Source organism: Tamandua tetradactyla, chromosome 12 (genome assembly GCF_023851605.1).
Source record: "Tamandua tetradactyla isolate mTamTet1 chromosome 12, mTamTet1.pri, whole genome shotgun sequence".
In the NCBI taxonomy this organism is placed as follows: Eukaryota; Metazoa; Chordata; class Mammalia; order Pilosa; family Myrmecophagidae; genus Tamandua; species Tamandua tetradactyla.
This window is the reverse complement of record NC_135338.1, coordinates 77,632,522-77,891,854: the sequence shown is the minus strand read 5'-3', so window position 1 is coordinate 77,891,854 and position 259,333 is coordinate 77,632,522. Positions and strand designations below refer to the sequence as shown.

At 40.8% G+C, this 259,333-nt stretch overlaps 1 protein-coding gene and 1 long non-coding RNA gene across 2 annotated transcripts; both read right to left on the bottom strand.

Moving 5' to 3' along the window:
* Window positions 1-27,307: 27,307 nt before the first annotated feature.
* On the bottom strand, window positions 27,308-39,911 carry LOC143651613 (uncharacterized). The gene is made up of 3 exons (XR_013160072.1): window positions 39,845-39,911; window positions 37,131-37,252; window positions 27,308-27,405 (listed from the first exon to the last, which is right to left on the bottom strand). It is a non-coding gene; the product is annotated as an uncharacterized LOC143651613 (long non-coding RNA).
* A 23,556-nt stretch (window positions 39,912-63,467) lies between these two features.
* On the bottom strand, window positions 63,468-243,781 carry ATP10A (ATPase phospholipid transporting 10A (putative)). Its single transcript, XM_077123982.1, has 22 exons — window positions 243,624-243,781; window positions 241,200-241,744; window positions 154,906-155,110; window positions 116,565-116,650; window positions 109,945-110,051; window positions 108,550-108,681; window positions 107,393-107,523; window positions 105,758-106,010; window positions 101,354-101,571; window positions 99,357-99,551; window positions 97,041-97,602; window positions 90,215-90,318; window positions 90,008-90,134; window positions 84,303-84,487; window positions 79,286-79,613; window positions 76,114-76,190; window positions 73,739-73,864; window positions 70,230-70,430; window positions 68,608-68,688; window positions 68,426-68,530; window positions 67,689-67,876; window positions 63,468-67,543 (listed from the first exon to the last, which is right to left on the bottom strand). The coding sequence occupies exons 2-22, from the start codon at window positions 241,643-241,645 to the stop codon at window positions 66,931-66,933; spliced, it is 4,470 nt and encodes a 1,489-aa protein (XP_076980097.1). The 5' UTR covers window positions 241,646-241,744; window positions 243,624-243,781; the 3' UTR covers window positions 63,468-66,930.
* Between the last annotated feature and the right edge of the window lie 15,552 nt (window positions 243,782-259,333).

The following is a 259,333-nucleotide window of genomic DNA, read 5'->3' as shown; positions in this document are numbered from 1 at the left end:
CAAGCAGGTGCATGTGGGCAGCCTGTGTCTCAGGAGCATGGACAGCTGTGCCTGTTCTAGGAAAGGTGTTATTATGTCCAAGCCACACTCAGATTGTCCAAGGTCTTTGACTCAAAGCATAAGCAAATCCTTAAGTCAGGGACTTAAGGAAATATACCTGATTGAAAACTAGGGTAATAAGCAAACAGAAAATACCAAGGGTTATTTTCTTTGCAAGGATGTGGGGAAAGGGGGACCCGTGTGCTAATGAGAATGTTAATAATACAGCCATGGTGGAAAACAGTTTAGTGGTTCCTCAGAAAGTCAAACATAGAATTGTCATATGACTGCAAAGAAGTGAAAGCAGGAACTCACAGATATTGCACATCAAGGCTCATAACAACAAGCCAAAAGATGGGTGCAACCCAAGTGCTCATCAGCAGATGAAAGGGCAAACAATGTGTTATATATACGCGTGATTGAATATTACTCAGCCATAAAAAGGAATGAAGTTCCGATACATGCCAAAACATGGGGGAATTTTGAAAATATTGCTCTATGTGAAATATCCCAGACACAAAAGGACAAACATTGTATGATTCCATTTACATGGTGTATCTGGAATAAGCCAAATAACAGACAAAGAAAGTAGATTAGAGGTTACCAGGGTTACCATAATTGCTTAATGGGTTTCATTTGAAGTGATGAAAATATTCTGGGACATTTTCTGGATGTTCCAGAACATGTGATGATGGATGCACAACGTTGTGAATGTACTTAATGCCACCGTACACCATCTAGGCCCAGGGCTGATTCTTTCCCTTGGTGTCACTGGGAGAGAAGCTCAGCCAAGCTTCCCAACCCTTAACTCAGGTTCATCAGAGTGAGCCCTGTGGCAGATGCATCTCTCAATGCCAGAGTCTGCCTTTCTTCTCTCCAGAAGGGCCTCACACTGCCGTCAGCTTCCACTCACACATATCATGTTCCTGTGGGTTCTGCCCTGTGCTGAGGTGCCCTGCATGAGGGAGAGTCTTTCATACTTGGCACCCCAAAGGTCTCTCAGGCCCCAGGCTCCCCTGCCCTGTCCAGTTCCTGGAGGTCCTGCCAGTCCTCAGCGATTCCTCTCTGCCCTGGGCTATATGTCTGCAGTGAACCCTCCAGCCAGCTGCTGGGGCAAAGGGCTTTCTGAACTGTCCTTCTCACCCATTTGACCCTGGCTTGGAGGCCTTTTTTCTTTAAATCAGCTACTTATCTTTCTGGTATAAGCCTCAGTGGTGCCCCTGGGTAACACTTTTAAATATCCACTCCCCCTACTGAATGACCACTGGTAAAGAGACAGTGCAGGACAGAGGGGAGAGCTTTGGAACCAGAAAGACCTCAGCTGGTCCATGCCCTGGCTCTGTGACAGTGGCACGTTACCCAAATCCAACGGTTTTGGTTTCTGCATTGTTGGCGGGATTAGGTCGAAATAGATAAGGTATGGATTCCCCTCAGTGGCAGGGCACAGATTAAGAACTCAATCAATGGTAACCATGAATAGTATTTTCAACTTAGTAAATCTTTGATTTTTGATCATGAATTTCTTGGGACTGACCCCTCCTAAGCCATGTCTGATGCTTCCTTGTGCAAAGGAAAGATGATTTACTCCATAGGGCTCTGTGGGCATCGGAAAGCTGAGTGCATTACATGACAGGTAAAGGCTTTCTCACCAGTGAGGAAGTCCAGCTTCCCAGTGGCTCTCAGAGGAAGAAGTCAATAATGTTTATGCTCTAAGAAAGGGGATTTATCATGGTCATGCTAATTGAGGATTGAGGCTGATACTCTGGATTAACTGATTGGTTACAAGTTCTATGGTTCAAGGTCTGGAAGCATCTTATATTTGTCCCTGTGAGGGTCTGGCATCCCCCTTGGGCTGGCTGGAAATAGCCTTGATGAAACACAGTGTTCAGTTGATATCTCCTTGGAAGGCACTGCTGCAAGTGGGATTTTCCCTTTTATACCTGGATGCTTCTTGAAGTTGTCTCCAGGGACATAGCCTTGCAGAATTCTGATGATTACAGTCTCAATGTGAAATGTCTTTGGTGAACAATAGCAAGGACAGGCATTGAGAAACAAGAGGCTACTTGCTCACATTATTCAAAGTCTAGAAGGGAAAAATATCAAGGCTTGAGGAGGTACTGTGTGCATGCTTGGGTTGAATTGGGTGTTGTGCAGGAATATTGTGTCAGGTGATCTGTGAGGAGCACAGTTCCTTTGAGTTCACAGGAAAAATCTCACCATTCAGTAACGCACTCATTTCCATGTGCTATCCACTTGTCATCTGGCTTGAGGTGATTATTTGCAAAAACAGCTTCTCCACACTTTTGTTTTTCTTAGAGTTGAATCAATCAAATTTTTAAAAAAAATTTAAGTAGTTGTAGGCTTACAAAAACAGCATCAAGAAAACACAGAGTTCCCTTATACCTACTTCCACAGATTTCAATATTATTAACCTTTTGCATTAGGGTGGTACCTTTGTTATAAATGATGAAACAAAATTATTGTAATTATATAATTAACCGTAGATCATAGTTTGTCTTAGGTTTCACCATATGTGTTACACAGTTCTAGGGCTTTTTCTTAACATTTTTCTTCTAAGATACATACAACCTAAAATTTCTCATTTTACCCTCCTTCATTTAGACAATTCAATGGTATTATTTACGTTCACAATGTTGTTCCATAATCCCCGCCATCCATTACCAAAATTTTTCCATGACCCCAAATAGAAAATCTGATGAACTAGCATTAACTTCTTGCCTTTTGACTGGAAAGTTTAATTCATTTACATTTAAAGTCAGCTACTGAACCCAGTTTGCAAAGTTTCATGTGCAGGGCACACGGATATTAGTGAATGCAGGTTTATGAAAGTTTCTGGGTATGGAGCTTCTTTCCCCCATTTACCACAAGTTCACAGATTGTTCCCAACTGAGCTGAACAACCCCAACTGAACACTGCAATGTTGTCTGGAAGTGTGTTTGTGGGATCACAGTGTCCAGAACAGGCCTCCATGGGCCAAGGATCTTCTTGAATTGGTTTTGTCCTCAGTTGTGACACTGGGATAGATCTCTCTCCATAATAGAAATATGGTGTCATTCTTTTCATTATTTTTATTAAAGGAGAAGTAATTGGGTGTTAGAATTTATATAAGTGTTAGGGAAAATTGCGTTTGTCTGATGACTTGGTCTGGGGTCAAAATCTTTGTTCTATAGCTTTTCTTATTCACTATTTTATGCTAGTTTATTTAGCTATCCCAATATTTCCTTATAAAAGATTGGCTTCCTGAACAATATCTCCTCCTGAGGTGGGGTACCATCCCATTAAATTGACTGTTCTGTGACTTCAGCTGCTATTCATGGTAGAGTGAAATTTATTTCATTCTCTAAAATTATTTTTCTTTCTGAATACAAATGTAATATCTGCTTACTCTAGAAAGCTTACAGAAAGCAACTTATGAAAAAGAAAAAAATTGTCCCATAATCTTGCCTTTCAGCATAATCACTGTTAAATTTGGTTTCTATGCATCTATAGCTATAAGTTTTAGCATATTTGAGGACATAAGGTTAATTTACAATTTAGCCATTGTTTGTCTAAGGTTGACTCACCCAGCCCTGGACAACAGGCACTTTAATACATGTGAACTCACTGTTCACTTTATAGAGGTGAAAAATATAGAGTTCAGCTTGGAGGGGGCAAAGAAATTCATCTACACCAGCTTGGATTCCTACCCAGGTCTATGAGACAACAAACCCATGCCTCGATATTGCTTTGCATCCTGGTGTCACTTCTGTTGTTTTGTTTTGTTTCCCTCCTACAATATAGTAATCATTTCTTTCTAAGATTATAGACTCAGAATCTTAGAGTCTTATGAGAACTTAAAGTGATAGGATTTACCTCTTGCCCAATCTTATACTAGAACTCCTGTATATTTAATAGGGCACAACCTTTTTGCAATACTAAGTGTGCATGCTTATATGTATGTGCCCTTGTGTGTGGCCTGATAGCCAAAGAACTTAAACTGCTGTTATTTCAGGCCAAATATCTGTTAGCCACTTTGTAAAAAATAAGTTAGCAGTACTCCAAGAGCTTTAAAAAGGGAATAATCCCACCTCCAAAGGAGTACTTTGTTGCTTTCTCCCTGATGGAATTATATCAGTATATTCTGTAGCTTTGGGGGGGTTAAAGGAAGAGAAATGATGTGAAATAGCAGGAATTCCATCCAAATGCTCCAGTAGCTACTTTGAGTTATTTTCCATGACTCCTTCTAGAGTGAAGCCAACAGCCCCTGTTGTCAACACTATGATATGATGCCCAGAATCCCTTCAAGGAAGGGGTTTTTTGCCCAGATTCTGACAGAGCTGCTGGCAATTGGTCTCCTTATCAGCCCTTCAGGGTTTTCTTCAGATGCAGAGAGCCACCTTGCCTAGGATTATGTCCCTTCCTTGGGTGTCCCATATCCAGTGTTCGATCCAGGTAGCTCTAGGAAGATCTCACTATCTCTGTTCTTCTGCTCCTACTCTATATTAGGTATAGAAAATACATTGCCCCAAAACTCAAAGTCTTTGCCCTAGCATAACCAGCCTGCAAACAGATCGTTTCAAAGCAATGTGATTAGTATCATGAGAATGCAGAGATGGGGGACCAACAGTGGAAGCAGGCAATACTATTCAAAGGATGTGACATTTATTGGAGCTAGGTCTTGCAGGATGATAGAAATTTGCTAGGCAAACAATATCAGGAAATGCTTTCTCAGCAGGAGAAATATTGACAAAGACACTATTAGTGACAGGATTCAGTGTTTTCAGGAGCAGCCCCGAATTCTGCATGGCTAGAGTTCTGTGTACATGAGAGGGTACACAAGAGAGGCAAGAAGATGCATGGGAGGCACATGGGGAAGTCAATGTTGACTTGACACACACATATTTGCATATTCATGTTCTCTTCACATCTTCAAACATGTTTGCTTATGGAACAGGAAAGTTGTATATATAATGTATATATATGAGCAGTTGTAGGTTGTTTTAGTTTCCTGGGATGCTCAAACAAATTCCATGAAATGGTTTGAGTCAAACAATGAGAATTTGTTTGCCCATGGTTTGAAGCTAAAAGAAGACTCAAATCAAGGCTACACTTTCTTCCTTATTACTGGCATTCTGGGCCTGGCTGCCAGTGATCCTTATCTTGGCTTTTCCATCACCTGAGAAGGCACATGGCAGCCTCTCCTGGCCTCTGTCTTCTATGTTGCATTGATGTTCAGCTTCTGGCTGCCCCTCTGGCTTTTTCTCCATCTATCTGAATTTCAGTCTTTTTATAGAATACTCCAGTAATAAGATTGAGACCCATCCTAATGGGTTGGATAACACCTAAACCGAAGTAACTGTATCAAAATATCCTTCTTACAATGGGTTCATACCCACAGGAAGAGACTATATTTAAGAACCTAATGTTTTCCTGGGGTATATACAGATTTAAATCACCACGTTCCATCCTCTGGACTCTCTAAAATGCATTCATTCCATGACAACATCCCAAAAGCCTTAAACATTTTAGAAACAATGCTGAGTACAAAGTCTCACCAAAATCAGTTATAGGTGTAGTCTATTCTTGGACACAACTCCTCTCTTCTGTGGACCTGCAAAATTTAGAAAACAAGTCATCTGCTTCTAAAATAAAATGGAAGGACAGCCATAGGACCAACATTTCCACTCCAGAAGGAATAAATTGCAAGGAAAACAGGGATCATGTTTCCCAAACAGTTCCAAAACCCAGCAAGACATGTTTCTCTCAATTTCAAGGTCTGAGAGTTACTTATAAATTGGTGTTTTGTCCTATGGGTCTGATGACGCAGCAGCCCCACCTCTTCAAGGTAGTGGCACAGCAGCCATGATCTCCCCAACACTGGAGTGAAGGCCCCACCCTCTCCAGGTACAGGGATGATAACCATGCTCTCTGCAAATGTCCAGGCAAAGGTCCCACCCTCTCTGAGCATTGGAATGGTAATCAGATTCTTCACAACCCCTAAGGCACAGGACATACTATCTTCGAACATTGGCAGCATTCTGCTTGAATAACAGGGTGGACACCTGCCTTCTCCGGGTGCCAGGGAAAACTCACTCTTTCCACAACATTGGTGGTCTGCTTTCTTGGCCTGAGAAGATGTCTTTGTCCAAACTTCAGCTTCCATGGCCCTGCCTTTGATGTGATTTTTCTTTCTCTCAAAAACTAGTTGGAAAAAACAACAACAACAAAAAAAACTAGTCAGTTTAGTATGCAATGCACTGGAGTCCACACTATAAGATAGTAGGACTTTCTTCAGATCCTTCCTGGATAACTGCATTTCCAATCCTGACTTGCACAGAAATTGCTGACTGGTTCCATGTTAAACCCTCACACCGTGCACTTAACTGAGGACTCACTTTCTGGAATCTCAAAATTTTCTAAACCATCAATTTCTTTTCTTTTTTTTTTAATGTGTGTGTGCCCAGGAATTTCATTCTCAGCTTATCCCTTTCCCTTCTCATTTCACTATGAGCTGCAAGAAGGAACCAGGCTGACCTTCCACACTTGGAAATTTCCGCTAAATATTGAAGTTCCTTACTTTCATGTTCTGCCTTCCATCCAACATCAGAATGCAATTTTGATCAAGTTATCTGACACTTTTAAACAAGGACACCTTCTTCTCCAATTTTCAATAACATAGCCATAATTTTCTTCTAATATTAAAGGTACTCCTCATCAGAAGTACCTTTAACATTCTTATGTCTACCAATAGTCTCTTCAAAGCAATCTAGGCTTTTTCAGTCAAGTTCCTCACAATTCTTCCAACCCATTACCCAATTCCAAAGCCATTTTCACATTTTTTGAGGATATTTGCAATAGCAGCATCCCATTCTCCTGGTACCACAATCTATTTTAGATTCCTAGAATGCTTAAGTAATTACTATGAAATGGGATGGGTTAAATAAAGGGATTTTGTTTGCTCACAGTTTGAGGCTAGGAAAAAGTTAAAATCAAGGTGTTATCAAGGTAATGTTTTCTTCTGAAGACTGGCAATCTGAGGCTGGCTGCTGGTGATTTTGGTCCTTAACTTGTCACATGGCAAGGCATACGGTGATATCTCGTTGCCTCTCCCTTCTCTTCTGGGTTCCCTTTATGTTCAGCTTACGGCTGCTTTCTCTGAGACTTTCTCTCTCACTGTCTGATTTTCACTCCTCTTATAAATGAGGCCAGTAATAGGATTAAGACGCATCCTGATTGGGCTCAGCCACACTTTAACTGGAGTAACTTCATCAAAAGGTCTTCCTTGCGGTGGGTTCATATCCACAGAAATGGATTAGATTGAAGGGCATGCTTCAAACCACCACATAGGTTTACAGAAAAATCATGCAGGAAGTAAAAAATTCTCAGATTACCTGCCTTCCTATTTCTCAGTTTTCCCTATTATTAACATTTTGCATTAGTGTGGTAACTTTTTTACAATTGATGAAATGATACTATCTGTAATTATATTATTTACCAAAGTCCATATTTTACTGTAGGGTTAACTCTTTGCGTTGTACAGTTCTATGGGTTTTCTATTTATTTTTATTCTGGCAACATATATACAGGATAAATTGGGACATTTTAACTACTCTCAAGTATTCATTTCAGTAGTGTTAATTACGTTCACAATGTTGTGCTACCATCACCACCATCCAATACATTTCCATCACCCCAAACAGAAACTCTTTCTAACTGAGATACTTTTAAAATTGAAGCTTACTCTACCTGGAATTTATTTTGTGTTAGAAGGGACATAAGAATCACTCATTTTTCAGCACTCTTTATTGCATTCTTCTCTTCTTCCTCACTGCTTTGTCATTCATCTTGTGACCCGGCTATGCAGAGCCTCTGTGTTACAGGCTCCAGAGCATTGTTCCACCAGCTGTGCAATGAAACACCACTGCACACATGGAATTGCTGAAAATTGAAGACAGACCACACAAGTGTGGTGAGGATGTTGAGCAACTGATGGGAATTTAACATGGTACAACCACTTTGGAAAACAGTCTGGCAGTTTCTTAAAATATTACACACATAGCCATTCCACTCCTGGGTTTCTACCTAAGAAAAATAAAAGCATATGTCCACACAAACACTTGTACACAAACACTTATAGCAGCCCATTTGTGTAATGGCTTCAAGCTGGGATCATTCCAGATGGCCAAAACTAAATGAATGGGGGAATACACACAAGAGAATACTCAGCAATGGAAAGGAATGAACTATTGATACATGAAGCCATATGGGGAAAAAATATTTCAAAATACTTATGCTCTCTTTCCACGTGAGGAGACGTGGGGATACAAGCCAAGGGAACAGATAACGCCTGGTAGATGTGCACAGAATGATGCAGACTCTGAGGAGGAGGCGTTGCCTTGCTGATTCCTTAGATTATGGATTCCTCCTAGCTTCTAAACCAAGTCCCTGAAAATATTCTTTCGAAGAATGAAGAATTCTTAATACCAGATGATTCTGAAGTATAGAATTTTATGGACCTTCAGGACAAAATGAAAAAAAATGATGAAAGATATTGAATGTGCAAAGTGACTCAAGAATCCTGTACAACTTAAAATGTCGATGGCACAGAGTGCACCTGCCCCCATAGGATCATCACGATTACTGTGACTACTAAACACTGGATTCAAACTGTTAAGATTGCCATCTTGTTAGTTCACCCATGGAAACTTTACTAAAATCAAAGTTGACAGACTGATTGCTGATAATTTCAAACTGCATCAATCACCCATGCAGTATTTTCTTAGTAACTCCAGACACGTATGTAATGTTTTACTTGATAGCTTATTTTCATGAAAAAGATCACCACCTAATAAAATAAAATCCAATTCATTTTCCTAGGCAAACTTTAAAAAAGAAAAATACTTATGCTGAGTGAAAGAAGCCAGGCAAAAGAGAGGACATGATGATTGATTCCATTTATATAAAATTCTAGAAAATACAAACAAATCTATGGTGACAGAATCAGATCAGTGGTTGCTTGGGAATGAGGAAAAGGATGGTGGAAAAGGGATGAGATGAAGGAGTGAAGGATGGGAAGAAGGGATTCCCAGGGAGATTCAGGAAACTCAGGGGTGAGATATGTTTTCTGTTTTGATTGTGCTGAAGGTTTCACAGGGGTAGAGATATCAAACTTATCAAGTCATGTACCTTACATATGTGCAGTTTATTGTACGTCAATTATGTCTGAACAAACTGTTAGAGCATTGCTGTACAGAATCTATCAGCAAACAGGTTCTTAATAAAGAGGTTTTGTGGAATGAAACTTATTTTAATTTTAGAGTAGATGTTAGAAATGAATCCATAGGCCAGTGTGAGAAAGATAAAGCAACTTTTTCTATTATAATTGTTTTCTGGTTTAATGTAATACTTTTTTCTTTATGTGTAGCATAGAGAATTTATAAGAAGTTCCATTTCATCTTTCCATTCTTTAAAAAAACAAAAAGAAAAAAACATAACAAAATGCAAACATTTGTTTTTAAAATTGGAAAACCAGCTGCACACTGCTTGTCAACCAGATTGGAGTGGAAAGCAACCATCATTGAGTTTTCTGGGCAGCAATTTCTTCAGCCAGTCTGCTCACTGGAAAACATTATTCCCTACTCTTCTGGACCTCATTCTTAGAGAGTACAGGATTTTATCAGGTTGGCTCCCTTTAGCTTACTTTTTTTGCCACTTTGGGCTGGGCTTTTGAAACTAACTGTAGCTTGCTAAAGCTGGGGGTCTGCAGGTCTACACATGGTTTTGCTGCTTTTTTTTTTGCTTTTGCTTTTGATTGTTTGTTTGAGTCCTTTCTCTGGCCTTCTTTGTTCCAACTAGCAGCAAGTTGTCCATGTAAATGAAATTCCCCATAACCACTATTGGAGATAAGAGAGCAAACATCGCATTACTCTAATGGCTATAAACATTTTTTAAATTATTTTTTTAATTAAGGTATTTGTGGGTTTATGGAAAAAGAATGCAGAAAATACAGAGCTCTCATATTCCACCCTCCCCAACATGCATACACACACATTTGTCCATTATTAACATTTTACGTTTATGGTACCTCTGTTTAAATAGATAAAACATTATTATTATGATTATACTATTAACTATATAGTCCATAGTTTACATTAGTGTTTACTCTTTGTATTGTACAGTTCCGTATGTACAACCTAACATATATACAACCTAAATTTAATCATTTAGGCTCCTAACTCTTTTCATGTAAAGAAAATGGAATCTCCTGCAACTATCAAAACTTCCATGAGAAGGAATCCTAAATTTTGACATCTGATGATAGTGAGAACCATGTATCTTCTGGAGTTGATAGAATATTTCCTTTTACGGCACCTGCTCAGGGTCATGGCTGGGTATGTGATGCTGTGAAAATGAAGTACTGTGTCTCTCACCAGGATGTCTTTGACATCAACTCTAGCTTTTGAATCGCTGGTTAATACTTCAAGGGGCATCAAGAGACCAGGTAAGTGTGTTTAGGAGAGATGAATAATGAACAAAACTCTTCAACGGTTTTCCTTTGTAGCCACTATCCTCACAATGGTTGCATTGATGAAGCTGCGGTAATCTTGAGGCAGGGACTTGTTTAGCTTCCTGTCTATTCCTTCTATCCACACAAACACTGGTATGCAAGAACACCTCATAATCCATAGTTGATAAGATAGTTACTTTACCAATTCTTCCTTCATCTACATACTGAGTATCTAATTTAGCACAGGTGCAGTTTGGGCAAATACCCTTCACTCCTGGAATTAGCACTTCCCAAAACACTGCCTCACCACTGACATACCTGTCTTGCATTTTTAATTATTATTATGGCCGCTAAGGTAGATCGATTCAGGAACCCCAACAAAAGACATGCTCTTAATCTTAATTCAAGTCCCTGTGGGAGTGAACCTGTTCATAAGTAGGATTCTTTGCAGATGTTCTATCAGTTAAGGTGTGGACTTATTTGTGAATAGGATCTTCTAAAATCCTATTAGGTGTAGCCAAATGGAATCAGGGTGGGATTTAACCTATATTATTGGGGGTCTTATAAACATAGGAAATTTGGATTTAGTCAGAAAAGCCTGAAGACACAGAAGCCAAAAATCAGAGAAAGCCACAAGAGGAGACCAAGGATATAACCTTGAGATGGAGGATTGCCATCACCAGAACACTGCTGCCCCTGGGAGAAAGCACAGCTTTTACTAACATCTTGATTTGAGACTTCTGACTTCTAAAATTATGAGCCAGTAAATTCTCATTGTTTAAGCCAACCCATCATGTGTTATTTGTCATAGCATCCCTGGCAATCTAAGACAGCTTCTTACTAACTGCTCTGTTGTTCACTTAACTTTCTTTAGTTCAACTTACTTCCTACTTTAATATTAAAAACAAAACAGTAAATACTATTATCACAAATGGAAGCTAATACTTTTAAATAAAAATGTGGTCCATGCAGGTCCCAAATTAGCCCTGTACTGGGTATAGAATAGGCATCACACTTTGAGATAATGATAATGGATAAATTTCTGGTCCTTCCAAGGATTCTTATCAGATATTTAAAGAGCCCTTTGGGATGTATATTTTTAAAATTCTGTGGCCTTCCCCTATGTGTTGAATGTTCTTTGAGAAACTGGCAATTGGTATAATTACTTCAGAATGGATTGTCATTTTAAGAATGCAGCAGCAATCCGCTTTAGAAAACCAGGGGGTGCCTTCCTGAGCATGCCAGCTTAGCTCCTTACCAGTAGACAGCTTCCCATGATAACTACGTGAAGACCCTTTGAAATTCTGGATCTGAGGGGTCTGCAGACCAAGGTTAAGGAGCCCCTCACATTCAGAGGAAAGAGCCAAGGAAATTTCTCTCTTTTTCATTGTGTAGACTTGGAGCATTTCGTCTTCTAGCTGGCTTCAAGTTCCCCTATCTGTGAAGTGAGGTTAAAAGTTCCTGCTTACTAATTTTCTAGATGTTGTTTTATGTGAGGCTAAAATTAAATACCACTATTGAAAAGAGAAAAAAATATTTTCAAATGCCAAATTTAAAAATACAATCCTTTCTGTAAAACCTCGGAAGGAAACGAGGACTTTGGGGTGAGGAAGAAGAGGAAGGAGAGAGAAAGTACAGATGGTAAGACTGGAGAGGCAAGCAGGATGGCAAGGAAGAGCAAAGGGATCTGGTACCTGCAGCCTGTGAGGCAGGTAGCACTTTGCAGCTAAGACATTTCCACTCACTGTTGACCATCAGTGCTAAGGAGTCTGGGGAGAGTATTTCTGCAGCAGGAGGTGTGGGGCCTGGCCCCATGGATTGTAAGAAAAGACATAGACATCATAGTGGGGCGAAAGGAAGCTTCTGCTTCCTGGTTCTGCCTCTGACTTCCTGAGGCCAGGGCTGCAGTAAGGATTGGCTTCTCTCTTTTACCTCCTCCAAGGGCTGATCTCACTGCAGATGGTGCTGTTGGTCCCACACTGTAAATCAGGGTGTGAGGAAACTGAGCCAGGGAGAAGATGGGGACAGGGTTGGGAGGAAAGCAGAAATAACCCTGCCAGCTGGGAAATTCCAGCCAGTGTGGAGAGGGTGGGGTGTATGACGGGAGAGCATCTGAGTCTCCCTCCCAGCTCCATGAACAAAGGAAGCTCTACAGTCGGTCTCCCTTTGTGTCTTCTTTTCTATTTAAATTGTGCACTACTTTTGAAGGCTGGATTTGGTCTGCGTATGCTTCAGTTTTATAAAAGGCTCCCACAAGCTGCTCGGACAATATCAAAAGCTAAATAACTGCAGGTGAGCAGTTCCCAGTATTATATAAACTGGGACCAAAGATGACTCGATAATAATAGGAAGAGAGAATCAGGCAGACAGGGAGGCCCTTATAAATAGATTATAAGGCTACGGTAGCTTATTTTAACTTTTAATAAATTCCTGAGCTTTTCTGGTTCATAATACTAAGAATGTAGCAATGTCTGTATGCTCTATTGTAAAAAAGCAATATCTTTTCTTTCTCAGGTGTTTTTAAAAGTTGAAACCCCAATGATAAACTTTTGGAGTTTCTATATTGAGAACAAAAACCCTTTTGGAAAAAATTCTAATCTGGGAAAATAGTGAGAACCTGATTAAAGTGGGGGCTTTGTTGGAAAAATCCAGAAAATGGCATGTCAGCCTTCCTGAGTCATCATCACCAGCCAACATTTATTGAGCTTTTACTTGGTAAATAGAATGAAATCACTTGTTCTTATGGAAATAGAAATGAAGTGTACAATCTGCTAGGGAGACAGGTCATAAATCCACTAATTACTGAGCAAATAAGGCAGTGGACTGTGAATCCAATCACATTGGTCTCCTTAGAATTCTCTATAGGTATTCCACACTGGGTCAGTCATCGAGGCAGTGGGAGACTTTACAAAGCACAGATTACATAAATCTACATTTCTGGTGCCAAACTGAAAAGAAAGAAAAGTGGGAGGGTAGCATGAAGAGTTTGCTTGGGTGGAGTCCTAGTTGCCCAACTTGGTTTCCGGGTCTGCTCATTGCCATGACTTGGCGTTGGGTTGACCATGTGTCCTCCAGGAGGATTGTCTCTAGGCAAAAGGATTGTATGGATTTCTTTTTTCTAAAATGGGAATCTGACAGTTATTTGTTTCTACATTCTGCTCAGTGTACCACATGCCCCTTAAGGAATGGGGAACTCAAGTAACTTCTGCCCCTGGAGGCACTTTCTCCATCCTTTAAGGCTGAGTGCAGTGCTTGACCTGCACATTAAGCAGCTTCCCAGCCGCCACCTTCCACTCCCCCAACCCAGCTCTATCCCAGTATCCAGCAAACCCTGGAGCAGTCCCTGAGGGCCCAAGGCTGTTTCACTTACCACCCCTTTCCTTCTCGCTTTCTCCCTGTCTCCTCTTTTTCTCTCTCCTTCTCTATCTCTGCCTCTTTCTGTCCCTTTCTCCCTCTATCTCCCATTCTCTGTCTCTCTCTGCACCTTTCTTCCCCTTCTGCTTCTCCCTCTCTTGGTCTCTCTCTCACTGTCTCTGTCTCTCCCTCTTCTCTCTTCTCTCTTCATCTCTGTCTCTCTCTCCCCCTCTGTCTCTGTCTCTCTCTGTGTCTTTCTCCCCTCTTTGTGTCTTTCTGTCTCTGTTTCCTTTTCACTGTCTCTGTCTCTCTTACTCTCTCTGAGCCAGACCTTTGGTGCCAGAACCACTCTCTTAAGCAGAACTTTCCACTTTTCTGCACAAAGAGACCCTGATAATGTGTTCCACATGAGGTCTACTGAGGGTCTTCTGGAAGCCTCTTCTCCATATTCTTCCAAATGTCCATCTCATTGTCCAGCTGGCACAGATGTTCCCAAGAAGCACGGATGGATTGGATTACAAATGATTTCTAAAGATGACTACCTGGGTGATGGGTGGCAGTATGTGGGGGTGGTGAAGATGAACAGATGTGTGTGAATATGTGGGTGGGTGTGGATGGGTGTGTTGTGTCTAGTGTGAGGTTGGATGTGAGCCAGACAATGGGTACATCAAAACTTGCTTTTATGTTTCTTCTTGGAGCCATGAGCCTCCTACTTCACTGAGAGGGAACAGTCCTGATATCTTAGAACGTCACCATGGAGTGGGTGGGGAGACACCCTCGGGGCTCCCCCACAGCTCATTCCAGGGCCTAGGAGCCTTTATTCATGTGATGACGCCTTTCGTGGTGTCAAGCCCCCTGCCTGATGGTGAAACATGACTCCCAGGAGTGTAAATCTCACTGGCAACTTGGGACAGAACTTCCAAGATGAGCCAGGACCTGACATAATGGGATTGAGAAAGCCTTCTTGACCAAAACCAGGAAGAGAGACATGAGACAAAATAAAGTGTCAGTGGCTGAGAGATTTCAGACAGAGTTGAAAGGTTATCCTGAGGGTTATTCTTATGCATTATCTACACATCCCTTTTTAGTTTATGGTGTATTGGAGTGTTTGGAGGGAAATATCTGAAGCTGTTAAGCTATGTTCCAGTAGCCTTGTAGATACTTGTAGCATGCCTGCTTGGCTGCAAGCCCTGCCGTTAACTAGTAGCAAGGCTGTGGTGGTGCTTGCTCCAGAGCCTACAGCAAGCTTGGTGAGCCTGATCACCATCAAAGCATCTACAACAAAGTCAGTAGAATGGACTCCATTTCACCAAGGATGAGGTCCTTGCTGCATCTGTCACCCCTGTGGACCTCGTCTGTTGTTCAGTTTTATAGATGGCACTCACGAGGGTACACAACTCTCCATGAGAGGGACATGACAGGGTCTGAGCTCTGGGTTCTCTGGCTTTTCCACTGCTCTCTCTACTGCCCATGCTACTTATGCCATTTGGCTAAGGTGAGCTGGATAAATAGCCCAAATGATAGAGTCTAAACCTCCTTGGGGACTCCTTAGGACTTGGTAAGTTTAAAGCTCTGCAAATGTATGGAGGAAACAAGCCCTAGAATCTAGGGACTAGAGGGAAATGGAGGGTGTGATTGGAGGTTCTCTGGAGATGACAGTCCATATATGGTGTACAATCAGTGGCTCACAATATCATCACATAGTTACATAGTTGTGTATTCATCACCAAGGTCATTTGCATCAGTCCAGTAAAAGAAATAAAAAGAAAAAAACTCATACATCCCATCCCCTTCACCCTCCCTCTCATTGACCACTAGTATTTCCATCTACCCAGCTTATTTTACCCCTTATCCCCTCTATTATTTATTTAGTTTTTATCCATACTTTTTTACTCATCTCTCCATACCCTGTATAAAAGAAGTATCAGGCAGAAGGTTTTCACAATCTCACAGCCACACTATAAAAGTTATATCTTTATACAATCACCTTCAAGAATTAAGGCTCCTGGAACACAGTTCAACAATCTCAGATACTTCCCTCCAGACATTCCAATACACCATAACTAGAAGGGATATCTAGATAATGCATAAGAATAATCTCTAGGATAACCTCTCAACTCTGTTTGAAATCTCTCAGCCACTGACACTTTATTTCGTCTCATCTCTCTCTTCCCCCTTTGGTCAAGAAGGCTTTTTCAATCCCCCGATGCCAGGTCCTGGCTCATCTTGGGAGTTCTGTCCCACGTTGCCAGTGAGAGTAACACACCTGGGAGTTATGTCCCACATAGCAGGGAGGATAGTGAGTTCACTTGCTTAGTTGGCTTAGAGAGAGAGGCCACATCTGAGCAACAGATGTGACTGTTGTTGGGGGGGACTCTTACACCTAATTTTAAGTAGCCTTAGCCTATCCTTTGCAGGAATGAGTTTCATAGTGGTGAACCCCAAGATTGAGAGCTCAGCCTATTGATTTGGTTATCCCCACTGCTTACAAGCATATCAGAAATTTTCCAAATGAAGAAGTTGGATATTTCCTTCTTCCTCCCCAGTCCCCAAGGGGACTTTGCACATGTTTTATTCACCCCTGAATTACTGTAGGATATATCAGGGCATCATACTAAACTGGACAAACCAACAAAATCTCATGCTCTATTCAAGATTCGATACATTTATGGTCTTCAACTAAACTGACTATACTAATTAAATTAGGTAATGTGCTACCCAAAATATAAATTTCATACCAAATAAACATCTCTCCCTTTGGTCTCACACAGAAGTTGAAGTTTTAAAATATAGACAATCTCATTCTTTACCCTGTATTTTGATCTACCTTAGTCCTATCCAGATCAGCTTCCTTCTTATTTCTAGTGGAAGTCTGATCCCTTCTTCAGCTTTTTAAACACTTCCTGTATAGGGGACTGCTGCCTTTCATAGCTTCAGAGTTCTAACTCTGAGTCTCAGGTGTCACATAAATACCCAAAGCTTCTGGAAATGACCACGTTATATACAAACAGTTCAATATCTGTTTAGAAATAACAATTACAAATTGTGAATATATGTGACTGCTGTAAGAACTTTCAATCTAGGACCCTTTACAATAGGCCCCAACCTGATAACCCATGCTCTCAACTTCAGTTCACTGAGTTTTTATATTGTAGTTAGTCCATATGATTGAGGCATGATAATATTTGTATTTTTGTTTCTGACATTTCTTTCAACATACAGCCCTTAAGTTTCATTAACCTAGTTGCATGTCTCAGAACTTCATTCCTTCTTGCTGCTACTCAGTAGTCCATTGTATCTATACCCCTTAGTTCCCCTTCCATTTCTCAGTCTTTGTACCTTAGGCTACCTCCATCCATTATGAATCTCGAATACTGACATCATAAACACCAGTATGCAAATGTCCATTCATGTCCCCACACTCAGTTCCTCCAGGTATATTCTGAGCAATGGTGTTTCAGGATCATATGGCAACCCCACCCACAGCCTCCTGTGGAACTACCACACTGCCCTCCAGGGGCTGCACCTCTCAGTTCCTCCACCAACGATGAATAGTGCATCTCTTTCTCTGCTTTTCTCTAGCACTTGTATATTTTATGTTCATTTTTTTAAACAGTTTTATTCATACATCATACAATCCAAGCTAAGTATATAGACATGACTTCACTACCATAATCTGTATGAAGATATTTCCTTTTCTTCCACAAAGTATCTGTACCCCTCCCCCATCCCCTCTCCATTGATATTTAATTTTGGTATAATGCCTTTATTACATTCAGTGGAAGTCAACAAGCAAACTCACCACCCTCTCCCTATCTACGTGGGACATGACACCCAGGGATGTGGACCTTCTTGGCAATGTGGGACAAAAATCCTAGAATGAGCTGAGGCTCAGCATCAGGGGATTGAGAAAACCCCTAGAATGAGCTGAGACTCAGCATCAAGGGATTGAGAAAAACTTCTCGACCAAAAGAGGGAAGAGTGAAATGAGACAAAATAAAGTGTCGATGGCTGAGAGATTCCAAATAGAGTTGAGAGGTTATCCTGGAGGTTATTCTTAGGCATTAAATAGATATCACCTTGTTAGTCAAGATGTAATGGAGAGGCTGGAGGAAACTGCCTGATAATGTAGAGCTGTGTTCCAGTAGCCATGTTTCTTGAAGATGATTGTATAATGATATAGCTTTCACAATGTGACTGTGTAATTGTGAAAACCTTGTGACTGATGCTCCTTTTATCTACCTTGTCAACAGACGAGTAGAACATACAGAATAAAAATAAATAATAGGGGGGACAAATGTTAAAATAAATTTAGCTTGAAATGCTAATGATCAATGAAAGGGAGGGGTAAGGGGTATGGTATATATGAATTTTTTTCTGTTTTCTTTTTATTTTTTTTTTGAATAGATGCAAATGTTCCAAGAAATGATCATGATGATAAATATGCAACTATGTGATGATATTGTGAATTACTGATTATATATGTAGAATGGAATGATCAAAAGTTAAGAATGCTAGCATTTGGTGTTTTTTGGTATAAAATAATAATAATAAAGCCAATAAAAAAATCGGTGGAAGTGTATTACAATGTTACAGTTGACTGTAGACCCTAGCTTGTATTGATAGTACTTTTTCCTGTATATCATCTTTTCAGCACCTTGCGATGTTGACATTCATTTGTTCTCCCTGATGCAAAATTGGTTTTATTTGTTCTTTTACTCATCATCATTGCCTATTCTAGGAATTCCTGTTATACCGTCTCAGGTTTTATCCTCTATCTTTTCTTCTGGTTTCATATGTGTCCCCAGCCCTTCTCACTCAATCATACTCATTCAGCTACCTTCAGTGTACTTTTACTATTGTGCTACAATCAGGTAGTATTGTACTATCCATTTTTGAATTTTTGCAATCAGCTCTGTTGCACTCTCTGTATTCCTTCAGTGCTAACAGCCCAATCTCTACTTTATTTCTATCTCCTGATAACCTGTGTTCTTAATTTCAATTCTCAAATTTCACTCACTAATGTTAGTTCATATTAATGAGACCATATAGTATTTATCCTTTTGTTTCTGGCTAATTTCACAGAACATAATGTCCTCAAGGTACATACATTTGTTACATGCTTCATGACTTTATTCTGTCTTACAGCTGCATAATATTCCATCATATGTATATACCGCAGCTCATAGCCACTCATCTGTTGATGGACATTTGAGATGTTTCCATCTCTTGACAATCATAAATAATGCTGCTATTATAAACATCATTGTGAAAATGACCATTTGTGTCCTTGCTTTCAGTTCCTCTACATATATACCTAGTAATGAAATTACTAGATCATATGACAATTCCATACTTAACTTCCTGAGGAACCACCAAATGCCTTCCAGAGTGGTTGTGCTATTTTACATTCCCATCAACGGTGGATAAGTGTGCCTCTTTCTCCACATCCCCTCCAGCACTTGTCACTTTCTGTTTTTTTGGTAATGGTCATTCCAGTGGGTTTCAGATGACAGTTTATTGTGTTTTTAATTTGCATTTCCCTAATAGCCAATGAAGTTGAGCATCTTTTCATGTACCTTTTAGCCATTTGTATTTCTTCCTTTCAGAAGTGTCTGTTCATGCCTTTTGCCTGTTTTTTAAATGGGTTATTTGTCTTATTGTTGTTGAGTTGAAGAATTTCTTTATATATTCTGGATACTAAACCTTTATCTGATAGATATGCAGTTTCTAAATATTGTCTCCCACTGTGTAGGCTTCCTTTTTATTTGCTTGACAAAGTTCTTTTATGCACAAAAATGTTTAATTTTGAAGAGTTCCTATTTATCTATTCCTTTTTTCAATGCTCATGCTTTGGGTGTGTTCTAATTTTTAAGCTGCTGGAATGTGGTATATCAGAAATTGAATAGTTTTTAAAAGGGGGGAATTTGTTAAGCTGCAAGTTTATGTGTTCTAAAGCTGTGAAAATGTCCACATTAGAGCAAGGCTATAGAGATATCCTATTTAAGGCATCCAGGGAAGGATACCTTAGTTCAAGAAGGCCAATGACATTCAACATTTCTCTCTCAACTGGAAAGGTACATGGGAAACATGATAACATCTGTCAGCTTTCTCTCCAGGCTTCTTGTTTCATGGAGCTCCCTGGGTGCATTTTCCTTCTTCATGTCCAAAAGTCTCTGGCTGCATGGGCTTTAAAGCTTTTTCCAAAATGGTTCCCTTTTAAAGGGCTCCAGTAAGCAACTCTACCTTGTATGGGTGGAGATGCATCTCCCTGGAAGCCATCTATCAAAAGTTACCACCCACAATTGGGTGGGTCACATCTCCATGGAAGCAATAAAATATATATCACCCAGCAATATTGGATGGGATTTAAATAACTTGGATTTTCTGGGGTACACAACAGATTCAAACTGGCACAGGGTGTAAGGTCAAGGAAACCGCCTCCCATTACAAGATTTATAAGATATTTCACTACATTTTATTCAGAACATTTTATGGTCTTAGTTCTAATGCTTAGGTCTTTGATCCATTTTGAGTTAATTTTTGTATAGGATGTGAGATATGGATTCACTTTCATTCTTTTGCATATGGATATCTAGTTCTCCAAGCAAACTTTTGAGTTCTTCTTTTTGTTCACCCAATGTCTTCCTTATATCCTCCCTCAGTGCACTGATTTGATTTTTGACAAGATTTTCCCTATCTGTTTGAACATCCTGATTCAGTCATTTCAACTCCTGTATCTCATTTGAATTATTGGTTTGTTCCTTTGACTGGGCCATATCTTTAATTTTCCTAGTATGACACATTCATTTTTGCTGGCATCGAGGCATTTGATTGCCTTACTTAGTTTATTCTGGTGGTTGTTTTCACTCTTTTACCTAGGATTTTCTTGCTAGATGGCTTTGTTCTCTGTTCTTTGACATTTAGTTCAACTTATTCTAGACCTCCAACATAGGTTCTGTTTAATTGATCAGAATTTTTCAGTTTTTTTTTTTCTGTTTCTTGTCCTGTCTATGTGGAACTTTTTTTTTTTGAGGAGGTTCTCCTCAGATATTATAGACCCCAGTCAGATTTTCCCAGACCAGACAGGCCCACATCTCAGGAGGAAAGAGTAGTTACTGTCAGTCATCCCTGAGGGTGAGACCTAGCAGGTTGTCAGACTTTCCAATGAAGCCTCTAGACTCTGTGCTTTTCTTATCTTGCCTAGAATGTGGCATTTGTCTGCCTGTGGCTTCCCACCAGCTTAAAATGATGCAGTGCTTTTAATTTCAGCAGACTGTCCCTGCCAAGGAAGTGATTGAGACAGAGGTGAGGTAATATGATGGCTTTAATTGCTTCTGTTTTCCAGTCCCTGGGGCCTGAATTCCTGGGAGGAGGGATTCCACTTGAGCTGGGCCTCACTCTCTTTTTCTTGGGGAAGGTACAGCCTTTAGGAAATTAACTCCTTTTACCTGACTAGTTACTTGTCTCTCACATAAGCTTAATTTCACCCTTGCCTGGGGCAGTGCCCGAGCCTGAGTGTGTTTACAGTTCTATCTAATGTGCTGTCAAGGAGTAAAGAGAAAGAAAAAGCAAAAAAAGCCTTTTCAGAGCTGGATCCCTGCTCCTCAGGTTTGTCAATCAAGAGCTTAAGTTGGTACGTGGCTCTATGTGTCTCCAGCTCTATGTGCCCCCTTTTCTTAGAGTCCAGCCCTTTTCCAGTATTTTGTGCTGTCCAACTCAAAAAGTCTGTTTGTTTGTTTGTTTGTTTTCTCATCAGCCCCACCCACTCTCTGTGGGGCAAAAACCCCTAGTTCCTTTAGTACTTATTCCGGGTTTATCTGTGCTGGGGGCCTGTTTTCAGTAATCAACATTTATTAATTAATTCCATAATTGGAGCTTGGTTGACCTAAGTCATTGCTGTTAGTAAAGTATGTTTCCTTTTCCCCTAGGGGTCCCAGCATTTTATGCCCATGGGGGAGGAGTGCAGGCCTCTGTGGTTTGGAGATTTACAGTTCTGTGTGGGGTCTCAGCCATTCTATCTGGTCCAGACTGGCGTACACTGTGTGTACAGTCACTGATGCTCCCTCAGCAGTTGTTCTGTGCCATTCCTGGCTATTTACTAGCTGTTGTGGAGGACAAAATAAAATCCACACCTCACTATGTCACCACCTTGCCCTGTCCCTACCTACAGTTTTTTGCAGGTATTTTAAAGTGTAGTTGTATTGCCCAATTTGTGTTCCACCTCATTACTGCTTACTTTTAGATAAGCATCAGAATTGCTCTAGAGTAGAGCTGCGTTTTGGAAAATGTTATTGTACTTCTGGCCCTGAGGATACCATAATGATGCTAATGGTACCTGATAATGTCAAAGCCTGTTGCTGAGTTTTGTTTCTGATCTATCCCTTATGCATCCAACTGAGGGAAGCATAGCAATTAGAACAAGAGACTGTTAGAGCTATGAGGGACCATAGGGTTCAATTTTATAGATGAGGTACACAAGGGCACATAACTCCCCATGAAAGGGCCAGGACAGGGTCTGAGCTTTGGGTTCTCTGGATTTACCATTGCTCTCTACTGTCCCTTTTGATTATGCTATTGGCTAAGGTGGGCTGGATAAAAAGCCCAAATGGTAGAGTCCAAACCTCCTTGGGGACTTCTCAGGAGTTGGATGAGTTTAAAGCTCTCTAAATATATGGTGGAGAAAAGCCCTAGAGTCTAGGGCCTAGAGAAGATTGGAGGGTGTGTGTGGAGGAGAGAAGGATTCAGGAATTAAATCAGTCCAGATGCACTCACTCTGCTGTTTCCATGACACCTACCACTATTCACTCTTTGGTCTCTTTCATTTGGTCTTGAGGAATGGAGAACATATGGAGTCAAGGCACTGGGGAAATGTGTGGGAAACTAATCAATCACAAGAGTTCAGACATATTTAATATGTGATGTTCTAACTACATTGATCAGGCCCCAAGCAGGGGACAGGCTCTGTTCTAAGGGCTTCCCATGTATTCATTCATTCATTACTCCAAGCATACCTATAAGGTCAGTACTATTTTCAGTCCCATTTTATAGATGAGGAACCTGAGGATCAAAGGGGTTCAGTACCTGGTCCAGAGTCTCAGGGCTTGGAGAGGTCCAGTCAGACCAATGTCTGAAAACTCTTTCTGTTCTTCATGACACTCAGGCCAGTAAGTGAAAGGTCTCCAACCGGAGGGACAAGGCCAGACACACACAAAAATTGCTGGTTTAGGTGACAACCTGAGTGGAATAGTTCCATCAGTACAAGCTTGTGAGTGCAGTTGCAGGGGCCGGCAGTGATTCTCTAGGGGTGTTACTGAAAACAGCAGTTCCTGAGCAAATATAGAATACATAGGGTACATACAACCAAGGGCATTTCCTTTTCTTCTCCTAATAAGGAAGGATTGTAGGCAGAGAAGCTGAATTAGCTTGGCCACTGTGCTGGTTTGAAGCTGTTATGTATCCCAGAAGAGTCATTTTCTCCTAATCCAAACTTGTGGATGCAGACATATTGTGGATGGGGCCTTTTATTAGGTTGTTTCCATAGAGATGTGAACCCACCCATTCAAGGTGTTTCTTAATTAGCTTCCTGGAGTCCTTTAAGAGGGGAACATTTTGGAGAAAGCTCAAACACAAACTTTCGGAGATACAGAAGGAAATGCCAGAAACTGAGAGGCCATTTGATACCAGAAGCCTGGAGAGAAGGTCAGCAAATGCTTCCATGTGCCTTGTTATGTGACAGAGAAACCCAGGATGCAATTGGTCTTTCTTGAGTGAAGGTATCCTCTTATTGATGCCTTTAGATATTTTCATGACTTTAGAATTGTAACTTGCAACTTAATAACCCCCTTTTATAGAAGCCACTTCATTTCTGCAATATTGTATTCCAGCAGCTTTAGCAAACTGAAACAACCACCCTCTCCAGGAGTGGGCAGTTCTCTCTTAAGCCTCTGGCACCATAGCTGTACTTCTCAAGTAGAGACATGTGTGTGTGAGTCAGACTGTTTGAAGCAATCAGGCATCTGGGGAATAAGCATTTTGCCAAATACTGAGAAGCAGAAATGAATCTCTGCAAGAAGTGGAAACAATTGCTGGCAACTTTCCAATAAGGAGGCACCCTGCAGTGTGGAAGAATCAAAAGCTTTCCACTGTGACTACAGCTTACCAATTAATAAAAGCAATCAACCCTTTTTTGTATATGAGCAAGTTAGGAGCAAGTTTGTATATGAGCAAGTTAAGTTCCTCACCCAAGTGAGGAAGAAGACAAAAGAATTCTTCTTCAGGAAGAATCTCACACACTGCCAAATCCAGGGTCTCGGTGGGAAGCTGTGGGTGCTGAGTGTGTTACTTGTCTTCTGGAGGATACACAGCATATCCAAGTGCCAAGCAACCTGCACAAGGAGTACAAGTGAAAAACATTCACTATCAGAAGGACCAATGTGGGGCAAGGTTAGTTAAAGGGAAGCTCTCTCTGTTGGGTGGCATGGTTCTCCAGGATGCTTGAGGTGGCTGCAAGGTGCTGCAGATACACATGCTTGTGAGTGGAAGAAAAACCCACCTGGCCCACAAGTCTCATCCACCACTTTACATGCACCATCTCAGGACTCTTTGCTTTCCATTCTGGGAAATGTTTCTAAGACCATTGTCCAACTGCACCCTCCTCCTACTGATTATGAGAACATCCTCCTCCACACACACACCAACGTCTACATACCACACAAACACACACACATGCACATACATTCATATACTAGAACACATAAATACCATGCACACTATGCAAATAGACACCATGCAAACACATGTGCATATAACACGCATATACACTGAACACACACATATACACCATACAAGCACATGCACGCTACACAAACACACACATACACCCATACATACCATGCAAACATAAACATGTACATGCATGTACACCATGCAAACATAAACACCCATACAAACCATGAACACACATACACCATGAAACCCAAACTTTAACACACATACATACCATACATATATGTATATATACACACACTATGCACATGCATACACATACATGTGAACACATTATGCACACATACATACACGTACACACATTACATGAGCACATACATACACATCCACACATAAATTCATGCCACACCCACATACAAACATACAAACACATGCAGTTACACACATAAACACATATACAGATATTCCACACCTTTGCCAGCTTGTTCCAGTGTTAGGCCATTTTCATTCTCTCCCTCTAGGACCTTGCTTGTGTAAATTTGAGCTGTTATTCTCTTTCCAGTTCCATGTTGAACAGTGTCAGGAGAAAGAAATGCAGACTTGGGAGCAGGCTGACTTGGGTTAAATCTTTGCTCCACTGCACAGTATGGATATTATGCACTTGCACAAGTCTTTTAAACTATTTTGTACCTCAGCAGCCTCGCAACTTTATCTTCTCTCATGGGCCCCACAGGTATGATGGTTTCCCTAACATCACACAGCATTTTTCATACATCATGTGAAATAACAAAACATGATGTGGACTAAATCAGATACAATATTTTTGTTATATTAACAAAATTCATATAGCGTTATTAGATCTCAAAGCTTTAAGAAAAGTTATGGGAGAAAAATTTAAGTATGAGAAAATTCTGTCTGCTGGTTTTATTTTATTCTGTTTACTTAGCCAAAAAATAATAATACGGGAAGAGTTGGCTGGTGGAAATAATCTGCTTTTCCTCTGCTAAAAAGAGGAATTGGAGGCAAGTTGATGTCTCCAGAGGAATCAGTGCATAGCTCCGCTGGGACAATGTTTTGGGGAAAGAGAATCTCATACTGTGCAGGTGAAGGGAGGAGTATGGTCAGAGAAAGAAAGAGAGAGCAATGAAGACAGGGTTTCTGGTCCCCAGAGAAATGTCACTGTCACAATGAATGGCGATAGTTAAACATTAACCTACTTTGTCCCTAAACAAATGATCTTTCTTTGAGGATTATTTTAGTGTAAATTTTATAAGTATTGCCCAAAAAGTTTAAGGTAAAGAAATCCTACCTGTAAGTAATTGTGCCCTCTTTAAACCTGCACCTCTTTACAAAACAAATAATTTTCTAATTTATCTTGGGAATATATGAATGTCTTATCCTTTCTATTTAGAATGCAAGTTCCTTTCCTTTATGAGCTGTATGTCAGGGTAGCCAATAGTGGATGAGGGGAAGGTTTTCTTTAGAGAAGTGTTCCAGCTAATAAATAAAGCATGATAAAATTAGAATGTCTAAATATTGCATGAAAGAATGAAACAAAGATCTCCCCAACCATCCTCAGTGCCTGGTAAGATCACAAAAAGAGGGACAACAGGACATTACCTGCTTCCCAATGGAGGGCCACAACAACAGCTATGAAGTTTTCTTGCCAAACTATTGATTTGGAATCTAAGAAATATTTAACTAACAGTTTATAAGAGAAATAAGAAGGAAAGGTAGTGTCAAATGACACCATGAGGATGAATTAAGAAAAAAAAATACAGAAAATGAGAGACTGTAGGATAAATGACCGAGAGAGGAAAAAGAGGAGAGATCCCGGGCATTGTAAGGTGATTCTGGAAGTGACCCAGGTAACTGGGGTTTCACACTCAAGCCATCAATTTCTCACGTCCTTTTAAGCGTCCAGTGAAATTTGATCTTTTAAGTGTCTGTTTTGACCATGCAATGCTATGACAGCCTCCTTGTCCCAGCTGAAAGCTATTGTGATACTTAGTCACTGTATTAGCTAGGGTTCTCTAGAGGAACAGAATCAGCAGGAGATATCCTTAGACATAAAATGTATAAAAGTATCTCATGTAACTGTGGGAATGTAGAGTCCAAGGTCTGTAGGGCCGGCCACGAGCTGGTAACTCCAAGGAAGTTCCTCAACAAACTCTCAGGAGAGGCTGGCTGGGCAACAATGGGGATGGAAGAGCCCAAATCCATAGGCAGGCTGTGAAATTGGCTACTCCAATGAAGGGTCTGGACAAATTTCACAAGAAAGGCTCATCGACTGAAGCAGGAAGAGAGACTGTCTCTTCTGAATCTTCCTTAAAAGCCTTCTTCTGATTAGATTAAGCATTACTCATTGCAGAAGACACTCCCCTTAGCTGCTTACAAATGTAATCAGCTGTGGATACAGCTAACATGATCATGATTTAAGTTAATGAAATGTCTGCATAGCAACAGACAGGCCAGAACTTGCCTGACCAGATGACTGGACACCACCACCTGGCCAAGTTGACATATGAACCTGACCATGACAGTCACTTTTAAAATGCCAGTGAGTTTGTCATCTTTAAAAAAATGTTGATAATGCCCCATTCTTAGTAGTTCTAACAAATTCAATATCAGAGACAGACTCACTGCCCTAGCACATACAGATCTCTATCTTACCTCTTGCCCAAATTGAGCGAAATCTTCAACCACATTAAACTACAATCCTCTTTTGCCAAGAGACACCTGGACGAAACACAGTAAACTATGGATTTGTGGACAAGCTGAAACATTGAAAAGTGGCTCTTTAGCAATATGACAAATGTCTCCAAACAACTAAAGACTTACAAGTTCTTATAGAAATTCAAACACCTTTTACATTGATACCTGCAAAACAGTTTATTAGGCATATTGTTTTCATTTTCTGTAGTTCCCTTGACAATGGGTAGCAGATTTGTTTCATGAGACAACAGAACAACACCAAGGACTGGAGTGTCTTGTCTCCCTCCTGGGTATAGAGGGCTGGGCAGATGGATGAATGAAGGGAGGCAGGGAAACACATACACATATAGCATGAAAGAGAGTTATATTAATAGATAAGTAAGAAGGTAAGTAGATGGGTAGATAGATAGCATTTGTATGGCCCATAAAGCACCCCACCACATATGACTTTTTTTTTTATTAGGTAAGTTGTTGGTTTATAGAAGAATAATGCAAAAAGAAAGCAGAGTTCCCATACTGCCCCCCATCCCACACATAGTTTTCCCTATTATTAACATGGCATCAATGTGATAATTTTGTTACATTAAATGAAACAATATTTCTATAATTATATAATTAATTGTAGTCCATAGTTTCTATTACAATTCACTGTGTTGTGCACTTCTATGGTTTTAAAATATTTTTATGCTGGTGTCATACATACAAACTAAGATATACCATTTTAACCACTTTCAAGTACACAATTTAATGGTGTTAATTACATTCACAATGTTGTGCTATTATCACCACCACTCATTACCAAAACTTTTCAATACCCCAAACAGAAATTAAGCATCAATTCCCTAGCTGCTTCTCCTTACCCCAGTCCCTGAAAACCTGTAGTCTACTTTCTGACTCTATGAATTTGCATATAATAATTATTTCATAATGGTGAAATCATACAAAATTTGTCGATTTGTATCCACTCAAGATAATGCCTGCAAGGTTTATCCATGTTGTAGCATGTATCAGAAACTCATTTTTCTTTACAGCTGAATATTATTCCATTGCATGAATAGACCACATTTTGTTTATTCGTTCATCTGTTGATAGACATTTGGGTTACTTCTATCATTTGGCTATTGTGCATAATGATACTGTGAACATTGGTGTACAAATATCTGTTTTGAATCTCTGCTGTCAATGCTTTTGGGTATATACTAAAGGCGGGATTGTGGGATATGATAATTCTATACCTAGCTTTCAGAGGAAACATCAAACTGCTTTCCACAGTGATTGCAGCATTTTACATTCCCATCAACAATGAATGAGTATTTCTGTTTCTTCACATCCTCTCTAACATGTTATTTTCCATTTTAAGAAAATAGTAGCTATTCCAGTGAGTGCAAAATGCTACTTCATTGTGGTTTTGACTTATACTTCCCTAATGGCTATAATGTTAAGCATATTTTTTCATGTGCTTGTGGGTCATTTGTAGATCTTCTTTGGAGAAATCTCTATTCAAGTCTTTTGCACATTTTTAAATTGGATTATTCATATTTTTGTTGTTGAGTTCTAGGATTTTAAATATATTTTCTGGATATTAAAACTTTACCAGGTGTGTAGTTTGCAAATATTTTTCCCATTCTGTAGATAGTATTTTTAGTTTTATGGTAAAGTTTTTTGATGCCCAAAAGATTTAAGTTTGATCAAGTCCCATTTATCTATTTTTTTCTTTTGTTGCTCATGCTTTCGGTTTAAAGCAATACCACATGATTTTATTTAATCCTTATAATAATCCTATTGAGCCAGCACAGTGATAGATACTCTTAATATCATAATACTTACACTTGGACTGGGTAATTTACAAGGAATTATACTGTTGCAGGAAGCAAAGAAAAGACTTAGACCAGGGACTTAGTTTGGGACTCCAAGTTATTTCTATAGTACATCTCAGGAAAGGGCCCTTTGTCCTGAAAACTCTCTCTCCATCTCTTTCCAGGCATCAAAGGACCACAGCTATCAACAAACTACAAGACTGTAGTTCACATTCAATTCAATGAAATACACCTGTGAGAAGTAGCATATCCACTAACATCCCACACCAAAGTATTGATGAACTGAGTGAAATCTTTCCTAGCATGATTTGGAAAGGGGAGGATAAGTGAAAAGAGAGCACCAGCTTCCAAGGCTGCTTATGTAGAGCAGAGGAAAACAATCTTCAGGGGTGGAGGGGAAGGGATGCACCACCCAGGGAAGGCCAGAGCACTAAGGAGAGACCTTTATTGTGCTTCACAAGTTTATCCAACACGGGACCCCGGTCTGAATAAAGAGGAACTAGTGCATATCTTTGGGAAGAGAGACCTTGAAAGTAGGATCAAGCTGCCAACTATTACATGGGAGGTTCAATTTTTGGACAGAGCCTGTGAGGAAAAAGGACAGTGAGGCAGGGGATAAACATATGATGCTCATGCTTTGTCTTGAAGAGACACTGCAGTCTCAGAAGCCTCCTTCATCTGGCCCTTGGGCTAAGATGCAAGGCAGAATCTCAGTGTTCTCTTTGAAGAGAGAAATTCATCCAAGCTCCCATCCTCCTCCAATTCCCATGGGTTGAGTTTTACCCCATAGGAACCAATGTCCCTTTATTCGCACATTTGCCACCCAATCATCCTGAGGTTACATAGGAAGCCAGAATCCAGAGGTCCTCATCAAAGTCCAGGTTTGGAAGGTACACCAGCTTTGATGGGCCTTGAACAAGATAGAAAAGGGGATGGGGGAGAGGCAGCCATGAGGAAACCTAAGCAGACACCAACACCAGGGTGGGATGCAGTTTTCCACTGTTCCTTCTGTTCTGGGCTTCCCTCAATGAAAAGCACATGGATTTTACTGCTCCCAACCAATTTGAATAACCTTGTTTAACTAGCACTTTAATTCATATAGGAGGACCTAGGGGAAGTTGTATCCATTTTGCCTGCATCAGGCAAGCAGTAGAGTGGTATCCCAGTTAGGTAGATACTTATTCCTTCCCTCTCCTCCCTCTGTCTGATGAGAAGTTCTCTGAAATCCTTTCATCTCTGTACCTTAGAAATGCAGAATAGAAGAGGTGTCTCCCTGCCTATATCTCAGAAATGTTCTGGAAAATAATAGCCTTTTCAAAACATGGCTTTTAATTTGCCTCCCTTATTTTCCAATTTTGCATTCCTAGGAGAGAGTGAGACCCAGACAGCAGTCGTGGAATGCATATTTGTGTAGGAGTATGATTCCAAAACATCCCAGGCATGTTGCCATGCAAGAGATAAAGTCCGGGCACTGTTGCATGCATAGAAACCCTCCCCAGGCTGTGCTTGCCAGGTATTCCCACATGCCTCCACTGCTCCCTCTCCTGATCCTCTTGTCTAGGTCTGAGCTGCATGCCACTCCCACTCCCACAGGATCCTTGAAGCCGGGGAACATGCTCTGTCTGCCTCAGTGCCTTCTTTCCCCACAACCTCTTTTCCTCCTGGTGAAATCCTTTACATCAAACGCCAAATCACTCTCCAGCCTACCAGGTACCCGGAGCAGAGTCTAGATTTCTGAGTCTGATATCCAGGGCCCATCAAGGTGCTTTCTTTTGTAAGATCCTAATCTTTCTGTACCCTACTTCCCTTGTTTAGGTTGGGAATGACAACACCGTTCTTCTATTAGGAGTTAATGCTCCAGGCATTTGTGCACATCATACATCAGCTTTTGTTCTAGGCTTTCTTTTCAATGATATTTGTGCTGCGAATAGCCTTAGAAGACAGAGATAGAGCCTCCCTCTGAGGCAGATGGCACATTTGTCTCCTGATCAGGATAATAATGTCTCTCATGGGGTAAATTGGGGCAGCTTCCTAACAAGGGGGCCTTCTACGTGCAGCTTCCTCTTGAGTTCTCCTTCCTGGTTTCCCAAGGGACTTGGGTGTCAGGGGGATAGATGATATTATGGTTAATTTTATATGACCATTTGGCTGGGCTATGGTGTCCAGTCATTAGGTCAAGTACTGTCCTAGATGTTACTGTGGAGGTATTTTGTAGATGAAGTTAACATCTCCAATTAGCTAACTTTAAATAAAGGAAATTACCCTTGAAAATGTGAGTGGGCCTCATTCAATCACTTGGAGGTCTTAAGAGAAAAGAACTGAGGTCTCCAGAGAGAAGAAGAAATTCTGCTTCAAGACTATATCCTCTGCTTCTCTGAATTTTCAGCTGTTGACTGCTAGAACATTTGGACTTAAGATGGCAACATCAAAAAATAAAAACAAAGAGTAAGAAATTTTAAAAAAGACTTCAACATTATTCTTACCAGAATTTCTCTGCTCTACAATGGAATTTGGACTTGCTAGCCCCTATAGCCATGGGAGCCCATTCCTTAAACAAATAAAAATACATATAATATGTATGTGTGTGAATGCCCTACATGCTATCTTTCCAAATATGTCACTTTTTATGGAAGAAATTAACATCCTTCAAAGTCTGCTTTGCTATTGAAATCTACCATTGCATTGCATTTTTTCTTGCCTCATTTTCTTCTCTTTTAAGAATATGAAGTTCACAAAGTGCATGTTCGTTTTTCCATTCATCATTTATTTTGAAAGGTAACCCATATTTTATCTAGAGGCAAATGCTAACTCAAAATTCTTCTTCAGAATTAATATGGCTTATTCACTTAGGGTGGGGCTGGGGCTGGGGGGTTTTGAACCGTCTGAAATTAAATGAGAATTGTGTCCATATGTGCACTTTTTAAGGGCAAGGATTATCAATTTTATTGGGTTCTTAAAGGTGTGTATGCTAGAGACACAGAGAGTGAATAAAAGATCTCTGTTAATAATAGCCAGCAAAGTTCTGTAGTGCTTTCCATGGAAGCTGTACCGAGTGATGCAGGCCTATTCGTGTTTCAGACCTCATGGCCAGTACCTCCCTGTAGATCTCCCATGGGAGCTGTGAAATGAAAAGAGCACAAAGAAAGGAGTCTGACTAGTGAGCTGGGCTAGAGAAACAGAGAGAATAAGATAAAAGACTTCCCCATCCAGAGCAATTGCCAATCAGGATGGGGATAGAGGACGCACTATATAAAGGACCATATTTTTCTGAAAAACTCCTTTTAACCAAAGCTAAAGATTCTTCTGATGACTGTGTAAATTGGAAAGCAATTTGGCATGGCCAGTGAAGTTAGAGATGCAGATAACCAGCTACCCAGCTGTGATAGTTAATTTTATGCGTCAACTTGGCTAGGTTGTGGTGCTCAGTTGTTTGGTCAAGCACTAGTCTAAATGTTGTTGTGGATGTATTTTGTAGATGCGATTAATATCTACAATTAGTTGATTTTAAGTATAAGAGATTATCCTCCATAATGTGAGTTGGCCTCATTCAAATCAGCTGAAACCCCTTAAGAGCAAAGACTGAGGTTTCCAAAAGAAGAGATTCTCCCTCATGCCTGACAGCCTCAACTCCTGCCTGTAGGCTGCCTCACAGATTTCAGACTTGCCAGTTCCCCAAATCACACATAAATTCAACTAGTTCAGTTTCTGTGGAGAATCCTAACTACCATACCAACAATTCCAATGTTATACAGGTGCCTTGGAGAAATGCCTGGATAGACAACCTAGAATAGGCACATATGGTGTCTTGGAGTTATGTACAGAAAAACATGTCCTTAATTTTAAACCATTCCTTTGAGTGGGAACCCATTTTCAATAGGGACTTCTGATGAGGTTATTTCAGTTAAGGTATGGCCCAACGGAAGCAGTATGGGTCTCTATTGTATGACTAGAGTCATACATAGGCAGTGAAAATAAACAGATCACATCCCCACCCATGAACATAGAGGAATCTGGCAAACAATATTGGACAAAATCGAACTGACTGTGGAAGGGTCCACAAACTGCCACTGGGTTTATATAAAGATCAAAAGTGTGGAAATCTGAACATTATATTGCCTGTGAATCTGTGCTTACATGTTGTACAGTGATCAAGAAAGCTGAAGGAATGAATATTAAATTTCAAAGTATTTACCTCTGGGGAAAGGGGAGTGTGTTCAGGAAAAGGTACATGTTAGGGAAGACAAGGATATTGAACACATTGTTTCTTAAGCTCAAATCATGGGTAAATAGCAGTTTATTTTATCATTTTTTAAAATCCGCATATCTATACCGTAAGCACTCTTTTGGATGTATATTTCAGATTTAAAAAAAGAGCTTATAGGGCGACATTTATTTTGAAGCTGAGAATTTGTTTCTGCCTGGCTGCCACCAGGGCCCCAGCAGGAGAAGCCCCAGATCAGCCATGTTGGCCTTTGACCTGGGGCAACCACCTAAGAAGCCCAGTAAAGGGACAGCACACAGTCCTGGTTCAGCCTGACCAAGCTTGGCTGTGCAGTAGACATTCAGGTCTCCTACCTAGAGTGCACTTAGTACCATTAATTGTCCAACAGTGAGTGGAAGTTCCCTCTCCTGATGCAAGCATATGAAAGCTGTCCACTAATGGTCGGATAGACTTCTAAGAAGTAACTAAAACTTGTCATGCTCTTGTATTAAGTGGTAGCAATGAATGAGCTCAAGGATGCAAAACTTCAAGGAGAAATTACTTAAGCCTTCCAACTCTATCTTCAGCCACCAAGCCTTCCCAGATGATTTTGTCCTCTAAGGACTGAAGTGCCACATCCAGTGTGTCTGCCTGACTCATGAAACAGATTCAAGGTCTTTGCAGCCCACGTCGGTGGCAGTGTAGCTGGCCTCAACAGATGTCCTGTTCTTTAATGCTTTTTTCTCTCAGAAAGTAGATCTAGGAATAAGTGGGTTCCAAAATAAAACCAGCTGTAGATGAATGGTTCCTCTTTTTCATGGACACAGTTTTAATTTTTTAGAGGGTGGACACTCCTCTTGTAATAAGCTTTCCCTATGTCCAAGAATTGTTCTTGAATAAGATGATGTGGGATAAGAGGCAAAAGGAATATAGTAGGTTGAATGGCACTCCTCAAAAGAATTATGTCCACATCCTACTGCCTGGAACATGTATATCTGAATTTATTCGGAGAAAAGATCTTTGTAGATGTAATTAAGTTAAGCATTTTGAGATGAGATCACCCTGGATCATCTTAATGGGTCTTGAATCCAATGACAAGTGTTCTTGTAAGAGACACAAAGAGGAGAAGACAGAAAGAGAGGAGAAGTTGAGGTAAAGATAGAGATAGAGATTGGAGTGGTGTGACTATAAGCCAAGGAAGCTTGTAACCACCAGAAGCTGCAAGAGGCAAAGAATAATTCTCCCCTATAACTTCTGTGGTAGTTTGAAGCTGAATGGACTACAGAAAAGATCATGGTCTAAAAGCTAATCGATCTCTGTGGGTGTAGGTGGGATCTTTTAATTAGGTTATTTCAGTTGAGGTGTGCCTGAGGTGGGTCTTAATCCTCTTACTGGAGTCCTTTATAAGAAGCTGAGAAAGAAGGACTCAGAAGCTAAGAGAGGCAGAAGACAAAAGACACAGAGAAGCTGAAAGAGAAAAGCCAGAGAAGCTGAGAGAGGACACACAGAGAACAGAAGGAAGGCCATAAACAGAGCAAGAACAAGCTGGGAGAGAAGGACCAACAGACACTGCCAAGTGCCTTCCCATGTGACAGAGGAGTCCCAGATCACTAGTAGCCTTTCTTCAGGAAGAGGGTATTATTGATGCCTTGATTTGGACTTTTTTCATAGCCTCGGAATGGTAAACTTGTAAGTTGTTAAATCCGCATTGTAAAAGGCAACCCAGGGTCCACGGGTGGTTCAGTGGTAGAATGCTTTCCTTACATACGGGAGACCTAGATTCAATTCCTGGACCATGCACCCAAAAGAAAAGAAAAGAAAAAGGCAACCCATTTCTGGTATATTGCATTTCTTCAGCTTTAGCAAACCAAAATAGCTTCTATAGGAAGCACAGACCTGCAGACACTTGTATACGGTATTTCTGGTCTTCACGATGGTGAGAGAACACACTTATGTTGTTTTAAGCTATCTGGTTTGCAGAAATTCCATTGACAGCTGCAGGTATTCAGTCATGCCTAAGTTTAGAGGAGGAGGCCATTGCTCCAGGCCAGGAACCCGAAGCAGTTGAATGTTTGGTTTTGGAGGTCAGGTAGGGGCTCCTAGCCAGCTACTGCAGACTTCTCACTTAGGGAGACCTAGACACAGAAGTTATAAAAAGCCCTTCCACCCAGCCTCTTCTCTATCATCAGACCCAAGCCAGATGCTCTAGCTAACACTCACACTGACTTGAGACCTCAAAGTGCCCTCTCTACTCTAAAACAAGCGCTCCAGTTAAAAGATAGAGTTAGGCAATTGCAACTCAGCTCCCATGGGTAGAGGAAACATTGGAGTGGACAGAGAACAGATTCTGGAGTTAGGCAGACCTGGTCCAGCCCTTGAACTAGCTGCAGCCGCCTGGTCCTAAGGTTACACTACCTTCTAACTGTCCCTTTCGTCCCCCTGTATGGTGGCTGCACTTGCTTCCTGAAGTTGGGATAAGGATAATGGATAATGAGATGACATGCCCACAAATCAGAAGTTCAGGAAGCTATAGCATTTATTATTACCATGCAGTCATTGTGGCACCCTCTTCCCTCAATTTCCTATTGTGTAATATTTATCATCATTGTCATCTTTTTCTTCTTGTTCCCCTTTTCCCTTCTCCTCTTCTTCCATTCTTTTTCCCTCTCTTCCCCATTCCTATCCTCTTTCTTCTTGTTCTTTCAAGTGTAGCTCCTAAAGGAATTCAGTACGTCATTTTTTTTTTTTTACATGGGCAGGCACCGGAAATCGAACCCGGGTCCTCTGGCATGGCAGACAAGCATTCTTGCCTGCTGAGCCACCGTGACCCACCCAGTACATCATTTTTAAAAACCAAAGAGATAGTGCCCTCCTCTTCAGTTTCAGGAAATTGAAAAGTGAAAAAAACTGTAGGAGACAAAGCAGGCAGGCGAGGAAGTAAGAGGAACTTTGCCTTTATTTTCATGGTCTTATCTTTCCTATTCACTAAATTCAATTTTAAAAAATGTCAACTTTACCTTGGGCACTGTGTTAGCTTCTAAGAAACAAAAATGAATATAATGCATTCCATTCTTTTACAGAGTTCTCAGGTTAATACATTGTAATAGCCTTGAAAGCTTCCGGAATGAACCTTTTGGTGAAGAAAATAATTGCTGTATACATCATGTTATCTCCTCTAATTGATCCTTTGTATAAACCCAGATTTTTATATTTCAAATTTATTTAAAATTAGAAACATCCCACATGGTGACAAATTTTAGACTGTCAGCTGATTTTATGAAAATAGAGTAGCTTGAGAAGTTGAAGTTTAGTAAGGTTGGATGGAAAGTAAAGTTTTGAGGAAATGCTATTAGATGGTGCTGATTGTGGAATCTTCTCTCAGTCTACAAATTTTTCATGTTCTGATAATGAACAAGGTATTACTCTAACTCTCAAGAAATCTGTAGCCTAGAAGGAGAATCAGACAAGGAAACACAGTGGTATATGAAAAGTTCTGAAATAGGTATGTATAAGGACCTATGGAAGCATGAAAGAAGGCCCAAGTACTCTGTGGAAATGTCAAGGAGAGATAAGATTTGAAGAATGACAAACAGTTTGTTAGGAGAAGAAGGAATAAGGTTGAAATGTATTCTGCACAGAGGGAACAAAGCTCCCAGACATGAATGATTTATCTGTCAGGAAAGGGTAGGCTCTGCTGAATAATAAATAACCCTCAGATTGCAGGGACTTAAATCAACAAGGTTTATTTTTGGTGCATGCTAATGTCTACCTCTATTGGCAGTGGGTCCGCTTCCTGGTATCTCTCCCAGAGTCTCAAGCTGATGGAAACGCCATCGACAGCATCATGTTCACCATGCCAGGGAAAGTGAACATACTGAGTCACACACAGCTCTTGAAGGCAAGGAAAGCAATTTCAGTGTAGACATTGCCAATTGTTGAGGACTCTCCTTCAAAAATTTTGTACAAGCTGATCTATCATCTCAGAAATTTCCTTTCTTCCTTATTCTCTAAATTTAGCCTAAAGGGAAACCATCTCAGTAGTTTTCCTTAATTTCCTCCCCCTCTCCAAAATGCTTTCACTGCCTTTTCCTCAGCTCGTCTCTTCTTGAGTGCTTTATACATTGTTCATTCACTTTTCATACTACCTTGCGATCATTTCCTTATAAGTTGGCTCCTGAGCTGGGCTGTGAGGAGGGACTGTGCTGTATTTGTCTATGCAACCTTAGTCCTAGTCTCATAGAAATATTTTAGAAGCTAAATTTAATAAAGAGGGAAGAAGCACTTGAGTAAGCTCCACCCTTTTTAAGAAGGGGGTGAGGAAGGGGAATAGGCATATTTATAGGTTGCTAAGGAGAAGTTGAACATGGAAAAGAGAACACTATGGTGCCAGAGAGAAGATGGGGTAAACAGCCCAGGAGAAAGAACAGGAACACTTCTATGAGAGTCAGAAGGGATCATAAGCAGGACAGTAAAAGCAATGAATAAATGCACTTCCAGTTAAAGAGGCAGGTGGAATAAGTAAGTTTATCCCAGCTCCCTCCTAACCCCAGTCAAATTATAGAAAAAGGTTTAAAATATGTATAGATCCATAAGAACAATGAGAGAAGGAAAGGCCTCAGCCACTGACAAGAGCATTCAGGTGATGTCTGGAGAAGAGGAGGCAGCTGAGCAATAAGGACTGAAAGGAAACAGAGACTCAGAAGCACTGAACAGGGCACTTTCTGCAGAACCTTGGAAGAAAAGGGGGACAGAGAACTTAGAAGGCCAGGGCAAAGGATACAATCACTATAGGAGTGTCTTAGTCTGCCAGGCATCTAGGGTAAACACTCCATAGTGGGTTGTCTTCGACAACATGGTTTTGGAGGCTAGAAGTCCAAAATCAAGACATTAACAAGACCATGTGTTCTGAAAGACTAGTGCTCTGGTGCTAGCTTGCTGCAATCCTTTGTTTTTTTGGCTTGCATCTCTGCCTTCTGAAACATGACTGTCTCTCTCTTAGTCTCCTCTTTGAGGTTTCCTCTTCTGAATTTCTGCCGACTTTTGGCTTCTTACTCTTCCTTACAGCCTTCCCTTTATAAAGCTTCCAGTAATATGGATTAAAACCCACCCTGATGCAGCTGGCCACCTCAATTAATAGTAACATTTTCAAAAGTCCTATTTACTAATAAATTCATACCCACAGTAATGTAGATTAAGATTAAGAACATGGTTTTTCATTAGAGTCCATAATTCAATCTACTGCAAAGTGGCAGTGGGAGAAGTTGACCCAGGGCCTGTGAATTCTGGGGAAAGGAAGAAAGGAGAGGGAACTGGAGTGAAAACAGGACAAGTAGATAAGAGCATACTTTGTGGATGGTGAGCATACCCTTCTGCTTGTCTCACGTGGTTCTCCAAGCACAATTACCCAAGCAGACACCAACTTCAAGCTGGATTGATGCTTCTTTCTCATAGAAATGCTTAGTTTCAAAATAAAGGCCTATAGTTTCTCTAATTTGGGGACCCCATACTCAAGCAGTTGAATCATAGGTCATCCTAGAGGGAACCTTGTTACCTTCAATTAGATTTGCAGCACCTTACTCTTAAATATCTACAAAAATCATCCAATATTAGAGAAAGACTCTACCATAAAATCTAGAGGTCAAAACAAGCGGGAAAAACCATAATATCCTCAAAGAGGTATTATACCTATGAAAAAAATAGGAAACCATAAGAAGTAACAAAGAACAAGAAAGTACTTTTAGAAATTAAAAGTATGATAACAATGAACAAGTTTGATAGAATTAAAGTCAATGAAATATCCTAAAAAAAATTAATAGATTTAAAAAGACAGAGACGAAAAATGGGAGAGGAAAGAGTAGAAAATGAGGATATAATTACAAGAGGTAAAAACAACAGTTGAGTACGAGGTATTACAGAAGGAAGGAATTGAGAAAATAGAGGAGAGGAATTAATAAATAGAATAAGAAAAATTGGCAAAAGGAAAGAATGAGTTTTCAGATCAAAAATGTTGATTTTGTTTCTCAGAAAACACATTTAAAAATTACCAACCAACACAAGTCATGTTATCATGAAATTTTAAACCATGAGTTATAAAGAGAAGAGTCTTCTCAAACACTTGCAGAGAGAAAGAATTAAGAAGTAAGTCACTGAATTAGTTTGGAAACTGCCAGGATGAGATATACCAGAACTGGAATAGGTGTTTTTTTTTGTTTATTTGTTTTTTAATGGTAGCGGTCGGGGTTCATCACTTTGCTTCTCTGGGGCTGTTTTTCATCTCTTGGCTACCCTTGGCTCTCTACAGGTTTTGGCTTGCTTAACATATCATTGTTGACATCTGCTGAGCTCTAAGCACCTCCAAACATCCATGTCTGTGTTCTCTGCCTGTTAGCTCTGCTCTGAAGTTTCTTTCTACTCTGTCATTCCTGAGGTTTCTGCAAAATGTTACCTCTTTTAAAAGATTCCAGTAAATCAATCAAGACCCACCTGGAATGGGAGGAGTCACATCTCCATTTAATCAAAAGTTAGCACCCACAGTTGGGCATGCCACATCTCCATGGAGATAATCTAATCAAAAGATTCCAACCCACATTATTGAATCAGAATTAGAAGAAACACCTGCCTCTACAAGATGGGATCAGGATTAAAATATGGCTTTTCTGGGGTACATAATACTTACAAACTGGCACAATCACTTACAGAGGAACAAAGAATTGTGGACAAGGATTACTTCAAATTTCTAGACAACAATATTGAACACTGGAAAGCAATGGAGAAATACTTTCTGAGGGGAAATTATTTTCAATCTAGAATTTCATGCTTAGTCAGACTATCAATCAATTATAAGCTAGAATATAAGCATGCAAAGGATACAACAATCTACCACCACAAACACCCTTGCTAAGGAATCTATTAGTAGATTCCATCCCATAACAGGATGGAAAGAAAGAGAGAGAGAGAGAGAAAGAGAGGAAGGAAAGAAGGAAGGAAGGATGGAAGGGAGGGAGGGAGGGAAGAAGAAAGGAAGGTTAGTTGCAAAGAAGGAAGGAAGTTTGCAAGGAAGGAAGGAAGAAAGAGAAAGAAAGGAAGAAACATTTGATCCAGGAAAGGGAGAGGGGGAAAGGCTGACCTGTGGATATTCAGAGAAGCCCAGGAGGGCAGCTAGTCCAGTTTGGAACCACAGGACAGATGCTACAGAGAAGACATCTCCAGGGAAAAATGAAGCTAATACCATGATGTGCAGGGAGAAATGGGCTTTCTAGAAAAATATAGCAAAACAATAAGGCCTCATTTGTCACATGCCAATTTCTGATTTCTGTAACATAAATCCTCCCACCATGACTGGTTTGAAGCTTCCAACACTTTAATGATTGAGTGGCTTGTAAAATTCCTGAGATGTGACAGTTGGCTCTCCTAAGCCGGTAGGAGCTGGCACCAATACACCATTGGACTGAAGAATTATATGATGTGCTCCACTGTCTGGAAAACAACATTGAGAAGTTTTTACTGTCCTGTTAGAAAGAAACAGTTTAGGGGTATATGCATAGAAAGTGAGTACAGCAAGTGATCATTAATTAAGGAAAAATAAAAGGGTTACGAGAGGAGATGGACTGCTATTGGGTTCAGTGTTGGAAATATCATGTAAACAATGAAAACTAATTTCACAGAAATGGTGGTTTATTGGAAGGATTGAGGTGAAAGGGCAACAGACTGTGCACATGCTAAATACTCATATCTCATATTAAAAAGTCATCAGACAATGTGCAAAAGTAATAGAACAATAAATAGGAGCATACACCTTTTATTCAGGAATTTGGAAGAACCAGTCAGCAGAGTTGAAGGTTGCCAACTTTGTGGGATGAGGGAAAGGCTGAGACTGCCTTTTAAAAATTTTCATACTTTCAGTACTGTTTGGCTTTTTGCACCATAAGCACAAAGTCCTCAGGTTTATTTATTGACAAATAAAGATTAATTCATAAAGGTGATGCCTACTTTTGGAGTCAGGAGATGAAGTGGGGTGTTCTCTTGGATGGTAGAATAAAAAGGGTGTTACCACTCTGAGTGAGCCTTAGGGGAAAAGTCTCCATACTTTTCCTTAGTAGTTTGTAAAGGTTTGTGATCACTCTGATGATTTAGAGATTCTTCCCACTGTGCTAGAATTATTTCTCAATCAAATTTCTGCCACATTCTCTTATTTAAGCCTCAAAACTGGTAATAACACCAACTTCCGCCTATGAAGTTCCTACGAGGAAGCAGGCATTTTAAATAAATTATCATTCTCAAACCAACCTCACATGGCACAGTTGTGCATATGTCACATGCAAATATATGCTTGCTGTGTATAGTAAGCATATATCCTTCTCATCACTCAAGTTATCTCTTGCTTGACCTGCCACACCCACATTTCACCTCCTGAATGGTCTAACAGCTCCCACCCTGGGTACTCTGCCTACCTGGTAAACCTGAGTACCCAAGTGATGACGGCCACTGGGAAGAATGTCCTACTTCCCTTGAATGCAATACATTTTGACATTGCCATTTTGATCTGTTCAAAAAGTCAATTTGATACATTTTCAGGTGATAGATATCTTGTCCCTGCCCACAACCTACCTCATTGTGAGGGTCCATTCTCTCTTCCATCCAATTCCCCTTCCACCTCTCCTCCCTCTGCAAACTCCCAACCTTTCCCTTTTGAATAGGTCAAGGACAGTTATGACCACCACAATGACCCAACCTGGAGCAATTGGGTATAGCCTGAGATCCCTTAGCAGTGGATAAAATACATCTGCAGAGGAGGCTCTGCCTTGAGAAAGCCAATGTAATGAAGACTACATGGGAGCAGAGAAAATCTGCTCATAGCGTTCATAGTATGCTTTCATTGGTCTAGCAACAAAGCTGTATCATGTGCCTACAAAGCTGCAGTAACGTTGCCCTGGGGGCATGCTGGAAGTGGGATGAAGGTGCCATTCCTGAAGGGCAATGAGGTGGCCATTTCAACTTGCCCAACCTTGGAAACACTTCGGCCTGAGGGACTGGGTGAAGAGTGGTGCCAACCAATGCCTTGATTTTGGACATCCAGGCTCCAAAACTGTGAGACAATAAATTCCTGTTGCTTAAACCAGCCCATTGCATGGTATTTTTCATAGCAGTCTTGGTAAACTAAGATAAAAGAACAGAGAAAAAGAAAAGATTTGTATTGGGGATTGTGGGGGTACAGATCATCTGAGAGGGGGCACAGATCACCTAAGACCCTGTGACCAAGTAAGGACTTTGGCTCTTAAATAGAACTGGAAGCCATTGATGGCTTTGAGCAGAGCAGGGACTTATTCTGACTCTGGTTTTAACTGTACCCTTCCTTGGTGGCTGCATTGGGACTGATGGTAAAAGGTAAGTGTAGCCCCAGGAGAGATTATAGTGGTTTGCAGGGTGGCTGTGGTGGAGGTGGAGAGGGAGTAGCGTCTGGACAATTTTTGTAGCTGAACCAACAGGATTTCATGACAGAATGTAATAGGGAGGGAAGGGATAAGGTTGCCTCTAGGATTTGGAGCCTGGTCAGGAAGTATCTGAGTATAATGGAAAGGTGATTTCTCTCTTCTTCTGGATCTTAGCTTGTTACTACATCCAGAAGTTCAATATGTTTTTTCATTCAAAAGGACCCCTTTGACACTTATTCCAAAGCATTTTTTTCACATAGTGATTAATAGTCAAATTTCCCTTTCAGTATGAGGCTCAGAGTGGAATAATTTAAACTTATTGAGGGTTTCAAAAGGTGAAAAAGAATTTAGGCTGTGAGCAGCAATTAATGCTCAAATATTATGACCTCTCCTACCTCTGCCTTCTCCATCACAGTGATAGACTTTCAATTTAATGTGAAACATCAATTACTGTCTTGGAGGGGTTGACTTTTCATCTTCAAGATTTGGGGAGGAAGGAATATATCTAGCATTATGGAAGCTACTTCTGAAGGAGATTTTAGGAAGACCCATAAAAAGAAAAAGAAAATAAGTCTGTATGACATCATTTCCATATGGAAGGAAGTTTGGAACAGATTTCAATAGACTGTGAACTAGTTTACAGAGAAGTCTTCCTACTTCCCACTTGCTCTGCCAAAAATGATACCCAAAATATTCTTTCTCAGTAAAAACTACAAATATATTCCTCCCTCCCCAAAGCTAACAGTGACTGAATTTCCCAGTTCATGAAATTAAAATTCCTCAGTAAATTTTTCAAAGCTTTATCAAATGGCTTCATTGACCTATTTGGGCATATTTCACATACAAATTATAAACATAATCATAATCAGTAACCTAATAAGTAGCCTATGACTCATTGTTATTTTACTAATTCATTCATTCAACAAGCATTGAGCATCTATTCTGGGTCAGTGATGTTTTGGAAGCTAGGAACACAATGGTGAGCCAGATCGATCTAATGCCAGTCTTAATGGGATCTACAGTCTAGTGACGAATCCCAACAAGAAAAGAATCACAGTAGCAAGAGTAAGTTCCCTACCAAGGGGCAGTCTAGACAGGTGAAGGAATTCAGAGATGTCAAGGATGGCTTCTTCCAAGGATTGAGAACTGGGCAGAGACTTGAATACTGAGGTAGTCAGCTGAAAAGTCTCTTGGTAATTTCTGCCTATGTTCTTCCAAGGAAATTCTCACCTCTAGACATTAGTATTCCACAAAGAGATGAGGAGAATATAATTCCTGGTTATGTTATAGGTCCACATGATCATAATCTATGTCTTATATTACAGCTAATTGTGTTTCTTTATGATAAACTATTGAACTTCATGGGGAGACTAGTGAATATACAAGCACATTCTCCAGATATGGCTTTAATTCTATTCTTTTATTTAACTTTAGTGTATGGAAGGTGAAGGGATTGTCTTTTACATTAAATTTTATAATTCAAAAGGTCTGAAATAGTAGTTCAGAGAGAGAGAGGGAGAGAGAGAGAGAGAGGAAATGAAGGTCTAAAAACAGGAAAGACTCTTTTCATTAAAATATCCTTCCTTTAATTCAGTATAAATACTTCCATATTGCCTCTCCTCCTCCCCATATATCCCATACTTCATGCATATATAATGAAGACAGCATTTTACAAATATTAAATATTAAGCACTTTGATTTATCCTTGTAACCTCTTCTCTCTGAGGTCAGATCCCTTAGGAGAATATCCTTCATCTCTTTAGCCAGAGACAACAGGGTGAAATGGCATGTTGTGAAAATAGAATTGTGCCTAAAAATTCCTTTAGCCCTGTTAGCATAGCCAGGGCCAATCTTGGGGAACTGGATGAGTTTTATGCCAGGGAAAGTTACAAAGGGAGGAGAGCGCCCTGGAGAAAGCCACCGACGGTGGGAAGGAGGGTGAGCAGGAAATGCTAACAGTCAGCTCTGTGTGGATTCCCCTTGCCCAGGCTTCCACCAGGGTGGAAGGGGCATGTGAGCTAAGTGAGGGTCATTGTGTAAACGCAGTTGTCAAAACAAACTGCAAGAAAATCAAAATCAAAAGTAAATTCAGAAAACAGATTTGACACAATTGTAGTTTGAATGCTCAATACAATTTATGTACTTGCTTCATCACAAGCTGCCAGTTAAACCACTGCATAATAACCAGCTCAGGGCACACCACACATTTCAAAGTGGAGGAGATTGAAGTCTGGAAAGTCCACTGGGCTGAAAGACCTCTGGAGTCCATCCTCACTGTTTTGGTTTCCTAAAGCTGCTGGAATGTAATATGTCAGAAATGGATTGGCTTTTACAAGGGGGATTTATTAAGTTACAAGTTACGGTTCTAAGGCTGTGAAAATGTCCAAATTATGACACAAACCAGAGGATACTTTCTTGGAAAAATGGCAGCTGGCATCTAGGGCTTCTCAGTCACATGGGTTGGTCCTTCTTTCCTGTTTCAAAATGGCTCCTTTAACTCCTGTGGGCCCTTCTGGCTTCACCTGGGGCTTTTTCTTTCTTAGCTTCTCTAGACTCCCTTGGCTCTCCTAAAGGACTCCAGCAAACCGGTTAAGACTCACTTTGAATGGACGGGGTCACGTCTCCATGGAAACAACCTAATCAAAAGGTCCCACCTACAATAGGTCTGCAACCACAAGACTGGATTAAAGAGCATGGCTTTTCTGAGGTATGTAACAGTTTCATACCAGCACACTCATCATGTCAGAGGAGGTTCTGGAGATGATGGTGGTTGTTCTGGTCACAGTGCAGTGGCAAGAGCGACACTGAATTTCTTCACAGCACAGCACAGGCATTGAATCCAGAAGCCAGAGTGATGACAACCTGCTTTAACCTAAGCTCACCAACAGGGCAATTGTTTTGGGTTTTTACAGGAAGTGCCCCTTTGGATGGCATGAAGCCAGTCCATATTATATTTTCCCACAAATATCTGGTTATCACTTGTTATAAAAATATGTTTTATCTCAGTATGATAGCATTCTAATTGTGGTCAACATATTTATTGTTTTTTCTTGGGGTGGGGCAAGGATTCAAGATGATTGATATCATTTCAATACACAACAGGGGTCCAAGGGCAGAGGCCACTTCCGCTGCCTCTTGCCAGTGGTTGGGTCAGATGGGAGGCTCATCAAATCCACCTGGGGGGTGGAATGTGGGCAGACAGAAAAGACCCTGAGATTTGGCTTTCCTGGAAAGCAAGGGGAGGTCAGCAGAGCTTGTGGGCCTGCTGGGGGTGGGGAAACTGTGGCAAACAGGGGTGACCATATCAGAAGAGGATAAGCAGACACTCAGGTCTCTGGGGTCCCAGCAAAACTCCAGGTGAGGCCAAGGGCAGAAAGAGGGGCAGGAACCTACGAGGAGTCTTTGGAGAACTGGAAACAGTTATCCTCTGAGGGCATATTTGCTGAAGGCAATTTCTTGGCAAGCAGGAGCTTGGCTGGGGCTGCTTAACTTAAGGGTCCATGAACTTGAAGGGAAAGAAAAAAAATTTTGTTCCACTAATCTGTCATTAAAATTTAATATTTCCTTCAGTTATGCATATGGGTAAGAAACTACTACAATATTCATTTACTGGGAGAGTTGCCAGATTTAGCAAATAAAAAATATAAGATGTCAAGTTAAATTTGAAGTTCAGGTAAGCAATGCATACATTTTGGTATGTGTACCCATGAAATATTTTTGTTTATCTGAACTTCAGACTTAACCAAGTGTCCTGTCTTTTATTTGGCAACCCTTAGTTCTGGGGATTTTATCCCCCAACAACAATTCAGTTCTTTCCATTCACACATTGTGCTTATTGGAGTATTCTGGAATATCATTTACAGTCATCAGTACTCTAAAATTACAGCAGTTATAAATCAAGTGTTAGATTATTGAATGCAATAATAATGCTCAAATAGTGCCTTATAATTAATTTGTTGTTACTGTTTTTTTTTTAACAATTAGTTTGCTATTTTGGTATAAATCATTTCCTTTATCAGCCATAAGAATATTTCATTTTATACACTTAGAAACATTAATCTGCGAAGTTTTTAAGCAGACTGTGAAGGGTACCTGTGTATAAGGAATGTTAAAATCTCAGCAACACAGCATCTACTGCCCGCCACCCCACCTCAGCAGTGAAGGCAGCCAGTTGCTTCACAGCCTATCCAGACGAAGGACATGAAGAGCCCTCTATCCTCCCAAGGCCTGACAGTCCCTCCACCCACACAGAGCCAAAGGCTTTCTTCGAAAGCCTGGGGAGGCATGGCTGCAAGAAAGAGGAACAAGCATCTCAGAAGACTAAGTCTCACCCCAGGCACTGTCCATGCAGCCAGCTCTGATTGCTTTTGATGTTTTAGGACTAAAAGCTAATTTTTCACACTGTACAGTTGGTGAGAGAGTAAATGCGGAGAAAGAACAGATTATCCTAGAGAGACTGGCTGTGCATATTTTGAGTTATGGTGGCAGAGGTCTTTTGTGCACAGCTGCATGCATGGGCATGCATGGACTCCTGTGACAGATGGTCTCACTATGACCTCCCCCCAAAAAAAACCTTTTTCCCCCAACCCCTTGACCCTCATTTGCGTCCACTCAGGTTCTGCTTCCTTCACTCCACCTGCCCTTCACTGGTCCATACACAACCCCTCCCTCACCTGGCTCCTTCAAAGCCCCTTTTTGAAATCAGCAACCCATTCTGACACTCCATCATCTTCTTTCCCTGGTTCTCGGGAAGCTTGGGGTGGTTACATGTGTCCATAGTAAAATGCCAAACTCCTTGAGAGCAGACCAAGAATAAAACCATGTTCTAGACCAGGAACCCTGAGGGCGAACTTCTTTGCCTGGTGCATAATCAGTGCTCAATAAGCATTTGTTGAATGAGTGAGTGAATGGGTGAATGAGTTAAATTTTAAAGTAGATGGCACAAGAAACTTGATTTAGAAATAAAGTTTGTCTCCTCCCAATTACCTGTAAAGTAACTTGTCATTTATTAAAATATTACTTTATACAAATTTGAGAATGATGATGGATATGTCTATATACAAAGAAAAGTAATAGTCTTAGCTTATATGTGGGAATTAATGCCTATTGAGTCTATAGTGTAGTAGTTAAGACTCCCACCCCAGCCTGCCTGTGTTCAAATCCCAACTCTGTCACTTCTGGATGTGGGACCTGCACTCACCTTAATGGAACCTACCTGGGCCCCAGGGTTTTCCAAAGTGGGCGAAAGTAGAATACACCACCTAGGACTTGGGACGATAAATGCTTTGTGGTTCATAATGAGCACCATGTTGGCTCAGCAATGGTTGTCGTCTCCCCTATGCAGGTCCTTCCGGATATCACCTCCTGAGACTTCCCAGCCCCATCCCAGAGGCAGAGGAGGATGGCAGGCTGCATTAGTCACTGACCCAAGGCTTTGGTGGAGAGATCCATGCCCCTTCCCTACCCCTAGGCTGCTGCCTCTGCAGCACACAGATGCAGGTGGATGAAAATACAGTTCGAACTAGGAATACAGTCAACCTGTTGCTTCCCACATACGCCTAACTGTGTAAGGGTCAGACTGCTTCACAGACAAACCTTTGTGCCTCTGCTTCAAGAGAAGCACTTCGATGTTCTCTCCATCTTAATCAAACTAAATCAATGTTACAGAGCCTTTACTGCCATGTGTGTGCATGTGTGTGCATATACCCCCATAGGTTTTGGAAATCCCCATTTATAAAATCTCATTGGTGATAGTTTTAAAAGCCTTCCCAGGGGTTATTTATATGTATCTTCTCCCCAAGGGCACCTGCTCCTTGCCAGTTTATTAGAATATGCTTAACCCTTTGCTATATTTAGTAAATTAGGGATGCATGGAAACACTTTTGTTTCTAAGGCAATTCTAATATTTGTAAAAGCATATATATATATATATTCAGGAAAACATGAAACAATTGTTTTACAGTCTTCATCCTTAGATTTCTCTAATTAATTCTGGGGACCATTGGGGTTTCTGTGCCCAATTCCAACACTGGATTAGCTTTGGGAATTCCAGAAAAAGCTGGGGGAGGAAGCAAGGGAACCACCACAAGGAGGAGGCATTTCATCCTTATTCTTTTTACAGGCTCACCAGCAGGGAGACTGCAGACTGCAGCTCCGAGCCACGTGGCCAGCCTGCCTGAGAAATCCAAGCTCAAAATAGCTGGAGACACACCCTCCTTGGCTGGGAAGGCAGGACTTCCATCCAGCCTGAGGAGTGGCATGAGGCAAGCCCTTGCACAGCCGGAAACTGGGAGATGTTAGAGCCTCAAGGGAAAACATAGAAAACTTGGGTTTTCTTTTCACTGCACTATCATCTGATGCAATCTGGGATTTACAAGAGAGGAGTGTCAGGCTGTGCCCTGGGGCGCTTCCCAGGACCCCAAACAGGGTTTTGGGCAGGAAGGGTGCAAGACCTCTCACCCAAACATCTGAAAGGTGACTGGCTCTGTGTATACAAGCACCTCCCATAAAAGGGTTTTGTGTCTTAGAATGTAGTCCACTGGGCTTCCTTTTAAGGGATAAACATGCAGCTGCATATTTATGTGGAGCTGTGAGTCACGTTCTTTTATTTCACATGTTGAAATGTAATCTTATACTTTCTTTTTTTTTTTTTAAGTATGTTATATTCAGCAATGAAATTACACAGTTTGCACACGGTGCACGATTCCATAAGAAGAGAGACCCTGAAAAAGGTCCCTAAACCCACTCAAGTTTACAGGGTGTCCAGCACATGGAACCTTCTTTTATTGAATCTGCTTACAAATGTTCAATCAAATTGCATGTGTTTGGAAAAGCTAGAATTGTCAACATCAGGAAACTGCTGGAATTTGTGTCTTTACTTCTAAATATATATAAACTGTTGTGACAGTGTTAATATTCCAACATCAAAAGCCAAAAAAACTGTCCTTGATCCACCATAAAAAACATCATTTCATCTATACAGTAATTTTTTTTTCTCTCTTCCTTTCTTTAATGAGATTTTTGAGAGGCAAACAGAGGTTGAACTTCCAGCTCATATTCAGTTGTGTGTGTATGTATTTGGGAAGGGAAAAAAGGGAGAGAGAGACGACAAGCAAGTGAGACACGAACAAGATAATGTCATACAGTAGTAATTGCTACAAAGGAAATAAAGTGGATGCATGGCAGAAGTATCTGGTTTGGGTATGGGGAAGTTCTCTGGGTGACATTTCTCTGGAGTCTGAGTGCCCCACGGAAGCTATGCGGCGAAGCTGGCCAGAGCACTCCAGGCCCTGAAGGCAGGCACAGTAGGCCCCTTTGCTGCCCTCCCCATAGCCCTGGAGCTAGCAGTAACTTGTTTTTCTTAGAGAAGGTGGAAGCTAAAAATAGCAGAACAATTTCCGACTGGATCACCAAGTCCCATGCATTTCCAGATTCCGTGGGCCATAACTCACTACAGTGATTTACTGCTATCCCAGCTCCCAAGAAGCTATTTAGAGTTCCAGGGTCAGAGCAGACACACTTGCTCTCACGTCTATTTTATAAAAAGATGAACCTTTAGACCATCAAAAAGTGGGTATTGCTTGAGGCCAGCCCAGCTGCATGGCAGGCAGGAGCGTGGAGCCCCTGTGGCCTCTCTGAACTCTGCTTCTAGTCTCTAGTTTTGAAATTACTTTAATCTACAATCTTGCTCTCCAGGGTGCCCTTGATGATTGGTATTATGAGATTTTAATGTGAGTTACAGAAAAATAAATAAATAAAAGAAAGAGAAGAACTCTTGCCGATTGATTTTTGTCGTTGTTTTCAAGGGTAGGTTGAGGGAGAGGAAGGAGTTCCTGGGAGAGATGAGTTGTGGCTGGGATTGCTGCATGGAGGGACGATGGGCTCAAGAATTATCTATGGCCCCCACCCCTGACACATGTACTCATCAGGCTACCCCATAAGCAGAAGCCATGTGGGATGAGGAGGGGAACAGGGAGGGTCCGCGAGGCCAGGGGCCAGTTAGGACCAGTGAGCACCAGGCAAGGGTGTGTCAGTCGTGCTGAGGATGTTTAGGGGTCAGCCTGAATGTGGAGGAGCAGCTCACACCATCTCAGCAAGGAAGACCCAGGCCTAACATACGCAGGCCCTCCCAGGGCATTAGGCAGGAGATGAGGGCAGGTTCTGCTCCACACTGCACATGAAGGCCATAGTGGGAAATGACAGACAAGATTTGAAGATGGTAGAGCTTTCTGGGGGTCTGGCTCGGCAGACTTCGTTTCCTGCGCAATCAGTGGCTTGGTTAGCGGGTGACAGCTAAATGTCAGAAGACATTTCTATCCAGATTGTTGACATTCTGTACTTCATGTTCTCTTATGCTTCAAACAACCCTCAAGTCTCCTTGTATCCATGTCCACCCAAGTAAAATTTTCAAAAACATCAGTCAATGAATAGGAGAAAAATTTTGACTTTCCAAATAATGGTAGATGAAGTACTGTATATCTCCAAATGTAGGTCAAATTAGGGAGCACATTTGTCTTTTGCTGTGCTTGCTTTACCTTATATAGTGGAGCCCAGCGGAGGCACCCACATACTTCCTTCCCTGCCTTAGCCTATTTTGTGGGTGCAGATTCTGCATGCATCTGCTGCATTTAAAACTCTCGAATATAGAAATGTTTAAAATACGGAGATATTTTTCCTTTGTACTTAAAGGAGGACTACAGACCTTATGAGTCTTTCAGTAAAATGCACACTTTCCATTTGTATTTAAGTCCTTGCTGGGCAGCACAATTTGGTTGCCTAGCTGCCTCGGCCTGACCTGAGCTGTGCTCTGTGTCCATTCTGAAGTCAGTGGGTGAAGTCATGGTACTTGCATGTGCAAGTCCCCAGGGAGAAGCCCATTAGTGTGATGATCCAGACTGATACTTTTACAGCTCTGGGGGAGTATACTGAAAGACAGGAGGTTCTATCTCTCAACAGCCATTGCTCCATTAAGTGATGGGAGGGTTTGATGTTGTTTCTCTAGCATGTATCCTCTGGAAGAGGCCATGCAGATGAAAGCCATGTGGTGACATGGTGCATCGGTCAGGAGGGCTGGAGGAAAGAGGAGGCCCCTACCTGTATCCCACCAGGGATACCCAGGGATGCTGGAATGGAATACTGGGTGAGAACTCAGCACCTCCCATGCATGGAGGCCAGGTACTCTGCTCCGCAAGGGAGTTAGTATTCCAGATATAGTCTCTGAACGGAGCAACCACTGTGGCCACTCACATACAAAAGGCTAAGGGTGAATGGGTTCTCTGGCACAGACTCCAAGCTCCCATAGCAAAATGGGATTCAGGCAGAGGAAGATGTTGGCACAACATCATTGAGATGCCTCAGCTGCCTGCCCTTGGTATGGAATTTGCTCTATAATATATGACCAATACCAGCTCACATTAGACAATTGAGCTGATCCATTCCTTTTGTTTTGTTTAGTGGTTATGTTTCTTGTTTCAGGACTTTTTCAAATTCATAGTATATCAGTTAGGGTTCTCCAGAGAAACAACTAGCTAAAGAAATAGCAATCACAGGAGTTACACTACATCATATATATGTATGTCATATATATTATATGTGATATATATTTATATACTTATCATATAATATATATATTTATCTCATATATATGATTTTTTATAAGGAATTGGTTCACATGATTGTGGGGACTGTCAAGACTGAACTCCATAGGGCAGGCCATGGGCTGGAGATTCCAGTAAAGGTGATGTTGAAATCTTGAATTTGAATTGCTTAGGGGACACTGGCAGGCTGGAATTTCCAGTGAGAGCTGATGTTGAATTCTTGAGGCCAAAATTCTTCTACCTCTGGAGTCCTCAATTCTCACTGTTAAGACCTCCAACTGGATGAGGTCCACCCACGTTATAGAAGGTAACCCCCGTTCTAGTTTGCTAGCTGCCAGAATGCAATATACCAGAAATGGAATGGCTTTTTAAAAGGGGAATTTAATAAGTTGCTAATTTACAGTTCTAAGGCCGAGAAAATGTCCCTATTAAAATAAGTCTATAGAAATGTCCAATCTAAGGCATCCAGGGAAAGATACCTTGCTTCAGGAAGGCTGAGGAAGTTCAGGGTTTCTCTCTCAAGTGGAAAGGTACATGGCAAACATGGTCAGGGTTTCCCTCTCATCTGGAAAGACATGTGGAGAACACAGCATCATCCACTAGCTTTCTCTCCTGGCTTCCTGTTTCATGAAGCTCCCTGGGAGGCGATTTTCTTCTTCATCTCCAAAGATCACTGACTGGTAGGCGCTCTGCTTCTCATGGCCATGTCATTCTCTGCTCTCTCAGAAATCTCTCTCATTCCCCAAAATGTTTCCTCTTTTATAGGATTTCAGTTAACTAATCAAGACCCACGCAAATAGATGGAGACACGTCTCCACCTAATCCAGTTTAACAACCATTTTGATTGACTTATATCTCCAGGGAGATGATCTCATTACAGATTCAAACATACAGTGTTGAGTAGGGATTATTCTGCCTTTACGAAATGGGGTTTTGATTAAAACGTGGCTTTTCTAGGGTCCATACATCCTTCCAAACCAACACACCCTCTTTACTTATGGTCAGCTGATTATAGATGTTAATTCCATTTATGAAATACCTCCACAGTGGCTGCTAGGTCAGTGTGTTTGACTGAACTGGACACCTTAACCTAATCAAGTTGATATATAAAGTTGACCATCACAAATGCTTTGATCACAAGAATATAAACGGATTAGCCCCAACTGCCTGGACTGTTTTTGCATTTCTCTGTCTGTGGATCATTTGCTGGAGTACTGAGACTAATGTATCTTTCTTTGTTTCTTCTTCTTATTTTTGGTCATTTGACTTTGACATGTGAAATGCAGAGTTAAAATCTGTAAAATTAAAATGGATGCCCTTGTGAAATAATTAAATTATGGTCTAAGAAATGTTAATTTTTGTGGTAAAAAGCAATTTTCATCGAGTGTTCTAGAAGGTGGCCTTGTTAAAAGAAAGGAAGGGAAACTGGGGGAAGAAGACTTGCTTTCTGAGTTCTGTTGTTTTCTCAACTTCTCCCTCTACAAGTGTTGACCTCATCTTTCAGCCAGAAAGCATGAAAAAGGGTGGAAACCAGTCATGCTTTCCATTCTGTGAACAATCTGGGGCTTATAAACTGGTTTAAACAAGAACAGAAGAAGCTGAAATTGTTAATTATGAATAAAATATATGAGTAAGTTGGAATTGACTTTGGGTTGAGCAGGTGATTAAATATCCTGACCCATTGTGGGTAGGTGTGGTTGCATAGGCCCAGGTAATTTATGAAACCAAGTAACATTTCTTTGGACAAAGTCGGAGGCACACAATGTGCTGGTGTCAGGGCTGGGCTGGAGAAAGAAGTGTTTTATTTGTGCCTTCCTGGGTCTGGACCATGTTACAGACTTTCCAGCAAAAGCCACTAGCTATGGTTTTTATTAAGAGGACCAGAGGAAAGCAAGGCCATTAAAAATGTATTGGAACCACTGTCACTATTGTTGTTTCAGAACATTTGCTTCCAGTTAGGTATAAACTAAGTTCAAATTGTTCTTAAGTGCTTTAATGCTTTTACATATAAACAGAAGAAGGAATTCATTCAATAAAGGAAATCAGGTTGAGACTGTTTAAAACTGCTAAATTGAGATTAAAAAAAGGAATTTTAAAGCAAAGACTCTTTTGGGAAAGAACATAGGGACTTGCATAATGGACAATGCAACAGAGAGGCTCTACCCTGTGGATACCAAAGGCAGCTGTCTCAGAGATATTTTTTATTCTGAATAAAATAAAAAAAACATTGTACATTCTTACCAATATGAATGAAGCATAATGAGCAAACTCTTGGGAATTAAGTTTGAGAGCATAGGTTATCAGGAGATAGAAAGAGGGTACAGATTGGGCAATTGATGCTTAAGGAGTACAGAATGTTTAATAAGGTTGGTTGTAAAGCTTCAGTGATTGATAGAAGTGATGATAGCACAATATGGTAAGTGTGATTAACAAAGCTGAATGTGAGTACAGTTGAAAGAAGAAGGTTCGGGTCATGTATGTCACCAGAAGAAAAGCTAGAGGATAAAACGGACTGTATGATATAACAAAACCTAGAGTAGATGATGATGATAGTTAATTGTACAAATGTAAGAAAGTCTTACAGGTACTCGAACAAATTTATTTCACTAGTACAAGGTATTAATAGGTGATGTTGAAATCTTGAATCTTGAATTTGAGGCAACAGGTCTAAATGCCGGGGTTATTCGATAGTGAAGCAAGACCAGTCTGAGAGTGTTGTTGGGTCTGGCATACTGTATGAGGGGCTCAAGCAGTGGATTTGATGAACTGCAAGTTCTCTTCTTGGGAGCGCAGAAGAGCAGCTAAGCACAGAGTGGATCCAGGTGACTGGGGGAGGATATCCATCACAGCTAATGAGAGCCAGGGACCCCAGAAGCTTCTCTGCTACTCATTGCTCACCCCAAAGAGCCCCACCCCACTATTTTCCCAAATCTCTTTTCCTTCTCTTCTATAGGCACACTGCCTTCCCACCTCACTCCCATATCCCATATCCTTGGCCCAGTCCACTTGCATCTGAAAGGGAGTTGCTCTGTCTATAGTTTATATCCAGGGATGTGAAGCCACTGCGAACTTAGAACTGAACCGAGATTTTTTCCAATTCCTTCACAGTGACAAGTACAGAAACAAGTGGCTTACGGTCTTCTAATTCCTACAAATAAAGATTTTCCCCAGCACTTAGTCTATAAATTTCTAAGAAAAGGTCAAGCTGGATTTGTGAATTTGTCTATTTCTCCCTTCTGTAAGTTACTGTTTCATGTTTTTGAAGCTCTTTTATTAGGGACATAACATTCAGGAATTTTATGTGTTCCTGAGAAACTGACACCTATATTATGATGTAGTGTCCCTCTCTATGCCTGGTAATATTACTTGACTTGAAGTCTGTTCTGCCCGATATTAATAAAATCACATCACATATCTTATGCTTACTGTCTTCATGTTATGTCCTTTTGCATTCATCTTGTCTGTGTCTTTATATGTCAAGTGCATAGAGTTTGACTTGTTTTTTTGAGCAAATCTGAAAATCTTTGCCTTTAATTCAGCTTTTAGTCTGTTTAAATTTAGTGTGGTTGGTTTAAGTCTACATTTGGCTATTTGTTTTCTATCTGTTTTACTCTTTGTTTGTCTTTTCTTCTATTTGGTGGGGGGGGGGTCATTATTAATCAAGGTTCTCCAAAGAAATAGAACCCACAGTGTGTGTGTTTTAAATATAAAATATTTAAACATTAAGAGATTTCTTACAGGAATTGGCCCACAGACTGTGGGGATTGGCAAGTACAATTTCCCTAGGGCAGTCTGCAAGTTGAAAATTTCAATGAATTTTCAATTTCTCAGGAGAAGCAGGCTAGTAGAAATACAGACAGAAATTCTTCTAACTGTTCAAATCCTAAATTCTTACTTTAAGCCCTCCAAGTGATTGGATGAGGAGACTCCTCTCATTGCTGAAGGCAACATTCTTTGTTGATTGTAGATATAATCAGATATTAGAGGCAATCAACTGACATGATTTAAATCCATCAATGAAATATGTTCACAGAAACCAAGGTCAGAACTTGCTTGGCTAAACAACTGGACATCATAACCCAGCACAGTTGACACATGAAATTAACTATCATCGGATGTGAATAAAACATTATTTTTAGAATTCCAGTTTATTTTGTTTTTCAATCTATATCTCTTTTTAATTTATTTTATTTTTATTTTTAGTGGTTATTTAGGGGATTGCAATATGCATCATTAACTTTCTTTCAGTATATTAAGAACTAATATTGTACATCATCATACAAAATGTTAGAGCCTTAAAACAACATAATTCCATTTACCCACCTACTTCATATTGGTTGTTGTATATTTTATTTCTACTTGTTATAAACTCTATAATACATTATTATTATTCTTCTAAATAGTTTGTTATGAAGATAAAAAATAAATAATTTTGCATTTACCCACACATTAATTGTTTTCAGTGTTCTTTATTTCTTTCAGACGGCTGAGGGAGGACATCCATCTGTTTTCTTTTCCCTTTAGCCTTAAGTAATTCTTTTATCATTTTCTGCAGTGTGAGTTCCCTAGCAACAAATTACCTGAGCTTTTGTTCATCTAAAAATATCTTTATTTTACCCTAATTTTTGTATAACATTTTTGCTGAATATAGAATTCTGGATTGACAATATTTGTAACTTTTTGAGCACCTGTAAACTAACACTGGATCATCTTCTGGCTTCCATTGTTTCCAAAGAGAAGTCAGTCATCATTTTTATCACTGTTCCCTTACCTGGACTTCTTTCAAATTTTTTTCTTTATCTTTGGTTTTCAATAATTTCATTATAACTGTGTGTGGTTTTTTTATGCAATCATGTGTACTGGAATTTGCTGAGCTTCTAGGATCTATGCATTGATGTATTCTAACAAATAGAATTTTTCAGCTCCTATTCAAATTTTTTCTGCCTCTATCTTTCTCTATTCTCTGGGAATCAACTATAGGGTCATAGGACTGTTAGATATTGCTCCATAGGTCACTGGAGTTCTGTTCCTTTCTGTTTTTCACTCTGTTCTTCATTTTGAGCACTTTCTACTCATAAGTCTTCAAGTTCTTTGGCTCTTCCACAATGTACAATCTGATGTCAAGCCTATTCAGGGAATTTTTCACTTCAACTATGGCATGTTTTGGTTCTAGAATTTTTGCTTGATCCTTTCCAACATTTAGATAATGTCAGGATATTCTTATTAACTGCTTTTCTTTTGATTATGGGTCATATTTTCCTGTATCATGTATCTACCAGTTTTCTACTAATGCTGAAAAATGTCAATGGGACATAGTGGATTAATTTGGCTTCCTTTAAAGGACTTTGTGTTGTGTTCTTTCAGAAAGTTAAATTTGTGGGTATCCTCTTTGATCCCAGCCTGATTTTAAGCTTTGTTGGAGATGAAACTCTTTCAGTGTTGCCCTTAGTATTAGGGTGTGGCATTTATTCTAGTATATGATTTTTAGTCCCAAGGCACAGTCATTCAAGGTACTCAGAGCGGTCTCTCTTTTCTGATTTGGCCTGAAATCGAGTGTCCGACAACACTGCGTGACCTGTTGTACCTTCAATCAGCTCTCAGCTCTTGGCAGTCACTCTATTAGTCTATTTTCAAAACCTATTTATTTAAAACCGAATGCTTTCTAACACATTTCCTCTTTATACTGAAAATATCAGTTTCTGTAAATTGGCGTTATTATTTAATGTAAGCTTATATATTATAGCAAAAGCATTACATTTAGTTTGAATATCTTAAACAAAGCATTATGTGAGTAGTCACTGGAATGGCTTTGTATGTGGTGGAAATCATAAGGCCACGTTTTATTCATATATCTAACTAGCACTTATGTCCTGAGCATCCTCATGTTTATAATGGTAACTTTGTGATCTTGGTCAAGATACCCTTCCAGACATTAGCAATTGCAGAATCCCTTTTACCTTTTGGAAAATAATGGATATAGAATAGTTCTCTTAAGGTACAATTTTCCATAAAGACACAAAAAGTAGCTGGCTCAACAGAGAGAGATGAAGAGTAATACACAAGAAAATTCCTAGCTGGGGGCATAGAGCCAATGCATCTTATTTGTCTAATCTGGAATTATGGTACATTAAAAGTCATGAGGAAGGAATTTAAAAGCAAAACTCTCCTTCAAGTGAATTGCAGACACTGAGCATGATAATATTTGTAGGGCACATTTTGGAAACAGTTGAGTCTGCTTGTGTCAGAGGCGGTGGTTTTAGCAATCTAAGGCCCTATCAGGCCCTGATTAGGGTTTTCTGAATGGTATCAAGGTTTACCTGCACTTTTTGTTAGCACACCTTCAAATAAAGGAGACACATTCTTTAAGGCATTCCGTTTCTTTTTATTATGGCTTGTATATTTTAAAATATTGAATATGCCTTTAAACTAAGGCCCATACCATAGAAACACATGGACTATCTATATGGGATTTTTTCCCATTCTTTCAACAATGTTTGATAAATACCTGTTACATGTCACTACTGTGGATGGTACTAAGGAGACTAAGGTGAAAAAAAGAGAGTCAGGACCCTTCTCCTATTACAAGTACATGGGGAACCTCTGGAAGACTACTGTCCATTGGTCATGTTCTTATAGACAAGTTAAAAAAATTATATTTGGAATGGGATGGGGGTGATAACCAGATAATAGCCTAATAATCAACCTAAACTAGAAACTGGGATGGGGTTATGAAGGAGGGTCACATGGTGATATATAGGGGGATTTTGTCTAGTAAGAGTGAGGTCAGAGAAATCTTCCCAAAGGAAGTGGCATCTGTCCTTACACCTGAAGGATGAATAAGAGGTAAACTAAGACAGAAAGACAGTTGGAGGCAAATCCAGGGACAAAGGGCCTGTAAAGGGAGAGGAATTTATAGGAACCAGGATCCAAATCTCTTTGAGGCTTTGGAGAGACTTGTCCTGCAATGAGAAGTTCAACCATTGGCCATCAACCTTGGCCCCCTTGTCTGCATGTTTCCCTCTAGTCCAATACCATCACCAGGGAAATTCAGACAGAAAGCCAGGGAAAAGTTGGAGCTCAACGCATGTAATGCCCTTCATTTAAGTATTGCAAACATTCTGCTGCCTCTTGACCAATGCCTAAAAATAGTTAAAGCCCAAAATTATGTCCAATACAGAACTAGAGGTCACCTTGTAACAACTTGAATTTGTCTCAAGTCTAATGACCAGATGTTAAAATCCTCCTGTCCCATGAATCAGTGACCTGGGGTCCATAGTTTTCTATTCAATCCCCATTTCAAATACTGCATTCTGTTCTGCTGACTGTCAGACTGAGGGCCTTGATTTCAGTTAGGAAAATATGGTCGCAGTGCCAAGGTATTTCAACATGAAATGAGCATAAAACTTGAAATGTATATCGCCAAGGTAGGGGGACAACAAGAATTTACAATGAGAGCAAAGGTTCAACTAGACATAAAGGCAAAATGAAGTCAAAGAAAGACCTTATTCTTTTAGTAATGTGTGGCATAGGTAGCCCAACTAAAAATGTATTAAAATGATTCCATAGATAATTATTGGGCAAATTGTTCCAGAGAATTATAGACTTTGTCCCCCACCCCCACCCCCAGGAGCTAATTATCTGGGAAAGAAGATCCTGGCATTTATGGGAATGCTTGAATACCAAGAAAAAAGTGATGCAGACCACAAGGGAAGTAGGGATGGTGATCTCTGGGAGTGAGAGAGGCGAGAGGACCCTCTGGCTGAGATGACATATCAGGAATGGCACCTTGGAGTAAAGGCTAACTATGTGGCCCACTGATGAAGTGTTACAAGTCCTGAAGTTGCAATGAACAAAAGGGTCTGTGTCCTTTAAAGAAAAGTGGTAAATTACTGAGAAGCTTAGTTCTATTAGAGAACGATAAATTCAAGAAAATAGAGACCAACTACAATATTGCACTTAGATTTCTTTTAAGATACAGATCTATCCTAATAAATAATAAGATTATGTGCTAAATTTACCAATCACAATTGGTTTCTTGGGAAATGCCCTTGGGTACAAGACTTGTGGGGGCCTGAAGAAGCAAGATTGCGAATGGGAACCAAATCATGATAAATCAAGACACAGTCCTCCACCAATCGCACAGGGAGTTTTGGCACAGGAATTGGGGTGGGAGTGGGGGGACAGGCCCTGGCATGTCCACAACAACCAAGTTGTGGGGTGAAACCAGGGAGAAAATGAGAGATTAGGAAGGTGGTCTCCTTAGCTGAGGGCAATTTCTGTAGCGCAACTTTGCAGAGAGCTGCTACAGTACCAGGAGCTGGAAAGGGTGGGGGGTAAATGCAGCATCCTGGTGGAGGGGTGTTGGCAGTACACTGCACAATCCAGGACAGGAGCTTGGTGGTTTCACCTGTTGTTGTTTTTCACCTGGGATGGTCTATCCTAAAACAGTAGAACTTTAGAATTAAAGACCCATCAGTAACTATCTTGGACTATTTTCGCAACTAGAAAAAAAACATTCCAAAGAGCAAGTGACATTTTTGGGTGCAACATTACTCTGTAGCTGAAACAGTATCAGAATTCCAGTTTTGTGACACTAGCCATATTTAGAGTTCCCACTTCTGTGCCATGGGTAGTGAAATTTCTGTGCTAGGCTCAAAGAACAAATGTAGATTGAGATATGAATAATAAACGGTCCAAAGGTGTCAAATTAAATTAGGGTCTCCTCTAATAGGGCTTTAATAATGTAACATACCCATTCCCAAGGCATATATATACTGTGTTATGGGAATTGTACCTTGCATCTGCAAATATATATTTGAAATGAAATTTGAGCCAGCCTTTGTACTAAGTACCTGACAATGTTCTGTATAAACACATAGCAAATAGTTCCTAAACATTTTACCATGTAGGAGCCCTTTGATTACATCTTCCTTAACAGATACCACATTTTAAAAGTCCCTGACATGTTTATAATGTCAAAAAATGACTTTTTAAAAACAATAATTTTGGTCCCCATTGTAATTCATCAGCTCCATCTATAACAGTCAATTAAAAATTCAAGCAAAAAGGAAATAAATACAATGTGACACTGAACTTTGCAGTTTCACCCCTGAGAAGAATACAGTCTAATCGGCATTTTGGAACATTAGAAATAACTTGGTTTTCCACTTGTTCTATTTTCAAAAACCCCTGGAGAGTCCTAGGTTAGAAATAAACGCATAAACATATAAACACACCCACTCCAAACAGAGGACCAAATTACTGTTTCAATTTATTAAATAGAATTTAGGTAATATAAGTAGGTTGTACAAATTTTGAAAATCAGGAGAAAAAATCACCCATCATTTTATCATCCTTATAGTCTTCTTATTAATCTAAGTTTTCATTTTTACATGGTTTTAATTCTGCTTTTATCATTTATCATTGTTCCATATACCTTTCTTCATAAAATTCATAAACATTGTTTTTGGACATATCTCTGGAGTAGATTTCCGGGATTTATTTATTCATACTCCCACTGATGTTTGTGCAAATTGTTTCCAAATTTTCAACACTAACCATAACAGGTAATACATATCTTAAATGTAAATAAGTGTCTACTTACTTTATATTTATTCCCCAAAGTGGAATTACTAGGTCAGAGGGAATGAATATGTTTGAGATAGTTTGCTATACTTTGCCAAGTTTTTTCCAGAAGGAATGTTCCCACTCAAAAATATGAGGACTCAAGTCATGAGTCTCTTGCTTATTGGTCAAACAGTATCTGGAGATTTGTTTTATTGATTTGTAGCAATTACTTGTATCACAAAGCTCTTTTCTTCATATGTATTCCAATTTCTCCCAGTGGGTTTGGTCTTTTAATTTGATTATCATTTAATATGCAGTATGTTGAAAACTCTCTTAGTCAAGTTGGCTGATTTCTTCTCTTGTGACTTTATCTATCATTTCTTAGTGGGGAAAGTCCTCTCTCTTGCTAAATTTCATCAAGAGAGCAGGAGACCAACCGGTGAGCTGCAGGGCTGGCCTGGGTCTCAGTCACAGCCCCTTACCCTCTGTTTGAGTGCTGGTGTGCAGAGTCTAAAGGAAGCATATAGTTAATTTCATGTGTCAAATTGATGAGGTTATAGTGCCCAATAGTTTGGTCAAACATGCACTGACTGTTATTGAGAAGGTGTCTCATAGGTGGATTTCCATCATAAGTCAGTTGACTGCATCTATGGCTGACTGCATCTACAGTCAACAAAGGAGTCATCTCATCCAGTCAACTGAAGTTTTTAAAGCAAGAACTGAGGATTTCAGGATTTCTGCCTTTTCTTCAGCCAGCTCACTTCTCCTAGGAAATACAACTTCACCTTCATCTGAGTTTACAACATGCAGATTCCTATAATAAATCTTTCTCTCCTTCTACATAGATACATATTTATATATATATATATATATATATACTGATTTAGGTATAAATATATATTCTTGCTCTCTGTATCTGTCTATCTCTATTTCTGTCTCTATCTCTATTTCTATCTCAATTCTGTTGGGTCTGTTTTTCTGGAGAACCCTAATGCAGGAAGTTTGCAGGAGCAGTATCTAGGAGGGTCCAGGCTGAAACTTTATAGATAATAATATGAAACAGGATTGCCATAGCCGAAAGGGACAGTGAGAAGCCAGGATAGTTGAGAAAGGAGCTTGTGAGGGGTACAGTAGCAGGAAGGGGACGCTGGGGGAACACTCTGAGACAAAGGGCAACCATACTTGAGGAACTGCCTCAGTGCCTGTTGCAGAAGTATGATGATTATTGCATTTTAGTTTTTTCTAGTTTTTGTATGATTTGAGTTTTCAAATTAAAAATTTTAATTTATTTGGAATTATGGTATGCAAATAAGTTATGAATGAATTCTTTTCCACACTGTTGACAAGTTATCTATGCTATTTAGTTGATAATGTTTATTTCTGATTCTTGATCCTTTTTAAAAAACACATATTAAGGCCAATCCCTTGATCTTGGGGTTTGCCCCTATGAAACATAATTCTGAAAAGGAGAGACTAAGCCTACTTAAAATTAGGCCTAAGAGTCATCCTTAGAGAACCTCTTTTTTGGCTCAGATGTGGCCTCCTTCTCTAAGCCAACTCAGCAGATGGAGTCACTGGCCTCCCTCCTACGTGGGATATGACTCCCAAGGGTGTAAATCTCCCTGGCAATGTGGGACAGAAATCCTCGGATGAGCCAGGACCCGGCATCAAGGGATTGAGAAAGTCTTCCCGACCAAAAGGGGGAAGAGAGAAATGAGACAAAATAAAATTTCAGTGGCTGAGAGGTTTCAAACAGAGTTGAGAGTTTACCCTGGAGGTTCTTCTTATGCATTACATAGATATCCCTTTTTAGTGTTTGGTCTATTGGAGTGGTTGAAGGGAAGTACCTGAAACTGTTGAGCTGTGTTATAGTAGCCTTGATTCTTGAAGATAATTATATTAAGATATAACTTTTACAATGTGACTGTGTGATTGTGAATAAAATAAAATAAAAAACCTTGTGTCTGATCTCCTTTTATCCAGGATATGGACAGATGAGTAAAAAAATATGAATAAAAAATAAATAGCAGGGGGGACAAAGGGTAAAATAAATTGGGTAGATGGAAATACTAGTGGTCAATGAGGAAGTGTAAGATGTAAGATGTATTCTTTTTTCTTTTTCTAGAGTGATGCAAAATAAATGGCCATGGTGATGAATACACAACTATATGATAATATTGTAAGCCATTGATTTTATACTATGTATAGAATGCATGTGTGTAAAGATTTCTCAACAAAAATATTTAAAAAACACATTAAGTTCTTATATATAATAGGATCATTTTTAGTTGTCTCTGTATATATGTCTTTTATCAAATTATTAAGTATTAGCACTTTATAAAATATCTTACTACTTGGTTTCTCCATCATTTTTGTTAGAATTTTCTTGGATGTGTTTGCCTGTCTACTCTTCCAGATAAATTTGACAAGTATTGTGTTAGTTTCAAAAGCCTAAATAAACAAAAAAAACAAAAAGAGCTAAAATAATAGGCCATAGAAATTGTTTGGAATGGAGCACCTTTATAATTCTTACTTTTCTAAGTGGGAAATGAGGTAAGTCTTTGTAATTAAAACTTTAATATATTTCTTAAATTTTGGTAAATTATCTTTATCTTTATTGAGATTATTTTTGGCAGTTTAATTTTGTTAGTGCTGGCACTATATTGGTGATCGGATCTTTTCTTTCTTTCCAGTATTATGAACAATTGGTTATTATTGCTCTATAGGAAGGTTATAGTTTGTTTTCCTCATAGACAGTCAATTTATCACACTCTCTTTTTGGTTCTAAGAGCCTTTCATTTGGGTTATTCAAGTATATAATCATACTATTTGTAAGTATTGATAATTTGGTTTCAACATTTAAGTATTCACTCTTTTAAAAAATTCATATCATATTGCATTAGCCAGAAATTCCAGAAAATATTAATAATGGATTAAAACAAGCAACTTTCATTTAACTCTGATGTTGAAAGGAATGCCTCTGTGTGTTTTATTATAAAAATTTATTCCCGGATTCATCAAATAAACAGTGGTGACATTCTAGGTGCTAATTTTTGTTCTAAGTGCTGGGGACAAAAGGATTTGTAAGTCACTAGTTTTGGGTTTGAAATAAACATGCTTCATAATGACAAATATCCCTCTTTTCCTACTCACTTTAGAGTTGTTTATTAGGAAGGGGTAACTCAGTGCTTTTTTGAGATAATCAGTGGAGTTTATTCCTGCAATATGTTGATTTTGAGATAGAACTTAATTGGTTGTGATGGATCACTCCTATAGATTTCAATGGATAATTACCCTAAATACTTCATCAATCGATGCCCTTTAGGGGTTTAATTTCTCTGAACTCGCTTTGGTACTCATACTCCAGAGATCTAGATCATTCCAGTTCCCAAGAGGAAATATCTACAGAGGAAATACAATATTTGGTAAGAAAGTAGGTTGTGAGTGTAGGAAGTAGAAAATCTGGAAGCTGGGGTAATTTTGAACTCAATCTACTCAGGTAAATATGTTGGTTCTTTTACATGGTGCTAACCTTAACTCAAGAAACAACAGAATTTTGCACCTTCCCAAGGAAAGTTCTTTGTTCCACATTGCCCTAAGGAAGGACACAGTGGCCTATAGAGCAGCATGGCATGGGGCAAGGCAGGGCTGGGATGGCTATCACCTCCAGGCATGGGTGTCAGTATTGCCAGATAAGGAAGCTGCTCCCATCCCTCTTCTCCCTCCCGCCCAGACAGTACCGCAGATGTTCTTCTAGAGTGTCTACAACTTCCTTGTGCAGCCTAGGAACACTGACGGAAGCTGACCCTTCTCCCTGCTCCAGTCAAGATTCCAAGTCAGGGCATTTCCCTTGACTTGCCAGAGACAGGTGTTGGGGCTGCCATATAACCTGCACAGGGTGAAGGTAAGGAGACCAAGGGCTCTGTCTGAGATGTAGAGAGGGCTGCCCTATCTCTCCTGGATGTTGTAGTATGTGCATATAAATCTTGGTGGGATTCCAGCCACTTTGCCACCAAGAACAGAGCCAGCTTTAGGAGGCAACTGACCCCAGCCAGCTGAGAGAAGGGGAGAGGGAGAAAAGCGGGAGTCTGGTTGATGCAGAAGACCTGGGTCAGGGGGCTGTTTTGCAACGAGCTGGGCCCCGACTGTGGCTGGTATTTCAGTAAAGTAGTGTCTTCACAATGTCTAAAACAGCTCATGCAAGGAAGTATTCGATCTCATTTGCAACATATTCTGTTAGGTCATACATTAATAACTTCATATAACAGTAGATGCTGGACACACTCTCTGCAAAGTGAAGGTGGTTTATTGCTTGTTATGATTTCAACTGGCAAAAAATTGCACAGGGACTGAATTACCTACAATGCCATTTTTATGAAATGCCTGCATAGAACTGCAAGTAGAAATGAACTTCATGCATGCATTTTTCTTGAAGTCTTCTCTTTTCTGGGTGGAGGTGGAGCAACAGCCTTCCTCTGCTGTCAGAACCAGAAGATGACGTTGAAGTAGCTGCTTCTGTCGAATGTTCATCCCCTCCCATCATTCCCACCGACTGCCATCCACTCCTGCCCTGAGTCTCTGATGCGAAGACACACACGCACATTTCAGGAAAAGCAAAGGTTCACACATTTTGAAGAAAACCAATCATACCACATTTTTCTTATAAAACGAGATGAAAAAAATAAATTTAAACACATATTTCAAGTGTCACTCTTCTTTATATGTTTATATATGTTAAAGCTCTTATTTTTCTTTTTCAATATACTCTACTTAAAACTTTAAAAAATAAACTTTCTTTTCTTGGTACCTCTTGTTTCCTGTTTTTAGTCTTGGAAACTTTAAAAATACATTTCACTAGAACTCTTCTGTGCAAATGATAAACATAAATAATATAAACATCTACGTTATTAAAAAAAAAGGCCATTTCAAGCTTCTCCCTGTGACCAAGATCAATGACGGTCCCCTTCGATTGTTCCTAGAAGTAGTCGACTGTCTGTTCCCTTAAACCACACAGGTTCCGCTCTGGCTGAGGGGCGCCAGACAGAAAATCACCCTCCTGCTTGTCTGATTGTAAACTAGTTCGAGAGAACTGTAAGACACTTCCCAGTCCACTGACAAGCGACAGGGAGGAAATCCAGTTGAACGAGCTGAAGTTGGGCAGGTTGAAGATGGAAGAAAGGGGGGCCGCCCTGCTTGTGCTGGTGGGTTTCATTGTGGAGTCCCCAGGATGCCTTTCCTGGATGGACTTCTGTGGTGTGGAGGCCTCTGGTGCCTGGTCACTCAGCTCCTCCAGCAGGGAGACATCCCTCAAAGACATCCTTGTGTCCACTGCACTCTGCTCCTTGCCTGCCTCCGGGGAGCAGGCTGGCTGCTGTGTGGGCTGAGGTACCTGTGAGGCACAGCCCTGTGGGAGGGACCCACAGGTACCCATGTTTCCCAGTTCCAAGTGCTGTGAGTCCCCCAGGGGGTGTCCCTGAGTGAAGATCTCTTTGGGAGTGTTGAGTTTCTTGGGGGACCTCTTGGCCAACTGGCGTCCAAGCTGAAGTTGGGTGGGGAAAAGGGATCCTTGGAGAGCTTTGAAAAATAATCTGGAAAGAGCATATAAAAAAAGTCAGACATTATTGCAGGCAGTGCCTTCATGTCTCCTGAGACTCACACAGTGACAAAGCTCATAAATGGAGCATGCTCCTGAATTCTCTTATGGGTTTGGGGGGCACTATCCCTGGTACCCACCTGGGCAGCAGTGCAGCCACCGGTGCTATAAGACAAGTCAAGTAAAACACGGGGTCGCCCATTAATGCTTGCATAGTCCAGTAAGGGTTGGATGGAGGATAGCATGTTGCACAAGAAGCATTGTAAATCAAAGCCACAATGAAAAATAAAAGGATACTGAAGCCACAAGCTATCCAGTTGAGCCAGGTCTGAGGGCAGGAAGAGAAATAAAAGGTCTTTTATTTTAATACCAAAGCAACAATAACAACAACAAAAATATACCCATGTTATAAGTGAATGAGTCTGATGCTCTAAGGGCTTAATTAAAGCAGGAGCTTTTGGCATGAAGGGCTGGCTGGGGCTTGTTGAAGTCTTAGGAGCTTGTGGACCAGCATGGGACACAGATGGGGAGAAGAAAGTCAAGGGTATGAGAAAAAAGGAAAGAGAAGAATGTGGTGGGAAAGGAGGGAAAGAAGGTGGGTAGGAGCTAAGCATAGCCCAGAAGAAGTTGGGATGGTGGAAGGAGCTAAATGTTGCTCAAGAGAAGCTGGGGTGGCAGGCTGGGCACTGCCCATACCAAAGGCCCAAGTATGTGTCCAATCGCTGGTGGTCCTGTTCTCCTTCTCGTCAAAGAGTGAAGCTGCTGAGTAGTCTCCTGTCTGCTCTGGACCCTTCTAGATCTCATGGAATCTACAGGGAAGTGTGGGGCCAGCCTATCCATGCATTTCTTGGACATGAGCTCTCCCCATGATTCTTACCCAGGTTTTGGTTTCAATACCCAGATGCAGGAGGAAGGTAAAAAGCGCAATTGCAGTGATGGGTGTTCCCCAAGTAAACAGGTCTGTATCTGAGTCGTAATAGGCCTGAAAGACAGTGAGGTCGAGGTCTGTAGATCCACTGACCAAAGTGATGGGAAAACTCGTTCCTAGTGCTGACTTACCAGGTACGGAAGGAAAAAGCAAACCAGGCTCTGGAAGGTGGCATCAGCCATGTTTATCCAGAACGCTCGTGGGCGGTATTCCTGAGATACAAAAACAAAGCAAAAAGATCACAGGCAAGTACTTATGTCTTCAAAGGAATTTTTCCAAAATGCTACAGTCATTTATGCACGATTCAAGCTTCTGAGGAAAACTGCTATGTTTAGAGAAGCAAAGGCAAGCAAAAGACTGGTTGAAAAACAACTCAACAAAGACTTCTAAATCTTTTGGCAGTCAGTAACTCATTGGGGGCATTTGCAGTCATTAGATTAGCTGTAGCAGTTCTATGTGGATAATAAAAAAAGAAGAATCACTTTCAAAATCCTATGACGGAGGCAGGCCATGGTGGCTCAGTGGCAGAGGTCTTGCCTGCCATGCCAGAGACCTGGGTTCAGTTCTTGGTGCCTGCCCATGTGAAAAAAAATCAATAAATAAAATAAAATCCTATGATGGAACACTTCCCTAGAGTAGAGATAGGGCCACAAGTTTGGGTTGTTCTTCCCCAATTTGAGCCCTCCTCCTCTTATTTTGTCAGGATTTTGCCTCTATTTGTTGTTACATCTTTTCAAATATTTTAAAAATACGGGGCTTGACTTTTAAATTTGATCACGGTGTTGAAATAAAAAAGTTGCATGTCACAGGCAAAAGTGAATTGATAGAGATGAATAGAGTCTTCATTATCTGGGTGGTCAAATTCGTCTTCATGAAAGTCAGGCTGTGCTTAGAATTGGAAGAATCCCTGAGCACTGGGACTGGTCCACAAGAAGTGAAGAATAGATGGAGAAGCATTTACTGAGCAGAGGTGAAAGCCCTGACTGGGTCCTTCCCATTGGTCACCCCAATGCCACAAGCCACTTTCTGCATCCTTGTCCCGTGGCCAGATGAGGAGTTGGAGGCCTATCCCAGGGTGACAGGGTAATAGGCAGAAATACCTCCTCATCTGTCTGGCCCACCATCTTTGCCCACCCCAAGCTGCCCACTTCTGTGAAAAACCCATAGAAAGGGGCTACAAACCCAAAGTCAATAGGTGATTAGGGAAGCTAACTTGTCAAGTAAACAAATTCTGAATTAGAGACTACAGTAAGAGAATTGGGTCCCACTCTTTTTGCACACATTTAGCAATTCTAACTAGCCATAAACACTGAGATGGTTTACTTTAATGGCTGGGTAAGAACAACTGGTACTTTCTATCTATTTGTTGCATTGATATAAACAAATTATTTACATCCATCTGTATTCATTTGTTCTTTCAATGGTTATTGTCTTGTTAATTCCTATTCACCATCAATTACAATTTTTGCTTGTTTAAGGAAAATCCCTGTGGGGCCGTAGACCCTGACTTAAATTCCTCCTGGGCTTATTCTGGTTTTTCTTGGGCTTGGGGGCTGACATCCTATGGGAATCCTGGTGGGGGGACAAGTTCCTGCAGTTCATTTAATGCAGGCAGAATTTGATTTTCCTTCCACATTTCAGATTCTAGAATTTTAATCATATATGTCCATTTAACGAGATTTGGAACCTACACTTTCTAGAACATGGGGTTGGGGAGGGCGAGGAGATGGAGGTGAGCAGTGGAAGCATATACCTCCATGTTCTGGCCGCTCTTGTAAAGCTGTGGTTCGGTCAGCAGCACATCGGCTGGTACGTCCTTGTCCAGGACCCCAGTCACAAGCTGGGGAAGTGATGAGAAGAGCAGATTAAAAAAGATCAGGTACCACTGGTCGATCATTGCAGATGCAGAGAAACCGCAGTAAAACTGGAACCAAAATAGGAGGCCTACAAACATCTGAAATCAAGAAAGGAAGGGGCTCTAGTTAGGAAGAATAGGAAATTCTTCTGCCGTCCTTGCAAATTTCAGTCCAAGGGCTCTAAAGGTTTTGCAGAGTTTGATTGTAAAGATTAAATTTATAGGTTGCTATTCCTTGAGCCCTGCTTTTGTTCTCTGCCTCTCTTTCCTCTTCTTCCTGGGCCCCTTCCTTATTACCTTGAGCACAAAGGACCAGCAATAGGAACTGGGGATTCCCAGGATCAGTCCTCGGAGGGATGAGATTTTGTGTCTGAAGAGCCAAAGACCATTAACAAGGAAATAACCACAGGGAGCCTGGAGCTGCTCAATTTCAAGAGAACAAACAGGGTACACCATCAGCTGAACCTGTATTTTTGGCCCTACACAAAATCTACCTGTAGTCACATTCCTGATGTTGCCTCACTCTTTAGTTACATACCTTTTTTTTTTTAATGAAATAGTTCTTAGGAGAAGCAGCAGACAATTACTGACTCTTACTGTGGGGAGAACACACCCAAAGATGATAGCAAAGACAATGGCAATACCAGTGTTGCTGCTCTGTCTGAGCCTTGGTTATCTGTTAGGTGCATGAGTTATAGGTATTATCTCTGGCCTTATAGCTAACTTGGAAGGTTCTCCCTGATTTGGCAATTAGGGAAGTGAGGTCCAGGGAGGTTGCAGGGCCTCCTCCAGGCCATGCTTAGATGGTGGAACTGGGTCAATCTTTTTCCATTATAAATGGATCACTGACTATCTGTGGAGTACATTCATAGAGGTACCTGACACTTTAGCGAACCCAAAGCATTCTTACACTTACTAGCTTTGAGACTTGGCACAGATCATTGAACCCCTGGTCCATGAAATGGGCATACCTATGATACCTACCTATGGGGTTGCTGTGGGGGTTTAAATGAGCATTTAAAGGCCTTTAAGAGCTCACAATAGTTCCTGGCACACTGTAAGAGTTCACCTATTATTTGATGTTGTTAGTAGTAGTGCCATTATTTTGTGTGAGGCTCAAAAATGGCCAGAGTTCTCACCCTATTTACAGAAAAGAAAATTGAAATCCATTGATATTCAATGATTTACCCATGGTATGCATAATAAACGCAGTTTGTTCAACTGCAGTTTGTCCCTGGGGGACATGGACAGATCCAAGAGATAGTATATATGTTAAAGGGAATGACATTCTCTTTTGAGGACCATATGTCTGGGTGCTGGTTCTGGAGCTGTCTCTAACTACCTTTCTGACCTTGACCCAAGCACTTCACTTCTCTTTGGCCTGAAAATGACTTGTTGTGAAGATTAGAAGAAATGATGGATAGTCAATATTGACTAACTTATAATGACACAAATCTTCCGAGTCCTAATGCAACCTATGATTTAAATCTCAATATGCAACTCTTCCTTCCAGACAGAAAATTGAGAAACTCAGATTTTTCACTGACTTTCTTCACTTTCTCATTCCCACTGCTGAATTTCTCTCACTAATCCCTTCAACTTGGCCTGTAAGATATCAACGATAATTAGAGTTAAGAGAAAGAGGAAGAAATGCACTTGGATAATTGAGATTTTTTTCTACAGTACCAAAAAAGACTGTTTTCCAAACTGCTGTTGCTATGGAAACTTTTCTCTGCTTTACACTGGAAAGGAACACCAACCTATTCCTAAAACTAATGAATTTCTCATTTTAGGAGGCAAAGTGATTATCCTTGAACATCTCAAGTAGATTAAGTGCCTGTTAACAAAGGTCCTGTAGCTTATATGGAATAAACACAGGCACCTCTTTCTCCTTCCTGCCTCCTCCAAGAGGTGAGAACCTCTAAGTCTGCACTTAGGCATATAGGGCTTCAGCATGCTGGGGATTCAATACCAGGTGGGTAGAAGAAAGAAGGAGTGAGTGGGCAAGGACAAGGCAGCATGTTTCAGTCTTCATCAGATATAGTCCCAAGTAGAAATCAATCTAAATTAATTTACAGGACCAAACCTATAAATTCGACATGCTCTGATTAGTTCTGTGTATCTGTAATCATTTGACAGAAGACGTTTCAAACAATGCATGAGAGTGAGAGAACAGGAGAGGATGGAAAAAGAAAGGTAGGCTGCTAAGCCTCCAGCACAAGCAATAAAGAACATGAACTGGTGGTATAGTGCTAGAGATTTAGAATTAGTGTGAAGCATTAATTTATTTTATTTCATTCTTTTTCAGAAGAATACAGGATTATCTTGGGATTGGAACATCGGTGTCTAGAAAGTTAGATTTCTGGAATTATCCTGGGAGATCACTGATTTCAGAGTTATTTTCTTTCTTGCTTGTCCATTCAACTTCAAGATTTCAGAGGCAGGAGCTACAAGTAGCAACCTAGCAACTTCTCAGAAGAATATTTATGGATTACTTATAAGTAATGCTCTGGGGCAAAGGCATAATTCCAAAATGACAATGCTGTCCATACTCAATTGGGGGTGGGGTGGGGTATTATGAAGCCTATCTGCCAAGGACTCAGGAATGAAGGAATTAAGAGTTAAACATATGACCAACATGAAATGTATCTGGGCCCTTCACTAGAATGTCCTCAGCCAATTATTAGTCCAGGGCCTGACCAAGTTGAAAGGTCAACACAGAAATGAGTGGAGCTAGCCCGGGGAGCCCAAGAGAGAGAGTGGCAGGTCCTGCTGGGGCACATTTCCTTCCTCCTCAAGGCCAACACCCTGACCTCAGAATTTGTCCCATTGTCCCAGAGTGGATATGTCTTGACAAAGGCCATTATGTATTAGAGTCATGGAATGACTAAGTACCCCCATTCTGATTCTAGTACCAACAAACCCACTTCTGCACATCATTCGATTTTCCCTGTCTATAGGAGAGAATGTGATGAGTAGAGGACTCCTCAGCAGTACGTTCCTGAAAAATACATTAACACAATGGAAAAGAGCTTGGGAGGTGGAGTTGGACAGACCTGTCATTGATTTGGCCTCAACTGCTTACTAGCTGTGTGACCTGGTGCAAACAGCTGGACGTCACAATTGCTCTCTTTCTTGTGATAAATTAGTAAGTGAACTTTCTGGTTTTATCTACCTGTTCCTAAGACCTTATGTACTCTGTCCTAGCTATCATCTCTGCAACTTCTCTCATGTGCCAGAGTTAGTCATCTGAGCCTACAGTTCTAGGACACGACTAGAGGAAATTCACAAAGATCAAGAGGGAAGGACCCAATGGGAGGTCATGGGGGTGGCCCATAACCCTGATCCAGGGATGGTTCTATGAATCTGGGGCTTTTCAGTTTGGAAGGCTGGCATCAAATACCTACCGTATTTTTGTAGAAGAAGTACAGCACCATGTTGGCAAGTCGAGAATAGCACCAGTGTCCATGAACAATTAAGAGTCTCTCCAGATATCGGAACTTTGGCACTGCAAAGTCACTGGCCATCACCGCCTTGAAAGGGAGAGGATTCTATATTATTGGTGACAGTTCTACTCAACCAAGGTCTGTCTCATCTCCCCAAAATACAAGGCATAAAATGGAAGGAGAAATCCAGTGTAAGCATGAATGGAAAAGGCTGGCTTCACTATGGGCTTCCTTAGATTTTCCTTCAATTAAAACAAAAAAGTCAATCTGAAAGAATACTCCAATTATGGAATATAATTTTAAAGGATTTATATAAAGTTTTGAAGCATTTAACTGAAGAGTTCAAAAAGTTTTGATTTCATTTCCATACTTCTTCATAAGGCAAACAATACAGAGATTGATACTTTCCCTTTTTCCACTTCTCTCTCCTCTTCCCTCTTTCCCTGTTATTTTATTTAGTTAAACCATACTCTGATCTCAACCCAAAGATAAGAAAAGCTGTTCTTTCCATCTGCATCACAGAAAAATGGTCAGCTGTCCTAGGAGGTATCTTTTAGGTCTTTTTCCCTGGAGCCAGCAGTGTAGCAAGGATAGGGACATGGGTCTACTGACTTCCTACACCTGTACCCAACAGGACCATCATGAAGATCAGGACAAGACCCAAGACCAGCTTGAGGTTAAGCACCAGCACCAAGACCAGCACAAGAACAAGGGCAATCAACAGCACAGGCATCAAAGCTGGTACCAGGACCAGCACCAACACCAGACTAGGAGCAGCACAGGACTAGGACAGGACCAGGACCAGGACATATGAGGACCAAGACTGCCACCAGGACTAGGACACACACTGCAAAGTTGTGGACAGGCAGCTTGAGGAAGCGGCGACAGGGAGATTTCTGAATTTTGCAAATTTGCAAATTTGGAGGCTCCCCATTTACATCATTGAATAGCAAGCTCTAACAGTTAAGCTAGCTAGCCCAGACAAAATGCTGTCAAAATTATATTTTCTGTCTCTAGAATAATGAAAACCCATCATATAATGAATTTCTTTATTTAGAAAAGTAATCAACCCAAATGGCAGGAAAAGATAGACTTCTGCTTATCTTTTGAGGGTTTTTCCATCCAAAAATACCAAAGTATTTTAAAAATTTAACTGATTTCCCTATATTCAAATAGTACCTAGGGAAGAATAAATTATCTTTGAAGCTGTCCTTTCTATGAAATGGAATAACATCATTATATATGACTGAAAAGTCTGAAACCTTTTAGTATCTATTTTTTGGATCTCAAAGATAAGGATTTCAAAGCAAGTAACATCTCTCTCCTGCTGCCAGTATGTAAGGATTTAAAAGGCATTTTTTTTAACCTTCTTAAATTTATTCCTTTATTTATACTCTCAGAAATCATTTATTAAGATTCTACTATTGCCGAGGAAAGACACAGAGACTATCAGACATGGTCACTCTCCTAAAAGTGTCAGTTTAAAAATTCAAATCCAAAGGAATAGCTGTTATAAAGAAGTTAATGGGACTACATTGTAGAACTATCTTTGAAGGAGAAACCTCAACCCTTGAGCCCTGCAGATAATCCCCTCTTGTTGAACTGTTTCCTGGCTCTCCAGACTTCAGCCACTCCTCACTACCTCCAAATCTACCCCTAACAAATTGCTTGTCCCATTGTCAAGGTGATTATCCAAATGCTCCAGGCTAGGTTAGATCCTCTTCTCCCCAAAGTCTCTACCAATTTCAAAAATATTATGACTCAAATTTATTAACGTTGGACATTGTTCCAATACTACATCCCAAAGTACGGCATTTCTAATTAACCACCGTGTTCAAGTCCTGGATCATAGGTCAAGAACTGACATGGTGAGCAATGAAAAATGCAGAGTTGGATTTTCATGAGGTGGCTATATTCCATTTTTATAGGGATACCAGGTTTTAATGTGTTACAGAAAAGCCAGGTAGTCAAATGGTATGGCTAGTGTTCAGGAACAGTTGAAAAAAAAAAAGTGCCTTCCAAGGATGAGCCACCAAGAACTTGATTCACCATACCTTTCTCTGGACCACTTATTTCATAAAAACACACTTGTAGACATGGAGTTAAGTCCATTGCACAAAGCTTCATAAACATGAAGAGAAACACAACATCTTATCTTCTACTACTGGTTTAGAAGAAGGCAAGATTAGTTATAGTTATGGCCAGCTCTTTAGACTAGCTGGACAGTGCCCAGAAGAAGTTCAATGTGTTTCTTTCATTGGTCCCTCCAGTGAGTAGGGAGATGGAAGTCAATGAGAGCCACTCGGTCACCCAGGACAAGCCTGATTGATTCTCACCTGCATGCCCTCCTGGCCTGAGATTCCCACACCCACATCTGCCACCTGGATCATGCTGACATCATTGGCTCCATCTCCTAGAAACAGCACAGGCGGGAAGAATCGTTTGAGTTGAGATGCACAGAATCAGATGGACCTGATGAGTCTTCATGGAGTCCCCATTGGATAGAATCCTGTGGAAGGGTCATGGGAAAAGCAAGGAAAAGGCAGCACAGTGTCGGCCCTGGAGGAATCTGATTAAACAGTTCCCTGGCGGAACTACTGGCCATACCAAAAGATGCTTCTACTATCAGGCTGGTGTTGAGTTACTTTTTATACAGTAGTCACCCTACATTCCTGACTTATAAATTAATAAAACCCTGACACAGTATCTGGCACAATGAAAGATGATGGGGCCAACCTCATCATTAGTTACTGAACTACTCCAGGCCTGACTGCATATATAGTTTATCAGCCAAAGCTGCTCCAATTCTTACTCACGTGAGTAGTTTTCTAAACTAAACAAAGGAGATTAAGTTCTATCCAGAAAACCATAAAGCTCTTTTTGCATACTGATCACTTGTAGGCTTAATAGCTATTGTGCTCACTTCAGGGCCCTCTGTGGAGGGCAAAAAAGGAGGATTTCTATTTATTCAGGAAATCTGTTGGTGGAATATATTTAGGAGCACAGGGCATTCATAGGTTAGAGCTCTTGTCACCTTCAGGGAAAGTCAAGCAAAGACAAAAAGTAATAATCATTTAGTGATAGTGACTGTTCTTGGAACTGAGCAGCAAGATGGCCCAAAGCATGGTGTATACACCAAGTTGCAAAAATGGTAAAAGGTACAGATATGCAAAGTCAGAGTAACTCATGTGGTTACAGGATGTCTCTCTTGTGATTTTTCTGTCCCTGATGGGGCCAGGCTCAACAAGAGTGATCAGCCAGTATCTGTTGAACTGAATTTTGTGAAGCAATAGAAAATCTCTGCATCTTTGCCCAGAAAGTTCTTTCAAAATAAAATACAGTAGGCAGCCATCATTGGAAGCCAGAAGTGGTGACACTGATCCTTTAACTTATGCTCAAAGAGATGAGCTAGAGTTCTTATGGGTCATTACTTTCCCTTTGTCTTTCGACATTCTATTCTTTTTTTTTTCCTTTTCTTTTTAACCAGCTGTGGCTTTACATCCATTTCCTAAATATATAATTGGTCAGATGGGTACTATCTGGATACTGAGAGATATGGCTGATCACTCATATCTCTCAACAACCTTAGGAGGCAGATACTATCCTCATTTTAGAGGGTGGATTCTGAAGCTCAGAGGAGGAAAGTGAATGGTGCCAACTTAACCTGCTGACACCACAGCTGCTGCCTTCAATATCTGCTCAGGAAAATCTGAAGTCCACTCCAGTAGGGCCCCATCCCCGAGGGAGATGCCTTTCTTTCACCACCCTGGAATAGAGACCATGGCTGAACATGCTTCTCATGTCTCCTGGACACATGCCCCCAAACCACTGTATACTTAGCAGTTACCTCCTCTTCTAGAGCTGTGCAGGGTCATGTCTCTAAGACAAGTCTGTGCTACAGCTAGAGGCTCTCTTTCCTTACCCTCCCTTCCAGCACCCCCACCTCCATGAACTCAGGCTCAACACTGGTGAGATAAGGTACCCCATTTGATAGTGCAGCAATCCCCATTTCATTAAAGGATGGTTGCCACAGAACTTTTGCAAAATATACTGAGATTATTATTGATTAGTGAGGATATGTTATTTCAGAGCAAACTCTCACCTGGGTATGAATTACATTTTCAGGGAGATCAAATTATTACACTATGATGACCTCTCTCTCTGTGCTACCTACAGCTTTTCAAGGATTTTACCAGGAAATGGTACTGCAGAGCTCCTGAACCTGAACCTGAAATGGATGAGAAGGAGGCAGGTGGCACAATGGTATTCTTGGAAATGGGCTCAGAAGGCGCTGCAGGACAAAGTATTTGCAAAGAAAAACCATCACTAGATGAAAATGCCTTTAAGTAGGTGGCATAATATTTAGTAACTATGATATCTTGGGATAGATTTAGTTCATTAGATGCTCGTCTTGGAAGAATCAGCAAAGTTCAGCTGACATGAAGGAATGGGAATTCCGATCATCATGACATGTGGGAACAGGGAAAGCTATGAACATAAGATTAGGGGAGAGGGAGGAGAAAGCAAGGGAAGGGCAGGGAGCGAGGGGTAAGGAAATAAAGGGAAGGGGAAGGAAGGGAAAGGGAGTGGAGGGAAGGGAAGGGAAGAGAAGAGGAGGGAAGGGAAAAGGAGTGAAGGAAAGGTGAGTGAAGGGGAAGGAAAGGAAGGGAAGGAAAGGGTAGGGGAAGGAAGTGAAGGGAAGGGAAGGGAAGGAAAGGAAAGGTAAGGTGAAGGAAGGGAAGGGGAGGGAAGGAAAGGGGAGTGAAGGGAAGGGAATGAAAGGGGAGGGGAAGGGAAGGAAAAGGAAGGGGAGTGAAGGGAAGGGGAGGGGAAGTAATGAATGGAAAGGAGGAAAAGGAAGAAGAGAGAGAGGGAGGGAGAGAGGCAGACAGAGAGAGAAGACACAAAGAAGACAGAAAGAGGGAGAGAGAAGAAAAAGGGAAAGGAAAAGAAGGGAAGGATAGGGTTGTTGGGAGGGAAGGAAAGAGGGAGAGACAGACTGACTTCAGACTGCAGAAGAGGATTTAAAGCCTCTTTGTCCTTAGAGTGTTATAAGGACCCCAGGAGGCTCAAGGAGAAAAGCCCAAGGCTTCACAGGCTCTTCTTTCTGTTTTAGCAGAATTAATGTTTAGCAAGTAGTGTCCTCTGCTGTGGCCCTGTGGTCTGGGACTGGCATATCTCTAGTCTTCCATCTCCCAAAAGACTGAATAAGCACCATCTTCTTAAAAGGGCATTTTATTACTGACCTAATATGTACTTATTACTGTTGCTACTCATTTTGTATCTTTCCAATATAAGGTTTATATTTGGAATAAGCCACCTTCTTTATCGCATAGGATATGATTTTATATACAGAAATGAAATGTGGAAGAGTTCCCTATATATGATTTAGAGCTGATAGGGATGGGAAGTTCTGGTTGCCTAGCGAGGCCAAGGCTGAAGGTGGTCGGATGTCTGCAGAGGGCTCCCATGGGGGACAGGCCCTGCCAGTTAGGCTGGGATACTTGCCGATGGCCAGGGTCATGGCCTTGAGCTTGCTTCTGACCAGCTTGACCACCATGCTCTTCTGCAGGGGTGTTGAGCGGCAGCAGAGAACTGAACGGCACTGCTTGGCAAGGAAGAGAAATTTGTCCTCCAAGTTCTTCTCTAGAGCATAGGCCAGACTTTTCCCATCTATCACGAGGCTCAGGCTAGGACCAGAGGCCGTTGGTGTGTAGGGCGGGCAGAGTGGAGTGAACCCCACGCTCACAGTTCCAGGGGTCTTCTCTGGGGTGCTGTGGGTATATCTGGCCTGCACGTAGTGGAGGCACTGGTCCAGCAGGGCTGCACACGCCTCCTGAAATACACATGGGGCAGTTATGTGCTGTGGGGGGTGGGCACAGCCATGCTCAGGCCTTACCCTATGGACCCACTGCCATCCACCCACCAGTATATCCTTCCCAGGCACCAAGCAGACAAGATAACCTTGAGAGACCCCAGCCCCTCTAACTGGTTACCCAGGTCTCCCTCCCGAAACTGAGTTTAGTTGAAGGGGACACCCCCAACTTTCCATGTAGGAGAGAATAAGCCAGTCTAGGATTCGATGAGATTGCCCTTTATTGCCCGTCATATAGAGCAGAGGTTCAAATGAACATCTTTACTTTGGGAAGCCTGCCCATATTATTGCTAAATTGCTGGGTGGGGAGTGTGATGAAGCCCTACATCTGCACTTCTCTACATTTCTCAGAGGCCCTTACTTGGTCGTTCTTGTTTCCTACTGTAACAACAAAAGCATACAAAGCTCTTTAAAAGCCTTTGATATGAGTATTCTCTAAAGAAATGCAATTATCAGCATTCTCTCTAAACTGCCCAATTCCACCAAGAAAAAGAATTATAAAAATGCATAATTTACTAGGGCTTTTAATCGGCAATGCCTTTTCAAAATTCATGACTGAATCTGAGTTTTTGAGAGCAGAAACACCTGTTAGGGAACCTACACTAGGAACCAAAGTCAGAACAGAAGGGTGATGGTTCCTGATAGAATGCATTTAAGGAAGAACACACATCTACGGAAGTCAGGGGTGGCTCCTGGTTCTCTTGGACAGGAAGTCCCCCTGGTCAGGAGCCAGCTCCTCATAACTAACCATGGAAATCCAACCACATTCAGTAAGCACTTATTTTTAAAGGACCTTTTGCATTCATAAAAGTGAGTAAGACCAGAGAAAAGGAAACTGCAAAGACACAGTCATTGTCCTTGGGGAGATGGGCAGAGAGGGAGACACATACACTGATGACCAAAGCAAGTCACAGATGGGGATATTTTGAAGTGCTACAGAACACAGAGAAGGAGAGATATTCTTCTTGGGGCACGGAGGGGATGGTAACTGGGAAAGGTCTTGAGAAGGTAGGATATCATCATGTTGGGTACTATGAGTTCTCAGGCCCAAGCACAGAGCACTGACAGGGTTAAGACTGAGTTTCAGCTCCTGGTAAGATGGAGTGGGTATAATTCATCCTCCTCTTCCACTGGATGCAGCTGCAAAACCCCGATTGTAAAGTAGCCACTAAAAAAGGGCCCCCGAGAAGTAAAAGTGAAGGGTCTGGAAATGATTAGAAAGACAAAGCGTCAGAAAAAAAGTAGAAGATATAAAAGTAAACCAAAATTACATTAACCAAAATAAAAATCTTACTGGATTTCAAATAATTTATGTAGATGCTTCATCCTCAAGGAAGTGGAATACAGCCCCCAACTGCTTGAGTGTAAGCTGAACATAGTGGCTTCCTTCCAAAAATGTACAGAATGGAAAAGGAGATAAAGAGTAACTTTATAGTGGAGAAACCTGACAAACACTAGAACATTCTTGACATTGATCAAGGTCAGCATCATTAGTGATAAGTTATGTTGATAGTATGTATCCTTGATATTATGAGTTGAAAATAATAACACTTTATATCTGTGCTCTTCTCCCCAAAACTCATAACCCCAGTCTAATCATGAGGCAAACCCCAGTATTGGGACATGGTACAAAATACATAACTGATAATCCTCAAAACTGTCAAGGTGATCAAAAAACAGGGAATGTCTGAGAAATTATCACAGCCAAGAGCCTAAGGAGACATGTTGACCATGTCCATGCCACCAGTGTAATGTGTTATACTGAATGGATCCTGGAAGAGGAAAAGAACATTCAGTAAAAACCAAAGTAATCTATATTTAGTATGAATGTAAGTTAACAGTAATATACTAATATTGGCTCTTTAATTTCAATAATTATAATCATATTATAATAATGTAAAATGTTAGTTATGGGGGAAACTGAGTGGTGGTATATAACTCTCTATACTCTCTTTGCCATTTTTCTGTAAATATAAAGCATTCTATATAGAAAGTTCATTAAAATAAACTCACTGGAAGGGCTCAATAGCAGAACAGAGATAGCAGAGCAGTCAGTGAAGTCAAAGAGAGATCAATAGAAATTATCCAATCTGTACAACAGAGAAAAAAGAGAACTGCATGAACAGAGCTTCAGGGATCTCTGAGACCAAAAGAGCTAATACTATATCATCAGTCTTCCAGAAGAAGAGGAGAAGGTACAGTGGAGAGAAAGTGTTTGAAGAAATAATGGCTGAAAACTTCCCCAATATGGCAAAGGGCATGACCTCACAGATTCAAGAAGCTCACCAAATCCCTAGTATAAAGGTGAAGAAATCCATGCTTAAGCACATCATAATGAAATTGATGAAAGCTAAAGACAAAGAAAACATTTTGAAAGTGGCCATGTAAAAATGATTCATTTGTGGGATAACAACAATTCAAATTACTGTGGGTTTCTCATTAGAAACCATCAAGGACAGAAGGAAGTAGAACAATCTTTTTCAAACACTGAAAGAAAATAATTGCCAAATCAATACTCTATTTCCAGTGAAAAATTCTTCAGGAATGAAGGTAAAATAGAGACATTATTTGATGAAAGAAAGTAAGAGAATTTGTTACCAGTAGACCTAATCTAAAAGAACTGCTAAGGGAAGTTCCTCAGACAAAAGACATGACACAAGGCAACCTGGAATCTCAAAAATGAAGGAAGAGCTATAGAAATGGTAAATATTTCTATAAATGTAATAGATTATTATAGTGCTCTTGAGTTCCTTAAACTGTGCTTGGTGACTGAAAGCAAAAATTACAATATTGTCTGATAGGGATTTTAACATATGCAGATATAATGCCTAAGATATCTCAACATAAAGAGGATAGAATAAAGGGACCTACAGAGTAATAAGATTTTTTCATTCTTTTTGAAGTAGCAAATACTGATTTTATGTAGATAGTGAAAATTTACATACGCATATTGTAATTCCTAGAATAAACAAGAAAGAATAAAATGATGTCAAATACAATAACTAAGCCAAATGGAATAACTAAAAAATGTTGAAATAACAAAAAAAAAATAGTGTGAAAGGGGAACAAAGGTAGGGGATAAGCAGAAAACAAATAGTACGATGGTAGACTTGAATCCAAATATATTGATAACAACCTTAAATGTAAATGGTCTAAACATCAAAATTAAAAGAAAGAGACTATCAGAATAGATTAAAAACTGACCTCACTATATGCTGTCTACAAGAAACTCACTATAGATTGAGCAAAAGTAAAAGGATGGAAGATGTACTGTGAAAACCTTGGAGTGGCTATGGTTGGGCCAAAGAGAAAATATTTCAGGATTTGTGGGTCATTCAGTCTCTGTCACAACTATTCAATTATTCCATTATTTTATGAAAGTAGACAAAGATAAAACATAAAAAATTGGGCAAGTCTGTGTCTGAATAAAATTTTACTGACAGAAATAGGAGATAGGCTATATTTGGCCCATGGCATCAGTTTACTGACCTGAGCTATATAAGAACTGAAACATATCTACCTGTTGGATATAATTGACATACATGAAACACACTAAACGACAGCAGAATACACATTCTTTTCACATGGACATTCACCAAGATAAACCATTTCCTAGGTAATTTAAAAAACAAACTTTAACAAATTTAAAATTTTAAAAATAAGGTATTCTGACTATAATGGAGTTAAAATAGAAATAAAAAACAGAAAAGCAAGAGGAAAATCTTAAAATGCTTGGACCTTAAATAAAACAGTTCTAAGCAAACCATGGGTAAAACAGGAAGTCATAAGGAAGATTAGAAATATCCTGAACGCCATAAAAAATAAAAATAAAACATTTTAAAATTATGGGATACAGCTGGGCATAGAGGATAATGCATATATTGTTTATATTTGAAAAAAGGAGAAAGTTTTCATATCAGTAACCTAAGATTTCACGTTAAAAAACTAGAAAAACAAAACCAGTAAAAAGAAGTAAATAATAAAAGTAAGTAAAAAAGTCAATAAAATTGAAAAGTGAAAAATAGAGAAAAGAACCAGTGAAATCAAAACCTTGTTCTTTGAAAAATGCATATAATTGAAAAATCTCCAGCAAAAGTGACAAAGAAAAGACATAAATGACCAATATCAGAAATGAAAGAATGGATATCATTTTAAATACCACAAACATTAAAAAGCAGAAGGGAATACTATTTCCCATCTGTATAGGGATTTGGATAAATAAGTGTGACTGGGTAACAAAAGCTTCAGTGCCCACTGGCATGTATCAGCAGCAAATGGTTCAGAGGAAGTCAATGGAAATAGAACAGCGCCCTGGCATCATTTTTAGGCACACATGACTTCCTGAAAAAATTCTGATACTGTTGGTATTGATAGTAAGTCAGGTAAAAAGCAGGCTCAACTTCACATTGATGAAGCCCAGGCATGCATGCCTTTGAAACTAAGACATCCTAGCAAACACCACATCTTCCAAATCAATGAAGAGCACTCTTTAAGCCCAGAAACATGACACAGTTGCACACAGGAAAGCAGAGAGTAAAGATGCTTCTCACAGCAGCTGCCTGAAATGAAGGTCTGTGTGCTGGCCCGCAGTGCTGAATCAGAGGCAAGGCTGTACCAGGTAAGGCGGGCGCTGCCCCAATGCCCACCCACCTGGGACTCGGCATTCAGAGTGATGACTTCCTCGTCATGGTCCAGCAGTTTGCAGGCATAAGCGATGTTAACAGCCGTCTCCTGTTTGTCTCCAGTGAGAACCCAGATCTGCAGGCCTGCTTGGCGCAGTTTCGCGATGGTTTCGGGGACTCCATCCTGCAAACGGTCCTCAATTCCAGTGGCGCCTGATGAGAGGTACAGGAGTGTGAGAAAGCCCTCTCTGTGCCATGCTCCCAGACCCTGGCTGGGCACAAAGTCCATGCACCAGAGCCTGACTTGAGCACAGCCTCTGTCAGCGCTGACTCGCTTGGTGCTTGGACACCAGGTTCTGATCCACCCAAAAGAGTACAGGACACCCCGATTTGAAGGATGGTTTCATCATTCATTGTTTCAGGATACAGTGGACCCTTTAAGTAGTTCTCTCAGCATGACACATTAAAAAATATGTAGAAATGATCATAAGCCACTGGACATAATTTCTCTATTCTTAAGAGTCAAGTACCTCGAATCCCTTCTGAGCAATGTGTTACTAACCCATACAATTTTAAGAACTTTGCAGATAATTTGAAAACAAAGCTTGGGGGAAGTGGTGGAAAGGATCTTATTCTAAAGCATAAAAATGTTTAATGAAATTACCCCTCCCATATTAAAGTTTCTGGCAAATGAAATCCAAAATATTTTTTATCATTTGCTATTTCTTGAGGGCAACATTGTCATGAATATGATTTTCCCATGGACATAAAAAATAAAAGGAGCATTTTCTCTTGTATTGTTATTAGTATACTGGTTAAAGGAAAGAACATACTATTCAGGGCAGAAATATGCTCTCTGACCTGCCTCAGCTTTCACAGGCTTAAAACTCAGTAACATGTCCTCTAGCTTCCTGGCCCTAGAAGCTCATCCACCCGTGGTCCCGATCTCCTGGGCTTTAGTATTGCTCTAGCATGAGGGACCATTCCTTATGGGCTCAGCCTTTTCCTTCAATGCCTCTCTGTTCTCTGTGCTGGGATATCTCCTCCCAGAACATAACTGAGGAGGGTGGAGTTGAGGTAATAATATCCATACAGAAAGTGCGCATTTCATAAGTATACTGTTTTAAACAAACTTTCACAAATCACCTATCTACATCACCAGCCCTGAGCTCAAGACACTGAACATCACCAGCTTCCCACAAAACCGTTTAGGAGCGAGTGGCTTTTCTCTTCTTTTCCACCTAATGCTAAGTGTTGTGTGAGACCTGGGCCTTCTGTTTGGGGCACGAAGTGGAAGGCCAAGTGGGAACTTGGGAAAGACCTAGAAAGGAAAAGAAGAGGGTTCTGAGCTTTCACCCCATGGGGGCCCCATAGGAAAGAGACCAACATGGGGTGGGACTCAAGACTTGCTTAGGGATGAAGACATTTTAGGCTCCCTGCTAAATTCAAGTACACTGAAGACCATATAGGCATCTGGGAGGGCATGGGTGACCTTGTCCCTGCAACCTTCTGGCTCTAGCAGTGGGAGAGGGTATGCATTCCTATCTTCAAGACCCAACAGACATGTTAGGATGACTGACCTAACTGACATTGACCCAACTGAGGATGACCCTTAGAATGAGCTGAAAGGGGTCAATTCTGTTATATGACATGTTCCCTGATCTTTAAAGAAAGGGAGAAGGATGATAATGCTTGCCTCTCTGTGCTCACAGCCCCTCATACTTAATTAAGTTCATACTTATTAATGGTGATGACAGAATAACAATGATGGCTCACTTTGATTACACTATTTACCAAACAAAATTTTCATACCATCCCTAAGATGTAATGTAAGTACTACAATTATCCGTATTTAACAGACTGGATAGTAAAGGTGGGGGAGGTAGGGTTAGGCAGGGATGGGTCAGACCTGGTATGTCTGTCCCCAAATCTCATGCTCAAAATCCCCAACTGCATCAGGGGTATCTATTGTAAGTCGAGCACTCCAGTGCTCAGCATATAACTAAAATGAACTACCTTCCCCCTCATTAGACCGGGAGTTCTAAACAAAGGCCTTATGCCTCCCAGCTCTGCACCACCAGCTTATCATCCCGGGTCACTCAGTGAAGAGAACATGAAAGAAAGCAAAGTAGGGAAGGTCTCCCTTAAAAACTTTCCTTAAGGGAGTCCACCACTTTTCAGAAAAAATCAAAGACTTAGAAAACAACTTTATTGCAGGAGCTATTTCACCAAAGTAAAGATGCTCACCCCTATGCCATCTCTCTACTGACCACGGTGGGTTTGCATCAAAGACAGAACATGCTCCAACATAGAGACTTGGAGTGATAGCAAGTATGTCAATGTTTGAATGAAACATGGCTGAGGAAAAACAGCAAATCTGAGGTAATAGCCCTTTTAAAGTTATCTGAAGCACTGTGCCTTTCTCCAGCTTTCTAAGGTGGTTTGTTTGTCATCTAATTCATGAGACTTTGAGTGAATGCCACCCACTTTATGACGTTGATTTTTGGAAGAGGATGGCATTTTTATGTATCATAACAAGATACTTAGTTCAGAGCAAAGCTATGGCCACCACGTACTTCTGCACTCAGATTTCAGGCAGCTTTTAATGGGAAGGGAAAAGGTTTTACCAACTGAGGAGTTTTGGATGGCATTTAACAAAATTGGCAATACTGTGAAAAGTGAGAAGAGCACTGTCCTTTGAATTTAGAGTCTCGATGGGACATATGGAAAATAAAATTTCAAGAACACTGTGTGAATGTTCATCCTTTCTGCTGAAGATATTAATTTGTGGTTCTCCAAGGCAATTTAACACAAGTACAAAAAGGAAAAGATTTAGAAATGGGGATTTTGTTTTAGAATATTAAAAATAGTAATTGCTTCACTTTACTCAAAAATGAAGCTGAGGAGTTGAAACACAATGCCCACAGCTCTCCACCTATGGATAAAGCTGAGGTGGGCACAAAGATGGTGGCTCTTATATTTAAACCATAAATATCCTATGTGGCAAGTGACAGTAAATGTTTAACAATTGCCTTGAAGGAAGAAGACCGATGTGCTGCACTTGCCCATTTCCCTGGCATAAATACTCCCGCCTCACTGATTTCAAGCTAGCAACATGGTACCACAAGGCTTGCACAATTCCTGAAAATGTATTATTGGGTTCTCAACAAAGGGCATGAGATGGCTCTAGTATACTAACAAAGCCCTCCATGGAGCAGTGCTGTGGTTTCTGAACTGGCCCACCTTAGAAACTTTTAAAAATGAACCCAGAGGAAAGCAGTTGATTCAGGGTAACAGTGGAACGAGCTGGAATCAAAACTCTGAACCACTGCAGTAGATTGAGTTACTTACCCCACCAAACACGTTCTTAATTTTAATCTGCATTCCTGTAGGAGTGAACCCATTGTAAATAGAACCTCTTGAAGAAGTTATTTTTAGTTAAGGTGTAGCCCAACAGAATGAGGATGGGTCTTAATGTAGATTATCTGAAGCACTATAAAGTAGAGTTGGAAGTCACAGAAGCAAGGAAGAAGAGGACATGACTATGTAATGAGAGACAGAGATACAAGCCAAAAGCCAGAACACTAGACTCCAGGAGAAAGCAAGTGTTGCTGATCCTGATTTTGGACTTCTTGGTTTCAAAACTGTGAGCTAATTAATTCTAATTATTTAAGCCAACCCATTGTGTGGTATTTGTCATAGCAGCCTGACTAAGATAATTTTAATACCACGTCACTGACCCAATTCCAACAGAAAGAACAGAGACAGGGATAAGTATAAACACGTGTCTTTAGATGCTTACACAGTTGCCCAAGTGAAAATTATAGAATCCAAACTGGGAAGGAATTCCTGTGAAAAAGACCTAGGAAGATGAGCTGAATTCAGAATCAGCTTAACTGGGACTGTTAAACATAGGCTATGCTAATAGAGACACAGAATCCAGGCCAAGGGAGGAAGTGGAAGTCTGACCACTGGAGAGAGCCTGTGCAGAAGAGACCAGCCCAGACGTGGAATGGATGGGGAAGCAACAACATGACACTTGTCACCAGGCCATCTGCTGATTGCTAAACTCTGTGCCTGCATCTTAACTGTGACAGAAAAAATACACTGTGGAAAAAGGACAGTAATAGGCTCACAGTTGTGTGCTCAAACAGAATCTCATCCTGGGTACAAGGAAGGGATTCTGACTGCATGGTCCAGAGGGTGGGGCTGGCCAACTGGGAAAAGCCATTGGGATGCAGATTTCAGCCAATCCAGGAAGCCAAGGTTGTCCAGGCAAAATGCCCCCCACAGTGAAGGGCTTGATTTTGGACTTATTAGCCTCAAAAAAAAATGGCTGGTCAATCAGTTTGGACAGGCTAGGCCTGTGCTGGGGCCAGGAGGCTGGGCAGGGCAATCTTTCTGTTCCATAAATCTGTACAACAGCATCTTTCAGAGAAGCACACATTAAATGTGTGCAGTCCTCATCCAGTAAATAAAAACCTGGTAAGCTTTTAGAGGCATGGCCATTTCTGAAGTGTTTTGTGTAATTTATGCCCATGGTACTGCTCATTGTTTCATTGGGCCTCTGCTTCCTGGAGCTTTCTGAATTGTGCATGGTCTCCTATAAAACACTTTAGGAAAGAGAGAACATTATACAAAGCGAATGTATGTCTATGTATCTATTTTACATTATATATGTATATGCATGTCCATTTATCTAGTATATATATCTATAGTTTAGATAGATTATTTGTGTCTATATGTATTCACATGTATGTGTGTGTAATGTATGATGTGTATATGTTGTGTATGCGTGTAATGCATGTATGTGAATATTGTATATATGTGTGCATACAGACAGATGATAGATAGGCAGAGAGATAGAGGATAGATAGAAAAGAAATAGGTATAGATAGATGTAGACAGATGATAGGCAGATAGATGGATGTTAGACAGAAAATAAACACATTGGAAATTACTAGACGGATGCTAGATAGATAATTGATAGACGGAAAACAGAAAAAGAGAAAGAAAATAGGCATAGATAGATTGATACATGATATGGTTAGTTGGTAGACTGATAGAGGTATGCAAAAAGATGATAAATGATGACAGAGAAAGAGAGACATCCCAACTCTGTTGCCCAGGGAATGAGGCCTTTCTGTACTCTCTACAGAATAATGGATCCTGAATTGTGCTCATTAAGACTGTTCCCGGACGCACAGCACACCAGATGGCAGGGGTGGGGGTGAGGGTATGCAGCATTATCACTACTAGCTCCTTGTGAGAACACCTAGAGCATATCATATGAAGTTCCAGTAGTACTTTAATAACTGTATTAATAAACATGAATACAAACACTGCAGGAGATATGGACATGTCTTAGTAAAAATGAACCTGTTTTCTTTTCATCCAAGTTGAATCTGCAACTGTCACAAGGTTCTTTTAAACCATCAAATGCTGAGAAGCCTTGCTCATCACCGACACTTTTCATGGGAAAAGAGATGCCTGTGATGCAGCAGAGCAGGCTATATAGGGAGGGGGACATACCAGCTCCAGGTGCAGAAACAGACTGTGGGGGAAACATCAACTCAAGGATAGTCCCACCGGGGCCACGCTGGGGTCAGGCCAGCCTGAGCAGAGCAGCTACTGACCAGAGCGCAGCTCACGGCTTGGGGTACCTTTCCCTCCAGGGCTGCCTTTGTAAACCCAACACTGCTGGACCCACCTCCCGGCACGCAGCATAGTCACCTAAGAGATGCAGGTTGGTCTCCAGGCGGATTGCAGACTGAAAGAGGAGCTCCTCACGGTTGTCCAGGGAGGACTCTGCTTCTAGGTGGCTCTGTAGCCAGCAGGCGTATTCTTCTTTGCTCAGAACCTACTGGAAACACACTGTTTAGGGGCAGTTCGCTGCCCGAGGCCCTACCTTCCACACCCCGCAGAGCCTCCTCGACTCACCCTCTTGGCAATGCACAAGGTGCGCAGGCCTTCCACGGCGTACAGGTTGAGGTAATGCTGGGTTTTGCTTTGGATTTTTTTTTGATGCCTTCCTCTGGCATCATCTAGGAGAGGGTACAAGAAAAAACACTGATGAGTGAGTAAGTACATCAAAGCCCAGTCACATGCCCTAAGGCTGCTTCCGAAACCTCTGGGGAGCTTGCAAGGTGTTCTCTTTAGAAAAATAATTCTGTGTGGGCAGTTTTCATGGCTCTTCATCTACTGTGTGGACTGTGCGGCAGCACAAGGCCATGCTTTTAAATGTATGAAAGTACATTTTTTTGCAATTAAAAATTTTAATCTAAAACACTTGTATTCTTCACATGTTGGGTATGTCTGTATAACAAGTTTCTGTGTGGGTGTTTCTGTGTGAGCACACATCTGCATGTGAACGCTTGTGCACGTGGGTGTGTGTATTTGTGAGTGTTCAAAGGGTAGGAGTTGGAAGGAAATGGGGCAGAACAATGGAAAGCATGCTAAAACACTTTAATTGCCACAACCTTTTTTATGATCATAAACAGGGCAGCTCTCAAAAACAAGTAAAACCTAAGAGAAATATCAAAATGTATACTTTCTGATTTAAAAAACGAAGAGTAAATGACAGGGTATAGGTATAGAGCCTCATATTTGTCATTTTATAACCAGTTCTATAATAATACTATAAAAAGTCATAATAAGGGTAAAGCAGATATACTGTAGGGAACGTTTAAAATACCTTATTTAAAAGCCACTTACCCTGTCAGGAGGTGAACAAAGAAGCTACAGAGAATAATATCAAAATTAGAGTCTGTGGAATGGTTAATGACTCTCAAAAACAAAAATATTATATTAAAATAAGAGATACTCAAAACTGAAGAAATTCAGGTTGGATTTCCATAGGAAGCAAAAATACAAATGCAAAGCATTGGAACAAAAATTCTAATTCTATTTAATCTCTTAGAATGTTTGGTTGAGAAAGAAAATAAAAGAAACCCTTTTAGCTAAGAAATTAGCTGTAGGAGTTCCCCAGACACCCACCCTTTCCTGTTTTTAACCTAAGCATGAAGGCAGAGTAGCCTTGTGCTTATGATTTTGAGCCTGGCCCAATGCTGAGTGCATGGCATGGTAATGTGCCTCTCAAACCTGCCATTTTCCTGGGTCCATCATTACACATGGAGAGGCAGAGGCATGCATTCTGCACATATTAGTCGATTGTTACAAGCAGAGTGTGTAGAAGTCAGTGGAGATGAAGTGGCCCTACCTCATTCTAGGTAGCTACAAAGTTGGGATGCTATGTTGGAATTTTGCTGCAATTCTTTAAGCAAATTTCACAAGGGCATCCTTTTCCTGTGATTCGTTCCGACAAGTCTTTTAATGAGGTTTGAGGCAACACGATGTGCCCACAGGGAGCCTCATTCAGGGGACTTAGGAAACAGTGGCACTGCTAGACTTCTCCCATGTCCATTTCATCACGTGCAAATAGTGCAAACATTTTCATATCAAATCCAGAGAAAAATGAGCTTCTGTTTTAAGAAGAACCTCATCAAAATGTACACGTTTCTAACATACTTTGTTGAAATGAGAAGCTTGTGAAAACAAAACTTCTTTTAAAGTGACCTGGCATCATTTTGTCTAGCCTATTAAAGGAAGGAACACCTTTTTGCCTGTTTATAAAAATCTGTTAACTGCATTAATAGAAAATGTACCTTCTATTCCCAGAACTTCCCCTATGGGGGGGGGGGTTGCCAGATAAAAGAAAAGATACATAAATACAGCACGGGACATATTTTCTCTAAAAAATTATTCATTGTTAATCTGACATTGAAATTTAACGGGACAGTCTCTATTTTCTGTTTGCTAAGTTTGGCAACACTAGTCACCTCTGATAAAGTTACTCCACCTGGGAAGGTTAGTCTGCAATTCCACATCTGCCAGGACAAATGAGGCCTGGGAACAACACTATTTCATTCTCTCCACTAGACAATATTTTCCCTTGGAGGAAAAATTGTTTTTTTGGGGGGTGAAAAAATAAAACTCTTTTATGTATAAAGTATAGATATACATACTTAAATAGAGAGATATACGGCATATCTATAGTACTAAAATTCCAATGGGGACAATTAGAAGGGAAACATCTTAAAAGGCTCCTTAGGGGGGTTGCTAATGAAAAAAGAGAAGTCAAGAATTCCTGCCCTAAATTACTTTGCTTCAGATATTTACATTTCCTGAAAAAATGATACACAAAGTAAACTTAATTTTGACTACCATTTACCCCTGGTATTGTAGTAGTTCTCTTAGAAACTGTCCATAATCTTTCCCCATATCCCAAATGTTTTTGCAGAAAGATGTGTGTATCTGAGTGACTTTGAAATTAATAATGAAAATACTGCCCATTATTTCAGAAAGGTGAAGGAGGTGTGCAGGGGCACGAACAGAGAGTAGGGGCTGGGTTGGGGAAACCCAGGGATACCGTAATGAATCATGCTAATCAAAACTGAAAGGGAGGAGCCATGCAGGCCATCAGAATGCAGGCACATGGGATGGGATGTGGGGGTGTGAAGGCCCAAATAGGAGAGCAGGGTACTACTGCAACAGGCATCCCAGGTCACCATGATCTCTGAGGAGGCTCGAGGCAGGGTTGTCTTCAGCAGGGCTTTGGGAACGAGGGAGGAGTGCTGGCACTAGCTTTGCCTGGGGGCTAGAGAAGCCACACTTGGCTCCATATCTACTGCTCCTGTCAGACAAACCCTGGCTCCACATTCTCAGCTGACTTCTCCCTTCCAGTTTCCTGTGGGACTGACAGCTGGACAGCTGGTTCTTTGTCAGTAGCTGGCGTTGGTCTACCTTCTGACAGGGCAGACAAGAGAGGAGAAAGACTTCACACTTAACACAGATGGCCAATGAGGAGCTTCAGGAGCCTAAGAAGCTTGTACTGAGACAGTCCTACAAGAACCAAATGGTAGACCAGCAGGACGATCTGGTCAGCTGGGCTCTCCTGAACTTGGGGGGCCAGGGGGGGTGGGAAGTGGGTGACTAATCTCAGGTTACAAGTAATAAAGCATTCACATTGCACTTCAGTTAATGTCCATGCAGCATTAGCTCTTTTCTTCTGCTCAGACCCCTGTAGTTTTCTCCCCATAATAAAAGAAATTCTGTACATTGGAGCTCAGCAACTTTGCAGGGGTAGAGATCACCTTTACCCCAGAGCCTCCTCCAAGAGGGTGGCAGTTGCCTGAGGGATCCCTTGAGGAGGCCTAGAGGCTGCCGCTGGGTTGCTAGAAGAGGAAGTTGGAGGGGCAGGTGGCCTGTGTTAGACAGTGACTGCTCCAGTCATGGTCTGGAAAGGTTCCCACAGTTCAAGACAAAGTTGGGCAGAGAACTGACCCCAGCCGGCACAGGGAGGTATGCCTGGAAGGGACTGGTTCTAGAAGCCCCCACGGGAGAGAGTCAGTGCCGGCAATTATCATGATGTGGAGAATAAGTCCTCAGGGGAAGGGTGATTTAAGTTGTGTGTGCTTTTCAAATTGCTCTAAGTGACACTTGGTTTCTTCTCTATTTTGGAAATGATATTTCCCCAACAAAGAGTGTTATTCTCTTAAGCAGGTAGTGATGCTTCTGAATCCACTTCTTCATTCTCGAGTATATGCATTCATTCAGAGGGCGAGTATTCAAGGCTGCAGTGTGTGAGGTCTGTGCTAGGCTGCGGCCACATTAGTGACAGATCCTCTGTCTTGGAGAAAGGAATCAGAGTAGCCTGGTGGGGTGGGGAGGGAGCTACGCTTTAAAAACCATACAAAGTGGCATTTCCAGAAAACCACCACAGGTAGGAGAATCTTGAGGGAACGGAGACAGAGAGATGGGGAAATCATGTAACTTATGTCATATGCCTGTATTACTCCAGACAATGTGGTAGGGACTTGTAAGGTTGCTTCCCAGGTACACACGAGGTCAGGATCGTGATTTCCTTTGTAAATACGTGAAATTGAGGCACAGACGGAGTTAGTGATTTGTCCGGGATCATACCAGTCAGTAGCACCCAGCTGGGACTGCACAGAGTTCTGTGGCTACTGAGTGGAGGTGGGGGATGGTCCCTGTTTTTCTCCACCCACACAGTTTTCTGCCATGCCCTGCTAATCAACACGGCTCTTAGAAGAAAGATGCTTTATTAAATATAGCCTGTGATATTGCGCTTCTGGCTTTACCATCTGCACACACTTAGAGCAGTCTCACTGCTCACTGTTAGGGGCTGTCTGCCAGTCTGTCCCTCTCCATACATCTCTTAAGATGAATAACTCATCCCTCTACAATAAAAGTTGATTGATTTGTATAAAATGCCAGGAGTGTTGCATAATTTCAGGGCCACCGGAGAGACAATCTACAGTCTCTGTCTTGGAAAACCCCTGGACTCTCTCACTTTCTTGACTCTGAATTTGTCCTGGGTTTATATAAATTTTATGTAGCTCTTCCCTATCAAAACCCGACTTGCACACCGCTTGACAAGACCCAAAGGGACACAGAGGTCAACATAAACCATTTATTTTTTATTTGTCCTCATGAATGGTGTGTCTTGGATTACATCACAGCAATCTTGCTTTCCAACTGTCCCAACGAAGTTGCTTGTCCTTACTTGCAGCTACCTAGATTTTGTTGGTAATTTCCTTTCAGAGACCCCCCAATACCACACGTACAGCTAGTAGAGAAGGTTAACATAAGAGCTGAGCTACACGGTGCCATAGCACTGAATGGGGGGGCTGCAAGGCTCCCAAGCCTGTAAGTGGGCCCTCTGGACGGAATGTAGGGGGAGACAGTGCTAATCTCTTTCCACAGTGTCCTTGGGGCCTGGTAACCATAATAGGTTGGCTTCTGCCCTGCACATGCTGCCCCAGGGAAGCCTGGACAGGTGATTGAACCACAGAGGGTTCACCAACACCAATAGCTCTCTCCACCACAGCCCATTCCTGCTTGCTAATGAACTTGAGGGGCTCTGTCCCTGAGCAGCAGGGAGCAATTACAGTCCCCAAATAATGTTTTTTTCCCAGTCTGGAATATGATGAGAAAGTCAGGGACAGTATAGTAAGTGGCTCATAAAGCTATTCAAGTTAAAGACATTCATTACTTTGGGAAGTCTGACTATTTTGTAGGGGGTGGAGAGAGAAAGGAAGGGGTGTTAAAATGTCCTTTCATGAAATGATGATATGAAAGTTAGTGATAACATTTTTGTTTGTTTTCTTGGAGTTTGAGGATTTTTTTGTTCACTAAAAAAAACATATTGCCTCGCAAAAGAAAAGTGGCCAGCTACTGCAGTCCCTCAGTTGCTTTTGCTTCCTTTGCACAGCGCACCAGAGCTCCTGCTCCAGGCTCTCTACCCGCCTCTGTTTACTAGTCCAGGCCTTTGACTTTACACATACCCCATGTCCATGTGAAAGTCTGAAGCTCAAGGATCCACTAATTTGTCATTAATGTGAGGCTTGGGATAGGACAGACAGGAGTTTTGCAGTAGAATGAAATCTGCTCTGATAATTGCCATATCAGTTTTTCTTTTATCTGGCTGTACACCAAGAATCAGATTTCAGGCTAAAGGCTCTTGGAATGCAAAACTGGTCCACTAACTGGACTCTGTGTCCTCTCAAAGGAGGAACCACTGTGCGACACTGGCAGAACCCTGCCTTTGAGTAGGTTATCACCATGAAAGGACATCCAAACTATTTTCAGAGTGGCATTTGCAAATTTAGCTCAGCTGCCTTTTGGAGGTAACAGCTCTGGAATGGGAAAATGGATTTCCTGTCTGCAAAGTTCCCTGCAATGTACTTTCCCACGACGGAATAGTCCTGGCTTTCAGTATGGAGATTGTGGGCATGAAGGACTGGGGTGGGGAAGAAATTATTTCCCAGTTTCAGCCCACCACTCAGGAGGGATTTATCCAGCACACAGATTTTTCACAGTGGGTTGTACCCAGAGCTGTTCCTGGTATACAGCCAATTGGACAGCTGGGGTGGGGAGCGTGGGGACAGGCAGCCATATCCCAGGCTGGTTCATCTTTCACATGCCACAGGCATTTCCCACTTCTGTTCTCCAGTTCTCTCCCCCAGAGATGAGATGCACTTGCCTCCAATCCCCCACCTGGGAAGTGAGACAGAGAGGTGACCAGGTTCACTCCCCAGGTGGAGGCTCAGAGAGGTAAGTCCTTCCACTCCCCAAATCCTAGAAGCATTTCTAGCTGTTAAGAGATGCAAACTCTTTTCAAAGACTAAGTTCCTCCCACTTTACCAGTGGTTTTCAAACTCTGTTTTTATAAACTTAAAGCTATATATGGAACTCTAGCAGAGAGTATAGCTGGAACAGAGGGTGGGAGAGAGGCCAGCAGCCCCAGCTTCTGTTCCCAGAAGTGCGGGACCCAGCCCTCACTGTGGCCTGATACCGAAAAATGATGGCCCAGATCTCATAGCTGCCCCCAAGTCCAGGCATCACAGGGGCAGGAAAGGAATTCTCTGGAACTTCTAGTCCAAAGGTTCATATCCTTTAAAACGGGATCTTGGGTCTCGCGCTCAGTAATTCTGACCCAGTTGTTCTGAAGCGGAGTCCCTGGCCTTGAAGCCCCCTGAGAGTATGCTCTAATTCATACCCTTCAAAGGAGGAAGTCAGGATCCAGAGACTTCATGCATCTGTCTAATGGACACTGCTTTTAAAATAAATGGTTAGAAGAACCCCTTTGTCGAATGGAAAGGCCTGGGAAGAGTGGGATTTGGTTTCGTGGGTTCCCTCCCACAGAGCTGAGCCCCCAGACCAGTGGGACTGCAAGGGAAGGTACCTGTGGAACAAGGCAGCAGGAGGTCCATGAGCACAGAATCTGCACCCTTGGTGTAGACATTGATCTCGTCGGTGAGCGGGTGCCGGATCACCACCGACATCCGCTTGCGGATGGAGTCGAAGCCCAGCGTGTGCAGCAGCTCGAAGGTGAGTCTGCCCAGGTGGGGCAGCTCCACCGACACCTGGTCGTGCAGCCGGTCCACCAGTGCACAGTTGTAGGCGCGGGCTGCATACACCAGCGCCGCCTCGTCGGGGCTCTCAGCCTCATAGCGCAGCTCGCGCTCCTGGGGGGCACCGTCCGGGACCCAGCTGTCTGCCCGGCCACCCCCGTAGCCATTGTTGGTGATGGCTGGGGAGGCATGGCTCAGCCTCTCCTCCAGCCCGAGCAGTGTGCCGTCGCTGGACAGGGAGGACAGGAAGCTGGAGCCCGGTTTGTGGGTGGATTTGCTGGTGGCCAGGCTGCCGATATTGCTGCAGCCAGAGGTCAGGCGGCTGGGTGTGAACCTCCGCAGGAAGTCCTCGATCGTCTTCACGGGGGACTTGACCTCCAATCTCACCCGTACCTGCTGCGAGAGGACCAGAAGAGTCAGAGAAGGAGAGTCCCACAGGCAAGGGTGGGGCTGGGGCGGGGGGGGCACTTCCTTGTTTCCATGGGGTTCCCAGTGAGAATACAGAGCACAGTCGCCCCATGTGGATCTGTACCCACCAGAGGGCAGAGCCAACACTTCTTCCTTGGACCCATACTTTGGCTCTGCTCTTCCTTAAAAAACGCTTACACTATATTCATTTTTTTAGGATGTGTTTGTGAGGGTAACCACAATGGAGGCTGCACAGCACTGTGTGGACTTCAGTACTGTCGGCTCTGCTGGCTGCCCCCTCATGGTGTCCTGTTGCTTTGCATAAAAGGTTCATAGGAGTGGCTTGTCCTTAACTGGCAGAGAACAAGTATACTCGGGGGCTGGGCTGAAGGTGGGGGAGCTGCAGGCAGCTCAGCTGGCTCCAAACACTCTTCGATGGGGTGCTCACAAAGATGTGGGGACAGACGGGCATGCAGAGGCATTCCATTTGCAGCATCAGTATGGTCTCTCACCTACACAGAGCCCAGGCCCTGTGTTACCAGCTCACGCCTCTGTCACATTTGGGGTCTCTGCCTTACACAGTATTTGCAGCATTGCCCAGCTGTCAGAAAGCGCTAGCCTAGAACACGGGTCCCTTCTAAGGAAGTACGGCAGAAGGAGTTTAATGCAAGGACCAGAGCATGGAGGTGGTGGAAGAGTGGCTGATGAGGGACAACAAGGTAGGAAAAGTTCAGTCCTGGAGGAAGCAGCCTCTACCCAAAGCTGGGAGGTAGAGCCCGGTAGCAGCAGAGTGGCTGGGCCTGTCTGCACCATGTGCAGTGGGCCAGAGACACGCAGCCAGCACAGACAGGGCAGGATATCCTGGTTTGCTTCCACCCTCTTATCCACCCCATGTCACAGCCCACATCTCCAGTGGTAGAAACTGGCAGGAGGCTGGGGAAGGCATCAGGGGCAGTAGACCTGCAACACACGCCTGGCCCTAGGAATTGGCGATTTTATCCACCATGTGCACATGTGCACACTCATGGCATTGCCGTCACCCCACCCACACCCATCACCTGGACACCATGCAGGACATTTTGAGAGTTCCCATACACATACAACCTTACTCTCTTCCTCGAGAACTTTAATGCTAAACCAAATATAAGCAGACTTGGTCACTGCTATCCTCTTGCCACCCCAAGTGATTCTCCACTGCTCCTTGAATGCCAAGTTTCATTATCTTTATGAGTATCACCTATATTTCCTGGATGCCAAAGTCCACTTTCAGAACATCCCATGACCCTTCCCCACAGTCCTACATCACAGTGAGGTAACTGAAGCACAGGCTTCAGTAGGCTGTCTGAAGCGGCACAACTGGTGGATGAGACAGTGAGGATTCATGTCCCAGCACCTTGCCCCAGAGTCTGCCCTCAGCATTCCTGCCCTTGCATGACTCTGTCTGTCCCAGGCTGGACCCAGGGTCTGCTCTGTGCTTCCTCCTGCCTGGGCTCAGAGGCATCTGCAGCTGTCTCTTTCCTCCCAAAGAGTGATTACTTCAAAGAGTAATCACTACTCTTCGTAAAACATGTGGCCCACGTTCTGTCCTGCACAGGATAGGAGGAACCCGAGCTCCCACGTGAAGACCCCCATGTGTCGGCACTGGGTGGTCTCCTGCAGGGAAGGGACGTGCTGTCCTGCCACGCGCTTGCCTTTGGGAAGGCAGACTGGCAGCGGTGTGGCAAGAGTCTAGAACTTGCCTTCTGTCGCGGCTGATCAGGGGATGTGACGACGACCGTGTTGCAGATGGTGAGGGCGATGAAGAAGTCAAACACATCGGAGAGCTCAGGCGAGAGGTGGGCCAGGGGGTGCTCCTGGTGTCTTGCAGTTGCCAAGCACCGGTCGCACTCGCTCACTTTCTCCAGCAGCTTCGGGTCGGGTGTGATGTCCTTCTCCTGGGAAGAAAACAGAGGCCGAGGTGTGAATGTGAGCTGCTGTACTTCTTGGTGCTTTACTTTGAAAGGTGATTTGATGATAATGCAAGCTGTAAACAGACGTCAATCTTAGACATTCACCTACATGTGTAATATTCCATTCTATAATTCTAAGCCATATATAATTTTGGTTTTTGCTTTTTTTTTTGGATGCTGTATGGCAGGGGTCATATTTCATTCTTTTTCCATGTGAGTAACCCACTATTGCAGCACGATTTGTTGAAATTGTGTTTGTTTTGTTTTGGGGAAGTGCATGACCTGGGAATCGAACCTGGGTTTCCCGCATAGCAGGCAAGAATTCTACCACTGAGCTACCCCCTCTAAATCATATATAACTTTAATTGTAAAAGAAGATATAACTTAAGTATGAAGAGAAATGTTCATACCTTTATTTTCTATAATAAAATATACATATTAGAAAATAATTACATTTAAGAATATATAGTGCAACAATTATCTTACTCTAAAAAAATTGGAGGTTAGAAAAGAATATGGGAAATTTAACAAATCTGCCTCACACCACCCCACAGTAATTAATACTCTTTGAAAAACATGTTTCTGCATTTCTTTCTTCTCTTTTTTTCTAAACACTTAACTTTCACATAATTACAATATCTAATAACCATATTGGTAGGTCCATTCTTTCCAAAACATTATACAATCTTGACTGTTCCACCCCTTTAAAAAATTATTTAACACAGTTTTTAACAACCTCAAAGTGAATGTATCATAATTTATCTGACAACTCCTTTAACATTAGATATTTAAATTTCTTTCCATTTTGTTGACATAAATAACATGATAAACTTCATACATAAATCTCTGGCTGAATTACTTGATTCATAGGTTAGAGTTTGAAGATTTCAAATATTCTGGACCCACATTGCTAAATGCTGTCAGAAAAACCTCTTCCCATGCAATCCCTCTCCTCTCAAATGTGAGAATGGTCCCTCCCTGTGGCCCTGGACAAGTCCACTGGTCAGTGTCCATAATTCTAGATCACCTCTTTTTTTTTTTAATTTTTTTTACATGGGCAGGCACCAGGAATTGAACCTGGGTCCTCGGGCATGGCAGGCAAGCGCTCTTACCTGCTGAGGATCACCTCTTTTTAAACAACAGTTTCTCTGTGGGCTTAGAAGAACATAAAAAAGTGAGACTACCAAAGAGTGAGCAAAATGGATTCTCCCCATCTGTTTGTAAAACATTTTAGAAGTGCAAAGGATATTTCTAGAGGTTGTCACTCACTTCTGGAAATTTCCCTGCCTGACGATGGTGGCCCATAAATGTTTGAGCAGCTGACAAGTAAAGGAAGAAAGAAATTTTATTGGATTTGGACTTACCTAATTAAAAATACTTCTTTTATCTGCCTTTGCTTTTTTCCTAGCTCTTGCCGTGTTCTGATGTTTTCTTTATTGACTTTGGCAGAGTGGACTTCCTCTGTCAGTCGTCCTTGGGAGGGCAGCTTCCCAAGCCCTCACTCACTCTTAAAAGCCATGGCAAAGGGAACGAGCCCATGTGTGGAAAAGACACTGTTCTGGAGTGAAGGTATTGGCCAGAAAATCTTCTACTGACTGAGCTATAAGCAGCATAGCTTATATACTGAGTTATAAGCAGCATACCAAACCCACCCAGCAACCCTTAATTTATTACTAACTAGTTACTTTCAATGGACAATGAAAAAAACGAGAGTGGGAAAGAAAGGTGGTAGTACCTATCTCCCCATCCCCAGTGAGGTCCCCAGTCATCCTCCATGGGGCACTCACCATGGGGCTACTGAAGGCTGTGTGCCTAGACAGGATGCTGGCCCTCTTGGCCTCAGCCCGGCTGCCAGTCCGTCGGTGGGACTTGACACTCTGGCTCCTATACATAACCCGGACACCCTGGTGGCTGCTGATGCTGCCACGCTGGGACAGTGAGCTCCCTTTAGGTGCCACTTCTTCCTCCTCCGAGTCCACTTCCTGGTACATGGCCAGACGCCGGGCTGCAGGGAGAAGAACACAGGTCAGATATCATAGGGGAGGCCGAGCTGATGGTAAAGAGATTCAACACCTTGAGGTTTCCCATTAGGTTTCCTCCCAGGGCAATCCCACCCTTGCATTCCAACTCTGTATGCCATATTCTCTATTTCATGGGGGTTTCCAGCCACCAAAGGATGAGGCACATTCTCATTTAACTGCAACCTCCAACACTCCATTTCATCAGATGAGGGGGTGAACCTTGGTAAGACCACATGCTACAGGGTTGGGGTAGTAGAAGAGTACCCTGGCCCCTGGGCTGCTAAAGCCTGGGCTTTGTCCATTAGGCCACATCTCCTGTTCTACCTCCCCAAAAAGGCAGGTGTAGGGTAAGACAGGTCTAAGTGCTGTCCCTTCTGCCCAGGCAGGATGTCAGTGCCAACAGGGTTGGGGCAGGACAGATGGGGAAAGATCAGCCCCACATCACTGGGTTCAGGTTCTGCCCTTTACTCCTGCATCCTGGGGCTGCCCACAGTGCAGCTCTTACACTGGCACATAGAAATGATGGCTCTCAGACTGCGTGCAGGTGAGCTCACTCCGTTCAGGCCAGGCAGGCTTCCCCTGCACAGATGAGGCTCCAAGAAGCATGAGGTCCCACACATCCCCCGAGGTTACATGGTGCCTGCTCAGAGCTGGGGTTTGAGAGGGACTTCATTGCAGTGCTATGCTTGAGCACGTTGGCAGTGGTACTCAAAGGATCACAGGTGTAGGTGCACAGATGCTGTTTCTTGCTGACAGGTGGCTCAAAGTAAGTTTTTCTGTCTTTGCCCAAATGAAGACAATGTGTTTAATCACAGAGGAGAAGCAAGGAAACCACTCATAAGAGTGATTCATTCAAGATGAGTTTTGACTAAGCGTTCTGCTATGGTCTGAATTGTGTCTCTCCCCACCAAATGTTAAAGTCTAATCTCCAGTACCTTAGAACATGACCATACTTAAAATAGGGTCATTATAAAAGGAATTAGTCAAGTTAAAATGAGGTTTTACTGACTGAAGTAGGGTGGGCCTTATAAGAAGGGGAGAAGATGGCCATGTGATGATGAAAGCAGAGATCGAGTTATGCCAGAAGCCAAGGAATGCCAAGGATTGTTGGCAAGTCACTGCCAGAAACCAGGAGAGAGGTAGGGAACAGACTTCTATGCAGACTTCAGAGGGCCCTGTTGATCCCTTGATTTAAGACTTCCAGCTTCCAGGACTGAGACAGAATACATTTCTGTTATTTTAAGCCATTCAATATTTTGTGCTTTGTTACAGCATTTCTAGGATATGAAGACAGCTTCCATGGGCAGGCCCAGGGCTGGGAGAAAGAGCCACGGGTCATAATACCAGGGACCCGCAGTGCTCATGACACTGACCTGCCATGCAAACCATATTTCTATAGCCCGCCTATATGCAGGCCAGGTCTTACGCTCATCATCTCTTAATGTACATTTCTTTTAAGAATAAGAACAAGTGGGGACAAGGAAGGGGATGTCACTTGCTCATAGTCACAAAGCTGAGTATTGGCTAACACCAGGATTCTGACTCAGGGAGCTTCTCATTCCAGGCGTAGAAGTTACTTCTGTGCATCCCACCAGCTCCTGGGTGAGGTCAACCCCAGGATGGCGAGGAAGAAGGAAACTTGAGCACACACCCTGGTGCCTTGGTAGCTTGGCCTCCAGCCACGGATGGGCATATCTACCTGTCCCACCTCCCATGGGATCACCAGGCTGTTCGAGTCAAAGAAAGCTCTTGCCTTGAGGCCTCTCCCTTCCCTTGGGGGCTGAGCACAGACCCCTCGTGGGTGTGTGGGTTGCCTGAGTGCCTCCCATTGTTTCTGACTTGATGTCCTCAGAGTAAATGAGGTCAAGGTGCAGACCCTGGGAGACACGTGGTGGGTACCAGGTGGGCAACATCACCTGCTTCTACCTCATCAGGAGCAGAGGTCAGAGGAGGGCAGACCCCCAGTGACCACATCTGGGTGTGAGCAGGGCTCAGCCAGCGCTTGGAGCCATTACAATCTGAGTTGATGGTAAAATCCAGATCCTTGGATTAATGGATAAAGATGTTCTAGACCCGCAGGCATGCTTCACTTGCTGACTGATCAGGATACTTCTTTACAATATGCCTCCAGATGTGTGGCATTTCAGTCTCAGCCAAAACTGCTTTTCTGTATCTTCTAGAGGTGATGGGACTCCTGGGTTTATGTTACAGCTTCCAACAACTGTCAAAATATTTCTGTACTCTTGGCTGGGATTCTGCCCCACGGAACCTCAGGCTTTAAAAGCTGCTGTTGATCTGGCTGTCTAGGTCTCTAATTCCTTTATAGCTGTGCTAAGTGCAGATATCAGGAAGGCACATACCCATGAACCGTTCTGCACAAAACCGGCAGTTAGGGACTTATAGAGGCAGAGAGGGCAAGGTGGTAGGGAAGGGGGTAGGAGAGAGGGAAGGCGAGAGGATATAAATATCACACTTTGACAATCTGAGTGCCAAATAAAACAGTAAACAAAATGTACACATCCTGCTCCTTCTGTTTAATATGACTGCTTTAAATTTACATGGAAGAAGCTAGTAGATACCATTATGACTCTCAGTTTTATAAAAAAAAACACAAAAATCTCATGCTTCCAGATCCTTCACACAAAATCCCTCTGAAGAACAGCTTCCTATTAAGTGTCTTTTTTTTTCTTTTTGGTAATTTTTTAAACATTTTTTTATTGTGAAATAGAACACATGTACAACAAAGCAACAAATGTCAGTACATTGTAACAAGTAGTTATAGAACAGATTTCAGAGTTTGGTATAGGTTCCAGTTCTACAATTTTAAGTTTTACCTTCTGGCTCCTCCAAGACACTGGAGACTAAAAGAAACATCAATATAATGATTCAACAGTCATACTCATTTTGTTAAATCCTATCTTCTCTGTTATAACTCCTCCACCTTCTCCTATGATCCTTCTTCCAATCTTTAGGGACATTTGGGTTATGCTCATTCTAACTTCGCATGTTGCAAAGGAATGTTAATAATATGGGATAGAGAGTGGAACTAGGTCATGTTCTTGGAGGGGTTGGCCCTTCTGGGTTTCAGGACTTATCTGGCCTAGGAACCATCGGAGGTTGTAGGTTTCTGGAAAGTAATCTTAGTGTATGAATTTTGTGTAGAATCTCAGATAGAGCCAAAAGCGTTCTATAGGTTTGGCAAGAATGCTTTTGATTGGCGTTTGGCAAACCCTGGTAATTGGTAATATTTAGCAGAAGCTAGTATAAGAGGAGCCTCCAGAAGAGCCTCTCAACTCTATCTGAACTCTCTTAGCCACTGATACCTTACCTATTAATCTTCTCATGTCGTGCCTCACTCTCCCCAAACCCCTGCATTTTATATCTGTTCTCTGATGCTGCTAGAGAAGGACAGTGACTCCTGGTTTGCCTGCTCTTAAGCATTATGGCCCCAAAAGCACTATCATGGTGCAGAGACCCTTCTCATATCCTGTGCTGGCTTCGGATGAGGCCTGGTTCCAGTCACTCCCTTGGCTGAAGAAGCTGAGGATTCCCTGTGTATTCAGAAAAGAAGGAGGTAGCCAAGGAGTAGGAGGTGATGTAGAAGAGGGATAGATTCTCCCTGTTTCTGGAAGTCCCATCATTTGAGCTATTTACTTTTTGCAAATTCTACACATGTACCCCAATAATAAAAAACGAGGTGGTTCATTTCCCTCCAGTTCCTAAGGACAATGTGCCATGAGGGAAAAGAGGCAGGATGAATTCCATAATGCCCTTGGGAGAATTTCTGGTTGATAACAAAAAGACCGATAGGTGACAACAGAAAGATCCCATTACATCTTGATGTGGTAGGGCTTTGCAAGTGAGTCTCAAGGCTTTCCTGCTTTGATGCTGCCTATGTTTGGCAGAAAATGAGTGTTTCAATATAAATAACAAACACTGAGACACTACTGAGAACATTCAGCAATGCCACAATACCTTCTTTATAAATGGTACCAGATTCCAGGCTCTGGAGTTGCTCTGATACCACACCCATGCTTTGTTCTCCTGTGAAAATCAATCACCCTGAAGATCCTGTGTGTGTGTATGCATGGGTGCACATGTAGCTTTGAATACAGCAGCTTTCTTGTCCAGCCTAGCACAGTTGCCCACTCTCCTGCCCTCTGGACTCACCATTTGCATCATGAGAGTATTCTATGCCAGACACGGTGCATCTTCGGAAAACCATCTTGTTCTCAGTTAAAGTGCCCGTTTTATCTGAGAAGATATACTGTATCTGCCCTAAGTCTTCTGTGATGTTCAGAGCTCGACACTGGAGCTGCGAGTCTGTTTCTTCATCGTACAACTCCATGTCCTGGTTAATGAAGTACACTTGGCATACTTTAACAATTTCAATGGAAACATATAAGGAAATTGGGATCAAAACCTAGGAGACAAAAGGCAAATAGAAGTAAATTATTGGAATGATCAAGGAGCTGCAGTATTAGTCTAATCTATTCGAAATAACAAATTATTCAACCAGAAGTAATAGCGGCGATACTGTACCTTTAAGAGCCTAAAGAGGTTGGTTTAGAGTCAATATTGAAAGAGTATTAGAATATTGGCAAAGAGTTTAAATTAGGACAGCCTACGCTGCAACTGCAGAGCAGAAATCCACAGCGTGTCTGGAGGTGTGATAACCATGGCTTGGACAGAAGCCAGCATTTTCGGTATTGCTAAGTTGTACTTGAGAGAGGCTAGGAAAGGAAAGAGAGAAAGAAGATAAAAACATACAGTATAGTCAGAGTCCTCATAAGCAGAGCCATTTTGTGTCATGGGGGCCCTTGACCCCTGGACTTTCTGTGTGCTCCCTAACCCCACGGTCAAACAGAAAGGACAATTAGTGTTCGGTCAAAGGACAATTCCTATGATCTTGGACAATACAGAGCAAAGCGGAAAAGGTGTTGAGAAAAATATATATATTCATAGGTAATTAAGAGCAACCTCTATGAATTCTTTTTCTTCTTTAGAGTAATAGTTCTGAGCTGATGTTTGGATGTTTATGGGCTCAAAATTTCACATCCAGACTAACCAGGTTGTCCTAGTAACTTAAATTTGCTAACAGAGCCTCTGCAAATAGTACTAACTGAAAGATAAAACATAATTTGGATATTAAGAAGTGAAAATTTGCAGACTGCTGGGAGCCCTCCCCTCTCTTTAAAAGGTCTTTCTGGGCATAGATTCTCATTAGGAATTAGGAGTTATTGAGGAGGTATGTGAATAATTAATAATAATAAGAGCAATAATAATCAATTACATTGATTATTACTGTTAAATGCAATGTGATATCCTAAATTGGAACCTGGAATACAGAAAGAACATTAGTGGAAAGATTAGCTGAAATCCAAACGAAGTTGGAGTTTAGTTCACTGTTGTTTCTTGGTTTCAACAATTTATCATGGTAATGTAAGATGTTAATATTAGGGGAAACTGGACTAGGGCCTATCTCTGTACTACTCTCTGTAACTTTTTTGTAATTCTAAAGTTGTTCCAAAATAAAATTTACTCTTTAAAAAAAGTAACTGAATGGAAAAACCAACCCCCTGAAGACATACAATCTTGACAAGAAAGGGGAATTTAACTTGAAAATCACCCAAGAAAAGACCCTATAGATAAATTATGTGGAAAAGTTAAAAGCAGCATTTTAGGCAGATATATCTGTGTTCCTCCCAAATGCAGAATTATAGAAAATCTTAGCACAGTATGATGATTTCAAGTTATCTTCAGGAAAGTACTGCAATTTATTGTATTAGCACTTAGTACAGTTACCTGCAGAACTATTATCATTGTTAAAAATGAGTAAATCGCAGCTGTAACTGGAGACAAAGAGCCACCACCAGACTCAGGGACATCAAACAATGGTTTCTTCTCTTGATATTGCTGCACCCACAGTCCGTGTCCTGCAATGATGTTCAGAGAGAAACATCATTCATCCAACATAAAAATAGGAATATTGCTAGTGTAAATTAAAGAAAAACTTTAAGATGACTTTCTCAGTTTAAGCACAATTTTATGAACCTGCCTTATCATGTAAGGAAGCAAGCTCACAACAGTATCCTTGGCACCCAAGATCAAAGTGGATACTGGAAACAATTCCTTCTCATACCAGTATTTTCTCATTGATGGTGTTAAATGCCATCATTGATAATAATGCAGGGATTACACGTGTACTGCCAGATGATAATGTGTAACCTCCAGAAAAGAACTTCCCAATGTGTGTCTCACAAAACACCTGTCTCATGAGATGCTTCATGAAAAAGAAAATGGTTAGTAGGCTGTGAATATTATCCATTCTTGTCCCTTTTTTGAGATTCAAAATTCATACATTGTAGATTCTGAGAAGGTAATGGCAAATACACATTATGTAATGAACTGGGCAATGCCTGGTGCATGATGACAGCTGAGCAAGTGATGTGATAAAGGTTATTTACTGGGGCTCATCACACTCCCCATGTGAAGCTCTCCTGAGGCATCATGCTGGCTCTAGAAGCCATCAAAGGCTATAATGCACCTGCACCTGCACACAACAGCCTAACTGCCAGCCCCTTCGTAGGATCCAAATAATATTCTTGCTCTTTTTCTGGAGTTCTACAAGGAGTAATTAGTACTTCTCCTACTACTCTTATTTCATAACGAGTTTAATAGCATGCCCTCTACTATAATCATCACTGCTGGTGTGAGTAGACCATTGTTCTATCCAAGAATTTGCCAATTCAGACAATACCATGACTTTGGCAAGCCCATTCAATGGGGCATCTCAACAGGGTCTGTGCCAATGCAAACTTCACTTGAGCTAATGTTGATGAACGAGTTGTATTTTAAATTTAGAGTGATGGATGAGAAGGATGGCCATTGGCTGTCCACTTGCTTGGAAGTTGTTCAGTGGTATCAGCACCTGCTTTTGTTCATTGGTCCAGGAGACTTACCAACAGCTGAAAACAGAGACATGCAGATGAGTATGAGGACACACCAGAGGACATCACAGTTCATCTGCCTCTCAAGTTGGCTGCGCTTGTAGCGGGGCCCGTTGTTGTTCAGCAAAGCCTTGGTTTCATGTCCTGCCATGGGAGGGTTGGTGAGGGGAGTTGGAAAGTGAGTGTCCAGTGGTTATGCAATGGATTATGCTGATTGCACAAAATGAAATACAAAGCTATCATCCAATGATACTTCTGTGATAGGCTCACTAAAAAAGCAGAGTATAAAATTATGGTATAAAAACGCAAAAAGAGCAGGAAATGAAATTAATCTGAAATTGGTTATACCACAGACAAATGAATGGAAAGAAATATGCTAATATTCCAAGAAAGAACACTTTGGGTTGAGGTTTTTGGTTTTTTTTTTTCTTCTTTTGAGTAATAGGTCTTTTTGTTTGTGACTCTGAACTGACTGCAGATTTAGACCACTAAATCATAAAAGATTCTAGACCTACTTTCATCTCCAACTCTAATTAGAAAAAAACAAAAACACCACCACAGAACACGAAGATATATAAAACCATAGTAGGATCAGGAAAAGGCAGATTGAGGCATCAAAACTCAAGCATTACTGTTTCAGTCTCTAACTGAAAGAGTCACATATGGAAAGTCTAGGGCCCCAGGGAATGCATTCTGGGGGACTGTGTACCAATCTGCCAGGATACCTTAGACGAGAGCCCTCATGGAGAGACAGCCACTTTGTCTTGGAATCCCAGCACCTACTGCCTGCACAGCTAGAGCCTAGACATGAGCAAATCCTTTTTCCTTACACTTATTTGCACCCTTCGATTGTAAGGCCTGTAAACCTTAAACACACACAATCTAGCAAACATGTTGCAGAGCCTCCTTCATCAACCCTAAGTAACTATGGCTATAGGTAGGACCTCATGACCTGCCAGATGCTGCACCAGTAACCTCTCATGTGGTTCTTCAGCAGTTTTGGGAAGGCAGTGCTGTTTGTTCTCCCATTTTATGATTAAAAAACCCTGAGCTTTAGTAACGACACTTATTGACCCGTCTACATCTACATTTTCCTCTTTCCAGAGAGTGCCACACTTAAGGGAGTGGGAAGGCAAAGGCTCCTTGTCTTCCTGCTTCTTAACCCATAAACTTCTGTATTTTTTTAGTTTGCCTAGAAATCCCTGCAATTATTTCATCCACTTCAATATTAGGAATGATATTTCTACTTTTGCTTTTTTACATTTTCCTGGTTTCCTAAATTCTCCACAATGGGCATATATGCTACTTTTATCATCAGAAAAATAATTAGGGACAAAAGATCAAGAACATAGAGCACCACATGGCAAGCTAGCATGACCTTTAAACCACAGCACTCCACATGCCTACCTGCATAAATGACTATCCCGACAACGGCTTCAGTATTTCTGATGGTGCATCCTCGTAGCAAAAGATTTTCTTTATAGAGTCCAGCCTTTTTCCCGTTTTCATGTATGCTGTCAAAGAGCAGTTGGCATGAATAATTCAGCCATATACATATACCTCCTATTTCAAATAATTGTACCTTGGGAGGGCGGAGACCACAGAAGCAATAGAAGCCTGGGGCTTCCTGTGTGATGGACTGGAAAGGGAAGCAGGGAGCTCTAAGGGTGAGCAGCCTGTCTTAGTGGATCTCTAAAATGGCTGAGAAGAAGGTGGTATTTTCTGGTAACTAGACATTTAGAAGCATCTCAAAGACCGATGTTTATCTATTTGTTGGCTTTGTACATGGGTTTGTTTTTGCTACAGGGACTGTCCACAGCTATAGAGGGCAGACCATGAAACCAAAGGGCTGAATTTTGGAAGCTAGCTATGGAAGATTTTGCTAGCATGGTCTCCTGGACACCTACTGCTCATCATAGGGAACTGCCATTCTCAACTGAACCTGTGTTGTCATGAGAAATATTTGCATTATTGTGATGATAGGATGATATCAGTATCAGTAATATTTTATTTATCCCTTTGACTTATAGAAGGTCATATCATCAGAAATATTAATATATTTAATTTGAAATGTGGTAAATTCCATGAGAAAATGTAGTAAATTCTGTCTCATTGCTATTTAGATTCAGAAGTACATTCTTAGTTTAAACCCCTGGTTTTCAGTGATATTCTCCTGCCCCATTAACGATCACTCTGTACTCACCCATGCTGGCCAGGACTGCCCCACACTAGGACCACACTGGGGAGTGAGACAGACATAGTCCTGGAAGCCTCATGTGCGTTTCTCCAGTGGAGGCCCTGGAGGCTTCAGGAACCAGAGCAGGAGCCAGTCAAACCTAACCAGGCAGTGCCTCTGAGGGCCACCTTCCTGAACCCTCAATGGACAGGTACCTCCATGGTTCCCCAACAACCCCAGTCTCAGTGCTTTCTTCTGGTTCTCAGCAGCTCACCAAGGCCCTCTGAAGGTGTTTTCTTCTTACCAGCTCTAACATGGGGCCCAATGACCCTTTGATCAGAGTAGAGTTTGGAAGGAAGACCATGAGGTTTTCCTTAGAACCAGCACTTCCTGTCCACTCCAGCCCCTACAGTCTTGGTAAATCTGAACCCTGGTCACCCAGTATGTGGGGACAATGCTGTCTCATGACCTCAAACACAAACCATGTTCTTCACAACCAGGGTAATTAATATAATTTTGGTGAAGAAGAGAAGCTAAACAATAAAGTCAAGGTCAAAATGTATGCTGTGAAGAAGTATTTTCTACAAGCCAGTTATTTATTCAATAGTCATCTTCTCTTCTGCAGGGCTTATTCAATAGCAATCAGCATTATCGATAGTCCTCTTTGGCAAGTCTAGTACAGAGTTAGGTTTTGCTTTAAAATGGGATTTAAGACTGAAAACCTCATTGCCAGATGTGCTGGTGTAGAGCTATATGTACCCCAGAAAAAACATGTTCTTAAATCTAATCCATTCCTATAAGTGTGAGCCCACTGTAACTAGGACTTTTGATGAGATTACTTCAATTAAGGTATGGCCACCTCAATCAAGATGGGTCTTAATCCTATTACTGGAGTTCTTTATAAGAGGAATAAAATTCAAATAAAGAAAGCAAGTCATGAGAAGCAAGACCTGAAGGTCAACAGAACAGGTCACCATGTGTCTACAGAGGAGTCAAGGATCACTGGCAGCCAGCACCAGCATGTCCTAGTCTTTGGAAAGAAAGCATCACCTTGATGATACCTTGATTTGGACTTTCCAACCTCAAAACAATGAGCTAATAAATTCCCATTGTTTAAGTCAACCCATTGCATGGTATCTGCCTGAGCCATCAAGGAAACTAAAACACCATCTAAATGAGAGACCAGCATATAGAAGACATTACATAAAATCTCAGCTTGACAGTCTATCAGAGGGAGACAATGTACAGAGATGTGTGTCTCATATGGACATCTCTCCAGTAACAGGAAGACCAGGAGCTATTTCCCTGGGACAGCAATAATGAATGAACCATTGCAATCAAAGTCCCAGCCATGCTTACTAAGATGTTATCTTAGTTACTAAAGGTAAGCTAAGGAGAAACAAAAAATATATTTTACATTAGGCGTTCTTTAACATGACATAATAATTTAACTACTATGCTTTCTAATCAAACATTGCCAAACTGAAACTCATCACCAGCAGGTGCATCAGCCTATGAGGAGCACGGCCATGGGGACACAGGATGGGGTCACCCACCCGTGAATGAACAGTGTCTGCATACATAGATGAAAAGACATGAAGGCTATGTGTAGGGAGGAAGGCTGAAGAACCTCATCATCCATAGGCTGGGGCATCTGAGGGGTTGGATTCAGGTGTGGATGGAGCCTGGCAAGTGCCAAGTAGGCATGTGGCTTGATCCCATGCAGATGCACAAGAGAATGCACAAAGATAATGGACTTGCTGAGTAGCACTTGCACCTAAAGGAATCACCTATTCCTTGAACATTTCATCTGTGCCACTTAGAAGAACTCATCCAGTTCAAGACCATAGTCCTCTTCACTCACCAAAGCAATCTCTTCAAAAATAAATTTGTCCAAAGGTTAAACTTGATGAGAGAATAATCTTGAGACACCAAATACAGTCCACCGAAGAGTGCCATCATGACTCTTTGGAAGATGGATAAGTTCAGCTAATGAATTTCTTGCCCAGTATGCTCTTTCTCTGAGGATGCCATCTCCCTGACCACATTTCCTAATGAACCTCACACATCAGGGTCCATTTCTCTGATTCCAGAATACGAAAATGTGTGCAAGGAGCCTCACAGACTTGCTGACAAGGGCCTGTAACAGGGAGGAAAACCCATCTGTTTAAAGGCAAGCAGGCAAGTTGCAGGAATGAAGTGCATTCATGGGAGCCCTTGTCTCAACCCCAGACCCACGGGCATGGCACAGCACAAAAGTGCAGGCACCCTGGGAAGAAGTGTGAGCATCAGTGCCCCATCATACCACCCCCAAGCACACCCAAAGATCTGTGCCTCCTCCACTGTTGACCCAGTCCCGAACACCTGCAATCCGGGCTCTCCTCAATGTCTCCTCCCTCATTTGACAGCCAATCAATCAGTCCTCAACTGTTTTTTTCATCGGCTTGCTCACGCCATCTCTGTGCTTTCTCTCCTGGATCCTGCAACATACTTCTCCTGCCTCAACCCACTGACCTTAAATCCTCATGCCCATTTTTCATATAGTCCCCAAAGCAATCTTTTCAAGATGCAAATCTGAACTTTATATTCTACTGGGAACATTCTGCATGGGTTCCTTACTTGCTCTGTATTGTCTGTGGATCCATGGTCTTACCCCACTTTGCTTCTTGAACATTTACCCACTGTAGAATTTCTGCTCCAGCCTCACAGTACTGATATCCAGCCTGAACTATGCTGCTTCATGCCTGAGCCTCGTCACGCTGGCCCCTCTGCCTGGAGGCACCTCTGCCTTCTAGCCTCAGCTCAGACTTTACAGCTTTCAGGAAGACTTCCTGTTCTGAGTTCCTCATGGCCCTCTGGTTGGGAGACTTGGAAGTATTCTTTGCTTCCTTGTTTCCACATCTACACATTGCCTCCTTACATTCTTTTTTATTTTTTTGACTTTTTACTGTCGTAATATACATACAACTCAAAATCTCCCACTTCAACCAATTTCAAGTGTTAAAGCATAACTCCCTGTTTCCCTCACTCCTCGACTGCTGGTAACCTGAATTCTGCTTTTGGTCTCTGAATTTGCTTACTCTTGGTATTTCATATAAGTGAGATCCTACAATATTAGTCTTTTTGTATCTGGCTTAGTTCATTCAGCATAATGTCTTTAAGGTTCACCTATGTTGTAGCACATATCAGAACTTCATTCCTTTTAATGGCTGAAAAATATTCCTCTACACGTGTATTTTACATTTTGTTTATCCATTCATCAGTTGATGGACACTTGGGTTGCTTCCATCTTTTGGCAACTGTGAATAATGCTGCTATGAACACTGATGTATGGCTCCTTATCTCTTATTCCATTTTGCATCCTGTCATGATTTGAAACTGTATGTACCCCAGGAAGCCATGTTCCTAAATCTAATCTATTCCTGTGGTTGTGAACCCCTTGTATGCAGGACCTTCTGATGTAGTTATTTCAGTCAAGCTATGCTCCAAGTCAATTAGGATGAGTCTTGATCCTCTTACTAGAGTCCTTTATAAATGAAATGAAATTCAGACACAAAGAGAAAGCCACAGAAGCAAGAAACTGAAATCAATGAAACCAGGAAGAGAACAGAGAGGCCATTTTTCTTAGGCTCTGGTAAGGACTGAATTGTGTCCCCAGGAAGACATGTTCAAGTCCGAAACTCCAATCCTGTGTCGGTGATCTTATTTGGACATAGGAAATATGACATGATTAGTTGAAATAAGCTCAAACTGGATTAGGGTAGACCCTAAACTAATATGATTCTTCCTTATAAGAAGGGAAGAGGAGACACAGACACAGAGGAGAAGACCACATGACCTCGGAGGCAGAGCATGAAATGATGCAGCTGCAAGCTAAGGGATGACAAGGATTGTTGACACCCACCAGAAGCTAAGAGGAAAGGATGTATTCTCCCAGTTAGGCTTCAGAGTGAGCATGGCCCTCACCACCTTGATTTTATACTTCTAGGTTCCAGAACTGTGAGGCAATACATTTTTGTTGTTTTAAGCTACCTAGTTTGTAAGAATTTGTTATGGCAGTTTTAGGAGACCAAGAGAAACTCTCTGTGGAATCTTGATATACTGTAACCCTCCTTCCTAAACATCTCTGCTGTATGTTCCTCACAGGACAGTGTTTGTAACTCCCGACACATCCAAGGACACCTGTTTTTGACTGTTGAGATTACCTGACTTCTGGGTCTTCATTCTTTTTCTCCATTAGATATAACCTCTTCACTGATTTCTAACATGACCTTTGGACAGAGGATCTTCAAATCACTATCTATAGCTCCTACTCTCCTCTGAAATTTGGATCCATATATTTTGGCTACCAACTGGGTAGCCTCACCTGATGCATTGGCCAGATTCTCAAATTCAGGAGCCCTTAAAAGCACACATCTCCCTTCTTCCTCCCTCAGCTTCTCCCAAGGAATACGCTGAAGACAAGCCACATTCTCAGCCACCTCCTCAACAGTTCACCCTCAACTGGGAACATCCACATTCTTGCCTACAACTCTTTTCTGGCCTTCCTCACTCCCTGCTTTACGTGATTACCTTTTAAAGTTACCAAAACCAACAATAATAACTGTGGCCAACATTTTTTAAGCAACTACCATTCTAAATGCTTTATGTGTTTCACCAATTAGACCTTGAAATATTTATATACATAGGGTACTAAATATATACCCCTACTAAACGAAGGTTGCTTCTTAAGGGTAGAGCTGGAAGCTACTGACTTATGAGTCAATCTCTTTGGTATCCATTCAATTCTAAATCAGGCCATGAATGTTTCAACAGTTGGAGATTTTTAGCTTGCACAACAGTCTCAGCACATGAACCCTGCATCTTTCAGGGGGCAATAAGGGAGATACCATAGGAGAGAAGAAGAAAAACCATGCCTTGGAGTATGTTCTCTAGAGAAGGATGCTGGTTTAGTTTCCTAGGAGCCCCAAAGCAAATACCATGAAATGGGTTGGATTAAACAATGGGAATTTATTCACTCATGGTTTGAAGTTGGGAAAGTATCCAAATCAAGGTATCATCAAAGTGAAGCTTTCTTCCTGAAGAATGGCAAGGTATATGGCAGCATCTGTAGGTCTTTCCCTTCTCTTCCAGGTTTTGTTGATTCCAACCTCTAGCTTCCATGACTTTTTCTTTCATGTCTGAATTCATTCCAGTTATAAAGGACACTAGTAATAGCATTAAGCCCCACCCTGACTGAGGTCACAGCCGAATTGAAGTAGTCTCATCAAAAGGTCCTACTTACGATGGGCTCACACCCACAGGAATTGATAAGAACTAAGGATATGTTTGTCTGGAGTACATACAGTTCCAAACCACCACAGATGCCTACGTTGTTTTTTTGGTACAGTCAGCACCATGAAAATTACCCCATGATCAAGTATATACAGAGGAACACCTTCCTAGAAGTTGCCTTGGCCTCACTTCAAAATAGTTATTTCAGGTCAAGATGTCTTTGGAAACCCAGCATCTGTTCATTTAGTTAGCTTGGCCCCATGAATTCTATATAGGGCAGAGAATGGTATCATTTGAATACATTCCTGAGGGCATCAGGAAAAGGAGGCCCAGAGAAGACCGCCTGGAGGTTGAGACCTGGAAACCCAGAACAGATCAGTTAGTGGAGTATTCTGCCCTCTCAAAATTTTATGGGTCATATTTTAATGTCTCCCTTATGATTTTTTATTCCTTGAATTGGGTTCTTTAAGGGGCGATATAACATTTTCTACATTCTGTGTGTGTGCATGTGTGTGTGTGTGTTGTGTGCATATGTGTATCAAAGGACAGCACAGGCAAGTGGATACACAATACTCACATGCAACCGCGAAACCTAGTCAGGTCATTATTTGGCTTCTCACACTCGATAACGCTGGTGAACGTCAAAGGATTGAATTCGGAGACCTAAAATAATAGCATGCATACATTAGAGAAGTCTGGGCTCAGACAGTTTCGCTTTGAAAGGTACTTAATGCTTGCCTCGCAGAGAAGTTTCTTGGAAGAAGGCCCACTAATCTTTATGGAAATCTAGTTCCACACATGGGTACTGAACAAACACTTTATTTTTACGAATAATTAATAATTTATTGTTGGTAACAATTAGTAGAAAAGCACTGGCAAGAAAGTTGGCTGATAGGTTCGTGGCTCTAATGTAAAATAAGAAGCTGTGAGACAATAGTAAAGCAAGCTACTGATAATGGACAGGAATGGATGAACTTTCTGAGACAGAGCAGCACCTTCCAATTCCTTACACAGATTTAGAGAAGTGAATTCCATCTGGGAAATAGGAACTTACAATAAAATCCCATTTCCCTAATGTACATGCAAAGTTCGTCACAGAAACTGGTAGAAAACGCTTAAATAACCAATGTGTAAGTCAATAATTTATTATTCTGTTTGTTTAAAAAATGGCAGCTCATTTTTACCATTGACAGATATAACCGCAGTTTGGTATATATTAGGAGCTTGGGAGTAGGGGAGAGAGGGTAAATGGGAAGAGAGAAAAGGAGGGAGGAGGAAAAGACAGGGAATAAGCCTCTGTTATAAGTAACTATAATTAATGGATTTTTAAAGTCAACTGTCTTTTATCTGGCCCATCGTTCTCTTTTCTCTATCAAGCATTACAACATAGTCAAAAATGGAAATGTTGCTGCTAACACAATATATCATCACCAAAAAAGTATAAGCAGTTAAAAATCAGAAATGGCATAAACTTTGCTGACATCATGTCAGATAATTATTACTATACTACAAAAATGCATTTCCCTGCACAAAACACAGTCACAAAGTAGATAGCAGTAGCTCAATTAAATAACCAAAACTAAAATATTATTTTAAAAGGCTCTTCTTGAAGTCTTAATAGTAATGAGTCTCTTTCTCCTTGGCCTGAAATGGCCTCATGCTCTATTTTCAGAGTAAGACTATTCTTCAAGGAGTCCTCTGTTTATGTAAAGCGTGGGTTATCATGAAACCAGTTTATTGGCTTTTCCAGGGCAGACATTTGCGTTTACAGAGTCCTGGATGGTCATGAAGGAAGAGCATTCCAGAGCACACAAGATTATTTTTGGCAGACAAGGAGGGCAGCCTTAAAATACTCCATCTCTGTTTATTATTTTTCCTCTCTAAGAAAATGTAATGTACATGGTTTAGAAACAGTAGAACATTCTGTCTTTGGGACGTGAGAACTGCATTTGTGGTGTTATATAGCAATAATCGTGTGACTTAGGGACTGTGCAAGTCCAAAACACAAGTCACCTAGCTTCATCTGGAATTCGGGAGGATTTGCACGACAAATTTTAGAGAACATCTTTGAGTTGCTTATTGTAAAAGAGATCACATCTGGAGCACACCCTTTGGATGAGGAAAACTCTATGTTGATTGCTTCTAACTGAATTAGTGTATAATAACACCCCCTCTCCCCAGGAAATATGTTTCTTTATTCCTCTATCCATCTGCTTCATTCTAAACCAGCTTCCAGCTCAGACCCTCATTATCTGTTGGCCAAACTTTTGTCAACCCTACCAACTGGAACATGACCCCGGTCCATTCTTCAGTTCTAACCATTCCAACTTCATTTAAAACACACACTTCATTTAAAACACACACACACAGATAAGCAAACACAGGACTGTGAAGAAACTGATTAATTATCCAATAGAACAAAGCTGAGGAATCTGAGATAAGTCAGTACAACTACAAAAAACCTCACACATTAAGTAACTACGGAGAATAGTACTATATTGCATCATCATCATCATCCTCATCAAGAGACTTCCTTTTTGATAGCTTGATAAATGCCAGGCATTGTGCCAAGTGGTCTACTACTATTTTATGACACTGCAAAGAGGTAGGTTTTTGCATTTCATCCAATTTAGTGTGATTAAGGAATGCGCCCAAGGTCACAGTGACCTTGGTTTGACTGACAAAGCCTCCTGGGCTCTCTGTTCACTGTGTGGCAACAGCAGACTCAGTAACTGATGCTCATGGAGATGAACTTGTATTCAGAAGAAAACTATATAATATATTTAATAAACCAGATAGTGTATAATAGGTTCTAAAGAAATTTCCAAAACAACACCCCAAACTTAAACATTTTAAAGTTACCACATTTTCAAAGATATGCCTCGATTAAATGTCCCTGCTTTATAGGTGATACCCCTTTCCCATTCCCAGAAATGCCTGTGGGTGTGGAGTTAGCACAGTTCACCCAAAAATGGAGTAAAACATCAGGAGCCGTAGATTTTAATTCTTAGATTTTCTAATTCATAAACATGAAACTTCAGAAAATGAGAAGAGCGGGCATTTGGACTGGAAACTCTGAGGCCTCTCTAGCTTTAGAAATCAGCACTTTCCTAGGATTCAGACATGGTTTTAATTTCCTCTGACGCTTATGACCAGATTTCCCTTGGGAGGCCCAGCAGTGGGAAAGAGACCTAAGGGAATGGGCTGCCAGCTCTCCAGGCAAAGCCACTAGACCTCTGTAGCCATGCCCAGCATGCTGAGCATCTCAGACTAAGCACTGCTCTTGACACTGAAGGTCTTATTTAAATATTGTGCTTTTTCAAATAAGTGCCTTACTGGCAATACAATGCTTGTAAGTTCCTTTAGTTACCCTCCAAATATTTCTTGAGCCTCTTTTGGATGGAGTGATTTGACCTTATTAGGTGGAAAGGAAGAGGAAGGATCATAACAAGGTGGAAATTCCTCAGGACCTGCCCTTGAACTTGCATTTCTGCTAGAGTCTGCATTGGATGGAAGCCTTGCAAGCAGTCACCAAGCTGGAGGCACTCTCTCCCTCCAAATATCCCATGGACACCCCCTACCCTGCAGGACACTTTTTGTGGGACTCAGCAACTCTACTTGCAATACAGAGTCCTAGATGGTCATTTGGGCACATGTCCATTGGACTGTTCGGGGGAGGCATGGTGCCTAGTTCAGCAAGTGCTCAGATCATCAGTTAAATGAATGACTGATTCATAGGAAACATTTTTAATGAATGATACACAGAAAAGATTTGGTTGTACAAAGTACATTTCAGATTGGTGTTGAACTGAATTACAAATAAGTATTTATTAAAAGTAAAAGTGGGTTTCCTCCATCTTAAAACACAAGCAGTGATATCTGAAAGGACATTTATAGTCCATTAAATCTAATACGATTATTTCTTATGCATAAAAGGAGTGCAGCTTTAATCCCATAGAGCACATTAAGGCACTGGCACATGAACTGCCAGTAGGAACACCACCTGGTTCCCCACATGGGCATGACAGAGAGATGCTGACTACCCTGGACTCTGAAGACAGCAAGGTCACACGGAGGAGCCTGGTGAACAGTGCCAATACTGCCCAGCAGCCCCCACCAGTTGGGTAGGGCCACCATCTGCACCAGTGATAAGGTACACAGACACATGGATCCTTCTGTCTTGTGCATGGGAATCTGTCCTGAAATGTCCTGGAAATGCTTGTCACAAAGAATGCAAAATCCTCCCTCCTTTCTTCTAGCTTCAAGGACCCTGCTCTTGAAGGCTTTCATGTGGATGAAGGCAATGCTTCCAACTGGTCTACCTGACCATGTATTCTCATTGCCTTCCACAGGTCTTCCGTTGGACACCAAGTGGCTGTGATGACACAAAAGCCAATCTGATTGTCAGGTATTCTGCTTTAATGATGTCTTGGTGACTTCCGGTTCTATAGGGATGAAATCCCCATCCCGATGTAGCAGGAAGACTGTCCAAGATCATGAAACTGTGCAAGGCCACCAAGCTCTTGGGTGCAGTTCCTGAAGCAACTGTTCTGCTGCAAAGGGTTCCCCTACACAGCCACACCTCTCTGAATGGATTTCCTTTGCCCTCCTAGCCAATGTCCCTTTGCATTTTAGGATGTGGTGTCTAGTATCATCCTTTCTGGAAAAATTTTCCTGACAGCTCCATACTCAGGTAGGTAGGCAGGAGCTGCTTCTCTGAACTTGTACAGGATCCATGCAGGTGTCAAACTATGTGTCTTCCTCTCAGTCCAATTGGAGCTGGTTCCCACGTCTCCTTCACCATACCATGTGCTCCCTTAGGATAAGAACCTGGTACACAAATAGCCAAGGGGTGATGGATGCCTCTTCTGAAAGAATTTACTGACTCACAAGTTTCTGAATCATCCCAGAACTCCAGGCTGGGTTCCTATGGACCTAGATCCTCCAAAAAGGCTACTCATGCATCCCTGAGGAAGCCTCCTGGGAAACTTGACATCCTTCCATGGCTTTCACAGGAACTGATCAAGGGGTTTCTGGTGTGCTGTCTTGTTTTTCTAATTGCAAATGTTCCTGTCAGAAGTACAAGTATTAGTGAGAGATCAAGTGGCCCTCTCTTTGTTTGAAAGTAGAAAGCCAGCTTTTTTCACCCCATAAATCTGACTTGAAAATGCATCCTTTCATCCTTTGTTCCCTGCCTTCTTGTTACTTCACAGACAAAAGCTTCAAAGCTTTAGTTTAGGTGGCAAAATTCAAAGTCTCCAAGTGCTGGTTTTGAGCCTGAATTTCCAAAATCAAAAGCCTCTCTTTTCCTTTTGGCCACAAGCAATTCATGTTGCCTTAGGGAGCGGCAATTGTCAGCAGAGCACTACTTTTTCTCTCATCAAATGTTTTTAAGTACATCTAAGGTCTGGCAATGCATTAGGATAGAGAGCAACACAAGTTGTTTTATAGAAGAATGACTTCAAAACCTAAGTGAGGGCTGTTCTTTAAAACAGTCTCCACAAAAAAATCTGTACTTATACCAACACAACAGCGCTACAGGAAAATGTCTAGTGCAACTCTCCTGAGTTCATTTGCACTACCAGTTCACAAGTTGGCCTGTGTGCGTCATAGCCAGGAGCCCCTCCCTCTTCCATTAATACAGGTGAGGGGATGGCATGAACAAAAATAGGAGGTGTCTTAGTTTTTACTCCTGTAAAAAATACCACATGGTGGGTTGGCTTAAAGAAGAAGAATTTGGAGGCTTGAAGTCCAAAATCAAGAAGTCAGCAAAGCCATGCTTTCTCACAGAGTGGGAGCATTCTGGGATAGCAGTCTTCCAGCACATGGCGAGCTCTCTCTCCTCTCTGGCTTCTGGTTTCTTCCTGTGGCTTTTTCTGACTGCTTTTGCATTTCTTCTCTTTATAAGGCCTGCCGTAATATGGATTAAGAGCCAGCTTGATTCAATTTGGCCATATCTTATCTAATAATAACATCTTTAAAATGGATTCACACTAATAGAAATGCAGATTAATATCTGAACTTGTCTTTCTTGGGGAGGGGGGCATGATTCAAACCTCAACATGGGCAAGAGTGAACTCTCCCATCTGGGAAACCACTGAGGAGATACCCTTGACATGGAAAGGTACCCTCTTGTCAAGGAAGTAGGAGGAACTAAAGGCATGTGTGGGGGGGGGATGGGGGGGCCTTGGTTCATTTACATGGAAGTTGATCCTGGGGCTAGGTCCCAGATGGATGAGAGGGTCCACTGGTAATAATGTAGCTGAAGGTTTATATTGATGGTTTTAGAAAAAAAAAAAAAGATGGGAGATTAAAAACACAGTGTCAGTTAAGAGGCTTTTGCAACTCATTTGGCACTGCAGTGTTATTGGGAACATGGAATTCAAAAGTCCAACCAGATTAGTTCAATCACCTGGATTGAAAGGAAAAATTATCCAGCATTGAAAGACTGGGTAATTTGGGACAAACCCCTAGTTGAAGGAAAATAGAAACAACTGGAAAAAATACAAAAAACAAAACAAACAAAAAATACCTTCCTGGAGGTTTCAGAGATTTCACAATAAAGTAACAGTTAATCAAGTGAAGATATAGAAAAGACAAAAATTCAGAGAGAGATAGGACTGGTATTTGGGAAACTCTTTTTCTTTTAGAGGAGTCTATAAATTCTGAAAGAAGTGGCTGAAACTTATCAAGACCAAGGGAGACAAATGTGGTAGCACAGGACCTGCATAAGTGTCCTACGGTTGCAGTAACAGTTGCCAAAAACTTGGTGACAGAGCAATGCAAATGTATTCTTACAGCTATGGAGGTCAAAGTAAAAAATGGGTTCAAAGTAAGGTGTAGGTAGGGCTGCCTTCTTTTTGGAAGTTCTAGGGAAGAATCCTTTTCTTTGACTTCTCTAGTTTGTAGAAGCTACCCTCATTCCTTGCTTTGTGTCCCCTTCCTTCTTCAACATAATAATGGTCAGTCAAATCTTTCTCATGTTACATCACTCTGACACTGACTCTTCAGCCTCTCCCACAACTTAAGGGCCCTTACCTTTACATTGGGCCCACCTGGGAAGGCAGGATAATCTCTTCATTTCAATGTCAGCAAATTAGCAATCTAAATTCCACTGGAAACTTAATCCCCTCTTGTCATGGAACACAGCATACTAACAAATTTTGGGTATTAAAACATACACATATTTGGGGGACCATTATTCTGCCTATCACTGGGTCCACTAACACAGGAGTCTTATAATTTCTGATAGAATGATGAAGAACTGCACACCAGGAACAGGAGTGAAACAGAAATAAATCAGCCTCTGTACAAACTGCAACCCAGATCTGAGTCAATTAGGTGGCCCAGAAAATCTGAATCCCTGTGCCAGTTTGAAAGTATTATATAGCCCAGAAAAGCCATGTTTGAATCCTGATCCAAGCTTGTGGGAGTTGCCTTTTCTTTTAATCCTGATTCAATACTATAGGTTGGAAACTCTTGATTTGACTATCTCCACTGAGATGTGACACACCCAATTGTGGGTTTAACTTTTTGATTACATGGAGATGTGACTCCACCCATAACAGGTAGTTTATTGGAATCCTTTAACGGGGGGAACATTTTCGAAAAACCTCAGAAATGACAGAGCTGACAGAAAAAGAGCTGACACAGATACCAACACTTGGAGAAGAGAGACACAGATATTTGGAGATGCTTGCAGCCCAGTATGGGTTGCCATGAAATATTAAGCAAGCCAGAACCTGGAGAGAGCCAAGGGAAGCCAAGAGATGAAGGTCAGCCACGAAGAAGCAAACTGAAGAACCCCCACAGTAACAGAGGCTGAAAGCAACAGAGCCCAGGAGCAAAGGATAAGTGGATGTCAGCCACAATGACGACCCAGTTGACAAAGGTGCTCCTGACCCATTGACCTTCCTTGAATTAAAGTATCTTTACCTGGATGCCTTCATTTGGGCATTTTTATAGGCTTAGAACTGTAAAAGCTCTTCTAGTTCTGGTATATCGCATTGTGGCAGCTTACTAATTAATACAATCCCTAAAGAGTATTAAGGTGATTCCAGATTACTAGAATACACAGATGCTTGACAAAATAAACAAAAGCCTCTCTGAAAGAAAACGATATAATCCTAGGCCTCAAATTATTTGTAAAGATGAAATTTAAAGCACAATGCCAGACACATACTCAGAAATAACCAGGCATAACAGGAGATTAGGCATCATGGAACAAAAACAAATGTCAACAAGAACAGAAACAGGCCCTTTGGTATTTGAAGTTATCATGCTTGCTGTGATCACGAAGCTAAAAGACAGGACTAAAATTCTGGAAGAATCAGAAATTTTAAAAAGGGACCTAGCAGATTTAAAAAATTAATAAAGCGAACATTTTAGAGCTGAAAAATAGAAAATTTTGATTAAAAGTTCAATGAATGGTTTACTATATCTGTTAAATCAGAAAGGAAAATTAGTAAACTAGAAAAAAAGGCAGAAAAACTGTTTGGAATGAAGCATAAGGAGAATAAACAGTGGGAAATACAGAACATAGGGTATGGGGCATGCAAGATAGAGAGGGAAAGTGTAACATATCCGTAATTGGAGTCCCACAAGAAGAGGAGAGAAAGAATTATGCAGGAGCAATATTTGAAGAGAGAGTGGTTTAAATTTAGTAAATCTGATGAAAAACACCAAACCACAGACTTAAGAATCTTAAATAGGGTACATTAAAGATAAATTATATCTAGACATATGATATTAAAATGCTGAAAACCAAAGAAGATACAACCTTGAATAAAATGGAGAGAATTTGTTATTGGCAGATTCAAACAAAAGATACTATTAAAGAATCCAAAAAGAAGGAAAGTGGAATCTAAAGAAAGGGTTAAGTTGAAGGAAATAATGAAGAGCAACAAAAGTGGTAAATAAAAGGGTAAATTTAAGTGCATGCTACTGAATTAAACAATAATAACTATGTATAGGGGATTTATAAAAAGGTGCAATTAAATACATGACAACAAGAGCATATAAATTGAAGGGAATGAAATGATGTTAAAATAAAGGTCCTTGCATTGACTAGGAAGTGAAGAAAATACTGATTCATTAAAAATACCGATAAATTAAGGATGCATGTTATAATCTCTACCATAACCACTAAAACTGTAGTAAAGGAGTATATAATTTCCAAACCAATTAGAAAGAAAGAGAATAATAAAAATTTTCAATTAATCTAAAAGAAGGCAAAAGTGGAACAAAACAGAAAAACAGAACAGGCAAGACAAATAAAAGCATAAAATGAAAGCATTGCAACCAAATATACCAGTAATAACTTTAAAAGAAGATGGCTAAAATACTTAATTAAAACAAACATTTTTAAACAGAATAGAGAAACAAAACTCAGCCATATAATATTTATAAGAAATATAGCTAAAACATAAGAATACCAGAGAACTGAAAACAGAGGGATGAAAAAGATTCAGTTGGTATACAGTAACAAAAAGGAAGCTAGAATATCTGCATTAATATTAGACAAATGAATTTGAATAAAAAATAATCTTTATATATAAAAGGTTAACATAAAATGACAAAATGTTCAATTAATTAAGAATATAAAATAATTTTAAATTGATAATACTAATAAAAGCTGCAAAACATAGTAAAAAATAAGGATTGTCACTTTTTAAAACAAAAGTGACACAAATTCATGATCATAGTGGGATATTTAAACACCCCTTTCTCAGTATTTGACGGAACTGTAAAAAAATCCATATGCTACAAAAAATTTGAACAAAACAATAAGCAAATTTAACTTAGTGGACTTATCTAAAACACTGCAACTAACAACTTCAGAATACACCATCTGTCCAAGCACACAAAGAACACTGACAAAAATTGACTATATTCTGGGCCATAAAGCAAGTGTCAGCAAATTTCAAAGTAAGTTCATAAAGAGTTATTTTCAGCTAAAATTAACAAAAAGAACATTAAAAAAGCCTGATTTGTTTTGAAATTACATAATACAATCCTAAATGAAAAATGGCCCTAAGAAAAAAATCAAGGGAAATTAGAAGATTTGCTTATCTAAATGAAATTAAATCTATGAAATCTACTATGCATCAAAAGTTGTGGGATATTGTTCCTTTTGGAGAAATTAATAGACTACTTGCATGAACTATAAGATTAAAAGCTGAAAAATTAATGAGCTAAGCATCCTTTCCAAAAATTAGAAAACAGCAGCAAACAAAACCTAAAGAAGATGAAGGGAGGTTATAATAAACACACAAGTAAAAAATATATATATATAAATAATCAATGAACTCCCAATAAGATTGCTCTAGAAAAAAATAACATGAATTATGACTAATAAGAAAACAAAAGGGACATGACTACAGATCCTGTATACATCAAAAAGGTAAGAGTGGAGGCTCACATTGATCGAGATGGCAGAGTGAGATGCTTCAGGGCTCCATCCTCTCTCAGAAGCTCTGAACAACCAGCTGGAACTGGCAGAAACATTTTTTTTTTAAACTCTAGAAAACAGTTAAAGCACTGCAGTAGCAGAATTAGCACCGAATCAAGAAAAAGGCTTAAAAGCAGTGGAATCTCATGACAACCTAACTGGTCCCTCCCCCATCACCCACCAGTTTGACACAGAGCCAGCCTACTTTTCAAACAGGGTGTATGGCAGGTCTTGATTCTGGAGGGAGCAGAGTAGCTGTATGTCTGGCCCAATCTGTCCAATGGTGGACTGAAGGATTCACCGTCCTAGAACCTGCCCTACACATAGAAGGCAGCCCATGAAACTCTCCTACAAAAAGCTATAGGAGAGCAGTCAAGTTGTGCTGCCTGGACAGTAGGACATATAGTCCTACTGGGATTGCTGGCTGTAGGACATAATGTATTACCCAGGACCAAAAGGAAATTGTTTCCTCAGGAAAAGAAGACATTCATATCTTGTGAATGCAGGAATTCTTAGGGCCACACAAGCACATCAAAGATAAGATACATGCACAGTGAGGATAAGGGAAGCCACTATGCTTTCGCATGTAGCTATTCTCCAAACTCATTACATGGATTAGACCTGAAAGAAAGTACCCATACAGGGCAATCTGCAAAGACTTGGAAAGGTGTTTTCCTTTTTTCCTCCTCCTCCCTTTTTTGTTAATTCCAGGCATTCAAGAAAAGTTCTGTCATAATATTAGCAGGATGCAAGCTTAAGGAAAGGATGCCTCATAGTGTAAATTCCAGCTTAAAAAACATTAAAATATCAAAATGACCAGGTTTTCTATAAAATATACAAAGAAGTAGGAAATGATGGCCCAGGCAAAGCAGATTAAAGCATTAGAAGCCATCAACTAAAAGGGTCAGACCTGGGACATTCCAAAGACTCCTTAAAAAAATGAACCCTAATATGTTCAAAGAGCTAAAGGAAAACATGGACAAAGAACTAAAAGAAATCAGGAAAATGACATATGAACACACAAAAAAATATCAATAGAGAAATGGAAATTTTGAAAGGGAACAAAGCAGAGCTAATGACCACAGTAACAGAAATATAAAATTCCCTAGAAGGGTTCAACAGCTGATTGAAGACGGCAGAAGAAACAATCAATGGCTTTGAAGACAAATAAAACCATCCAATCTGAGAAGCAGGAAGAGGAAAGAATGATGAATTATGATCAGAGACTGAGAAACTGGCACAACATCAAACTTCCCAAAATATACACTATGCCCCGGGGGTCCAGAAGGAGAAGAGAGAAAGGGGAGATAGAATGTTTTTTTAAATGGCTGAAAACTTTAAATTTAACAAAAAACATGAATATACACATCCAAGATGCTCAACAAACTTCAAACAGGATAAAATGAAACAGACCCACATTGCACCATGTTATTTATAATCAAACCATTGAATGCCAAAGATAAAGAGAATTCTGAATCACAAGAGAGAAGGAATGTATCATATACAAGAGACCCTCAATAAAATTAAATATCTATTTCTCATTAGAAACCATGGAAACAAGAAAGTAGTGGGAAGACTTTATTTAAAGTGCAAAAACAATTGTCAACCAAGAATTCTCTCTCTGGCAAAAATGTCTTTCAAAATAAGGGAGAAAAAAAAAATGATGGAGGAATTAAGACATTCCCAGAAAAACAAAGCTGAGTGACTTTGTCACTATAGAGTGGCCCTATAAGAAATGTTAAAGGGAGTTCTACAGGTTGAAAGGAAAGGACACTTGGCAATTGACTATAGCCACATGCAGAAAAGTTCTCTGGTAAAGATAAGGACATAAGTAAATATAAATATCAGTGCTTTTTTATTTTTTATTTTTAACCCCACTTTTTTACTTCATACAGGATTAAAAATGCAAATGCAAAAAAATGTAAATGTAATGATAAATTTATGGTTTTGGACTCAATCTATAAATACATAATGTGTATAAATTATATATAAATATATAGTTTATGTATGCTATTGAAGTTAAGTTGATAGCAAACCAAATGAGATTGTTATCAATTTAGGACGATATATTTAAGCCTTAAGGTAACCACAAAGAAAATGTCAGAGAATATGCAAACTCATAGAGACAGAAGGTAGATGTACGGTTACCAGGGGTAGGTAGATAGGGACAATGGGGAGTTAATGTAAAATGAGTATAAGATTTATTTCTGTTTGGGGTGAAAGAAAACTAATTGAACTGCAACATTGTAAATGTAACTAATCCCACTGAATCACATGCTTGGGATTGAGATTTTGGGAGGATTTATATTGTCTATTTGTTTCCACAATTGCAAAAAAAAAAAAAAAAGTAAGAGAAACTAAAGAGATAATGACAATGAATGCAATAACGATATTGGAAGGGATCTAAGAACGGAGGAGAAAAGATTCAAAGGACATTATTGGGATATAAGAAAAAACTGGAATATAGAATTTAAGATCTATATGAATTTTCTTGAACTTGATAACTGCAGCTAAGGTGGACACAGAAGTGAATATCTTTGTTCATAGGAAATATACACAGAAGTATTATATGTTCAAGGAATATGATGTGTGTGACCTGCTCTCAAATGTTCAGAAAATACATGGATGGATGGATGGATGGATGGATGGATGGATGGATGGATGGATAGACGGATGGATGGATTGATGAATGGACAGATAAACTGAAAGATAGATAGACAGATGATAGAATAATTTGGAAAAGATGGTAAAATGTTGAAATTGATGTATTAGATATCTGGGGGAGTGGGTATGTTGGAGTTCTCTGTATAAGGTTTGTATTATTTTTGCTATAATCCTGTAAATGTGGACTTAATTAAAAATAAAAAAGTTTTTAAAAAGTTAAGTGTATTATGAACAATTTTACAGCAATAAATCTGAAATTTAAAAGAAAAGTGTAAATCATTAGAAAAATGCAAGTTACCAAAGTTTATAGTAGAAAAATAGAAATTCTAAATAGTTCTTTAATAAACTGAAAACATAATTTCAATCTTTTTAGAAACTTCAGATTCAGATGGTTTCACCAGTTATTCTTTCAAATATTCAATGAAAAACTAAAACCTATTTTCAAACTCTTCCAGAAATGGGAGGAACAGACACTTCCCAATTTATTTTATGAGGCCAATTACCAACTTGATACTGAGATCTGACAAATGCATTATAAATAAGAAAAATTACAACCCCATCTTAATTTTACAAAAATTCTCAAAAAAATATTATCAAATTAAGCCAGAAATACAAAGAAAAGATAATACATTATCAAAGTAGATATATTCCAAGAATTTAAGGTTGGTATAACATTAGAAAAATCAGTGTAACTTACACATTAGCATAAAAAGAGAAAATTATATGATCATCTCATATGAAGTAGAAAAATCACTTGATACAGTTTAACATCCATTTATGATCATAACTCATAGCAGATTAAGAATAAAAAGGATCATCACTTGTCTTATAACACATATTCACCAAAATCCTAATAAAACATCACATGTAATGGTGAAATGTTCAAGTCCCTTTAAGACTGGTATCAGAGAAAGAATTCTTGATATCATTACTCCTACCCAAGACTGTTTGTAGGTCCTAGTCACTGTAATAAGGCAACAAAAAGAAATAAAACCACAACAAAAAGAAATAAAACCACAACAAATAAAGCCTACAGATTGCACACACACATTTATATACATATATTGCATTTATATATACATATAGCAATTACTACTTGTAAATATATGCATATATTACATTTTTATGCTTACTAAAACAAGCTAAAAATCACTTTGCTAAGATTAAATCTAACGAAAAATATGTGTGGTTTCTATCTTGAAAACTAGAAAGCATTGCTGAGAGAAGTTAAATAAGACCCAAAAAAATGGATGGATAAATACATAAAATTTATGAATTATAAGTCAGTATTATAAAGATATCAATTCTCCTCTTATCTCTAGATTACTATAAATTAATGTAATTACAATAAAAGTTCCAACATCATTATTTGTGGAACTTGACAAGCTCTTTACAAAAGCATGGAAATATAAATGACTACAAACAATAAAGACACTCATGAAAAGAAGAACAAAGTGGGAGAACTTTCCCTACTAGGTATTAAAACATATCACAAAGCTAGAGTAATTAAAAATTGTGGTGCTAGTGTAAGGATAGACAAATGAGCCAAGCGGAACAGAATACAGAACATGTATATGGTCATCTGATTTATCATAAAGGTGGCACTGCAGATCTGTTGGCAAAGGATACAGAAAATGTGGTAAAATGCTAATATTGGTAGATCTGGGTATCTGTGGTACAGGGGTATGGTGGAATTTTCTGTATGGAGTTTAAAAATTTCTGTAACCATTCTGTAAGTCTGAAGGTATTTCATAGTAAAAAGTAAAAATAAAAAAAGTCTAACAACTCATCCTTCAAGATCCTTTTCAAATACTGTTTTCTGTATTAAACCATTTTCATCTGTCACCAACTCCTGAGTTCTCTTCCACCCTTAACTACTGCTTAGATGAGAGCTCTGTGTACTTACCTTAATACTCCTACAAGACTGTCTATGTCTGTAAGATACGTACTGTCCTCCTTGTTGCATTCTCCTTTGCAGACTTAACCCAGTGCCTTATTGGAGGAAAAGAAATCAATCAAGTGTAACTACATGAATTGAAAGGCAAGGATAAACCCTATGAGAAAAGATATCCTAGATAAGGAGAGAGGTTATAAAATGTAAAGTTCAGGACTTCTGCCACAGATCAAGATATAGGAGCAGATTTACACTATAACCCCAAACTACAAAAAAAACTGACAAAATATAAAACACAAATCCCTTCAAGACACTGAACATTAAGATAGCAATGCCTGAGAAATGAAAAATAAAGGAAGGGAACCCTGCAATTGCCCTAGATTGCTGTTTTGAGAGACTTTACAGGCTTCACCAGAAGGAGAGGAACTCAGGTGACTGAATTCCTGAATTGCAGGATAGAGTACCAACGAGGAGAGAGCTGCATACAGAGAAACAACCCCAGAGAACCGCAGTATCTAGCATCAAATCAAAGACCACCAGCTTCGCAATGAAGCAGGAAAACACAAAACACGTAATGAAGAAAATAAAGTAACCAGTTGAAAAGGACTCAGAACAGACAGAGATGTTAGAATTAGCAGGAAAGGACATTAAAACAGCAATTACAGTTGAATTTCATATGTTCAAAAATTTAAGCAGAGACACAGAAGAATAAAAACACTCAAAATGAGCTTCTAGAGATGAAATCGTCAATTTCTGGATGAATATTATACTGGAAGAGATTAATGACAGTTAAGAAATTGTGAAAGAAAAGATCAGTGAACTTGAAAACATGGTAATAGAAACCATCCAAACTGAAATATACAGAGAAAAAAGAATCAAATAGGACAAAAGCATCAGTGAGCTGTAGGACAACTTCAAGCAATTTAAAACTTGTGTAATTAGAGTTCTCAAAGAAGAGAGGGGGGATAGAAAAAAAGTAATTGAGGAAATAACAGCTGACAAATTTCCAAACTTGATGAAAATATAAACCCACAAGTGCACAAAAAAATCCCAAACACAAAAATTATAAAGGAAATAATCAAATTGCTCAAAATGAACAATAAAGAGAAAATAAGAGTAGCCATGTTATGTACAGTAGAACAACAATTAATAATGGTGACAGTAGATTTCTCATTGGAAACAATGTGAGCAAGAAGACAGTTGAACACATCTTTAAAGCACAGAAAGAAAAATACCATCAACTTAAAATCCTATATAGAGAGAAAAATATTTTTCAAAAAGGAAACAAATAAATACATTTCTACATAATCTATGGGTCAAAGAAGAAATCAAAAGGGAAGTCAGAAAGTAGTTTGAACTGAATGAAATGAGAACACAAATCTGTGGGATTTCTCTGAAGTAGTACTTACGGGATCATCCATACTACTATAAATGCCTGTACTACAAACTATGAAAGGTCTTAAATCAATGACCTCAGATTCCATCCTAAGAAAATAGGAAAAAGAAAATAAATTAAACTCAAAATAAGCAAATGAAAATAAATAATAAAGATCAAAATGGAATAAAAAGCAATAGAGAAATACATAAAATTGATAAACCTCCAACAGACTTATAAAGAAAAATACAGAGGACACAAATGATCAATTCTAGGTTGATCAATTCTAGAGGTGTTATCACTGAATATTTTAAAGATGTTAAAAGGGAAAAAAGGAAATGTTATGGCAATCTTTGGCCAATAAAACTCAACAGATTAGATGAAACAAAAAAATCCTTAAAAGCACAAACTACTAATGTTCTTCATTGCAAGAAGAAACACTTAGCCAATTAACTTTATATCTATTAAAGATACTGAATTTGAGTTGAAGTTCTTTCCACATAGAAAACAGGTTGAAATGGATTCACTGGTGAATTTTAAAAAATATTTAAGGGATGAAAAACTATTGCTTCTACACAAATTTTTCCAAAACAGTGAAAAGAAGGGAATATTTTCCAATTCCTTCTATGAATGTAGTATTACCCTAATGCCAAAACCAGACAAAGACATTTTAAGAAAAGAACACTGCAGACAATATCCCTCATAAATATAGAGGTAAAAATTTAAGACAAAATTTTAGTAAGTCAAACCTAGATATATATGAGAAGAATAATATATCATGACCAAGTAGTGTTTATTCCAGGAATACAGAGTTAATTTAACATTTAAACATCAATCTATGTAATACCTTATTAACAAAAAAAAGAAAGAAAAAACATGATCATCTCAATAGATGATGAAAAAGCATATGGCACAATTCAAACCCATTTCTGAAAAACATTCTCAGTAAATTAGAAAAAAAGAACTTCCTCAATCTGATAAAGGTCATCTATGAAAAACTTATAGCTAGGATCATACTACTAAATGGTGAAAGAGTGTTTTCACCTCAGATCATGAAGGAGATAAGGAAGCCCTCTCTTGCCACTTCTATTCAACATTGTACTAGCCAGTGAAGTAAGAAATGCAGGAAAAAGAAATAAAAGACATTCAGATTTGAAAAGAAGAAAGAAAAGTATCTATAGTTGCAGATGATTATATAATTGTCTCTGAAGAAAATTCAATGGAATCTACCAAAAACCCTACTAGAATTAATAAGTGAGTTTAGCAAGACTACAGAATACAAGATCAACACACAGAAATCAACTGTATTTCTTTCTACTATAAGCACACAATAAAAAAATTGAAGTTAAAAACAACATAATTTCCAGTAACATCAAAAACACGAAATACTTTGAGATAATCTCACAACAGACGTAAAAGAGCTCTGTACACTGAAAACTATAAAACACTTCAGACAAACCTAAACAAATAGGTTCAGACAACCTAAATAAACAGAGTTTCATATTGTTTATAGAACAGAAGAATGGATATTAAGATGTCTTTTCTCTTCAACTTCCATAGATTCAATGCAATCCCAATCAGAATCTTCCATGGGCTGTTTTGTAGAAATAAGAAGGTAATTGTGTAATTCATATAATAGACAAAATAAAGTTAAAAAATAAGATTGGAGTGGCACCACTACCTGATTTCAAGATACATTATTAAGTTATAATAATCAAAACATTGTATTGTCATAAAGATAGACAAATAAATTGATGTAAGAGAATAATGAGTCCAGAAATAACTCTCCACATACATATACAATAGGTGTCTGACAAAGCAGCAAAGGCTTTGGAACAATGGAGAAAGGATAGTCTTTTCAACAAATGTTGCTGGAACAATTGGATATCTATTTGCAACTGGGCATCCATATACAAAATGATGAACTCTGATCCATACCTTGCACCATATACAAAAATTCACTCAAAATAGACTATAGATCTAAATGCAAATCCTGAAAGTAAAAAATTTCCAGGAGAAAACCGTTGTGGCCTAAGATTAGTAAAAAAATTCTTATTTATGACACCAAAATCAAGATCCATAAAAGAACAAATTGAAAAATTAGACTTCATCAAAATGTAAAACTTTGACTTGTTAAAAGACATCATTAAACAAATGAAAAGACAAGACTCAGAATAGGAGATATCTTTGCAAAGCAAAAGCTTTACCTACAGGTGATATAAAGAACTCTGAAATTCAAGATTATAACACACACAACTAACAAAAAAAAAAAGCAAAATATTTGAACTGCTACCAAAAACAAAACAAGATATGGGAGATAAGCGCATGAAAAGATCCTCAAGAGGATGAGTTATTATAGAAATGCACATTAAAACCTCGGTGAGAAACCACTATACACCTATTCAGTTAAGACTTAAAAAACTAACCAGCCACATCAAATGTTGTCAAGGATGTGGAGGAACTGGAACTCTCATGTATTGCTATGGGAATGTGAAATGACACAGCCACTTTGGAAAACAGTTTGGCAGTTTCATGAAAAGCTCAACACACAGCTACCACAGACCCAGCCACTCCCTCCTAGATATTTTATTCATCAAAGAGAAAAGGAAGCCTACACCATGCAAAGACTTGTAATATGAGTTTTCATAGCAGCTTTGTTTGTAATAGTCAAAAACTGTAAATGACCCAAATGTCCATCAACAAATAAAAGGGTGAACAAGTGTGGCATATCTAGACAATGAAAAGTTACTAGCAATAATTAAAAAAAAAAACTACTGGTAAGCATAACAACTTGGATGAATTTCAAAATAATACTGAAAGAAGACAGACCAAAAAAGTACATACATAAGTGCATGATTCCATTTATATAGAAATCTACAAAATGCAAAATAATCTACACATCACTGAAAGAGATCAAAGATTGGGGGCTTAGGGAAGGGTGGGAGAGAGAGTACAAACTTTGGGTGGCGATGGACATGTTCATTCTCTTTATTGCAGTGTGCATGTGGTAAAATCATCACATCATCAAATTATACACTTTAACCAACGTCCTATTTACTGTGTGCTGATTATACCTCAATAAGGCCATTGAAAAAATTAAAGGTCAGGTGAAATTTGCAACAGATAACTAACCAAAGCATTTTTTTCCTTAGTGGCTCACTAACTTTTAATTTTTGAACAACTTTTACAAAGTAGACTCAAACAACTGCTTAATGAATTCCCTGTCGTTTAGCAACAACATTACAATCTGATTTATCTAAAGCTATTTTCACCTTAGGAAATGAGAAAGCTTTTTTGAAAGAAAATAATTCCTCTTCCACCTGAACTTAGTTCATGCTCTAGCCCAACTGAATATAAGATAGCAAAATGCAAAATTAATTTGTCCCAAGAGAGTCCTTTACTGGTACAAACCTAAATTGCTTGCACAATAACTTCTTGAAATAAACTATTTTCACTGGGATTCCACATCTCTTTAATTCCAGACCCTTAATTTAACATTCACTTATTTTTGTGTTCTTGAATATTAGCAATAGGTGAATCTGACTCATCCCAGGCCGTGGCAAATGGCCAGGATCCCACAGAGGGCACCTGCAGTTTCCACTGCATTCCACGTTCACTGCCTCCTCGATGATGCTGACTCTTCTGTGTCCCTTCACATCCTATGCTCTGTGTGCACCACTGGTCCATTTGGCTCTCCCAGTACCACCTACCAGTCTGAGACCTCCCAACATCAGAGGCTCAGCTCACGCTCCCTCACAGCAACCCTTTCTCCCCCACCCCAGTTCCCGTGAACATACATACACCTGTCTAGTAGTCTGCTGTGGATACACCTCACAAGTAGTCAATAACAGACTATCTTTTGAGGGGTACCTGTCAAGTTTCAGGACCAGGTCTTAATCTGTCTCTAATCCTTACAACCTCTCTACAAGGGAAGCATTTTATCATGGCCATGGATGATAAAGACACTGGACTCAGAGGTCTGTGGCAGGCCTTGCAGATCTAAGCAGAAAGCTGCCCTCTCTCCCATCTATCACTCTGTGCCCTGCTCTTTCTCCACACCCCTTAGTGTGAGTGTCCATTGAGGGTCTGTGATGGATTGAATCAAAGATGCATTCCAGTCTTAACCCCCCCGTCCTGTGGATATGAACCCATTTGTAAATAGGATCTTTGAAGATGTTGTTAGGTGAGGTGTGGTCAAATTGAATAAGGGTGGGCCTCAATCCACTGTAACTGGAATCCTTATAAGGAGAGGAAATTTGGATACGGGAGACAGAGAGGGAAAGATGTCCATGTGATGGAAGCAGAGACGGAGTTACGGATTGCTAGCAAGTCACCACAAGAACATTACAGCTATGGAGAAAAACATGGCCCTACCGACACCTTGATTTTGGACTTCTGGCCTCCAAAATGGTGAGACAATGAATTCTTGTTGTTTAAACCAACCAATCTATGGTAGACCAAGACAGGGGTGAAGGGATGGGACCCCACTAACAGACGTCCTACCTGTGCTGCCCTCATGTTGCTCCACCCAAACCCTGCGCGGCTGGCACTGCAGTCATCCTTACCTGCCCACTTTGTCTGCCAAGCGGGTCAATGACAGTGGCTTCTGCAGCTTAAAATCACTTACAGTAATGCTCTAAATCCCAGGCTTAACTTAACTGGCCGACACTCAGAGAAAATTCCTCACCCTCATGAGAACTAGCCATTCTACAAAATTGAACAAATAAAGGAATCTTCTTTGTTATCCAATGATGTGAACCAGACAAGAATTCTAGTCCTGGCCCAACATGCTCACCTCCCAGCTTCCCTCTCCAGCCTTTGTTTGGGACATGGGGGTTTCTGCAGCTCTATGCCCATAGGATGAGGGGATTCAGCTCTTGCCAGTCTCCTTGGCCCTGCTGAGTCTACTCTTAAACACTCCAGTAGTCAGCTGGTCAAAGTAGAGGGAAAGTAATGCTGTGAGAAAGGCAGAAGGGACACCCTTGCCTTTTTTCTCTCAGGCTTAAGTCACACTCAGAGACAAGGTCATTCTTCTCCAGGGGAGGATTAGCAGGGAGCATCTCACCCTTTCCATTGCTGTACATGTCTAATGAAGACCCACCACCACCCATGACAGGTGGAAACCATTGTCTGCACACACCACTAACCTAGTCTAGCATCCAGTGGTGGCCTCCAAAGGGGGCCCTAGGCATTCCAGCAAGTGTGTAACACAATCAGTGAAAGTCAAGAGGATGCAAAACTTCTGATGACATTTATCCCTTTAACGTCTTAAATATCAGTACACCTTTATTTGTTTCACCTGCCTTCTCTACCTCCCTGTTTCCTAGTCATGGTCCGTTTTATCTGGAGGTAGAAACCCATTTCTTGATTAGATAATTGCTTTTTTTCATGCAAATTCTTTTAAGAATTTAGATTTTTAATGTAGCTATGTAATTATAATATTTCAACAGTTGTTTGGACTTAATATTATTTTTTACATTTTCAGGTCATGGCACATCACCTCCACCCCACCCTCCTTTTTTATTTTCTGTATTTTACTTTACGTGTCTTTACATCACATTATATTTTATTTATTTACAAAGAAACACTCCCCTTCCCCTTCATTCTTCTCCAACCTGTAACATCTAACATACTTTCTATCTCTGAGAATTTGCTGTTTCTAATGATTTCTTATAAGTGATATCACACAATATTTGTCCTTATGTGACTTGCTTATTTCACTGAAAGCAATGTTTGCAAGGGTCTTGATATCTGCTTTTAATCTCATCCTTTAAATTTTCTACCCTTTAATATATTTTATCACGTACCTAGTATACCAGTATACCTACAAAAATAGCACTGGCTCACCTAATACCTATAATCTATTGTATATGGAAATAAGTCACCATACATTGTGGGAGGATACAAAGTCTAGCACTATTTACCAATTAGGTGCATGGACACAAAAAGTTTGGAAACAACTTATTTACTTGGGAGGGGAAGGAGTCAAAGGGAAGGAAGGGACATGGATTAGAATGGAGATCCCAGGTTTTCCACAGACAAGCCAGCAACGTACATCACTCTTCAGAGAGCCGATGGCCAAGTATAAGTGGGGATGAAGGCAGTCTTCTCACATGGGGTGACAGACAATGGCTAGCCCAAAAATGGGCAGTGCAATCTGCACAAAGTTCCCTGGTGTTAAGTCTGGCCCAGGACAGGAAAGAAGAAGAAATGGTTGCTGGAGGTTGAATCCTGCTCCCCACAAAAGACATGCTCAGGTCCTAACCCTTAGTCCTGTGGGTGTGAACCCATTTGTAAATAGCACCTTTGACAACATCAGTATTAAGATCTTCAACAATCTTAGATGAGGCCTAATTGAATTGGGGAGGACCTTCATTCACACGACTGGAGTCCTTATAAGTAAAGGAAGTCAGGAGAAGCTAGAAGCCACTTAGCCTCAGTTGTAAAATGGGAGTGCTGATGGGAGCAAACCTGTCAGGGTGTTTAAAGGTACCTGAGATGATCTGTAAGACCCCTGAGTGCCAGGCCAGAGTGATCCCACCCCAGACAAGGGCCATTGTTAGGACTGTCTGACCATTGCAGCTCAGCTATGTGTCTATCCCTGTCATCTCCTTACATCCCAACATGCGCTGTCATTAGCTTGTCTCAGAATAAGGGGGCAAGAGGCTGTAGGAAACTTATGATTCAATAAATGGACATGGAGCCCTTTGTCTGGAAGGGAAGGGATTTGGTCAGGACTTGCTGCCTCCTCAATGTTTTTCCACAGTTCTGACCCCTTTACCTTCTCCTGCTCCCTTAGGGTATCTGTGAGGATCTGAAGAATGAATGGTCTATGCTCAAGGGGGGTTTGGGATTTCAGAACTCTGCCCTTTATTACTCATATTTTCTCCAAAGAAAACCTCACATGGTACCAAACAAATGCACTGCAACCCTTTAGGGTCTGTGACCCCTTCTGAGTGACCTTGGCCCCTGGAAGCTAAAATATCCTCATGGCCCTTAGGGCAGTCAGTATGAAAAGGGCAGGGACTGGGAAGAAAACATCTTCTACAGATGGCCCCATATATTTTGGAGAACTCTGCCAACTAGAGCTGCCTGAGTTTCAGTTGCCCTGTTATTGTAAAAATCAAGGTCCTTGGGGCATGCACCTCCTACTGTGAAAACAGTTTAAGTTTCTATGTAGTTATCTGTGTACACACTGGCACACAATAACACATGCATACAGAAGCACACACAACACGTGCAGACACGGCACATAAACATGGGCACACATGGGTACATGACACACAAAGCACACATGCATACACATACAAACACATGCATGCCAGTCCCATGGCTGAGTTACATGTCCCAGCTTGTCTAACTTTTTTTTAAACTTTAAAAAAACACTAATACTCATTATATATTTAAATCTTGTGTTAAAAATCTTTCTGGAACCTTTGGGGAAAGGGAGTGGTATTCAAAATTTACTAAATTGGTAGTACCTATAAAAAGGCTAGATAGATCCCAGGGATAGAGAAAAACTCCGAAGCTGTCCAAACTCATATCTTCAGGAATTCCATGACACCGGAAAAAGCAGTGCAGGCTATGTATGATATTCAGAAAAACCAAAGTGTCCTCAAAGAGTGGTCACCCCAAGGATGGTGGATAGAAGGGATGTCATAAACGTGTGGGTGAGGAGACAGAATGGGCAGTGAAGTTCCTTTGGGGAGTGGTATTTGGGAGTGGGGGTGTTTCTCTAAGGAGGCAGGTGGAGAGTCTTCCTTGTCTGGGAAAGCTATGAGGGGCAAGGGCCCCAGATGAATAAAGATGCGCCATGGCAGGGTGCAGACTCTGTAGCACCCACTGTAAAATGACTCAGCCCAGGAGGCACTAGACCTATGCAAATAAGTACCTTTAACAATGAACTATTCGCAGATAAAGTGTGTGGAGGACAATATGAAAGACTCCCATAAGCTCCTCCCTCTTGAATCAACCAAAAAGTAATAAAAATAAAGCATCCTTAAAATTGTCTGTTGGAGCATGATATTCAATTTGCTTTTATTCGGAGTTTTTAGAGAGCACATCCTTTGTAGAAACCCACCTATTTGCGCCTTCTTAAAACAGAACTATCATAATTAGTAACTTAGGGACATTTCAACTTCTGTCTGGAGGGCAAGAGGTATATAGAGGTGGATTATACCACTCACCTTCTAGAAAACGAGAGACAGTGACAGAACATTCCTATTTACCTCAAGTCCCCCAATGTAGGGCTTCTCAAACTTGAAGGGAAATGGGAAGCTTGTCGAAGAGAAGATTCCACCAGTGGGTCCGAGATTCTGCAGTTCTCAAAGGCTCACAGGTGAGGCTAATGCTGCTGCTTTGTGGGTCAAACAGAGCCAATAAAGACAAGTAATTATATGTAAATATTTTGTCATTTAATCCGTGGTGCATTGCAGGTTTTCAGGACAGAAGTTCCCTTTCTAGGGCTTTCTTAACTCCTTCCTTGCATAGGATGGCTTAGCTTATAGTGCTAGAACTATGGACTCTGCTCTGAGATTCAAGACTGGTAAGAGCTAACAGCTTTGGCCACACAAATGGCAAAGAGTAATTCTGAACAGCTTTACTGGGTCCAGAATATTTATGCAAAAAACAGGAAACACAGCACTGTCGGGAAACAGCAAAACAGATTTCTGTTTGTAGAACTCTCCTGCAGTTAAGAGAACCAGGCTCTATAGGCACACAGAATCTAAAAGTGGCAGTGCTAAACAATGCTGGAAATCTTCTACCACTTCAAACCAGTGAAGTGGTTTTGTTTCTCCCCCAAAACAAAATCTTAAGGTGAACCTCTCCCCTTCCTCCTTCCTTCCTTTCCTCTCTCTTTCTCTCTCTCTCTGTACACACATATATTTTGCCCTCACGAATCCCATGCCTGGTTTCTCAGCATCAGCAGTTTCTTTGGGCCAAGCTGCTCTGCCGTGCAGCACTTTACAGTCAGATTTTTGCATTGTGATCAAATTACTTTCTGCCTGTTCTGGCCCAGGGAGCCTTAACTTAACTTTACCATGGTGCTCGAGTGCCAACAGCCACTGCAGGCCTTTGAGCTGGGGAGAGCCAAGATTAGAACTGCAATATGGGTTGATTATTCTGGCAGCAGCTGCAGCCCAGCATGGGGCTGCCCAGGGTGAGGAGAGTTTCTGCTTGGGAAACACGGGAACACTCCTGAGGTGTCGCCCTGAGAGGCAGGGCTCAGCTACTCATCAGGTTCAGGGCAAGTTGTGAAAAGGATGGGCTTGAGAACATGCTCAGCTTCAACTAGCATGCACAAAGAGGGGCATGGATAAACTGCAGCAGGGCCAAAGAGGCAAGAGGGGCAGGGTTGTGAGAAGCACCTCCCAAACCAGAAACCCAGCCCCGTCTCACCCTAGCTCTGTCTGCCCAGTTCCTTAACTCCAGACTTCTCTTACTTATAAAACAGGAAAATAACTGACTTATCGCAGTGCCATGGTTATGGACACTGGCTAGGGTTAGCATCCCCTAGGAACTTGGAACACCCAGCCCACCTCACACAGTGCCTGAGGGTGAGGGTGATCCCTAAAGAGCCCCGGTGGGTCCTGTGGGTGGCCAGTGCAGAAAGCCTCGGCCCCCAAGGCAGGCACGTCAGTGCCAACCCCCAGCTCAGCACGGTGTCTCACCAGGGCCAGGGCAGGCAAGATGTGCTGTAGCATCACTGTCATAGACAAGAGGCGGGCAGCTTTTAGATGTCCAAAGACCGCTCGCTCACGTAGAGGGGAACCTGGATTTACTCTGTGCTTCCAGGAGGAAACCTTTTACAACTTGTATTTGAGGAAAGCTTCCCTATGAATCTGATGGGCCCGCCTGGTCTGGGTCCACAGACAGGGACAAGATCGGGGTCGAGAAGTCACCGGGTCCCCTGGTGACCGGCTTCTTACCATTGTGGGGGTTCTTCGGCCCCCAGGCCTTGCACTGGTAGAATCTTTACAGTCTTAGCAGCTGCTCCTCTGAACTCAAGCAGGCAGGAGGAGTCAGCGGTAACTCCAACTGCAGTGATGAGGAGGGGCTCAGGGGTGCTGGGGGCAGTGAGGAGGGGCTCAGGGGTGCTGGGGGCAGTGAGGAGGAGGGGCTCAGGGGGTGCTGGGGGCAGTGAGGAGGAGGGGCTCAGGGGGTGCTGGGGGCAGTGAGGAGGAGGGGTTCAGGGGTGCTGGGGGCAGTGAGGAGGAGGGGTTCAGGAGGTGCTGGGGGCAGTGAGGAGGAGGGGCTCAGGGGGTGCTGGGGGCAGTGAGGAGGGGCTCAGGGGGTGCTGGGGGCAGTTGGACGAGGGGCTCAGGGGGTGTTGGAGGCAGTGAGGAGGGGACCAAGGGGTGCTGAGGGCAGTAAAGAGGGGCTCAGGGGGTGCTGGGGGCAGTAAGGAGGAGGGGCTCAGGGGGTGCTGGGGGCAGTGAGGAGGAGGGGCTCAGGGGGTGCTGGGGGCAGTGAGGAGGGGCTCAGGGGGTGCTGGGGGCAGTGAGGAGGGGCTCAGGGGGTGCTGGGGGCAGTGAGGAGGGGCTCAGGGGTGCTGGGGGCAGTGAGGAGGGGCTCAGGGGGTGCTGGGGACAGTGAGGAGGAGGGGTTCAGGGGTGCTGGGGGCAGTGAGGAGGAGGGGTTCAGGGGTGCTGGGGGCAGTGAGGAGGAGGGGTTCAGGAGGTGCTGGGGGCAGTGAGGAGGAGGGGCTCAGGGGGTGCTGGGGTCAGTGAGGAGGGGCTCAGGGGGTGCTGGGGGCAGTTGGACGAGGGGCTCAGGGGGTGTTGGAGGCAGTGAGGAGGGGACCAAGGGGTGCTGAGGGCAGTAAAGAGGGGCTCAGGGGGTGCTGGGGGCAGTGAGGAGGGGCTCAGGGGTGCTGGGGGCAGTGAGGAGGAGGGGCTCAGGAGTGCTGGGGGCAGTGAGGAGGAGGGGCTCAGGGGGTGCTGGGGGCAGTGAGGAGGGGCTCAGGGGGTACTGGGGGCAGTGAGGAGGAGGGGTTCAGGGGGTGCTGGGGGCAGTGAGGAGGGGCTCAGGGGGTGCTGGGGGCAGTGAGGAGGAGGGGCTCAGGGGGTGCTGGGGGCAGTGAGGAGGAGGGGTTCAGGGGTGCTGGGGGCAGTGAGGAGGAGGGGTTCAGGAGGTGCTGGGGGCAGTGAGGAGGGGCTCAGGGGGTGCTGGGGGCAGTGAGGAGGAGGGGCTCATGGGGTGCTGGGGGCAGTGAGGGCAGTGGGAGGGTGAGGCCCCCGGGCTACCCGTTCCAGCTAAAGAAATTCACTGTTCTAATTTTGGGCTATTTTGAAAGGTTTAATTGGGGTGGGGGGGGGGGTGGTACATGGTTTTCTCTGCTACACATAAAAGCAAACCTTTCCTAACCCCTTCACTGCACAGGGTGGAAGCAGAAACACAGGCTTCTGGCAGGGCAGGGGGCTCCAGGAGTAGGACTCACCATCAAACTCAAGATCCCCTCCCCACAGCCCCACCCCTGCAGGCCCAGGTCAGGGGCCTCTGCTTCACATCAAGTATCAGGGAGCTAGCTTTTTACTGCAGGGAGAAAACAAGTCCTAATTTCTTTTGCAACATAAAATGAACAGAGAGAGCACAAAAAACACGAGTTATTGTGTCCAGTGGAAACTACCTCTTCCTTGCAGGTTAACTCTTAAGATCAAAAGAAGATTTTAGTTCGGTTTGAAAGGCTTTCCCCTCACTATGCTAAGGGAAATTATTTAGAAAAAGAGGATTTCTATCCTGGCATTAACTATTAATACCTTGACTTAAACACACTTTCATACACTCTTGCACCCCAGGCACACATACTGTCACGCACACATCACACAGGCACAGCAAGAACATTTAAAGGAACTTTAATAAAATTTTGAAATCTTAGAATGCTTTCTAATGCATGCTTTCTTTCTAATGCATGAAAATGCTCATTCTTCATCATCTACTATCATTTGCAGAGATTTTAATATATAAAACAGATATTCACATTCAGTTTCCTGGCAGGCTGCAGTCAACCAGAAAAAGACATCTTACTGCAGGGGCCAGGCCTTTTGCTAACTTGCTAGGGCTCAAGTTTCTGGCAGTAAGGTCCCTAAGTGAAAGCATTTTCTGATTCCTGACAATGGAATGCAGCTCCCCGGTTGATATGAGCTGATCAGGCTGATAATGCTGCCATCCGAGAAGGGGCACCCCTTCCCTTGCCGAAACTGCACATTTAACACAGATCACCTCCCACAATCTCAACCCGTGGATTCTGTCTCAGGGATCCCCAAGAGCTTGAAGCTGAAAGGCGTGTTGGTTTCCACATATACTGACTCCTATGACCATAACCCAATTCCAGGGCTGACTGTGCAGCACATGGGGCCCAGGCCTTGGGCTGGGGTTCAAGAGCAGAAGCATCACCGAGTCCTCCTCTAGCCTGACATACAGCCTGCATCTCCTTCTAATTCTTCAACTGGTTTCCTTGTGGAACTAGGAAGCATGCGCCACCCACGTGGGGAACCCTAAGTGAATGGTCAGGGTGTGCCCCTCTGCTGAAACCTGTGCATACAATGCGTTCTCACCTGACCAGTCCTGCTGGGGTGATGGCCAGCAGGTCCCAGGGCAACAGGTTTCAGGGGACCCAGCCTAGGTCCCAGGTTAGGTAGAAGCACACAGGATTTTCTTGGGTATGGGCACCAAAGTGTCACCACTGCAACCGCCATGGTGTTCTCCTTCTGGAAGCCTAGTTTATTTATCCAGAGACAGATCCCCCAAATATGAACTAGTTTGCATTCCACATCTCACCCTGACACTCTAGTGAGCACAGGCTGGTGACCACTCCATTTACAAACAAAACTTTCAAGCCTATCAAACTGTCCCACACATGTAGGCCAAGGTGTCCCTAGAGCCCTAATCTACGTTTGGGAACAGCAGAAACACTGAATTGTATGAGTTAAAATTTCAATTTTCAGAAATACCTTTGGATGTCCACAATTCCTTTCAGACTTCACTGCACGCTGTGGATGAGACCAACCCCCACCAACTGGAATATTACAGAATGGTAGTTACCACTCCATGGAGATGGCACTGAGTGGGTGTCCCAACCAGACACTAAGACCCTACGGCTTGCCTCAAAGCCTGACCCCCCACTCACTCCTTCTCCATGCTAGGCCAGGGTTTATTTCCTCTGTGTCTCAGTTCCCATCTGTTAAACATTAAATGGGAATGGTAACAGGACCACTCTCACATTACTGCTGAAAGAATTAAGTGAAGTGAGGACATGTGCCAGGCACTAAGTCAGTATTAGCTGTAATTATTACCTAGGGGTAGCAGGTGGTTTCATTCATTTTGTTTCTCAGTAGAGGGCTTACTGAACTTCTAGTGCTTGAAAGAAAGCTTCCCCAAGTTCTAGGGTCTGGGTTGTGGCTGGCCCTCGCTGTTCTATTGTCTTAATTTGCCAGGACTGCTATAACAAATACTACAAATCAGAAGGCTCATTCAGTAGTTAACAGGAATTTGCTGGCTCACAGTATTGGAGGCTAGGAGTCCAAAATCCAGGTTTTGGCAGGATCATGTTTTCTCTGAAGCCTGTAACATATGGATGGTAGTATTTGAGTGGTGGCTTGTTGGCAATCCATTCCATCCCATGACCATTTTGCCCTGTCTCTATGCTCTTGATAGTTTCCAAATTTCCTCTGCTTATAAGGCCTCCAGTCATATTGGATTAAGACCCACCTTGATTAGGTCTGACCTTGTCTTAATAGGATCTTTGAAGATCCTATTTACAAATGAGTTCTCACCCCCGGACCAGGTATTAGGACTTGAACATGACTTTGGCAGTGGATGGGGGAAGGGTGAGTATGGTTCAATCCAGAACACCAATCAACAGCTTGTTTGTAGCAGCCTGTCCCTGAGGGTGCACACATGTGTAGGAGTTCTCAGAACAGGTAGGAGGGCTGCTTCCTTATTGACCACAATGTCCATCAGAACTTCCTGTCTTTGATGCTTGAGTTGGACAGAGCAATCTCAGCTACAAGCACAACCCTATATCAACAACCTGTCCCTGGCCCATTTTCAGCCTTGGAACGCCAAACTTCAAAATACCCAATAAAGGATTCTTGGGCCACACAGGGCCTAGCAGAAACATTAATCTCACAAAATCTGTTTCCAAAATTTCCTGCCTGAGAGCCAGGGCTTCAAAACTCTTGATAAAAGCTTGATAAGCAAGCCAAGTATTTGAAGGTTTTTCCAAAATAAACCTAAATTTGTAGTCCTTTGAAGTTGGCCTTTTTTTTTTTTACCATTCAACTGAAAAGGCTCATTTTTTTAGCCAATAGCAGGTGCAGTGTTTAAGACGGTCATTATTGGTGAGTGTGAACTACTTGTTCTCTTTTTCCTCAGACAAAAAAATCAGATATAGACATATATGTCTGATTAAATCTTATATGTATATGTGTAGGTGAGGTTCGGGTAGGGGGTGGTGAGAAATAATTCTTTTTAAGCTTTGGACCAATTCTTAAGTTCTAAAATCCTGCCAAAACATACCTACACGTCCAATCTTTAGAATGCAAAGGAGAAGTTCTCATTACTGGCAGTGACAATCCACAGTCATTGCCTTTTATATTTAGGGGGCAAGGAAGCATAAAGCATTCTGACAGATCAACTACTGAAAATGATCTTACTTAAAAAGGGTAGACTAAAAAAATTTGCTTTAGGCTGCTCCCTCTTTGATGAAAATTCCCACTGGGGTCCATGGAGTCACTTCCTTGGCCTTTAACAACAAGGATGATTCATTAACAATGGTGAAAAAGCTGTGGATTAATTTCAATATGATGTTAAACCAACTTGGATGCCAGAAAGCAATTTCACCCTCACCCAAGTGGGTAATGGTGTTTTCTTAAGTAGAACTTTTGCTCTCTTTAAAGGTGGTTTCCTTTATAAAATCTGATTTATATAAATTTTTTAAGTGAAAACTTATGTGTATATGACTCTCTCTGCTTTCATCTCTCACTCGTGGATGAACAAAATTCTAAAAAAGCAATAATACCAAATGAGAACCAAAATAATGCCTTCAACTTGAGGAACACATGAACTAAAAGCATTATATAACTTCCACAACAATTTTGGGGGAAATAGACTCCTACAAATTCAGAAACAAAATTAGGATAACTCAAATATTTCAAATGGCTGTGAAAATCAGGGGTTGGTGATGGACTTGTGGTTGCACACTAGGGGTAACATAGATGCTTCCTCTTGCTTGGAGAGCTGCTCAGAAAAGAGGTGAAAGGGAAATCACACCGGGCCCAGACCCCCCCAACTAAAAAGGAAGCATTCAAAAATCCATGCAGAGACTGGACCATCTGTTCAACCACTGCCAAGTGCATAGCTGGCTCACTGTATGCACTAGACGAGGCTAAAAATTCAACATTCTGTGTGATTCACTTATTTGCAGATTATGTAAGCTTTATGAAGGGAAATACTCTTGCCTCTTCTGATTGATGCAGGGCTGAGAACAGTGTCTGAAGCATAGCAGTTGCTCAATAATATTTGGTTAATTGAAGGGAAATAACAAAAATTGGTCTTTAAAAAAATTATTTCTACATAAAATGATTAGGCTGAGGGACTCCTAATTCTGCACACATGACTGTGGAAATGTTACAGGATGTTACCCTGACATGTGAAAATGCTCTATTATCTGTTATCCTTATAGATAAAACGGTACACTGTCTTTTATCCCTATGTGTGAAATGTTACTCTCACCTATTAAACCTTGAACAGGATGTATATGCAACTTCATGGAAACAGTGGCAGGTCCGAATAAACACATATGTGGAGAGCGAACACACAAAGCAATAGCCAATGACCTGGGTGCTTGGAGAACCCCTCACCCCCATTCACACTCAGGAGGTGGTGGTACTGGCTCCTGACTCAACCCTGATTTGTGGGTGGGGGACTGGGAACATCACCTGACTTCACTTTTTAGCGCTGTCTACAAAACCAGGTGATAATCGTTATCTCACAAGATTTATATTAAAATATGTGAAATGGTTTTGAAGCATTTGTTCTACTCTAAATGTAAGAGACATGATGATTTTCATTGTTTTCTGGCTGTGTCCAATTCCCCAGAGACAGTCATATACTTTTCTATGTACTGTCTCTATCTTGTTCCAGGGGTTGAGCCCCTAAAATAAGGTAAGATTTACTAGGGCTTTCCCTCTTTAGGAGCCTTGTCTCCAGGTTGGTGTCTGGGCTCCACCTCAGAGATTTCCCGGGAAAAGAGCAAAGCAAAGGACTTTCTGCTTTGAGAGCCCAAGCAAGCCCTTAGGAAACTTCATGACTTGTACTTATTTCTGCCTCTTAAAGAAAGTGGTTGGGGTAGCTATATTTGAAGTGCTTGCTTTTGTGATACTTCTTTTACCCTGCATCCAGGCGTGCCTCTCTCTACAGCAAAGGAGGTTTTTAGGTATAGTTGAGTATCTCCAAGGGGGTCTAACATAAGATAGCCCTATACTTCCAACGCCTGACAGATAGCATGTGTCCTACACAGACTTCATGGAGCAGTTCCATGACTCATGATCAGCTCCTCACTGAACACACTCAATCACCAGGCTCATCATCAACCCATGCAGCTGATGGCACACAGTGGCTCCTGTAGTGACTTGAGTAAGGGCAGATAGGAGTCTTGAGGGCTACTTAGATGTCATCTCACACAGTCCCTCTGGCGAGCCCCTCACCATCTGCCCCATGCCCTGTGCTCTTAAATAGAATACCAATTCCATTCAGGCCAACAGAACCTTGCACGTTTCTAAGTGCTTTTCATTTACAGGTTTGCATTACTGGTCTTCCACCACGGGTTTAACATTCCCAAGGAAGAGATTAGGGAGTTGGTTGGCTCCAATTAGCAAAGTAACAAATGTTAAGGGCTTGGGCTCAAGAAAATAAGATAGACTTGGGTCACCTCTCAGCACCACAGTTATAGATCATTTAACCTTTCTCTGTCTCACCTGTCAAATAGGAAGACACCAGCAGCTTCACTTAGGACCCCACTGTGAGAACTAAATGAGATGCTTCAGAGAGGCATAGGACAAAGGTGGCTCCCTGCTAGCCTGAGCAAATGTTAGTTATTCACATTTGAAAGTAAAATGTTGACATTTATTTGTTCTCCCTCATGTGAAAACATTCTTATATCTGTACACTTAATCACCATCATTGTCCACTCTAGGCTTTGCTAAGTTAAAAAGTCCCAGTCTTTACTCTCCATTCTTCCCCCTGGTGCCACACATATCCCCATCCTCCCTTCCTCAACCACACTCACACTCAGCCTTATTCGGTGTATTTAACAATATTGTGCAGCTATCAGATAGCATTGTGCTATCCATTTCTGAATCCTCACAATCAATTCTGTTGAACATTCTGTACTCCCCCAGCATCATATGCCCAATCTCTACCCTCTTTCCACCTCCTGACAACTCCAACTCACAAAGTTTGCTCATTAATGTTAGTTTATATTAATGAGACCATATAGTAGCTGTCCTTTGGTTTCTGGCTAATTTCACTCAACATAATGTCTTCAAGGTTCATCCACATTGTTGCATGCATCATGACTTTATTCTGTACCCTTACTGATAGTCTTCATTTCTATACTCTTCTCAACATTTCTCTCTCCTGTCTTTTCCTACCTGCCTATAGTGTTTCCTTCAGTATTTCTTATAGAGCTGGTCTCTTGTTCACAAACTCTCTCAGTGTTTGTATGAAAATATTTTAAACTCTCCTTCATTTCTGAAGGACAGGTTTCTCAGATATAGAATTCTTGGTTGACAGTTTTTCTCTTTCAGTATCTTAAACATATCATACCTCTGCCTTCTTGCCTCCATAGTTTCTGCTGAGAAATATACACATAGTCTTACTGAGCTTCCCTTGTATGATGGATCACTTTCCTCTTCCTGCTTTTAGAATTCTCTCTTTGTCTTTTGACATTTGACAATCCGATTAGTAAGTGTCTTGGAGTAGATCAATTTGGATCTACTCTGGTGTATGCTGTGCTTCTTGGAGCTGTAATTTTATGCCTTTCATAAGACAGGAAATTTTCAGTGTTTTTTTCCTCCATTATTCTTTCTGCCCCTTTTCCCTTCTCTTCTCTTTCTGGGACACGTATAACATGCATATTCATGGGCTTCATGTTGTCATTCAATTCCCTGAGACCCTGCTCATATTTTCCATTCTTTTCCCCATTTGTTCTTTATGTGTACGATTTCAGATGTCTTGTCCTCTAGTTCACTAATTCTTTCTTCTGCCCCTCAAATCTGCTGTGTAAATCTCCATGTGTGTTTAATCTCTTCTATGGTGACTTTCATTCCCATAAGTTCTGCCATTTGTTTTTTCAAGCTTTCAAATTATTTTTTATGGTCACCCAATGTCTTTTTTACGTCTTTTATCTCTTTTGCAATATCTTTCCTCCACTCATTGATTTGATTTTTCATTTGATTTAGTATGTTTGTTTGAAAATCTTTAATTGGTTGTTTCAACTCCTGCATCTCATTTGAAGTTTTATTTGTTCCTTTGACTGGGCCATATCTTCATTTTCCCTAACACAACTTATAAGTTTTTGCTGGTATCTAGGCATCTGATTTCCTTGATTAGTTTATTCTGGAGGTTGTTTTCCCCTTTTTTTTTTTACCTAGGGTTTTCTCATTGGTTGGTTTTGTTCTCTATCTGTTCTTTGGCATTCAGTTAAACTTATTCTAAAACTCTAGTATAACTTCTGTTTAACTGATGAGAATAAGACCCCAATAAGATTACCTAGGTCAGAAGGCCCAGGTGTCAGCAAAAGGGTGTAATCAGTATCAAGTTTCCCAGAGGAAAACCTAACTCAGCAGGTTGTCAGACTTTCCTGAGAGCATCTAGATTCTGCGCTTTTCCTAAGCTGCTCAGCATGTGGCATTTGTCAGCCTGCAGCTTCCTACTGGTGTAAAGTGGTGTGGTGCCTTAAATTCTCAGCAGAACCTTGCCTATGCCAGGCCATGGTTAAGACAGAGGCTGAGGTAGATTTGGAGACACTGGATGCCAGGGTTCTTGAAAGACTCAGAAAGGACTAGCGGAGGTGGTAGAGAAAGTCTGGGTGTGAGGCTGACCATAGGAGAGCACATGAGTTATGTGTACGTGGGGTGCAGGAGGGTACCCTGAAGGTGGCCCACATTTATTACCAAACTCTGGAGCACAGTCAACATGGAAGTTGAAAACCACTAGTGCTGGGACTCAAAGGATCTCTAAGAACCACTTCCACCTGCTCTCCTGATCTGGGGGAGAACACTCCAATTTTAATTAAAATACTAATTTTTATTTTTTATGCATGCTTTACCTCATTCTAAGAAAGATTTTGGTACTGATAAACTGTTTGATTTTTGTTTGCTAATGCTGATCATCTTGACTTGATTATAGCTCACCTCTGCTTACTTATACAGGCATCCAGGAGGTCCCTGAGTAGTATGAATGTATTTATTTGGGCTTTCCCTGAGTTGCAAATATCAGCCTCACATACATCTAATTTGCATAAAGCACCACTAAGCAATGAACTACTCCAGTTGTTGTTTGGGGAAGAAGTGGACTGGGGAAGTCTTTAGGTATTACTGGGTTCAGCCATTGAAGGACAATAAAGATAGATGTTCACATGCATTGGTTAATATTAAAAACTGTTCTTTTTGCAAACTGGGAGATCTTCTAGGAGGGGTAAGTATGATTCTGCTCAACCTTCACCACTTCCTGCTAAATTCTGCACTAAGATCAGCTGATCTGAGAAAACAGATGTTCACTGCCCACGTGCTGATTTCAGTGTTAGTTCACAAACTTATTTTTCCCCTGAAGACAGTTTGGGGACTTTGGATACCAGGATTTTTGAGAGACTCAGGAAGGAATGGTGGAAATGATGGAGAAAGCCTGGGTATGTGGCTTACCATAGGAGAGCGCACGAGTCATGTGTGCATGGGGCACAGGAGGGCACCCCAAAAGTGGCCCATATTTATTACCAAACCCTGGAGCACAGTCAACATGGAAGCTGAAAACCACTAGCACTGGGACTCAAAGGATCTCTAATAACCACTTTTACCTGCTCTCCTGATCTGGGAGGAAAACACTCCAATTTTAATTAAAATACTAATTTTAATTTTTTATGCATGGTTTCCCTCATTCTAAGAAAGATTTGTGGAAGCTTACAAAAATATACTTGGTGGCAGGCCACAATGGCTCAGCAGGCAGAGTTCTCACCTGCCATGCCGGAGACCTGGGTTCAATTCCCGGTACCTGCCCATGCAAAAAGAAAAAAAAAAAAAAAAAAAAAAAAATATATATATATATATATATATATATATATATAATTGGCACAAAAGAATGTAAATGAGGCAATAATGGGGAAAGAAGAAAGGGTAGAAAAATAAGCCATTTTTTTGCTTACTAGTAATTAATTGTTAAAAGGGCACTATTTGGCCAAGAAATGTCCATTGGCCCAGAAAAAGTGGTAAACCCCTGGTGTGCAGAACAAGTGTGGCTTTTCAGAAGTATGGAGAGGCGTCTTTGGTCGTGTGGGAGGTTGAAGCTGAATGGTTACACTTCACAAGCAGGAAGCAAATATATGAACCCTCTGATATGCTGTACAGTGAACCATCCCACCCAGAATGCTGACAGTGACCTTGCCAAGATCCACTGGCTAAAAAACAAAGTCAAGTGCTCCAGCCAAAAGGGGTTTAGCGTGTGCCCCAGAAATGGCAGAAAGCCCAGGGGTGGCCCTGATGCCTGGAGAGAGTGGAGCCCAGAGGTGGTCTCCTCGATGTTCCCCAAGGTTGATTTGGAAAGAGGCGGGCCACTGCATAGGCCCTTGGAAGGAGTGGACATGTGTTAGTTAGATTCAGTTGTCAACTTGGCCAGGTGAGCATACCTAGTCTTGTTGCTGCAGACATAAGCCAGCGGTACGTGAACCTCATCTGTTGCCAATTACATCTGCAGTCAGCTAGGAGGCGTGTCTGCTGCAATGAGTGATGTTTGACTTAATTGGCTGGTGCTTAAATGAGAGATTGCAACGTAGCTCTGCTAAGCAGCTCGGCATTCCTCATCTCAGCACTTGCAGCTCAGCCCAGGCCTTTGGAGATGCAGAAAGAAATCACCCTGGGGAAAGTTGTCGGAACCCAGGGGCCTGGAGAGAAGACCAGCAGAGACCATCTTGTGCCTTCCACGTAAGAAAGAACCTCAGTGGAAAGTTAGCTGCCTTTCCTCTGAAGAACCAACAAAATAAATCCCCTTTTATTAAAAGCCAATCCATCTCTGGTGTGTTGCATTCCGGCAGCTAGCAAACTAGAACACCAAGAAATGTCCATCGGCCCAGAAAAAGTGGTAAACCCCTGGTGGGCAGAACAAGTGTGGCTTTTCAGAAGTATGGAGAGGCGTCTTTGGTTGTGTGGGAGGTTGAAGCTGAATGGCTACACTTCACAAGCAGGAAGCAAACATATGAACCCTCTGATATGCTGTACAGTGAACCATCCCACCCAGAATGCTGACAGTGACCTTGCCAAGATCCATTGGCTAAAAAACAAAGTCAGGTGCTCCAGCCAAGCCCATGTGGTTCTAGAAAATGTAACCCTGTAGGAAATTATGGTGAGAGCATTGTGTGATCCAGGGAAGGAAATTCCCAGTGGCACTCTGATTGTCAGTAAAGGAACACATTTCCTTGAGCCACTTCATAAAGCATCCTTCAATCTAGGCTGATGGCAAGATTCCAAGGCGTGATTCAAAACAATGTAGGTCAGGGCAAGTTTACAAGATGGCATATGCCCAGTTCATTCCCCTTCTAAAGTATTTCCTGGTCTCATAGGGGTCATGTTGCTTTAATTGCATGCCTGCATCCTCTGCAAACCCAGCAAGGATGGCGAAAGTGTCTCACTCTCACTCCTGATACACATCCTCATAGAATACAGATCTTCATGCCACAAGGCTAGGCTGTGAGTGCAGGTCAACAGGTCATGGTTTCCCTTCCCATTTATCTTTCTTAATAGTGCTGTGCATTTGTGAATGGTGACTGGAAGCTGTGGCTGGAGCTCATTTAAGGTAGAATGCAGTTACAGAAACCCCAAGGCTGAAATGAGCAATGCCCAGGAGGACACTATGTGCCCAAGCCACAGCAACAGGAACAGCCTATTAATCTTGCTAAGCTGCTATTTCATGAACTGAAGTGAAAGCTTGGTAAATGTCAATAGTCTTTTGGTCTTTAAATGTTCCTTTTAACTTTACAGGGACTCCAAATACCTTGAGAAACTCAAAAGTGTAGCTTGGAATTGGGGATCAATCAAATCTGAGTTCTGCTTCTGAGAGTGGCACGCAACTGGCATGGGGCAAATCAGGATCCCCTCAGAGCCTCAACCCACTGCATCTAATCAGAAAATAAGCTGGCTGGTGGGACCAACTCGGAGGACCTGTCCTGAGAAGGAAAGCACATGCCCTGAACCCTAAGAGGCCAGCACAGGAAGACGCTGGTGAGAGGGTGGTACCCAGGAACACCCAGGAACTCAGTCACTTACGAGCTCTGAGAAGCCGCGGACCACCTGCCTCCGCTTTAGATTGGTCTCGCCGTCCAGGTTGGCGGTCTCGATGTGGCACAGTCCATCGGGGTCGCTTGATGAGAGCAGGAGAATGTCAGCAGGGATGATTTCATTACAGCGGAGGCGGACAAAGTCTCCCACGTGGATTTCTTTCCAGTAGCGGTTCACATAATTTTTTTCTTCCCTGGTAAAGAGACTTTCATTAACGAGGTTGGCAAATGGTTGATAATCAGTCAAATCTGGGTGGTGGGTACATGGAGCTCATTTACTAATTCCTTCTGCTTTTGTGCATGCTGAAAATTTCCATTGTAAAAAGTCTTCTTAAAAAAAACAAACAAAAAACCAAGCATTCACAAAGGCCACGTATGGTTTGATTTTATCTAGAGTCAACTCCTTATTTGCAGTAGTTATGTCTGATAAAGTCACCGTGAAGGTTGAAATAGTGAAAACTGAACTGCTGTTCCTAGGAGAAACAGAGTTACATTTCTGTGAGCCTCGAGCCACAAGATTTTCATCAAATGATCAATATATAATCTTATATGTATTTATGTTCAAAGACCATTATTTAATAATTTTTGATTCATTAACATTGAATACACTCAAGGACCAAAGCACTATAACTCCTGCCTATGCAAAACTCATCTAATGTGTATTTTCTCCATAAGTCATGTCACAGCCTTCTTGGCTTAGGAACACTAGATAGCATTGAAGCACTACGCTTGGGGCCATTTTCAACAGAGAAACCACTAACCAAAAAAAAATATAAAAAACAACCTTCAAAAATGAAAAAAACAAAAAAACAAAAAAAATGTGGCACTAAACATACCACAAAAAGGACATTTGTTTACAGTAAAGGAGCTGAAATAGAGCATGAATTTTGCAGACCTTCACTCTGTTTGATCTCAGCAGGAAAGTGTACGTTGGGCACCTCAAATTATTCACTTCTCTGTGCATGTCCACAAATGACCCCGAAAGCATTATAGGTATTGACACTGGGGTTACAAATACATTTTAGGGAATAGGTGAATTTGCAAATATGGAAAGTGCAGATAATGAATACCGACTGTACATGAAGTATAGAGAATAGGCAAATCTATAGGGACAGAAAGAAGATTACTGGTTGCTAGGGGAGAGGGGAAGGAATGACTGAATAATGGGTGCAGGGTGTCTTTTGGGGGTGATGAAAATGTTCTGGAACTAAATAGAGGTGATGGTTGCACAACCTGTGAATGTACTCAATGCCACTGAGTTGTAAACTTCGGATAAAATGAAAAAGGTTATGTGCATTTTTCCACAATAAAAAACATCACATTTATCAAGACACTTCGAATCTGTGAAACTGGATCTAAACCAGCAGGTTAGCAGAGTGAGTTTATTGGCAGTTAGGAATACAGGGATGGAGTCTTGTGGTCTGGGTTTGATTCTGGCTCCACCATCAGGCAACCATCTCTCACATCTCACTCACCTTATCTGTGGAAGGGAAACCTTAGCATCATCTAAGATTAAATAAATAGTACGTACCATCACTTACGACGTCAAACAAAGTCAGCCTTCAAAGCCCATTAGTTACTTAACCATAGATATTAAGATGACGATATTATTTGCAGGATTTTAAAGGTTTTTTGTTTGTTTGTTTTTTTACTTTGTAAAAGTATACTGGTTCATCCAAAGGAAAGAGAATTTTTTAGAGTTCCTTGAGGGCGGTTTTGTCCATCTTTATAAATAAGCAAGGGAACATTAATTTATCTCAGCACAATATGTTTTAGGAAAGAAAATCAGGAAATCTTTCATTTCCCTTTTTTGTTAAAGAAAAAAAGCATGAAAACACATTTCATTTTAACCATCACCTTCTTACCGATTCCCTCTCCCCATAAAAATACACTCTTTACCCAAGTTTCCAAAGAGTGGGAATTTGGATGGTGAGTTTGGATCTTGAGCTGGACCATTTTTACCATATCTATCTGATACCTGGGCTTTGTATAAGGAGCACAGATCATCTGGAGAGCCAAGAAGCTGTCACAAATTCTTACACATGTATTTTATTCTGTAGTCTGGACTGGTGGGAAACCCTGGCAAGCTTGAAGAGGCTGCCAGAAATCAGCTGCTTTGATGCTAAAAGAGAAGTATCCCCTTTCGTTTTAAGCCTCTATTTTCTGGTACGCTTCTCATCTAAGATCTGCTAAAACAAGTATGTGCAAAGCCTAGTTCCAGGTGCTGCAGGGTGAACAAAGGTAATTTAGATACAGCCTCTGTCCTCAAAACCAAATTTAAGGCAAAACTAAAACAGGAGATAGTACCTTTTGGGGGCCCTAGAATCCCCTGATATGACCCATGAAGGTGTTCTCCCTTCTCCAACCCAGTAGCCCCCGGAATGCCGAGGCATCCTTTCAAGCTGCATCCTAGCTGTGATAACACCCATTGCCTGCCAGCAACCTAAGCCCACCACGGTTAGCTCACGTTTAGAGATAGAGGGGCCCGCTGGTCATTCTAAGGCCTGTCCCCGATGCCAGCTGGCTTCAAGATAGGGCACAGAAAGGCACTCAATCACCTGGCCAGCTGCTTGGTCACTGCCAAGCACTGTGATCTCTTTTTTCTCAGAATGGAGAGACAGAGAACCTTGATGCTTGCTAGATGAAAGCAAAATCCTAACCACATTCCTATTTCCTTTTCCAAAGGTCATACCTTGACTTTATACCATTAAAAGTGATAGCTTTTTAGTTTTCCCTCCTTATCATGACCATTTATTGGGTTCCAACAGAAAGTACAAAGGGAGTTGAAAGGGCCTACCCTTTTCAGAAGAAAAGATTCCAAAAAGATAAGTAGAACCCCATCACAGAGAAGGGAACATATGCCAGTGAATGGACTGGGCAGGCTTTGGGCCTTGGGAGTCATCCCAGGGGTGACACACCCTGGGAATGTACAGATGGAGGAGGAAGGGGGAAAAGAGGAGGAGAAGAGAGAGGAAGAAGAACGGGAGAGGAGGGAGGGAGGAGTGGAAAGGAGTGGGGAGGAGTGGAAAGGAGGAGGAGTAGACAGGAGGAAGAAGAGTGGAGAAGTGGGGGAGAGGAGGAGGAGTGAAGAGAAGGAGGAGTGGGGGGAGGAGAGGAGAAGAAAGAAAGGGGACCTCCCTTCAGCTGTGCTGTGCATTCCATATTCAGTTAACTCACCATAAGTAAAATCTGTTTCATCTGCTTGCCTACCACATCAGCATGATGGTAAAGGCAAGTTTCCTAGAGATCTGGGCCTTTTGGGTAAGCCCATGGATGTGCCTGGGAACTCAGAGTTCCGTGCAGAAACTGGACAACAGTCCCTGATGGAGGACCCTGAAAGCCTGGGCAGCAGGACCTATGGGAGCTCCAGGAAGTGCCAGTCCCGATGTGGAGGTGCACTCACACCCAACACTTTCAGGGAGGGATCATAGAGTAGTGGGTCTAAGAGCAGCAGGGGTCTGAGAGTGCTGCTACAGGAAGCTTCCATGGAGGACCCACGGGGAGCAGGGCTTCCTAGAGTGGGTGGGGTATGGGGTGGTGGTGGAGGTGGTGGGAGAGTGGGGGTGGGGGTAGTACAAGGTCTTTAACCCAGGAACTGTCTATGAAAGAATACCATTATGAAATAGTGGATGACTCCAACAGACCAAGGGATGAGATTAAAGCAAAAGTTCCCACACAGGGTGCTGACCCATACTCACATCTGGACATACCCCCACCCCTAACCCCGCATTTCTCTTCCTTATATTTTCCTTCTTTTTATGATTCCTACACACATAAAGAAGGCTCTCTTCTTTTTCACAGAGGGTATGCTTCTTTGCCCCAGTCTGCCCTGATTCTGGGCTGGCAGGGAGGACAAGCTGATGATCTGTAACCTCAGAGAGGAGGGGCAGGTCTAAGAAGAGGGTGGGGCAGTGGCAGCATCCAGGTATTTACACACAAGCACAAGGCTTATTCCACCCTCCTCCACCCACCCAACACACACACTCACATCGCTGTGCACGGGTAAAGCACCACAAAGACGATATGTGTAAGTCTCACTTGTGCAATACTATAACCCTGGAGTCTTAACAATTTCAGGCTTTTAAAACTGGGGGCGGGTGTAAAGGATCTGGGAATGCCTCCTATTTCCTCAGGTCACGGCACTATATGCAGAGTAGACAGGACATGTGCATCTTCCTTGCCAATGGAAAAGTCCTAGGAATTCCCAGTGCTCTGCTGCCTCCTGCAAATACTCTCCTCTTAACCCTAACCTGGAAAACGCCTACCGTCCTTCATGGGCCACAGAAGTATCCTAAGACTCATGGGTTTTAAGTAGCAAGATTTAAAATAGTAACTATACTCACCACTGTGGGTTTGTTTGAGCAATTTTAGGAAGTGGAAAATAGTTTCAAATTCACTATTTCATTTCCCCACATAATATTCCTTCTAAGGACAGGAGCTACCCTGTGTGGCAGCAGACTCCTAAACTGGCCCCAAGCACCCCCCCACACACACCTGTGACAATGATGGGATAGCACTCTAGCAGATATCATTAAGGTTGACTATGAATTAGTTAAAAGGGAAATTATCCAGGTGGGCCTGATCTAATTAGGCGAGCCACCTAAATCTTGGCCTAGAGATCTGAAACAGAGGAAATAAGAGATACACAGTGGAAGACGGCATGTGGTAGAGACCACATAGCAAGGACTAAGGGCAGGAGAGACCTCTTACCAACAGCCTGTAAAAGAATGGGACCTCAGTATCACAACTACAAAGTAATAAATTCTGTTATGAACCTGAATGAGCCTGGAAGGGGAACCCAAGCCTAGATGAGCAGCAGTCAGGACTAATAGCTTGATTTAGCCTTCTGAGATGCTGAACAGAGAACCTGGCTAACTGAAGCCTTGACTACTGACCGATGAAGCCAGGAGATAGTAAATGTGTGCTGTTTTAAGCTGCTAAACTAGTGGCATTTTGTGGCACAACAACAGAAAATTAATACCTACCATTTCCATTTTCTGCACAGAAGCAGAAGCCAGATGCTTCTCCCTTCCTGTTGGCACAGTCTTTCTAGACTGGGAAGCAAACTAAAATGTTCACTTGCACTTAGTTTTACTATATCCATATCAGAGAGGAAAATGCTTCATAAAAAAATAATGCAGAATAAGACATTAAAAATCCAAGCAAGGAGGTGCATGGGTAGTTCAGTGGTAGAATTCTCACCTGCCATGCGGGAGACCTGGGTTCAATTTCTGGTTCATGCACTTCCCAAAAAACCAACAAGCAAGCAAAACAAACAAACAAAAAACAAAACAAACAAAAAATTCAACAAATGGTGCTGTAATAACAGGATACTCATGTGGAAAAATAATGAAATGTGACCCCGCCATACAGCATACAAAAAAAAAAAAAAAAATCCAAGCATGTTTCTTTCTTCCCACAAAGTGAAAGCATATTAGAGTTTGGATAATGAATTAGAATGTGGGAAAACAATGAAAATGTGCAGGTTGAAACAGAGACTGTTTAATAAAGATTCAAAATACAGTGCACTGTTATTTCACAGAAATGAAAACCAGTCCCTCTGATTAGCCATCATTCCTTACTCACAGTTCTTGAATGATCTCAACTCTGAGTATTGATTCAAGAATTCAAAGAAAATTAATGGAAAATGTGTGATGTTTTTGAAACAAATAAATAAACAAACAAGTGACATAAAAGGGACAGTGATAACAATGCCTTATGTTCAAAAGAATCCAAAGGCTTCATAACCTTGAACAAAAGCATGTCTTCCGTAGAAAAGCCCACTTTCATGGAGAACTGGAGGTGGGAGGCCAGTCACCACACTGGTCAGCTGGCATTTCTGAACCACTGGTTCACTACTCAGCCTGCTGTCTTCTCAGCTCTAAATGAGGGTTTAAATAGATTATTTCAAAGGCCTCCTCTCATACTACTGTGAGGCTTATATGATTAGTTGTCTTCATCTGGGGAAATCTGCTAACAACATTTTATAATTAGTCATGCCGAGTTTTATAGTTCTAAATTTGAACTTTTTTTTTTCATCCAAAACAACATAAGCAGGTGTGAAAGGAAGAGGAAACATTAGGGTCATTAGTGACAGATTTTATTTAAAGACATACAGTAGAAAAATTTTTAATCCATCAGTTTTGGTTACTTGTTTGGCTGAGTTAAACTATTTACTTGTACTAATTATTCAAGTTTTTAAGGTTATGAAGCTAATAATTTTGTAAGGGTAGCTATTTGACCTAGGAATTTAAAGGAATTGCTTTAAGTAGTTGAAAAGCATTTTTTTTTTTTTTTTTTTTTTTGCCCAGAAATGATTGCTATGCTACTTTTTTGTAGCACTTCATTTATGCAGGCTTTACGGACTACTGCTCAGAAATATTTTGTTAATGTTTTATTTCTCAAAGTACATCAGAATCTTCAGTTTCAGACTCACATCCCCTCAGATGTCTATAGCATCTCTACAGTCTCTATAGGTTTTCTACAATATATTTATAAATTTCTCCAAAGTGGGAAAGGTAGGATCTATTTCCTAAAGCCAAAACTCTTAAAGTACAAAAAACAACAAAGGCATATGCTGGAAGCGAAGAAAATGTACTTTCATCTTTAATGCATTATTTCCAAGTGGATTTGCATTTAGGCTATTGACCACAATTTTACCAACAGTAAAGGCAGAAAATATTTCCTTAAGATGACATCAGATTCCAACTTTACCCAAACCAGTTACTTCCCTGTAAAATAATTCACCTCAAGGATAATATAACGGTGACCTATTGTTACTGCAATAATTTCACCTATATTATTCCTGATCTCCAGCCTGGTCAATGATGTAATGAATTAAATCACTGCATTTATAAATGTCCTTTGGCTCTAAATGGGGAAGACTTAAGAGGAAGAGACACACTCATCTCTGCTTCCACTTACAGCAAATTGCATAATTATCAAAAATGACATTTAGAGACAATATTGTAAACACAAAGAGCAGCTGATGTTTGCCATGGAATGCCGCCCATGCCTGTTGTGGGACTGTCATGAGGAACTCTATGTATCCATGGAGCAGTCTGTCCACCGTGGTCCCCAGCATACCTCATGGTTGAAGACACTTGTTTCAACAACTTTTTGGTAATTTAGGAGATGAACAATAAATTTAAGATGTTTGCAGCATGCATACACATTTAGTTACATTTGGTTTTCTTACCCTTGCATTATCCAATAACTTTATAAATTTATAAAGTGTTCCGACCCAGCTCAACCCCAAGACAAAAGAACACACCAGGCAAAAAAGATCTCCATGAGTTTAATGTGGGACTTACTAACAGGAAATTGTTCTTTCTCAATGGCGGCCAGTTGAGAAATGGAAATCAGTGATCTCAAAAAACAGGAGGATGGGGAGTCCCTTATGTAGCAGAGCCTCCTGAGACCTGGCCACACAGAAGTCTCAGCTGAGTCTCATGAAAGTTGATTACCAACAGTAATTTGGCTCAGTGACCTTCAAAGTCAGTTTTCTGGTCTGCGGCATGCTCAAGGCTCCACCCTCTTCCCTCAGGGAGGGGTTTTCTGACTGCCACACGAAATTATACATATTTCACTGTATACTGTTGCAAAAATGCCAGCTTTAATTCTAAATTATATGCACAACTACACAAGGAACTTCCCACCCTGGCAACCAGGAGGATTCAGAAGAGACCATCACTCTTCCTACTTCAGCCAGCCAGCTTCTCCTGAGAGTTCACTGAGGACCTTCATTGGAGTTGGCAGCTTGTGGCCTGCCCTACAGACCTTGGACTCTACATTCCCTCACAGTTACATGAGACACTTTAATACATTTTATATTTACAGATATCTCCTGCTGATTCTATTTCTCTAGAGAACCCTAGCTAATACAGAGATGATTTAGAATTAGAGTCTGCAGGCTTGGAGGCAAATTGTAGGTGAACACACAAATGTGGGGGGTTCATGAGCACAGAGGTGATAGGACCCCCTAATGAAATACAATCACCGAGCAGGGAGAGAGAAAGTGTAAAGAGCAGCAGAGAGAACTGAAGGCAGAGTTGGGGAACTGAGACCTGAAAGGAGGTCCTGAGGTGAACCCAGCAGGGGTGGCTGAACAGGCACAGCGGAGGAGCCAGGAAGGCCTCGGCCTCAGCCCTGCTCCCTCCACCTTTGCATTGCCAAGTGACCCCACTGGGAAAAGCAGTCACAAAATCTGTGCACATGATCACACTCTATTTCACACTTTTTTTAATTGTAACTTTCGATGGTTCTTACCTCAAAATGACACATCCATGAAGATATAAGTTCAACTTTCCAAGCATTCCTTGTAGTTATTTACTTTCTTCTGGACCTGATAACCACTCAAGCACATTGCATTCCCAGCCTCAAGTAAGAGACCGAGAAATGCTTTTCACAAGTGGACAAACTGTGCAAGTTTCCTGAATGCTGACGGGATTGGGACAAACTTTTCTGCCAACACAAGTGAGAGGTCTGGAGACCAACTTCCTGTTGAAACTGAGACATCATCGTCATCTAGATAACAATAACAGACAAAAGAACCATGGCCTCCACTGATTCGTTATTCATCACGATTCATTATCAACAGGAACTCACTGCAATCTCACACAATCCTAATATTATGTTCCCATTTATAGGTACAGAAACTGACTGAGGGAGTCTTGTGACTCGAAAGGCAGGTTAAGGACCAAACCTGTCTGACCCCAGGTTCTCATGCAGTCCGTGGGGAGAGTCTTGGTGCTTAAAGCCCAACTGCTCTGACAACTCAAGGGAGGAATGTCTCACGACGTCTGTAAAATTCCAAGCCAAAAACTCTTCCTTTTTTCCCTTAAAACTGCGACCCAGAGACCAATGTGGTCTGAAATAAGATAGAGCAATGTCTGTAAAAGCACAGGAAGGCAGTTCCAGACCTATGAGTTTTTGATACAGACACAGAATATAAATTTCAGTCCATCTGCAGAAACACCTGCCTGTTTGCAAACAACTAGAGGGGCTTGTTCCCAGATCAGAAGCCACCAAATTGTGCTTCTGGCTACAAGTGGGAAGTCCTCCCGAAGCCTTAGCAGATGGAGGGACAAGACACCTGGATTTTGTGTCCAGCTCTCCTCTGACTGAGCACCATCTGCTGCTGGGAATGTGCCAAATTAGGGTTTTGAAAAGTGGCAACAGAGACTGTCCTCCAAAGGCTTTTCACCCGGGGAACTTCCCTCCGAGCTAACACGGCAGGTGAACTCTCACGGGGACAGGAGAGCTGCCTCCTACGTGTCTTTGGGCAGAATCAATAGCTTGAAAACTTCTCCCAGTGGGCAGAGCACTTCTGACTACTTTCTGAAGCAAGCCTATTGAAGAAAAAGCCCGTTCTCAAATATGCACAGCCTACCCCACCTCCTCAAACTGCCTTCAAGTTCATTTCTGCACAAAGTGGTCCCACCCTTTCTCACAAAATCCCTCTCTTGGAAAGTATTTATTTATAAACACAACCAAATGGCCAGTTTTGGAATTCTTGGTAGTAAATGGTGATGCTTTACATGTGGACAGTGCTTTAAGGTTCATCTCATTGGACAAGATGACACGTCCTCTATGTTCGAGGCAACAGAAAAAAGAGGGAGGTCGGAAGCCCTGGGGGGCCTCCTCTGCAAAATGGAAGGATGGGAACTAGTCAGCAGAAAGGGCTCGCAGCTCTCCCTACATCACCCTCACCTCTGCCTCCATGGAGCATCCTGTTACTGGCTTATCAGGTGGGCTTGAGACTGTCAGTGCTTAACACAGTTAAGCACAGTTATGGTCTCTATTTTGACTTCACCTTTCCATATTTTGTACTTGATTTTTGTCCCCCCTTTTTTTTTAAGTGTTGATTTTAACAAATTAACTTAGAAATATCAGAAATGACCTCAAGCTACATCTTATATTTGATTCATGGTTTGGAATTAAAATGAGAGTGGCTATTTTTTATTACAAAACTATTTACAGTATTTAAATGAAATAGAGCTCATGGGCGCTGCTTAAGGTATAGTCATACATAAGATACAATCATATGTTTAGCATCATTATATATTAATTCATTGCCACAGAAAAATTACTCCCTGTGAGAGAAAGCTCCTTCCTAAAGGAATTACTTCAGGTCTACTTGTCAATGTATTGCATTCCCTGCTTTTAAAACAGCCTGTAGATCAGTCAGGCATGTTCCAACTGAAGTTGTGTTATATTTACTAAACCAACAGAAATATAGTTGGCCAGAAATATCTGGGTGCTTCAGGTCTCATAGACAAAACAGTTGACTGCAAATTCTTTCTCTCCAAATGTTTCAAAGTCAGATAAGTTCAAACTTAAAGTATCTAGACAGACACACACAATGCATTATTAAGGGGAAAAAGGCCACTTGAACTAAACCCAATAAGCAAGCCAACTAGACTGAGGCCCCCAAAGCAAGGTCAGAATGAAACACTCCTTTGGCAAACCAAGGGGAGAGTTGCATGTTACATTTTTAAACAAACAGAGCAAACCAGAAACCAGGATGCAGTGGAGCAAGTCTTCAAGAGGGGAAGGTCAAGGCAAGAAATTCAAGAATCTTCTGCAATAATCATTAGTGCCAAATTCTGATGCGTTGGGGAGAAGAAAACCCTGCATGGAATATAACTTTCAGATGAGTGAAGAAATAAAGAAGTGTTGTGTATGTTTGGGTTGTGTGTGTGTGTGCGTGCATGTGTCTGAGAGAGAGAGACAGAGAGAAATATTTTCAGCACTTACAGAAGACTCAATAAGACTATAAAATATCCATGACTCAATATGCACTCATTACACAGCAGTCAGGGAAGTGGAAAGCCCAGGATGAGACAGCCAATGGCTTTGTCTACCTTGGCATTAAGTGACACTTCGGGCCAGATAACTGTTTATGGTAGAGGCTGTATTTGCATTGCAGGGTGTTTAGTAGCATCCCTGGTCTTGGTGCACGAGGTAACAGCAGTAGTCCCCACCCTGCCTCCCCAGTTATTACAATCAAAAAAGCTTCCAGACACTGCTAAATGGACAATATTGCCCCTGATTGAGAGCTACGGCTTTAGAGCAAGCAGGACAAACATCTTGGCAAACAGATTATTAAGCAAATGTTTACCAACATGTCTTAAAAATCATGTCGGTAAGAAGTCAGCACCGAAGCAGAAACAGCAAAGAGTGCAGCAGGGAGGACAGCCAAGTACATTGTGTAATGCCCAGGTGTCTTCCTTCCACCATAAACTGAAACATCTGCTCCTTCAGTAAGACGTACTAATGGATTCTGAATCTCATGCTGAAGATGGAGGCAAGTGAGAGAGAATGCTAGGAGTGACTTTTCTGGAGGGAATCTCCCAACAGCAAATTTACCAAAATGACAGTAGTTTAAAATGTATGTATAAAATGCATTTTCTAAAATACCACCTATTCCATAACTCTAAAAGCTACATGAGCTGAAAACAATGTCCCAGAAATGTGTAGAAGCACATGTGTGCATGAAATACTGTTCAGATCTCAACCCAGAGAAGGGACACAATGTACTAAGCCAGATCCACACAATTATTAACTATAATGAAATCCTGAATACCCAGAATAAACAAACTTTATCCAGGAAATATACTGGCTTGTGATAACAAAATGATGCCTAAAAACAAGACTGCTTACAAACTTCTTAGTGGATTTTGACATAAAATATTTTAAAACGCAACATCTTTTCTGAACTCTCTGGGGCAGTGTCTAAGAAGATTAGTCATTTAAATAAACACACTGCCCATTTGTAAAATATATAAAACACTTGTGGGCACTGCTAGAATTTTCAAGGTACATTCTTATATATTAATTCATTCCATCTGTATAACAATCCTACAAAATGGGCAGAAGCAATACGATCCCCATTTTTAAGGCTCAGAGATGTTTTAAATTATTTTTCCAAAGAGGCTGTAAGAATTCACATTTTTACCATCAATATCTAAGAATACTTGTCCCCTCATTTTTGCCTCTCAAACTTTCCCTCTGATAGACAGGATGGAAAACCTTTCTTTACTGTAATGTGTATTTCCCTGACTCCTGGCCAATGGATTCGTTCTTCTATGAATTAACTCTACATAGCTTTCACTCATTTTTTTGTATTGTGCTGTTTGCTCCCTTCTCACCAAGTCAATTTGTAAGCACCTTCATATGATAAATATTAACCCATTTTTTGTCTTTTGTCTTGCAAATATTTCTCTCTAAAGGGCTATGGTTTGAGTTTATTAAATTTTGGGCTGTGGTATATTTTGTCATAAAATAGTTTTAAATTTTTATGCAGTTAAGTATGTCTGAGTTTTCTTTTATGTCTTTTGGGTTTCTAGGCTTGGTTAAGAAAGTCTTCTCTGTTCCTGAATTCTAAGTACTGTCTTCCAATTTTGTTTGTTTTTTTGTGGGGTAAGTGCAGATTTTTTTTAACATTTTTTTTTTAATTTTTAACATTTACATATTCAAACTGACACCCATTTGTATACAGTACAACCTAAGATCTAACGCTTTTTTCCCAGATAGCCCATTGTATCAACACCACTTATTAAATAATCTTTTTCCCACTTAATTTAATACTCTGTTATATATAAAATTCTCACCTATAATACCATTTACTTTGGGGCTCCCTATTGTGTTACAGCAATCTACTTCTCTTTTTCATGTCCACACTACACTGCTTTGCTTGCACACAGGTTCTGACAGCTCTACCACCAGCCTGAGAGAAGCCTTCCCACAAACTGAAAAAGGCACAGCTCTTAGAGGAACAAGTTCCAGGGCAAGGCCACGGCTTGGCAAGTGGGGTGCATGCTGGGCAGGGGTTCCTACCCACACTGTCTGCAGGGTACTTCTGTGTCAAGCACAACTTCATGGTGCAGCCCTAGTTCTGATGTCTGGTAAGAAAAGGTCCTCTTTGTTAATCTTTGTAAAATGTCTTGTTTATCTTGGGGCATTATAAATTTTCAAGTCATTTTACTCAATTTAGAGAACCCTCCAGTTGCGACTGCACTGTATACATGTGGACTCACTCTTCTCACCCAAGATTATAGGGAGAACTTGCATGTGCATAGTGTCTGCTTACATATCTAAAAAAAGACATTGCTGTTTTCTTCATGAAGGTCCCAAGACTTTCTTGTTAAATTTATTCCTAAGTATTTTATAGGTTTTGCTCCTATTATTAGTACATTCTCTTCTCTACTTCCTTTTCTAAGGAATTATTATCATTAGTTCTTTTTTAAATGGTTGCAGGGGGAACACAAAACCTCCCCTAGGCCTCCCTGGAAATGTCTCCCTGCCTCAGAAGGAAGGGGAAAGCAGTCCAGGAGCCCAGGCATCTAGTGACTCTTGCATGTCCCCTACTGGAGGCCAGGGCTCTTCCCACAATCCTCTGCTTTATGGTGCCCATCTCTGGGCTCTACACTGCTATGCCCCAACACCTGCTAGCCTTGGGGGAAGGCCCTGTCCCAATCTTCTCCACGAGGACAGAGCCCAAGGCCTGCCCCGCATCACAGGCCATGAAGTCCCAGCAGTCACGTTCCTCAGAAGTAAGGAGTCAGCAATGAAGAGCCTGAATTCAGGTTGCCATTTCCCCAGAATCCTCTGCCTCTGCAAATCTGAATTCTGGCAGTGAAGAGACTTCATTGATCATATGGTCCGTCCCTATTGTTTTACATGTATGGGGACTAAGACCCAGGGAAGCAAAGCTATATTCTCAGTCACTCACAGAGTGACAGACAGGGTCTATGCACGAGCATTTGCTGGGAAGTTTTCCTGAGGCATCTCCTTTGATAACTTCATTCAAAGTATGAACCTCCAGATCAGAGCCTGATCACTCCTAACCTGGGCATTAGTTTCTTCTTATCATGCAAAATTAGAAATCATGAAAAAAAATTAAAATAAAAAATTAAAAGAATTTAGAAATCATAGACTTTTCTAAAAATATTACCACGTGGGTAATATTTCTCTATAAAATATTTATTGCAGGTGTCCCAATATTGTGACAGGCTGTGATGCATGATGGATGAAATTAACACTTCACCATCTCAGAAAATGTAGCCTCTGGAATAGGGAGAAGGCTCAAAATGGTTTAAGGCGGCACCATCTGTTCTGATGCAGTTTGTGTGGTGACAAGAGACACCTTTGTTATCCACAGCTTGGAAGCCAAGCCCCAATTTTCTCCAGTAAACCCACAATGGCAGCAGTAACCCCATGAAATTGACTTCACCCAACAATTCTATGAAAAGTACAAACAATGCTAGAATTAAGAACAAACAACACACTTTTTGCTTTCCTCCTCTGGTGAAACAAGGTAATACTGGACATGCTGATGGTTCTCTGGGTGCCCAGGTGCCTCAGATACAACTTTGGCAGTTGTAGATTCATCATTTCCATCCCTTCTTCACATTGTTCCCGTGATGTATCACTCCCATGTTAAGGATAAAAACACTGAGAACATAGGGGGTTCAAGTCAGGGCCCAAAGACTCAGGAAAGCAGCTCCAGAACCATGCACAAACAGGCCAGAAACTAGAGTAACTTGTGCTTTCCAATTTTAGATTATCAGTGAGGGGAGGGAAAGAAATTCTGAGAAATAGGCTTTGCTAAACAGAGGTTCTGACCTGGCTTTATTTGGGAAAAGGGGAGAACTTTCCTCTTGTTTGGGAAACTGATCAGCTTACACCTAATTATATAAAGTATCTGGACAAAAATAGGAAGAGGTAGTTTCCCACCACTTCAGTGGCTGAATTTTGGCCACACCACAGAGCACAATTCTATGATTGCGACTCCTGCACATGACCCTGTGCTATTTGTCCTGTTAGCTTCAGGGCGGACCTCTCATCCAAATTTAAGCACAGAGTTACGATGAATCTGGTCTTTCCCTGCAGTCTCCCAAGATGAGGGAGAGAAGAATTCTTCCTTAAATTTGTCCCCATGATTTGGGAGTGAAAGGATTTGTAAATAGGAACGAATCTTGTTTTAATGTGTTTGGGTTTCTGATTACATTTATAATAATCTAATGCCACTGAATTAGATTTCTGATTTTAGTGATGTGTTATCATTTCCATTAGTAGAAAAATTAGATACTTTCCTAAAGATGTGCCAAAGAAGTACTAGCACTAGCCTTTCTGCTCAGAAATATTTCTCTGAACATTATTTCAGAAGTCCTGTGTAATGAAATTTTCTGGGGAAAATTTGACCTATGGAAATCATTTGTTAAATAGCTACAAAAAAATAAGTACAGAAGTGCTAAGTACAGACCTGCCCTATGATCCAACTATTCTGTTACTAAGTATATACTTACAAGATCTGAAAGCAGTGACCCAATGTTTTTAGTGGTATTATTCATGATTGCCAGTAAATGAAAACAGTTCAAATGTCCACTAACTGATGAGTGGATAAACAAACTGTTGTATATACATATCATGGAATATTATGCAGCTGTAAGAAGGAATGAAGTCCTGATGCATGCAATAACATGGATGAACCTTGAGGATATCATCTTGAGTGAAATAAACCAGACACAATAGGACAATATGATATCATCATAATGCAGAAACTCTGAGAGTTAAAATCTAGCTTATAGATTACAAGGAGATAAAAAGAGGATAGAGCATGGGCAGACGATGCTTAAGATCTACAGACCATTTAATAAGATTATTATAAATGTTCAGAAATGGATAGATGTGATGGTGGCCCAGTACCTAAGTGCAATTAACAATGCTGAGTGTGAGTATGGTTGAAAGGGGAAGGCTAATGTTGTGTATGTCACCAGAGGGGAAGCTGGAGAATAAAACATGGGACTGTATAACATAGGGAAACCTAAAGTGGACGATGACTGTGGTTAATTGTACAAATATAAAAGTTCTTCCATGAACTACAAAAAATGCACATCACTATTTCAAGGTGTTAACAATAGGGTGGTATACGGGAAAAATACAATTAATCCAAATTAATGACAACAGTTAACAGCAATATTGCAATGTTGTTTCATCAGTCATAACACAGGCACTATGCCAAAGCTAAACCTCAATAATAGGTGGGAGAAGGAGTATGGGATTTTTTTTTTCTGAGCAATGAGAATGTTCTCAAATTGATGGTAGTGATGAATGCATAACTATGTGATTATACCACGAACCACTGATTGTATGCTTTGGATGGATTGTATGGTATGGGAATAAAACTGTTTAAAAAAATAAAAATATCAATAAATAAAAACTGTGCCTTATCTCTTTCATCTACACTGACATGGTCCCATGTGCATGCAGAACCTGTTAAGTTCCTAGAGTTTGACATTGGCTAGGGAGGTTGTTAACACACAAACATAAGGCTAACTAGTCGATGGAGGCAGTTACCCATTTCCTACCATTTATCAATATCTTCTTTCCTCCCAGGGGATGTGCCCCAGGGGAACGGATCCACCCACAAGTGAGCCTCATGGCTGGGAGAGCAACATGGGGTTCTCTGCCTGGCACCTGCCCTGGTGTCCCTCGGGACCGGCCAACTGGACCACAGGACAATGAACCCTGAGCAGGCTGAGCAGGTGGCAGTCATCCGAGCTGACCCTGGAGATGCCTCTTTTCTTGTTGGCTTCAGTGCCTTTGGAAATTCACTACATTGCATATGATATTTTTTTCAGAAAAGAATCCACCAATTACAGGTCTTTGTAGATTATGAGTCAATGAGGGAATGAGAAGATGTTGGTTTTTACCACTTGGTGTTCCCTGGAGAGCAGGGAGCCCCTGACAGGCTGCTCTGCATCCTTTCCCATGCTGGGTTCTCCTTGGCCTTCTCCAGGCCGCACTGTGCTCTCTGGACAGAGACTTTCTGCCTCACCTCACTATTTTCTGTCATCGTTGTTTTCCTTTCAAATTACGGACATTTTTCTTGTGGACAGGAGATGCACCCCCACTCACGACCCGCCCGGAGCCTCAGGCCACCCAGCACTGTGGTGGGGGAGGGTGACCTCACAGGGGTTGCCAGGCCCCTTCCAGCAGTGACAGCTGCATAAGGCACTGCGGCCTGGCCACAGAGCTGGGGGGCCTTTTCCTCCCAGTTCAGACGACGACTCAGACTCCACATCCTTCCAGGACAGGAACAGAGATTCCAGCACCCCCAGGACTGCCCACACCTGTTCCTTCTCCCCTACCACAGATGCACCCCTAATCTCATCCTGGACCTGGGTGCCATCCTGCCATCCTGCCGGTCACATCCTGCAGGCACGTCTGCACGTGGTAAATTGGAACCGTGTCACATAGTTAGATCATTTTCACTACAGCTAGAAGTTCTGTAAGAGAAGAGTTGGTCTTAAATCTCTTAAAAATATAACTTTTTCAGAGTCTGCCAATCACAAACCTGGAAAAAGCACTCTTGTAACTACTGAGAAAAGCTCCTCCCCTGCCCCCTCTCTCAGGTTTGCCTTCTCTCCAGGTTCTCCCTCTCTTGCAGCTCATGAATGAGCTCCTTCTGCTTCTTCACCAACTTCTGGCTCTCTGCAATGACAGTCCTGCCTGGGACCTGAGCTCAAAACCTGCACAACCAAACTCAAAACAAAATACACTGGAATCAAAGACATGCTTGCTTGGGAGTCGCCTGATGCCCTGTAAGCTGAGTGCTTTCAGAGCCTGAATTTCAAACAAGAGCATTGTCTTCCTGAGGCCAGTTCTCCAGGGAGAGAGGGGATGGTGTCTGCAGACACCTGCATAGGGCCAGGCCTGGGTTCTCTCCTCTAACTGCCCTCCCACTTCCCAATGCCTCCCTGCTATAGCAGTGGCCAAGAGGGTTGAGACATCCAGATAATTTGTCTCAGAAAATAGAGCAAGACCCCATGCTCATGGCAGTGACCAGAATGCATTCCTGACGCTCAAATGAGTCTCAGGCTGCATCGGATTACACCCTGAAGCCGGGCTGCTGATGTCCTAGAAACAGCTGAGAAGGCAGCATGAAATGAGAAGATTCAAATCGGCAGGAGGAGAAACAGGTTCTTCATGCTTGTTGCAATGTGCCAGGTTCCAATCTGGTAAAAAAGCATTCAGGCTCCATGGCCAAAGTGAATTGGAGATCACTCAAAACCTGAAGAACAGAACAAATTCTCTCCAGGTATGGGGGAACCACTAACATGTCTGAGCATCTTGGCCAGTCTGGGCAGCCATTCCCAATGCCTTCTTGTCCTGAGACACCCAGCAGGCCACCCTCACGTGAACAAGCCCGGTAAAGAAATTCAACTTTGAACCCCATAATGCTGACCACTATACTCTGCTTTAGATACAGGAAGTGGATGTAAGAAAGAAACTCCCACTGTCCTTAAATACTGTAATGACAAACTAGGGGTTGGACCTTATTTTTAGGCACCCAGCAACTTAGGTGAAACAAAGTATTGATTGGCAAAATTCTTCATGTGAAGAAAAAAAAAGCACAAACTAACTAAATGAAGTAACACTAGCACATCCCATGAACAAATAAGCTTTCACAACCCCAAAGTACACGTCTCACGAACATTACTGTGAAGAAATCCAATCCAAATGGGGTGATTTCTAGGTGATCTATTTATATATATATATATATGAACATTTATAAATTAACTAAAAGATCTGAAACATCTCTTTCTTACTGACCTGCAAAGAAAAGAAAAAAAAAAGCATGGAACCCTAAAATGTTAGCCATAGTTTTCCATTAATGGAATTATTAATTGGTGTCCTTGGTTACACGGTCTTGGTAATAAGGTGATGTTATGGAGAGTCCTAAGGACAAGAAACCAGGGTGAGCACTAGGGCAAGGCAACTGAGGTTCTCATTTAGGCACAAAATGTAAGTGGACACCCAAAAGCTCAGTGTTGGGGACTGAATCACGGCCCTCACAAAAGGCATGCTCAGGTCTCAATCCCTAGTCCTGTGGATGCAAACCCATTTGTAATAGGACCCTTGACGATGTTATTAGTTAAGGTGTGCCCAAACTGAATGAGGGGGGGGGTCTTAATTCAAAATAGCTGAAGTGCTTATAAATAAAGGAAATTGTATAAGAGAGAGAACCCACAGGGAGCAGCCTGAAACTTGATGTTAACAGACTGAAAGAGAAAGAAGATACTGCCATGTGCATTTTGCCACATGACAAAAAAGCTAAGGCAATTCAGAGATCGCCAGCCAGCCAGAAGATACTAATTCCAGAAGAAGCAAGTCTTCTAGTCTCAGAAACCATGAGCCAATACATTCCTGGTTTTCAGCATCTAGGAAACTAAAACACTCAGCAGTTAATCAATTCTTCATAATAAATATCTTAATGTATGTGTGTGTGGGTGTATATTCTGTTGGTTCTGCTTTTCAGAGAACCCTGACTAATACAGGTATACAGAGAGGGTCCCCACTAAGTGGCTTGCTTTGGGGTCTCCAATCTAGTAGGTATCAATGGCTCATGCTGTAGTGTGCATACTGGGTTCTGACAAGGGGTGCTCCGCAGGGAAGACCATGATGCCAGCACCTCTCCTCAAACCCTGGAGACCACAGCCCAGCTGGCAGAAGTGTCTAGAGGGTCCTGAGCAGCACCTGAGCTCACTCCATGCAATAGGGAGCCAAGAAGGTAGCACAGGATGGAGCCAGGCCCTCCATTAAATCTCTCAACGGCACTTACCAGCTGGCGCAGGGAGTTCGGTGTCTGAGCCTCAGGGTCCTATCTGTACATAGGGGATAGCAGTACTAGCACCTGCATCCTGGGTGGTGGGAGGAGCAGTTGGGTGAAGGTCCTGCATAGTCACCAACCTGTGGCTCATGGGCATGCTGCATGCCAGTTGCTGATCTAATTGTCTGAGGGAGCGTGACATCTCAGCCTTCAAACACTGGCTGTCTCCACCTTCTGGAGTGCCCTTAGAACTGTATACCCCCTCAGTTATTGAGCCTAAATTTGGCAGAACTGCTAAATCTGCCACAGAAGAATTTGCTTTAAAGGAAATAAACTTCCAGCTACATTAAATGCTTCTGACAACACCACACTCATGATTTGCTGGGTCTGCTCTTGTTTCTCTTGGCACCATTACATGAATGTCACCACTATCTAAATTTTGGGAGCCCCTCGGTACCAGTCTCGGGACCTTGATTTATCTGACACAGTACAAAAACCACAGAGTGGTGATTCTCCTCGGTTATCCATCCATCATGCATATAATGGATGTAGGTGGGTGAACAGCTAGTCCTGTGCACAGGGACAGAGGCTGGCAACTTTTCCATGTGCCAAAGTGAAGGATCTCAATGGCATTTTTATGTTCACAAGGGGATCATGCCACTCCACATCATGAGGGCGTGGGCCTACGTAGGTCCAGCACCAAATACAAAGCCATGTCTGTTCACTAGAGAAACTTTTAAACTCATTTTCCTGTTTTAAGTCAATAACATGTTGTTTCTGGGCTGAGTTTATTTGGGAACTCTACATCTGGATGCTTTCCTTCTTAGAACAGAACAGACATTGGGAAAAGTGCACTTTGGAAACTGGCATTGCCCTGTCCCTGCAATATAGATGGGAGTTGTCCTCAACACCTCAAACATAGCACTGGGCTGCAGAGAACAGGGATTTCTCCTACAGAAACCTTAAGGACCATGTGCATTGAGAGCCACCATTTGGGTCTTTGTGGATTAAGGTGGAGGCAAATTCTCTCAGGGTCTACAAGCCTCCCTTATTGTAGTCTGAGGCCATTTCGGGAGACAACTAGAATTACTGATTAGTTTCCTATGGCTGCTGCAAGCCACAAACTTAGTGACTTGGAATCGCACAAATGTATTATTCTATAGTTCAGAAGGTCAGAAGTCCCACCCGGGTCTCTGTGGTCTATAATCAAGCTTCCTTCTGAAAGCTCTATGGGACACTCCTTTCCCTTGCCTTGTCCAGCTTCAAGAGGCCACGCACATTCCTTCAGAGCCACAATGGTGGTCAAGTCTTTCTCACACTGCATCTCTCTGGTTTTCCCTTCTGACTGACCACCTTCCAGGACCCTTGTGATTACATTGGGTCCACCTGGAAAATCCAGGCCCATCTCCCCTTCGAAGATCAGCTGATTAGCAACCTTAATTTCAACTGCCATGTGTGTTATTATTTGGATCTGTACTCTTTCAGCCTTCAAACATAATTTCCATTTGCCATGTAACTTACAGTGTTTTTGAATTCCAACAGGAGGTCATGGACATCTTTGGAAAGGTGGAGGAGGCATTATTCTGCCCATCGCAAATCAGAAAAAGGATTTGGGTTAAACTGCATTTTATATGTGAGTAGGGTGTGCCAAATACCCAGCAGGATATGCTGCTTTAGTTGTTTGATCCATGTCTCAGCTTGCCAGAGCTGCTATAACAAATACCATGCATTGACTGACTTAATGACAGGACATTATTATCTCAAGGTTTTGGAGACTAAGGAGTACAAAATTAAGACATCAGCAAAGCTGAGCTTACTCCCTGTAATAGTTACGTTCAGGTGCTACCTTGGCCAAGTGATGGTGCTCAGTTCTGTTGCTGTGGACTTAAATCATCAGCATGTGAAATTCATCTATGACTGATTACATCTATGGTCAGCTAAGGCGTATACCTTCTACAATGAGTGACATTTTCATTTGATCAGCTGAAGCTTAAAAGGAAGAGTAAGAAGAGAGAGAAGGAGCTCAGCACAGCCCAGCTCAGAGCAAACAAAGACCCAGACATTTGGAGATACAGAAAGAAATCTTCCCAAGGAAAGCCTTTTGAATCCAGAAGCTAAGAGGGAGGGTCAGCAGACATCACCATGTGTCTTCCCATGTCATAGAGAAACCCAGATGAAAGTTTTTAACAGCCTTTCCTCCAAGGAACTGTAAATGTGTAACTGAATAAATCCCCTTTATAAAAGCCAGCCCATCTCTGGTGTACTGCATTCTGGAAGCCTTAGCAAACTGAAACACTTTCCATGGTCTATAGTGATCTGGTGCTGGCTCACTGCAATCCTTGGAGTTCCTTGGCTTACATCTCGGCCTTCTGTCACATGGTGAACTCTTTCCATTTGTGTCTGCTCTTCCAGCTTCCGCTGACATTCAGCTTCTTCCCATGGCTTTCTCTGGTTTCTGGCTTCTCTCTATGAGGCCTCCAGTATAAGACAAAGGCCCACCCTGTATAAGATCCCATTGGTTGGGCCAAACCTAAATGGGATCTGAGAAGACCCTATCACAAATAAGTCCACACCTTTACTGCTAGTACATCTTCAATGTATGTACAATAGATTCCCACCCCCCAACCCAGGAACGTGGATTAAGATTAAGAGCATGTCTTTTCTTGGGGAAAATTATTCAATCAACCACAACTCAGAACCCCAGTTTCCACCTGGTGCCCTCATGCCCCAGGGGCTATGCCTTTGTTAGGTGGGACAATTCTTGACACAAGGCTAAACCAGTTCATAGGAATACACCTATATATGACCCTGGGATGTAGCAATCTTAAGGTCTGGAAGGCAGCAAACTATAAATGTAACTGGCTAGTTATATTGTCACTAGTGCTGTGTCTTCCTTCCTGTCCTCTCAGGCATTTCTACCACACCATTCCGTCTGATGCTTGAATTGCACATTACCTACTAAACTCATTCATTCATTCATTCAGCAAGCATTTCTTTATTTCACTGGGCACACAGTAGGTGTTAAGGATACAACAAAGAGGAAGGAGGGTTGGACCAATGTTCATGTGCCCTCAGGACATCTTCATATTTTTATCTCATGCCTCTAAGGTACAAGCACTGTGCTCAGGAACAATTTGCCTTGTGTCAACAGTTCTTCAGGGAGCAGCCCATCCCAAATAAGAAGCCAGAGTTGCAGCCAAATGCTACCTCTGCAGGTTCGTGTGAACTGGGTCTAGACCATAATTTAGCTGATAATTTAGCTAGGCTGAGTCTACTTCTAATCCATAAATGCATTTGGTCATCAATACTTGGTCTATAAGAACAGACAGACTCAGGCTTCCAAGGTATGCAGCAACCATGTTTGCATTTCCAAGATATAGCCCGTTGTGGACATTCAAGTAGGGCATGTTGATTGCTGAACTGAAGGGCAGGTTGTGAGATGAGCCTGAGAATAATCTTGGCTATTTTGTGGCTTTACCACACTGGGAAATCCCTAACTTCTGTGTGTCTTGGTTTCTCCAGGTATAAAATGGGACTAGGAGCTCTCCTCCCAGGTATGCATGTCCACTAATACCACCCCACATCCTATTGTTCTAAATGTTTGTGTGCACACCAATGGGTACATACACATATGCCTGTAGAAGACCAGGGGCAGGAAAGCAACAAACACAGTAGAAAGAGCATGAGACCTAAAAGACACAACCAGAGGTTAAGTTCATCTCTGTCACTGACAGTTCAGGTATGCATGGACATGCTACTGAACATCTGCAAACCTAAGCCATCAACTCTGTGTCAAGGAGTTAATGATGCAAGATGAACTGCCTCTCAGAACTGCTTTAAGAAGTCAATGAGAGTTTTTTCCAACACACAGTAAAAACTTGTGGAATATTTAATGTATATTCAAATAAATATCTGATGAATAACTGAAAGGATAATATATGTGAAAGTTTTATAAAAGTACAAAATAAAATATTATAAAAATATTAGGAAATCCAAATATCAGTCTTTTAGATTACCTTAAATAAGAATTAATCCTGGAAAGCCTGATGTTTTTAGTTTGGAAAATGGAAAAGTGAGAGTGGAAGAAAAGGAGACACTGTCTTTTGGAATACAAGGCATGCTGCCAGCATGGGTGCATGTGATAGGTTGTAGTGAGCTGATGGGAAATGTGTGGGTCATTCTTCCAAGCCTCATATGACTCTGTGAACCTGCCATGATATACAGAAAGAAGAGTACATAATTGATATTTTTCAAATTTATTGTTTTACTATGTATTTGCATTTATTTATTCACTTACATTTTCATTTTGTTTTTTTTAATGTGTACTTTAGTTTCGTAAGCAGTTTTAGATTTACTGAAAAACTGAGCAGAAAGTACAGAGCTCATTTTCTTGCCACACACAATATCATCATTAATATTATAGACTAGTGAGGTATATTTGTTACAATTAATGAACTAATATTGACACATTATTGTCTTCTAGAGTCCACGGTTTGCATGAGGATTCACTCTTTGTCTTGTACAGTTGTATAGGTTTTGACAAATGCATAGTATTCTGTATCTACCATGACAGTATCATACAAAAGACTTTCACCATCCTAAAAATGCCCAAGCTCCACCTAAATAATGACCCCAACTCACCCCAATTCCCCTCACTCTTCCATTACAGAGAGGAGGTAGCAGAAAGACATTTTACCCTGGGGATTAATTTAAGGAAGTACCAGAAGGAATATCAGAAATCATTCATGCAACACCTAATTAAGGTGTCCTGTGGGGACAGCCACCTCCACCCCTCTGAGCCTTTACTCCCTCTTGAAAACCTGAGGGCTGGCTCTTGCAGGTAACTCCAAACCTAGTATTCTGTCACTGTGTGATCTGCTGTGTCCAAAGCTGGACTCCTGAAGGGGTTTCACTATGGAAGACATGGAAGGTGGACATGGAAGGAGCCCAGGAGATCCCAGGACTCCTTACCACCAAGGGAGAGGTGAGAGAACAGAGGAATCACCAGACAAAAGGATGTCAAAGTATACCAAAGGGTGGCCCATGCCAATGCCCCTTCTGTGCTGTTCATGACTTTGAGATTCTTCCAAAGCGCTGACTTGGCCCAGCCCCAGACCAGCCAGGCTTTCTGAGTCTATCTTCCTTCCACACAGGACAGAATCACTGCATCCTGGAACCTCCTAATAAGAAGCCTAGTGGATCACAGTGATCAATAATGCCTGTTGACATTCTCCAGGATGTGCAATTGCCTTCTTAGAGATTATCAGGCTTTTGAGGAAGATGTGTGGGCAACATAATTTAATAATATCTTCCAGATTGGAACAATAGAAAGACTATGTAATGGCTACAATCCACCCATGCCACCAGACCCAGAATTCAGTCTACACTACATACAAACAGTTTTGTGCATGCACACATGCATATACACACCCGCCAGAAGACGCTCCTTTTACTTGAAGTAACTTCAAAGATTTAACAGGTCTTAGAGAAAGGTTTTACTACTATTCTCTTCACTGACTTAAATTAGTTTCAGGAGTTTCCACAGCAAACAAGAACAAGGCTCTGAATATTAGAACACTTGGCAGTGTCTGCTTTCATTAAAGGCGCAGCTGAACACCACACAGCTCTTGACTTTTTAGTTCAAATATACACTGAAGCCCAAGGACTCCAACGAATCCTCAGTCAGAACTCATTTCCTCCTTACCTGTTATTATTAAAGGAATCCCAACACCCAACTCACACGTAAACACACCTGACACATGACCTAGGGGAAGCACTTGGCAGAGAAACAAGTGGTTTCCACCAGAGTTCCCTGGGGAACTGCGAGCCTGAGGAAGGTAATCTCCTGTGTGGGTCGGGTAGTGGGACCTTGGCACCACAGAAAGGAGGGTTACCATCCTCCCAGTGACAGGACACAAGGGAATGCTAAATCCACCTGTGGAAATGAAACCTGGATATCTTCCTTTCCAAACTCACCTAAGGGATTGCTGAATATGTCACAATTTGCCTTATGAAAGTAAATTCCTACCTTTATGGAAAGAAAGAAGGAAGGAGGGAGGGAGGAAGAGAGCAAGAGGGAGAAGGGGAGAGAGAGAGAGAGGGAAAAGGAAAGAAAGAAGACTGCAATTCCCAAACAGAGATGGAAGAAAGGAAGGAAAGAAGGAAGTAAGGGAAAGGAAGACTGGAATTCCCAAAAAGAGACCTGGAAAAAAGATATTTTAAATCAAATATAGAAGGCACTTCTGCTATTTATTTTGAATGGTTTTCCCAACCCATTTGCCTTGTTGATTACAAACAGATCCTTACAAGTTTGAGAAGAAGTGAATGAAAATTGCTAAACACAATTACTTTATAGTACAGATTGAATGCTCTCTCAGTCATACAGCAAACAAGTGGTTTTTCATTTATTTCATTTACTACATTACACAGTCACTCATACATTTTCTTCTCCTCCCCCCTATAAATGTTTCCTTCCTCCAAACCATATTTCTTTCTCTTCTGAACAGTTCTGACCACTGCCTACACGTCTTTCCTGCTCTCTGTTTCCTTCAGACCAAAGGGCCTTCGACACAGACGACAGTGCAAATGCTCTTCAAGAGGCAGCCAAAGAGCAAAATGGGGAAGAATGAGCAGTCCTTAAGATATTCAAAGGTGACTGCAATGGATAGGGAACTAGGAAAACATCCTGCTCACCCTTCTTGACTTTGAGGCATCTTTACATGTTTCTAGAATCAGCTCAAATGGTACCTTCCTACCATCAGGTGTTGCTGAAGGTGGAGGGAACCAGGTATCTGTGTACTCCCATGACCAGAAGTGGGGATGGTGGGTATGGCCATATCCTCCTGCACCATCTTGCCCTCTCCATAGTACCCACACTGCCGGGCCACGGCTGGTCTTCAGGCCATCTGTCCCCATCCCCAGTCCACGGAAGCCCCCAGAGATGCTCATACACAAATTTGCTGAAGTAACTGAATGAATGATTTGAAAGTTCTTGAGAAGATAAAACACACTCTGTGCAATCATAGCTTTAAAATAAATCCTAATTAACTAAATATTTTTAAGAGAAAATGCATTTATCAGTGCCAACTGGGATTCTGAAATGACTTCTTGGTGAATTTTGTAGCTCTCTTTAGAGTGGAGGTGAAGGTAAAAAGTGTGATTGACTCATTTCTTTGACAAAGATCACAGTAGAACACACTAGTAAGAAAAAAGGCAATAAGCAATCTGAAAGATTATTTAAAATTATATATGACATCTTTAATTTTCCAATGCCAAATATATCAGCAAGCTGTTAGAATATGCTACCTGATTTAACTTTGTTCCCATGCTGTGTGACATAAATAAGGTCCTTAATTTTACAATATTAAAATAACACTGCCACAACATGGTTCTTTCCTCCATCTCACAGCTACTTTCCAGTTTTAAATTCTATTCTCATTACTATGTTTGCATTTTGTCTGGATCTTGCTATGACACACCATCCTGGAGGGTCCTGAATGTAGCAACTAGACACAAACCAATGGTTAAACGAGAAAAAAGGGGAACCTCACCATGACTGTATCAGCAACTGTCCATGAAACATCCCCCAGTTTATCTCATAGTACCCAGGTGTGAAAACAATTTTTAAAAGTAACTGCAGATTCCCAACTCACATATTTTTATACAAAAGTAAATCATTTTATGCCCAATACTCTACATTCTTCAGGTACAACTGGAGAAAATTCCTCAATGACTTGAGTTCAGGATTCAAAAGTGGGAGGACTCACAAATGCTAGGATGCAAGAAGGCTTTTCTGGGCTCAGAAGGCAACTTTGAGGAAAAACCAAATATGATGGTACATTCATTGACAGGCCAGGAAAGAGATGCTGGAGATGGGAAGAGGAGTGTGCCAAAAGGTACTGACTGAAAATAGAAGGCCACAGTGTTGGGAGGGGGACATGAAGGATAAATAAAAGTGGCACAGCAGAAGCTTGGTGAGCAATGGGACAATCTTTACTCTAAGAACATCCTTCTTGTGACCATGGGTGGGATGCTGGGAGATGCTGAGAAGGACCTACTGCCAGGAGGAGTTCAGTTACATGTAGGAATGGTGGTCCCTGAAAGATTTCACAGTCAAGAGGTACAAGTACATGAGTACCTTCAGGGCAGGATGGTAGAAGGCAGGGAACTGACTGCAAGCAAGGCACCATGAACCAAGATATGAGAGTCAAGAGAATATATAAATTGTGAGGTGAAGGGGAAAGAAGTGAACCACTAATGGAAGATGTGCACCATCCAAGCTGTTCAGAAAGAGCAGTGCATGTCTGAGTCATGGAGGATGTAATCTTTACTCTTACTTTCTTTAAGTAATGAATTTTCTTTTAAAATGTCTAATAGGTTGAATTGTGTCCCACCCAGATGACATGTTCCAGTCCTAACTACCAGAACCATGAATGTTATGCTATTTGGAAACATGATCATGTTTCCAAGATGAGGCCAAATGGATTAGGGTATGCTTATATAGAGAGGAAATTTGGAATAAGACAGACCCAGCAGGGAGAATGCCATGTGAACATAAAGGAGATTGGAGTGAACACCAAGGATTGCCAGCAAAGACAAGAACCTAGAAGAGACAAGGAAGGATTCTCTCTCACAGGTTTCAGAGAAAGTGTGGCTGTAGTAGTTAGGTTCAGTTTATTGCATCAACTTGGCCAGGTGATGGTGCTCAGGTTTTCTATTAGTGGGGGCTTAAATCATGAGCACTGAATTTCATCTATGGCTGATCACATCTGTGGTCAGCTAAGAAAACTGTCTTCTGGAATGAGTGATGTTTAATTCAGTCAGGGAGGCTTAAAAGGAGAAGTCAGAAGAGAAAGAACTCAGAGCCTACACAGACTAAGACGTTTGGAGATGCGGAGAGGAAACACTCCTTGGAAAGCTGTTTGAAACTAGAAGCCAGGAGAGAGGGTCAATAGATGTTGCCGTGTGCCTTCCCATGTGACAGAGGAACTCGGATGAAAGCTAGCTGCCTTTCCTAGGAAGCACTGGCAATCTGTAATTAAATAAATTCCCTTTGTAAAAGCCAATCCATTTCTGGAAGATTGCATTCCAGCCACTTTAGCAAACTAAAACAATGGTCTTGCTGACACCATGATTTCAGAATTCTAGACTCTAAAACTGGGAATGAATAAATTATTTGGTTTTAAGCTATCCAGCTTATGGTACTTTTCTGTGGCAGTCACAGGAAACTAAGATGACCTCAGACAAGAAAAAAGATATCATTGGGGCATCAAACCTTATTTAAGAAATTCATCCACTTCAGAATAAATTTGCTGTAAGCTTGTAAGAATAAACACAGGGAAGGTTTACTACTTTATAAAATATTTTTTTAAAGGTAAAGTCTATCTTTAAGGTAGCAAATAATTAAATGCCTGATTTTAATTGTTTTCATTTTTACATATTTTCTTCTTCCTCTTGGGAAACCGCAAACTCATTCATAGCTCACCATATTTACAACGTGCCTGAGAAACGAGCTTATCACCTAGGATGAGCCAGGAAGGTGAAAAGATATGTCCATCAACACATTTAAACTTTGGCATCTAGCAGCATACTGAAATTTAAGAATGTGACTTACTTAAATACCTTGAAACACTTGACATCTGAGAAATGGATCAGAGGCACCCAGCCCTCTTTTTTGCACAGCCTTCATCCTCAGCTCAACCTCTGGATTACTTCCCCCTGTGTCAAGTCAAGGCAGTCATTCCACAGCACAGTGGTCTGGCTGGGCTTCCATTTAGAGTCATCCAAATTAGAAAACTCTCAGGATTCAGGTAGATCAAGGACATGTATGGAAAAGTACCTGAACATAAGACATTTTCATAAAATCTTTTTTTTGTTCAGAGCCTCACCTTGAAAGTCAAGGTCATCAACTGGAGACAAAGGTTCATTCTGAGTTTCCAACTGGCACTTCCACAAGATATAACCATGATTCTCAATGACCCATGGCAATAAATGGGGAAGGGAGTCCAGGAATGGAGGGCCAAGTAGGGAAACCATTCTCATCCTCTTCTCTATTCTGATAGGTGAGGCCTGGCTCACCTATCACTTCTTTCTATATCCCTGCAGTCACCCACGGTACAGTTGCTATAAAGACAGTGGACACACAGTGAGAAAAGCCTGGGTGATTCACCAATTGGACATTAGAATTTGCCAGCATAGATTATATTCACGACTTCTAAACCATTCTAAAATGCAGTTTAAGTGCAGACCAATAGTCTTGCCTGCATATTTCATGTCTCATGATTCCTTTACATTTGAGGATGTTCTAGAAAATGGACATTTATATATTTAATCATTTTTTTTCCAAAACATAGTCAAGGCTGATGGACTGGTTTGCAAAAAGTTAAAAACAACTTATGGAGGATGGCCAAAGAAAGCAGTAGTCAAGCTAAACTCAGCTTATATGACAAAGAGAGCTTTGCTTCAAACTTGCCTACTAAGGGCACAAGATCCACAAGATGTGTCTATACCACTGTCCGAAGACTGAGGCAAGAGCATGGCAGCAGTATGGGGCATGGACTGCCTGGGTCCTAGAGGAAAAGCCTTCCATAGAAAATACCTCTCCTGGGCCTCCAGTGGCAGACACTGGACATTTAGTGATTTGCCTTCAAAGTCAGGAAAGTGAGGTGCTATTAGGACCCAGCCACCTTAAATGACTTCTAAAAGCAATGCAACTGACTGAGGGTCAGCAAAAGTCTTCTATTAAACTAGAGCTATTTTGATTAGGTGAAAGAATTATATTACCTGGCAAGGGTATCAGATGACATTGAGAGTACCTTAGCAATTTCACTTCATCTGATTAATTAAAACCCATTAATATGCTTAAGCTATCAGGCAATATGGTCCAGCAAAAGTAAGTCCTAGATACGTGAGGTAGATAGGAGACAGGAGGTAGGGGAAAGTTGGTATACTGGGATATTTCCAGGGACAAAGATGGGAGCTGGTCTGTTGGAGACTTTGGAAGAAACAGACAGCCAAAAATTATTGCAGCTTCTTCCTAGATGAAGTGGGTGACAGAAGAAGAGGAAGAGAGAAATAGGCAAACTTTGATTACTGTCCAGTTCTTTCTCAGATATCAAAAGAGTGAATGATACCACTAAGACATGACTCAGAGTTGGGAGAAGAAAGTAGAGAAAGAAATTAAGAAAGGAACAAGAGATGAAGAAAAAGAGGGAAGAGATGAGAAAGATAAAAATGACTAAAGACAGGAATGCCAGAAGCCACCCAATTACTGCCTTTTGTGTGTAGATACTGCACAACTGACTTGCGACTTGGGTCCAGTATGGACATCTATAGAATAAGATTCGATTAGAGACAGAGTTATAGCCTAATATAAAGTATTTGCCTCCAAACCAACGAATAAGTGAAAAAGGGATGTGAAAATTTGTAAGAAAGGAAATGCAAAAGGACTTGTGACATTGTGGGAAGGAAAAGATGTGGTCCAGAAACACCACAAGTGTCCACCATACAGCAACAACCCACAGTCAGCAACAGCCCACTGCCATTTATTTGACACCATGGTTTCAGGTCATTTCCTCATTCTGGTTAGATGATGGCTGGCCAACGCATTTCTCTGTCTATATCTGGCAAAACCCAAGCTGTTCATCACTTAAAAAGGACAGATACAACTCAGAGGGGGCCCTGATGTCAGAGGACACCGAGACCCATTTCTGGAAGGTGCTAGCCAGCAGGGAGTACTGCAGCTTTAGGAGCTCATAGCATCCCCAAGGAATCTGGGAAAGAGTCTTGCACAGCATATGTTCCATGCCTCTTTCCACATGGACCTGTGAAATGGACCAAAATACAATCAGGGAAGGGAAGAGAGCATTTATTAAAACTATAGATGACAGCTGTGGTCTTGGTTTGGCTCTCTAAGAAACTGAAACCTAGGAGTTAAAACCAAAATGAATTTAGTTGTGTGGGGCTTTTTTTCTTTCATTTTTTTAAACGGTTTCATTGCTTTCTGACTACTCTCTGATGAAGAGCATGGTATTAATCACACTTAAAAATAACAAGTCAGGAAACAGGAACCCCACTCAGATTCTCAGTGTTAAAAAATACTTTTGTAGTCAGGATCTCATACCCTGTACCTAATACAAAGCTCTATTTGTCTCAGCTTTGTAATGTAGAGGGCATGTTTTACAGTTGCTACTACAAAAATAAATACATCTCTTTTTTCATTCAAAGGAAGGGAAAATAACAAGGACGCTGTATGCCTGCCCACAAGCCTTTTCCAAGAACACTTGCATTTGTACCTCGATTGGTACAAATGTTCTGCTGATGATATCAAAGTCCTTTAATTTATCTACAATCGACTTGACAAACACAGAAGGAAAAATACACTCATTTTGTTCTACTTTAAATTAAAACAAGATTTTTTTTTTTTCGTTCCAAGGTTTTTATTTTTCTTTGAACACAGGGGAATATGCTATTCTGGAACATTGCTCTATTATTCACTCTTGGCTGTGGAAAGGTATCAAAACACATTATTAATCATGGAGTTGGATTTTTAGGAAAAAAAGGTAAAATTTAAGCTTCACAAATGATCGTAAACTTCCACTTCTGGCCAAGATAGGGAAAAGAGACACGATCTACTCTTCCATGTGAGATGAGCCCAACACTGGAAAAAACACATAGGAAAACAAAACAAAACAAAACAGGGCTTTGGATATTGAACATCAGGAAGTGCAAAGCAGTGATCCCTGTGAGAGGGTAACAAACAAGGTGAGCCCTGTGTTAGCTCCAGTCTGGAGAAAGTTTCCAGGCTGCAGTGCAGGGAGGGACACCCAGGAGGAGCCAGGTGGGCTCCCTGAGTGAGGGAAATGGAGCTGAGTCAGGGCAATGAGCAGAGAGGAGAGAGCTCTGGAGATCTGCTGAGAGGCCCCTTTGAGTTTTCAGCTGAGTACTGATTGATGCATGAAGGAGGCCAGGGTAAAAACTACCTGAAAAGAACAGACGAAAAAATCCCTGCCTCACACAAGTCGAGGAACAGTTATTGCTCTCAGTAGCCAGAGTATAAATCTCAATTCATAGGGCATTGGTGAGAGTTATCTAATGGGTATTATCTCAGTAGTAAGAAAAATAAACATAAGCCCTACATGAAAGGCTGCTCTGATCCTGCCTAACAAAGGTTTAAAGCAATCCTTGAAAGGAACAGACTATTTTGAAGTAATTTAACTGTATCCCAGAACAAAGTTCAAAAATATTTACAGGATTCCCAAAACATCCAGCACCTTGCAAGATAAAATTCACAATTTGTGGCGTCTAATTAAAAATTATCAGACATGTAAGAAGCAGACGTGTTCAATCAATAGAAACAGATTCAGAAGTGACACAGATGATAGAATTAGTAGTCAGGGACATTTATTTAAAATTATAACTCATAGTTCATGTATACAATAGGCTAATGGAAAACTTCTATGGAAAAGATTTTTAAAAAAATCAAACTCATATAGGCGAAAACTACAATGCTTGAAATGAAAAATCCATTGGTTTGGATTAATGGTTGATTTTTTCCTGGTACAAGGAAAAAATTAGTGAACTTGAAGAAATACAGACAGAAACTATCCAAAATGAAACAGAAAAAAAGAGGTATGAGTAAAATGTAAAAAAAAACAAAAAACAAATAGCAGGCTGAGGGATAACTTCTAGTGGGCTCATATATGTATAATTGTAGTCCTGGGGAGATTGTGGGGACCAGATACAAATGTTTGAAGAAATAGTGACCAAATTTTTTCCAAATCTGATGAAAAACATACACCCACAGATCTAAGATCTAAGAGAGTTAATAAACTGCAAGCACAAGGAACAAGAAGAAAATGACACCATGGTGCATCATATTCAAATGCTCAAAACCAATCAGAAAAATTCATTTCAAAAAGCCACAAAAAAGGATAAATTATGAACAGAAAAGCACATACAAGAAAGACAACAAATGCCTCATCAGAAATGATGAAGCAAAAAGATAAGGGAGACACATCGTTAAGTACTGAAAGAAAAAAAATATTGTGAAATGACAATCCTATACCCAGTGAAAAGACATTTTAAAAACAGAGAAGTCTTTTTCAGACTTAACAAAGCTAAAAGAACTCATTACAGCAGACCAGCATTATGGGAAATGTTAAAGAAAGTCCTTCTGGCAGGGGGACGTGATGCCAGATGGAAGTCTGCCAGTCTACAAAGGAATGAAGAGCTCTGGAAATGGCAATCATGCCCCCCTGTCTGATTTTCCTAATAATGACTGCTGATCAACACTCTTGGGACTGGAGTCCAAATCCTCACTGGCCCTTTTGTCCTTGGCACTGTCCATGGTGACTGTGGTTGCATGTCCCACATGGGTTCCTTCAAGTTTTTCTGGAAAACACATGTTTCCTGGAGATTTCATAGTCTTAAACCTGGGCAGATGTGAGTCAGTACTTGTAGAGATAAATGAAGAAGGCTTCTGAAATTTAAATTAGGCTTCTTTTGATGTCCCTTGGTTTGGGAAGTTATTTTGTGTTTAAAAGTGGATTTTGTAAAAATAATATTATTTCCAAATCTGAGGGCAGAAGTTGTTAACAGCAAAGTTGGCCACACAACCGCGTCTTGTGAAGTTTCTCACAATCTATGACCAATGATGAAAATATTAATGGAAAAATGTAAAAATATAAGCACTATTTGTGTGTAGTGTATTCCTTCTAAGCATGGTATATCCATCTGGCTTGCGAAGAATATATTTGAAGGTTCTCTCAATGGACCGTAATGTCCTTTTAATGGAAAATGATGTTCCAACTGAGTTTCTTGTTGGCTGTTAAAATAACTTGATTTGATCCAATTCCCCCTACCCCTTGTACCTTCTATCAAGTTTGTATCAAGCCACTGGGACTCAAAAATTAAATTTCATAAAACTCAACTTCTATTCCCCATAAAAATGAAACAAATAAATGTCTACTTTTTAAAACAATGCAATTAATTCAGGTTGTTGATTGGTTAAGATTATCAATGTTAAAAATAATGAAGGTGACCCTCAAACTCTAGAACAGAAGAAATATGCATAGGAAACTGGGGAGATGACACAGAAAGAAGGCAGGAGACGAGAATGCTGTGGCCAAAGAAAGGCCACTCACACATTCTAGAACTGTTTGCTTGTTTTATATTCTCATTTCAGAAAGAAGGGATTGGTCATTTTAGCTGTCCCAACAATCTCTTCTTAACTGTTGTAAAACAGCACCTACAGGGAGGTGCAGCAGTGGCTCAGTGGCAGAATTCTCACCTGCCATGCCAGAGACCTGGGTTTGATTCCCAGTGCCTGTCCATGCAAAAAAAAATATTACCTACAAAGTTCATACAGGCTCGGCTTTAGTTCCCTGGGAAGACTGACACACCAACCAATGGTCCAAACAAAATGCTGCCTTGAAAGCATGAAAAAAAAAAAAAGAGAGACAGAAAAAAAGAAATATATAAAAGTCCTGATTTCTGGTTTCTTGTGAGACTCAGCCAGCATTGCAACAACCCGTTGGGACTAACGGCCATCTCTCTGGGCTGGCTTCCGTATATGGTTTCTGGCCTCTGAGTATAGACACATCCTTCTCCAAGTCTCTCACCTCCCTCAGCTTCTATACCAGCTTTTCCACACTCCTTGCAGGAGGGACAAGGCAGCAAGATGATGGAAAACAGAAGTGCATCAGCTTTGCTATTTACTAGCAGACAGCTTTCAAATTGCAGAATTTTAAAAGTCAAAAAATCATGGAGTTCACCTTTTCTGCTTCTTCTCCAGCAGACCAGATTGCCCCTACCAGCTATTACAGGAGTTTGGGCTAAAACCAAGCTCAGGAATCTACTCTGCAAAATTATCTTATTAATAATGAATCAATATTTTTAACATCTGAAAAATGGTTTTTCACAAGAAAAGTATGCTGTGTTGCAAATTTTAAAACAAAAGACTAGATTCTATTTGAGAGAAAATAGAAATTTTACCAAGAAACTTGTTTGCCAGCTAAGGAGAATACATTTTTGCTTTAAATCAGATAATACATTTTTTGACTTGTTGTTTTAATTACAACTTTTGAAATATAAGAAAATTTTACCTGCCCAGTTTTAGGATGATAATCTGAAGAGTAATTGGATGATTGGGTCTTATGGAAAAAGTCTTAAGGAGGAAAAAACTACCCAAATCTCTTTCTTTATTTTTATTTTTGTATGCTGTTTGGTGGGTTATATTTCATTCTTTTTCCATGTGAGTATCCCGTTATTGCAGCACCACTTATTGAATTTTTGTTTGTTTGTTTTGTTGGTTTCTTTGTCTGTTTGTTTGGGAAGTGCATGGGCTGGGAATCAAATCTGGGTCTCCCGCATAGCAGGTGAGAATTCTACCACTGAACTACCCTAGCACCCTCTGCCTATACCTCTTTTTAACCAGAGATTTCCATGGCAGAGTATCTACCATAATGAAGAGAAATTTTAGGGCAATGAAAATTATAATCAATGAACTGATATATCTTACGTTGCTTTCAAAACACAAATGGAGAAACACAGAAAACCAACTGAACTTCTTCCTTTATAAATGTGCTAAAGAATAAAATTGGATTTATGCAAGTTGAAAATTCAGATACGTTAAAACTTGGGCTAGTAGAAATATATAAAATGCAGAATTCTGTGCAAATTTTTTAGAGTACAAACTTATTCAGTATTTACCAAATACTGCCATGCTTTAATATTGGTTGAAGAGTAAACCTTAACCATGCTTAAGATTCTGGCTACTTCTGTGCATCCTGCTACACAGGCTTGAGACATTAACAAGTGAAAAAAAATGCTTTATTTTTGTCTTACATAAGGAGGTGTGGCTTATCTGCAAAGGGAAAAGATCCAAGATCTCAATGTTTAAAACATTATTATTAAGTAAAGCCTTAGAAAGAAAGCCTGGTGTACAAATGGGTATTGCATTCTTGCAGCGGTGCAAAGGGTGTGACCGCCTATCCTAGAATTTGATTATGTGTGGAAAACAAATGTTGCCTGAATTGCTAAAATTTAGTCTACAGAATCCATTATCTACAACGCAATTTTTCCTTTCTATGTTTTAACAAACACTACAGTTTGTATCCAACTGGGATGTAAAACCTTATCTACCCAGGTCAATTTACTAGGCTGATTTCTAATTTTAATAGCATAAAAACTATCCAACTGGGGGCTTCCAGGAAAATGGCTGAATACAGAGCTCAAGATTAGTGCTGCTCCATGGAAAAGTTAGAGAAGGGGCAGGAGGGTGATTGAGGTGGTGATTTGGGAGTGCAGCTGACCTGGGAGAGCCTTCTGCACCACATGGGGCAGCTGTGGTTGCAGAGGCCAAGGAACTGAGAGGCAGAGGACTGGAAACCGTTGCAGAGGTGCAGAGCCCCTGGGAGTGCACGAATGGGAGCCGAGGACTATGAAGTAGGCCAGGCCACGTTCCTTGGGCGCAATACCCTCACCAGCACAGCCCCCTGACCAGCGAGCGACTCACCCCATACCCCATGCACTCGAATCCCATCACTCACTCTCATTCACTGCACTCCAGGCACCCCCACCCTGCCAGTCCCCAGTACACGTATCTGCCCCCCACCTCTAACCCCACCCCAAGTGCAGCCCAACCCACGTCTCCTGCATCCCTCCCAAACACTACGTCTCTGTTCCCTGCAGGCTGTTGCCAGCGCATAAAGGCTGTGAGCACTAACCTCCATACCCAGGCTACCCCTGTCCCCCTGCCCATAGTGTCCCACAGCCTCACCCCCCGCCATGAGCTCTGTGCATCGGTTTACGGCACTCCTAGACCAACGCATGTGCGCGAGCCCCCAGTCACATCATTCAGCTCTGGGAACCGCACTTTACAGCAGTCTTAGAAGCGCACATGCGCCCAGCCCTGAGCCACATCTCCAGGCTCTGAGAAAGTGCTGACCTCTGCAGCCGGGTCACATGAACCCCCAATCCACAAAGGCATAACTTCAACCTTCTGCCACATCTCTACACATGTGCACAAAGGGCCCTATGCCTTAGATCAGTGCATACCTAGGTCACGCCCCCCAGACTGGTGCACCTCCACAGCTACATCCTCCCTGGCCGCTAGGTGCCCACATTCACAAGGATCATGAATCAGTGTAACATCCCCAACCTGCTCCCATACCTGCTCTGAAACAAGTCACTGCGCTGAGTGCCCCACCCTATACCCTGCTCCCTGCTGTACAAGCATCCCGTAAACACAAGGCCTTAGACTACTGAAAAAAATCAACTCCTAAAGTAAATCTATCAAGATATTTACATGCCACGAAGACAGCAGAAGATCACTAAGCATATCACAATGCAGACATTTATAGACCTGCCTACTGACCAAATTAAAACACTAGAAGAAGGTGTATGGGTAGTTCAGTGGTTAGAATGTCTGCCTTCCATGCGGGAGATGCAGGTTTGATTCCTGGACCATGCACCTCAAAAAACAAACAAACAAACAACAACAACAACAAAAAACCACCAGAGGAGACAAGACGTTGGAACAACTAATCAAAGATGTCCATACAGCACTACTTAATAAAAAAAAATGGGATAGCAAATGACATAAAGGAGATCAAGAAGACCATAAAGAGGAATTTGAAAGCATAAATAGAAAAATAGCAGATATCACAGAGATTAAAGACTCTGTTGACCAAATAAAAAACATACTAGAGGCATACAACACCAGATCTGAACAGACAGAAGAATAAGTGATATAGAGGACAGGATAACTGACTTTGAAGACTCAAAATAGCAAATGGCAAAAAAAAATGGAAAAATTAAATTGGATCTCAGGGAAATGATAGACAAAACAAAACACACAAATATAAGAATTATTGATGTCCCAGAAGGAGAAGAGAGGAATAAAGGCCTAGTAAGAATAGTTGAGAATATAATGGGGGAAAACTTCCCAACCCTCATGAAAGATATAAATATAAAAGTCAAAGAAGCCCAATGAACTCCAAACAGAATAAATCCTAATAGGCCTTCCCCAAGGCACATACTAATCAATCTGTCAAATGTTGAAGAGAAACAGAAAATCCTGAAAGTGGCAAGAGTAAAACAATATACTACATACAAGGGATACCAAACAAGACTGAGTTCAGATTATTCAACTAGCACCCTGGAGGCAAGAAAGCTATAATGCATATTCAAGATATACGGTATGGTATGATATATTCAAGATACTGAAAGAGAAAGACTTCCAGCAAAGAATTCTGTACCCAGTCAAACTGTCCTCAAAACTGAGGGAAAGATTAAAGTTTTCACAGTCAAAGATATCCTGAAAGAATCTGCCAGCAAGAGACCAGCCCTATAAGAAGTACTAAAAGGAGTTCTGCTGGCTGAAAAAATAAGAAAAAAAGACAGGAGAGGGAGATTGGAGAAGGACACAGAATTGAAGAGTACCATTAAGGGTAATTTAAAGAATACAAAGAGAAAGAGGGAAAAGAATTTATAGATCTGACAAAATAAAAAAGATAAGATAGTGGAATCAAGAAACACCTTTTTAGCAATAACTCTGAATGTTAATGGACTAAATTTACCAATTAAAAGATACAGATTGGCAGAATGGATTAAGAAACACAATCCAGCTATATGCTATTTACAAGAGACTCATCTTAGACACAAGGATACAAATAGATTGAAAGTGAAGGGATGGAAAAAGATTTTCCATGCAAGTTGTAACAAAAGAAAGTAGGAGTAGCTATACTAATATTGAATAAAATAGACTTTAAATGTAAAGACATCATAAGAGACAAAGAAGGAAGCTATATACTTATCAAAGGGTCAATTCACCAAGAAGAGATAACAATCATAAATGTTTATGCTCCCAATCAAGGAGCTCCAAAGTGCATGAGACAGACAATGGCAAAACTGAAGGGAGTGATATATGTTTCAACAATAATAGTAGGAGACTTCAATACACCACTCTCCTCTATAGATAGAACAACCAGACAGAAGATCAACAAGGAAGCAGAGAAGTTAAATAACTTGATAAATGAGTTAGACCTAACAGACAGATATAGGTCATTGCACCCCAAAGCACAAGGATATACATTCTTCTCTAGCACTCATGGAACATTCTCCAGGATAGATAATATGCTGGGGCATAAAACAGGTCTTTATAAATTTTAAAACACTGAAATTATTCAAAGCACATTCTCTGATCACAATGGGATGAAGCTGGATCTCAATAAACACCACAGAACTAGAACATTCACAAATATATGAAGATTAAATAACACACTCTTAAACAACCAGCAGGTCAAAGAAGAAATTGCTGGAGAAATCAGTAGCTATTTGGAGATGAATGAAAATAAGAATGCAACTTATCAGAACTTATGGGATGTGGCAAAGACTCTGCTAAGAGGGAAATTTATTGACCTAAATGCCTATATTAAAAAGCAAAAAACAGCAAAAATTGAGGACTTATAGCAAACCTAGAGGAACTTGAGAAAGAACGGCAAACTAACCCCAAAGCAAAGAGAAGAGAAAGAACAAAGATTAAAGCAGAGATAAATGAATGGGAGAACAAAAGAACAACTGAAAGAATCAATAAAATGAAAGTTGGTTCTTTGAGAAAATCAATAAAATTGATGGGCCACTAGCAAGACTGACAAAGAAAAAAAGAGAGAGGATGCAAATAAACAATATCGGAAATGAAAGGGGGTGTGTTACCACAGACCCTGAAGAAATAAAAGAAATCATAAGAGGATACTATGAATGATTTAGATAAAATGGACAAATTCCTGGAGACACACAAACAAGCTACACTGACTCAGGAAGAAATAGAAGATTTCAACAAACAATCACAAGTAGAGATTCAATCAGTCATCAAAAATTTTCCCACAAAGAAAAGCCCAGGGCCAGATGGCTTCACAGGAGAATTTTATCAAACACTCCAAAAAGAACTAACACCAATCCTGCTCAAACTTTTCCAAAAAATTGAGGAAAAAGGAACTTTACCTAACTCATCTTATGAAGCTAATAACACTTTAATACCAAAACCGGGTAAAGATGCTATAAAAAAAAAAAAAAAAAAAAAAAAAAAAACTACAGGCCAATCTCCCTAATGAAGACAGATGCAAAAATTCTCACTATAATATTAGCAAATTGAATCCAACCACACATTAAAAGAATTACACGGGTGATACGATGGTGGCTCAGTGGCAGAATTCTCACCTGCCATGGAGGAGAGGAGACCCAGATTCAATTCCCGGTAACTGCCCATGCAAACAAACAAACAAACAAAAAAGCGAAGGCGGTTCTCTAGTGGGTCTATATAAGTAATACTATCAAATTAAAGATGAACAAGATGGAAAGGTATTGTATAGACCTACGTATCTCACTGATTAACACTAGAAATACAAATTAGTTCTCACAAGAACTACTTCAAAGACACGATTCTCGTACAAAGAGTGTTTAAATCCAGGGTACAGGGGAAAACTGCTATTGCATGCTATTAGCTGTGTTCAAAAGGAAATCATTAGCACTACCACAGCAACAGCAGAGGTAAATAATGGGGGGAGGGACAGGAGTGAAGAGGAGGTTTTGATTTTTTATTTGGCAAGAGTGTGTTTATTAGTTTTCTTTCTCTTGGGAACACTGAAATTTTCTAAAATTGAGAATGTTGATGGACTGTGGACTTTGGGCCCTCTACATGATACCAGACAGATCTGGTATGATGGAGAAGTAGATAGGTGAACAATGGTGTATACTTATGAACAAAAGTTGTGCTACTACAAAAAGGAACAAAGTCGTGAGGCAGGTAACAAGGTGAATGAACATGTGGGACATTTGGTGAGACAAAATAAGCCAGAAACAAAAGAACAAGAATGGTATAGTCACCTTTAGAAAATGCTTATAAGAAAACAGGGGCCTAGATTGTAAGCTTTTAGAGCAGACACATTAAGTCCGGAATGATGAATATTATTTCTGGATTTTAAGAGGCTGTTTTACATATATAACCTGAAATTTAGAGATAAGAACAAAGACAAACAGGTTGGGGTTAAGGTAATTCAGAGCATAGGGGTAAGGAAGACAGTGTGTTTATTTTAGAACCACACACACTCTTTGAGACCAAGGGAGGAAAGTTTTCTTTGGTCTGGAACTGAAACTTTCTATAGTGCTTAACCTAATTCAACCTATCTGTATAGCTCATTTGAACAAATCTGAAACACAGGGAGCACAGAATAAGAAAGAGGTCCTTTAATCCTGTATAGATTATTGCAATGCTTGGATACATCCCCGAGTATTACAAGCAGATAAAAAGTATTGGCAAAGTCCCTTGAGAGATGGGAGAAAGAATATGGAACTATTAAACCTTACTATCAGGGAATCCCCAAATACTGTGACAAACTTTAAGGACACCCAAATCAATAGGCCATGCCCTCAATCCAGAGGCTTACTCTTGTGAAGCTTATGTAGGTAGTGGAGAAGCTTGGACTACCTATAGGCATGCCTAAGTGTTACTTCTGGAGGACCTCTGTTGTTGCTCGGATGTGGTCTCATTCTCTCTAAGCCCAACTGTGCAAGTGAAATCATTGCCCTCCCTCCTACGTGGGACATGACATTCAGGGGTGGATGGAAGTCTCCCTGGTGATATGGGAGATGACTCTCAGGGATGAATTCAGACCTGTTACCATGGGATCAACAATTCCATTCCAACCAAAAGGTGGGAAAGAAGCATAACTAATAAAATATCAGTGGCAGAGAGTTCAAACAGTCAAGAGGCTACTCGGAAGTTGCTCTTATGCAAGCTTCAGGTAGACCTTGCTACCTGTCATAACCTGCCAACCCCCTACCAGATCATTCCAACCAATCCTAAAGAACACCTAGGGCAATATGTAAGATTCTACAAGGGTTCCATGCACCAGAGTAACTTTCCAGAAATCTACAATCTCCAGATAGGTCCCTGGTCCAGATAAATCCTGAAACTTAGCGCAGCCTCTCCAGAACATCAGATAGTTCCATCTCCCTACCCCATATTAGTGACAGACCTTTCCAATGTGAGAGATTTAGAATTGTCATAGCCCAAACACCCCTAAAGAGATGGATGGAAAGATCAAAGGTGATGGTGGAATTAGATAGAATTTAACAAATGAATACGAATGCTGAATCATTAAATTGATATCTCTTTTAGTCTCCAGTATTTTAGAGCAGCTAGAAGTAAAATTCTAAAATTGTGGAAGTGTACCTAGGTCAAACTCTGAAATATGTTCTACAACTAGTTGTGTTGTGCTTTGAAATTTATAGCTTTTTTGTATATATGTTATTTATCACCAAAAAAAGTAGGAAAAAAAGTCGATTGTGATGATAAAAAAATATTCAAGCCATCTAGCCTCCTATATTTTGGAGCAGCTAGAAGCAAAAATACAAGAGGATCATATAGTAGCCCATGACAAACTCTGGGAACTGTCCTGTAACTATTTATTGAAGAGTGCTTTGAAAACTATTACTTTTTGATTTTTTTGCTTTGCATATATGTTATACTATACAATAAAAAAGTTAAAAAAAAAAAACTATCCGACTGGAAAGTAAAATTCTTATTTACATCGACTGATTTAATGGAATTTCCAACTCTGATAGTGTAAAGACTAGTGAAATGAAAATACCAGCAATATTTCAAATTAAAATTGATCTTAGGTAATCTTAGAAAACTGTCTAAATATGATTGAGAAAATAATTAGCATAATGAGAACCACAAATTCCTAAATGCATATAAACTCTTACTTTTGCTTTCCCCTAAACTATCTAGAATTTATTGAAGGTATTGTTGGGAGGACATTGATTAAAAGAGAGAGCAAGGTCCAAATATCAGTTCAACTCTTCCTAGATGGATGTCTAGCTGTATGCATATTATTTTCCTTTCCTGGGGTCCTTTTCTCTAACATGGGAAAAATGCCACATGGGATTATATATAGTACAGGTTAAATGTACCACAGAATTTGAAGGATTGCATGTAGTAATAGAGTGCTGTGATGATGATGATAAACTAAAATACTATTTATACATATTAGATAGAATATATAAAGATGTGCTCATTTTGTCGTTCTCATGAGGAATTACTTTTAATATTCTAGTAAACAGAATTTGCAAGCAATTTGTTTGAAAAGACTAAGCGAGTAATTCATAAATATAAAAAGCCATCTAGAAAAAAAGTAAATAAGCCATACCACTATTTATTTTATTTCAAATCTCATTAAACTGATTATTTATTAGACATAATTTAAAATTGACAAGTTAACTTTATTTCTATGCAAACTATTTATAAGAGACATGCCTAAGGCAAACTGAAAATTAAAATGTGGAAAAAATAAATTACAGAATAAATCTAATGAGAAATTAATTTTAAAGAAAGGTGATAAATTAATGTTAAACAAATATTTTTAAATAACAGCCATTAAAAGAATAGAACATATGATAAACAGAAATATTTATAGATAAATAAAAATATGGTGGAACATGATCTTAACAAAAAAAAGTCAATAAAATAGCCAGACACATTATACATACAAAAATGAACAAAAATACATACAAGACTGAATAAAAATGAAGTGGATGTGGTGGGCCACAGTGGCTCAGTGGCAGAGTTCTCGCCTACCAGGCCAGAGACCTGGGTTCGATTCCCAGTGCCTGCCCAATGGAAAAAAAAAAAAAAAAATGAAATGAATGAGATGAAAATTTTTGAGCAATAATTAGTTCAAAAATTGAGAAAAGGGGCCAGGGAAGGTAGTCCATTCACAATGGCATAAAAATTACAGTGTGAAAAAATAAAACATAACTGTGCAGAATCCATATGAAGAAACCACAGCACTTTCTGAATGACGTAAGCGGAAGACTTGACTAGTACAAAAAGAGCCACAGCCGAAAATGGAAACTTGCAACACCATACAGATGTCAATTCTCCTTATATCAAAGCAACCACAACTAAAAGCTCAAAGGCAGTTTTGTCTTCTGGAACTTGAAAATAATTCTAATGTTTATATGGAAAAATAAATAGGTGAAAATACCCATGAAAAAAAATTCAGGTGGTGAATAGAGAAGAGATTTTTCACCACCACATATCGAAATGCTTATAAATGTGTTCAAGTTACATATATACATATATATATATATATATATATATATATACAAGTTAAAATTAGTGTGACAAAGTGAAATAATTAAGAAATGAATACAATAAAGGTAGAATTTTAAATTAGTGAGGAATACAGAACTTAAATTCTTCTTGCGAAAATACATTGTATGAAGAGAAAAAATACATCTGTACTCTCTTCAAATACATCTTAAAAAGTCTGAGGTAGATGAACACAAACTCACCTTTTATGCCTGATACAAAAAAATGTGACAACAATTCATAGCTAAAAAAAAGTTTAAACTTAGAAGTGAGGTAAACCAAAGTTTAAGCCAAACTGAATTACTAATTCCAACCCAAAAATGAAAACAAATCTAGATGCCTATGTCATGTCATTCTTACATCAGACTTTCCATCTAAGATTATAAATTCACCTTCATTAAATTATGAACCAATTAAACTAAATAAGAATGCTTGGAGCCTCTGCAATGTGCAAACTTTCAGAAGTTTGCCACCTATTTGAAGAAACAACTTTTTATTCCACATTCTAGTAGCTCTTTAAGTTTAGAAACCTCAAGAGTGAAAGAGAAACTGGATTTCAGTTTGGAAAAGCCCTATAAAGGTTTTAAATTAATGGAAGGCTTAATATATTTTTTTAATTTCAGCTTAAATTGTAGGCATTACAACAGGACAAATCTTTCTACGGCATCTCTGTTACACATTAATAATATTACTACTAATAATAGTAATGCAAATAGACATTTGCTTTCCTTTTATAGTTAAGAAAGCATATTCACATGACTTCATTTAATTAGTGCAAAACTTTCAGAAGAGTTGTATTAAGCTCATAGACTAGAGCATGAAACTGAAACCAGAAAGGTAAAGTCACTTGCATAGGTTCGCGCAGCTGGTGAGACGAAAGACTGAGGTCCTCACCCAGGTGCTCTGATGCAGGCTGCCTGCACAATCACAGGCATGCCACCTTCTGGAGTCAAAAATTCATAATACTGTATTTCAAATGCTAAAGCCAAATGGCTTGGCCAACTCTTTCTAAGCACATGATTTTCAAAAGAAATTACTTTACAATGTATTCAGGGTGTAAAAAATAGCATTAATTTAATTAGTCCAACTATTGTTAAGCTTTGATTTCTAGGGTGCAAGTAAAAAATTTCCAGCAAACCACTGGACACAAAAAATGCTCTAATGATTTCATATTTGACATTAGAGCTTTGAAAATAATCATGTCTAATGGGCCAGCATTAAGCTAACAATTTTCCGAAAAAAAATCAACTTACTATGCCAAAAAAAGAATCTACTTAAAAGTAACTACTTTACTAAATCCCAGGGGCTGGCAAAATTTTTCTATAGGAGGTCAGGAGTTTAAATACTGTAGACTTCACAGGCAATATAATCTCTTCCATACCTATTCAACTCTGCCATTGTAGCATGGAAGCAGCCTCAGACAATCCATAAATGAACAAGTGTGGTAGTGTTTGAATGACTTTTTTTTTTCTTATTAGAGGAGCTGTAAGTTTACAGAACAATCATGCATAAAATACAGGATTCCTACACATCATCCTATTATTAACACCTTGCATTGGTGTGGAACATTTGTTATAATTGATGAAAGCATATTTTTATAATTGTATTATTAACCATAGTCCATGATTTAACTTCAGGTTCACAGACCGTGCAGTATAGTTGCATGGATATATTTTTAGATTTTACTCTGTTGCCATATATACAATCTAATATTTCGTGTTTTAATCACATTCAGATATACATTTCAGTGCTGTTAATTACATCTGTGAAGTCATATAAAAATGCTTCCTTAACTACAAAAGAAAAAATAAAGGGTTGTGCTACCATCACCACCATCCATTATCAAAATATTTCCATCATTCCAAATAAGAACCCTACTCATTTCAAGATTTAGCTTCCTATTCCCTATTACCACCCTGTTCCCTGGTAACCAATATTCTCGATTCTGACTTCATGAATTTGTTTATTCTAATTGTTTCAAATCAGTCTGAATAATCATTCCATTGTGTGTGTGTGTATACATATATTATATATATATCATATTTTATTTATCCATTCATTGGATGGACATTTGGTTTGCTTCAATCTTTTGGCAATTGTGAATATTTGTGAACTATGATCATTGGTTTGCACTTATCTGGGAACACCTTCAACACTCAGCCAGGCAGTTGATAGGTCCACCTTAGCTTTACTTCCTGCTTCCACAGAGGCTCAAAGACAGTAAGAAGTAAGAGTTTAGTGCCTTCTCAGGTCTTTCCTGAGCATACCCACAGGTATAGGTGCATGCACAGTCCTGTGTACACGTGTGGCCTTCTAAATTCCCAGGAATATGTCAGAGCTTTTCAGAGCCGCCTATAGATATCGCACATCCCAGATCTTCCTTTTAGGCTTTCTGGTTAGCCTACTATTTGCCCCCACTATTATTTACCACATCAGACAGCTTAAATAATTACCTCTAATTGCTTTTGACAAACACCCCAAGGGAAAGGCATTTTTGCACTACACAAACTCCAATTCAGGTGAAAAGACTGACTTGGGATTGTGGTCTCCCAGAGAATTTCAGGCACATAAAATAATGACTGTTTTCTGAGGATGGGCTTTAAAGGACTTCCAACCTTGTTCTGCCTTCCTCAGTGTTCTCAGTCTGTTGATTTTATCATAATTGCAGGTTTGTTGGTTTTCAAGGCTACCATGGTGCTGGGGAGGTAGGGTTGGGAACAGGGAAAGTTAAAATGCCACAAAGCTCATTGTTCTTACTGAGATTTAACTGTATTTCTTTAATAAATGCTCTCCAAATTGCTGTAAGCCTTTGGTTAATCTTCAGAATTCTGTAAAAGTTGATTTCATGTCAAGTTACTGGTATATGGCAGGGGTTGGTAAACTATGGCCACAGTATTTGTAAATAAAATTTTATTAGAACATACTACTTTATACCCATTCAAATGCTTGCTATTAAAAAATTGAAAATAATAAATGTTGGAGAGGATACAGAGAAACTGGAAAACTCAATCATTGCTAGTGGCAATGTAAAACAGTGTAGCCACTACGGAAGACAGTTGGCAGTTCCTCAGAAAACCAAGTCTATAATTACCATATGATATAGCAATCCTACTACTAGGTAATCTGTATGACAACTACAGTACCAAGGAGAGGGCAGTGAGTGGAGCTTTATAAAAGCAAAGTTGTTATATGCTATTGAAATTAAGTTGGTATTATCTGAACTATATTACTATAAATTAAGGTGTTATCCTCAGGCAATCACTAGGAGAATAACTCAAAACGTATAGTAAAATAAACAAGGGGAATAAAATGGTACATTACAAAATAACCAACAAAAAACAAGACAATAATGGAGAAACAAAGGAACAAAAACACATAAGGTATACAGAAGAAAACAGCTATTTGACATATATAAATCTTACTTTATTAATAATTACATTAAATGTAAATGAATTAACCTTACAAATTACAAAGTAGAGATTAGAAGAATGGTAAAAAAAATTTGACCCAACACATATATGTTATCTAAAAGACATAAATATGTTGAAAATAAAAGGATGGGAAAAGATATACCACACAAACAGTATCCAAAAGAGAGCTATATGGCTATGTTAATATCAGACAAAACAGACATTAAGAAAAAATTGGTACCAGAGACAATAAAGGATATATCACAATGAGAAAAGGATAAATCCATCAAGAGTATATAACAACTATAAATATATAGACACCTAAAAATCGAGCCCTAAAATATACAGACCAAAAACTGACAGAACTAAAGGGAACAAGAGACAATTCAACAATCATAGAAGGAGACTTCAAAACCCCACTTTCTTTAATGTATAGAACAACTAGACAGAAGATCAACAAGGTAACAAAGGATTTGAACAATATTATAAACCAACTAGCCCTAACAGATATCTATAGAACACTCCACGGTACAACAGCTGAATACACACTCTTCTCAAGTACACATGGATCCTTCTCCACAATAGACTGTATGTTAGATCACAAAAAATGTTTTAATAAATTTAATAGGGTTGAAATCATATAGCGTATGCCTTCTGACCAAACTGGCATGAAACTATAAATCAATAATAGAAGGAAATTCAATTTCACAAATATCTGGAAACTAAACCACAAACTCCGAAATAACAGCCCAGAAAATGAGCCAAAGGAAAAAATCATAAGTTAAATTAGAAAATACTTTCAGATGAATGAAAATTAAACACAATATACCAAAATTTATGGGATGAAACCAAAGCAGTGCTCAGAGGATAATTTATAACAGTAAACATGCTATGTTTAATCTCATTTATATTTGGTTTCTTTCACTTATAACTATTTCCATGTTATTAAAAGTATATGTACATATAACTTGATAAGTACACTATATTCCACCAAATTAATGTACTATATATTATTTAGCTACTAGACTGATTTTTGCAAGTTTTAGGTTGTATTATATTTTACTATTATAAGTATTAAATACATTTGATCAGAAATCCTTGACTACATTAAACATCATTTTCCCAGTTAGATTTATAGAAATAGAAATGTTCTCTCAAGCATATGTGTTTTTTGTTGTGTTGCTGTGTTATTATTATTGTTTTGACTAATAATACCTGGCAACGTAATATGTAAGGCTACATTCAACATCACATATAATGTTGGAAATGTGTGAGAGAAAGAAAGGATGATAGATATCTCAGTTGTAACCAGCTTTAGAGAACTGACATGGTAAGAGAGGGAAGAAGTCAATTGTATTAACTCCTGTCTCAGTTTCATGGCTGCTAAAACAAGTATCATACAATAGGTTAGCTTAAATATTGAAAATGTATTAGCTGATGGTTGTGAGGCTAGGGCAAGAACAACACTGAGTCAACAAAGCGATGCTTTCTCCCTGAAGATGACAGCTTTCTGAGGCTTGCTGCCAGCAATCCTTGAGTCCTTGGCTTTTCTGCCACATGACAACGTCCTCTCCTTTCTCTTCTGGGTCCCACTGACTCCCAGCTTCTATTCTTCCTCTGGTTTTCTCTCAGTATGTCTGAATTTCATGCTGCTTATAAAGGAATCCAGTAAATCATATTAAAGCCCAGCCTGATTCAGGTGGTCACAACTTAACCAAAAAAAAAATCTTTAAAAAGTCCTATTTATGATGGATTCACACCCACAGGAATGCATCAAAAACATGTTTCTTTCTGCGGGACCTAATTCAACCTACCACATCTCCGTTCCCATTTTTCTTGTAATAACATAAGTGAATCAAAAATCAGGGGAAATTTTGCCTCTTTTACAGAAAAATATTTCAAAGGCTTTGCTACACATCTCTGCAGAGTAAAGGACTATGTCACCTCACATTACGTCATGGCCAGATGGTATCAACATGATGACCATTATCTCTGCCGGCACCAATGAGCAATGACTACTCGGGGCTTCATATCTATTCTCCCTAACCTTACACTAGGGAGGGAGTATTTACTTTGATTTTAAATATGCAATAAAAATGTCCTAAGTTACTGAGTGAATGGGTTGAGCATATTGATGCTATTTGATTTCCAAGAAAACATTTCTTGATCATCTTTTAGGAGGCAGGCACTGCTGTACTCTAGTGATCAGGAATGCGGCCTCAAACAAAACAAAGTTCTTGCTTCCTTGGCATTTACATTCTAACAGGGAGGGTCAGAAGGCACTAAATTCATGAATAAATAAAATGTCAGACTATGGCAAGTGCTATTAAGATAAATAAAAGCAGCTTAAGGACAGAGATAAGTTAGTCTGGGAAGTTCTCCCAAAGGATGTGACATTGAAACTTAAACATGGATTAGGTGAGAGGCAAGCCAGAAGAGAGCTGAGGGAAGGTTCCAGAAAAAGAGCAGCAGCCCAGAGCCCTGTGACAGGCTCTGCATTGGAGTGTCTGGGGCACAGCCAGGAGTATAACATGTGGCACTGATGTGTCAAGATGGGGAGGAAGGACATGAGGGAGAGAAGTAGCAGGGAGACAGGTATTGGGTCCAGTGGGTCAAAGAAAGAGTTTTGGGTCTCTCTCTGAGGAAGATGCAAAGAATTAGAAGGTGTAAGCAGAAGGATAGGGTGATCTGCTTTTCATTCTATAGAGTTGCTCTGGCTGCTGGATGGATACATGGGTGTGTGTTGGGGGAGGGGTAGAAAGAAAAGGAGAGAAAAGTTGTAGTCACAAGCACAGCTGAGAGATACAAGGATAGCAACAGAGGTGGTGAGAAGTGGGATGCAGCTAGGCTCTGAGGGCAAAATCAAAGGGAGAGATAGAGGCATGAGGAAGTGCCCCCTCACACAGAACAGGTATACCATGAGGTTAAATGCAACAGCGCAGCAGTCTACCCAGCATTGACATCTTCACCTTTGCTCTACTGAAGGAGAATGCCTGGGGTGAAACTGTCACTCTAGTATGCCTTCCTGCACCTGAAACTTGAGTCCACACTCCCCCAAATGGTCCACATTTTTCTGCTAGAGAGTGACAAGTTTTGAAATGCTTACCACACAATCCCTTAGCTATATCATTCTCAAGTGACATGCTGGCTTGGGCTTAATTATTTATGATTTCCTTCTTTCTTGAAGAAAATCAGGTCACCAACTGAAGGATCTAGAGATTCCAGAAATGAGTCTCCAGAAGAGACTCAGACCATCCCTTTCCTGGGAGGTCTGAATTCCCAACAGCCTCCTGAGATTATCTCTAATGAACTCCTTCTCACTATGGCTTTGGGGTCTTTAGTCCCAAACGTTAAGATTGTACCTGTATAACTGTTCTGGGTTGAATGGTGCCCACCTGGAACTCAGAATGTGACCATTTTTGGAAATAGAGTCTTTGCAGATATGATCAGTTAAGTTAAAATGAGGTTATCCTGACTATGGGGTGCCTTAAATCCAACGACTAGTGTCTTCACAAGAAGGACATGTGAAGACATAGGGAGACATACAGCAACGACACCAGGGGCTGATGGAAGCAGAGATTGGAGTGGATGCATTTACAAAAGCCAAGGAATACGAAGGATGTCGGCCACCACAAGAATCTAGGAGAGAGGCATGGAACAAATTTTCCTCCAGAGCCTCTATCTAGAAGGAACTAACTTTAACAGTGCCTTAATGTCAGACTTCCTGTCTCCAGAATTATGAGAAAGTACATTCCTGTTGTTTTAAGCTACCAAGTTTGTGATAATCTAAGGGAGCCCTAGGAAGCTAATATGATAACTAACTTTTCCACATCTGAGCTGTCCCATGAAGGCAAAACACATTAGGATTCTCTTTTCATTTTAGCTATTGGGTCCTTTATTAAAAAAATAGCTTTAGGGAACTCATTCACTTGATGAGGTCTTCAAAACCTTATGGGAATCAATATTTCAAATCTAAGAAATTCTCTTTTCTTTTTTTCAGAAGGAACTAAAAAATAATCCACTGAGTAAAGAATGCCCTCAGCATGAGGCATCAATATACATTGGCTTCAAAGCTGAAAGATGTGCCAAACTTTCCTCTATTGGATTGCCAAATATATATTCAAAGCCAAAATGATATTCGGGGTGAATGACTAATCTGTAACGAAATGCAAACAAAACCCATGACTGGTCACCTTACCTCTACCCACCCGAGCTCCTGTCCCCCCTCCAAGACACACCTCAGCTGAGAGGATGGATCCTGATCCTGACCTAAAATTTCCTCTACTTTTCTGGAAGTCTGGAGCCACTATCCACAGCGCCTCCCTTCTTTAGGAAATGCAACTCATCCCAAAGCTGTGTGTGGTTTGGGAGCCTCCATGGTCCCTTCCTGTTCAGGAAAGTCTGAGCTGCAATTACAAATTGTTAGGGAATTTGTAATTGTTGTGGATTCTACATACTTATGCTCCCTCAGAAAAATGTTGGACTGATTCAGGCACACAGTTCATATCCTCAATAATAATTTCCAGGGGAATGCTATGGGCAGGAAATTCCTAAATAGGGATGGAACCACATTTGGTGAGTTCTTTCTAACTAAAAGCGAAGAGATGTGAAAGCACAGCTTTTCATGATGCTGTTCTCCAGAGGCGGCAACCCCAGTCTCTCCGGCTGAGGACACTGAATAGAGAGGAACTCAGCAATAAGTTAGAACCCCATACATATTCAGACACAGGGACCTAAGTCCACAGAGACCCAGGGCAGAACACAAGCAACTGAGGAGTGCCGCACACAAAAGGGCCTGCGGGGGTGGGGGGGGATTTAAAAAAAAAGAGAGTGTGGGGATTTGAAGCAGTAAGTACTGCAGAAAAATATGTTCTTAAAGATAATCCATTCTGGTGGGTATGAACCCATTATAAGTAGTATCTTTTGGTGAGGCTACGTAAGGTGTGACACACCTCATTTGGGGTTGGTCTTAATCTTCATACAAGTGAACTTTATAAGAGAATGAAATTCAGACAAGGAGAGGAAAAGTGATGGAAGCAAGAAGCTGAAATCAAAGAAACCCAGAAAAGAAGGAAGAGACCAGCAGATGCTGCCACATGCCTTGCTGTGTGACAGTGGAGTCCAGGATCACCAGCAGCCAGATTTCAAGGAGAAAGCATTTTCTAATGATACCCTGATTTCGATACTTTCACAGCCCTGAAACTGTAAGTGTGTAAGCTACTAAATCCCACTGTTAAAAGCCAACACATCTTATGGTATCTGTTTTCAGTAACCTAGCAAGCTAAAATAGAGAGTAATTGTAGCAGATAAGTGATAGGTAAATGGTGCAATCACTCAATCCAGTTATTGTCAGTCTGAGTCCCTAAATGCAAAACACACTTTTCTGGAGTGACCCACCTTTCTGAACTGGCCCCCATGTGACTTTCCAGGGCAGGATATCTAATGGGGAAAATACCAGAGGCAGAAAAGTCTTACAGAGAAAGAAAAACTGGGGATGGTTAAACTGAATTTCTGTAAGACTGGAGGATGTCAGAACTGAAAAGTGTAAGAAAAACACAGCACTGAGTAAAGGAGAGAATTCTGCACAAGAACAATCAGAACAGATCAAGATTCCTGGAGAAGGAACAGAGGAAAGGAAGCTTTCTCCTGGGGGTTGAAACAACTTAAAAATTGTACTGCCTACCTAGGGCAAGAATCAGATAATCCTAATCAATCAACTAGACCCAGGCTCTTCTAAGAGTTCAGAATAAACTGTATCAAATATCAAACATGGTCTTAACACAAAGTCAATCAACAATATAACTCTAGATAAAAGGAAGAAACTGACCTGCAGAGTTAACTCAACACAGTCAGCTGCCTACATGTCAGCAAAAAATTACAAGCCATACTAAGAAACCAGAAGTTATTCCTCAGTTAAGGAAACATGTTAAAAATTAAGAGGAGACACAGAATTTGGTACAACTAATCAAAGTTCAAGTACATCTCCTACAATAATTCAAGGAAATGAAGAAAAATATGCACAAAGAGAAAGGATATTAAGAAGACAATGAGTGAGCCTAAAGAAAAATTCAAAAGTATAAAAAGAGCAACAGAAATTATGGGGATGAAAGAAACAAAAATAGAGATTAAAAATACACCAGAGGCATACAAAAGCAGATTTGAACAGGCAGAAGAAAGAATCAATGAACTAGAAGACAAGGCAATCAAAATCATACAGTCAGTAAACAGAAAGAGAAAAGAATAGAAAAAAATTGAGCAGTGTCTCAGGGATGTGAATGACAACATGAAGTGCACAAACATATGCACCTTGGGTGTACCAACAGAAGAGAACTGAAAAGGGGCAGAAAGAATATTACAGGAAATAATTTCCCAACTCTTATGAAAGACATAAGTATACATGTCCAAGGAATACAACATACTCCAGCAGAATAAATCCTAGTAGACCTACTTGGGGAAACATACTAATCAGAATGTCAAATGCCAAAGATAAAGAGAGAATTCTGAGAGCAGTAAGAAAAAAGTGATTCATCACATACAAGGGATCCTCAGTAAGACTAAGTGTCAATTTCTTACCAGAAACCATGGAGGTAAAAAGGCAGTGGTATGATATATTTAAGGTACTGAAAGAGAGAAACTGCCAGCCAACATTTTTTTATCCATCAAAACTGTACTCAAAAATGAAGCAGACCTTAAAATATCCACAGACAAACAGAAACTAAGAGAGTGTGTCAACAAAAGACCTGCCTTATAAGAATTACAAAAGAGAGTTCTGCATGGTAAAAGAAAAAGACAGGAGGGGGGTGACATGGAGTAGTGTGAAGAAATAAGGGTACAGAGAATATGTATGCTACTGAAACTAAATTGGTATCTTTTCTAATTATTAGGATATAGATGTAGGTTGTGCAATATAAACCCCAAGGTAATCATAAATAAGACATTTTAAAAATATATAGAAAGAGAAGTGAGAAAGGGATCAGTCAGATACATCACAAAAGAACATCTATACATAAAAGGAGGTTATAATAAAGGAAAAGAGAGGGGAAAAAAAAGATATGACCAAAAAAAAAGGACAAAATGGCTGAAGTAAGGTCTGTCTTTATAGTAATAACACTGAATGTTATTGGATTAAACTCCCCAATTAAAAGACACAGGTTGGCAGAATGGATAAAAGATCATGATCCAAGTATATGTTGTTTACAAGAGACTCACCTTAGACCCAAAGACATAAATAGGTTGAAAGTAAAAAGGATGGAAGAAGATACTTCATGTATATAGTAACCAAAAAAGAGCTGGAGTAGCTATACTAATATTGGACAAAATAGATTCTCAGTCAAAAGCTGTTATAAGAGACAAAGAAGGATGCTATATATTAATAAATGGGGAAATTCACCAAGAAGAAATAATCATAAATATTTATGCACCTCATGATAGTGCACCAAAATACATGAGGAAAAAACTGAAGGTAGAAATGGAAATCTCTACAATAATAATTTGAGACTTCAATATACCACTCTATCCTGGATAATTCTCCCAGAAAGACCACATGTTGGGTTACAAAACAAGTCTTAATAAATTGAACAAAATTGAAATGGTATATAATGGAATGAAGCTGATAATCAATAACAGGTAAAGAACTGGAAAATCCACAAATATATAGCAGTTAACATATTCTTAAACAATCAGTAGGTCAAAGAAGAAATTGCAAGGGAAAAGAGTAAATACCTTAAGACAAATGAAAACAAGAACACAACATTTCAAAACTATGGGATGCAGTAAAGGCAGTCCTGGGGGGCGGGGGGCAAGCACTGGAATTTATAGCTCTAAATTCTTACATTAAAAATAAGAGATAAAATCAAAGTCCCAAAAGCACAGCTGGAGGAACTAGATAAAAACAAAAACAAACAAATAAACAAACAGCAACCTAAACCTAAAGCAAAAGAAGGAAAGAAATAGCAAAGATTAGGACAAAAAAATAAATGAAACTGAGAACAAAAAACAATAGAATTAACAAAACCAAAAGTTCGTTCTTTGAAAAGGTCAATAAAATTGACAAATCTTTAGCTAGGCTGAAAATGAAGATACAGATAAAAATAATCAGAAATGAGAGGGGGAACATTAGTACTGACCCCACAGAAATGCAAAGGATCATAAGAGGATACTATGAACAACCGTATGCCAAAATATTAGACAACCTAATGAAATGCACAAACTAGAAATGTATAACCTACAATGACTCTAGAGGAAATAGAAGACTTCGACACATGAACTAATAGAGATTATATCAGTCATTAAAAACCCTCCAACAAAGAAAATCCCAGGACCAGTAGGCCTCACAGGTGAATCCCACCAATCATTCCAAGAAGAATTAATACCAATCCTGCTCAACTCTTCCAAAAAAACAAAAAAGGAGGGAACATTACCTAATTCACATTACAAGGCCAACTTCACACGAATACAAAACCAGATTAAAAAACCCACAAGAAAAGAAAACAACACACTCATTTCTTCTAAGAATAGATGCAAAAATCCTCAACAAAATACTTGGAAATCGAACCTAACAGCATAACAAAAGAATTATACACCATGATCCAGTGGATTTTATCCCAGGTATGCAAGGGTGGTTCAACATAAGAAAATCAGTAAAAACATCAAAGGAGAAAAATCAGATGAGCATTTCGACACAGAAAAAGGCATATGACAAAATTCAGTATACTTATATGATAAAAACAGTTAGAAATATAGGAATAGATGAAAACTTCCTCAACCTGATAAAGGACATTTTGAACAACCCATAGCTAAAATCACACTCAATAGTGAAAGACCGAAAGTTTTCCCTATAAGATCTGGATCAAGACAAGGATGCTCATTGTCATCAGTGTTATTCAACATTGTACTGGAAGTTCTAGCCAGAGCAATTAGTCAAGAAAATGAAAGGAAAGTCATCCAAATCAGAAAGGAAAAAATAAAACTTGCACTATTTGCACATGACATGATCTTATATATAGGAAGTCCAGAAAAATCTACAGGAAAGCTACTAGAGCTAACGAAAGAATTCAGCTAAGGGGTGAAGCACAAGGTCAACATGCAAATCAATAGTGGGCAACAGTGGCTCAGTAGTAGAGTTCTCATCTGCCATGCTGAAGACCTGGGTTTGTAGTGCCTGTCTATTAAAAAAAAAAAAAAAAATCAATAGTGTTTCTAGGAATGAGCAAACTGAGGAGGAAACTTTTTAAATATTCCAATTACAAGAGCAATTAAGGACTCAAACATGTAGGAATAAACTCAACCAAGGATATAAGTAGTTTGTACACGCAAAACTTCAAAACATTGTTAAGAGAAATTAAAGAAGACAAATAAAGGACATTCTATGTTACTGGATTGTAAAATTATATACCATTAAGAAGTAATTTTAACGAAAATGATTTACAGATTCGACACAATTCTAATAGAATTCCAACAACCTACTTTGCAGAAATGGAAAAGCCAATTCCAAATTTATTTGGAAGGGTAAGGAGCCCTGTACAGCCAAAAACATCTTGAAAAAAGAACAAAGCTGGATGACTCACACTTCCTGACTTTAAAACATATTACAAAATTACAGTAGTCAATACAACACGGTACTGGCACAAGGATAAAAATATCGACCAATGGAATTGAATTGAGAGTTCAGCTATAGACCCTCACACATGCGGCCAACTGATTTTTGACAAGCTGTCAAGTCCACTCAATTGGAAAAAAATAGTCTCTTTAACAAATGGTGCTGGGAGAATTGGGTATACATATGCAAATGAATGAAAGAGGGCTCCCTCTTGCACCATACAAAAAATTAACTCAAAATGGATCAAAGACCTTAATATAAGAACCAGGATTATAAATCCCCTAAAAGAAAATGTAGGGGAACCATCTTCTGGGTCCTGTGTTAGGTAATGGTTTCTTAGATTTTACACCCAAAGCATAAGGAATGAAAGAAAAAAAGATAAATGGGACATCCTCAAAATTAAAAATTTTGCACAACAAAGGACTTTGTTACAAAAGTGAAATGACAACCTATTCAATGGTAGAAAATATCTGGAAAGCAAATATTCAATAAGGGTTTAATATCAGGTATATATAAAGAAATTCTACAGCTCAACAATAAAGAGCAAACAACCCAATTTAAAAATGGGCAAAAGACTTGAATGGATATTTCTCCAAAAAGGATATACAAATGGCTAAAAAAAAGCACACAAAAAGATGTTCAACACCACTAGCTAATAGGGAAATGCAAACCAAAACCACAACAAGGTATGATCTAGCACCCACAAGAATGGTTACTGGTATAAAAACAGAAAAATACTAGTGTTAGAAAGGATGTGGAGTAATAGGAACACTCATTCATTGCTGGTTCAAACGTAAAACCTTGCAGCTGCTGAGGAAGATGGTTTGGAAGTTCCTCAGAACTACCATATGACCAGCAATCCTGCTGATACACCCAGAAATGAAAGTAGGGAATCTAACAAATATTTGCACACCAGTGTTCATAGCAGCATTATTCACAATGCCAAAAGATGGAAGCAACCCAAGTGTCTATCAACCAATGAACGGATAAACAAAATGTGGGATACGCCTATAATAAAATAAAATATTACTTAGTTCTAAGAAGAGATGAAGTCCTGCGTTCTAGTATAAATCTTAAGTACAAATCTTATCTTAAGCCATGTTAAATTTGAGATTGTGTTCTAGGTTGCTAGCTGCCGGAATGCGGAATGGTAACTTTTAAAAAGAGGAATTTAAGGAACTGCTAGTTTACAGTTCTAAGGCCAAGAGAATGTCCCAATTAAAATGAGTCTATAGAAATGTCCAATCAAAGGCATCCAGGGAAAGATACCTTGGTTCAAGTAGGCCAACGAAGTTCAGAGTTTTTCTCTTATTCAAGAAGGCTCGAATGGCTTCTCCCTTGGCTGGAAGGGCACATGGCCACCACAGCATCATCTGCTATTTTTCTCTCCTGGCTTCCCCAGGAGGCATTTTCCTTCTTCATCTCCAAAGCGCTGGCTGATGGGCTCTCTGCTTTGTGGTGCTGCAGCATTCTCTGCTCTCTCTGAATCTCCTTCATTCTCCAAAATGTTTCCTCTTTTATAGGACTCCAGAAACTTGTCAAGACCCACCCAAATGGGTCCTAATCCAGCTTAACAACCACTCTTGATTAAATCACATCTCCAGGGAGATGATCTGATTACAGTTTCAAACATACAGTATTGAATAGGGATTATTCTGCCTTTACAAAATGGGATTTTGATTAAAACATGGCTTTTCTAGGGTCCATACATCCTTTCAAACCAGCACATCCTGATACATGCAACAATATGGATGAACCTTGAGGACATTATATTGAGTAAAATAAACCAGGCACAAAAAGACAAATGTCTGAGACCACTGATATTAACTAATTATAATAAGCAAAGTCATAGAGTTAGAATATGGAATACAGGTTACCAGGGGATAGACTGTGTTTAGAGAATGGAGAGTTGATACTCAATGTGTACAGAATTTCTTCTATTTAGGTGACTGTAAAGTTTTGGAAATGGATGGTGGTAATGGCAGCACATTACTGTGAATGTAATTAACAGCACTGAATTATATATGTGAATGTAGTTAAAAGGGGAAATTTTAAGTTGTATATGTTACCAGAATAAAATTTAAAAGGTAACAAATATGACTATATGACACAGTGAACCCTATTATAGACAGTCTATAGTTAACAGTACAAATATAAGAATGTTCTTTCACGAATTATAACAAATGTATGACACTAATTCATGGGTTTTTTTTTTTTTTCAACAAGGGGTATTAATAACAGGGTGGTATATGAGAAAAACATGCCTAATGTAAGCTACTGATGATCGTTAATAATGCTGTTTTAATAACCTTTCATCAATTATAACACAGGTAAATACTGTTAAAAAAAAACAGTACAACTATTAAAACTAAAAGTGCTATCATCAGTTGTTCCATGCCAATGTAAGGTGTTGGTGGTGGGGTGGTGTATGGGAATCTTGTATTTTATGCATGCTTGTTCTGTAAACCCACAACTTCACTAATAATAATAATAAAAAGGAATCCTTAAAAAAAAAAAAAAGAAAAGAAACTACCTCCCCACCTCCCCATCATGGCTTGTAAGGGTAAATAAGCGATGACGGCAGTGCACAGGGAACACGAGCACTACTTTTCCAGTGAGGAGACAGGCCTCGCCTGAGCACGGACAGCCGCCATGAGGTGTTCTGCCTAAGGAACGTCACTAAGATCAGTGATATTCAGGACACATCATGGGAATTCCAAATTACCATCTTTTCTACATGCAAGTTTGCACTTTCATTTTCGTCTTCTGATTACAGGTCCTATTTAAAGCTTGTTTCTTTGTTTTTCAAAACATGTTGCCTGTGCATTAGAGGATATGCTACACTCACGCACTATTTCCAAAGTAGAAATAAGTTTTTTAAAGGAGAGGTAAGTTTCTGGCCAAAGAGAGGAAATCAAAGGAGTAAAAAGTCACATATGCACAGTGGCTGTGTCCCCAAAAGACTCACATCAGTGAAATTTAATATTAATATCACTAAGGAACCAGTTAGTGAAACCTAGTTCTGTAGAGTCAAATCTGCTCCATTTGAGGGCGGGCCGTGGTGGCTCAGCGGGCAAAGTGCTTGCCTGCTATGCCGGAGGACCTCGGTTCGATTCCCGGCCCCAGCCCATGTAACAAAAAACGGAAAAACAAAATACAATAAAACAAGAAAATGTTTAAAGATGTTTCCCTTTCTTCCTTCCTTCTTTCCTTCTATCCTTCCTTCCTTCTCTCTCTGTCTTTCCTTTAAAAAAAAAAAAAAAAGAAAAAAAAAAAAAAAAAAAAAAAAAAATCTGCTCCATTTGAAGCCAGTTCGTGCTCAATGTCTTATAGTAACCCTCATTTTTATTTTTTAAAGAGTCATTTAATAGCTAAGTACTGTTATCAAACATTTTCCTTCACTTTGAAGTCAATAATAATAATAATAAACCTATGACCAGTGGCCTTCTTGATTGCCATAGGAGAAATCTCCCACTGAAGTGGACCCCACACATTACAGTCAGAAGCACTGGAGCTGCTTTCTAGGCTCTGGGAGTTGGTACAGCCTTCCTTCACTGTTTGCACATGACTCAGGGCGTAGCCTTCAACATGCCAGGTCACAGGTTTTGCCATGAGGCTGAAGCACTGTTGTGTTTGGGGGCCATATGTGGTTGAGTCGCTAGGGGTGAATGTTCTCGTTAGTTTGATCCACATCAGAGAAGAGGATCAGGCACTCTCCATTGCTTCAGAAGGTTTGTTCAAGCAGCACTCTTACAAGAGTAGCAGAGGAGTGCGCTGGTGCTGTGGACAGCTTACGGTCAGGAGGTTCTGCAAGCTCGTCCGAAGGTAACCCTCAAATTTGGGGAGTCTTTCCCTAATCTTATATCTGTATTCAGTAACGGTCAGTTACCAGGTGTTTCTTTCACAGTGGGAGTTTTAAGCTATTCTTGTAGGGGTAAACCTTATTTTCAGGTTTCTGAAAGATATATGTGTGCTGAGGTGGCCTTGGCTGATGAAATCCCCTGGCTAGGTTGCATCACACTTCTAAATGGCATGTGGCACCAGCCCTGTGAGATGCTCCATGGTGTCTATCAGCTGTTATTAATTTTTTTAGCTAGAATGTATTCTTGAGGTATACTATAAGCACATCCCATTTTGCCCTACCAATCTTTACCCCACATTTTCTTCCCTCAGGTCCTTGAACTGCTCCTGCTCCACTTCTCTTTTTTTTTTCACTAAAGCTCTTCCCTTTCTCACTTCCTATCCTCTGGTTGTCTGACCCAAATACCCTAGAAATGTGGGTTGGCAAAGAAACACTCCCGGAAGAATAAAGTGGTAGTGCCGACATCAAAATAACAAATATTTGAGGCTCACAGTGGGAGCTGATGTGCTATAGCCAACAAAGCAACAAAGCTTCAGGTACACGCAGAGCAGATGCATTAAACTCAACCATGAAGATTTCATCAAGGCCCACCATAAACCCCACCTCTGCCAGGAAGCCTTTCTGGATTGCTGCTGCTCCAGCTAACCATCCTCCCCATTATCTCCTTGAGTTTTATCTCTACCATTACTTTAATTCAACATACAAACATAATGCTAGTCACGTGCCAGGAAATGTTCTAAGTACTTCACAGGGATGGGCTCAACATATTTTGGTCTTCATATGCCCCTGAGGAAGTGAGCACTAAAGATTCTCCTGTGCCCTGGTCCTCACATCTCCTTCAGGAAGGTGGCGGTTTTGGTTTGGTAAAGCTGAAGAAATGCAATATATCAGAAATGGGTTGGCTTTTACAATGGAAATTTATTAATTTAAAATTTACAGTTCTTACACTATATGTGCTGGTTTGAAAGGATATATGTCCCCCAGAAAACCCATGCTTTAATCAAAGTCCCATTTTGTAAAGGCAGAATAAACCCTATTCAATACTGTATGTTTGAAACTGTAATCAAATCATCTCCCTGGAGATGTGATTTAATCAAGAGCGGTTGTTAAGCTGGATTAGGTGATGACATGATGACATGTCTCCACCCATCTGGGTGGGTCTTGATAACTTTCTGGAGTCCTATAAAACAGGAAACATTTTGGAGAATGAAACAGATTCAGAGAGAGCAGAGCAGAATGACACAGCCATGAGAAGCAGAGTCCACCAGCCAGCAACCTTTGGAGATGAAGAAGGAAAATGCCTCCTGGGGAGCTTCAAGAAACAGGAGGCCAGGAGAAAAAGCTAGCAGATGACACCATGTTCACCATGTGCCCTTCCAGATGAGAGAGGAACCCTGACTGTGTTCACCATGTGCCTTTCCAGATGAGAAACTCTGACTGTGTTCGCCATGATTACCCTTCCACTTGAGAGAGAAACCCTGAACTTCAATCAGCCTTCTTGAATCAAGGTATCTTTCCCTGGATGCCTTAGATTGGACATTTCTATAGACCTGCTTTAACTGGGACATTTTCTCAGCCTTAGAACTGTAAACTAGCAACCTATTAAATTCCCCTTTTTAAAAGCCATTCCATTTTTGGTATATTGCATTCTGGCAGCTATGTTCAACTTAACAGGATGATTTTGGATTCTGAAGACAGGCTGTTGGCATCTGGGACACCTCTGTCACGTGGGAAGGCACATGGCCAGCATTTGTTGGTTCCTGCTCCCAGCTTTCACTGCTTTCAGCTTCTAGTTCCAGTGGCTTCCTATCTGAGCTTCTGTGGGTTCTCTCTTAGCTCCTCTGAGCTTTTCTCTAAGCTCTCCAGGTTTTTTTCTCTGTGTCCTTTATCCTCTTATAAAGGACTCTAGTAAGGGGATTAAGACTCACCTTGAATGGGGTGGGTCACATCTCAACTGAAATAACCTAATTAAAGGGTCCCCACCCACAGTAGGTCTGTCTGCACTCACAAGAATGGAGTTAAAAGAATGCGGCCTTTTTCTGGAGTACATAACAGCTTTAAACCACCACAGGGCACTATCTGATTCTCATTTCACAGAGAAGGAAAGCAAGGTGCCCTTTTTAGGCTATCTGTGTGAATGACCGCCCCTCTCACTGGGTTGTGAATTCCTGAAGGCACAGCCCAGTGTTGTCCTTCACGACTACAAGGTACCCAGAACAAGGGCTTTGTAGGAGCTAATGCTGACACTCTTAATGGTACAAAATCAGTCTTTCAGCTTTAAGAACCAGCTATCTAACACAAACTGGCACCAATGGGAAATAAACCAGAAAATACGCTCACGTACATACAGCAAACTGGGTGTAACTCACCTCCCTGCTACCAGTTAGCAGGAAGGGTCCCAGGAAAGAGATGAGGATGGGGGCTAGCTTTCAGTGGACCTAACAGGGGAGAGTGATCTGGAAGATGGGCAGATTAAGTTAAAAGGGAAGCCAGCAGGAGGCAGTTGGGCAGGGGTCGTGCCAATGTCCTTGGAAGGAACACCCTGCTGGGTAGGCACTGTTCATGGGCTGCAGGGAGGAAAGAGAAGAAAAGAGCCAGTGGTGCTGATGCTCTTGGGCTGGGGTGCTCCAACTTCAGCCTGGATCAGCCTCACCTGGGGGCCTGCTCAGCTACAAACTGCTGCACCACCAACTTTCTGACACGGGGCCTCAGAACATGTATTTCTAACAAGGGTCTCGATGAGGCCCATGTGGCAGATCAGGAGGGCAACTTGTAAACCAACTTTGTAAACATATGCTGTATGTACGTGAGCATATTTTTTGGTCTATTTCCCATTGGTGCCAATTTGTGTTAGATAGCTGGTTCTTAAAGCTGAAAGACTGATTTTGTACCATTAAGAGTGTCAGCATTAGCTCCTACAAAGCCCTTGTTCTGGGTACCTTGCAGACATGAAGGACAACACTGGGCTGTGCCTTCAGGAATTCACAACCCAGTGAGAGGGGCGGTCATTCACACAGATAGCTAAAAAGGCACCTTGCTTTCCTTCTCTGTGAAATGAGAAGCAGATAGTGCCCTGTGGTGGTTTGCAGAAAAAGGCCCCGCTCTTTTAATCCCATTCTTGTGAGTGCAGACCTATTGCTTAAGGGCTCTAGTCGTGACTGTCAGAATGTGTGCTGATGTTTCCACGGCCATCATCATACCCCAAATCTAGCCAAGTTACAACTGGGTCTGCTTCGGTTTTTGAGTGCGGAGAACAATGGATTTCCAAAGATGCACTCTCACTATTGTTGCTTGCCTGCCTTCTGTAATAGACCTCATTCTACTCGGTAGGCAGAAGAATGAACCAGCAGGAAGCAAGCACATTTTGTATTCCATTGTAAATCCTTCCAGGAGTCCACATCTTGACTAACTTACTGTGTGTGTGTGGTGGTGGTGGAGGGGAGGAGGTAGGATTAGAGGGAGTATTCACATAGGAAAAGAAAGCACCTCCTGCACCCCCACGTGATTCTGATATGTTCTCCCTAAGAAGGCTCACTCAACCTTTCTATGGAGGAAGCTAATTTGAAAAGATTAATGAACACCAGTGTAAGACTCATCATTTCATTAAAAACTCGGGCATACTGGAATTTTAACTTTAATACATTCTATTAACTGTGAAACAGTCTTCAATTTTTAGAGAAATGGTGATTGTAGAGTAGACTTATTTTTGTCAAAAGGTTCACTTATAACAGAGAACCAAGTGTCCATAAATGTCAAGTCTGTTTGCCCTTAATTACATTTATTCATATATCTTGCATTCCTATGTCCATATCCACAGCAGATAACGCTACCCAAGGTCTTCATCTCCACTGGAAGGAGTATAAATCTCTGATGCTATTTCATCCCAATGTTACTTATGATGGCTGTTGAGGAATCTCCTGGCAACCCTCTGCTCCCAGTATCAGGACACCCTTTTCAGGCTCTCCCACTGGATGGGTGTATTAGACACAAAGAATTTCTTCTCACTTTTTGATAGTTAATAATTACAATACTTAGTAACAAAGTGACCTTTTTTTTCATTTAAAAATTTCCAAAACATGCTAACACTCTACACTCATCTAGCAACCACTCCCTCTTCCCCTTCACTGGCAATTTCTAGTCTATTTTTCCTCTCTACAAAGTTGCTATTTCTAGATAATTCATATTAGTGGTATCATGCAATATTTATTCTGATGTGCTTTGCTTATTCCACAGAGCAAGCACAACATTCTCAAGTTTCAACCACGTCGTAGCAAAACTCAGAACTTCATTTCTTCTTACAGCCGAATAATATTCCATTGGATATACGTTTGTTTATCCATCCATCAACTAGAACTCTGCATGATAGTTTCCAGTTTTTAGCTATTACAAATAAAACTATGCACATTCATGTAAAACTTTCTGGATGAAAACAAATTTTCATTTCTCCAGGATAAATGCCAAAGAGTATAACCGATGAATCATATAGTAAGTTTATTTTTAGTTTTAAAAGGAACCGCCAAACTATTTTCCAGAAGGAGCATGTTTTACATTCCCAACAGCAATTTACTGGAAATCTGGTTTATGCATATCCTGAGAACAGTATTTGGTGTTTTCACTACTTTTTATTTTAGCTATTCAGATAAGTGTGTAATGATATCTCATTGTGGTTTTAGTTTGTATTTCCTTTATGGCTAAGGATGTGCAACATCTTTTCATGCGCTTATGTGAAACTGCTAAATTCTCTTGGATGAAATGTCTCCTAGTGTACTTTGCCAACTTTCAAACTAAATTGTTTGTCTTGTTAATGTTCAATTTTGAGTGTTCTTCATATATTCTGGACACTAGCATTTTGCCAGATATGCAGTTGGAAATATTTCTCCCGGTCTATAATATGTCTTTTCATCTTTTTACCATGGTCAGTCACAGAGCAAAAGTTTTTAATTTCAATGAGGTCCAATTTATTAATTTTCTTTTCCTGGATCAAGCTTTTGGAGTCAAGTGTAAGAACTCTTTGCCTAGTCCTAGGTGTCCAAGATTTTTTATTTTTTTTTCCTAGATAGTTTATATTTTTACATCTTACCTTTAAATCTATGATCTTCTCAGAGTTAATTTTTATATAAGGTAGGAGGTTTAAGTCTAGGTTCATTTTTTTTTTTCTTTTTGCCTATGGATGCCCAATTGCTCCTACATAATTTACTGAAATCCTTTTGTTTGTATTTTGTATATTTTGGCTAGGACACTGAAAGACTCTCGCTTCTATTTAAACCTTTTCTTTTAGCAGGCAGCCATCCTGTTTAGGTTTAGCATGGAGGTTCTGGCCTACTTTTGCAGACTGTGCTTCCAATGACAGTTTAGTTTTTTGGTTCTTGCAATTCTATTCTGGTGTGCTTCATTCCTCAGCACTGCTGGGGCTCCCATGGGATCCCTGTTCATGTAGAATGTGGGGTCAGAAGGCAGTTTCCTGGGCCACTGATGGTCTGGGCCACCTCTACTATACAGGAAGATCTGTGGAACCTCCTAGGTCTAGGTCCTTTTACATTACTTTATTAACATGTATTCTAATAACATGTTTATTATATAAAATTGACAGAATATCATACCATTTCAATTTGAAAGTTTTAGTAAAGGGGTAAAAAATTTGTCATTCAGTGGAAATGATCTTGAGAAGACTTGTCTTGGGTTTCCCTCCATGTTATATTCCTGAGCCCACAGGAACCTCTACGAAAGGAGAGATTAATAAATTGCCATCTCAAGTTAAATTATGATGCAAATAAAAGGCAATTTTATGGGCCTTTCTAAACCATGGGCCCTGTTTAAAGTAATGAAACTTTTTGAGATTTTTTTCCCTATCTATCACCATGTACCTACTATATTCATTTTATGATGTAATATTTTAAAATAAAGGGATAGATGGATTCCTCAGGTAACCAAAAGTGGATTAAGTAATTGAGTTATTTTTACTTCAAAAGTAATTTTTGTTTTCCTGCAGGCTTTAAAAATGTAAGCACAGTCAGCACTTACTCATCAGTAACTGCAGATTTAAAGCAAACCTCTTTCAGAGGGAGAGAATAGTAAAGACTGAGAAGATAACTCATTTCCCTGGCATCCCCTCACAGTGCTTTCCTCACCCCATTCCACATATCTGCAGCAGAGAAGGGCAGAGGAGGTACCTAGGTTAGCCCATACCTGCTCATCCTCAAAGCCCAGGGTAACTAGAGCTGAGGAGGGGCAGGCCTGTCTCTCTTCCAGTTACAACATGACCAGGCTACACAAAGCTCAGCCAGCCTCACCATCTCAGGGTAGTCTTTGCCTCACTGGCAAAATGAGAGAGGGAGAGGGAGCAGATGGGTCAACCTACAGGCATATTAGATGATAAGAATACCCAGTCTTCCTGTGCCTCCAGTCACCAATCACTGCAGTCCTCTAGTTTCACCAAAAGAACACAGCCCCTGAAAGAGTTTCACCAAAGGGATGAATTTACCCACAATACAACTGCCAAATGTCAAGAGTCAGGTCAGCCAATCCAGGGAGACAGTAGCAGCTTGGGGACTGCGTGGTAAACAAACACCAAGCAAGACCTTGTCTCTCATGTCCCCTGGGAGATTTCTGAAGAACCATGAGGGAAAGGAAAGCAATTCTTCCCTTAGCTTTACTGCCAAGAATCAAAGAATGAAAAGAGGAAACAGACTATGGAGAACATCTTAAAAGGAATATGGAGGCTACGTATTTGAAAATGAGCAATGAAAACCAAGTTGGCCTCTAATCAGGAAGTCAGCATGGGCCACTCTCACATGTCCTCATTAAACAATTACAGTGATGGGTAAAGGTCAGGATTACAAGTCCCAGGAATCACAATACACACTGAGTTTCCCTGGCACCTTTTCTCAAAATCTGCAACAAGCCCACAGGCAGGTCCATGCAGCAAACAAGCAAGAGTTTCTATAGACTCAAGAGGTATCTCGGCATCAAGGGTGAGATAGAAGATAAACAACAAGCATATAAACAGGGCAACTGACCCAGTCTAAGTGGACAACACTCACTGTAGTGCAACAGAGAAAAAGTACCCAAACTTTGGTGTGTTGTTCTATTTATTTTATTCTTTCATTGAAATCTGGCCTATGATTTAAGGGGTTCAATATATCGGTGCAATACATGCATATATTTTATAAATAAATAAATACACCAACACTGGATGGCCTATGATTTAAAGGGTTCAATATATCAGTGCAATGCATGCATATATTTTATAAATAAATAAATTCACTAAATAAATGTTAGTGTATTTGTGGATGCGTAAGCACAAATACTTTTACTCAGAGGGTTGTGGAATTTTAAAAAGTCTGGAGACTATTCCTTTAATGAACCAGCAATCCTGAAAAACATGAGACATCACAGTATTTAAGCATTATTTTGAAAACCATCCATAAGCCCTCTCTGTCTATCATTCTTGTAGAATTCTGGGTCCTGGCATTGGTGGGGATGACTATCTGGTTTTAGATACTTTCTCAAAACCCAGAAACATATAGGCAACTTGATCTTATCTATCTATGTGTATGTCTAAAAGGAGGCAGGCTGCAGCTACTGAGAGCAGGACCTATGATTCCAGAACCCCCAGGCCACCTGTCCCACTCCCCAGCTCCACTTCTTCTGAACAGCAACCTCCCTCTCAGGGTCACTATATTCTCAGAGGGTTAATGAAGAACTCATAGTACCTTAAAGAGTTAGATGAGACCCATATCCCTAAAGTTAGTAAAAGTCCTGAAAGACTTACAGTGCCAGAGAAATACCAGGATGTTTATTATTAAATATGACAGTCACACACACAAAAAAACTCCCTTCCACCACAACATATCTTCATATTCCACTAAATTCCTTGGGGTTATTCCATTTACTCTCAGACAATTGAAATGACTACAGCTCTTTTCAAGTGAAATCACCTAAATCAATGTTAACACATGAAAAGCCAAGCCACAGTTCCAGAACCTGGAATTTGTGAGTTAAATTTTCTAGTCAATAGGGATGTAGTCAGTTCCTACGGCTGTTCTAACAAATTACCGCAATTTATGGGCTTGAAACAATGTGAATGTATTATTTTGCAGTCCTGGAGGTGAAGATATCCAAAATGGGTCTAACAGGGCTAAAGCCAAGATCAGCATGGCTCTGTCCCTTTCTGGAGATCCTAGAGAGAATCCACTTCCTCACCTTTTCCAGCTTCTAGAGCTTGCCTGAATTCCTTGACTTGTGGAGCCTGCCTCCATCTTTAATCCAGCAATGGCAGTGCACCTCTCTTTTTCCTTTCAAAGATTCGTGGGATTAGACTGCACTCAGCTGGAGAATCCAGGATGCTCTCTCCCTCTCAAGATCAGTTGAGTAGCAACTTAAATTTCTTCCAGCCCTGTAAGGCAGCATCTTTGCAGCTCCCAGGGACTAGGATGTGCCTATCTTTGGGGAGCCGCTATTCAGCCTACTGCACAGGGGTTCATTGTGATATGACTCAGATACAACAGGGACAAGTTCACCCCTTTTTGTAATTCATTTATCAGAGATACTGACCCCTCTGCTCTATGGCAGGAAAGACTGAGTGATCCCTTGCTTATCCTCATAGAGTCAGGAAGGAACATGTCATGCATGAAGGGAGACAGGAGGGCAGGGGCACTCACACCCACAGTGGGCAAAGCAGGGCTGGAGTGGGTAAAGGAGGAGGGAAGCTGCAGGCATGAGCAAAGCAGTGGAGTGCATAAGCCTCAGGGTTGTGCAGAGGCCTGGGACTGCAGCTCAGGTTGCCGGGTGCAGATAAAGTCCACCCTGACTAGTCAGTTCCCAGATTCAAAGAAGAAGAAAGATATGGCATATTTTCAAAGTGAAATAACAGCTCTGGTGGTGCTGTGGAGGGTGGACCGAAGCTGAGAAGCTGACAGGGATAGGAAGATAAGTCAAGGGTGAAGTCAGAGACACTAGGGAGGGTGAAGAGGGCTGAGACAGCAGTCTCGGAGACCAGGAACAGGGACTGATTTATGATGTCACTGCAGACAGCCAAGAACTGCTGCATCTGCTCACCGCTCTCCCTCTCTACCCTTTTCTCCAGGCCCCAAGAGGCACCTGACAAAGGAAATCCCATAAAGTCTCGCCAGACACTTTGTAGTGGATGAACTGGAAGAAAGGAAAACTGAAAGGTGAAAAGGAAGAAGCTGAGGCCAAGAAGCAGGATGGTGAGCAGGGGTCAGGGATGAGCCTTGGCAGCACACGTGGAGAGCTCTGTCCAGTAAGCCAACCCTACTCTCAACTTCACGTGAAAACAGCCAGCAGCGACCTGGGCCTGAGGGAGCATGGCGTCCTCGCTCACACCGCCAATGTGGGACACCAAGGTTACAGACTGCACGGCAGAAACTAAATTTTGATTTAATGAATCAAACTTTCCATTCCATTTAAAAGCTGTGGCTTTCTTTCCAAAAAAAATGACTGTAAGTGGAAAATGTTACAATGCAAGTCAAAATGCCCGCTGGGTAACAGGAAAAGTACCGCTCATTTATTTGACCCCTAGGGCAAAATGAATAAAGGAAGAAAGTGAAATAAGACAATGACAGCAATTAGAAGATGAAACGTGACACCCGTATTTTTGTCAGTGAATTAGTCATGAGAAAAAAAAAAAAAAAAAAACGCATGTAATAAAATATCATGCAGTTTAATGAAAGCACTATTTTTTTAGAAGACAATAAATGCCACATATATTTGAGATTGTTCAAAAGAAGTGGACTTTCATGGCGAATACCTTGTCAATATGAAACATCCTGGAAAAGATCACTCTGATTTATGTTTAATTATGGCAGTCTGGGGTGTGTTGGAGGTCATTGGATGGGTTTTGCATTATTTCTGCAACAGTCCTATAAGTTTGAAATGATTTCAAAATACAAAGTTTAAGGAAAACGAATGGCTTGTTCCAAAACAAACAAAAGTAGAAGGCATTCCAAGAGGAATAGTAACCTCCTCCTGATTTGCTCTCTTCCTGCATTTTCTTTTTTTAACTCGGATTGCTCTGAATCCTCTGAGGCAACAGATTTCCTGAGTCACTATGCACTGGAGATGACCAACAGCGTATGGATTTTGTAACTGAAACAAAGATGCTCTCCAGTTGCACAGACAGCAAAGCGAAAGACCCCAACATGTGTGCGCTAGAGTCTCCCTCTGGGCCCAGAAAGAACTGCTGAGAAGGAATGGGGCTATTAGCTGATAATGAATAAGCCCAAAGGCAGTGGTCACCCCTGGCACACTCTAAGTGCTCATCAATTTTGAAGAACAGTAACTGCCACGGAAGATGCAGTTTCTGAAGCTACTCCACCCAGCACTGTGGACACAGGCCCAACTGCTGGTCCTTACATCACCATCCCGCCGCCTGTGACTCACCCAGGGAGCCCACACCAGGTCTGGGCAGCCATGCAAGAAGCTCGTGGGAAGAGGAGACTATGTCTTATACACGGGGTGCCCCCTACCATTTATCACATTTCCCTCTCAGACCCACAGCGGACACATCTTGGACATATCACGATTATTACCCAGTTCATGTTTTGACGAAGGATAGAATTTGGAATGAAAATGTAACTTGCTTGATTTTTTAAAAATTATTATTGAAAGTTCATAAAAACAATTAAACTGCAGAATAAAAGAGTAAACTGTCTTAAAATACCACCAATGACTCAGCTCAAATGTCTGGTGGCAGCTAGGCTTTTCCTTGTAGTTCATTAACCCCTCAAGTACTGGGCTCCTCCGGAACTGCAAGTTTCCACTCAGAAATGAGTACTGAAGGGAAACAGAAAAGCAGAGAGAGAGGATGGATAGAGAAGGAATCCCAAGAGGCTCTGCAGAGTTCTAGAAGGAGTGGTCTTGTGAAATCAGATGCAGCTCATCCCCCCACAACTTTTCACACCCAGAGCCTTCTAGGAACTTCTTATAGTTTTTCAAGAGTCAAAACTGGTATGGAATTAAAAATAAAGCAGATCCCAAAATTGACTGTGAAACTTTCCACTCTTTTAAGACCACAGGTCTTCCAAGTACCCAGGCAGCACTTCTCAAAGAAGTTTCCTCCCATGTGTCACTATGAGGAAGCCGAAAGTGGTGGCCTAGGCTTAATTTCCTTTTGAAAACCAAAGACTGACTTGAGGTTTCTATTTTGATAACTGTCGATAAGCAAAGCGAGAATTTCAAAGACACTATTAAATGGGTCAATGAATTAAATTCATTTTGTAAAGTTTAGAAAACAAAGAAAAAACAGTTATTACCAAATTCAACTGGACTTGTACATTGTAGTGCTTTTTACATTATTAATTTAAGCAAATAATGTCTTAACGTTATCATTTCTGCCATAGTTCTCCTCCAGCAAGGTGCACGTCTAAGAAGATACGAGACCCACTGGGCATTGGGAGTCTATAAAGTTAGCCATGTGGGTGGCAAGCTTATCTTCATTAGTTCAAAATGCTTTTCAAAAAAATATGCATTTACCCATGATAAAATCAGAGGTTAAATGACATCAAAATTCCTTTGTTTAGGCTGGAATTTTATCTAATGCAGTATAGTAACAATGTCAACAACTGCTTTGATCAAAAGATCCTAATCACATGTGGTGATGAATATACAACTATGTGATGGCACTGTGAGCCACTGATTGTACACCATGTATGGAATGTTTGTATGTTAAGAAAGTATGTGCCTGTATGTTGTTTTATGAATAAAAATTTTTCAAAAAAGATCCTAATAAGAATAATATTAATAAAATTACTGGTGATAATAATAATAATAAACTGTGGTAATCTTTGCAAATATTTACTTGCTGGGCATTGCCCTCTATTGCTTTGTAGATCCGCATAGCAAGTCCAAGGAGCTACTATTCTCCCTATTATTTAGCTAAGGAAACTCGGCTGAAAGAGAAAAGCAACCTACTGATGGGGTTTTAAATGTTTCTGATTAATTAAAAATGAGCAAAAGAATTCATTAGCATCTAATAAAAATAGTATTTTTAAATAGGCCAAGTATTTCAAAATCTAGTACCCACAGTGGAAAAATAAAGAGTCTGTGGAGGGTAATGCATATGAACTGTACTCTGGAAAAATGCAAAACTAGCAAACATACACAAGCTAAGAGCATTCTAAAAAAGTACAAATGAAAATAGCTTCTTTATTTCTTCTGTGGGTTCTTTCAATGCACTTTATATAGTACGGAACATCTTGTACAAATAAGAACGTTGGACTTCCCATGATGGGACTCAAACAAGAAGCTGGACCACAATGGTATTTGGGCATGAGCCTAACAGTCACCCAGTCCATTCTCAATCTTCTCAAGTCAACAATTCAGGAAAGTGGATTGACTTTGCCTTTAAAATGTTCTTCTAATAGTGTTCTCCAACAAGGGCCTGACTGGCCTTTTGTACAGGAGAGTTCTATTCATGGTGGGACTGTCCAGAGCAGGACAGTCATTACAAACCATTCAGCACTTCAAGTTCAAGAGTACCAAATGCCAGGCACACCAGAAGTCACTGGGGTAACATGCCTAGAGGCAGTACTGCTCCCCTTATGAGACCCCATGACCACTTGGGGGTGGGACGGGGTGAGAAAATGTAGAATTACCATAGTGATTGACACTCAGATGATAATTAAGCTAGTCATTGTACCATAAACTTGGAAAAGTCATACTGGACTTCAGAGACCATTGAGATCTACAATAAAGTTTCATTAAAAATAATGAACCTCTTTTGGTTCCAGAGTGGGGCAGAAAGTATGTAAGATGAGCCTGGGATATTTACCAGAGAAAATGATTGAAGATCATTCTCAAGTTGTCTCCTACTGACCAAGAACATTAATTACAATAACTACAATAAATTAAAACCAATCAATTATATATAAATCCATGAATTTATAATGATAATTTTTTAAAAAGCTAATTAGTTCCTACCAGAAGTAACTGATTCCAGAGCTGAGGCAGTGAAAATACAAGATGAGCCTGAAGAACCTTGTGGAACCAGACAAAAAGAAAGAGCTTGAGAAAGAACTGGCACATATCAAAGAGACAAAGGGAACCATCAAAAGGGATCCCAGAAACAAAGCAGGAGCAACGTAAGCAACAAAATAAATTATGACAGTTTTGAGTTATAACCCATAGAATAAAACAAATACTCATTAGCCCATATGGATACAAATAAATAAATCAGAGGAAATAGCTCTTTCTCCTAGAAGAATGCCAACTAATAAGTACAAAAGGAATGAGAGGAAAATCACCGTTAGAACACCATAACAATAATTATTGCAGGCAAGATTCATCAACGGATGCTATCATTAGTAGGAAAAAAGTTTAAGGAGAAATAAGTTACTCATACAGGCTGAATAACACACACCAATATATTTACTAATTGCAAAGGTATAAACAGTAATTATACAGTGGCAACACCACCATAACCAGGTGATCAACATTAACATAATCAGTGAGAAGACATCTGGACATGAGGCAACCTCTCACATCATGAACTGAGAAGGGCAAATCTACTTCTGTAGTATTCCTGCCAAAATGCAAAACCCCAATTTAATTATGAGAATCATCAGACAAACACTGCCAGAGGGGTAGGTAAAGTAAAGTTCTTTGCAAACCCACCTCTCCATAAAAGCAACAAAAATATTGGCAAAAATTTTCAAAACCAACTTTATTTGGAATTCTAGATATTAGCCAAAGGCTTGAAACTGTCCAAGAAGTGTTTGTTCAAGAAAAATTGCTGAACATCTGTGAGAGCTATAGGGTTTGAGGCACTTTAACTTGGCCTACTGCCATTTCCTTCTTGTCAGTTCTATGGTACCCTTGAAAACCAGCACTTTACCATAGTAGCTGTGAATATTAATAGACTTTTTATCTACAGGAAGGTGTAGATTGGATTAAGAGTTCCTCAAAAGCTCCCATCCCCAGACAACTGTCATTATGGGACCTGACTCAGAGCTCTTTCTGTGAAAAAAAGTCGCATCTCCAGGGTGTCTAAAAGACAGAGCCGGGAGACTGAAATACAGGAAAGTTGGTTACTGTGATGGTTTGTGGGGAGACCTAGTTCCAATGGGCACTTTAGCTGGGACTCCTGGGCCCACAGTTGTCCTGGCCATCTACCCCAGCATGGGGGTGGGAACATGAGGTCTAAAGGAAAGGAAGGGAAGCACAAAATATGCCTGGGTCAGGGAAGTCAAGGAGAAGAAGTGATAAGTGAGGGGGACCTGGCAGGCCGCATGCATTCCTGTCCCTATTTATACTGACTCACAATCTCTGACTCCTCTCTCTTTGGGATTTAGAAGGCCAGGCACATGGGCAGGGCTGTGCAAATGCCCAGGAAAGACCTCGAGGCCCTGCATGGCCAAGACATGAAGGCTAAGGTAGAACTATAAAGTGTTGGAGCAAAGAAGAATTGCCCAACGCACACAATGAAAGCAAAGGGTGAAAGATTTCAAGGCACTGTTCAGTGCCTCACACTGAGCAGAGTCTCCAACAACAACATTAACACCATCGGGCAGGGGGCTGGGGTGGTGGTGATGGTGAGCTAATTCCAAGAGCTGCTACACTATATTACCTAAATTGTCCATAATTGGGAGACCTGCAAAGAAGGAAGAAAGTATGGCCCAGGCACAGACAATAGAAACAGTCCCTGAGGGAGCCAGGTGTTAGAATTATGAGACCAAGGCTTTAAATCAACGATTATAAATATGTTCACAGAACTAAAGGAAAGCATGTCTAAAGAACTGAAATGTGGCGACAATCTTACCCAGTGAAAATATTAATTAAGAAAACAGAAACTATAAAAAAGAACCAAATATAATTTTTGGAGTTGAAAAGTACAGTAATTGTAATGAAAATTTCACTAAAGGGACTCAGTAGCAGATAAGCGCTTGGAGAAGAAAAAAGTTATTTTGAAGAAAAGTCAATTCAGATTATCTAGTGTGAGGATCAGAAAGAAAAAAGAATGAATGAATTTGAGCAGAGCCTCTGTGAAACAAAAACAAATGTATGAGCACACATACAATGGGAGGGCCAGAAGGAGAGGAGAGAGAGAAAGATGCAGGATGCATATCTGAAGAAATAATGGCTTAAAACAATCCAAGTTCGATGAAAATATTAATCTACCTATGCAAGAAACTCAATGACACCAAGTAAGATAAACTCAAAGAGATTCACACCTTACTACATCATAGTCAAACTGTTGAAATATGAAGACACAATCTTGAAAGCCAAAAGGGAAGAATGACTCATGATGTATTTATCACAAGTGCTCAATAAATGGACAGTTCATGTCTCATCAAAATCCATTGAACCTATAAGGCAGTACTATGACATATTCATTGTATTGAAATAAAAAGTCAGTCAATAAAATATTCTGTATCCAGAAAAAGTATTTGTCACAAATGATGAAAAAATTAAGACATCCCAGATAAAGCAAAGAGATTTGTTGCTAGCAGACCTACCTTACAAGAAACTCTAAAGAGAGTCCTTCAGGCTAAAATAAAATAAAAGGACAATAAGCAATAACTTGAATTCATATGAAGAAATAAAGCACTAGTAAAGATAACTTTGTAGGCAAACACAGAATACATTATAAATGTATTTGGGGAACCTCTTTTCTTATCAAAGCATCTGTAGAACAAACATCTATAAAATACTCCACCCAACAGCACAATGCACATTCTTTGCAAGCACATGTAGTACAGTCTTCAGAACAGACCATAAAATAGGTCTTAAAAAAAAACTAAAAGACTGAAATCATGCAGCACATGTTCTCAGAAAATAATGGGATTAAAAGTCAACAACAGAGGGCGGGCATTGGTAGTACAGTGGCAGAGTGCTCACCTGCCACTCAGGAGACCTGGGTTCAATTCCTGGTATCTACCCATGTACAAAATAAAAAATTAAAAAGTCAACAACAGAAAGATCTGGGAAATCACAAATACGTGGAAATTAAATAGCACACTCATAAATAGCCTCTGGGTCAAAGAAGAAGTCACAAGGGAAGTGAGGAAATACTTTGAGATGAATGAGAATGCAAACAGAACACATCCAAATTTAGAGGATGCAGCTAAGGTACTCTTAGAGTGAAGTTTATAGTTGTAAATATCTATCTTAAAAAAAAAAAGGAAAAATTCTTCCCTCAAAACCCACCTTAAGAAATATGAAAAAGAGGAACATAAACGAAAAGCACCCAGAAGTAAAGAATAAAATATTAGAAATTAGATATTTAAAATTTAAATTAAATATATTAAAAAGGAAATAATAAAAATTAGAGCAGAAACAAATTCAAGAACAGAAAATCAATACGGAAAAATCAAAACAAAAAAGTTGGTTCTTTGACAAGATCACCAAAATTGGCAAACTTTTAGCTAGTACGACCAAGCAGAAAAGAGAGAAGACTCGAATAACTAAAATTAGGAGTGAAAGAGGAGACATCACTACCACTATTACAAAAATAAAACGGATAATAAAAGAATACTATGAACAACTGTATGCAACAAGTTGAAATGGGCTCTTTCCTAGAATGACATAAACTACCAAAGGCGACTCAGGAAAAAATTGAAAAATCTAAATTGACCTATTACAAATCAGTAGTAATTTAAAAATCCCCCTGGAAAAAATCCCAAGCCCAGATAGATTCACTAGATATTTCCAACAAAGATTTAAAGAAGAATTAATACCAATTCTTCACCACCTCTTAAAAAAATAGAACAGTAGGGATTATTTTTCAACCCATCTGAGAGCCAGTATTCTCCTGATAGCAAAACCAGACATCACAAAAGTATAGACCAATATCCCATATGAATATAGATGCAAATATACTCAACAAAATATTACGAAACAGAATCTAGGAACATATAAAAAGGATCTTACACCATGACCAAGTTTGATTTATCCCACAAATCCAAGATGGGTGCAACATCCAGAAATCAATCAATATAACATGATGAGAATTTAATAAAGGACAAGTCATATGAGCATCTCAATTAATGCATAAAAAACATTTGACAAAATCTAATATCCTTTCTTGATAAAAATCCTCAATAAGCTAGGAGTGAAAAAAAAATTTACTCAGCCTGATAAAAGGCACCTGTGAAAATCCCAGAACTAACATAATGGTGGAAGACTGAACACTTTCCCCCTAAAATTAGTGTTGGTAGACAGAGTCATCTACCCCCAAAAAAATATGTTCTTAATCTTAACCTGCATTTCTGTGGGTATGAACCCATTTATAAAGAGGACTTTTAAAGATGCTATTGTTAGTTAAGGATAACCAAATTATATCAAGGTGGGCTTTAATCTGTATTCCTGGAAGTCTTATAAGGAGAGGGAATTCAGGCACAATCACTCAGAAAGAGCCAGAAGTCAGAGAAAGCCACATGATGAGACATGGTCATTGGATGAAGGCAAAAACGTAAGTCAAGAAACCCCAAGGACTGTGACAATCAGCACCAGAATTCTACAGACTACAGAAGAAATCACAACCTGTTGAGACCTTGATTTGGTACTTTTAGCCTCAATAATTCTTATTGTTTAAGCCAACCCATTGTGTGGTATTTATCAAGGCCGCCCCGGCAGACTAAAAAAATCAGGAACAAGACAGAGATGCCTATTTTCACCTAATATCTATTCGACATTACACTGGAAGTTTTACCCAGGGAAATTAATCAGGAATAAGAAATAAAAGGTATCAAAATTGGAATCCTTTATTTATCGCTATTTACAAATGACATGAGCATGTATATAGAAAATGGTAGGGAATCCACACAACTAACATTTGAACTAATAAATGTTTTCAACAAGATGGCAGGATACAAAATCAATATACAAATTAACTGACCAATATTTTTCAAAAGTTTCAAGGTCATGAGGGACAAAGAACTGAGAAACTGTCACTGATTGGTGGAGACTAAGGAAACATGATGACAAAATGGATTGGACAGAAAGAGGGCAGTATGCAAAATTAATTAAATATGAATAAAGAGTGTAGTTTAATTAATAGTTTTGTACTAGCATTAATTTCTTAGCTTGGATCATTGTAGTACAGTTAAGTAAAACATTCACCTTAAGGGAAAATGGGTGAGGAGGCAACGGGAACTCTGTCCTTTATTTGCAATTTTTCTGTAAGACAAATTATTCCAGAATAAAAAGTTCAAAAAATTAAAAGCCAATTGATTTTCATCGGAAGAGTCTAGTGAATTCAACATCAAATACTTATCCCTCCTAATTCCTCTATGAGCTGCACCATTGGGAATTAGATAGTAGCTGAGGGGACATGTCTCTTTATAAAAGTATTCAAAATAATAAATGAGAAAGAAATGAAAGAAGTAGAAATGAGCCAATGTGCAAACTTCAATGAATTACAGTATCTAGGCAATTATCATCAATGGCTGCTAACATCACAAAAAGAGCTGAACATTATGTGCTTCTTGATGAAAGCATGGAACACCACTTGATGTATACAGTTTTGATAAAAAATTTCAAATTTGAGTCTGGGCACTATCACCTACCATGTTATAGGAATTACAGTAGAGAGAAACATATCAAATGGTACCACAGGGACGTAATCAAGAAATATCCAGTGGGAAAACGCACAGGACAAAAAAACAAAAACAAAAATAGTTTCTTCAAAACAAATCACAAGGGCAAAAAGAGAGAGGAGAGAAAGAAAGGGATTTAAAGAGGGAAATCTATAGAATAAAGACAGTCTAAAAGATATATCAGCCCAGCACATTAGGGAGACCTTGTCTGAAAAATTTAAACATACAAATCAAAAAAAAAAAGGCATGTAATGTCAATTGGGAATTTGAACACAGACTGGATGTTTAATAATACGAGGGAATTATTATTAATTTTTTTAAGTATGATAATGGTGTTGTAGTTTATTTTTTACAAGTCACTATTTTATTAAAGATAAATATTGAAACGCTTTCAGGTGAAATATGGCCGGATTTGCTTCAAAATAATGTGGGAGGAGGGAGCAAGTGAGAGTACAGATAAAACAATGCTGGCCTTGAGCTGCTAATTGTTGAAACTGGATGATGGATACAAAGAGGTTCATTATATGTGTACTTCTATGTTCGTAATTTTCAGAATAAAAGTTTGGTTTTTTGTTTTATTATTTTTTTTTTAATGAGGTCTCTTGCTCTTTTGGGGGCAGGGTGTCAACTAGGAGAATAACTACAAATAAAGGCTCAGGGTGGGATGGGCCAGGACTCAAATTGTGGTCCTGCCATCTGTTTCTTTGGTCTTAGAGTCTCAGCTTCCTCATCTGTGAAATGGGATGTGCACCTACTAGGACTGCTGGGAGGATACACTGGAGTAGTACATAAAAAACACCAGGTTCATGGCAAGAAGTCAAAAAAGAACTGCTACTAGTATTTCCCACAAACAAGATTGCCTCTGATGGCACTCAAGTTTTTCAGAAAAGAAGGGATACTTTTCCTATTACAGCTTGACTCCTGAACCCATTAATTTATGATAGCTAACTGGTATCAAAAGAAAAATTAAATTAAAAAAAATATATGTGTGTGCCAATGTTGGAATACTATTCCTAAAAAAGAGCTTCCCATGGTCTGGTATATCTGCAGTGACTTCAAACCTGTTGAAAAGAAACTTGCATTATCCTCTTGCATTAGTATCCTCTGGGTCTTATCTTGTGTCTCTACTTTGCAAATATTTTACTCCAAATAAGAAAAAGATGACATGCTTCACAGGTGAAAGGTGTTTCTGTCATTGGTCTCTTGGTTGAAGTGATGGGGGAGGAATATGCCTGGCAAGGGCCAAGATCAAGCATTGTCTAGGCGTGGCTTACCAGGAAAGGGAGGGGGAAAAGGCACAAAGGCAGGGAAGGGCGAGAGGAGACAAGATAACAGATCCATGATAAGAAAAGAAAACAAAAGAACTTTACTCGTGAGAACATTACCTTGCCATTTTCAAAACTTTTCTGAAACAACATATCATGAAGCATAAGTAACAAGGTTAGAGAGATAACCCTGGCCAGTTTGGAAAATGAAATGAGAATCCAAAAAAAAGGGAAGAAAGAAACATTAGGGTAATTCCAAGATAAACATTAAAGCACTCCCTGACTACCTGTTTTCCCAAAAGATGAGAGAAAGATATCATACTCAAATCCAGATGTGGGTTCCAAAAGATTCAGATTCAGGAGAAAAGCTACCCCAGGTTCATGCAAAAATGATACTATTTACAACATCATCCTGGAGACAGACACTGAAAGGTGACGAAAGGATTATTTCTGCAACATTACAAAGTACACAGAAGCAACAAAAGGGAAGGAAAAAAATCAGAAAAGTAGGTACTTTAATTCAGGCCAGGGTTTTGGGCAAGAATTCTGACCTTTTTCCAGCACCAAAGAGGTATGTGGAATTGGAAAATGGTATTCCATTTTACACAAGTCCGGGAACAGAGTGCAGGCAAGGGAAGTGACCTATCCAGCGTCCTGTGGCCAACAAACAGCACCTGAGTCCAGGGCTCCCACCTCAAGCCTGGGTCTTCTGAGGGCTCACACCACCTCTGGGAGCCCAATACTTAGGTTTGCTCTTTGTACAGCATCTCCCACTCATCCTACTTTTTCAGGGGTGGGGTATCATGCTTCATTAGGCCTATTCCCTGGTTCCTCCTATGTGCTTCTCTTGAACAATATCCCAACAATATCCACCTCCTAGGAATGTTTCTTCTTTACTTTCTTCATAATTTTTTCTTCTGATATTCTTTGTCCCCCCTCTCTTTTCCCTCTGCCACTAAGACCACAGTGCTCTTCCTTAGCTTTGTTCCCCTTCCCCCTACCCATTTCCTCCCCTTCAGCCCTGCTTGCCCTGTGCCCTGCAGTTCCTAAGCTTGCCCCCTCAGCCCTGGTGGCTCCTGCCTAGTTCTGATGAACAATCAATATTGGAGGCCAATGCGCTTAAGCTAAAGTGAAGTCTAACCCCTCACATGGAGACCCCTGGGGCTGGGTACCCTAGTCCCGTGACGCACACTGCTGCATGGCCCTGAAACCAGGCCCAGCTCCCCCCACGTCTTTCCATCCCATGGTCTAGATGGGGCTGACAAGAGAAGACCAGTTGACTGCCCTCTCCCAGCCCTGAGGGAGTGAGACTCAGACCCAAATCCTTCCAATGGGATGGGGAAGCAGGGGCCACAGGTGGGGGTCACTGGGCTATACCAACAGCCCAAGACCACCTCTCTCTCTCCCTCTCTCTGGCTGAGCATATGTGGGAAGGATTTTCCTAAATAGACTCTGAAATCCATGAGACAATAAAATGGTTTCAGGACATGGAGACAAACAAGGACTATTTCTCAAACTTTTGTGTGAAGCCTCATCACTGGGTTCATCAGTGCTGTAGGAACTAGACACCCCACACTTTCACTCCAGACCCTCTGGCTGGGGTGGGTGGGAAACAGGAAGCCACAGTTTTCTAACAAGCAGGATAAGTGATTCTGATGGAAAAAGGACCGATGGACCATTATATTGAGTAACACCATGTAAGGAAGGCTATAAATAATCATCTACTGCAGGCCACATGTCAGAAACCAGATGGAGGCCACATGTCAGAACCCAGAGGCACTTCTGAGAGGAATCCCCTCCCTTCTAGGAAGTCATAGCCCAGGGAGAGTGACAGTAGCACTTCCACAATCAGAATCACAAGGCTAAAGTTTTCTCTGCCTGCACCAAGACCTTTTACTTGCAACACCCCTTTTGTACATCACCTAAGGCATCTGCCCTAGGAGGAGGCTTGCCCCACCACCCAGAAGGTTCCCAAGTGGGTTACAACTCAGCTTCCCATTTTCTCTGTAGTAACCAAAGGCACTGAACAAAGTGGCCCGACACAAGGTAGAACCTTCCCAGGATTCTGCACCAGACTTGCAGGCTCGCATGCCTATCCCAGCAAGCCCCCCAAGGCTGGACACTCATCACAGGATTTCTTGGTCATCCTACCTGCACCCTGCCTCCATGCCCTCTAGGACCTAGTTACAGCCTCCTGGGACCCCATCATGTGCCTGCCTCCTAGCCTGGATCCCCACCCACACTACAGCTATCCCCATCTTCCTGGGTCCTCCATTGCAATCACAGGTCTGGACCCTGCTCTGGGAACCCTTCCTGACAGGAGTCCTGCACTCCTGGGCCAGAAGCCTGCCCAATGCCTCGCCCAAAAGGACTCATCCACCTGTGCCATAGGTCCCCAGGGTCATCTCAGGGTGTGACCTGGCTTCCTCCATTTTCTACCTCCAGGTCTGAGTTAATAAAGAACAGCTCAGGATACTGGTTTGGGCCAATGGACAAGGAGAGGTGGGCACTATGGGGCTGTCATATGTAGGCTGGAATGTAGCTGGTTGGTGTGTCCCTCACCTTCTACTGGGGACACCAGATGAGGGTAGGTGGGGAGAAGGTAGGGGAAGAGGGGTCAGTTTGGAAATGCACACCGGTCACAGCCCAGTCCTAAAACCATCAATGCCAAGCTTTCTGGGACAGCAAGAATTTTGACCTGGCTTCCTGGGGAACTCTGAGTAGAAGAGGGACGTGGCAACAACAGTCCTCCACATGGGTGGTAAAGGACTGGAAAAATGCTGACAATGTCTGCAAGGAGAAAGAATATGCAGGCCTGAAGGAGTGCTAAGATGCTGTGAGATTAAGGCCCTGGCTCCTTCTCTCCACACATAGTTCCTAACCCACTCACACTACAAGGAAGAAAGACTCACAGACCCTTCCTGGATAGAAGGCCCGTTGCCTGCCAGGAACCCAAGAATGCATTCAGGGAGCCAGAGTGGGGATCTGCTCTTGAGAGCAGTCTTTTCCCCCAGCAACCCATCTCAGGGCTATACTGAGCCTTCAGGACTCCAAACAGGGTCAGTGTTCCAGACAGAAGCCAAATGTGTGAAAGTTCCATGATGACTCGGAAGTGCCTGGGCTCTGCAATCAAGAGGACTGATCTGGGTCCCAAATTCGGTTTTCTCACCGACAATTTGGGGATGATGATAATCTTTCCACCATGTGCTTGTTAGAGGATAAAATGGCATAATGAAAGTGCCTTGCCAACTGAAAATTACTACTTCTTCAGGCCTCATTATCTCTACAAGGAAGCCTACAGAAGCTACAGGTTCAGTAATGACACAAGGTGATATACATAACTTCAACCCTCTGGAGTCCCACCAGGCATATCCAGTTCAATGGGTGATTGTATAGATGCCTGGAGCCTCTCTCTGAGGACAATGTGGGTGTCTGTGTAAGAGGTCTCCCCTAACCCCCATTTCCACATAGGCTCCTGCAGCCCTTTCCACCAACATTATGCTTGCTGACTGGCAAGGGCAGCCTTATTTAAGCGGACCATTACAGAGGAATGGCTTTGTATGCTCAACAAATACTCAGATTCTTAGGCCCAATCTCAGATCTATTGGGTCAGAAATTTTGGGTACTGGACCTGAAAACTTTATTTTTAACAAGCTCCTCAAGTGATTCTAAGTTTGAGAAGCACAAACACAGGAACGGAGGAGATTGTTGGTGTCAGGAAGACCTGGATCACATCCTAGCACTACCTCCTAGCTGCTGTGTAACCTGGGGCAAGTGACTCAACCATGCTGAACTTATTTACTCAGCTGTATAAAAAGTATGGAAACACAGCCACTGCTGTGTCGCTCAAGGGTCATCGGTAGTCACAGCACAGGTGTGCACCTCTGAGGTCCCCTTATCAGCCATCCTAGGAGATAGGAGCAGCCATGACCCTGTCTTTTTGAGAAACCATCTGCCACTAAGCACAAGGGGCTTTTTCTGGGGGGCCTTTGTGTGAGAGGAAGGTTGAACTTGGCTAATGTCTTCCCGCTTTGGAGCTCTATTTCAGCCCCTACAACAACAGCCAAGGAAGGCGAAAAATGGGCTGAGTTGAGATGGAAGCTAAAACCCTCAATGTTCTCCAACCACAGGACCCTGAGGTGGTCCTGGCTACCTGACCCCCTCCAGGAAATGCAGTCAAGTGCATGGGAGAAGTGGCAGCAGAGAGTGAAGGTAAAGGAGTTACCACACGCCCTTGGTGGTAACTATACTTAGGGTTTACAAAACCCTCAAAGCCTCAGTGTGCCCATCTAGAAATGGGTTAATTTTAATTAAGATAAATAGGAAACTACAGACTGGTGCCCAGCTGATGGCTCATATTCTTACCCCTGCCCTTCTCTCTGATCTGTGCTCAGGACTTGGGAACGTGGTGGCAGTTTCCTTCTGTTGTCTCCAGACACGGACAAGCTGTTATCTAGGGTCGCGTTTTACAGTCCTGTACTGATTGTTCAACATCCTGGCCAAGGGCTGAGGCTGAGACTTCAGACTACAGTGCCTGGGAAGAATTTCCCTCCTTTTTTACTGCTAAGGCAAAGAGCGGCAGGGGAGGAAAACACCGCAGGATTCCAGCTCAGGGTGTCTCTCATTCTGGCTGAAACGCGGGGTCTGAGGGACCACCCGGGGCGAGGAAGGCGCCTCCGGCCTGGGGAGCCCCGCGCCCTCATGGTCCCCGCGCAGAGCCTAGGCTGGGGCCCTCCCTCCGTCCTGAGTCGAGCCAGTCTCCGGGTGTCCCCCGCGCCTCTCTCCCCGTGGCCAACACCGGGTCCCCCCAGCCGGCTCACCTGCTGAAGACGAGGCAGCCCAGGTGGTTGATGTCGTGGTCTGAGCGGTGGCGGCTGTAGTCCTCCCACAGGTCCTTGAAGGCCGTGACGGCCAGGATGAAGAGCACGGGCGCCAGCGCCAGGCCGGGCTGGAAGGCGTTCACCGCCGGCACGAAGTTGAGCAGCGCGATGAAGACGAAGTACACGTTGGCCAGGCGGTGGAACTGCTCGAACAGATTCTTGGGCAGGAAGGACAGCAGCGTGTACTTGGTGGTCTTGAGACGGTTGTCGGCCAGGTGCCGCGCGCTCTTGGCCGCACCCGCCACGGGCTCCTCCGGGCCGGGGGGCGGCAGCAGGTTGGAGCGCACCGTGCGGGTCCGACCCTCCCGGCGCCGCCGCCGCCGCCGCCCCCGCCGCGCCCGACCGGGGACCCCGGGCTCCTCGGCCGCCTCGGGCTCCCGCTCCATGGCCGCGTGTCGCCGCGCCCGGCTGCTCCGCCGCTCGCGCCCGCGCCAGCCTCTAGGTGATCATGTCGGCGGCCCGGCGCCGCGGCGCGGACTCCCTGCCTGCGGGACGCAAGGAGACGACCGTCAGCGCCCCGCCCGGCGCGCCACGCCCGGTTCCCCGCCCCGCCGCCGCGCAGAGCCCCCGGGACGTTCCGTGCCCCACGCCCTCCCCGGAGCCCGGCCAGCGGTACACACAAAGAGCAGGAGCTGGAAAAGTTTAGACCGCTTTGGTTTCGTTTCCCTGAAGCATCGGTGCGGTCCCGGAACACTACAGAAGCGCGCGGCCACCGGCCGCAGAGAGAAAAGTGCAAAGTCTAAAGAGTGAAAGCCCCGCAGTCTCTTCGCAGCTTGGGGTGTCGTCCCAGACCCCTTGCGCCTTGGGACTAGGAACCGGTCTTGGGGAACCCTTGACTAACTCCTCTTGAATCAACTGGAATCCAATTCCAAATAAGTCTATGTGCTCTGATTTTTACATTTGATTTCTGGAGATCACCAGAAAGCACAACGTCCATTGACCTCCACAACCTGCCCTGTTCTTGAGCTCAGCCTCTACCTATTTTCAGATTCAATTTTGAATGGACCAGGCTTTTTCTCCTTTCCACGGTCGATGCTCCCTTTCTGAAGGCCCCCAAATAAGATTTTGTTTTTAATTGGGAAAGGGGTATTTTGCTGCATCAAAGACAAGCTTTGGTTTGAAGATATTTCAGTCTCTTTTTCCTTCCATTGTAAGCCCCGCGGGCCAAAATATCCTGTCTGCTCTCTGTTCTGAGGTGGAATCTGTGATTCAGAACCTGAGAAGGGGGGTGGTAGGCTATTTTTAATTTATTCAAGTCTGGGTAGAGATGTGCCTTGCAGGGGACCAGGGTTCTCAGTCCCGCGGTCCGGGCCAAAGGGAGAGAGTCCAATTTATTTATTTATCTGTCAACTGGCAGGGGAGTTGAGGATGGATGCTAGGGGAGAGGGTAGGGAGAAGAGGGTGAAAGAGGAGTGTTAAAGGTAGCAGTGGAAATATGTGCTTTTCCTGGCAGAGGGAGTTGGAGAGCCTTCACTTCTGCATCAAGAGTCTCCCAGATGTCGCACAGCTGTGATGGACACCCACTGGCTTCTCGCTGGTTTGCCCTCTCACTTGAGAAGCACAGGGAGGTTCTTAGGGAGATGGTGGTTGGAGAGTTTGTCAAGAGGGGTGGTTTTGGTTCCTGCCTATCTGGATTTGGAGAGCTGTGCCTCGTCCTCCTGCAGCCCAGCCCCCCTCATCGCTCTTCCTGCACTGGGACACTATCACCTCCTAAAAGACCACCTGAATAGCCCTGCTGTATAGGATCCTCCCTCAGTACTCACAAGACTAGGCAATCCTCTTGCCCTGTTCAAATCACCTCCAAAGCCTTTTCAGCAGCATCTTCCCTCTGATGTCCCACCTCTCACACACTTTGGCCTTACACCCCACTCAATTCATCTCTCACATCTCTACAGCAAGGTTTGATACAGACCACGACATTGACCAGAGCCCAGTGTAAGGAGGACAGAGTGACAGTTACTAAGAAAATAATAAATGTGATAAATCAAGCTCCCTACCCGCCCCCCTTCTCCAGTCAAAGTGGTACAATTTTGAGCTGTGGAGACCCAGCTCTGAGAACGGTTCTGTTGAAGGACCTGCACGTTCAGAAAAAAGAAATCAGATCTCTCAGGATCAGTGACATCCCGAAAAGGCTATTAACAGCAAATGAGGATTGACCACCACTAGCCTGGAGTCCAGAGCCAAAAAGCGTAGGCAACAAACTCTGGGCCTGCTAATTCAGTCCATCTCCACAGCTGGTCCTCATAGTACACCCAGGGCAGCCTCCAAAACCTCCCAGCCGTCTCAGCCTCCCAGGCCCCTGCTTCAGCCGTTCCACACATGCTGCCAAAGTAATTACTTGATCACTTCATTTCATTTCCTTACCCTAGAGCTCACAGAAGTCCCCTGTTGCTTATAAAGTCAGAATCTGACTCCTCAGGCAGAGGTCCCTTGGGGCCCTGAGGAAAGCTGGGCACCAACTTGTTGATTTAATTTCACCCTCCCGGTGCCCAGCCCAGCCCAGGACGACGGGTCTCCTTACCCTTCTCAGAACAGGCCTTGTTCATCCTCATCCACATTCCGCTCTAAGATTCCAAGATTCTGTGAGTCACACGGTTCCTTAAATCTGGAATCTTTTCCCACCCACTCTTTGCCAATCTAAACTCAGTCTTTCCTTTTGGGCTTAGTTCATCTGGCCTCCCTCAAGGATTCCACACTGAGTTGAATGACTTCCCTTCTTATATGTGTAAGATTGTATGTAAAACTCCCTCGGTTTGCTCTTCAGAGGTTTTGACCTTAGAGGTCTTCTGCCAGCTAAACTATCAAACCCTTGACTGCCAGGACAAGAACGACATTTTAACATAGTCTGGCAAACTGTGGGCTGCAGCTTGGACAATTGAGTTCTCATGGCTGCCATGCTGTCAGATCTGGAAAAATTGCTTTGTTTGTCCTTGTGCAGCAAATATTTATTAATCACCCTAGTTGAGCCAGCCACTGTTGCAGGCACTGGTAACACAGTGGAGAATCGTCAACTACAGCAGACTGTCTCATGGCTCAGATGTTCTAGTAGAAAGAGGCAGCAACAGAAGGAGAAATACATTAGATGGCTCAGAGTCATGAATGGAGACCAGGTGGAGAAACCAGAGAGGTCAAGGAGGGCCTCTCTGGGGAAAGGACATGAGTTAAAACCAAAAGGAGGCAATATCTTCTGGAACCAAAGATAATTACAAGGTGTTCAGCCCTGGAAATCAGTGTCTTCATGGTCGTTCCTGATTTACCATTAATACTCACTTAGGGATGTCACTGGTCTCCTGATTTCTTTCCCTAAAAATGCCAACATTTCTCTGATCTGAACATCCACACCTCAAAATTGTACCATTTTGACTTGGAGTGGGGGATAGATTTATGGCATGTGTTAGGGATTGAAACATGTTCCCCATTAAATACAGCTTCAAGTGCTAATCACCTGTCCTGTGGGTGTGAACTTATTTGTAAATAGGACCTCTGAAGATGTTATTAGCTGATGCCAGTACTGAATGAGGGTGGGCCTTAATCCAATATGGATGGCTGAAATGCTGATAAGCAAAGGAAATGGATCGAAGAAGCAGAAACCAGAGGATAAGACAGATTGCCACGTGACAGAAGCAGAGATTGAAACACCACTAGAATACTACAAACTTTGGAGAAAATGTGGCCTGCAGATATCTTGATGTTGAACTTTTAAGTTTCAAAGCTGTAAGATAATAAATTCCTGTGCCAGCCTCTATGATATTTGTTATAGCAGCCCTGGCAAACTAAGTCAGCATGTACTATTTTCTTAATACTTGTCAGTCTATGTGCCCTCCACCCCTCCAGGCAGCAAAAGCAGCCATGTAAAAAGGTTTCAAAGTAAGAGAATGTGGAATATGCTTAAGGGACAGGGCAAATGGCCCAGATTCTTCGAGAAGCCTTTATGCCCTCTGTTCTAGTTTGCTAGCTGCCGGAATGCAACACACCAGAGACGGATTGGCTTTTAATAAAAGGGGATTTATTTTGTTGGTTCTTCAGAGGAAAGGCAGCTAACTTTCCACTGAGGTTCTTTCTTACGTGGAAGGCACAGGATGGTCTCTGCTGGTCTTCTCTCCAGGCCCCTGGGTTCCAACAACTTTCCCCGGGGTGATTTCTTTCTCCATCTCCAAGGGCCCGGGCTGAGCTGCAAGTGCTGAGATGAGGAATGCCAAGCTGCTAGCAGTGCTACGTTGCAATCTCTCATTTAAGCACAAGCCAATTAAGTTAAACCTCACTCATTGCAGCAGACACGCCTCCTAGCCGACTGCGGATGTAATTAGCAACAAATGAGATTCACCTACAATTGGCTCATGTCCACAGCAACAGAACTAGGTGCTTTCACCTGGCCAAGTTGACAACTGAATCTAACTACCACACCCTCTTTCTGCAGTTCTCAAGGCAGAGTGTTCAGAGAGAAGATAGAACAGGGACACTACAAGTCCCTGCTGTAAGGAAACCCAAGTTCTAGTACAGGAGAACTGACAGTTATAAGGAACAAAGGAGGCTATGGAATGCAGGGCAGGGAGGTGTATGCTACTCTGGATGGTTAATGTCATCAGAGGAAGTCTTCCCAGGTGATCTCTAAAAGAAGTTCCAGTGGACATCTGGGGGAAGAACAGCAGGGGCTACTAGAAGCAGGGGAGAGCTGGGGAACTTAAGAATGGGCAAGGAGTCCACCATGGCTGCAGCTAAATGAGCAACAGCCTTGTAGACCCTGGAAATGACTTTGGCTGATGGACTGAGAGAGGAGGGAAGCCTTGGGAGGGTTTTGATCATAGAAGTCTCATGATCTGACTAATGTTATCGAACAGCACTCTAGCTACTGCTTGGAAGATGGATTGTAGAGGGGCAGGCACCAAAGCAGAATAAATGCTTGGTAAGAAGCCACTGTAGTTGTCCTGGAGAGAGATAATGTGGGCTAGGACCACCATGGCCACGCAAATGGTGGTGAGAAATGGTCCACTTGGAGCTAGAATGTTCTGTTGAATTGAGTGGTCGAACATCTGAGAACTCAAGTGACCATTGACTGGTATGGAGAGACAGTGGGTAAGGCAGATTTGGAGGTGAATGGCAGTCCTCGGACAGCAAATGTCAGGGCTGCAGGAGTATAAAGTGTGAGTCCAGGAAAATGGCCTGGCTGGAGATGTCAGTCTGGGAGGAAAGAGAGCTGGTTTGAATGGAAAAGACCATGGGCATGTGTAGGCAGAGGGGTGTCACAAGGTGAAGCTAAGTGGTGGAAGGGCCAGCTGTGCAGGCCTTCACAATTATTTGGGAAAGGACAGGCCTTGGGATATTATTCTAAGTGCAACAGGAAGCCATGTACTGCTTCAAGCAGAGGAACAAGATAAGATGATCAGATTTTCCCTTTAGAAAAAATCACCCTGGCTATTTACATATAGAATGGATTTTGGATCACAGTGGAAGCAGGTAAGGAGATGGATTAAGAGGCCACTGCTGTCTTCCAGGTAGGTAGCATTGATGGCGGGATAGACAGAAGTGGACAAGTTTGAATTCAAACTTTCAGTACAGCCAACATAATTGATTGTCTACTGGATTGGAGGCTTGGATGAAGAAAGGAGATGAAGCAACACCCAGGAGTTTGGTCAATAACTTAGGGAAAAGCAGGTTTGGGGGAAAAAGTACAAATCTTATCTTAAGCCATGTTAAATTTGAGATGCTTATTTGATATCCAAGTGGAAGTAGCAAGAAGGTAGTGAGATATGGTAATCTGCAGTTACAGAAGATACCAGAACTAGAGACAAATTGTGGCACCTTCAGGAGATGCCTAGACTTTAAGGCAATGGGATCAGAAGGCCTGCCTCCAGAGATGGAGTATAAATAAATAGTAAATACAAGAAACTCTGGGTTTTACTTTTCTCACTAAAAAATGCAGGGAATTAGATGAAATGATCAAAATTGCTCCCAGCTTCCATACACCAACATTCAGCACCCTTGATGGTACTTGCTTAATAAATACCTAAGGGATGAGTAAGAATCACAGTCTATAACTTTTGAAACTGTTGGCAATCATTTAGTATTCACTCTTGTGATTGCCCCTAAAAAAAAGGGTATGAGAAATTCTGAAATTTGTAATATGAAAAGTTAGTCACAGATACTATCCATTAAATAACAACAGAGCTTGAAGTTCATCCAAAAACTACTAAATTATAGACCTGGGAAAAATAGATAAAATTAATTGGCTAATAATTCCAATAAGCTAAATTGATAATAATATTCCAAATCCCATAAGGTCAAATTCTGGAGATTGAAGTAAAGATTTATATTTTAGGATGTCTGCCTGAACACATTTGTTTTTCTTTTTGCCAAACCAAACCCCCTTAAAAGAAAGTCTTTTTTAAAATTTCAGGATAAATGTATAACTGTGTTGGAAAACTGGGGAAAGTATCTTCAGAAGATAAAAGAAGATATCTTAAGAAGATATTAAGGAGTATCTAGAAGACCAAAAGCAAATGCGTAGATTAATGGGGAAGTCTAACAGATATAGGGAAGCACATTACATAAGTAAGTCAGCAAGAGCTTTAAAGAAAAAAACGAAGTAAGTTTTCCAAACAAATTTACTGAGAAACCCAAAATCTGATGAGAAGGTTCGGTAGAGAAATAGTTTATGGGCATTTGGAGAAATACTGGGGTTGCTACTTCCCCACATCCAGGAAGTAACCTCAGAGCCAGCACTGATAATTTTCACTAGTCGCTGTCAACCTTGTCTACACATTAGGTTGCATGATGAGCTTGGAAAGCCACACTGATGCACAAGCCTCATTCCAGACCAGTTGTATACAGGGACAAGGCCTGATCACAAGGGTTTTTAAAACCTTCTCAGATGGATGACTCCAATGTGAAGCCAGGTTTAGGACCCTCAGATCTACAACTGCACTTAACAACATGATCTTTCACTTAAGAGTCATGAAATTTTCTTTTTTAATTTTTTAAAAAAATTAACAACAAACGAACAAAAACAATCTTAACATATGATCATTCCGTTCTACATATATAATCAGTAATTCACAATATCATCACATAGTTGCATATTCATCATCATGATCATTTCTTAGAACATTTGCATCAATTCAGGAAAAGAAATAAAAAGACAACAGAAAAAGGAAGAAAACAAAAACAGAAAAAAAAAGGTTATACATTCCATACCCTTTACCCCTCCCTTTCATAGAGTCATGAAATATTTTAGTAGAACTAGGAGTGTGAAAGAAAGAGCTGCTCCCCTCTGAGAAAAAGAGAGCTAATGCAGAAAACAGAATGTAGCATTTGAAAGTCCTAATTATTATCTTTAGAGAGATCCAAATCCCCAGCACATTTGCAAAATTGCCGTGGAAAAGAAACAAACAAGGAACACTTAAAAATCCTTGGAAGTAAAAGCATGATAGCTAACATGTTTTTTTTTTTAATGCAATAGTCAAAATTAATGATGTGATGAATTGAGAGATTCTTTGAGAATTCAGGGAATAAATATGAAGACATGAAGATATAATCAAAACATCTACAAATATGTGAGATGAGTCTAGAAAATTCTCTCAAAATGCATGTGCTTTGAAGGGGGCAGATTGTGCTACTGTCAGACAAAGTAAATTAGTCCAACCTTGCAGCTGAGACATTTAGAAAAGATTCCCAAATATTAAAAGAAAATATATTTGAAAGCATCAAAGAGCTAACAGGACACTGAAGACGATGAGGCGAAAATGAAGAAAACCTAGAGAGAGGAGCCAGCGCTTGGGGCTGTCATTCCCCAGCACCTCTGCCCATTCTGCAAAGGTTACCACTAGGTTCAAAACAGTCTTCTTATGCCCCACACTCAGCTCTCCCTGCCCACTCTGTCTTAGTTTGCCAAGCCACCACGACAAGTACCAGTGGTTTGTCTTAAACAATGGAAATTTATTGTGGTTTTTTTGGAGAAGGCTAAAACTGAAGTGTCAGCAAGGTGATGTTTAATCCCCTGAAATCTGTTACTGGTTCTGTTTCTGGTGATCATTTGGGATTCCTTGGCTTGTGTCCCTGCTTCATGTCACATGGCGAGGTCCTCACATTTCTCTTCCAGAATCCTGTTTCCAGCTCATTTCCATTGCTTTCTTTCATGCTAACTTTGGTTTCTTTCTCTTTATAAGGTCTCCAGTAATCCAGGACTAAGGCCCACCTTCATTCAGTTGAGCCACACCTTAACTTAAAATAACATCTTCATGAGATCCCATTTACATTATTTGTGTTAGTGTATTTACAGAATAGCAAAATTATTTTTGTATATCAGTGTTATAGATATACATAGATGTGCATATATATCAGTTTCCTAATTTCTACAATAAGGAATAAGTAATTGTGTAAGTATAAGTAAAATAAGTAAATTAGGAATTAGTAATTATATAGGTATAAGTAAACATTTTGAATAGATTAATAATCTCCAGAATATCTTTACAGCATCCTCAGAAACCCATTCTCCAGAAGAACTTTGTATAGACTAAATCTGTTGAAACTTCAAATTAGTTCATTCCTTTATTGACACAATTTCTTTTTATTGCTGAGTAGTGTTCCATGGCATGGATGTTCCACAGCTTGTTTAACTATTCATCTTTTGGAGGCACTTATTTTCAGTTTCTGGCTGTTACATATAAAGCTGCTTTGAATATTCATGTACAGGTTTTATGTGACCATACATTTGCATTTCTCTGAGATAAATGCGTGAGGGTGCAATTATGGAGTTGCATGCTAAGCATATGTTTAATACTGTAAGAAGTGGCTTTATCACAGATACATGAATTGTTAGCAGCATTTTGTTTAATCTTGCTAGTATTTGTATGTGTGATCTCCTGGGACTTACTTTTTCACCCAGCATTGGTTTCTAAGCCTTCTCCAAGGTTTTGCATGTGCATGCTGCTGTAGTACAATCATATCTGTGGCTGTATAAGCATTTCATTTTGTAACTATATCACAGTATCATCAATGGAGAAACAAGTTGCACGATTTTGTGAACAAGGTGGACCATTTATAAACCAATTTATTTAACAACTTGGATTGATCTCAATACTATTATGTTGAGTGGAAAAAGCCAATTTCAAAAGGCTACATACTGCATGATTTCATTAATATAACATTCTTGAAATGACAGAATAAAACAGCTGGAGAGCAGGTTAGTGATTGCCAATGGTTAGGGAGATGGGAGGGAGGGAGGTGGCTATAAAAGTGTAGCATGAGGGGTCTTTGTGATGGAATATTTTATGTCTTGATTGTGGTGTTGGTCACAAGAATCTACACCTGTGATAAAACTGCATAGAACTAAACACACACATGAGTGCATACAAGACAGGAGAGCATGATTAAATCTGATTAAAATCAATAGACTATATTAATATAAATATTATATTATTGTTTTGAAAGCTGTTATCATCGGGGAGAGCTGGGTGAAGGATATATGCAATCTCTCTGTATTATTTCTTACTACTGCATATGAATCCATGATTATATCAAAATAAAAAGATGTTTTTAAAATCATATATCAAAAAACAGTGGAATGATAAATACATAGTCTAGAATAATTGTTACTTCTAAGTGGAAGAATGCAAGGACCTAGAGTAAGGAAGGAGCATATGTATAGATACAAGTTATTGGTAATACACTATTTCTTGGACTTGGTGATGGGTTCATGAGTGTTCAACATTGTTGTTGTAATCAGTTTCCAAGATGGTACCTGTATTAGCGAGGGTTCTCTAGAGAAACAGAATCAGCAGGAGATACCTATAAACATAAAATTTATAAAAGTGTCTCACATATCTGTGGGGATATAGAGTCCAAAGTCTGTAGAGCAGCATAAGCTGGCAGCTCCAATGAGGATCCTCAATGAACTCTCAGGAGAGGCTATCTGGCTGAAGAAGGAAGAGTGATTGTCTCTTCTGAATCTTCCTTAAAAGCCTTCTGGTGATTAGATTAAGCATCACTCATTGCAGAAGACACTTCCCTTAGCTGATTGCAAATGTAATCAGTTTTGTATGCAGCCAACGTGATCATGATTTAAGTCCATGAAATGTCCTCACAGCAACAGACAGGCCAGTGCTTGCCCAACCAGATAACTGGGCACCACCACCTGGCCAAGTTCACACATAAACCTAACCATGACAGTATGAAAGGTGCTCATCTCCTGGTATTCATGCCTTTGGGTCATCTGCTCCCATATTAAATACAGATTACCTGTGTAAGCACTAGGATACTGAGGAAATAACTGGCATGCCTTCCAAGTCTCGGTCATAAAAGGCATTGTGGTTTTAGCCTCTCTTCTAGCATCACTTGCCCTGGTGCCCACCAGCTGCCATGTTGTGAGGGTACTCAAGCAGCCCTAAGGTGAAGTCCACGATGCAAAGAGGTGATGTCTTCTACCAATAACTGGTCACATAGCAGTGGTTCTTCCAGCCCCAATCAACATTTAGAGATTGTGACATTGGCTGACATCTTGATGCAAACTCCTGAAAGACTCTAAGTCAGAACTAACCAGCTAAGCTGCTCCCAAATTGCTCTCCTACAGAAACTGTGATATAATAAATGTCTGCTATTATTTAAAGCCAATAAGTTTATGGGTAATTTGGTTTGCAACAATGGATAACTAATTCAAGTATATTATTATGCTTTATGACTAACATAAATCAGTTTCCAAGATTGTATTTGATGTTTGTTTTTAATGTTTGCGTATATCAAATTATATTTTTAAAATATGGACCATAAAAAAGTATATTTTAAATACGACTGCCAAAATATAATCACAAGGAGGACATATCCTATGATATGTCAATTAAACCTATTGTTGCTTGTGGTTCTCATACAAGAATATTCAACTGAGGCAAAAATAGAGTCCAGTAACAATTTCTATATATAAATTTAGCTGGCTATAAATATGGTATTTGACATCATTGGGGGAAAGGAAATACTATTCAATAAATAGTATTGGGAAAATGGATAGTCTCGGCAGAAAAGTAAAATCCTTATCTCATACTATAAAGTAAAATAAATTCTGGGTGGATTAATTATTTAGAAAAGGATAAGAAGTTGAAAAAGGGAAACAATCATAGAAATACAGACTATCTTTGTAATGTTGGAGTGTGGAAGAACTTTCTAAACAAGGACAAAAATGAGAAGCTCAGAAGGACAAAATCAATCTTGTAAAAATTTAAATTTCTGTGTCTGGAGGTCCTAACATTAACATATTAAAGGTAAAATAGCTTATTTGTAGAGAAACGATAAATCCATGCTATAGAATTGAATGTACTGACGATTTTCACACATTACTAAATAAAATGGAAGTTGAGAAACCATATGTGCAGTAAACATAGGTGTTACATCCCACACATGGGATATGAACAAAGAGTATAGCTATATATCCTTAAGAAGTGAGGTTAATTAATGAAATGAGGTACAGAGAGGATACCTGCTGTGACCAGCCTGGAGGAAGATAGGTAGGCATGGAGGGGAAAAGAGATTCAATTTTCTTTTATATAGAATAACTGAATTCATGTTTTGATAAGGAATATACAATTGTTTTTGATATATAATATATTAAGTAGGTAGTCAGACAGATAATGTCACCTTTCACTGATGAATAAACCATAAAGAAAAGAGAGGGATTATCAACTGAAGAAAGAAACAATCTACTTCCCCAAGAAGGCTTCAGAGTCTTCATATGATTGGGTTAAAGATCAACCCATTTGTGTGAACAAATATTTTGCCAAGTGAATTTAAAGTTATTAAGCACACAACTGTGTTATACATTGTAACAATCAGTAGGGTTGCAAGGATGCATTGTTAGTGCAACTGAAATTGTGATCTGTGGATGAGTTCATGGACTGTTTACTAGATAAAACATTCTAGAAGAAGGAAGCAGTGCATTGATTTTACATTCTGGTGTAAGGTCCTTACCGTGTTACAGACCAACAACAAACATGCTACTTTGAGTAGCATTGTTATAGGCCTTGAATTTGTTCTCAGGAACCCATGGTTGAGTGGGGATAATAAACATGCATTGTGACAATATATTATCACTGTCCAGCCACTTTCAGCTGCCAAGACTGACGTTTTCCCTTTTACATCCACTACTGCCCCATTGGGTGCCAGGGACCTTGCCTCTGTTTTTTGTTTGTTTGTTTCTTGGGTGTATGGTCCGGGAATCGAACCCAGGTCTCCCACATGAAAGGCAGGCATCCTAATCACTGAGCTACCCATGCACCCTCCCTGCCTCTATTTTAAAAGAATGCAGCCATGCCCTGGGCTGTCGAACAAGATGTCATACTCTCCCTCCACTACATTTCCATTTCCACCATTAGATGACACCTCAGGCCTCCTGTTTTGATTTTCAAGAGCACATTTTGGAAGTCAAAAAAAAAAAAAGAAACTGAAAATATACGTTCTCATTTTATGCCTCCTATATCAGTTCTACTCCTAAGTGATCCAAAGGGAAATTTCCATACATGGAAAGGCAAAAATAAAAGGAAAAAGAAAAAAAAAATCACTGGAATCAATAACTCTAGATCCTACACCCTTCTACTTGTAAACACTCAAGTGGCCCAAAGTATTACAAGTGCTGTGAAAGAAAACTGTATAACATTCTTCCAGAGACAAGTTAACACTACCTGGAGAGAGGTAGTTGAGTAAAGCTTCCGAGAAGCTCTTGTTTTAGTTTCCTAGGCTGCTTAAGCAAATACCAGGAAATGGGTCAGGTTAAACAATGGGAATTTATTAGCCTATGAGTTTGAGGCCAGAAAAATGTACAAATCAAGGAGTCATCAAGGCTATTGTTTCTTCTCAAAGACCAGAGTTCTGGGGCTGGCTCCTGGCAATCCTTGGCTCCTCAGTCACAAGGCAAGGACAGGGCAGTGTGTCCTAGTCCTTCTCTTCTCTTGCAGGTTCTGTTGATTTTAGCTTCTGACTGCTCCATCTGTAGCTCCCCTCAACCCCCATCTATTCATTCTGCTTATAAAGGGCTCCAGTAATAGGATTAAGACCCATCCCTGATTGAGGTGGGCTACACACATCTCAACTGAAGTAACCTGCTTCAAAAGGTCCTACTTACAATGGGTCCACACCACATGAATGGGCTAAGTTTAAGAACATGTTTTTGTGGGGTTCATACAGCTTCAAACCACCACAGATATGACCCTTGCACTGGATCTTGAAAGGAGTATAAGAATTTGCCAAGCAAATTGAAAAATAAGACACAGTATAAAGTGCGTGTAAGTAAAGGGTAAAACTTCCAGGTGTGTTTGGGCCTCTGTGAGAACTTCAGCACATCAGGAAATTGGGGTGTGAGATGAGGCGAGAGAGGAACAAGGACAGATATAGCTGCACAGGTAAAGAAGGTCTTGTTTGAATCACCTTAGCTTGTTTGTTAGTACATGATGAGGAGTGACCTGATCCTGCAAACTTCCTTTGCTCTGTAGCCACCCAAATATAACTTTACTCTTATTCTTTGAATGGATATGGATCCTAAACGGACAGATAGAAATGTCCTACAGATAATTCTGCTACATATAACTTGGATGTGAAAAATTCTTTCTTTGGTACAGACAGTAAAAATAAAGGTAAAAAAGAAAATAATAAACTAAAAGGAATAAAAGAAAGGAAAGTGACTTCCATGGACAAGAATCAGCTCTGAGTAACAACAGCTTTACATACATCCTCATTGTTTGTATTTCACTTACCTGTGCAGAAAATGGAGCATTTAGTGTTGCTTTTCTTTTGTCTGTAGTCTTTGTCTTCTGGCTTTCTTGAACATTTCACTTTTTAAAAATAAAACTCAGATAATTTAAAATATATCTTGCTGGGATTATTATCAGGATTATAACAACAAGTTTCAATCATTTATAAGCTTAAAAGAAATAGTGGGGAGGAGACAAACATGTAAAAATGTATGTGCAGATGGGAGAAAAGCATGCATTTCCAAGCCCTTATGTTACATTAGAAGGATGGCTGGTTTCATTCACACTATGTATCTATTTCTCATCTGGGTCTACCAATTGTGTTTTAAATCCCAGAATTAAAGAGTGCATGGCAGAAAGTAGCCTTCAAAGCAAGAGTTAGCAAAAGGCCTCTCAATTGTTCTGATTTCTTCAAGATGAATTTTTTTTTAAATCAAGCTCTTTCAAAGCCTGCTTTCACACTTTAAATTTGTTTAAATATTTTTACTTATTTTGAAGTATAGGGGAAATTTTTTAAAGTAAAACCTGTCTATGATGATGTTTGTAAATGGTTGAAGTAAAAACTTTCCAAAAAAACATGAGAGAAACCTCTTAGCATCTCCTACTTTTGTCCATGATGAAACAACTGGAACCAGACTATGTCTTCCATCCTAAACAAGTATAAATGTGGGAAGCCATTGTTTCCTGACCATGACACTGGAAAGTGGGGTATTGGAGAGCCATGCCCCCTATAAAGACATATTCAAGCCCTAAACCCTATTCCTGTGGGTGTGAAGCCATTATAAATAAGACCTTTGGATATGTTACTACTAGTTAAACTGAATACAGGTGGGGCTTAATCTGATATGACTGAGGTCTTTATAAGCAAAGGAAATTGGACATGCAAGTAGAAGTCAGTCAACAGAAACTAAAGGAACAGACACAGGGAATGAGATATTTCCATATGATGGAGGATTCCCAGTAGAATTCATATTCTAGGAGAGAGCAAGCTCTGCTAATACCTTGGTAGATGTTGGTCTTTTAGCCTCTCAGGCTGTGAGACAATGAATTCCAATTGGTGCTATTTGTTGTAGCAGTCCTGGCATTCTAAGACATGGGGAAAGCATAAGCAAGTGAGGCTTACTACCTAAGAACACTTTCCAAGTGGCAGCTGGTCATGAAGGGAGTTGGATTCCATACACAGCCTGGTGACCTCACTGGATCTCACTGAGTAGTTAAGGTTTTGCTTGAAGTTCAGGCCTTCTTAGGCAGCTGTAGTGTACAGGGCAGCGTATTGGAAATCAAGAGGAACTGGGCTGAGGAGTTTCCAAAATATACATAGTATATGTCCACTTAGTTCTTAGTTATGCATATGTAGGTCAATAATCCACAAAACCTGGCAGAAAACAGCTACAAAGTTGGACAGAAATTATACGGATTGCCCAATGATAGGGGACATAGGAGTTCCAAACCACCAGAATTTTCTGTGTCTAAAGAGACTGTTCTGAACAACGTGAACATTCGAATGAGACCTCGAGAAGGCCACACCTCAAGGGTCAAGCTAATCAATCAAAGAGTAAGGGTTATTGTAAACCCACAATATCAAAGCCTAAGGTCAAGTCTCAACTGGATCTAGCTGAACCACCAGTAAATTAACTTCCTACCAGGATAAAATGCATCAAACTCTAAAGGCAGAGAATTAAATAAAAGACTTTCAACGACCTAGCTTATACAACGTCCATGCAAAATATGAAATGAACAAGAAAATGTGACATATAAGCAGTAAAAAATTAAAAAGTCAATAGCATCCAACCTTTATGACCCAGACTGAAAATGAAAACATTAACTTAGCTATTATAAATATGTACTAAGACTTAAAGGAAAACATGGTCATAATGAATTTAAAAATAGGAATATACATAGAAAAACAGAAACTAAAAAGATAGAAATTCTACAACTGATAAGTATAATGTATGAAATGAGACTTTCAGTCAATAGGCTGAACAGCTAATTGAAGATGGTAGATGTATGGTCAGTAAACATGGAGATAGATAAATATAAATTATCCAATCTGAAGATACAGGAAAAAAAAAGAATAAAGATTAAGTACAGATTCATTGATATGTAGGGCAATATGAAGTGGCTAATTATGTAGACTTGGAGTATCATAAGAAGAAAGAGAGAATGGGGTAGACAGACGTTTGAGAAAATGTTGGCCAAATATTTCACTAAGTCAGTAAAAACATAAACTCACATAAAACTTACAGGAAGCTCAGAAAACTCCAGCCAGAATAAATAGAAGAAAACCACAATTAGGCAAGTTAGAATCAAACTGTTGAAAAACAGTGATAAGGAGAGATTCTTGAAATCAGCCAGAAAAAAGCAGGCACATTGCATACAAAGGGATGATATGAATGACAGCTCCTTTTCATCAGAAACAATGGATGTCAGAAGACAAAGTAATGGCACCTTTAAGGCACTGAAAGGGAAAAAAAAACTACTTAGAATTCAATATTCAACTAAAAGAACCAACAAAAGTGAACGTACAGTTATAGATTAACAAAAACTTTGAGAATTCATCACCAGCAGATCTGCAGTATAAAAAAAGCTAAAAGGAGTTTTTCAGGCTGAAGAGAAATATCATCAACTGGAAACTCAGATAAACAGAAAGCAATGAAGAACACTGGAAAAGGTAAATATAAAATATAAGAGACTGTCATGGTCAGGTTCATGTGTCACCTTGACCAGGTGGTGGTACCTGTTTGTCTGGTTGGGCAAGTGCTGGCCTGTCTGTTGCAATGAGGACATTTCATAGAATTAGACCATGATCACGTCAGCTGCATCCACAGCTGATTCCATTTGTAATCAGCCAAGGAGAGTGTCTTCTGCACTGAGTGATGCTCAATCTAATCACTGAAAGCCTTTTAAGAAGGATTCAGAAGAGACAGGCTCTTCCTTCCTGCTTTGGCTGGTGAGCCTCTCCTGTGGAGTCATCCAGACCCTCCATCAGAATCGGCTTCACAGTCTGCCCTGTGGATTTTGGACTCTGCGTTCCCTTGGTCATGTGAGACACTTTTATAAATTTTATATTTGCGAGTGTTCCCTGTCGATTCTGTTTCTCTAGAGAACCCTAACTAATACAGAGCCTATGTTATCTTTCATTTTGTAACATCTTTAAAAACAAATAGCTTTTAAGCAAAAAGTGTACCAAAGTGTTGTAAAGTTTATGAATTATGTGAATTTAAAATACATGGTAGCAATAATACATGAAATGGGGTAAATGGAATGAGGCTATTACAACCACAGATATTAAAAGGATAATGAGAAAACATTGTGAATAACTTTATACAAATATATCCAACAAATTATATGAATGACAATTTCCTTGAAAAAAAATCAGCTTACCCTAAATTAATTCACGATGAAATAGAAAATCTAAACAGCCCTATATCAATTAAAGAAATAAATAAGTAATCATAACTCTTCCCATAAAGAAAATTCCAAGTCTACAGGGTTTCAATAGTAAACTGTCTGAAATATTTAAGGATCTGTATAAACCTTTAAAAAAATAAAAGATATAAAAGAAAACCCTTTCCTACTTGCTTTATAAGGCCAGTATAGCCCTGATATCAGACCTGACAGTACTGCAAGAAAATAAAATTACATGAACATTTCATGAAAATTTCTTGAGCATCAAAAAAAAAAAAATTAAAAAGGAAAATTACTCAATGTGAAAGAGTTATCTGTGGTAGACCTGCAGCTAATTTCATATGTAATAGTGTAATATTGAATGTAATTCCTCAAGATCAGTAATAAAGAATATCTTTTATCTTTTATATTTAGTATTATACTTGGAGGTACTAGCATATTGTGAAAAAGTAAGGAAAATAAAAAGCATATTATTTGGAAAAGAAGAAGTAAAATTGTCTCTAGATGAAGATACTATGATTGTTTACGTAGAAAAATCTAAGGTATTTATAAAAAACATTGCTATAACTGAATAAGTGAATTTAGCATGATTGCAAAACACAAGATCAATATACAATAATCAATTGTTTTTCTACAGCTAGCCTCAGACAATCAGAAACGAAAGTGAAAAACAATTCCATTTATAAGAGTGTAAAAATACTTAGGAGAAAGTTTAACAAAAGATATTCAAACCCTTTAAGCAGAAATCTGTAAAATGTTGCTAAAAGAAATTTTAAAATATTTTAAAAATAGAAAGATATACTCTATTCATGACTGGAAGATTTAATTTTATAAAATGTCAATTCTCCCCAAATATATTTTATACAATCCCCACAATAGTCTCAGCAGGTTTCTCTATGGAAATAGATGAGCTGGTTTAAAAATGTATATGGAAATACAAGT

Excerpts from the sequence above, each read along its gene's own strand:
- ATP10A (XM_077123982.1), bottom strand. The coding sequence starts at position 241,645 with ATGGAGCGGGAGCCCGAGGCGGCCGAGGAGCCCGGGGTCCCCGGTCGG. Across the intron at positions 107,524-108,549 it reads GTCTCTGTTTTCAGCTGTTG|GACACGGACTGTGGGTGCAG; the intron begins GTAAGTCTCCTG and ends ACATCATTGCAG. Across the intron at positions 106,011-107,392 it reads CAATGATAATAGTTCTGCAG|GTTTTGATCCCAATTTCCTT; the intron begins GTAACTGTACTA and ends TTTGTCTCCTAG.